Here is a 288,358-nt window from a genome sequence, read left to right on the forward strand (position 1 = left end):
CACAAAAAAAATGTGGCATCGTTTTTAACAAATAAAGTAATCACTGCTATACTTAAATGCAACGCTTTATCAACTCTTTGTAGCATTGTGTTGATCACTGCACAATGTTCGTGAGATCACGAAACATAAATGAGGTGGCACGAGATCAGCTAGCAGTAGGAAAGAAAATCTGAAGCGCTTTTATGAACCGAGCAAATGTCAGCATGATCTAATCATGCAGACATTTGCTCGGGCGTATTTCCACTTCTACCCTACAGCAACGTATTTCAGCAGACTCGGCTTCCCACATAACCTCGAGATCAGTGACATCACCATTCCCGAGCAAATCACTTGAAACACAAACCAAGGAAGCGAGCAAAGCAAAGTGGGCAACGAAATGATCATGTGCTGCCTGTATGTGCGCGACCGCACCAGTGGAGCTGTTCACGTGCTGCCCATGTGCAGCGTTACCGCACAGGAGCAGTTCATCCCATAATACGGCTAGGGTGGCTACCGGCGTGGCGAGGTGCGGGGTGATCACGTCATGACGTAGCCGCTTGCGCTCAACCGATTTTCACTCCCTCTCCACTCTGCCTTTGTTTTCTGACACAACTCAACCCCACCCCACAAGGAACTACTGCACCTCCTGTACAATGCTTTCACATTAAACAAGGTGCCCATAGAAAGACCTACTATATGAAGTTTACAATATAAATAAGCATAATAAAGAAACTTGTCACCATAGTTTGCAAAATAGCACTTTTTACTGGAGCAAGTAAATGACGCGAGTAGCCACAACTACAAAAGCAAAACACGGTCGCCCTATTCAGAACAGCATTACATTCAGATGGTCTGTGCATCATAAGACTGCTTAGCATGAATAGAGAGGTGTTTATTTGCAAAGCCAGACTACCATAAAGAACAAAAGCAATGATGCATACATGACATGTTTCTGGTAAGGAACAATGTCTTGCATCACAAAAACAACATTCCATTCACATTCGCAGGACACCTCTACTGTACACACAAATCTAATAATATAAAGCATCTGCCACAGAGTGAGATGTCCCTAGAAAACAATAAATTGTTTTGCTATCTAGGATTCTGCTTCAACACCTAAGCTTTCAAGCAAGAACAGCACAAATGGAAATGTATCAAGGATGGCATAATGGCACTTCAAAGGATCAAACACTAACTGATATCACTGTTATGCACAAGGAAAGCACCTAGCTTTAAGCAATGTTTGTGTTGGGGAAAAAAATGCACTGCCACATTTCATGCTGTTAACGAAATGCTTATTCCTTGATGAGTGATGAAAAAAGAACAAAAGTAATGAACTAAATTGCCAAATTACTTGAAGCCAATAAATGCATGAGTGGCAATGTTCTGACTGCTGTGTGGTCAATAAGCACACGAAGAACAATGCAAAAAAAGAGTTTCAATACTAACAACCTTGCAAAACAGCCACTAAGCCAGTGTTAAAAATTGGTTGTCTAATGTAAGTCAATAAATAGAAAAAAAACAAGTACATGTTATAAGAAACAACATTTACAATAAGAACATATGCACATCAAACAAAACAAATTTCACTTCTGGTTCACCATAAAAAATTGCCACTTAAGATGCCATGAAAAAATTCACTATGCCGGAAACCACAAAGGTACAAACTTGATTTTTTTCATGGTAAGAAAAGCCAACCAGGTGTGAAAAACCAGTAGGTCAATTGTATACTACCCTGTCAAATGGTTTTAGGCAAGGATATTAACTGGTATAAAAGATACATCCTCAATGCAGCCCTCCTCTCAAAGAAACTTGCTCAACCTCTAAAATTGTAAGCAACATGCATACATTACTGTCTCTCTCCACCTGGGCCTTACTGCCTCAAAGAATCCCATGAATTCACTGCACCAACTAACCCTAACAAACAAGCCCTGCAATATAACAGCCTGTTTCACCACAATGTACAGAAGTGACAAAAATGAAAAATGCTCCACTGTAGATAATAAGAGCCTCTATTCATTGTAAATATTTAATGAGCATGATCAGTTTTTTTTATTTGAATACAAAATTTACATCCTTCAAATCTTGAACCCATACTCAGGTCTTGACAAAATTCATTTCTCAATAAAAAAATTCACCTACCAGCAGAAAAGTAAGGTGCATGAGGCCATCAGTGGTCTTTTAGTGAACTGCCTGTTTTAACACCGAGCATCTATAATTTAATATTATACAGTATCTGTGTACATTGTGCCTCTTAACAAAGAAAACATAAGGTGGAATCTGCACAATTATTTCATTTTAGAAATGCAATAATGAACCTAAGAAAGAAAATAGGCAAATATGGCCTATTATGGCTAGTGTTATTGCCCTCATTTCATGTCACATATGTGTATTGTTTTTTTTTATATCCTCTTTCTTTTGATTCTCTTTCTTTTAACACAGCGGTTCATTCCTTTACTGGCTCGCAAAACAACTAAAGGTATACAGAACGAGACCGTAATGCAACCATATTAAAATTAGCACGTGGCACTCAACTCACAGTGCTCCCCCTAATAAACTGGCTGGTTATGGCATTCTGCACGCAAGGGCAGGTTATGTAGGGGCAGTGAAATGAACCAGCTGCCTTTCCATTTGTGCATTATTTTACTATTACAATACAAAGCGAAAAACTAATAAATGAGGCAAGTTGGCAGCTGTCTCTGAAAGGTGCCCACCAGCCTCAAAGGGAATAGAGAGGACACAGAAAGAAAAAGAGTAAACAAAAGATATTGAGAGGAAAGGGAGGAACATGCCAGCTAGGGCCACCAGAGAATCATTGAATGGGTACGAATGGAGACAACACAACAGCAAAGAAGACTGCAAGGACAACAACATGAAACTACTGCGCTTGTCCAGTCTTCTTTGCTCTCACATTGTCTTGTATGAAGTGACTAGCCCAGCAATGTGCATTGTTTATGCTTATAATGCATTTCATCACAGTTCGTGATGTGCTTGAAATGTTCTTGAATGATCTGGTGTCAATTTTATTATGCGCTAAAAATAAGCCCACGTTGGACCAAGCACATGGGTAACAATTAGACTAAATAATGCTACATTTCTTGCTTCGCTGCTTACTAAGTACGGAACAATGATTGCCTTATTGCTTAAAACGATGTTCAATATTCAGAACACTGATCAAGCAGCTTACATATAAGTGAAATTTGGAGGCAAGAATATTGCCACAGATAAAAAAATTAGAGAAAGGTAAATAAGAAAGATACACAACTAATTTGCTTAATTAAGCAACTGTGGCATCCATACTAAGATTGCATTCAAGAAATTAAAGTTTAAATTACCACTAGGGTGTACAATTTTGCAATGTTTGGGATGTTTTCGTTCAAATATACGTTTGTAAAAAGGAATGAAAAGCAACACTGAAGATTCCTCCTTTTAAGTATTTATGTAGTAAATGTCAATGTTAAAATATTATGAAGTTCACTGAAAGTGGCTACCTGTGGCTTCGGGCATCTCTTTCCCACTATTCTTTTGAAGTTGGGCAATACTTTTGGCAGCAAAAACCATCAGTTATCACATCGAATATCCACAACACATGTAATTTTCATCAAAATTTTAGATGTCATGTGGACATGGTTGTTTCACTTTAACCTATAGCAACCTGAAGTGTCTTTGTGCATTATTTTATAATTGTTCAATAATGAAATACAGCACAGTCCTCATGACAAAACTTTTTCTGCCAGCATGCCACTATAACTTGCTCCACTTGTTTCATTAGTCCTATGGCAACATACAAAGGTTCATGAAGTATGCCCATTCACTTCATTATACTCATGAAGAACACAACAAAAGAGCTTGCCTGCAGCTTGATGGCCAGAAACAAGTATGCTATGACGTCCTCTCACTCCCATTTTTCTGCATACAGATGAAAGTTTGGGTGCATGACTTACTGCACTATAGGTGCAAAAAGCAGTAAATGACCAGTTATATATATGTCATCGTATGCTCAATTAAGCACACATCTTACACCACCGGTTGAAGCTTAGACTGTTGCCACATGCATAGATGGTGTCACTAAGTTTTTGGTTTGGTCCAATTGCCACTATTCGGCTCCCATATTCTTCTAAATTCAATCAAGGCTCTTCCCCACCTGAGTAGAAATGCAAACGTGGTCTGGACGCTGGAGATAAATCCTAAATAATTGAAAAATTTATTCTAGGCTATGGTAGAGAACTCCTTCAAGACGCTGTCCTGGCCCAAACCAGACAGTGTAAGTTTCTGCCTGAAGTCCGAGACCACATTTCGAATCTGTGAGAGAAAAAAAAAAAAAAGGGTGTAATGACTCAGGTTAACTATTTCATAATTTGTTCATAATTTTATTTTTGTTCACAGTGAAATACAGTAACGCTTATCACAGAACCACACAGCTATGGTTGGTTATATGGGTCTATAGGGACACTAATAAGGAACACATTCATACCTTGATATAACAAAGTTCTACTTGCAGTACGAAACTTAATTAGATCACTAATTTCATTAGGTCGAGGCTTATATGCTGGAGCAATAAAGATTACCTGACATGTTCCTAGAAGAGTACTGGTAGACAGCATCTTGTCAATAAGCACCCAGGAAGAGAATCCCACAAGAAGGTCAATAATTATGGCACCAAAAGCACTGGCATGTGCAGAGGATATTGTATGGAGAGCAAAGCTTCTACACAGACAATGCCTACTGCTAGCAGTTGCTATCGCATTGTGCCATGCGTACACATGTATCACTTCATCACAGCCCACCAACACTAGGAACTTATTTTGTTTGTTTACAATGGTGTAGTCAGTCGTGACGCTAAGAACAATGTAACATTGTCCATCCAGCCAACCTATGAAGTTTGCAATTAGTAAAAGTCTTACAGACACGACACGCAAGAGAGCAAAATAGCACACAGTTCTTTAAAAGTTTGCCCTAAGCACACACTTTATGTAGGATGTATACACACATCATTAACAATGATTTAGTACCTTTACACACAGCACACAAGCGGCTGCAAACTTTAAACAGCACAAACTGACAAGTAACACACTGCTTTTTAGATAACAGTGACATTTTCACCAACTTAGCTGCTGTCGATTTTATCTGCTCCAGGAACTTACTCCAAGTGGGTACCCTTCTGGTGTCCTATCACAATCAGACTCTTCACGGTATGGTCAGAGAACAAGTGAAACTTTATGACAAACAGAATACATCTTTTGTAAAGCATGATGAAACATTAATATAATCGTAGAAAGAGCCTGAATCAGTAGACTTTATGGAATTTTCAGGAGAGTTGGCAGATTATGCATTATATTCATTTACAATATTGACATGGCGCAATGATACTACAATAATACACATTTCCTTCATTGTCACTAAGGTGCTCTTATGCTCATTTCCAGTAGGCATTTTTCTGTCCCAACTGGCTATTGGCACAGTTGAGAGCATGTGTACTTGATATATTACAATGAAAAAAATTTCATTTGATTTCAATATGCTGTGAGGTCATGAGCATGAATGGAGCACATCCAGTGCTGTTTTCATACTCGCACGACTGACAGCATGGCAGTTCCCTCTTTCACTCAACAGTCGGTGTTTCTCACCGCTTGCCAGCAACATGCATACTCTAAGGGATAAACACTAATGATAAACTCATTGTTGAGCAATATTTTTTTCCTGTTCCTTGTCACAAATGCTGCAGGCACATGCACGCAATGGTGTGGACTTCATTAACCCTTTTACTGCTGGGTTTTTTCCCTGACTACTTCTCAACGCTGGCAAATTTTTAAATTTTTTTTGCACGTTAATTCAGTGGACATTTTCATGCTACGCAGAAGCCAGTTCCTTGTCATCGCTTTCGTATGAGTCACAAAACAGTTAATAAATTTCGTTCATGCTGCTGGCGAAATTTTGCCTGTATAACATGCTTAGCCATTGGACGTCTAAGCTTTGCAGATAAAGCCAGCCCCTCAGGCACGCGGGGCGCAGGTTTGCGAACAGCGAGGGTGCACCTTTATGCACACCAAGAGTAGAAAGGGGCCACTGTCTGTGCTTCCAAAATGCGTAACTCTCAGTATAAATAAAGACTTTTGTATTTTGATGACTGGTTTGGTAGAGCTCTCATGATAGGAATACTACAGCACATGCCAGATCGCACGAGAAAAATAACCCCGCGCCTTCTACAATGCGGCGCGTCATCTGCTTTTTAGCTTCATTGAAAGGGAAAAAATAGAGCAGCTTTGAATTGCTTTTGCGCTGGTTTACATGTTACTGGCATATTTACAACTAGTTTTCCAAGCTTAAAATGAATCAGTTGCTATTTAACAAGTACTTACAAAAATGCATTTATCGAAACCATTACAAACCTGGGGTGAGAAGACGATCGAGGCAGGAAAGGTACAAAAAAATGCTTCATTCATTGTTTTAAATAAATACCCTTGGTTTATGTAGCATAAGATTTGTATGAACTTTTTTTTTCCCAAACTTATTTTCAAGAATGTGATAGGTGTTCCTTTTCCGTTCCTTCTCACATTTTTTTTTTCACAGCAACACAGTACATGAACACGCCTGCCGCTAACAGTAGCAACCAGACTTTGGTAAACTTTCCTCGGATGTTTGTTTGCAGCAGTGCGTCGCCGCGGGATCCTGTTTTCAGACGACGCAAAGTGCAGCATCAGCGATGCTCGCTGCAATCTTTTGTCACTGGATCACGGCTCAGAATAAACACATGCGGCCCGAATAGTGCATCGTAAGCTCGGAATAATATTTCCGGAATGGTAGACCGCCATTATCAGTTTGGGAATTCACTCTGACAAGGGGCAGACGCACACGACTGACACGACTTGGCCCAGTTCCAAGCGTGGGCGGCTATCTTCTCATCGGCGGAGTTACCAGCCGTCCGGCTCGTGACATCAGTCTAGAGTGCGCACCCATTGGTGGAGGCTCGTGTGCATCTGCCTTGGAGGAGTAAACGCCCCTGCATGCGACCTCCAATCATGGCGGCACCTATATCTCGGAGGCCACGACACCAGCCTATACGGCGGGCCCTCAGAGCTGGCACTTTACATGGTTGCGACACTGTTCATTTTAGAATGCTGCCACACCTGGTTTCTTGTACTTGTGGAATAAAGATACAGGTATTGGTCGTGCCAGCAAGCATGGCTTTATGCATATATAAGCACTGTTGTATAAGAAGCACCAATGAAAATTTTGAAAAAAAAAAATAATATCTCTTATACACCGGACAATACAGTAGTACCGTATTTACTCTAATCTATCGCGTGCTTTTTTCCAATAAAATGGGTCCAAAAATTGCGTGCGTGTTAGAATCGAGTACGACCCTAAATCTGCATTACCATATCGCCATCGGCATTTCAAAATGACCACCTCGTACGCGCTTCAAGCCTAGCTGCCGTAGCTTTCTCCATGTGCCGTAGCATGATAGTATGTGTGCTTAGGCAATGCTTCCTTTGGCTTAGGTTAGTGTACCATCTGTCTGCCCATTTTCTGCATTTGCTCAATCAGCATGGAAGTGCCGACTGCAAAAACATGCCGAGTTCACCACGATGCCACAATTAAAAGGAAAGCGATCATGTGTGCGGAGACAGACGGAAATCGGGCTGCGTCACAGGCGTTCCAAGTTCCCGAAACTTGCGTGCAGGACTGGCGCAAACAAGAGAGGTGTTCTAGACCGACAGCTGCTACGTATGGCGCGGCCGCGTGGCACCTATCTTGAAAGTGCTCTGCGACGGAGACAAGAGTCTAGGCATCTAGGTGCACCACGCTGTGTTCTCGTTGCTTAGTTCACGTTGACGCGAGAGGCCGCACAAAGGTCAATTCCCTCACTCCTGCTGCCACACTTCCTCACTCCAATGTTTAAAGCGTTTCCGTGGTCAGTGAGTGAGACGTGTTCATGTTTGCTTGTGCGTGCATGAAACCTTGCTTGATAATTTAGTAAGCGAATGTTTAGAAGTTTGTGCAGCCAACAAAACTAGTATCCTTACTTTTCGTATAACTGTACTAATTTGCTATCGTAATCGATGCTTCGCCTTTCGGGCGAAACTGCGACTTCTTTTATTTATCAAAACTTTAGTACATTGGGACTAAATTTTTTGTTTTTTTCCAAGTGAGAGAAAGTTGTATTTCTGTATGAAAGAATGAGGGCGCGGTACTGTAAAGGACTTTTCTTTCTTTAGGTCAGGGCAAACGGGTGCACATTACAATCGAGGGCATTTATTTTCCTTCTTTTTGGTCACGAAAAACGGGTGCACGTTACAATCGAGGGTGCGTTAGGATGGAGTAAATATGGTATGTCTTCCTTAGTTATATAGATGTGCAACTGCCGTCTCATGTTACAGTACAAGCACCGAGATGCCTATTAAGTATACTGGCAGCCCTTCAGAGCTATTTTCGACTTAGCTGTCGCGATTAGAGCCCTTGAGGGCAATAAAAGGTATGTCTTTTTTTTTTTCGGATGTTTTCACGGTCCCTAGGGAGTGCAAAAGTCAGACACTGGCTGATTAGTAATTACACAATTCAAGCAAATCAGTGCAGGCGAGGCCTGCTTAAATCTGCGCCATCCCCAAATAACCTTACAATTAACAATGAACAGCTGGTTAAAAAGAGCTCAGTAACAAGTTAAGCAATCCTATTTGCCCTGCGTCTTAACCTGTTTAATCTAGCGTAACCGAAATCGAGCCATATTATTAATGCATATGATGATATTATGAAGACTTCACATCCTTGCACAATCTGCATGATGACAGAAACAAGTGCACCCACACAAACATACAGAGGCAAAAAAACTCAACTCACCATCAGGGTGAAAAATGGAGACTCTTTTGGTTTTTCCGAGTACTTTTCGTACTGGTCAAGATTGTCATGAAGCTTTAGTGTCAACGTGTCATAGTTGCTTCTCACAACGTCCAAAACCTGCAAGGTAGTAAAACATGCGTTATCTAGCATCATCTGATCACAGAGAAAAATGTGAATTTATAAAGTACTCTTCACTGGCTCTTTATGAATAACGCTCAGATTTTTTTTTTGCTCATTTTTGCTTGTAACCCTAACAAGGGCTTGGCTTCATACAAGTCTCACTGCATTAAAGGGACACCGTAACAAAGTTAAGATTGACTGGTAAGTTACACACCAGGAATACCAAATAGGTATGATGTACTAGAATACCACACCATACCTATTTCTTCCACTGCTTGCGGTACAATACCACCAGCAGAGGAAGTGCAAGCTAAACAAGGAGTATAGAATCAAAATACAGGTGGAAACACCATGTTGAAACTCCCACACCAGCTCCAGTGTGATCATGAATTTGGGTAGCACCCTTCTTCAGGTTAGTTGAGCATACCTTAGTAAAGAAGGATTATATTGCTTTTGAAAGCAAACAAATATGCAGCCTAGCAGCTGTTCATAGCTTTTCCTGCATGAAAACAGGCAGAATGCTCAAAAATGCAGCAAAATTCGTGAGGTCACGCCAATGTCATTGGTGCCATGGCACAAAATTCAATCCGGGAAAGTTTGGTCTTCACTTTCCCAGCTAATATTCAACCTATCTGTCCCGAACAATAGAGCTTTTCACAATACATTGCCAGTCTTGACTGATTTAATGCTTCTCTTTAATGTGACCTTTAAAAGGACTGTTAATAAATGAAGCACTCAAGGTACTATCCTACTGAAGACATAACCAAAGCTTGAAAAATTACCACAGTGCACGTAGCTGCGTGCATTAATTCTCGAAAATATTTGATATACTGATAGAAACATTGATCACCTTGAGATAACCATAGGCAGAATGGTTTGTTTTTATCTAATGTAGTGTAGGCATTCTTGCAGGCGACAAAACATGCCTCAACAGCAATATGAGGAAGGGAAGTATTAGGCCTAAATGAATGAAAGCAAATTGGTCTCGAGACAGCAAAAGGTCAGCAGTAATGCTGTATCGTCTCAGTAAGATGCAACAAGGTGAACGGCTTTTTTTTTTCACCATTGTTATTCATTTATTTATTTTGGTGTACATGATCAAGACCAAGTAGCAAGGGCAAATATGGTTCAAAGTATAAGCACTGCACGCTGCCACCATGTTGCCTCATTAACTACACACGCCACATAAAAACAGCAATGCTACATCCAAATTAGTATAGTGTGCTTATGCTATCTGTCAGACTCCCTTTCTGCAAGCATGCGAGAGTGAGCCAAGAAGGACAGTGGCTTGATGCACGCCCAATGTTGGAGGTCACGTGATATATGCTTAAGTGGGGGCGCACATCTCCTCATTTAGTTCGGCCAAGTGTCACCCACACCCTATCATGGCAGAAATGTCCATCCAGCAGGTGCAAATGGTAGGTGTCCCGAGGTGGCTGGTGGCTGCATGTGCACATTCTTTGCACATGCTTCCCTGCTGGAGGTCACGTAATGTCAAGTTTCGGAGCCGCGTTTAACAGAGAGGCAGTACAAGCACTAATTCCCCTTTGTGCTCTATCTCACAGTGAGTGTTTGCAGTCATAGAGTAAGATCTGGTCTTGCTTGCTTGTGCATGAGTGACACCATGCTTGATAATTAATTAATAAGCGAATGCTTGCTGCAGTTTGTACGGCCGATAAAACCATGAACCTTACTTTGTGTAGCTGTGTAATACTTTGCTATCGCTATCAACGCTTTGCCTTCCGGGTGAAACTGCAACTTATATAGCACATACATGGGCTCTGTATATGCTATACTAAAGCTGCCTACCTAATACACACCCAACTCCAACCATATCAAAAAGCACCATCTCCACACTTGCTGATTTAGAATTTTACAACACAGGTAGCAGTCGCCCAATGGCTATTCGAGTAGCTAAATAGGTGGTGGTCAGTTGTGATCACTGCCTCAGCTCAATCTTTCTTGCAGTAATAACTCTTATTTGGCTACACTGGAACAAAGCACCACTCTGGAACTGAAATCTCATTTCTCAGGATCACTCAACTGCTGTGATTGCAGTGGCTGTCATATTTTAGAACCGTCATAAGAAGGGCACCCCTAACGCACACTCTTTGTTCATTCTTTTAATGGCCTTTGGAGATTCAGTGCTACTAGGTGCTGCAAGAGCACACAGCCCTAGTGGCATCATGGTGAATAGATACAAAAGGAATAATGCATCGCCAGGGTCGAGACCTGTTGGACAGGGCTTCAGGACTGCTATTTCACCACAAGCTGATGCTATCATAACTACCTACTGCTACATGACATACCAAATTTGCTCAGTATTGTGGCAGCATGATAATGCCAATTCCAGCAATTTTGACATCCGAAGACTGTTCCAATTGATGAACTTTATTAAAGGGACCATAAAACGCTTTTGACGATTTTCTATAAATGTACTGAGTCGTTAGAGTAGGTCCTTCTGATCATTAATTGACACATCTAAGTGCCCCGCGTAAAGCGTGTAATTTATTGTAAGGTTTTAAAACTGCACATCGCTGCCGATCGCAGCACACTGCTCGGCGGAATTTTAAGCCGCCCCTACCCATATGACCGAAATAGCCCACATGACGTCAGTGGGGCGAGCTATCCAATTGGCTGACAAGGGCGCGTGATCAATAATTTTTCCAACTTTATGGGAAACAAATGATCTTCGTAATAGCTGGAATGTTAGTTAATTTGTTTTTATGAAAAGAAAGTAACATAAAGAGAATGCACAAGAACAATTTTTCAGTACACTTTTAAGCACTTCCGGCACACAGCAAGTGTCGTCTGCTTGTGTTACAACGTACTCTATTTTGACGAGAGCTCCACCGTCAGAGTCGGTCTCAGTCTTGTCGCGAGCACTATGATTCGATTTTGTTGCCTTGTGGACTGCAAATGTAGCGACTGGCAATATGTCAAGCTGCGACATTGTGTCCCTCTGCAAGGCAGCGTACGAGCGAACTGGCTGCTGCACATCGGACTGCCGCCATCCGATCGGCGCAAGGATTTGCGAGTTTGTGACCGTTACTTTACACCGGAAGATTACTAACGCATTAGCGTTTTGCGAGTCCGGTATTTTTAGGGCAAACGCAAGCGCAAGGGGACAGAGTCTGGCCGCTTGACTGTGCCGTAACAGGATGAGCCATGAGATGAGCAGAAGGGCAAATGTGAATGGTCTGCATGGTGAAGCCACCTGGTGGCACAGAGCTCAACCATACACAGTAGCAGCAATGAAGTGTATTCTTCTTTGCTGCTGGTGTGTATTTTTCACAGGAGTGTAATCATCAACACGTTGTTTTTATAAATGTTTAAAATGTTTTACACTTGGTTAGAGCAATATTAGTGCTTTGTTTGGATGGTTAAGCGCTGTGCCAAAAAGTGTATGGACCGTGCAGACCGATCAGGCCGCTCACGTATGTCTACCCTAAAGTTCCTTCATCAGCTTGAGTTTATGCCTCCAGTCATTTGCCAAAATGACCAGCTTGCCTGTGGTTACCGGAATACAAGACACGCTCGGCGCTACGACAGAATGCTCGCAACGCACGCTGCTTCGATAGCTCTCGCTTGGGGTTGATGGCCAAGCGGCAAGCGGAGAGGTCTCGCGCGGGTGGGGGCGGGCTCCAAAACAAACGGAAGTGGACGATGTGACGTCGCATCGTGACGCAGAACCAGCGAAGGCAGAGCTTAGCCCCGCTCGCTCGGCGAACGAGTTGAGGAGGAAAAGCATGGCTAGGGAGGAGGGTAACTTCTAATCGCTTGTAGCTCCATTAATAAGTAACGCTTCACTTAAATTTTGGTGCGAATGTTCTACTTAAACTGTACCCTACGCGTCTACAAAATTTGTCCGAACCGTTTCAGGGGCCCTTTAATAAATAAATTAAGATATCAGTGTTTACAGACCTTCATGCTTGCAGAGTACCATCACTAAACACAACAGAAATACAGGGTATTTGGTACAGATTCTATAACTTATAAAATCAACTTGGAAAATTATCATCAGCAGAGTTTTAACACAGTGGAAGCATAGTGCAGGAATATGCCAGACCATATGGATGTGGACAGCACTGCTAGTGTCAACGTCTTGTGATGCTATGTTTAAAGAAAATGCTCGGAACTTTTAGTTCCATGATTGACTACATTCCATTTATCTGCTACTGTACATGTGTTGGCAGTTGCTCTATCATCATAATAGTATTCTTTAATGTTTTTCTGCTCCCCGTTGACATGAGTTGTGAAACACAAGCATACTTCTAGAATATACCTGTAATGCTTCGAGGAATAATGTACAAAGTCACATTACACTGCTGCTAATCCTTGAGCTCCTTGGTTGTAGTGGTGTGCTTACAAAGCATAGAATGCAGCAACAGTATGCAATTTTTTACCACACCTGTTTTTCCGTCAGTGCTGACATGTGGTTGGCTGCAGACCAAGAATCAATTTTTGGTGTGAAGTGGTTCACAATTGCCCTGCACAAATACACGCAAGAGAATGGCGATGCATGGTGATGCATTGTCAACACAGTGAAAACGTAAAAAGGAACACGTTCCCGAGTTCATTCAGAATCCAAAGTCAGGAATCCAAGTTCACTGTCAAACAGTTCTTTTTTATAATGTTGCTCGAAAGAGGAAGAAAAGAAAGGAAAAAAAGAAAAGATACAAGCTACTAGATAAGAATACCTCAGAACCAAGATATAGCAAAGCTGTAGTGCTTTCACACAGGAACATCACTAAACCACAAATTTTGTGAAATCAAGGCTTCCACATTTATCACTGTAAATACTACTAGTACTCCCCACTCTCAATACTCTCTTTTTAGCAAATATACTGGAATCCTGAATATGCATTCCATATTTTTGCCATGACCCAAAGTCCACATTAGTGCACCATGTAAAACATCATCACCAATAATGCAAAGTGTGCTACGAGTCTTCATTAAAAAAAAAGATTATATACAATGCACGTAAATTTTGGTATAGCATTGCAACCTTTGAGACTTCTTCTGTAGCAGTGGAATCCAGGAGGCCATGGTGAAAGGAATAACTGTTCAACAGGACAAATTATTCATGATTCAAATGCTAGGTCTCCTAAAGCTGAATTATTTGACTAGCAACTGTTCAATTAAAATTTAAAGCTGGACCTTTAACATCATTACTATAGACACAAATGCCTCCTTTTTTTTCTTCCTGGAAACTGCATTTTGCTAGCTTAGATTACTGTTTTTTTCTGGGTGGCAGCATACAGGGACCATAACAAAAAAAAAAAACTTAGGTTGTCAGTCCAAACTTCATTCGTCTACTATTAGAGTTAAACTTCGAAATAATGAAACCAGTGAAATCAGTAATTTGCTTTGTTATATTGAAATATGTTGAAATTCTACCTTTTATGTATTTATTTATTTATTTATTTATAAATACCTTACAGAGCCCTCATGGGACACTGTGCAGTACAGTAAATACATACATAAAGATCAAAATACATTAACACTTTAACAAACTAAAACATCGATTAGTGCAGAAAGATTCAAACGAACCCAAAAACTTAATAAGATACACTATAAAAGCAAGGAACTAACAATAGCATTCAAAATTAAAGAACAAGAATGAAAATTCAACAATGAAATAAAACTAATTTTAACTCAACGGGAACAGTACTACGGATTTGCAAAAGATAAAAAATAATTACAGGGTTTTATGTGCCAAAACCACGATCTGATTATGAGGCACTGTCTATGGGGGGCTATTCAAATTCTGACCACCTGGGTTTCTTTAACGTGCACCTAAATCTATGCACATAGGTGCTTTCGCACTTCGCTCTCACCGAAATGCGGTCGCCATGGTTTTGACAAAAGGTCGTTTTCACATTAAAAATAAAGAAAAAAAGATAGATTTATCGGCAACAGCACTATAGGCAAGGACAATGGTGAAAGTGGCAAATGCAAAAATCAGATTTTGGAGCACAAATATTTTTTAAGATTATCGCAAAACTTTTCGTGATCTCGCTCTGATACAAGGTTATCCGGAAGGTCATTCCACAAACAGATAGCTGGTGGAAGAGCCAATAAGTTAAAAGCATCAGTATCACCGTACACGTGCGCCAAGCTCAATTAAGTTGTTACGCAGTCTTCGTGAAGTTTGATGAGTGAGATTAAGGTGTACAGAGGATGTCATACTGGTGTGATGAATTTGTGGAATATTGATAAAACAGCAATGTCACAACAAGTAATTAATGGCTGAAGTGAAATGCCTTGTTTAATTTCTATGGTGGATGAGTATCTAAAGTTATGCACAATGAACCAACTGGGTTTGTTCTGAATGGCTTCTAACATGTTGATAAGATATTGTTGATATTGACACATGTACTTATCTTTATCGGGCGACCACGTTTCGCCGCCTAACAAATGTTATCGCCCAGCGCAGGACGCGCCTGCATGTAAAAGAAGTTCCGTCCACTGTCCTTCACCGCGACTTGTGTAATCTGATTGCATGTATGCGCGACGCGAATAGTGTAGAACTTAGTGGAAGACACGCGGGTCCCAGTGGTTTATCTGGAACATTCAATGACAGAACTATAAAAGCCGACGCGCTTGACCCGCTGATCAGATTTTCGACGATCGCCGACCGTGTTCGCCGCTATCGTTGTGCTATAAGTGTAGCCTGTCTTGTGGGCACAGGTTCGCCCAATAAAAGTTAAGTACACGTGTCAATATGGTGACCAAATTAAGGAGGTGCATTCGGTTGAGGATGAATTAAAGCGAGATAAGCCAGTTTAAATACACTGGAGGGAGAATCGTGTAGGTTACGGCATAGATAACCTAATGACCTTGATGCGTTAGCACAGACCGAATCAATATGTGAAGACTGAGAAAGATTTGGGGTTAGGTTTGTGCCTAGGTACTTTTACTGCGTAGTATGTTCCACAATGTTGTTACCAATTTTATAGAGGCCACTAGAGTTGTGAAGTTTATGGCTAAAGGTGACTAGTTTGCACTTGGAAACGTTTTAAAGTCATTAGCCAGGTCTTAGGCCACTCACCAATAAATTGTTCAAGGTCCTCTTGAAGGGCAAGATTGTCACTATTGTTGTAGATTGGATGGTAAATAATACTATCATCAGCAAATATGCGCATACAAGATGATATGTTGCCAGGCAAGTCATTAATGTAGATGAGAAAAAGTAAGGGACCTAGAACACTGCCTTGTGATACCCCAGAGGTAAAATAACAAATTGGTGAAGAATGATTGTTTAGTACAGTAAATTGCTGTTGTTTTGTTAAAGATTACGAAGGCCATTTAGCGTAAGTGAATCTAGTTTTAGTAATGATAGTTTTAATATCAAGCAGCAGTGAGCTATCCAATCGAAGGCCTTAGCAAAGTGAAGGAATGTGCAATCTCACTGTACATCACTGTTCATGTTAAAATGCAGGTCGGTAATAAACTCGAAGAATCGAGTCTCGCAAGAAAAACCCTTTCAGAACCTATGCTGTCAGAAAAAAAAAAACTGTTAGACTCTAGATGAGCGTAACTATGAGAAGCTACAATATGCTCAAGCATTTTGCAACAAATGCATGTCAAGAAAATGGGGCGATAGTTTCCAGGTGAGTTCTTATTTCCATTCTTATGGACTGGCACCACCCTTGCTATCTTCCAGTCAGAACGTAACTTTCCAGTAATTAATGATTGCCAAAAGATCTGGAATAAAATTATGTTTGAGAGTGATGTAGTATCCTTTAAAATTTTCGACTTGATATTGTCAATACTAGAAGAACAAGACATTTTAAGGTTTTCTATAATTTTGGAAATACTTTGGACTGTAACATCAATGTGTTACATGTAAGAGTAACCTTGCTCGAGAATTTCGGGAAGATGGTCATCTTCACTAGTGAAGACAGACGAAAAGAATGAGTTGAAAGCATATGGAGAATCAGTGTCGGGGACAGAAGTGTTATTTTCATGAAGCAAGGAAATGCACTTACTGTCGCTATCAGGACTTATTACTTTCCAAGCTTCTTTGGATTAGTCTTAAAGGGACACTAAAGTGAAAACTGATTTCTTCTGCATCAGTAAATTACCGTTCCACAACACCAAAAACACCACTCTTACAACGATAAGATGCTTGGTAAGCCAGGAAAAGCGCAAGAACGAAATACGGGTGGCGACGCGTACTTAAGTTCCCGCACCTGGGGGCTGTGACGTCTTGGATTTCGATGGCATATTCTAGGGCCTACTAATTATATATAGCGGTACATATTGACTACATTGTGTTCTATAGGAAGCAACTATTAAACATGGCAAGTTTCGGGAACCTTTATTCAGCCAACGCGGCCCAAATGCGAAAACATACTTTGGAATTCCTGACGTCCCGCTGACGTACCGGCACTGGGGTTTCGGCACAAAATTCAAATACTGATACTTAGACCTTCATTTTCTCATCTAATAATCAAACTATATTTTTTTAAATGAGTGCCTGCAGGATTCTTAAACAATTCTTCATTAGTCTAAACTGATTTATTGTTTCGCTTTAGTGTCCCTTTAAGGAGTGATGGGAAGGGAAGTCTTGAGAAAAATACTTTTCCTTGGCAGCAGCAATTTCGTAACAGCATGTCTTACGGCATTCCTCATACTTATCCCGAGCAGACAACGAACGAGAATTTTTCGCTGTCTTATAAAGCCACATCTATCTTTTTCTGAGTCAGTGCAGAGCCTTGTTAACCCACCGATTAGTTTTATCATTAGTTACAGTTATCAAAGAGACGTGCTTTTCTAGCAATCTTGACATCTTATTTTTGAAAAGAACCCAGTTTTTTTTCTACTGAGCAACTGTAAAAAGAAGGTAATAACAAGCTATCAAAAATGGAAGTAAATTCCGTGTTAATGGTGTTGTAGTTGGCCTTATTATAATCTCATTTTCTTTGAGTGAGTTCCTGCAAACGGTGGCTGTATAGCAACCGTTACTTGTAATTTGTGGTCACTAAACCCATTCAAATAATCTACGTGGCCAATTGTTTCAGGTACAGTTGTTATAAGGTCTTAAGGTCATAAGGTATCTTAAGGTCATAAGGTGAGTAATAACTTGGGAAAAATTAAAGTCTAATGTTAAGTTGCAAATAAGTGCAGTCACCGATGGATGATTCTTACACGAAAGGGGCCGCAAGATCTTTCGAATTATCGGGCACTGATAAAAATCAAATTTGAATGAGAAAAAAAAAATCATTTTGTTGAGTTTGAGAGTCAGCGACGAAAGATATGGTTCTATGCCGTGTCAACGATATCTTCACATCAGTGATATGAAGCGAAGCCAGCCACACTTTTGCATCCGCTCTGTGCCAGCGGCTGATAGTGTCACCCACAGTGGGACAATGCTATTATCAAAAGTGCCAGCAGTGGTGAGAAAATGCTTCATCTGCCTCTCGCTTCAACACATCTCTGAAACTCTAGATTACATGACCTCCAACACTAAACGTGCAGGAAGACAGCACACAATGCCATGCCACTTCAGCTCGCCCAGTCATAAGTGACAGATTACCGCTAAAACAGAATGCATGGGCTGCGTACATGCTCAGCCACGCTCACAGCCATGTGCAGCCACGCATAGGATACGCGTGCCAACTTGTGAATAGTGAAATACTTTGTAACATCGAGAATTTTGTTATATTAAAGTGAGTTATATCGAGGTTTAACTGTATATCCTATCTCGGTACTACTATATCTTTCTGACAAAAGAATTCAATTTTCAGGAAATACAAGAACCTAAGTTGAAATAATTTCAAGACATACCTATCAGCTCTCAATAATAGTGGCTGAAACTAGGACACAAGAGAACATTCACAACTTAAGCTTCGAAATGAAAATTTACTTGAATTCCGATCTGCAACATTACATTCTTAGCTACTAATCCCTTACCAGCTAACATACGCAATGAAAGATGCCACATTATAACCCCAACACAAGCTTCATGCAGATAGGCAAAGCTGGAGCAGCTTTGTCCAAACTGATGCCCACCTGTGTCTTGGTTAGGTTATGCATCTTTATCAAATTCAAAGAGAGCTTGATTACGCGAGAAGGGCAGCACTAGACAATGAAGGACACCAAAGGTTTCAAAAGCCAGCCCATTGCATGGCCAGAAGTTCATAAAAAAGTTTGTCACAAAAGTACAACTTTCAAAGCAATCTGCAGACTGAGTGTTCAGAAAGAAAAGAAAGTTGTTCATTGTAAGACAGAGGTTTCTGTCAATGTGCATTCCATTAGCACTTACACATTACTCTAAAGGAGCATGGGTATAGGCACTGGGCAGCCAATGTGTGATGCCATCATCACATTGACGAGCAGCACTGCTAACGGCAGCAGTAAGAGCACTGGCATGTGACGCAGACGATGGGGTGGAGGGCACACATGGCACTTCCAGTGATTCCATTCTGCGGTTCTTGAAGCATGACGAAATAGAAAACGAATTTTCGTGCATTTGCCCTGGAGAAATGTCACCATTTGTACAGGGCAGGTCACATTCATGACATCAAGTGGTATATAATGCAGAAAATTAGTGCAAATTGCAATGCAAACGCACCCTGCAAACAAAATTCACTGCATCAAACTCAGACCTGCAAGTGCAACAGTTATGCTGCAGACATTTTGTTGTGCATATTAACATTGCTATGTATTTAATCATGCAGATTGGCGAAGCAGCAGAAATATCACGGACAATGTCTCCGTGTCTTTTTTTTTTCTTCACTGTTCACCAACTGCACATGTGTTCGGCATGTTCCTGTTCTCTGTCCATTTTTTTTTCCCCCAATACTTCGATGATTCTAATGACTTCCAAACTAACCAACCTTCAATCTTGGTCTATTTCACAGTTTGGCCTGACATGAACCAGCGGCGGTGGCCGCCGGTGCACGTGTAAGGCCGGTGGTGACGGCGAGTATGAACATGCCACTGCGTTGGCATTCCCTGTCAATGCAGAGCCTATTCAATGCATATTCAATGCCTACATCTATGCCTATTGGGAATGCATTAATGATGAAGAGAACAATGGGGAAAAAAAAGGGGGGGGGGTGATACATAAAAAAAAAAAGTGGTTGTCATGGGAACTTACAGGTAACACACTAAAAACATTTAAGGCACTGTATAACTGAGTAGGGAACATCACACTCACCTGACATTTACCAAATGATTCGAAAGTTTGGCTGCAGAGTCCTTCCACTGGCTGTCTCCAGTTGTGTAACGTAGTGCTGAAAATGTTTGCAGATACGTGTTCAAGCAGAAACAATGACAGAACTCATCTAGCACCGCAGAACAGAACTGTGTCAAAGGGTTAAGGGCTCTCAAACAACATTTTGCATGTCTTTATAGATACTCTGAACAAAAGATGTACACATCAGGATTTCATGGCAGATTAAAAGGTCATAAGTCTGTATTTAGATGTTTGTAAAGCAGTAAGAAAAAAGTAAGAATTTTAAATGCACTATCGCAATAAATATTGCTGTAGTTTGCAGCAGCCTATGGAATGTTTTTTTCTTGCTTTTGTTTTATGATGAACCTGCATAAAATGAATTCATGATTCAAAATGGAAAAAAGTGTTATGCAGAAGTTGAAATAGTTAAACCTCGATATAATGAACTTCAATATAATAAATTTCTCAGTATAAATAAGTAAGTAACTTTGACAACTTCTTGTACATGGAACATAATGTATTTTGAACCTCAATATAATGAAGTGTGTTTATACACGATTTAATATAACAATTCTCTGCCACCACAAAGGAATACTGAGACAATAAGTGGAAACTTCCATGGACACAGATGGTCAAATGAATGAAGTGCATTACTAAATGCACTTTTTGTTGGGCTAGTTGGTAGCTGTTCATTATAAAATATGAAGACACCAAATAAACAGACACACATGCATCTGCTTGCAAGCACACCTCACAAGTCGCACGGCGCAGGGCAACCACCGATGTCAGTAGCGTCATGTTCGGTATAAAGTCCCAGTGTGATAAAATCACACTTGGACTTTATTGGACATTGTCAATATTTATACAGCTTAATTAATAATCAAGCACAGTACAAGAATAAGGTGCTGCAAATGTGAAGTTTTCAATGCACTATATGTATCCTCCAAGTAATGATCCTTAAAATTAGAGGTGCATGAATAGAAATTTCTGAAACCAAATCAAATTCGAATAGAGTAGTGGTAGAATCAAATTGAACCAAATATTAAACACCTTTGAACAGTTTTCAAATAATGAACAGCCACATTTTCAATATAAGACTATGTTCACATTCTAGTATATTTACTTCTTTCTGTCATTACATTGCGCATTACAAAGCATCGTTTATTAAAAGTTCAAATGGAGCATCATTAACACATAGGTGGTTTATTCACAGACTCAGGACTGACTGGCAAATGTAAATGATCGTGGTTTAGCAAGAAAAGTCTGGCTGCCTGAGTGGCAAAGCATGCTCCACTGCATAACTTCTCATGTCTAATGTCACTATGGGCATTCAGATGCAATTTATCAAACACTGGCTTCAATTCTATGTTTTATTGTGCTCAGTTGACATTTTGAAATATTCCAGAACTACATGAAAACTGTGTTTACAAATAGTAGCTACTCAGTCTGAAAACAGAATCAAACAAGACAATAAGACCATAACAGTCGAATTGTCATGTGAAAGTTTTGAATGTTCGCACACCCCTACCTGAAATAATTACGTACCCATTGAGTACATGCTGTCAAAGACCTGGTGCATACGGATGACCTCATAGTAGAGTTCATCATAGCTCCCAGGTGAAGGCAGGAAGGTGTCTCCATATGTAATGAAAAGGTTGAAGATGTTCACCACTTGACTAGCCAACTGGAAGATGTCATGTTTCTTGACAAAGTCTGACTCTCGGCTCAGCAGGAACTTGAGTAGGCTGATCAGTGCTGCAAATATAAACAATCACATATGCACCACCAGGGAAGATAGTACTACACACTTCAAAACCCATTGTCACAAAACCTACAGAAACATAAAAAAATCCAGGTCACTGACATAAGGAAAAGAAATAAATACACTCTGAGGTTTTATATGCTAAAACCCCATTATGATTATGAGGCATGCCATAGAGGGGGACTCCGGATTAATTTTGATCACCTGGGATTCTTAACTTGCACGCAATGCATGGTACATGGGCATTTTTGCATTTTTGCAGTTGTTAGTGTTGCCTAGCTTAAAGAGAGCAATCCTGAGACACATATTCCCATGCATTTCACATGTCATTAATAAAGGACCCTGCTGAAGAGATCACCGATGTCAGCAGGTTTTTTTTCAAGCTCAAAAAAGCAGGCAAAGCAATTTGAAGGAAGTGGAACATACAGCAAAATAGTATTCATTCTCTAGGCAACTGTCGTGGTTGCTTAGTGGCTATGGCGTTGGGCTGCTAAGCATGAAGTCGCGAGATCGAATCCCAGCCATGGCGGCCACATTTCCCAAACGCCAATGTACTTAGATTTAAGTGAACGTTAAAGAACCCCAGGTGGTCCAAATTATTCTGGAACCCCCAATATGATGTGCCTCATAATCAAATTGTGGTTTTGGCACGGTATGATTATTAGGCATAACCCATAATTTAATTATTATTTTTTTATTTATTCATTTTCTCAGCGGAGGCTGTCCACGCCGCTAGAAATAATGGTAAGTTCGCTACCTCCTTCTCTTTATAAAATATAATAAACTTTGTACTGTGTACATATTTAAATATGCTGTTTTGTGCATGGTGTCACAGTGAATTTTTTTTTTTTATGTTGAAGTGAGGTAGCTGCCGCTGGTGCTTCTAATGTGCTTGTCCTAATGGCGGCCTATCGTTCCCAACGCTGTTCATAGACGCGCATCCGGTCTTTTCTTTCTTCTTCTTTCTTTCTTTTTAACTTTTAGCAACCCATCACAAGATTAGCTATGGATTTACACAGTGGGCGCAAAGGCGTCATGGCTGGTTGCATGTATTTGCGCGGACGTCGGATGAGGAGGAGGGGGAGATTCACACTAACTTACTGGGATCCTGCAGATTCCGAAATATATAACAGGTGGCAAAACTTTCTATGCAATAACCAAAGAATTGCCACAAAACAGAGGCCCACTATTACACTGAAAACCTCATTGGTATTCACTACAAAGGAATGTTACTAACTTATTAGTTTCAGAAGGAAAAACAGCACTTGATTCTATTCAACAGCAATTGACAAAAAAATCTTTTCTAGACCTTCGTATATGGGGGCAACTCGGAAAGTATTTGCCCCTATTTTTCTTTTTAGCCAAATTACGGCTGTAAATGCGAAGTCAACATATCCATTCTCAGCAGTGGACCGTTCTTGAACTGGCCCAGCCATGTCTGCTGGTAGCTCTGCGGCACGGCACTGCTGCCAGTTGTTAATGGCAGTTGTGCTTCACACATCTATGGTGTACGAGCAGCAAAGTGTGGCAATCAGATCTGCCGACAAGCTGTGGTCATTTCACCGGGAGTGTCTGGACCACCCACTGTACAGTCGAGACCTCGCCCCTAGAGGTTTCCATGTTTTCAGTCTGCTGAAGAAGTGCCTGGCAAGACAGCGATTCACGTGCAATGATGAAGACAAGACAGCAGTCCGAAGGTGGCTCCCCACAGTGAGCCGGACGAATTCTACCACAGGGGCACATCAAATTTAGTGCTGCGATTGGACAAATGTCTGAACTGGTGTGGGGAATGTGCGGGAAAATAGTGTAAGGTACGTAGAACAGTATATGTATATTTGTACTGTATGTACCTTATTTTGGCTAATAAGAAATAGGTGCAAAGACTTTCTGATTCGCCCTCATACATACTAGAACTGAGCTGTAATCAGTGCTAGCATACTAATTTTGTGTTCCCTTTAATAAGAGTAGACCTTACTGTATATTTTGATTTTGATGTACCTATGTTATAGATAGCTTGTTACATTTGTTATGCGATGCTAGCAGACTGCCAAGCATGTGCAGCAAAATATGCTTTTTTGCCCAAAATTTGTAAGCTTTGAATTTTGTGAAAGCTTTTTTTGATATTCGATATTCAATTCTACATTTGGTTTTTCTTTTTCTTGATTCGATTCAATAATCAATTCAAAATGTATTATTCGGTATTCGCACAGCCATAGTATTTACTGAAAAATCCATCAATTATATTTGTGTGTGTACGTTGATGACTAAAGGGGTGGCGAGACTTGCCAAACAGTGCTATGACACTACTTTCCTCTTGCCCCCCTCAGTTTTTGTACAAAGTGGAAATGAATTGAAATTGAATTTAAGCTAGTAAACTTACTTTTCATATGTCCAAAATATTTCATTATGCCCAAATATATAGTAGTACTGAAACAATAGAGCCTGCATGGGGAAAAGGGTACGCTAGTCTGGCATCTTCTTGCTGCTTAAGACAACTAGTAACTCAGCCAGAAATTTCTGCAACCTCTGTTCTGAGAGATGTACTCTCTGCTAGAGGTGGCATCACTGGAGTACAGAACTTGATTTGCTATTTCATTCAAGCAATGTTAACTCTTTGAGGGTCGATTTTTTTCACCATATATGACCGCTAAGGGTCGATTTTTTTTTTTTTTGCAGATTTCAATTCTTCTGAGGGACTGATTTCAAAAAAAATTTAGCGTAATTGTTTAGGGTGACCGTAAAGTGAGAAAAAAATGTTTTGCGTTGGTATATATGTACTCTTCGTTCATGAATAATAAAGAAGGAAATAAACTTATAAGAATTAAAAATTTGATGCATTATTATACACATGTTCAAGGCTTTGAAAATGCGCACACGAGAATATTTCGCAAGTTTCAAATGTTCCTGCTCTTACACTAATATGCACATCCATAGCGTAATCGAACTGCGTAGGTGCGCACACTCAAGAAAACTGTGTGGTTGTGTGCCCGTCAAAAAAGCAAAGCCTGTGACAAACTTCCGCTAATTGTCATCTTATAGCTAACCAGAGGCAATTAGGTTCTCGCGAGTGTCAAAAAAAAAAAGCAACCAAAACGCATGCACAGCGGCATCCTTCCTATGTGCACCTTTGTGAGCACTAAACGAGCGAGAAACAAGTGGTAGCCCTTTGAGCGATTAGTAACGAATAGCCATCAGTTTTGCAAGCAAAAGAAGTCGAAACCGCCTGCGGAACAAAACCCAACCCGCCGCCCGCCTGCGCACGCGCGCCAATGCGTGAGTGGTAGTATATAGATGCACGGGAGCAAACTAGCTCTAAAACAAACCATGCAACGAAAACCGAGGGGGAGGTGTGCGAAAAATTTCTCTGTATTCCCACATAGTGGCAGCAATGATAGAAAAGGTTAGGAAATTGGCGCGCTTTTTAAACGTACAGACGGCGCCGTAAATATATGGCATCGACCACTTTTGGACTTGTTCGCAGCATTGTATATTTACGTCATTGACCCTCAAAAGGTTCATGCTTGCACCATGTTTGCATCTACAAATCTGGCAGTTTGGGTCAGCAAAGACTTCGAGGATTTCAATGGTGAAATAAAATATCTTTTCGCCGCTTTATGCGACTCATATTCAGTGTAAGCAATCTATGTTCGCAGGGAAAATGAGTGGTATAGCACCCTGAAACAATTAAAATCCAACTCTGGTGAAACCATGTCGAGAATTTCAAAAAAAATCAATATTTTTGTTTACAGTAACATGCTATTCAACCAACACAAACTTTCAATCTACAAATATGTAAGAAATTGTGTACTTTTCTAACTTTGTACAAACAATCTACAATTACAGTATAACCCCGTTGATACATTCCCATAACGTATGTTATTTTGGTGCCAACGTTCACTATCGAGAGCACGAAAAATGACCCAATAGAGTTACGCCCATTTTTTACCAGTACATACGTTCCCGGAAAACACGATTTTTCAGCACCAACGTTCAGTACATCGCTAAACTGCGATCGTACGATACATTTTCGGGCCGCTAGATCCCATGTAAACAAGAAAATGCGCGAGGCATGCGCGATGAGAAACAGTATATAGCTGCCCGCCGCGGCAGCTTCACCGCAATACTCGCCCGCCCATCCCACCTAAAAATGCCGGCGCGCACTCAGTTTCTGGTTTCGGTACCAGCAAATCCCTAGGGTCTCGCACGCGGCATTCACGGCTACCACCACCAATCCTATTGCGATAAGTGTCTTCGCCTATCTGTTTCAGAGCGTGGTGCCGTCGGAAGGGTGGTGTACGCTTTTAATAGGCGATAAGTGAAACGTGTCGCTATTCCCTGCTGCAGACTGCGATCGTATAGGTTTTCGGGCCACTAGATATCGTGTGAACAAGAAAAAACGCGAGGCGCGCGTGGTCCAGAACAGTATATAGCCTCCCGTCTCGCGTGAAAACGACGGCGCGCACTCAGTTTCACATTTCGGTACCAGAAAATCTCCGCACGGGTCGTCACATGCCGCATTCACAGCTATCGCCACCAAACCTATAACCTATTACGATAAGCATCTTCACCTATCTGTTTTACAGCGCGTGGTGCGTAGTGCCATTGGTAGCACACTGCATGCTTTTATTTAGGCGATAATCCAAACGCGCCGCTGTTCCCTGCAGCAGGCAGCGCGAAGGCATTACATTTCGCTTCGGCGGCATCCGGCGCCACCAGCCAGCTGGATTTCGTTTAGGTTTCCCGTCGCTCTCTTAAAACACCACACAATAGGAAAACAACAAAACGCGTCTTGGGCCGCTGGAGCACCACCAACTTGACGCGCGTCAGTGTCTCGTGCCACAACGATCCAATTTGTGTGCGCCGCTTTGTATTACGTAGATGTCAACAATAGTTGAGTCTGCCAAATTTTTTTAGTTACTTCGGATCGTACGTTTTCTCGGTATGTTTTTTCTCACAGTTTTTCCCGAAACTTATGAACGAGATTCCATTGTATTCCCATTAGCACCATTTCAATATTTTGCATGTTACTTATACACTATTTAAATTGGACAATAAATAAATAAGAGTGAAGAAGCCCGTACTAGATCTACTAGAATTACAGGCATACCGAACACCACTATGAAACAACAGTACCATTATCAAAATACCTCCTTCCAAAGGAAGTGACAGCGCTTGTAAAGCTAACCTATTTAATGCAAGGCTGACAGCTGTTGTTAGTAAAACTTGAGCGAAAAGCACGCCATAGTGCCCTCACAGAGCCCAAGGCAACTTACATGTCCACAACTCCTTCCAGCTGTACTGAAGCCGCACTCGACACTTCTTCTGGTAGCAAAGTAGCCGGTGAATTATACCTAAGCACCGCCTGCATAAAAACAATAATTTTTAACAGATAGCAAATGTAATTATACAAATTATAAGATGGTAAGTTAGTCTGCAATTATTTGAGTCCGTTGTTATTCATACCCTGCTTCTCAACAAGATATGATGATACGGTAACTTCATTCATGTTGCCTTGAATTCACATGTGCAGATACTTGTGATACCAAACAAACATCCTAAAACCCTCTGACTCTTGGCAAAAAGCTCTCACAGATAAAACTGTGCATAGAATATGTGCCCCTCTAACATGGTGAAGAAATAGTGCAAACACGAAACAACAGCTACGACACAGCACTGACATTTATTGCGGTGACCGCAATTTATACTTAAGTCAAAACACAATAAAAAGTAGCTAAAGAGTAGGAAAACAAACCAATACCACCCATGAGAAAATGTCATCTGCTCTTAATCCTTCAGATAGGAAAACTCTTTCTTCGAAACAAATGACTGACGGCACGTTTATAAATGATGACCCCTTCCTGGTAAGTTTCTCCACTATATTAAGTCACCAACTAGATTTCACTAACTTATCAAATGACCAACTTCGCAATACTGTTTTGACCACTTCCGCAAGCCTCATGCTTCAGGTTTCACAATGACACATAGTTTTTGAGGGAACACATTACCATCCAAACGCACGTGCTTGTGTTTCTCTCTTATTTGAGTGTGCGTGTAATAAAAGCACACTGACTTACGTTTTTTAATGTCTGCATTTCCACTGCCTAATTCACTGCAGTATGTTGTTCCTAAACTGACACTGATTCGTTTTGGCCACTTAAAAAATCTGGGTTATTCAGAAAATAGCAATTCACTGCTGCCATGATATCATGGAAACAGATTAAACCTGGCAGGGATTCATCAATGCCACAAGAAAGTACTACATGCAATAAAGTGAATGTGTTGGCTAGTTTTTAAGCATGTTGAAGTAGGAAGAATTGCAAAAGAAAAGACTAGGACACAGAAGAGGCACAAGGCAACTACACATAGTACTGTTGTTCTTTTTTGCTTTAATTAATTACTACACGCAATATCTAGAGTGATACTGTAGGCTCGCTATTGCACCTTTTTACAGTAGGACTTCTTAACACAGACAGGCAAAAGAACACAGGACAAGTACTGCATTCAGCACTTGACCCATGTCTTTTCACCTGTCCATGTTTAGAAGTTGTGTAAAAAGACGGAGCGGTACCAACTCGCTCAATTAACAATCCGATTAGGTTCCCTGCTGCATGCAGGAAAGTAGCTTTTTGGACCAGGAGCTCACGAAAGCATTTTCTACAAGCTGGGAGTGCTTACGTGCTATGTTTAAAATGTGCTGCAGTGCCCTTTAACAGTAATATTGAACACACATACAGAACACAAGTTTTCTCTTTTCCAAAATCTTTACTACCTCCATTGTACAACACTGGAGGAATACACAATGGCAGCAGTTACCCGACTAGTTATAACAATCACACACAATGCTGCAGGTGTACCCCATAAGAGGAGTTTAAAAAAACCTACTGGTAGAGGTCAATCAGCAGGTTCTTTTTCATATGGCTGAAGATAAACTCCACCATGAGGTCCAAGAGTGCACAGGCTAGGGGACGAGAATGAACGTCTCGCAGAGGTGTCACCTTACGATGACGCATGGGCTGTCAACCAAGAGAGGATGCAGTTTAGATAGAAATTATCTGTTTGTGCTGGTGTCTCTAATACACAAGCCACATTTCACACTACATTGATGTTTTCAGGTTTCTTTAAATGCTGTCAACTGTGCAACTATTGCATGGTGCATCAGTGCCTACATGTGTTTGTGTATGTTAGCAAAGGCACAAATTAGAAGAGACCACCTCACAGACTTTACAATGTTCCAAGACATTGTTTTAAACGCCATGACAGCTGCCCTAGTGTTTTTGCTCATAGCTGCAAAGCACAGTCACAGTTCAAAGCGCAGCAGTGCTGAACAAAATGCCTCCTACTGTGATTGGGAACATCAATAGTATAGCACAGAAAATACTGTTATGCATGCAGCATACATTTGCATGAAGGTGATATCTGCCGACAAAAGTTTCCAGGGCACCTGCAATATGTGGCATCCCCCCCCCCCCTCCTAACTAGGAAATGCTCAATGAATATATCGATATAAAAGCAAGACACAGTAGGGATGAAAGTAGCTTATTTTGTGCACACATGCCTTTGCAGAAATTCAGCATGGAAGGATGCAAGGGGATGATATTTGTGGTTCCCTGCCAGCAAAACTGCCTTCCACAATCAGTCTTAATAATCATCAAATCTGTCACGACGTCTGTCAATAACATATTCCACATATTTCGATATCTGTCAACAAGTTTTCACCATAGCGAACACTTTTCTTGCTGAAATGCTGGCTACATGGACAAGAAGAACAGTCACTATGAAGTATGGTAGTTGCAAGCCACACATTGGTAAATATGCTTGTAGCAAGCCTATGCCTGTGAGGGGAGATTTGGCTCCGAGTCTCACCAGGCCTGAATGCAGAACGAATATTTGTACTAACACGGTTGTGTCAGGACTCCCTAAATTTTTTTAAAATGTTGGACAGTCCCAAAAATTCTTATATACTTAGCAACCCTAACTCTATAAGCAAGCATATGAAGGCTGCACTTAAAGGAAATTCTGGAGATTCAAGACAATCTTTTACTGCTCGCTGTCACACTAGCCCCAAGAGCTTGATCCGTAGAGGGCCGAGCAACTCTGAAACAAGTCTGCAATTTCATGGGATAAAAGGTGCTAAAGGCAGCTCCACCACATATATATGCTAAGGTATAGACCACTTTATGGATGGCACAAGACCACTAGTAGTTCAATGAATGTGCTGGCATATGGAATATGATGTAAAGTTAAGGTTACAACACTTCTATACTTTTGCAAGTGGTTTCCAATAAAGTATTTGCACTGTTTAATACATGCAATAATTCAAAATGCCCACGCCAAACATAAACAAGCTTGGCAGTAGTTAGTATAGGTTCTAGCCCATGTGGAACAGATCAACCATGTGTAAATTCCAGATGCGAATCCACAACGAATACAAAATTCCCTACATTTGTTGTTTGTCGCAACACTATTGATACATTTTGTTAACACGTTTTAAAACAACACCCGAAGGCATACAGATAATTGCTTGTACCATTCATTCATAATGACAGCATTAAGGAATGAGGCAGTGATCTGTGCAACATTTATTTGCAAATAAGCACGAGCAAAATACGTATGTCCCATGGTTTTTTTTTTTTTTTAATCCATGCTTAGCGAACAGTACGGCTGCAAACTGTTTCACCAGAGGTACAATTTAAAAAATACATCTAGGCATACCATTCTATGCAGCTGAACCTTGAAGACCATGTTGACATCATGCATCATGGAATTGGCATACTGATCCTAAAATAAAAGCACATCAAAGAATGAAAGAAATGGACAGAACATGCTTGATAACAAAAGTTGCAGTTTTGTCTGAAAAGTGAAGTATTGATTGCGATAGCAAATTATTAGACAGCTATACAACGTAAGGATAATAGTTTTATCGGCCATACAAACTCGTAAATATTCACTTACTAACTAAATTAACAAGCATGGTGTCATGCATGCATAAGCAAACATGCAGATATCTCACTCGATGATCGCGGACATTCACTGTCAAAATGCTGGCGTGAGAAAGCGCAGCGGCAGCAGCATGTGAATTGACCATCAGGCTGCCTCTCGCTTCAATGGGCGCAATCACAATGCACCCTTTGCTATCACCACTCGGAGCACTTCAATCCCATCACAGATCGCTTTCAAGATGGGGCCCGCACGGCTGCACCATACGCAGACGCCGCCAGAGTAGACTCGCTCCCCACTTGGTACTTTGAGCGCAATGTCAGACACCACACTTCCTCGTCGCCTTCGTCCCTCGCACGCACAAGATCAAGCCACCATTGTCAGCTCACCCTCACATATTTTCACTCACACATACAGTATGCAGTGTGTGGCCACAATGTTATCGCACTTGGACTATATACGGAACCTCATGGCATCGCTGACGGTTCAAATGTGCCTGGAATGTCCTTATAATTGCTATCGCAATAAAAGCAGAAGATATGCTACGACTCTCAGAAGAAGAATGACTCATTATAATGAGAAATGCAGATTACAGTAAAAGGGACCCTGCAACAACTTTTTAGGAATATTATCTTCTCTTAAAGCTGCCATTTTTTTAAAGTATTAGCAAATACAACGACGAAAATTGTGCACAAGAATGCAAGTTGTCCAAAATGCAACCTAATAATATGCTTTCAACTCAAATATCATGGGCTTCCACTCTCGCATTTCCTCTCCTGGTGGAACCTGTGGTCTCCTCGCTACACTCACAGCGCGCATGCTCTGATATTGCGCGCGCCGGATGACCACCGCGGGTTTGTGCACTCTGAGCCGCCATGTATACAGGGCGCCACATCCACACCTGCTCCAGCCCGCTCCGTGTGCCAACACGCCGCTGCGTGCATGCGCGCCTCGCTGGCCCCGTTTAGGGGAAAGTGAGACCGCACGCAGAGCAAGGGAGACCCTAGGCTAAGCACTCGGGAAGGAAGAAATACCATTTATTAAGCTGGCATTCAATACAAACACCAGTTTTATCAACACGTCAGAATCTAAATCTAATGGTGACACAATACATGGCCAAATGGTCGCCGGTGGCCGCTAACGGCACACCGCGACAGAGGGAACAAAGAACAAAGAACCAAGCAGTAAGAGGCTGCCTATCCTTCGGTCAACGTCTGCCATCGCGTGCCCCACAGCAGAGAAAATGGAAATAGAAAGAAATGATAGACGAACAGACAGGGGCACGATCGGAAGTTGCTGCCTCAGGTCATCAATACAATGGAAGAGTGCGCGTGCGCGCCGAGCCGAAGTAACTATTGGCCAGCCGCGGACAAAGTGGGCCGCCGCCGGCAGAGAGGAACGCACCTTCAGATGCCCCAATGTGGTCTCTCCGGGCCCCGTCCTGCGCGCGCGTACCAAGAGCACACGCAGGAAGGGCCCGAACCCCGCCAAAATGTCGGCCAATGGGTGAAGCCCGTTGACCTTCCCGTGGACAGCAGAGCGACAGTGTTTTGTGACCCACTGTCACCCCGTCCAGGCAAGGAGGAGAGGGACACAGAGCCCCCGGAAATGCAATACAATGGCTCCACACAACCACCGCGAGAGCCCGAAACGCCACAAACTTTGCCATGCAGAAAATAATAGCATCATATTGCATATGTGTAGAGGAAGATAGTATGCCGACAGCAGACTTGCAAGCATGAGCATGCGCCACTAAGAGGTGCATGAACTGAATTGAGACACCATGTATCTTTTTTGGCAATCTCTTTGTAACATTGAAAGCAGGTAAATAGTTGAAAACGGAATTAAAGAAATTTGCAGAAGTGAAACTAGAGTGCAAGTTGATGTCAGCAAAGAGTACATCATGACTCGTACATGACAAATTACGTGTAATGAATTACTCATAATTTATTATATGTTTTGGTAGTTTTGTAATTAAACAACTACATTTTTTTACTCTAATACTGTAATTCAATTAACTTTTGAGTAACAATTACATGTAATTAGTTACTTTTTGGCAAGACAAGCCATAACAGGTGACACAATTTTGGAAACCTGAATTTGGTGGGCCCGATAGCGGCTTGATAGCGAAGGCCGTTAGGACATTAATGCCAAGATATCACCGAGGATGATTTCTGCAGCTTTTAATTAGCAGAACCAGGAGGTTCTTTTTCAAGTCCCAGCAACAATGAAGTGCTGTGCATCAAAGAGGAACCAAATACTCAGTATTGACAATCTCGTGTACAAGACATCCGCACATTACAGCACAGCCCTGCCTCCGAGACTGCCCACTGAGCCAATTTTCAGTGTCACTGCTGATGTATTCATGACAAAAACTAGATAAGATGACCAATGACATTTTTAAAAAGCAATTGTTTGTAAATCTATGTAATGTAGAAGGGCTGCAGAGGAAGTACTAATTATGCCAGGCCAGCTCGTCCTGTTTATGGCATCTGTACTTTATAAAAGTTTGGAGGAAAGTAATGTAAAATTAATCAATTACTTTTGAGTAATTCCTCAGTTGCTTTTGTGGGACAGTAATTGGTAACTGTAATCAATTATATATATTAAAGAAGTAATTGTAATTGTAATCGGTTACTTTTTTGTAGCATGCACAAGACTGCATACAGCATGCATACAGCAGCAAATTCTGGTTCTTCACTGGAACTATCTGAATGTCCAAAGAGTAAGTGTCAGCTGGAACTGCTATGAGTTCAGCAAAGCTATCCCTGCTCACTCACCAGACAGGCCCACATGAGAGCAGACATAAAATACACCTGTTTGCCCACTGGTTATCATGCTACAGATGATGTCGCACCAACTTATTTCTTATGAAACAGTTTGTCACTAAGTATAACCTATTTCTGTTCACAAAATGGAACAACCATACAGCCTTTTATTATGCAAGGCAGCACTACCAAGTACAAAAATCCCACCAACATGTAAGTACTAGTTTGGATTGATACTGTAAAGCTGGGTTCCTTGCCTTCTTCACGAGAAAATTGCTCATTTCACCTCTCAAAGTTGAGAGTGCAGTTTGCATGCAAGTATGACCAGTACACAAGTCTATGCAGTATTTTTAGCAATGAAGCAAAGTAGTGACCGGAACATTGCTGATACATGCCCAGTTTATATGCCCATTGGGTTTATGCATGGTTTTCTCTCTCTCTATCTTTTTTTTTTTTTTTTACAACTAACCCCTTCCGTACCATACTGCTCTGCAGAATTCTCACCAAAAATGGCCAATTTATTTTTAATGACCTCAGATGCCAACATGTTTTACTTCCTCAGAAAGCATACATTTGCTTCTGCTTGATTTGTCTCTATCTATTAAAACCATGACTAAGCAATGAGACAAAACTAGGCACTTCCATGGCATTTCTAGAAAATGCAACATACTGTTGACGAGCTGAACTCTTCCTTGGATGTTTTTGCCAAAAACAAGTGGACGACCCCAGCTCATCCAAGGCATGGACGGGGTTTATACGTTCCTGGGTAACATGATTTCCGAAAAAATATGCCCGACATTTTACCAGAGTTTAGTAAAATTTTGCACCCCGATAGACAAAAAACACGTTAACATACGAGCATACCAAGTCTCGACAGTTGCAGCACAGCATGGCAATGCAGGCACAGCAAAGTTTCAGGCTACTGCAAAAGCCTTTCTCAAAGATGAACTTCACATGACCAGCAAATAAACAATGCATAGTGATTAATCTGGGCAGTTTTTTCGACAACTCAAGTGCAGCACATACCACACAAATGTCACAACAGAGATAAGTAATATGAGAGGATGCAAGATTCAGAATACACCATCTTTTGCTTATTCTTAGGCCAAGCCTTACCAGCAGTCAAGGAATAACTATTTTCAGACTGTACTATTCATGCATAACTTACAATAACAGTAGCATAAGCAAAATAACTAGCAAAAAAGCAAGCACTCACTTCAGTGATGCAGGTAAGAATGATGAACCCAAGCTTAGTTGTGTTTGCATTGGCTTCAACTGAAAGGAAAAAAATTAAACAACATATACTTGAAGAGTGTGCCAGGTAACAAATAACCAGAAAATCATATGCATTCTATAATAGCAGCAGCCATCACATAATGGTCAAATGAGATGCAAAATTTCATAAGCTGCATACTCATGTTGCATCTGCATTTTCCCATTCATAATTGCAGAACCAAAATCTGTTTAAACACAGTCCTTGCCCCTAAAAGATGCCATTTTCTATACTTACCATGCACAAACATCAAGTCATTACATGGTACTTTAATCCCACGCTATATAACAGTAAAAAAGAGGCAAGTGCTTGGGCCCGTGTATGGATGGCTTCCAAGAGCTTTCAACAGAGGTTTGTATCTATGGTAAGTGAATCTTCCAGAAACTGCATTCCTTTATTACACGAAAGCCAAGCTGAACAAAGTTGTAAACAATTACAGTCTCATAACAAAAACATTCAAAATATTGGCAGTGCTACTGCATAAGTGCAAAAAACACCTCATTTGAAAGTTTCTTGCACAGGACATTCTGGTGCTGTAAACACCAGAACATTACAAGCATATCAAATTTAGGACAGCACAAAACTGTCCTGTGTAGACCCTTCCATATTTAATCAGTTGGTGCTATAATTCATACTCGCTAATCATATCACTCTGCCAGATAATGCTGCAGAAAATAATAATAACACGAAAGAATGCTGTATTGTGAGACATGGGATAATGTTCGCCTCGTAAATATTCTTCTGCTGCTGGGCAAATGTTGTGTAGACAAAGCATTTCATTCAAGGAAAAGAGGAGTTTCTTGGAAAACTGAAAACGTCATCTTCCTACTCGCAACTTCAGAATTCCTTACGTTGCTCGCAACAATGTCCAACTAAAAAAAGATGGCTGCAACATCCAGGTTCGCGGCAGCTCTTTTACTTGGTGCAGTTGGTGCTCTTTTCTCTGTTGGTGCTCCAATTAGAGTCGCAAACAGCTTGCTGAGGAAGCAATAGGGCCTCATTAACTCATTATAACAATACAGCCTCATGCTTTGAGTAGTCAATTAAATCACTTTGCCCCTGAAATCTGCTAGCTTCCTGGTTAACTCAGATGGCAGAGTCACCGCCCCAAAAGGAAGTTGGTCCCATGTTCAATTCCTTTAATCAACTTCACTAATGTGCCAACATAGTAAACTAATCGGAGCTCCGTCGTAGCAATAAAGCAAATGAGCAATGTAAGAAGTACCACAACCACAAAACAAAGCAAGGCTCTGATTACAAGGTGAAGAACAAACTATGACGGCATTGCTGCTGAGCAGCCAGCAGCTACTAAGCATATACCATGCCCATGCAGAAAAGGTCATTAAATAGGCACAGCAGCTGGGTATTGTCCTCATGACAAATGTCACAGCTAAAGTGATACTTTTATGAACCAGTTACCAGTACATTTGCAATGGTCCTGCAAACTGAACCCACCTTTTGTTTTTTGCATTACAATGGAACAGAACTCCAGGAATGTGACAAGCAGGTTGGATGGCGGCTGATCCATAGTATTCACATCAACAGGGACTAGGTCTGCACGTATACAGAACAAAAAGAATTCGGCAGAGACACCTAAGACTGCTTACATGTGGGAATGCGAAAGCGCTGTACCGTTTGTAGACTTCGGAATGTCATGAACACGCTCACTGCATGCACTAGACACACCTTTAGTCAGCCAGAACCATGGAGCTACTGTAGCATCAGGGAAGCATGCTCGTCTCACACCCCGGAGGCTCGGGTTCAATTCCCACCCAGACCAAAATGTGCTGAATTTTCTTTGCAAATTAATTTACTTTGCTTACAGGAACCTCCCTGAAAAATTTGACATCCATCCCAGCATTTTTTTATAATTTTTACGCTTTGCGCCACCAGCCATTTTTGGTACCATCTCTTGGTCATGCCGATGCGGACAGATTTTTGTATAATGGGGCATATAATGCATTCGCTTTAAAAAAGCAATCAATTACATGTAACACTTCTTGCAAGAGAGACTGCAAACAAGTAAATGGACTATCCATTCTATCTGTCTAAAATTGCTTATGTATACAATAATTTGGGTGCATGTTAAAGAACTCCAGATTGTGAACAATCAATCCTGAGCCCTTCACCATGGCATTCCTCAGAGCCCACAGTACATCTTTGGGATTTTAAGCCCCATAATTTAATATCTTGTGCTACTTAAAAAAGCAAAGGGGGCGTTCAGTAAATTACATCACTGAAATTCATCACTAATTCAAATGCCTAACATTATAATGGAGCGGCAAGGAATCAATAAAGCTGGCAAGAGAGAGCTGAAAGAGGTCTTCATTCTACAGTAGGCATGATAGGGTTGTTGCTATGATTATAACAATATTCAAGCTTGTACTAGCTTTCCCAATATGCTAACATATTCCATTCAAGCATCCCAAATGCTTCTTTCCATGGGTTCCTTCCACAGCTGGTTGTAGGCTATAATGACAATGCATAAACCAAAATGGCAATAGTCAAACGCATTTATATTGCACCAGTAAATAGGTGCCCCCGAATTTGATATCGCATGTAATTCAATATAAATGTTTTATGAAATTTGACCAGGAAAAAATACATTCGATTTAGCAAGGTCGTTTCTCTTATTTTTTTTTTACGGAACTCGCGAAGTAAGGATAGGCACACTGATTACCTATTAGCGGAATGTCCCGACATCATAAATCCCACATCCATAGACCAACACAGGCAGGCTCACAAATGCAGCAATGGCTGATGTACTCATAAGTATTTAATTATATTCTTCCAGCTGTTGGCACAGCATGGCTTGGTGCACGGCCATGATGTGAGAAATTCGTGTACATGACGTGCAATGCACGCTGCCAGTGAAATTAAAGGTTTGTTTATTTGTATTTCCTCAATGATAAGCACGCTAGCTGCCTATGCACACAGGAAAGCCAACTTATAGACACATTCGGCACTGCGCAGGTTTGATCTGTCAGGTGTATGCACAATTTACATTATATACATATTAACAATGTACAGAAATTTTTCTATATAATGGATAAACTGGTGTAACTGGGTTTGACTGTACAGCTGTCATAACAAATACTGAACAGGTGATGATAAACTGCAACATGCGCTCTCCACAGGGGAAGGGGTTACTAGAATGCATTAGCAACTGGCTCACCATGTGGCGAGTGTTCCGTAGGAGATGCAGCACCACTGGTTGGGGCGGATGCAGTTGCACAAGATTCTGTCTGAGACTGAGTCAACAAGACAAGAGTTCAATAATAATTGGAAAGCAAAACATAGAAAGAAGCCCAAGCCATCCCCACCTCTCAGCCCCATAGATGTATGCACAGTGGAGCACAGAGGAGCCATTGCCCCCTTAGCCTGCTTAGGGCAGGCGTCACTAATCGAGTGACCCCTCCATAGTTGCTAGTTCCCTGTTTCATGAGCCCCTTTAATGGCTGATTTTGCCTTTTGTTAAACAGGGTATTCTACTGTCTACCAGCTATGCTTCGATCATTCAGCATTAGTCGAAAGAATGCAACGCTTTTGCTTTTAAACAGGCGAGGACAGAATGCAACAGTGCTAGAACTATTAGTCAATTATCCACCTGTATTAGCATCCTGAGTTGAGAATGCCTACGGCCCTGATAAGCATAATCTTTAAGTGTCTTTATGCTAAGGAGAGTTCTGAAAAGAAACCTACACTATTATGACGATACAACAATCAGCACCTTGTGGATCTTCCTAGTACAAAACGAGAAAGCAGTTAATATTGTTTCTTTGCACCAGTTTAGATAATAGTGCCTGGTCCATGGCTGCAGGCCACTTCAAATAACCTGTGGACAAAATACATATTGCACAACAGCCTAGCACATTGCAATGTAGAAGTATGATAAGCAATTGTTCCATGGTAGCTTTTGATTGCTTGTTGAACCACAAAATGTCCCAGGGTGGATAGTGTGCCATAAGGAATGTGGATATGTAGGGGGGGGGCACTGCAAGATATCTTGGTCCCCTTAATGAAAAGCACTGCATTCTCTTAGGTATGTCCCGCCCTAAATAAAAAAAAAAGATGATGTGTTTTCACGTCTATCAAAGTAAAAAATAGAAAGTACAGTGCCTCACATTTGTCAGGATCGTTATGAAGTTCCTGTTTAAGTGAACAGCCTCATACAGGGCAAGAAGAACAGCATCATCGCTCCTGAATGAAATAAAGAAGTACACCAAAATTAACAACACCCTTTACATCACCAACAAACAAATGTCAACTGGTATAAAAATCAGAAACAGCAAGGTTGTAACAGCTCAAATAGTTTGGTATATCCAAATAAGTTGAAGAAGTTAAACTGACTTAAGCAGTTTCTCAACTAGAGAAAGAGCTACTTAGCAAAAGCATGTCAACCACAGCATGACCAACTATGCCTAGGTTTTATTGGGTTTTTATATGCTAACAGTGCTCTATGTCACCCTTTCTTTGTTCTTTTTTTCTTCCTTTAAAATCTTGTTAGCTGCAAACCTGAAGCATAATGCACCAACCAGCCTCTCCATTTATTCTCATCAATGAAGAGAGATCCCTCATGGCATGGTCTCCAAGATTAGCACCAGCCAATCAAATGACCTCCTCACATTGTCTCCCGCGAGATGGACTTTTAAGATGGGGAGTGCGCAGGCATGAACACTCTCTGCTGTGTGCTGCTGCGTCATAATGTGGCATGTGTAACAGTCATGCCTGGCACAAACAGACCAGTTTAGCAACTGACAATAATTCAGAAACATTTGCTCTGGCAGCCCTTTGCAGTTTTACATAAAAATGTCGAATAGCGGAAAAGAAAGAAAATGAGATGCAGTAACAACATTAGACACGAAATGAGCATGAAACAAAACAAGAAGTAGATGCAAGATGCATCAAACAAGCAACAGAAAAACTTGTTAACCATTCACAAAGGCTTGTAGCAGTTTGTGCCGAGTTCCCACATTGTTCAGTTCAGTTCGTTATATTTTACAGCGAAGCTGTATGTGGCTAGGGTTCCATGTATTTTTTGTGTGCATCAACAAAAACTATCATTATCAATGGCTCATACCCCACTAAACAAGGAAAAATGCCATGGCTCATAGCCCCATAAGGCAGAGGCTACAAGCACTCATCATAGTGAAGCAAACAGAGCTTACATTCTTTCTAATCACGCATACAACATAGAGAACAGCAAAAAACTGTCATCATCAATGGCTCACAGCCCCTTAAGGTTCATGGCTACAAAATGTATGCACATTTGTCCTCTTGACTCGCAAGAGGACAATGCCAATGACTGTGGGGATGGATGTCTGTGCCATATAAATGAAAGACAGAATTGTGATATCCATTGTGCATATATCTCCAGGCACACCCAAAAGTGATATCAAGAAGTTCATGACCAAGCACTTTGCATGGGTGATCCATGATAACACTACCCCGGTGATCATCATTGGAGACTTTAATGTGGAAATTTCAAAACCAGACAAGAAATGGTTCACTCAGTTTGTTCTAGAAAAGTTTAGTTTGAAGTGCCACACAAATCAATATGATAAGCAAAATGAGAACAAGGAAAAAGCGAGAGCCAACGTTATGATAAGTGGAATTGTCTTTTTCAAGACTTTGAAAAAGACAAGTCCACGGGTAGACGTGTTGGCTACTGCTTTTACCTTGTTCTCGTTTTGCTCATCATCTTGAATTTCCGTCTCCCACCTTCCCTGTGTTTTTCCTGGACACTAATCCAAGTCACTCAACTGCTCAACAATAGTCATGTAAAGATTTAGCTTTGATCAAGATTCTGTGTAAGTTTGTAACCATACCAATCAGTATATATCCCAGTAATCACAAAGCTGTCATGACTGCCATTACCAAATAATGAAAATAAAGACATTTACCCTTGTCTAACTCTGTGATATGCTACAGCTTCGCTGGTCATCCACCTTCACAGAGTGGAATAGCTCCTCAATTTTTATTACTTTAAAGACCTCCGAGAAGGGGCATTACATAAGGGGTAGTTAAATAATAATTTACATAAACATAACACTGAACCACGTTAAGTAATGCACAAATACAAGTGTTGCTTATACAATACATCATCATCATCATCATCATCATCATCATCATCATTCTGTTTTATGTCCCCTGCAGGATGAAGGCCTTAACTGCGATCTCCAATTACCCCTGTCCTGTGCCAACCGATTCCAACAAGCGCATGCAAATTTCCTAATTTCATCGCTCCACCTAGTCTTCTGTCGTCCTTGATTGCGTTTTCCTTCTCTTGGTAGCCATTCTGTAACCCTAATGGTCCAACGGTTATCTAACCTGCACATTACATCACCTGCCCAGCTCCATTTCTTTCTCTTGATGTCAATTAGAATATCGTTTATGCCCATTTGCTCTCTGATCCAAACCGCACTCTTTCCGTCTCTTAACATTATGCCTAGCAATCTTTGTTCTATCGCTCTTTGCACGGTCCTTAACTTGTTCTCAAGTTTCTTTGTCAGCCTCCAAGTCTCTGCCCCATATGTCAACACTGGTAAGATGCCCTGATTGTACACCTTCCTTTTCAATGATAATGGTAAGCTTCCAGTCAGGAGCTGGCAATGTCTGCCGTATGCGATCCAACCCATTTTTATTCTTCTGTGAATTTCCTTCTCATGATCAGGGTTCCCTGTGATTAATTGACCTAGGTAAACATACTCCTTCACAGACTCTAGAGGACGACTGGTGATCCTGAACTCTTGTTCCTTTGCCCGGCAATTTATCATTATTTTTGTCTTCTGCATATTAATCTTCAATCCCACTCTTACACTCTCTCTGTTAAGGTCTTCAATCATTTGTTGTAACTCGTCTGCATTGTTGCTGAATAGAACAACATCATCAGCAAACCGAAGGCTGTCGAGATATTCGCCGTCTGTCCTTACTCCTAAGTCTTCCCAGTTTAACAGCCTGAATACTTCTTCCAAGCAGGCAGTGAATAGCATTGGAGAGATTGTGCCTCCCCGTCTGACCCCTTTCTTTATAGGTATCTTCCTGCTTTTCTTGTGTAGAATTAAGGTAGCTGTGGAATCTCTGTAGATACTTTCCAAGATATTTACGTAAGCATCCTGTACTCCTTTATTACGTAACACCTCTGTGAATGCTGGTGTCTTGACTGAATCAAATGTTTTTTTGTAATCTATGAAAGCAATATAGAGAGGCTGACCGTACTCTGCAGATTTCTCGATAACCTGATTGATGACACAGATGTGATCCATTGTAGAGTATTCCTTCCTGAAGGAAGATTGTTCCCTTGGTTGACTGAAGTCCAGTGTTGCCCTTATTCTATTGGAGATTATTTTGGTAAATATTTTATATAATACTGGGAGTAAGCTAACGGGCCTATACTTTTTCAATTTTTTAACATCTCCCTTTTTGTGGATTAGTATGATGTTTGCATTCTTCCAGTTTTTTGGGACCCTTGCAGTCGATAGACACTTCGTATAAAGAGCCACCAATTTCCCAAGCCTTATGTCTCCTCCATCTTTCATTAAATCCACTGTTATTCCATCTTCTCCTGCCACTCTTCCTTGTTTCATGTCTTGCAAGGCCCTTCTGACCTCATCGCTAGTTATAGGAGGAATTTCTGTATCCTGTTCATTACTGTGTCTAATTTAGGTATCCTGACTCCTCTGGGTACTGTACAGGTCAGTATAGAATTCTTCCGCTGCTTTTACTATATCTTTGAGATTGCTGATGATATTACCCTGCTTATCTTTTAGTCAATACAGTAGGTCATTATTATACACTGTTACGTTTGATAGGAAAAAACATAATATCAATGAACCATCTTAAGAGGGTCATGAACCACTCCTCAGGCTTGGTGAAAAAAACACAATCTGCAGATAGCATACGGCATTGTGAACATCTCAGCCAAGTTTTGCAACCCTGCGCAGTACATGGAGCTCACAGGCAGAGCACGACTCTCTTTCAAACAAAGCAATGTCATAGCCGTCAGGTCTCGCCAATTTCGATTAGTTTTGAACACTCAACTAGCCTCAAACCATGCGAAACTTAAAGGGACCCAAAACGATTTTCACGATTCTGTACAAACGTACTGAGTCATTAGGGTAGGTCTTTCTGATCATTAACTGACACATCTAAGTGCACCACATAAAGTATGTAATTTATTACACGGTTTTAAATACGTACATCGCTACCGACCACAGCACGCCACTCATCTGAGTTTTCAATTGCCCCTGAGCAGCTGACGTGAAATGACCATATGACGCCAGTAGGGCGAACTATCTGACTGGCTGCCCAGGGCTCATCATCAATCATTTTTCCAACTATATGACGAACAAATGTCGTTCGTAATAGTTGGAATGTTAGTCAATTTGTTTCCATAAAAAAGAATGTAACAGAAAGAGAATGCACAAGGACAATTTATCACTACGCTCCAGACTTCCAGCACACGGCAAGTGTCGTCTGTGTGTGTTACAACATGTTCCACGTTGACGAGAGCTCCGTGGTCAGTGTTTGTCTCGATCTTCCTTTTCAATAGCACCATGTTTTGCCCTTGTTACGTTGTGGGCTGCAAACGTTGAGACTGGCAATGTGTCAACCTGCGATGTGTCCCTCTGCAAGGCAGCAGACGAGCGGAGTGGCTGCAGCACATCGGACTATCGGTATCCGATTGATCCCAGAATTTGCTTGCTTACAGCCATCACATTAAGCCGGAGAACTACTACCACAACAGTGTTTCGTATGTCTGGCATGTCAGCGCAAGCGGACTGGGCCTGGGCTTTCAAGGGATGAGCGGAGGCACAAACATGAACAGTCTGCATGGTGCAGCAAGCTGGTGGCACAGAGCTCAATCAAACAAAGAACTAATTTAGCAGTAACGAAGTGTACACTACTTTGCTGCTGGTGTAAATTTTTGTTAGGAACGTAATGGTGAACACATTGTTTTTCTAAATGTTTAATATAGTAGAAATAGTAGTGTGGAGGGGCTTTAGTTTATGCCTCCACCCATCCGTCTAAACACCCAGCTCGCCTGTGGTTACTGGAGTACTGGACACACTCAGCTGGTTCCAGGCCTATATCGACAGGAACGTATGCTCTGCGGCGCGCCTAGAGCCAACTTCCATCACATAATGTTCTTATGCCCTGAGCTACAGCCACCCTCCGAGTGGAAACTCACCGACGTCGAGGGATGGGAGACCGCAGTGTCTAGCTCCAACCCAGCCAATCAAATACGGCTCGTGGACTGGGCTCTGAGGGTCGCCAAGGGCCACAAACTCCCGGACACCCTACACACACCTGAGCCCCCTCCCAAGTAATGTTGTAAAATGGCTCAAGTAATAAATGTTTGCCACCACCACCACCTCAGCACTGCGACAGAATGCTCACAATGCACGCTGCTTCAATAGCTCTCGCTTGGGATCGACTGCCAGGCGGCTGGCAGAGAGGATGGGGAGGCTTTGCACGCTGGCTCAAGACAACTGGAAGTAGATAACACAACGTCCTATCACGACGCAGAGCTAGTGAAGGCGGAGCTTAGCCCCGATCACTAGGCAAACGAGCTGAGGAGAAAATGCATGGCTATGGAGGAGAGTAACTTGTAATCGTCCATAGCACTCTTAAAGGGCCCCTCACCAGGCCCCACAGCAAATTTTGGTTATATGCTGGTAAGTTGTTACATGTCATCTAGGGAGCATTCTTCCGCAAAAATTTGCGGAAGAATTTGACACACTCTCCACTCACCCCATCTAGCCTCCGCAAGTGAAATTCCTTCCCTGCGTTCTCCCATAGCGAACCTCGAGGATCGCATGATGCATACGTCACGGGCCCCGGCTTCATTTTTTTTTTCCTCGCTTTTTCGCAGCGTGGCGCAATTCCGCTGACGGCGTCATGCGCAGCTGTTGCGATTGTTTTGTTTCACACAGCACACAATTTTCCGCATTGTGCATGAGGACACCTGACAGCAATATAAGTGCTACATGACTACTGAGGCAGACACAAACAGATCACAGAGCATGATTCCGCTCTGGAACACGGTAGAAAATGACCTAGTTTCAGTGTCTGCGCATGTGACTGCACAACGTGGGAACAAGCAGATGAAGATGTTGCCTTGAATAATTCTCGAAGTCGTGCGTCATCACGAGCGATGCACAGTGCAAACATGTATAAGTAGGCGCACTAGCACATGCACGTCATCCTTGGGCTTGGAGCGCGGTGGCCGCGAGAAGGGAAAACGGCGTTCGGTTTGAAACTTCAGATCTTTCCGCGGCACGTATCGATGTAATACTTTGGAGACACGATCGTTATCACGTAATGTATGCTCTGCACTTGTCAGCTCAACATGGCCAGACCTGGTGAGGGGCCCTCTAACATGAGATGCTTCACCAGATTGTGGTGTGAATGATTTACTGTAGCTGTACCCTACGCGTCTACAAAATTTGCCCAAACTGGTTCAAGGACCCTTGAAGGTCAGACCACACATAAGCTTGCCAGTGCATGTATATCTTAGCTAGACGCCTTGGCAGACATCGTTTCATAGTCAGCTATTGATAGCACTTCAAAATGCCCAATTTTAATGTGGTTACTATCTGTCGGTCAAGTTGGGCAGGACGAAGTCAGTCCGCACCACGTAGCATGGCCGTACTGGAGCACATGAGCTCGAGCATGCACTCCAGGCCTGTCGTGCGCATAGCAAATGTTGTGCTATACTGGCTATGTGCACAACAGTTACCACAGTTGCATGTAGCTGCATCTGCTGTGCAGCATAGATACCACGGCCCCCATGGGGTGTTGCGACTAGCCCACTCGCTTAGGGTCCCTCGATAACCATCTTACCCACTGGAGAGGAGGTGTGCATTGAGGCACCCTAGCTCACTGAGCTCACTACAGCTTGCTGAAAACGACCGCATGCTCTGAGTGGTCTTTGTGGCTGACATAGCTTCAGGTGCATGACAAGCTGGCCCGAGCACCAACAAAACACTGGAGCAGGTTGTCTTCTTCCTATGTTGCACACTTTAAAGGCGTGTAGCCCTCATAGTCAAAGCTCGTTATATTGGGAATCCTTTCAATGCGAATCCACAATGCAGCATCCAGCGCTTACGCGATGTGGGCACTGTCGACATACTTTCACTAGCAAACATAAAGACAATGTTTCGTTCCCCCTTGGAAAATGTGTGATTGCCATAGTGATAAGTACGAAAGAAAATGTAGCACTTGCCACTCGGTGCAAGAAAACACAGCCATGCGTAGCTATCTGGTACTCTGTAGCACAGGAAAGGGATGAGATACCGTGAACTCAACCGTAAGTTGAGGGATAGCCTCCGAGTTTGGCGCGTCGTAGGTACCAAAACCGGATGTAGTGGCATCTACGTTAACCAAAATAAATTTGACCTGCCTACCACAGTGACATTCAGTAGACGGAGCGTTGTGGGCACTACCCGCTTCATCGTAGCCTTTACAGTGCAAGGCAATGAACATGGAGAGGGAGCACTGCAACGGGGATCAAAGGCGATCTTTGATTGCCAATAACTCCGCTTCTGCTGAACGCAGTGAATCACTTTTCCCTGCAAAGCATTTCTAGAATAGTCTATTATGACTTCAAACGCTCTTCTCGACTTCTATAAAAAAGTAATTCAGGGCACCTTTAAGCAATACAAAAATACAAGAAAGTGTTACTTATACAATGCAGTAAGCTATTGTTATCCACTCTAAAGTTCGAGGTATTCAGTCAGACGTTGCAAAAATAAAGATGAGCAGGTGATGGCAACGATTTCTTTGGGAAGGCCGTTCAAGTCTGTGGCAATTCGAAAAAAGAATGGTGAGAAAGTAGTGGTTTGCACACATGGGCACAAGACTTGCTACGGGTGCAATGTAAGGTGGTTGATTAAAAGCACTGAAAACTTGTGCTAGAGCGACAGGCTAGCATTGTGGCAATGATAGCCAAGGGGTGATAGACCGGATTCCGATTTTAGTGATGTAACGCTTGTCATATGAATACCAAGAATGATGAACCTAGCTGCGCAATTCTGAACCAATTCCAGTGCATCGATGAAGTATGCTTGATGTGGATGCCAGACAGCTTATGCGTATTTCAATTTTGGTCAAACAAGTGGTTGATATGTGATTAATTTTACGTGCTGTGAAGCGTGGCAAAAATTACGCTTTAGAAAACCTAAGGTTTCGTTAGAAGCTGACATAACGTTTGTGACATGAGTACGCCAGTACAGGTCATTGCACACAGTGACAGCTAAGTATTTACATCATTGCACTAATTCCAGGGGTGTGCTATCCTTTTCGTAAGGAAACACAAGAGGGTTAAGGCTTCGCGAAAATGACATCATTTTGCATTTTTTGGCATTAAGAGCCATTAACCAAGTGATACACCATTTTAATATGTTAGAGAAATCACCCTGTAGAGTTATTTGATCAGATATATGCTGTAAATTGCGATAAATAACGCTATCATTTGCAAACATGCAAAAGTTATTAGACACATGCAATGGTAGATTATTAATATATATTAGGACTATACAGCCCTTTACAGCTTCTATTTTACACGGAAGCTGTATGTGGCAGTGTGGTCAGTCTAAAATGTCATTCATAGAACAGCCACCAATGCAGCTTGCATTGGAGCCCCAGAGCAGCCATATGACCACAGCATCAATGAGAACATGTAGCCGGATATCAGCATTAGTAGAGCCAGCGCAGCATGTAGGAACATGTGTCCGATATAGCAGAAAGTAGAGTACAAGTACTAAGCTCGGATATAGTGAAGCATTTGCAAAGTCTCGGGTGGATTTTAGGCAGTGGCAAACAAGACACTTAGGACTTCCAATGAGTGTGAGAACTCCCTCAAGCAGCTTCACTGTCTGTAGTTCAGATTTGCATACAACTCTGAAGTCGTCGTCTTTTATGATTCATTCACTCACATAGAAGTAATAGGTTATGTGTTGCCTCACTGTCAAATGCTCGTCAAATGCTGTCTGATTTTCATAACATCTTGAATGACCCGTCTTCTTCCCTCACACTAACAGTGCAAAGACAAAGATTATTTTCTCTCTTTTATTTGTTCGCATGTTTGGCGGCTCATTTTTCTTCCTCTCCTCGCCAACAAGGGCCCGCACAGCCTGGGTCCACATCTGCAGATGATTTCAGCTTTGGGCAGTATGCTTCCTTGCAGTGAACCAGAATGAAAGGAAGCACAACTTGAACCTCAGCAACTGGAACAACAGCTGAGGCAACAATCAGTTAAACTGAAGGTTTTCAGGTCATCGCATACTGCAGCAAATGGGCATGGGCAGGACATGTAATGAGGAGGGAAGATAACCGATGGTCATTAAAGGTTACAGACTGGATTCCAAGGGAAGGGAAGCATAGCGGGGGGCGGCAGAAAGTTAGGTGGGCAGATGAGATTAAGAAGTTTGCAGGGACGACATGGCCACAATTAGTACATGACCGGGGTTGTTGGAGAAGTATGGGAGAGACCTTTGCCCTGCAGTGGGCATAACCAGGATGATGATGATTATTATTATTATTATTATGATGATACTGCAGCAAGCATGTCTGCGATTCAGGCAAACATGCATCACCCATTTGTTAACATATTAATGTGTTATTTGTGCATGGATTATATACCTAGAAGGTACAGTCTCAAATTTAAGAAGAAATAGGGCAGCTCACACACAAGCTTATATGGTGTGTGTTTGCTCTTGTGCACGTACATGTTTTTAAGCATGTAGGCACGAATGTGTGACAGCATAGAAAGACAATTAACGAACCTTCCGGAGTCTTTCATGGGTGCTCCCTCATCAGTAAGGAACATGGTGCCAACCTGAAAAAAGAATGTGAATGGCTATAAGAACGCTACATGTCTGAGGAAACAAAAGGCAATATAACCTCAGATTTCTTTGCACCATAGAAATCTGCAAGACATTAATGAAATAAAAGTGATGTTCCATGCAGCTGTTCTTGCTGGCATGAATGAAGTGCCAGATGTGTGCTGCGATTTTTTTTCCAACAAGGTTTGTTACAGTGCGTATAAAATGTGCCTAAATAAATGCATGCAGACCTGCTTCATACAGAAACTGCAGCAAGGCATAATGGAACACTCTGCAGAACAAAGAAACTGAGGATTGCTGACACACTGCTGACATACCGATGTGTGAGAATGATACCTCAATTTCTTTGTGCTGTAGTGAACAGATGCTGTTAGGTATTGCTGTTAGTGGAGCTAATGATGGTTGCAGCTTTATGTCCGAGTATCCTCATTGTTCAAGCAAATGTGTCCATTGTTTTTTGCATTATTTCTTGAAATAAAGTCAATTTAAAGATAGCAATCATCCTGTGCCCCTTGTCTTTTTTAGAATTATCAAGTTTAAGTGTAAATGTCTGAAGGGACCCAGACACTTGCATCAGGCCTGTGTACATGACCCCACACTAGCTGCCAAATGGCTTCATGTACACTTTGGCTATGTGTCTGTTGGCCTAGGAACATTTTTAACAGATAGCACACTTCACCACTGCACAAAATGTGTTCAACATCGCTGACTTGAATCACAGCATTTCACTCATTGCCAGCTCTACAACAAAACCACACCAGCTATGACTATTTTACTTGAAAGCTTTTAACTTACAAAGTTGGTTACTGTAGACAAGAGACCAGCTTGAGGCTCAGCTTGTTCTTGGAGAAATTGTCTGAAATGCACACATATCAACTAATGGCACAGTTTCAGAAAAACGTTTCAGAAGCAGCTAACACAACATAAGTAATCATGCACAGTAGTACAACCTCATGCAAACTACAAAGATAACTCCCTTTAAACAAATTGCACAGTGCTATAACCTCATATAAGACATTAAGCTAACACTTTCTTAAACAAATGCCACTTATGTAGCACAAGCAGAATTTGCATTAAATTTTGCTGTACCATTGCCTGCAAAAGTTTATGGGACATGGGATTCATGAAAAAGCTGAATTCCTGCTACGACTGTGCACATGATCCAAATTTGAAGCTTCAATCTGTAATAGGTTTCGCGACCCACACAGTGGTTTATCAAATTAAAAACCCTATGTTGCAACAGAGCAGAAACTTGGCATTTGTCGTGGAAACTGTGTTCTGTAAACATCTGCGGACGACTGTACATCCTTGCAAATTTTTAGCAATTTCATCCATGCATCAACCTGTTATTCAGTCAGCACCGAGTGACGGAGCACAAGGGCATAAAATGCTTGTGCTGAAAGTGCTAAACAGAGTAGTTGTCTACCATGCTACTCCTCTGACAACGCACAATCCTTGCTGCTTATCAGCTCATAGTTTTACCGGAACACCCAGATAACCGGAAAAAGAAAAGCATGCACACTACCACTTAACTATGACACTAGTGCAGCAAATTGCAACCTCTGGTACACTTTCACACAGTTGGCAGGCATGGTTGCACATAACTGCTTGCCTTCAAAGTGACAAGCACGAAGGATAGCAGCACCTTCAAGAGAACAGCCTTCACAGAAAACGGTCTGTGTTATGTGCTCTGCACATGTGCACCAGCTTCACCAACACTATGACCGTGCTCAATTAAAGGGCGCAGAGCAGCAAGCCGCCAATGTTCACACAAAACATTTGAAGAAAACACAAAGATGTACAAGAAAAATTTTTTCCAGCTTCCATGCTGGGACACCAGAAAACAATTGACTGTAACGTTTCTCACCGATTGAATTCAGCAAGGGCAGTGGATACAACCATTCCATACCCCTGAAACAAGTAATGGTCAATTTAAGAAAACCACTAAGAGTTTTGGACCACAGAGGAAGTGAGGTTTCCACACCTTCATCTCGCATTTCAGCAATGTTTAAACGCTGATCTTATGTTGTGAAATGCATAGGCAGGCACTCAGAGAAATTTTCAGATCACGAGAGAAATGAAAAAACTGAGTTTACTAGGTAATTGTTTAGAACATCAGCATGCATAGAGAGGCGCATGCATTAGGTTGCGCACATAAGTGCAGAGTGCACACCACAATTCTCGGTTGTGTGCTTTGGCTATGAGTAAATTCAGCTCTTAAAATTTTTGGGAACACTTGCACAATGGTTAAAATCTACTGGCAACATCACAAAGTTTTATGGCAAGGCATTCCTACAGTAGGCAACTTGATATCAAGCAGTCACATGCAGTTTGCAGCAGCAGCATCCTCTTCGACTGGGGCTTTAACAGTCTCATTATATCTACCAAGACGGCAGAGATCGAGTCCCACTAAATTGCAATACCCTGGTCATCTTTAATGCAAGAAGGAATAAGCATCAAAGTACACAAACTAGATTCATATTAGAAAGCCAGTTAACAGAATGTCGACCAAAATGATGTTGTCGAAGGGGTTAGATATTTCGGCTTCCACACGGAAGCCTTGTTCTGAGTCAACAAGGCTTTGGTGTGGAAGCTAAAACGTCTAATTCCTTCGACATAATCATTTTGGTCCGCGTTCTATTAACTGTATATCTAATATGAATCTACTTCCCGACCGGACAAGATGTCGTCCAATTATTGATTTATACAGACTATAGTTTATGAAACTTACAAGCATTGTAGGATCTACATAAAACAATGGCTAAATAACAAAAGCATATCTATCTCAATAAAGTGCCTTGTGTAACCTGGAAATGTTTTGCCCCTAAACACCTGCAATACTTACATTCAATGCCAGTTCATTGTCCACAATAGAAAGCTTCACAATGTAAGGGTTGGCTGCCTACAGAGATAAAAAAAAGGGTGTCATTTCAAATGGATGAACCAGGTTGGTGCTTATACCTTTCATAATGAACTGTTTTGAAAATTTATGTATTACCACCCAAATTTAATTCATGTGATCTGGTTTTTACTACATCCGAATATGTTTGTCCCACTATAACCTTATTCTGTTTGCTGGACAACGTGCATCATAGGCAAGGCAGGGTAAACACCATCAAGGATATTACGGTACTCTACCCTTGGCACTGCTACTCAACAGTATGGCCCGCTTATAGGATACACCAAAATGATATTTTTTTAAAGGTGACAGCAAAGTGCTCACCTCATACTTTCTATAGCTCACAAGAATTGTCAAGACCAAGACCGCGTCATAGCCACAATGTGCTCGAGAATGCTTGTCTGCAAGCAGCTGTAATGAGAAAGCACCACTGTTAAACAGAAGTCACGAGGTAAAACTATGCTTAAGAAAGATTGATGCCAACTGTACCTGTAGAATGGCTTCAAAAACACAGTTCATCATGACATACTCCAGCAGCGTGTTATTGCTAACATTTTCAGTAGCCTGGAAGATTTTGAAAACCAAGAAACACACAATCATTCCAGTGGTGTCACAGCTAAAAACCACTTGTGTGCACTGGCTTCTAACAATCTACTAAAATGTAAAGTAGAAGGCAAGCATACACCCATAATTAGGAACTGCTCCAGCCACAGAAACAGCAGCCCACAAATATAACACAGGACGTCTTTTACTTACACCTATTAAAGCCGAAAATTATTCAGTTACCTATCAGAAATCAGTTATCAAAGAACTACAACATGACTGATGGAAAGGAGCACACTTTGTTCAACCTTGAGTTAACCCTTTCAGGTGCCAACTAATTCTGATGATTTAAAATTTTATTTCACCACATTTCTTACATCTTCAGCTTCATTAAAAACGTACAGCTCCAGAATGGAATAAGAATTTTAAATTCTTCAGTGAGTTTTGTCAAGTTTACAGAACATGAATTCCATGCGAAAACTCAATATAGGAACATCACATATGAGAACATCCATTATTTCATGTCTAGCAGGCTTAAAAAGCACCTATCCAGGCACTAGAAAATTACACCTGGTGCAACACACTGTGAAAAACAATGAAAGAAGTGAACCCGCTGCATACAACATAGTCGCACCAAACAAAAATACCCAACCATCTACCTGCACCTCATTTTACTAAAACACACATTTTATTCATGCTTGCAGCATGATTCCAATCAGAAGTTTTTAAGATGTATGTGACACATTTTAAATGTAACTACTTTTACCAATGCTGTTGGTGCACACAATTAAATGCACAGCATCTTAAAGGGTTGAACAAATTTTACCAAAGCAGTCACTCTGAATATGAAAAACTAGGCTTCAAATAATCTCACATTGGTGGTAGTATAAAGCACAGATGACGTGCTTTTTAAAGGGCTAACAGTGCACTTAATAAAATGCAGGTAATGTCACTTAACTCATAAAGAGCTATGCTCAGTTTCAAAGCACAATTATCTTTACATATCTCCACATATAACAAAGTGTTTGGAAAGTGTTTTAAAACTATCACTTTGGCTCATGTCAGCTGTACATCAGACAATTAAAACAGAGCACTTTTCCAGTACCCTAACTTGGGACCATAGCGTGGGTGAAATGCATAGAAGCTTGTGCATATTGATGGCCAAATAAACAAAAATATATATGTGTTACCTGAATGCATAAAACTTTTGCTGGAGAATTGTTCTTAATTTTAACCCAGTTTACATAAGCTCACTTGGTTTGGTCATCATCATCATCAGCCTGGTTACGCCCACTGCAGGGCAAAGGCCTCTCCCATACTTCTCCAACAACCCCGGTCATGTACTAATTGTGGCCATGCCATGCCTGCAAACTTCTTAATCTCATCCACCCACCTAACTTTCTGCCGCCCCCTGCTACGCTCCCTTCCCTTGGGATCCAGTCCGTAACCCTTAATGACCATCGGTTATCTTCCCTCCTCATTACATGTCCTGCCCATGCCCATTTCTTTTTCTTGATTTCTACTAAGATGTCATTAACTCGCGTTTGTTCCCTCACCCAATCTGCTCTTTTCTTATCCCTTAACGTTACACCTATCATTCTTCTTTCCATAGCTCGTTGTGTCGTCCTCAATTTGAGTAGAACCCTTTTCGTAAGGCTCCAGGTTTCTGCCCCGTAGGTGAGTACTGGTAAGACACAGCTATTATATACTTTTCTCTTGAGGGATAATGGCAACCTGCTGTTCATGATCTGAGAATGCCTGCCAAATGCTCCCCAGCCCATTCTTATTCTTCTGATTATTTCCTTCTCATGATCCGGATCCGCCGTCACTACCTGCCCTAAGTAGATGTATTCCTATACAACTTCCAGTGCCTCGCTGCCTATTGTAAATTGCTGTTCTCTACCGAGACTGTTAAGCATTACTTTAGTTTTTTGCAGATTAATTTTTAGACCCACTCTTCTGCTTTGCCTCTCCAGGTCAGTGAGCATGCATTGCAATTGGTCCCCTGAGTTACTAAGCAAGGCAATATCATCAGCGAATCGCAAGTTACTAAGGTATTCTCCATTAACTTTTATCCCCAATTCTTCCCAATCCAGGTCTCTGAATACCTCCTGTAAGCACGCTGTGAATAGCATTGGAGATATCGTATCTCCCTGCCTGACGCCTTTCTTTATTGGGATTTTGTTGCTTGTTTTATGGAGGACTATGGTGGCTGTGGAGCCGCTATAGATATCTTTTGTTGTGTTCATATAGGAGGTTGTGGCCAAGTACTGCACCAGGGTGGCCAATCCTGCTCTGGTGAGGGAGTGCGTTACCGGTTCTGGTCACCGGGATCAGGCCACACTCCAGGCCTGTTTGTGCAATTTCATCAACACGCGGATTTTTTTTTTTTTTAATCCGGTGGAAAATTGCCGGCACCGGGATTCGAACCACGGACCTCTTGCACGCGAGGCGGGTGTTCTACCTCTACGCCACCGCTGCAACCTTGGTTTGGTGAATGACAAAGAAAAACAAACTGATTACTACTGCTACAGAAGAAAGCAATTGAGGTTATAGCAAATACTCCTTTTCATTCTGATATTCAGGAGATCTTGGATAGCTATTGCATAATTAAAATCAATCACTTCCATAACTACCACCTTACACATTTATACCTCACAGCTAGGGTTCCATGTTTTCGGTAAATACTGTAAATACTGTCTGTATTAACCCTTACTTCACAAAACCAAGGCACTTGCCGGTTAAATTTTCTAGTGCATAGAAGACCTAGAAATGGGAAGGAAATGTGCGACCATTCAAAACAAAAATTATAAACTCCAAATTTTGAATATTTCAAAAGAAAAAAATAATAAACACTAGTCAACACCAAATTCTTTTGAAAAAATTAACACTGAAGAACTTCATCAAGTTCTAATGCTGAATTTCATCAAAAATAAACACTGAAAATGCGGAATCCTACTCGTATAATAAAGATTACTCAATTTACTTTGGCCTGTCAATGCTAAAAAATTATTCATCTACATGTTGTCCAAAAACCTGTCTTTCTTCTACCCATATTTATTTGCAATCCATAACTGAAGCTTTCTCACTCGTTCATAGATCCTCAAAGAACTATGCTACTGACTGCCATGGAAAACAATGCACAATATAATTCTCTCATCCAATCCTGTCACTGCTTGTGTATGATGACAATTGTTCCCAAAAGTTTTTTTATGCATCACAATTATTTTATGCTCATAATTTATGCAGCATAACCTTCTCGGCACTATTTCATTGTGCAGAGAAAATGCTCTCTGCATGTATCTTTCTTCTTAAATATGACCAGGAACCTTATATCTGCAGGTGTATTGATTTCACAAGAGCCTTCTGTGAATATACAGGGATTCACCTCATCCAAGCACACTATAAATGTATTTTTAAGTAGGTGCACCTTGCTTTTGTTTTAAAAAAGTATTTGATCAGATCTGATTGACATCCATATACAGTCCCTGCTAACAGTTAAATGCCATACATGCTTAAATGTTATACAATTTTATTTTCTATAACTGCCAGCCTCAACAAGCACATTGTGTTATAGCATAATTACAGTCCTAACATCATGGCAGTCATTGTTTACCCCAATCATGCACATTAACGAAGATTTCCTCCTAAAGCACTTATTAAAATAGTTTAAAAAAAAGGAAAAAGTGTGTCAGCAACCACTAAACTGATTTCGATGAGACTTGTTAGATATAAAAGAGAATGTCAGGTGTCACAATTAGAAAATGTCTAACAAGACATCAAGTTTACAAATTTGTAATGCCATATTAGAAATGGATATTACATTACTGTGAACTGAGTCAATTAGGTCCTTTAAAGCAGAAAAAACAGTTATGTTGCACAGTGCTCTGAAGTATGCTACTAACCTTAAAAAATTAATTTTTGCATTTTACATGCCAAAACCACGGTTTGATAATGAAGCCCACCGTAGTGATGGACTATGGATTCATTTTGACCACCTGGGGTTCTTTAACGTGCACCCAACGCACGGTACACAGGTGCTTTTACACTGCTACTAATTTGTGAAGATGACTTTTGCAGAACTTATCCCAACAACACATAAGCGTAAACATGTCGTATTTGTGTGCTCTTGACACTCTAATAGATGCTGTTCCCAGAATTTGAATAACCATTTTCAGTGCAGGGTATGAAATGTAAACTTCGTGCAGTATTCTTTATTTTCAGTCATTTTTGGCAATTTTTGCTACAAGAAAACAATTGACGCCTTCAATCAAAATTTCTTTCATATCAATTCAGTGACTGCCCAAGAACATCTCTGCCTTTTACATGCAATGCACGGGGCACGGGGAAATTGGTGTTGGCCTTGAGCTAGAGCTACTCTCTTAAAATGCAATAGGCTCAGCCACTCAGCGGATAAGACTTGCAGGAAAGCTAACTTCTCAACGGCAAGAGCCATGACTACAGTCTGTAGAAGGTCAAGAAAGCAGCAGCAAATGATTGTCAAAGCAAATGTGAATATGTGCCCCAGCTAATCACCCCTCATCCAGGTCTCCCTCTCCTAACTTATTCTTTGTACCCATGTCCCTCCTTCACTTTCCTCAGATGTTTCCTTGTCGCAGAACTCCTCATCCTGTTGTGAGAGCTTATTGTGTCTGGTGTGAGTGATGTCAATGCCTGCTTTAACTAGATGCCTGGTAAATGGCTCACTCTCCCACTGTAGTCACCCAGCCATGTAGTTATGTCTTCACTGCGTCGTGGCACTAGGCTCTGACACTGTCTCATGCAGTGCTTCAATGGGTCGAGATGGCCCACAGCAGAGCGCGGTATATAGCACATGGCTTCTAGCTCAACGTTTAGGGCATTAAAGTTAAATTATCTGCGCTGGTTTTATGTGCAGTATAACTGGAATCATAAACAATGTGCAGCAGCAGCATGACACTGAGCTGAAAGCAGTGGTTCTGCATTAGGTCTCTGCGGCACCACCATTGAAATAAACGAGATGCGAGATGTTTTAGTAGGTCAAAATAAGGGGCAAATTATGATAGATGTATAGGTAACGTTTAAAGTGTGAGGTTTGATTAGGGTCGTTGCAATAAATAACATATTTATGACCTCTGTAGCATTATAAGAGTTGTTTAATTATTATAAATGCCGAAAAATTTTGCTCGATCACTATGCAACAAATGCGAATCATGGTGCTCGCAAAAAGACTGAGACCAGCACTGATTGCGGAGCTCTCGTCAACACGGAGCACGTTCTAACACAAGCAGACGACACTTGCTGTGTGCCGGAAGTACTTAAGTGTAGTGAGAAATTGTTCTTATGCATTCTCTTTCTGTTACTTTATTTTTATAGAAACGAATTAACTAACATTCTAACAATTACGAAAAACATTTGTTCACCATATAGTTGAAAAAATTGTTGGTGACACGCCCTGAGCAGCTAATCGGATAGATCACCCTACTAGTGTCATTGGGCAACTTACATCAAATGGTTAGGGGCGGCTGAAAATTCAACCGAGCGGTGTGATGTGATCGGCAGCGATGTACATTTTTATAACCTTATAATAAATTACGCACTTTACACAGAGCACTTAGACACATCAATTAATGATCAGAAGGACCTACTCTAATGACTCAGTACATTTGTACAAAATCGTCAAAATCGTTTCAGAGTCCCTTTAAGTGCTATGTATGGCTTAACTTCACCATTTCTGGCTTAATTAGGAGCTTTACATGTAAATACAGGACCTCCTTTTCTTTTTACTGTTTTTTAGTATGATATATATCTTCATGCGCGTGCTACATGCAACATTCGGATTACGTGTCACTAGCATCTTCAGTGGACTAAACAAAGTAGCTTGATTATATTCGGCTAAAATTAGAATAAGGCTACAGGTAACGTGTGAGCACAGTTCAAAAGTGCATTAATAACTGCCTTTGGAATAAATTAATTATACAAGCACTTCAAAGCATTATAAACGTGACTTACGAGCGGTGCAGAATTTAGACCATTGCCCAGGGAGAACTGTAAATGCCACCCGGATAACGTTTAGCGAAAATGGGGAGAACTTTATGGCAAATCAGCATTCAAAGTTAAAGGAGTACGGTTAAATCACAGCCTTTGCAAAAGAACATAATTTAGAAAGTGCCTGAAAGCAGCGTAATAGGGGCAAGGATTCAAACGGACAACATACAGTAGAACCTCGTTCACACGCTTTGGAAAAAACCACGAGAAAAGACGTACTAACCAGGAAAACGTACGATCCAAAGTAACGAAAAAATTTCGACAGACTCGACTACTGTTGGCATCTGCATAATGCAAAGCGTCCCATGGAGCATTGCAGCACGCGACGCCGACGCGCGTCGAGCTGGTGATGCTCCATCAGCCTGAGACGCATTTTGTTTTCCTATTGCGTGGTGTTTAAGAGGGCGACGGCAGGAAACCGAAACGAAATCCAGTTGGTGGGCGACGCCTGATGCCATCGAAACGAAACGTGATGCGCACATCCCGCCGCCTGCAGCAGGGAACGGCGGCACCTTTCAATTATCGCCTACTAAGAGCATGCAGTACGCTACCAATGGCACTACGCACAACGCGCTGTAAAACGGATAGGTGAAGATGCTTATCGCAATAGGTTTGGTGGCGATAGCTGTGAATGCAGCGTGCGACGACCCGGCCGAAGATTTACTGGTACCGGAATAAGAAACTGTGCGTGCCGTCGTTTTCACGTGAGACAGGCGGCTATATACTGTTCTCGATCATGCATGCCTTGCACCTTTTCTTGTTTACATGGGATCTAGCGGCCGGAAAACGTGCACGAACGTAGTCTGCAGCAGAAAACGGCGGCGCGTTTCGGTTATCGCCAATTAAAGGAGTGTGCTACGCTTCCGACGGCACCACACGCTGTGAAACAGATAGGCAAATATGCTTATCGCAATAGGATTGGCAGTGATAGCTGTGAATGCTGACTGCGTGCGACGACCCCAAAGAAAATGCGATGGTACCGAAATAAGAAACTGAGTGCGCGCCAGCGTTTTCATGTGAGACGGGCATGCGAGTATTACGGTGAAGCTGCTGCGGCAGGCAGCTATGTACTGTTCTCGATCGCGCATTTTCTTGCTTACATAGGATCTAGCTGCCGGGAAACTTATCATATGATCACATTTTGGCGATGTACTGAACGTTGGTGCCAAAAAATTGTGTTCTCCAGGAAGGTATGAGCAGGTAAAAAATGAGCGTAACTCTATTGGGCCATTTTTCGTGTTTTCTATTGTGAACGTAGGCACCGGGAAAACGCACGTAATGGGAACATATCAGCGAGGTTCTACTGTATATACACAGGCAGCATTTTGAAGCGTTTGACTTAACTACAGGCAGCTTAAGTTCTTAGTGCAACTGCTCAAAAGAAACACACAAGTCTGCTATCCTTTCCCATATGTCTTGCAGCAAATCCTCTAGAAAATTTTTTTTAGAAAGTCTGCTGTCCTTGCGTATACTGTGGCATGCAGCAATACTGCATAACTGCAAGGTTTAGCAGAAGTCTAGACAAGGAAGCTAAACTTGAAATGTTAGGCTACAAGTCGACTTCTTGCAAAAGAGAATGTTACCAAATGCACAACTGAGCACACTGCGGTCCCTCACTACCTCAGCATGGTCAGAGTCGAGCCTGAGTGTAGTGTCAGACAACAGCGCCTCTAGCAGCTGCTTCTGTTGCACGGTAAAGGGCAGTAGGAGAGGGATTGGCAGCACTGCCACCGCCCATGTGACATGCATCTAGTTAGAGCAGGTGTTGGTGATACACATGTCGGTGAAAGGATCCATCATGCCATTCAGCCTTTCCTGGTACATCTCGGTGGTGGCACACGCCCACAAACAAAAGACTGGGTACTTTGTACACATGGTCAATTAGACTGCATTCTTTATCCCCCTTTAAAATGACCCATTTGTGCTGTTGAGATGTCTTCTTAGTCTGCACATTTGGTGTTTTTGGCTGTTCATGCACAGCACATGACGGTGGCATGCTCATAGTTTACAACAACCAGGGCACTTCCTCTTTGTGTCCGGGGATGAAGAGCTGGTATGTCACATTACTTGGGAGGAGCAACCCCTGCATTCTTTACTTGTCTATGATTAGAGGTGAAATCAATGGGCCTTTTATAATTTATTTACAATCCTGCTTTTGCCTGCAGGCATTACAGTAAGAGGGGTGGCAAACGACACAAATAGCCTTGAATGTGCCTAAAAACCTTCACAGACAGGCTCTGTCATGCTACAATCAACAAAAATCAACAACAAAAACATCAATCAAACAACAAAAAGTACAAGAAAAGGCAAAAAAATTATGCCAGGAGCTGCAAAAAGTGCTTCAGCATAACAAAATAAGCTAGAATCGCAAGGACTTAGCACAACATGTGCTGGAAGACTATTCCATTACCTGAATGTGTATGGAAAAAAATGAATTTTGATGAAGTACAACAGGCCATTTCTTTTATCTTTGAAGGGTGATCATGATGCAGTGATATGTATGTAGGAGCATGAAGAAGGTAGCTATCTTTTCAAACTGCACTTCGTCTTAGGAGTATATCCCTTAAGAAAGTTAGACGAAGAAATGCACGTTGTGTTGATAAGTCACACTAACTAAGCTGTTTCTTTATTTCTGTGATGCTACTCAAGGGTCGGTACTGCATTGCTGCAAATTTTACCACATGGTTTTGAATGATTTCTAAGCGCTTTTATGGTACTTTAATATGCGAGCACTTGCAAGCACATTCAAGAAAGGGACAAATGTTAGTTATGTAAATAAGTTCCCTAACAACCTGAGGAGAATGTTTAAGTTTCGCTTATAAGAATCAAGACTCAACCGGATTTAATGGCTACAGTATCTATGTGGGTTTGCCAGGTAAGGCTCGATCAAAATGTTACGACTAAGTATGTTGTATGGTTAACTTACATAATTCTTTCGTTACGGAAACAATACCCAGAGCTCATAACGTTCCATTTGCGACTGAAACATATGTATTTGCGCAATGAATTGTTTACTATCATGAGCCATTTGTCATACCATGAACAGATTTGGTTTAAATCAGGCTGTAAAGTAGTTACATCAGAGTAATCCCTAATTTCACAGTATACAACACAATCATCTGCATGTGAGGTAACATTACAGCCAACGTCATTAACGTAAACCAGAAATAAAAGTGGACCCAGCACAGATCCCTGAGGAAAGGCAGAAGTAACTGAAACAGAGTCAGAATTTGGCACAGAAGGGGTCCAAGTGCAGTAAAAAAGCTCATCTCGGGACTTTAAATCCAATGGTTCAATCCACTGCAGTGATATGCATGCATACAACCTCACTGTGCACACACCTGGCACCATTTTACAGCTTTTTATGATCCCATTAGGACATTTTTAGCAGAACAGTGCAATTGGCAATCCACTGCTGTAATGTGTGCACACAAAGGACCCCGCATAAGTGCGCATGGTCCCACGGTCAGACGCACTGCAGTACCAGATTGTCCATCATGTCATGCAAAGAATTTCAAGTCCACAGATAAGGCACCATTAGGCATCATTAATTCTTATTATAATCAAGTATGTGTGTTCCCTTCTTATTTTAAGCCAGCTACCAGAAGTCTCCTTCATATTACTTTCAGAGCCATGTCATTTTTACACAAATAAGATACCAATACAAAGGTACAATTGTCTTACACAGTCTAGAAGAATCACACAAGTAGAAAAAGTCCTATCAACTCAAGCAAAAAGAATCTGTAAGCACACACTTACTGTTACAAGCACGAGCAGAAACCGGAGGACCAACGATTTAAGGCTGTGAGTGTAATCACCTTCCAGAAAGCCACGGATCAATTCAATCAGTTCCTATATGACAAAAAAGAAAGTGAAATCAAGAAAAATAATTACAGCACTGAACATACCTGTAGTTTGCCCACATTTCCTTTACACAGAAATTCAATTTAAGCCAGAAGGTCGATGACAATAAAACTACATCATTCATTGACACTTTTACATTATGTTTGGCTGGGTATGAAGGTTATCAAGCATCATCTGCATCAATAGAGGCAGAGAAAATAGCTTAAACCAGTGTTTTCCAAAGTGCGGGACCTTTGCGGGACATTTTGGTATGCGTCCCTCCAAGACATTTAATTTAAGGTACGGGAACACAAAAACAAGGAAGCTTTATTGAGCGTAATATTAAAAACTAATTTTCCTCAAAGAGAAAATGCAGCAGCCGTGGAACCTTCCACTTCCAGATCCAGTGACCGAGCATGATGCAACACATTCGCGATGACAAGCTCCACAAGCACCAGCCCAGATAGATATCTAGACATTGTAATTTGCGCAGGGTTCATTCGCAGCTTGTTACTCTGATCTCTTCAAGGGTTTGCGGTCATAAGTGCATTGTGTGATCACAGCCCGAAAAATTTTTCTTATTTTCTCAGGCATCATATTATAGAGATGAGCAGAAGTACCATATTACTGCATCATTGGTAAGCATCTCTTAGTCCACAACATGAGTGAAATCGCACTTGAGGAACTATTCCTAAAAGCATCCTCTGCCCACAAGTGGTGTCCGCTGCTGCTCTTGTCGGCGCTGAGAACAATGCTGCTCTAGGCCCCCATGATTTATAGTTCAGAGCGAAGAAATAAGTGCACTTGTTGATCTTCTCTGAAGCAGAAATACTGCCCCTATTTTGTGTAGACTCCGCTTATTCACCATCAGAGATCAGCTTCTGCTAACCATGCTGCTCACCTTTTTGTCGTAGAAGCTTCAACATATGTTAGAGATATGCTGAACTCAAACACGTGTTAACAGAGACCTGTATCACCTCATTGCATAAACTGATGGCTACAGATTACAGTTTTTCAATCTGCGTGCTTTATTTGTTGCGTGCCGTCTGCCACAAGTACCAGACGACATGCATTGCTGAGAACCGTTGTACTGAACACAGCACCACTTTTGCATCATGATGCGGAGAAGTGGCAAACTATGCTCCAGACGGGTCAATCGGCAGACCTACTCCTCTAGCCACCATAATCCTGTTGTTGCTATGCCGACACATCCCGTTAGGCCGACAGGCACCGGAATCGCAGAACTATCTCCCAAATTAGACTTACTATGCGCTCATAACTAATGTTTCAGGTGAGTTTAGAGAAGGTGGAAGCTCATTTCAATAGTTCCTGATAATCAACACGAGTGAGAATGTAGCCATCACAAGAATTCACGCTGAAGTGAGAGCCATAGGTGCTGCCATGTTGAACAACCGTCGCTATTCCTTAATGTGCGTAAACATTATATATCTGCGCTCACGCCGCACTTCGAAGTATATAATCTGTCCTGCACCATTTGAGCATGCGTGAGGTGCGTGGGCACGAGCTTTCGTGTGCCAGCACATATACATATACATGTAGTTAGGCCTTAAAGCAATCAAAGCTAGACTAAAGTTTTCTGTTAGTACTCCTTTAGCCAAGCAATGCTGTCCACATGGATAATTAAAGGATGGGTATGCAAAGGTTTCTGTGGAAATTTAGGTTCCAGGCATAGCAAAAGTGCCAGTGCCAACCTGTTTGCAACAACTAAAAGCCATTAGAGCCTGCTATGCCTGTTAATCACGCCATCTGTGTCCAAAGGAAGAGCACTAACTGAGCAATACTGCATCACGATACAAATTTACTTGCTACATAAGTACACATGTGCCAATGCAGCTCCATCACTGTGTTCCCCAACCTGCAAACCTCACTCTTCTAGGCATTGATTCCGACCCTTCAGTGTTCTTACACAGAGAAACTAAGCACCACAATATAACTGTAAAGTAGCTAAGTTACTGGACATCACATTTGTCTGCAAACTCTGGCCACTATTCCCCTTTATTGTCCTGCTCCAGTCTTCCCATACCTGCCTCCCCAATTGTGCTGCTTTGAGGTTCTCAAAACCTGCCCACTCTAGGAGAGCTCCATTAAATTAGGCATTTAAGCACTTATTTAGGCTTTCAATCTGCCTATGTACCTTTTTTTAGCATATTTTCTGAGCATGTGTTCATTACGGTACTGCTATGTTTAGAATGCACAGAGTCATATTACAAAAAAAAAGTACTTTAATGCGCTGGTCATAAGAATTTTGTACATTCAGATGTATTTGTGAAATTCTTCTTGAAGCTGATAAACTTGATGCAGTTTTCTAGATGCAGTGTGATCTCGATTTTAAGTGGAATACATGCATTCAGACCACAGTACACCAGGGACATCTGCACTTGAAACAGTCAGTTGCACAATTGCTAAACAATAACAAATAGTCATCTACAACCCTAAAAGCCTTAAAAGGCTCAGAACCTTTGGGCCTAGAAAGAAACTTAACCAATAAATGGCAGAAACAAAGAAGGTTTGCGAAAACAATGTGCGGTCTCTGTTTCTGTCTCGTTGATAAATAAGTGGCTTTCTGAGCAGAAACATGGGTAAACTTTAAAGATCATATAACTTTTGTTTAGTGATACTGGACTAGAGGTATGTGAAACATAGTAATTTCACCTAAAATTTCACAACTTACTGTATATGATAAAGGAGACCAAAAATAAAGCTGTTTTAAAAGCCTACCTGCATTGTTGCTTCAGCCATATCAAATCCAATGAGGAGATTGATGATGTCAAAGCCATAATCGCCATGAGATTTCTTATAGACACCTTGAATAAGGGCACACAGTGTCTGGCAAAAATAACAATTAAAATTAATGTGTTGCACCAAATTTCACAACTACAAAAAAGTACAGCATCCAAGTAACTGTGGAAATTAGCTAACACACACCCCACAACTCGTTAGTGCACATAAACATGTTAAGCAAATGAAATAGTAAAATTTATTTCATTATCTACGTATAATGTCACATAGAAGTTCTGGGTGCTCCTATTCACCCACTGTAGAGTGCCATTACAGCAAAAAACAATGCGATCTGTACTTTAGCTGCGCATTTCAGTGTAGCTAATATAGGAGTATTAGGCACAGGCTCAACATAGCAAGCATTCTTCAACTTCCCAAATGCATTAGTTTTGTTCAACTCTGCCATCTCTTTTTTTATCCCCCTTTTCTCACGAACAGCTGCAATACAGCAGGTGGATGAACATAGTGCTGTCCCGTTTTTTTTCTGTATTCCATTTTTACGCCTTTTTTTTCGTGATGACTCCTCACCAACTAGTTCACCTTTATATCACACTAAGGATCCACATGACGGTGTATGTGCTATAAGAATTTTTAAAAACATTACTGCTTCATGTTCAAGTCATAAGCATCAAATATAAATGCTTGAAGAAAACGAGTAACAGCACTGTACAACCGGACGTGACTGAAACAAACGAAGCGCTTCGTCTGTCTCAGTCACATCGCGTTGTCCAGCGCTGTTACTCGTTTTCTTCAGGCATGCACCAACCAGCCCAAACAGGCACATTATTGCATTACAAATGCTCGACATATTTCATTCTCCCATATCCAGAAACATAGTAGCCTGACAGTTGGTCTTGTAAATCATTCAATCCAATCCAGCCTGCGACCACACAAGCACACTCAGTCACATTAGGTTTTAATTTTTTACACACATACTACTGAGATAATCCTGGTACAATGGTGCATAACATTCCTTGCATACCAAAGGTAAAACATTATTCTTTAGCTCATTCAGCCACTCGCAACAATCATGAAATTGGAAAGAATGTTATCAAGACCATTATGACTATGACCATTATGGTTATGACTAGACTGTTATGGTTATGAAGAGTTTGGCAGTGGTGCAACACGGTCACCCGCATTGACTTTCCTGCTTTTTGCAGGTAAGCAAAGTTTTCTGGACGTGTTTTTCATGCCTATTTCCTTTCACACTGCTGCCAAACACAGCTGTTGTACTGGTGGTTGCTTTTTTTGTGTGTGTGCGTTACCAGTTGACAGGTGTGTTACCAGCGTCATTTCTAAGAAATGCCGCCCCCGAAGGGAAAACGCGAGGATACAGAGGACTTCAACAGTTCACAACAAGAGTTGATAAATTTCAAAAGGGAGGTTCTTGCTGAATTCAAGCGCTTAGAAAAGTGTTCAGTACTGTAGCGATACCTGTGATACAGTGGCCGAATGTCACAGGGATGTCAAAGAACTTATGAAAGAAATTAAGTTGCTTAAGACTAGCAACCAAGCTCTGCAGGAGCAAAACCGCAGGTTAACCCACCGAATCAAAGTCCTCAAACACTATTCTTGAACAAACAACATTGAAATTAAGGGCGTCCCTGCAGACTATGAGCCACTTGAAGCCGTCACCAAGTTGGCTGAATTTGTCAGTGAGTCTGTGATTGAAAGTAACATTGACATTTGTCATAAAGTACCAACCCCAAAGGGAAATAAAAACATTGTCATGCAGTTTGTGAGGCGAGAAAAGCGTAATGCAGTCCTTACAAAGCAAAATAAAAAGCGGATCATGACTGCTGTGCTGGGGCACGGGAAAGCAAGTACTGTGTACATAAACGAGCATCTCACCCAAAAAAACAAGCAGATACTTGGCGCTGCGAGAGCAAAAAAGAGGCAGGTGGGGTGGAAGCATGTATGGACCAAGGTCCGGAAAGTCTTCACACGTCGAGAAGATAGCTCCCCTGTGCTTCAGCTCAATAGCCCCTATGACGTATAGCTCATGATAAACAATGCTGAAGAGCCGTGGTAAGCCTTCCAGAGCAATCTCTCTCAATCCCAAGCTTATGTCTTATTTTATTGTAGTGCCAAGATGGCTGTTGCACCAACAAACCTAAAAACACTGCGAAACAAAAGCTTCCTAGCCTTCCTTCATCTTAATGCGCGATCATTGAAAAATAAGCACGATGATATAGATTTGCTCATTGATTCTACTGGTGTTCACTATGACGCCATAATGGTCTCGGAAACTTGGTACTCATGACAAAACGTTCCGTTTATATTACTGGTTATCAAACCTTCGTGCTAAACCAACTGCAATGCTGGGGCGGTGGCATGTTGCTGAAGGTTAGTCGCGCTCACAAAGTGCAAATTCGGGAGGAATTTTCTGTCTCAAATGATAATTTTGAAACATTAACTGTGCAAAACGGCTCCAGGATTACATCCGTGGTATACCGGCCTCCTAGCGCTCGGTGTCAAGTTTTTCTTGATTTTTTTGAGGAAATGTTAGAATTTGTGTCCCAAAACAAATATGTACTGTTTCTCAGCAGTAACATGAACATAGGTTTGCCATCTGTTTCCAGCATTAGTAGTGATTTTCAGTCAATTCTCACATTTAGTGGATTTAAAAATGTTATAAATTAATCAACTCACATAACTGTTAGAACAGCGAGCCTACTCGATCTCATTACAAATGCAGACTGTGAAACTGTGTCAAGTGGAGCACTTATGTGCGATATTAGTGACCATCTTCCTGTCTTTGCTTTTATTTCTGATGGAAATGGAGTAAAGCGTGAACATAGCAGTCCTGTGTGCACGAAGGAAATTACAGATCATTCCATTCATGCCTTTCAAATGGAAGTTCAGATTCATGATTGAAGTCATCTTCTATCGTGTAGCGACACAGATAGCATGTACGAAGCATTCATTGTGGATTTTAAAGCTATATACAGAACATTTTTCAGATATCGTTATCAGAAAATGTAAGAACTTTCGAAAACCTTGCATAAACATTTCCCTTCACAAGCAGATAAACTTGAAAAAGTGCATGTACTAGGAATTTGTGAAAGCTAAAGATATCGACAAACTGAAGGCTTTCAAGGTGTTTAGAAATAAACTCAATGCTAAACTAAAGGCCACGAAAAAAAGACTATTATCAAGCCTATTTTAACGATGTTGTGAGCAACTCTACTCTGTTCTGGAAGCGACTAAACAGCCTTATAGAACAGACCAATGTTTCTAATGTTGACAGCATGTTTGTGAACAACCACGTTGTTTGCGTGGCAGATCTTTCAAATATTTTAAATGATCGATAGCTGTTGGAGTGCCTAAAGTTGTAGCAGAACAAGAATACCCTCGATTCATAAAATAGCAAAATTTTCTGGTAGTATGGTGTTTTTTCCCACAAGTGAGAATGAAGTTAAAAATATGTTTTATAGCCTAAAAATTCCAAGTCACATGATGCAAATGATGTGGAAGTTAGGCCACTTAAATTTGTTATAGACATAATTGCACCCATTTTAGTTGAAATTTAAAACTTATGCTTAAAGAAGAGCTGCTTTCCGAAGGAAATGCAGATTGCAAAAGTGGCAGCAATCCACAAAGGTAGAAATAAAAACGACCCAAATAATTTTAGGCCAATTTCCATTTTACCTGTCTTTTCGAAGGGATTAGAAAAAATCGTACACAAGCAATTGTATGGTTTCTTAGACAAACACTCACTTATCTCGACATCAGAGTATAGTTTTCTCAAAGGCAAATCAACGTAATTGGCTTTACTAAACCAAAAAGAATTTATAACTACGGCACTTGATGCAAAAGAACTGGTCTTAATAATATTTGGGGTTTTACGTGCCAAAACCACTTTCTGATTATGAGGCACGCCGTAGTGGAGGACTCCGGAAATTTTGACCACCTGGGGTTCTTTAACGTGCACCTAAATCTAAGTACACGGGTGTTTTCGCATTTCGCCCCCATCGAAATGCGGCCGCCGTGGCCGGGATTCGATCCCGCGACCTCGTGTTCAGCAGCCCAACACCATAGCCACTGAGCAACCACGGCGGGTAGAACTGGTCTTAGGTATATATTTAGATCTCACAAAAGCATTTGATACTGTTCATCATATCACACATTTAGCTAAGCTTGAACAACACGGAGTACGTGGTCACGCAAACAAGTTTTTGTCATTGTATCTGCACCAACGGTCTCAGTACGTTAGCCATAATAATTCAAACTCAAAAATAAAACCTATCCCACAGGGTGTGCCACAAGGGAACATTCTCAGACCGCTTCTTTTCATTATTTACATGAATGATCTTTTTTCGACCACTGAAAATATCAAAAGGATAGGATATGCAGACGATACCAACATATTTTTCAGGGGCACAAATCCGGACATTCTCGTAAATTGTGCAAACATTGTGCTCCAGGATATTGCAAACTGGTGTGATAGAAACTATTTAAGAATCAATGCTTAAAAAACACAAGCTATCATGTTTCACCCAAAGCATAAGGCCCTAATATTTGAAAATAAGTTGTATATAAAAAATGAAGAAATTAAAATTTTAAATGAGGTTAAAATACTAGGAGTTACATTTTCAGAAAATCTACTTTGGAACAAACATGTCAAATGTCATTGCGGAAAGCTAAACAGAATAACGGGGCTGTTACATAGACATCGACATGTCTTGCCTACCAGTGCAAAATGAACAGTGTAAACTCACTTTTTCTTTCTACACTAAATTATTGTCACCTAATCTGGGCAACAACATCAAAACAAAACATCACTAAACTAAAATTATGTCAAAATGAGCAATTCGTGCTGTAGCTAATCTTTCCTCCAAAGACAACACGTCTAAATATTTTTACAAATACAAATTAATACCAGTTGAATTCATTTATTCATCTCGTCTAGCATGCATGTACAGAACTACGTTGAGAAGAGGAAGAGTTGATTATGTAAATTTGTTTAACCTGAATCGTTGCGAAATTCCCTATAACATAACACATGCAGACATTTGGTTAACACGTTTTTGTCGTACTAATTATGGACAGCAGTCCACATCCTACCGCATTGCTGACCTTCTAAACAACCTAACTACGAGTGGTACAAACCCGGATACCATGTCTCCTCATTCCTTTCTCACTTATTTCCTTTCGCAAAATCTTGTGTGATTCTTGTACTTGTATTTGAATATTGCATACATATCAGTATGCATGAGCATGTGTAATATATATATATATATATATATATATATATATATATATATATGCAAATATACGTATGTCGTCTATTCATATAAAGTTTGATGTGTCCGATGTATTCATTTTTGTTTTTATTTTCATTTTAGCTGCATTGCCACAGCTTATTTCCTGAAATTATTTGGTAAGTACCTCTCTGATACCCGCTTTCATTTCTTTGTGCTAGATAAAAAAAACAAAGAAAACCAATTTACTGCCTATGCATCCATGTTACTGTATTGGACGTTTCTTTTTGCTTTACACTTTCTGTAAAGTGCCTAGACTTATGTTAAGCTGTCATGTACCTATGTTACTGCTGCACACTGTTGAATTGTACTATAGGGGGCCAGACTTAATCAAGCTGCAGTAATGCTGCTTTCCCACCCCCCCTTTTTCTCTTTGTTGACAGATGAAATAAAGTTTGATTTGATTTGATTTTTGGCGCAGAGAAAAACAAGGTCAGGTTAAGTGGCAAGACACTAGCAAGAAAGTTCTTGGAGCCAAGAGGCTGGAGTGAGAAACGGTACAACGCAAGAGACTATGGCTAAGTGACGACACCTACCTGCATTAAAGCATCATTACATTAGTAAACCCTGTAGAAGTCACATGAGACAGTACAAACGGTAGAAGTCACAACAGAAAATTGTCTGCATCAATATGCAGTAAAGCACTTCAAAGTTAACTGCCACTGTTCAATATCACTGTTCGCAGTCACACTCAGCTTTTGTAAATGAAATTGAAACCCAAAACATGAGGCACCAAAAAAAAAAAGGAAAATAGCATTTCCTTTTCTCATTTTCATTACCCCATTACATGTTCGACCCACAACAATCACTGCCCTTTCTATGTCACCGGTGCCGTCACATTCTGCTTCCTCCAACCAGCTTTAAACTACAGCAGTTTAAGCACATACATTGCCTAGCCTGCTCTAGTAGTTAAAAAACTAATTTTGTGTTCTCAGTAATACCAGCACAATACATTCATAACTGCAAATGAACTTTTTCTACTTAGAGCCTTACCTGCAAAGCATTTACTACTCGTATACGATGGTCACTTCGCAAGGCTTGTACGCAGTGGTAAAAGAGGTTGTTTATTGTATCCTGCAAACAAAACATAGAACACGATTAAAGCAGCGCCAAGTTAACGACCAAAGCTGACCCTTAAAGTAGTTATTTTTCTCTTTCTACTTATTATTTAGTTTACCTTGAGTCTGACGAGATCTTCCCCTGACAGGTTGTCAAACTGTTGTTGTATAAAGTTCACATTGACCTAGAGACAAACAATTGGTTACTAAACTGTAGCGACAACAGGCGACTTTCTTTTACCTTTAACAAGAACAGTTCGTCCCAAAAGTTTTGATTATTTGCTGAAGGATCGACGCCCTGGATAGAAGAATACAATTGGTTTACACGAGAGGGACACAAATACAGCATCCAATTGCAGCACTTGCCTTGAAAAATCCTTCGTAGATCTGAACAAACTTTTCTTTCAGCGGCTGTCTAGATGCTTGTTTGGCGATCATGATGTCCTAAACCGAAAACCAGGCCCTCATGGAGGAACTGCAGAGGAAACAAGTGAACGATGTGGTGTCGCGCTTGTGGTGTCGTCTTCTCGTCTCGTCTACGTTTTGCGCTGTTAACACCAGTGAACGATAACGCCCATTTTTACTAGTTTGCTTTGACAGGCGTTACAACGCAGTGAACTTTAACGGTTACAAAATTATAGTTTACGCAGTGCCAACAGTTATCGCTGTCAAATAAGCCAAAGAACTAAAAACGTTTTACAACGGCTGCTCAAAGAACGCAAGCGCCTCAAAAAAAAATGAGCACTGAAGTATATGATCTCAATGCGCGCCACTTTTGTAAGGTTAGTACGGCAGGATAAATTTTGTATTTAAACGTTTATTGTCTATCGGACCCAGGGGATTCACAGTTAAAACCGACGAAATATAGAAACAGGAACAGATGTTGAGATTTCGTTAAGAACACTGCTTTTCGCATGGCCCCCCGTGTAGATGCATACGCACGATTGGCTTTCGCGACAATGTGTACACTTGTCAGTACTCTTCAGCTTTTGGATCACATTTTCGTTAACAGTCGAGGACGTTTCAATCACAATATGGAGCAACGGCAAAGAGTGTAGCGCTTCTCCTTTTCTTTCGAAACCGTACTACGACCGATAGCTACCGATTCACCAGATTCACCGCAAAAGAAGCACGAGCGAGAGCTTCCGGACCGGCCATAGACAGCCGTTGTTGCCAGCTGAGGCTTGCAACATGGCCAAGTAGTTCGTGTTTCGCAAATAACTGGTTTCGTTTGCGCGTTCTGTCTGCTTCCTGCATACAGCGAAGCCGTGAAAGCTTAGTGCATAACTCTACACGGCAGCTGAATTTAATCGAGCTATTTTACTGATTAAATCAGTAGACTCAACACAGCTATCGGTGAATATAGCAGGATGGAAAGTGAGAGTGCTAGAAATTGATACTTACTAGTGGTAGATATGTGTTTAGTTCATCTGAAGTGAGATGCCTTGCAAACTCACCTGCTACAATTCGTAAATTGCAATATGTGCATTAAAGAAAGTAATTAATAAAATAATTAGCGAATTTTAATTAGTTGAATATGTATTTTGATTTCTCGTGTACGTAATATCCACCTCCCCGAAAAATTCACCGATGATTACAATACTCCCTGATGCGAAATTTGAGAGCAGCTCTATACGTGTTAACGTTTCGCGAGATATATATATATATATATATATATATATATATATATATATATATATATATATATATATATATATATATATATATATATATATATATATATATATGTGTGTGTGTGTGTGTGTGTGTGTGTGTGTGTGTGTGTGTGTGTGTGTGTGTGTGTGTGCAGCCGTAAATATTTACCGGGAAACGCTTGCGGCTAACGCTATGCGCGAAGGCAAGCTTTCTGGGTCTTTCTTTTTTCCCGCATGGCCGGTGCCACCGCTGCCGCGGAACCCGCCGTGATTGCTCAGTACTGAGCGCGCGGTCGCGGGATCGAATCCCAGCCACGGCGGCCGCATTTCGATGGGGGCGAAAACACCCGTATTTACGTGCACGTTAATGAACCTCAGGTGCTCGAAATTTCCGGAGTCCTCCACTACGGCGTGCCTCATAATCAGAAAGTGGTTCTGGCATATAAAACCCCATATTTTTCTTTTTCACCGCTGCCGTGGATGGATGGATGGATGGATGTTATGAGCGTCCCCTTTGGAATGCTTGGAATGCTATTTCGTTATGTTGATGATTACCTGATTTTCTGCAATAGGGAAGAATTCGATTCCGCTGCTACTTCAGTAAGTGAGCAATTTCAACTTTATGGAGGAGGATTAAAGTTTACCAAGAAATTTCCTCAGCGACGCGTAATTCAGTTTCCAGACATTTCCTTGGTCTTCGAACAAAATCACGTTTGTTGGCAGTACTCCCTAAGATCTTCGAAGGCGTTGTTAAATTTTAAATCCAAGCATTCCAAAGTAGTAAAAAACGGAATTGCCATGATGTGCCTTAAGTCTTCTCTCACCAGATCCTGCATGCACAAAATGAGCGCCAGTTTTAATGCACAGGTCCGGCGCCTGCTAGAATCAGGTTATGCTAGCGTAGCAGTGGCCACTGTGGCTGAACGCCTAAAGAAGTCGAGTTTGAGGGGGACGGACGTGATCACAGAGAGCAGTATAATAGCAAAAAAAGAGTAGTGACTATTCCGTACATTCATTCAGTATCGCACAGGCTTTAAAAAGTTGCAACTAGATATGATGTTAATGTTGCTTTCACTGCTACCAATAAACTAGGTACAGGATCTGTTCTGGTAGTCGGACTCATTTTTTTTTCTAATTTATTCGTGGGAATGGTACAAATGATTAGAATTTTTCAGAGTAGCACCCTTCCGCATCTATACACTGCTGCCAACGAGTTTTTTCAACGAACGCAATGATTCGCAATCTAAGTGACGACACGCTAAAGAGCTTGACCAAATTCTTTAACGACATGTTCTGGACAGAGGACGGCGTCCTTCCAAAAGAATGGAAGGAAGCAAAAGTTATTCTTATTCCAAAACCAGGTAAGCCTCGTGCCATCAACAACCTTCGACCCATCTCCCTAACGTGGTGCGCGGGGAAACTCTTTGAAAAGGTTGTGCAGGTCCGGCTCTCGAACCACATAGAGCTAAACAACATGTTCCCCTCCAACACGTTCGGTTTCCGACCTCACGTGTCAGCGCAGGACGTTTTTCTACTACTAAACCACAAGGTCCTGCACCCCAACAGAGGGTCGCACGATAAATTTGTACTGGCATTGGACATCAAAAAGGCCTTCGACAGCATCTCCCACCACACAATTCTGGAGGGACTGGAAGCGGTGAACTGCGGAACGCGAATTTATAACTACGTGCCCTCGTTCCTCAGCGACCGCACGGCCACAATCGGATTAGGCTCCACTAGGTCCGACACCTTCAACTGTCCCGACAGAGATACCCCTCAGGGAGCTATACTCTCTCCACTGCTATTTAATGTAGGGATGAGAAAGCTAGCCCTGGAGCTAGATAAACACCCGAATCTCGGCTGTGCGATATATGCCGATGACATCACGTTCGGGGCTCACCAGGGGTCCTACGGGAACAAGCAAGAAACTCTCCAAAAGGCCATAGACGCAGTCGTGGAATACGCGAGGGGGGCGGACATGGCATGCGCACCCGAAAAATCGCAATTCATTCGGGTGCGCGCGAAATATGCAAGAAAGAAGGACTGGGTGCCGCTCACTCTGACTCTCGACAGGGTGCCAATTCGTGATGTGGAGACACTCAGAATATTGGGGATGTGGATACAGCAGAACGCTGGAACATCTCACACTCTTCAAAAACTAAAGGGGGTCACAGGAAACGTGGCCAGAATGATACGGAGGGTGGCAAGAAGCAGAGACGGCCTAATTGAGGGAGAGACCATCAGCCTGATTCACACATTCGTAATTAGCCGAATCACATACGCCCTTCCGTATCAGGCCTTGACAAACCAAGGGATTATACAGGCAAACACAATAATAAGGAAAGTCTTCAACGCCGCCCTTGGTCTTCCCGAATGCGCTGCTAGCACAGAGAGATTCGAGGGACTGGGCCCGCACAATACTTTTGACGAGTACGCAATCGCGACTTTATATGCCCAGAAAGAACGACTTTGTTCTTCAACTCAGGGCAGGGAAGTATTGGCGAGGTTAGGCTTTCCCCTGAGACCCCAGTATTGCGGAGAGGAAACGGCACAGATAGACCTCAACGTTCGATCGCACATCGCGGTGGCCCCAATTCTCAAAAACATGCACCCCAAGTACCATCCCGGACGACGAAGAACAAGGGTACCCTTCACAAACGTTTTGGCATGGGACCGGGGGTGTATTATACGGATGCCAGTCGAGCCAGCTCAGACACTTTCACCGTAGTCTCTACATGCAACAACATAACAACGGCATCCTTCAAAACCGCCTCGGCATGTGTGGCAGAGGCTGCAGCCATCGCCTTGGCCATTCAGGACGCCGAGCGCCAAACCAATTCGGCTGTCATATTATCCGGCTCACAAGCGGCTTGCCGCCTGTTTTTACATGGAATGGCACCCAAATCAATAATTTTAGGCACTCAACTAGAGGGGCACCGCACTATCGTATGGGGTCCGGCACACGAGCGACTGGCAGGAAACGCGAGGGCAGACCGTATTGCTCGAGGATTAAACGTCCGAGCAACGGCATGGCCTAGCGACGACCTTCCACCGAATTCTCGTGACATCGTCCTACAGCAAAGGCAGGAGCGGAGAGGTTTTGGACATCCTCACTCCGATTTAAACAGCCAACAGGAGAGGAATTGGCGTCGTATTCAGACGAATACAGACCCCAACCTGCACCACCTACACATAATACACCCCACGAGGTTCACTAACGAGTGCCCGTGGTGCACAGACACACCTCCGCACATAGACAGTCCCATATTACAGCAACATCCACTAATGAGGAATAGGCAGTGGGAGGCATGGCTTGCAGGCGAGGGTCGGGAGAGCCAGTTGGCTCTTCTGGACCAAGCCCAGCGAGCCGCTCGTGCCAGTGGGACCGTGGAATAGGGGCTCCAACCATTGTGCCTTATTTTGTTTACATTGAATAAAGTTTTACTCTCTCTCTCTCCAGGAACGCTTGGACCGGAATGCTGTTTAGATCCCTCGTCACGGCCTGTTGAACCGCCTCTACCGATTCGTGATGCTTCCCCTTGAGCGTCGATTTTATTCTCGGGAATAGCAAAAATTCTGGCAGGGCCAAGTCGGGGCTGTAGGGGGGCTGAGGTAGCGTTGCCACCATGTGCTGGGCAAGATACTCCACGAAGCGGAACGCTGTGTGGCTCGACGCGTTGTCATGGTACAGCCGCCAATTTTTGGCGATGGCTGGGTGGACACGAACAATGCGTTTTCGCAGCCTTTTGAGGACTTCTACTTAAAAAACTGCATTAACTGTTTGTCCGGGTGGCATGAACTCTTTGTGGATGACTCCATGTCGATCAAGAAAGCAAACGAGCATGGACTTTTGCTTGGATTTGCTCATTCATGCTTTCTTGGCGCGTGGGGAAGAAGGGGTGTGCCATTCTGAGCTCTGGCGCTTGCTCTCCGGGTCGTAATCAAACACCCACGTCTGGTCACCGGTCACTACCTTGTCCAAAAAGTCGGGGTTCTCATTCACATGATGAAGAAGATCCTGGCAGATCGCTTTCCAGTTGGCCTTTTGCTCCTCTGACAGCCACTCGCGGTACGAGCTTCGCGCACACTTTCCTCATGGCTAAGTTTTCTGTCACGATCTCAAAAAGTTGGGTTTGAGGAGTACTCAAGTCATCAGCAATCATTCTGATAGTCATCCTACGATCACTATTCAGTAAATCTTTCACTCGGGACACATTTTCGTTGGTCTTGCTGGTCGAAGGGCGTCCAGAGCGGTCATCGTCTTCCACTCTTTCCCTACCTTCTCAGAACAGCTTGTGCCACTCAAAAGCACCTGATATACCCTTGGAAGCATCACCGTAGGCCTCCCTAATCATGTCGTGAGTTTCTTTGCCCATTTTACCAAGCCTTACACAAAATTTGATCGCGTATCACTGATCCTGTAAGCGCTCCATGATTCTCCGTGACGAGGCGTTTCGAGAGGGGTTCACAGTACAAGCGACCTGCTCTCTTCAACGGCCAAGAGCCGGCTGCCGATTATTCCCAGCGTACCCAATATCCCCCTTCACCGATCCTGCGTGCGCAGACCGCCTCTCGTCCACCCGTTCGCCCAGGAAAAAACCAGTCCTACTACTTTCAGAACAGACCCTGTAAGATATGTGCTGCCATGCAGAGGAAAAAGGAGCAGGTAAAAGACAAAAAAGAAAGAACAGATATTTTTCCTGTGAAGCGCAATAAGAACAACAGTTTTACTGACTGTCGGATTGGTGTGGTTTATAAAGTTCCCTTTAGCTGTGGCCATTTCTACGTAGGGCAAACGGGGCGGTGTACCAATCAGAGGCTAATGGAACATATAAGGTCGTTAATCGGTGGATCGCCTTCTAATCTTTCCCTACATTGCCAAGATTGTTAATGCACGCCAGAGTTAGATGAATGCGCGATATTGTACAGGCACAAGAATGAAGATACGCGTCTTATGATAGAGGCATAGCATATCTATAATAATGGAAGTGCGTGCGTGAGTCAGCCTTCGATTACTTTACATAAGGAAGAGATTAACTGCCTTAACAGCTATCTCTCACGTAGACCGGCACATGTACCCGACTGACACGTGGTGATACCATTCCAGAGCTTGCGCAGATGAGTTTTGTGTCTTCTTTCTTCTTTTCGCCTCAGTGCTCCCTTCAGTTGATATTCGGCGTTCGTGTTGTCCACTTCTCTTCTTTTGTGTCCTGTCTGTACGCCTCACCTTTTTGCATAATAAATACAGATGTCTATTTTCCACCTTAGCTATTTCTATGCACTGGTAAGCACGAACAGGCTAAGCGCCTACCACTTCTGAACCCGTTCTGAAGTTCTCCTAGTATTCTATTGCTTTGTACCCATGACTACATCTTTCATTTCACCGCCTGCATCGCCAGCCTATATATAAATGATGTTATCGTAATTGGTTGGAAGGATTTTATGTTCGTCTTATCACCTTTCCCCTTATAAATCAAATTCATTTTACTCTGTTTCCAGCTGTGCGGAATTTGCTTATTTGTTATGACTGCTTCCAATGCTTTTATCAGCGTTGCCTTGCTCCTTGGGCGAAGTTCATTAAGTAACTTGATTGGAATTTCATCTATCCCTGCGGACATGCATTTTGGAAAATTTGCTTCCGCCTTTTTCCAGTTAAGATTGGTCAGTTCTAAACTGTTTTCTATTGTGCTATCCTACCCGCCGTGGTTGCTCAGTGGCTGTGGTGTTGGGCTGCTGAGCACGAGGTCGCGGGATCGAATCCCGGCCACCGCGGCCGCATTTCGATGGGGGCGAAATGCGAAAACACCCGTGTACTTAGATTTAGGTGCACGTTAAAGAACCCCAGGTGGTCAAAATTTCCGGAGTCCTCCACTACGGCGTGCCTCATAATCAGAAAGTGTTTTTGGCACGTAGAACCCCAAATATTATTATTATTATTGTGCTATCCTGTGTTGCTCCCTTATTAGGGGCGATTACCCTGTCGTCTTTCCTCATTGACTCAGCTATAACTGAACCAATGTAGTTCACAGCGTCATCTCCCTCTAAACAATTTCCCTTGGCATCGTAAATCTGTTCCTGATTTCTGTGATTCGCTTTACCCAGCCAGCTTTCGCGTACGCGCATAGGGTTTCACCCCAATGCGCGAACGTGAGCGCCATCTGGTGTTGCTTCAAGGTGGCTTCCTCCGCTTTCCTCCTCAGCACGGAGGAAGGAAACTAAGGAGAGGCCCTGACGTCACTCTTTGTGAAGCAAAAGTGAAGCCGGAAGTTGGCGTTGCTCATGGCGATGCTCCGCCTTTTGTGCCACCCTCCTCTCTTGTTTACCTCTTTCGCGAAACCACGCCGCGCTGCGCGTGGTTTCGCGCGCGGAGCGCGCTCGCTCGCGCAACATCCGGCAGAGCACGGTGCAGGTAACACAGCGCAACAAGACACGGTGACTAACGCAAACCCGCCCACACAGCGCCTTTGCCACGGCACGAAACCTGCCAGAGCAACACGTGTGAGCGCTCAAAAAATCAGAACAACGCCGCCATTGTGGCCCAAAAGGCGTGGCCATGCAGCAAAAAAAATAAAAAAGCAGCAAAAAAATGAGAACCTATACGTCATTTCCGCCACACTTTTCTCCTAGCGCGCGGAGGGGGTAGGGCCTCTCCTTAGTTTCCTTCCTCCGTGCTCCTCAGGCTTCTCGCTGTCGCCGTCCTTTCATCCCCCACTGCGATCCACTCTTTCATCCTTCGCTGTACTCGTTCGCTCGGTTACGCCGAGGTACGATGCTGAGGCACGCCGACACTCAACGCAGGAACCGGCGCCCAAGAGCGGCGCTCCAATAATCCAGCTCAAGGACTAGAATTACGTTATTTGCAACAGGCGAATTTTTTCAACCCCGGAAAACTTTAAAATAACCATCCCGTATCGAACTGTCATCGGGCGAGGACGAAGGAGCGCGCGGCGAGCCTTTCTTCCGCCCTGGCTTATGCGAGCCGTCGCATGCTGCGGAACGATTTGGAGATGTTTTAGCTCGTTCTCCGTGAAATTTATGCGATGTCAGTTGATATAAGGTCGGCGAACAACCACTGTGTAGGGTTTAGGTTCAGCAGTAGCCTCACTATTACGAAATTTATCTTCGCTGCGCAAACATGCGACGCGCATCATCATGTGTTGTGAATTATGTTGAGTATATCAATTTTCACTCGACGAAGAGAACCGTCGTCTGTGAACTGCCAGCATGAACTGGAAAATCTGCTCACTGTCTGATCGCTTCACAGGGGAACTAAAACATAGAAGTGCTATTCAAAACTATTTTATTCGTGGGTAGAAACCTCGTTAGCAAACAGGGTAGTCGTGCAATGTATATGTACATATAGCAATTTGAACGCTTTTCAAATTAAATAGCACAATTTATTCCGCAGCAGAACGGTACCCGCGTCACAAGTTTCAGAACTAGTCATTGCTGCTAAACCACAGCTTAGAATTACAGCGAGAACGCTACAATAACGTCACATTTGTGAAACGGATTTGAAGAAATACAGAAGTCTGCACATCGTGCTGGGTGCTCTATCCCCCTCAACAGCAGCAGAAAATCCAGCCATGCCGATTTAAATCACTTCAGTACGTCTCACAGAACAGTTTCCCACGTAGAAACGCCACATCATGCTAAAGAGACCACGCGAGCGCGAAAAAAAAAAAACACCAGAAATTGCCGCTGAGCGAGAAGCCAGCATGCCGACTGCCCATAGATGGCGCAACTGCCTGTGCAATATGGCGGTGCCCATAGGGAAAAAAAAAAAAACGAGGATCGACCTATTCAGGAGGGCCGGGCTATACGTACACACTGCGAAGCCGAAATCTCAATATAAGACCACAAGCACTGGCTGATGCCACGCTTCAATCGCAAAATAGTGCGGAGGACCATTAAGTTTGTCGCATCTTTCTCACGGACTCAAATGAGTGCCATCTTACGATGACATTACTTTCGTCAGGAAGTATCGGACATAGGCACAAATATCCTGTGCCAAAAATAGCGAGGCTGGCGGACTTCCAGTAATAGCTAAATTCTTGATCGTGCTATATTTCCCCGCTTCGACAATTTCTACCCTGACAAGTCCGTTTGACGCCCTGCTGCTTGTCATTAGGAAAAAATAAAATTGCCGCTCCGACGATCCTCCTCCGCGCAGAGTACGCACACAGCAGCAAACAATATCTTACTTCGCGGCGCACATGCCGGCACACAGTGAGACAAAAAGTGGCGGTACCGTCATTGGTCTATGAATTACATTTTTCTCTCCTACGTCCATAGGTGAAACAACAAGCACTTTGAACACAAGCCCTTTCATACGACTCGTCGAAACTATAGACTACATTGAACATTAACTTCATAATTCGTAGTTTCTTTAACATTGAATTTACACCACCAAGGGATACAACCCAACCATCAATGCAATCTTCCTTTTGCTCTGAGTCGCGTGCCCTAGGAAGTCGTGAAGAGCAGCTTAACTCAAGAGCTCACTTCTCGGAGCAGACAACACGTCTGAGGCTGTTCGTGTATGCCCAATTTATTTCGTTCATGGCTTGTCTCTAACTACAATTTTTTTTCGGCGGGAAGTTTCAGCTTGGATTTTTTTCTTTTTGTTATCGTTTCTCTAGTTGTGGGAGCGGCAATAAGCCGTTAGATCGTGCTCCGCGACTTGGAAAGATGCGCCAGGATACCGATGTCGTCAATTTTCCAGGTTTCATTGGCACAAAACCGCTGCAGCTGGGCCTCTATGCTCCTGCAGCCTTCCTCGAGGCGCGACGGCAGCGCGGCGATGCACTCGTCCAGCTTAGTCCTGTCGCTGCACCCAGCGCGCATGCGCTCCGCTGCCTCGAGGGCCTCCTGCGCAAGCGAGAGAAAACGCTCGCGAACACCGTCACATCTGGGGCCGATGCGTTGGGGAGACAGAGAGAGAAAAGAACGGAAACAGCGCGACACCCCAGACTTCAAGACGATGCGCGATGAACACCTTCTTTTTTTTTTTTTGTAGACCTTTCAGTTTCGACTTGTGGCACAGCAGTATCGAAAAGCTGGGCCTTTAACACAGCCTTTTGCGACTGTTCTTGGCTCCAGTTTAGCTCGCTAGTGCAATGCCGGATGCGTGTGTATTTCTCTGGGCCGCAATGCTGATCGATCGCTTTAGAATATACCGCATCAACGGAGCGACGGTCCGTAGAGCTATCTGTATACGGTCGCATAGGATGCGACGTAAAAATTTAAACGAGCAAACGGAACGCTTCACGTCGGAGAAAGTTTACGAAAGTATACATTTGAAGTTTGACCTACCTATGCCGACGACGTTAAATTGGGGTCTACACGTAGCAACTCCAGCGAACACCGAATGAATATTACAACTATGCATACGTGGTGGTATAACACGTTAATGTATCGGTCTGCAATGTTCTCCTAGGAAAATGCCACACACGCTTGTATGAAATGAAAGACGGAAGGACGCATGAAATCTCAGCCAGTTAAACCTGTACAATGACCCCATAGCCATAATACCATTTATCAAGATCCTAGGCTTTACTGTGTAAGAAGACGGGTAAGCTGATCATTGGCTTAAAAAACGCTAAACCTAAATAAGTCAAATCCCTCATGTGAATAGTCGAATAAGTAATTGCGATGAATAAACGAGTAGGAATTACAGAACCGCAGAGGCAGTCACAATGCTCCCTGCATGACACTATAAGGCCAAACAAAGCAAGAGGGAAACAATCCGCATCCAAGTCTGAAAAGCAACGAGGTCATTCACTCTACACAAAAATTGTACATGAACGATAGAATCAGCGTACACGCATCGGCTAACAGCAACGACTCCAAACACCCGAACAAGGAAGAAAAATCTTCGAGTCTCAGCTGGCGCCAATATCGGGAAAAAAAGTTTGGCAGCATGTTACACTCCTTTAATACGTGAAGGCGATAGCCTGCTGCACTCTTGGTAATGAATTAAGTTATACGATCGAAGGGGTCAAACTTCTTGCAAGACATGAGGAGCCGCAGTGGTTCGTACACGTGTGGCGCTTTAGGTCGATTTCCTCAACGACACAAGCGAGCACTTCATGCACTACCTAAAGGTGCAGCATGCTTGTCGCCAGTAAGTGTTACAAATGTGTAACACAAGCCGAACACAATTACAATGTATCCTCTTAGCAAGGGAAAGCAGCGCTCGCGGTCGAATGCCTTGCTCCCGCCGCATCGCATGTAGCAACTCGTTTATCGCTTGGCCAGCACATTCGGTAGTAGCGTAATTCCGAGGCCTACATCGCAATCCACTAGGCCCCGGCCGAGCGTCCTCCATCACCGTCTCTCTCACTCCGCAGTCGACTGTCGCCACAACCACCGCCGCCGCCGGGTGGCGTCAGCGACGCAACACCTGTTTTAAATGTTTTAAAGCGGAGCTTTTTTCGCCACTTCCCCACTGCTGCTGCTGCTGTTTGGCACGCCGCGTCGGGGGGTGGTTCGGGAGCGTGGCAATGAAGAAAAGAGACGCGAGAACCTCGTTTGGACACTTGTGTTAACAGCGCAAAAGGTAGAAGGGACAGGATACGAGAAGACGACACTACAAGCGCTGTTTGGATCGCACAGCGTCCGTACCCAAGCAGTCCGTACAGATAGTTAATCAGCGAAGCTGACACGTGCGACCCCAGTGTTTCTCACTGAGTTAATCCCCACGGTTCATTAAACGACGGCTCGGTAGGTTGCAGGACCCTCGGTACGCAATTTCTGCTTGCACTCGGCTGCATGAGCCTGTTCTTGTACCCGGGCTGCAGCATCGGCACGGCGTCAACAAGCTCGTTCCCGGTTCTGCTCGCGACGTTGCTGATCGAAAGCTGCCTTCTCCTAAGGAGTACGTATGACGCGTGGCCTACCCATTTCGGAACCGGAGAGAAACTGCAGCGCACGCGCTCGGCTGCGACGGAGAGCAACGACATCACTACTGGCGCAGCAAAGCGCGCGCCTCTCGCTCTCTTACTTTCTTTTTTTTTTGCGCATGCGCGTGGGGTTGCGCCGGAGGAGTTTTCGGCATACAGGCGACAGACGGACGGACGAATCGGCTAGCTAGCTTCGCTGTATAAAGAAATTGACGTCGAGATTACACACTTATTCAGCCGACTTCGTAAAACCCTCAGCATAACCAAGTATGCGTTAAGTCTTTCAACTTTCGCGAACTGTGAAAGATTTGCATAAAAGTGACGTGGTCCGGGTCAGAAATCGATTGCCTCACCATGTTAGACTTGACAAACTGTCTCAAGACTGACTTTATCGACTCTTTCGCCTTCCTCCCATGTTTTGTTACTCCAATTTAATTAATTTTTATCCCATGTCGTCTGTACACGGTAATACACTGAAAACGTGTGAAAACGCAATACCATTCACGAACAAACCTCTGACTGCTAGACAGCAGGGCGTATGTGCATGTACAATCATGAATAAAATGAAGCCAGTAATAAATTTCAAATTACAATTGAAAGATTATAAGGGTGTGCCTTAGAGAACAATTACATTATTGTTGGCGATTCAAGCTTCTTTTTAACAGGGAGAGGCGGGCTAGTTGATGGTCGATATTGGAATACATCATGTAACCGCGCCTGTCCTGTGTGCTTCCTTCTTTGTCCTTTGTTGTTTGCGCGGTTATATACATGATGCATTCCAATATCGATTCAAGCTTCGTCATGCGACATATGACGAAGAAAGACAATTGCCTTTTTATTCGACAATCCATGAGCGAAGTTCTTAAGTTTTTTGCGTTCATGTTTCAATTTTCTCACCATCTATTTGCTTGTTCGTATGTCTATTCGTTCGTCACCTGTCTATGCGCTGCGCCTCAGTTCTTTCTGCAACGTCCTATTCCAACGCTCGAAACTCAGGTCGTGTAGCATATTTGTAGGCAAACATTTCTCGTTTGCTACTCGTCATGCTCGCAAATGTTTGATTAATTTTGCTAGAGCATTACCCAAGCATGGCCTCCTCTATTTTTTTTTGTGCCTGCCGAACGCACCCTCCGCGGCAGTCGGCGCACTTCGGTTTGTTACGCTACTGAATGCCGAGTGGTGGCGCTAGTCACGTTGGGGTCGTGTGCGTTCGTCTTCCGCGGCTGCACCACGTTGTCGGCCAGTCGCATGCGAGTATTTTGATCATTGTACAGTGGCAATTCAATCTCTTTGGCTCGCACGTGCAAAAAACTAAAGCTTCCTGGTTTGCGTTGTTATGACAGCACTGCGACGCTCAACGCATGCTGATCCACCTGTCCCGTTCCACCGGTGAGCCAAGAATTTTGTGATAGCAATAGTGTTATTTGTAGCCTGCATAAAGTCCTATATCTGTCTGTGGCGTACTGTGTGTACAATTCGAATATTTGTGGGCACATTTTCTCAGACTGACAGATCTTAGTTTTGTTATTGCGCTGAGCACGCTCGACGAATTTGTGTGGTTGCATTGAAAATTTTAAGCATGCGACTGTAATATCGAACGCATTGTTAAACCGCTGACCATTGCCTTGCAGGATTTAATGGCATACTGCTGTGTGCCGCTTTGCCGCTCAGATGGGAAAAGCAAGATTCCAGGCATCTCTTTCCACGAGATTCCGGCAGACATGGCGCTACGGGAACAGTGGTTGAGAGCCATACGGAGGGACAACTGGGTGCCGAACACTACTTCGAATTATTCAAGAGTATGTAGCCGGCACTTCAAGGAAACCGACTTTGCGGAGGGCAAGCGGCGCCGTCTCAAGAAAGGTGTAGTGCCCTCCTTGTTTTCGGAATACCCTTCATACATGAAGCCAAGACAGTTTCAAGAAAGGGATACAGAAAGCATCAAGAAGAGGGCGTTTCCGAAAACCAAAGAAAAGGAACCTGAACCGGCTACAAAACGGCAGAAGTTGCAGGATGGCACAGATGCAGAAATGTCGGAGCACAACTGTCAAGAGGCCAGCCCGTCGGCTTATCCAGAAAGAGATGAACAGGCAAGACCTGAAAACGAAAAGGAATTACAGGAGGCTTCAAATAGCACAGATGCAAAGTTTTCACATCAAGCAACGCAAGTAAACGTTGGAGTATCTAGCCTACTTGCAACTGAAAGAACAAGATGGAAACGCAGAGAAAGGGATCTGAAAAAGCAGGTTGAAAAGCTTCGACATACAGTTGACCAGTACAAAACAGAGCTTGAAAAAATGAAAAATGATTGCAATTTTGGTGATCTGCAGTACATTCGCCAGCAGGCTGAAGAGAAGCATATTTCAGCTGTGTTTTTATTGGATCAAATTGTTAACTTTCGCCGAAAAAAGCCAACTTGGACTGAAGACGTAGTGCGCCACTGCATCGTACTACGTCACCTGTCAACAAAAGCTTATGAGCACACAAGGAGGGAAATGCTATTCAAGCTACCTAGCAGAAGCACCCTTCTGAATTACCTTGGGAGCAGCTCGGGCGAGACAGGTTTCAACCACCTAGTGCAAGCAAGACTGAAGGCTGAATTAGAAAAGCTGGATGCACCCCAATCTAGAACCTGCTCACTAATAGTAGATGAGATGCGGATAAAGCCGAAGCTTCAGTATAATAAGCAGCGAGATTGCTTTGTCGGTCAAGTCGACATGGGCATAGCAAGTGCACCTGACAGTGAGCTTGTTTTGGCAAACTCCTTGCTATGCTTTATCATAAATGGGCTCAGCACTACTTATAAGATTCCCGTTTCATACTTTTTTACGAAAGGGCTAAGTGGCTGTCAGCTGTCAAAGTTGCTTCTCTATGTAATGAAAGAAGTAGAAGAAATAGGGTTCCGTATAGTACGCTTGGTGACAGATAACCATAAAGTCAACGTAAGTGCAATGAAAGAGCTGTGCGGTGGGTTTTTGACCTACAGAATTCCCCACCCATGCAATCCCGACCGAGAACTTTTCCTAAGCTTTGACTACTGTCACATAATGAAAAATGTGCGGTCCCAGTTTCTGTCACGAGACCTCGGCAAAGCTGGCGAGGTGTCTTCATCCCACCTAAAGAAACTGTATGAAATGCAGAAAGCATGGATTGTCAAGCCAGTGAGGAATTTGAGCAGGAAACATGTCTATCCAAACAATATTGAGAAAATGAATGTTAAGAGGGCAGTGGAAGTATTCTCTTCAGATGTTACTTCAGCACTCGAAGTTCTCGTGAAGCAAGCTGGCCATAGCTGCCATCCTGCTTTTGCTGGTGCAGGACCGACAATAACCTTTATGAGAAATATATATCGATGGTTCATTTTGCATGACACAAGTAACACCATGCAACATGTCCAGCAATGCTTTCCGGATGTGCGGCACTACGACAGCCCAGATGATGATCGCCTTGAGTGGCTAGAAGTTACGTTTCCCTTGTACATGGAGGAATTGAAGAGAAATACATCATCTCCTCGTGGATTCCTTACGACTGAAACATATGAAGCGCTGCTGCTCACGACATACTCCACTGTTCATTGTGTCCGCTTCCTTCTCACGAGAGAAAATTTCGGTTTTGTGTTAACAAGGAAGTTTAGCAGTGACCCCATCGAGTCATTGTTTGGGACACTCAGGCGGTCGGTCGGTTGCAATGACCAGTTGGATGTCCGTTCTGCAATCTCGGGGCTAGAAAAAGTTTTGAAGACGGGCATCGCAGCTGTGTCGCAGGACAGTAACGTTCTTTGCGCTGAAGAGCCTGGACCATCTAAGGGGGTTTTACTTGAAACTCCACAGGTGTCGAAGAGCTCAGCTGAGCTTCCAAAGCAAGCTGTAAATGTACTGGAAGATCTCAGGCGGCCAAATGTGGCAAAGTTTGCAACACTGCAAGTGTCAGCAACGGTTTATGTTGGCGGATATATTGCCCGTGTAGTTAAAGAGCATATTGAATGTGACAGCTGCAGTGCAATCGTCACAAAGCCTTTGACTAAACAGCCACTTCAGATGTTTACTTTTCACCAGGACAGAGGTGGATTGTTATACCCTTCAGACAACCTGCTCCACGTCCTAGAGACCCTGCGGATATTTGTCCAGACAGCACTTCAAAAATGCCCAACGCTTCACAAACCTCTGCAAACGCTCTTAGATGCAGCTGTACCAGCTGTTTCTAAGTCTGGCTTTCTTCATTGCCCCAACACCCAGCACCACCATGATGTAGCTAAGTTGGTGTGCTCAAGATTTATAAAGCCGCTACTAGTGAACTATGCCTTTGCTGCCACTGACAAGAGTGACATCTACAAAACTTTCTTCCAGAAGCCAGTGTCGAGAAAATATGTCAAGTTGTGAACTGCTGATGCTTCACTCTGTTTCCTTTCCATGCTGGGAATAATTTTATTTCTTGTTTTGCTTAGAAATAAAAAGTTTGGTTTTTCTGTCTGACGTGCTTGCAGTGCTTAGGCACCAAAAATGATGCTCACGATCCTGACAAGATGAGCACACGTTCCTGACAAGAAGCAGCCAGCTTGAAACATGAATTATTCGCGAACGCTGATAAATTGCTCAGGAAATGCACAGAAAAAATTGGAGGACGCTTAAGTTTCGCCTTCAAGAGTGGGACGCGACAGCGTTCCCGTCGACCCGCCAAGGGGTATAAGACAATGCGCTACGGCACAGCAATCACTTACGATGCGCCCCGCATCGGACTTAGCGCCCACCTATCACGCGGTGAACGTCGAGCAACGCAGCGTTCGGCGCGACAACGAAACGTGCGCCTGAGCGAACGAAACGAACCAAAGAACTCGGTGTCTCGGAGGGGAAACGATCTACGCCAGCCAAACGTCGTGATCGGCACGGGCAGAGAGATAGATAGTAATCTAAACCGGAAGCACGGCGAAGCGTCGTCAGGGGAGAGGGAGTCCCGCGACGCGCCTGGCAGCGGTCCCAATGCGCGCGCGGCGCGCCTCCTGTCGGGGCAGCGCCGTACATTGAGAGGAGGGGGTCTTCTGTGTTTGCCGCAAGATGGATCTGCGTGTGCGGAAAGCGCAAAAGAAATGCAGCGGAAACGCACGTCGCAACTCGTGTAATTGTGACTTCTGTACGTTACATGTTCATAATTACCGATATACACCGCAGTATAACTTTCCACGGCTGGTTTCGAAGGCAACACCGCATTCACTAGAGGCGCGTTTGCACCGCTTGGAAGCATCGAACTCGTGGCTGAGTGGTAGCGTCTCTGTCTCACACTGCGGAGACCCGGGTTCGATTCCCACCGGGCCAATCTTGGAAGTTGCTTTTTATTTATGAAGCGCCTGCCGTGATTTATCGCTCACGGTCAACGCCGCCGACGCCGACACCCGACGCCGACGACACCGGCTTTTCTGCGACACGAGCTCCTTAACGCTATCGCGTTAAAATGCGCAACCTGCCTCACGAGCGGCGCGCGACCACCGCTCCGCCGCTGAAACTGCATGCTCAGCAACCCAACGTGAGTGGCGCCCCCACCGCGATGAGTGGCGGCCCCGCGCAACTGTATTGACGGCGCGCCCCCTTTGTTCGCTCCTTGATCCGGCAGGCACAGAGAAAATAAAGGAGGCCATGACCCAAGTCGCCTGCTTACCACGTACGTCCGATTTCATAAGTTGTTTGTCAATGACACGTGTTATACGTATAATCGCAGTAGCGGTAGCGTGCGGCAATTAAGTCGCAATGCTGTTTTAAACGACAACACTGATAATGCCAATAGCGATCCCAACGATAATATTGGACCTGCCTATAACACACGTGCGCACTCAAACCATGGCAATTCGTAAAGACACTATCCCAAGCGTACACCGAAATAACAGTCGACGTGGGGAAGTAGTGCTTGTCCTCTTCATGTTTATCGGTTCCAGTTTTATTTACTAATACTAGGAGCAGCATGAAGCATCTTGATGAACTTGGCATTGCTATATCCTCGTGTGATGCTGATTTAATCATACTAACGGAAACATGGCTTAACCCGCGAGTGCGCAGTACGGAACATTTATCGTTGAACAATGCCTACGATGTACACCGCCATGCCAGGGAGGATCGGCAGGGCGGTGATGTTTTGATAGCAGTAGTGCAAGGCAGACCATCGTTTCGTGTAGAGACCGAACCAAATCTAGAAATAGTGTGGGCGTGTCTTACACACACAAAAATAGAGTGAACTCTCGTTAAGACGAACTGCTTAAGCCGAATTCTTGCATATAAGGAACAACATGGGGACGTTTGTTTGGTTTTCCATAGATCCAATCCAAAAAAATTACCGACGATTACGTTACTTCCTAATGCGAAATTTGAGCGCAGCAAATAAGCTGTTTCACCTTTTCGATAGATTGAGGCAAAGAAATCGAGCAACACATGTATGCGCTATCACAGAATTTTTTTTTTATTTTTCACACGTATTCCTTTAACAAAGACTCCACTAACAGTTCTTGACAGTCATGAAGGAAGCTTTGTGGTCGGAGAAATAGACTGATATATGTTCGACTTGGCCTCGGCCTCGGCCGCGCGAACGGTAGAGAGTTCTCTGCGACGGCGATGAGCTTCTGCTTCAGCCTCGCTTACTGCTGGTTGCTCTCGACGGCGGCGATGAGCCTCCGCTTCGGCGGTGCGAACGGCAGGGTCTTCTCGGCGGCGGCGATGAGCTTCTGCTTCAGCCTCGCTTACTGCTGGTTGCTCTCGACGGCGGCGATGAGCCTCCGCTTCGGCGGCGCGAACTGCAGGGTCTTCTCGGCGGCGGCGATGAGCTTCTGCTTCAGCCTCGCTTACTGCTGGTTGCTCTCGACGGCGGCGATGAGCCTCCGCTTCGGCGGCGCGAACGGCAGGGTCTTCTCGGCGGCGGCGCTTAGCCTCTGCTTCGGCGACGCGTACTCCTGGATCATCTCGACGGCGGCGACGGTAAGCTTCTGCTTCGGCGGCACGCACCTCTGGATTCTGACGGCGACGGCGCTGGGCCTCTGCTCTGGCAGCTCGTTTAGCAGCAGCAGCAGCAGCAGCAGACGGAGGACTTCCATCGGTCGTCTCGCTCATGGCTCAGAAAGAACTGGCAGATAATTTCGCAGTGGCGAACGGCAGCGGCAATTTCGGCTCGGGCGGTGCACATATACAGATCCGCCGCCACCGATCTGGCTCTCTGATTGCCACCGCACAGGGCGAACGGCAGCGGCAATTTCGGCTCGGGCGGTGCACATATACAGATCCGCCGCCACCGATCTGGCTCTCTGATTGCCACCGCACAGGGGTTGCATTGGAGGAGGAACGAAGAAAGGAATTAAGTTCGAGCCGGCGCTTTGACAACCGGAGACTCGCAGGAAGAGGGGGGAGGGGGGCGGCGTGTACACCCAGCGGCAAACGATGGGGGCAGAAGCGCGCGCAGCAAGCGGACAACACGATAAAGGGAGGAGGGAAGAGATAGCAGCGACTGACTGATGCCGCTGACGCCGATAGTGAGTCAACCCCAGCTGCGGAGTTGGTTTCAGGGACAACGCCGCCGATGCCGACACAAACAATATGATACCCTCGCTTCCGCAGCGCTAAGAACCAGGTCTAGCCGTGGGAAGGTGGTCACGTATTCGTCGACGTGCCGGGGCCTACGTGAAATAACCGGCGCGTCGGCAACTGAAGAGCACCCTATCCGCCACACAAGAACAGGGGGGGGGGACCCTTTCCTCCTCTTTCTGCATGGCGGGGACGGTGTTCTATGCAGTCACGTTATCTTGACTCTCTAGCGGCGTCAGCGGCATCCAGCGGTATCAGTCGGTCGCTGCTAGCGCTGGGGGGATGAAAGGGGGGCGGAGCTGGTTACGAGGCCGACGACAACGCCGACGACGACGCGAAACCCAGGAACGGACGCCAAAGAGCTGCGCTCTAAAAAATCGGCGCAAGGCGAACCGCCTCAGACGTACCATTCGGTTAAGACGAACATTCGGAGTGACCGCCACCGCTACCGATCCTGCAGGTTAGGGTGCCTCGATGCGCCGCGCCCGGGGGCGCGACCATCGAGGCACCCTACTGGAGTCCTGCGGCGCACATCGCCCGTGGACAGAGGCGAAAGCAAGGGGCGGAAACAAAAAAAGTTAGTGACGTTTCACTTCGTGAATGCGAGTGACACGCAAACGTATGGGTGCTATAGTGCGCACGAAGCTATCGGCTCTGGGTGCGTCCAGACTTTCCGCAATGTAGATCATATTCAAGAGGGCTCGCGCGGCCGCGCCGTACGCAGCAACCGCCGGAGTAGAACGCTCCCTAGTAAACATTCGCTTACTAACTAAACTAACAAGCATGGCGTCAGCGTGCACAGGCAAACATGGACACATCACACACGATGACCGCGGACGCTCGCCGTCAAAACGCTGGCGTGAGGCGCAACAGTAGCGAGCGAAGTGACCTTCGTGCCGTTTATCGCTTCAGCGCAAACTGAGCAGCGAGAACACAGCGCACGCAAAGCTACGAGCCATCGGCCCACCTGGACTGTGCCCCCAAAGCAGGTCGCTTTCAAGATAAAGCCCGCGCGTCCGAAGTACAATGCCCCCCCAGCCTCACCTCCCCCGGCGCCATGCGCGTCAAAGAAGACGGCGCGCTTCCTGCCCCCTTTCCTCCCTTGCGCACGCGAGATTGAGCCGCCATCGTCGGCTCACACGCTTTCACGGGCACACACAGCGTACGGCGCGAGAGGACGATGTTATCACGAGACGAAGCCGGTGCGTCCGTATCGCAAACAAAACCTGTAGCAACTGCTAGAGGAGGTCAACCCAGCGCGCCTCCGCCTACCTTCCTCCTCTGCGACGCGTCGCCTCGTTTCACCTTTTTCTATTAAGTTTTCGATTAAGTTCAGCTAAATAAATGCTTTGTGTCATTTTCCCCCTTTGTAAGTCTTACTTCATTTACCGTTTTGAAGTAATATATTTGGATGCACCTGGTGATGCTGCCAATTATTCTTTTGATAAGACGAACTTTTTATAAGACGAACAAATTGTCATGGTCCCTTCGAGTTCGTCTTAAAGGAAGTCTATAATACTCGAATCGTATTAGGAGCCTGCCTATCGCCCCCCCCCCCCCTACACAATTCTGTGCCAAGTTTCGTTGATGACTTACATGAGTCGTAAATGTTATTGTCAGCCGGTATCCTTCCTCCCCAATCATTCTTTTAGGGGACTATAACTATCCGAACATCACGTGGTAGGGTGGACTTCCACTACTTAACCCATTCTCGTCGTTCTTAGACATGTGTGCATGCTTTAATTTCACGCAGGTGGAAACTAAGCCTACCAGAATCGCTGCAGGAACATCTAGTACATTAGACCTTATTTTGCCTACACACCCACATCTCATCTTATAACACTCACGTACTTGCCTGGTTTTAGCGACCATTCTCTGCTTCATTTTGACATTAACGTGTCCTTTTCCCGTCACACTAAACAAAATAAATTTATCCGCGATTACAAAAAAGCAAATTTTCATATTATTAATCAGGAACTGTGCACATATTTTGACGTATACTTCATTGATTTTGATACACGGAATGTCGAAGAAAACTGGGTTCTAGTATTTCGTAATAAAGTCGGGCAGCTTATCACTGCTTACGTTCCTCTGAGACGCATTCAGTGCAATAAAGCGTCACCTTGGTTTAGCAAAGAGCTAAAGCGCCTTTCCAATAAAAAAAAGCGTTTGTTTCATTCTACAAAGTTACGAAGAATAGAAAATCACAAGGAAGTATATCGAAACGTTGCAACCGAGTACTGCGTAGCACTCTGTCATGCCAATGATTATTACGCTACTAACCCTCTCCCAGCCCTTTTATTAGGAAGTACTAAAGCATTTCGGAGACGCGTAAATGTGACGGAAACCAGTATTATTTCTATTGATAATTCTGAAAATGAACCTATACCACCCGAAGAATGCGCCTCAGTGTTTAACAATGTTTCTTTTTTCAGATAATTTTTCTTCACGTCGAATTGATTGTGTTAAAAAGGTATCACATCATGATTATTCATAATATTCATTAAATCATCATGATTTAATGGAATATTATTTAATAGACTCGCTAAGGCTTTCTTCGTCTTGTGGAACTGATAGTATCAACTCTAAATTTCTAAAACGGACTAACCATTACTCATTTTTGTTTTTTGCTGAACTCTTCCAGCAGTCGCTTGATCATGGTATCCTTCCTTTTGAGTGGAAAATTGGAAAGGTGTTTCCTGTTTCCAAAAGACATTCTCCATTAAATTATCGACACATTTCGCTAACACGTATCTCTTGCAAGCTGTTGGAGCACATATTGTACAGTCATATATTTAATTCTTTAAAATTGAATTCTTTCTTTACGTCATCATAACACGGCTCCAGGCGTTCGTTTTCTTCTGATTTCTTTTCACTCGCCGCTTGCACTCTACGCTATCGACAACAATTCCAGATCGAGTGCGCCTTTCTAGACTTCTCGGAGGCTTTTGATACGGTGTCTCATGTGTTGCTGATGCAGAAAGTTTCCTCTTTGAACCTTGACAATTGCGTACAGTACTTACTTGGCTTGACCACATGAACGATTCGCCCTTAACTAACGTAACTTCAGGAGTTCCGCAGGGCTCTGTTTTAGGTCCGTTACTTTCTCTAATAAGCATTAACAACTTGCCTGATTGTATGTTATCTTCAGTTCACCTATACGCCGATGGCTGTGTACTGTATCGCGAGTATCGTGAGAATGCTACAGACTGATCTAAATAACATCGCCGCTTGGTGTAAAAACTGCCAAATGGCACTAAACACCAAGAAATGCAAGCTGATGACTGCTACTAGACACGACGTGCGTGTACCTGCATACATGCTTATCCACGTCCAGCTGGAACATGTTTCATCCTACCGTTATTAAGTGTAACTATATCACCTGACTTAGCCTGGAAGTGTCACACTGACTTCACAATCAATAACGCAAATCCTATGTTAGACTACTTGCCGCGAAACTTTTGCAAATCCCCGTCATCACTGAAACTTCTACTGCATAAAACACTACTTCGATCTAAGTTGGAAAACTCTGCTGTTATTTGGGTCCCTTACAATGCTACTCTGGTTATTTCTCTTGAAATGGCTCAGAACAATTCCACTTCTTTCCTTCAATCAAACTACGATATTACATTTAGCATAACTTTTATGAAAAGCAACTTGTACCTATACCATCTTTATCATTGCGCAGAAAGGCTTTTCGCTTATGCTCTTTTCATAAAGTATTTCATCATTGAGCTCATTCTATAGCACCTACTTATCTGTCATCTCGAGTTGAGCACCGTCATAAAGTAAGTGGCACTTTTTGTCACACAAACAGATTTATTTATTTATTTATTCCACATACAATGGACGACTGGAACCACCTTCCTAATGATATCGTGTCAATCGAAGACAATGCACTTTTCCGCCGAACCTTTGCTTTTCTTCAGCTGTGACCTAGTGACGCCATGCGTGTATTTTTCCTTTCGTTCAGTTCAGATGTTGCTACGTTTATATAATTTGAATTTCGTAGTATTCTCGTCATTTGATTTCTTAATGGTTACGTCCACTGCACATGTCGCTTGCATTATATAAATTTGTTGTAATCGTTATTGTTTTACGCATGTACCCCCCTCCCCTCTGTAATGCCTTGGCGCTTGAGGGTATGCGAAATAAATAAATAAATAAATAAATAAATAAATAAATAAACCAAAAGCCCTCAGCTAACACGCTGTCCTTAGGTTATAGGGTAGGGTTTTCAAACACACGGAACCGCATGCGTCCCGCGACCGCGATGCTCTTGAGCATTTTCACCCGCCATTCTCCTTAACGTTTAACCAAGCGCAAACCAACACTTTAGCTATACCATGAAACGCCATTAAGCTGCTCTCAGGGATCCATGTACTACGTATATGGCCAGGTATGCAGGATTGAGTTTGAGAGCCCTGTAACTTGAAGGTAGTGACAGCTTGCTACACATGAAAGTTCTTTAGAAACAGACGTACATTTATATTGCATCGCAAAACAAGTGCAGCTCAGAAAGACGAGGACAGAGATATATAGACACACACCTATCCTTGTCCCGGTCTTTTGCGCTGTGCTTGTTTTGCGATGAATTACGAACATATCAAGCCTCTACCCTTATCAGCTTTATATTCCATCTCCGCTGACTGCCAGGATCACTGCCGCGCCAAGAGTAAATAGTGAAATGACCAATCGAATGCGCGCAGGTTCAAAACTCGCTGACAGTGGCTCACCTGACGTATGTCATCGGCGGCTATCTGGAGTAGGCCGAGCCATTCCGTCACGTGGGATCGAAAAATCGCCACGTAGTTCTCGGGAACGGCTCGCTCTTTACGCAAGTCCCGAAGCATGGTCAGGAGGTCGACCTTCAGTGTCTCGAATCCGTTTTGAACGACTCGTAGCTTAGTGGGCTTGACTCCCACCGGAGCCAGGTGCTCGGTCAGAGAACGCAGGAGCTTCTCGCAGGCACGGCTCATTTGCCAGGCGCACGTGTTGGTGTTGGCCTCGAAGAGGGCAAAGTGGCGCAGCACGCAACAAGCCTGCTCATAGCGCTCCAAGCAGCTGGCGGCCCCTTGGTAGAGGCGACTCAGCGACGCCTGCTCCGTGGTTGCCTTTTCCTGGCGCGTCAGCAGATCCCCCAGCGCGAACACGCTCTGCTCCACGCTGTGCGCTAGCGCCAGCCAGTTCTTGTACTGAACGAAAGGGGCAGGGAATAAGCGAAGGCATGGCTCGACATGGTACGCAGCACACCTGCGTGTGCAGTCATATACACTACATACGCCTTATCGACAACTTCCGAGGGGGTTCAAAAAAGGCGCGCTTTTCACCAACGCTTCGGGCCGCGTCACTGCATTTCTTGGGCCGCGCTCACCAGTCGCGTTGCTACAGGTCAGTTACTATCTCGCCTATTGTTATCGTGACGATGATGTATTTCTTCTTGTGGTGTCGTGGCCCTCAAGTCGTAATTCATTTAATTGTGTTCGCGCGGTCGATGTGTACTTGTGGCGTCTTTTATTGCTATAGCGGGAGACGTAGAGGTCGAACCTCAGGAGGAAAAATTAAATTTCTGTCCGCGCTGGGATTCAAAAGATTGAAGCTAGCAACTGTAACCTTTTGGAGGTTCTGAACAAGGTACTTCATCTTCATATTGAAGTACAAAAACAGCAGGCACTGACTGAAAGAGTAGCAGACCTAGAAGCTAAGGTTGAGACGTTGTTCTCGAGACAATCTGCGTCTACGATGACGCCTTTTAGAAACTGTGTGAATCATTGACGCAACGAATCCTCGAAACCTATGCGAAAGTCTCGCCTCTGGCAACGCACTTTCCTTCCTTGCCTAAAGATGCAAACTTCACAGAAATGCTGAGTCGAGTTAACATCCTTCAGTCAAGACGCAGTGAATACGCCGGCGGGTTCCGCTCACCTGTATAACATATCTGTAATGCAGTACAAGATCGATTATTTGGAAAATTGATCGTGAAGATCTAACACCTTGTTTTATGGCATTGCAGACAATGACGAATTTGAAAACTGAGAACCTTCCGAGCGTGTCATTACTGAGTTTTGCAGAAATCAACTCGACTTTGCTGTCACCACCATTGCCAGAGCTCATCGAGTTGGCCGTTTCGTTGCTGGAAAAAGCCGGTCAATCAAAGCAATGCTTTACAATGAAAAAGAAGTCGAGTCTATTTTGTACCGCGGCTTCAAATTGCAAATTATGAACTTTATCATCGGACGTGACTATTCAAAGGCTGAACGTGATCAGCGACGTAGGCTATGGCAGTAGTTCTCCAGGACGATAAAGAAGGACGGGGACCTAGTGCGTCTTGTCTTTATTAAGCTGTTCGTGAACGATCAGGGTTTCGTGTGAGGTGTGAATGCCAATAATCCTGTACCTATTCCAAATCGTTCCTCAAAATGAAATTCTCCCTGCTTTCTTCAACCTCGCGCATTGCATCTTGCCTGTCAACGCACCTGCGCTGTCCCTACAAAAGTTCGGATAATTTTGCACCGTCCTTCTTGTACACCAATATTCGAAGCATTCTGCCTAAATCTTTTGCCCTGTCATCACTTGTAGATTCATGCGCTACATCTATCGTGTCTCTGACTGAAACGTGCTGAACGAAACGGTATCTGATAGCTCGATCTTAACTAGTTGGCCTGAGTTCACTTTTTTTCGCTACGATAGAATACTGCGAAGAGGAGGTGGTGTCCTCATCGCAATAAAGAGGACTTTCTTTCTTCACCAATTCATATTGATTCTTTTCTTGAGTGCGTGTGGGTATGACTTAAGTGCGGCGCTACTCAAATAATTGTACGCCCTCCTATATGCAGGCAGGTTCTGTGACTGAATTTAACAGCTTACTAAGTCATGTGACCATGAAATTAGGAATATTACTAATTTTCGGAGACCTGAACTTTCCAGAAATATGCTGGCCCATGTAATCTAGCTGTTTCATCAGGCCACACGAAATCGCATTCATTTCTGCAAACATGCCTTGACTTTTCCCTTAACTTAGCAGCCAGCCCACTCAAAGCTCATCAACATCATCAAATGTACTCGATTTAATATTAACAAATGATGCTGATATTATTTCAACCATAACCCAGCTTCCTGTTCTTTCTGATCACGATATTATAACCGGTAACCTTAACAGTCTACTAAACAAGCGCCAAAGTATTTCTGAATAAATACGATGCTATAGCAGGGCAAATTTTACAGCAATTAATTCTGAACTCTTTCATTTTTCTGAACATTTCCTCGCTAGCCATTTAACACGCACTGTTGAATAAAAGTGGAATTTACTTGAAAACGTTTTGACTAACCTACTAGGTAAGTTCATACCAGTACTATCCATAAAGAGCCGCAATAATGTACCGTGGTTTAATCTTAAACTAAAAAAAAATATTGTACAAACAAGCAAAAAAGCACTGACTTTCTGATTAATGAAAGAGTTACAAAGTATGTGATAAAAGGTATCCGTTATTGCTCAGAACCATGCACCCAACGCCATTTCTTTTAACCACGACCTGTTATCTATGCTTACTAAGAACCCTCTCAAATTCTGGCACGTCATTAACCCGAATGATATTGTTAATATTAGCATCACAGGTGTTAACAATGTTCTTTTCCTGAAGAAGATTGCGCTCAAATTTTTAACAATACTTTTGTATCATTTGTTTCTAACGAAGACATCGCCACATGCCCTAGCTTAAATTTTTTTACCGCTATGCATATGCCCGAGATAACCATCACCGAAGCTGGTATTATATCCCTGCTAAACAAATTAGAAATTTCATCTGCTTCAGATCACACTGGCATCAACAATCAAATACTGAAAAGTACATACCCTAGTGTATGTCCGCTGTTCTGTGCACTTCTTTCACAATCATTAGCAACTGGTTCTATCCCAAATGACTGCAAAGATAGCTAAAGTCCGGTGATCAGTATTCTCCTGCCAACTATCATCTCATTTCACTAACCAGTGCTGCCTGTAAAATTCTAGAACACATTACACATTCTCAGGTCATTAACTACCTCGACGAGCATAACCTCACATTCAAACACAAGCACGGTTTTTGAAGAGGATATTCTTGTGACACGCAACTTGCCGGCTTCATCCACGATATTCGTTCTTCCATAGACGCGGGTTTGCAAGTAGATGCAATTTTTCTAGACTACTCAAAGGCTTTTGACCGCGTTCCTCACCACCGGCTACTGACCAAATTGGAAAAGGTTAACATTCACCCTAACGTTCTAGCTTGGATAAAATATTTCTTATCAGCTCGCATGCCCCAGGGTAGTGTGATTGAACCATCACTATTTTTAATCTATATTAACGATCTTCCATCTTCACTGTCATTCAGAATGAGACTGTTCGCCGATGATTGCGTCATATATCGTAACGTATTCATCATCACCGACCAGCTGACATTACAGTCCGACCTTAACATGACAAGTTCATGGTGGTCATACTGGCTAATGCCACTTAACCGCAGTTAAAACAAAGGCTGCGTCATTTGCAAACCGTGTTTCCCGTGTACCTTCGTCTTACGAATTAAACGATAGCCCTATTGAACTGACATCAACGTACAAGTACCTTGGCCTTCATGTACAATCTGACTTAACATGGGATTACCATATTAACACAACCCTTGCTTACGCTAATCGTTCTCTCGGCCATCTTAAGTGCATCTTAAACAGTTTTTAGAGTACACTCTAAAAACAGTTTGCACCCTTTGGGGTGTATATTTGTCCCACAACGATAATCGTCATCCGCCTTGCTTGCGTTTCCTTTCTTGAAAACTCGGCGCTGGCTACTTTCCTGTCGAGAATGCTGCGTCACACTGATAAGGCGCATGCCGTTCGTGACCGGGAAGTACCGGGCTCGCAGCGTTAAAGAAAGGAAACGCGGGCAAGACAGATGACGATTATCGTTGTGGGACAAATATACACCCCAAAGGGTGCAACTGTTTTTAGAGTGCATACATGCAACCATCCCTGATTAATATTCCTCTGGTTAATAATTTTAATGATTAATATTCCTCTGGTTAATTTTAATAAACGCGATACGTTTCAGTAATAAATGTAATAAAACATAAGGCATAACACAAAAAGAAAAAATGAACACGAACGAAAGCCGCAAATTTTACACATTTCCGTCACAGCGAAGAAATTCTTGGAATTTTATGATGTCAGTTTCTGTGGCGATGGCTGATGGTAAATTATTCCATTCGATGATAGTACGGGGAATGAATTAACTGGCGTAAAACACTTCAAACGTTTAATTTTGAAAGAATGATCACGGCGTTGAAAGACGCCATGAGGTGACTGAAACAAATCACTTCGAAGGGAGGGGTGGTGATAAAGTTTATGGAATAGTGTTAAACGAGCAAGTTTGAGGCGATATGACAAATCTTCCAGTTCGGTACGTTTTTTTAATGCTGTAACACTTGTGAAGGGTGAGTAGTCTGAAAATACGAAGCGAACAGCGCGGTTCTGCAAGGATTCGATGTTATTGATAACGTAGGCTTGTTCAAGGTCCCAGATGGCCGCAGCATATTAGATTTTATGGCGTATTAGAGTTATCTAAGCCAGTTTTTTTTAACGTGCATAGGGGCGTGTCTGAGGTTACGTTTGAGAAGACCAAGTGAGCGGTTAGCAGATGCTAAGGTGAGGTCGATATGGTAATGCCATGATAGGTCAAACTGAAGGTGCACACCAAGGTACTTGTATGTTGTTGTTAGTTCTACAGTATTGTCGTTAAGAATATAAGTGGTTGGAATGCGATCTGTGCGACGAGTGAAATATATCTGTTTTGTTTTAGAAACGTTGAATGACATTAACCAGGATGAGCACCATAAGCTTACTGCAGTGAGATCAGATTGTAGGGATTGGCGGTCACTGTCACTAGTAATGTTACGGTAAATTACGCAGTCATCAGCGAAAAGTCGAATTCTAGATGTTACACATGCAGGTAAGTCATTAATATAGATTAAAAAAAGCGAAGGTGCGAGCACACTTCCTTGTGGTACACCAGACGTCACATAAGCAGAGGAGGAGTAAGAATTATTAACCGAGGTGAACTCTGTTCTAAATGACAGAAAGTCCTTTATCCAAGCGAGCACGATAGGGTGGATGTTAAGCTGTGCTAGTTTCAGTAGAAGTCTGTGATGAGGAACCCGATCAAAAGCCTTTGAAAAATCAAGAAGCACTGCGTCGGCCTGAAAGCCTGCGTCAAGTGATAATTGTAAGTCGTTAACGAAGTCAGCTAGTTGAGTGTCACATGAAAATCCCTTGCGGAAACCGTGCTGATAATTGAAAATAATGTTATGATCTTCGAGGTAGTTAATGACTTGTCTGTGAATGATATGCTCAAGAAGTTTGCAAGCGGTGCTTGTTAGTGAGATGGGTCGATAGTTCAATGGAGAGGAACGCTCACCTTTGGCTATCCGCCAGTCATTAGGAATTAGTCCGTGTGATAATGATTGCGAGAACAAACAGGACAGCACGGCGCAAATGCTTTGAGATGTACTCTTAAGTATCTTATTGTTAAAGCTGAGGTGATCTGAACTACTGGTAATTTTAAGATTGTTTAATAAAGCTAAGATACCTGTTTCGTTAATCACAATTTCAGGCATGCAAATGTCATGGATTGTATTTAAGACAGGGGATAAGCTAATGTATTCTATGGTGAATACAAATGAAAAGGTGTCATTAAAAACCTGAGCACATTCAGACTCATTAATTATGACGCCGTTACTCTCGGTAAGCAAAATGTCAGGATGAAAGCTAGGATTTATGATGCGCCAGAACTTACGAGGATTGTTGGTTAGCAGAGATGATAGGTCGTGATTGAAAAATTGGTGTCGAGTGGATTTTAGGAGTGACTGGTAGTCCTTGTCGCATTCCTTATACTTGTCCCACGCGCTTAGAAGACCATTCTTTAGTGCCTGCCGGTAAAATCGCTTTTTCTTATTATTCATACGTCGCAACTTCTGATTAAACCATGGTGCACTGCTGCTACATCGGATGGTCATAAGTGTAACGAAGTCATCCACAAGTTTAGTGAGAGTACTCTTGAATAAATCCCAATTCTGCTCAACAGTGCGCAATAAATATTGATTCATGAACTGGGTGGTGAAATAATCTAATTCGGAATTTATTTTTTCATAGTTAGCTCTGTTGTAGCACCTGATTTGTTTAACAGTAGTTTTCTTTTCGTTAAAGGAACCGGTAATGCGTCCTATTATTACGTCATGATCCGAAATGCCGTCTAGATGAATAATGTCTGAACAAATATCGGGATTATTCGTTAATATTAAATCTATAATGTTGGCGGTACACGATGTGCGACGTGTGGGATTGGTAATATGTTGTGCTAGTGAAAAATCAAGACATGACTGGAGAAACATGTTAGATTCGGTTTCACTCACTGTGACAGATTGTGAATACCAGTTTATATTAGGGAAGTTGAAGTCTCCAAATATGAGTAAAGTACAGTTAGGGAAACGCGTACATATTTCACACAGAATTCGACGAAATTCAGACGAAAAACCATCATTCATACTAGGAGGACGGTAAACAGCACCAATAATTACATCAGTTGAACAATACTTAAAAGAAACCAATACACATTCAAGAAAAAGAACTAATCATCACAGGCACTTAGCAAATCATCCCTTATCCCCAAGAGTACACCACCTCCTTTATGGTACGGTCTGTCGCATCGAAAGATGTTAAAACGTGTCTGGCTGACAAAAATTGAATTATCAGGAATAAGATCAGTCAGACATGTTTCGGTTAGCGCTACAAGTGATGCGGAGCATGAATCGATTAGTGAAGAGATAGCTACATCCTTCGATACGACACTTCCGATGTTAGTGTAAAGGAAAAAAATGGTTTTGGAAGCATTACATGACGATCTTTGAGGAAAATGGAAAGCTGGGGTCTGATCATGCGGGAGTGGCAGACGAACATCATTCTTGCGTGGGATGCCGAGAGACACATACTACGCGAGCAGCCTCAGTGTCCCACACATAAGTATCGTTGTTAATGTGAAGCTTGTTGAATACGAGACGAATGCGGTCACCTTCTTTTTTTACAGATTTCCCGTACTGCCACAGATGACGGCGCTTTTGTCGGAGAGCCTCAGAATAATCACGAGCGATGCTGAAACCAGTGTCCTTCAGCCTCGATCCGTTGCTTAGCACAGATTCGATTTCTTTATCATTGTAAAATTTAGCAATGATTGGTCTCGCCTTACTTGAAGAAATGGACGTCCCTCTTGCTCTGTACTTTAAATTAAATTATGGGGTTTTACGTGCCAAAACCACTTTCTGATTATGAGGCACGCCGTAGTGGAGGACTCCGGAAATTTCGACCACCTGGGGTTCTTTAACGTGCACCTGAATCTAAGCACAACGGGTGTTTTCGCATTTCGCCCCCATCGAAATGCGGCCGCCGTGGCCGGGATTCGATCCCGCGAGCTCTGTACTTTAACCGTTACCGAACTTTCTACCTTCGTTTGACTATGTTCTCGACTAGTTCTCCTTTATACAACCAATAACTCGAATTATTACGCTTGTTTTTCATGTAACGCTTAAATATATATGCAATTTACATCCTTATTTTGTAACTATTCTGTGTTACTCTTATTGGACTTTTTATGTATTCTTTTTTAGTGTATTATTTATATTGTATTACTTTTTTTTTTACAAATTTTGTGTACGCCTGCACTTATTTGTACCTGAACCCCCTATGTAATACGCTCAACCAGAGTGTCTTTAGGAGTAACTTGAATAAACAAAAATAAATAAATCAGCAAGTCAGGCGACACGAATATGCTTCCATTCTCCGAAACACTTACTACAGTTATCTTATTTACCGCGCGCAAACGTGTTTATTTCCATAATAATGCGCACACTTATCGTGCCTTATAAGGTGGCGATAGTGGAATGCATACTGACCCAATAAGTGGGGTTGGTCAACGGGAAGGGATCCGATGCCGGCGAGCTGCCGCCTTCGTCTGTCCGCGGCGCCTTCATCAGGTCGGTCTCGCGGCTCAAGTCGGCGACGATTCCCGCTTGCACAGCCTTCACCGTAGCTGGATCCAGCTCGACTCGAATAAAGTCGCTCTCGAGCAGGTCAGTTGCCACCATGACGCTGCACAGAATACGCGCCCACGACCCATAAAAAGTCTCGAGCGCAGTGATGTAGATGTCCGTCACGGCGAGTCGCGTGTCCTGCGCCCACGTCCGCGCGAACGTGGCCAGCAGCTTGCCGACGGTGTCGTTCCAGGCCTTCAGCACCGTCGTCTTCGCCTGCAGCACGGCGGCGCTCGACACGCAGCGATCAGACATGAGAACCTCGTCCTGCAACTGCGACATCATCTCCGATTCCAGGCTTTGCCGCATTTCGCCCGTGCAGACGGTGAACAGCTTGTGCATGAGGAGTGCCTCGGAGGGAACCTGTTCCTCATCCACGAGCGACGAGAGGACCTTGAAAGACTTCTGGAACTCGGTACACGCACTCGTTATGTTAGCCTGCGACTCCTCAGCCTGCCGGATCCACGTTTCTATGAGTGAAGAATCTTGGCGGTTTTCTTTCAAAACGGTGAGAATATCCCGCAGAAGACCCAGGATGTCACTGACCCCCTTGTTCCAGGTAAGGCCGACTTCGTTACAGAAGTGACAGAAACAGGCAATGCAGCTGTTGAATGTGAGCTTCTTGTTTCCAGCTGATCTCTGGAAGGTCTGGCCGAGGAGATTTGGAGCGTGCCGGACGTGGCCGATGATCGCGTACAATATCTCGTTCCAGCAAGTGGTCAGCCGGAGGTGCATTGACTTGGAGTACAGCTGCAGGAAATCTTTGTTTTCGTGGGCAAGCAGAAAAGCACGAATGTCCTGTACTACGTGCAGCCACATCTGAATGACCTCCAAGTTCAGGGAGTGCACGGTGGAACAGTATATGTCGCTGAGAATTCTGCGCAGCTCGTCCACGTTGTAGTTTTGAGAGATGGTCTTTACGAATGTCGATTCAAGGCCAGAATTGTCGACTGTTCGGTAATCCGACCTGCATGAGCAGCGTAGTATAATGCAATTACGCCAAAAGTACCGCGCGGCTGGTCGCGCGTGGTACTTTTTCGTATTTCGCGGGCTTTCTTTCAGGTTTAGAAAAGAACGTTTGTGAGCAACAGAAAGCTGGATCTGGAATTTTTCAGGATGATCTACAATTTTCTCATTGACATTTGTGCTGTGAATATTATATTCAACCGTTGATAGATTAATAATTAATTATGTAGTTAGGCGAAATACAAAAATATAGTCTGACTTGCTCCACATGACGGCAAACAATATTACCTTGATTCTGTCCAGCTAGGTGGCACTTGCAAATACATTTAAACTTTGGCACAAGGTGCGTGGAACACTCAGTGTAAGTGTTCTGCGCTGCAATGTGCGTAATGCAGTACGCTCTCCCAGCTTCCCCCCCCCCCCCCTCCGTTGTACGTAGTGCTGCAGCTGTATACTGAATAGCAGTGTTTTCTTATCTGGATTACGTGGCAGACGAAAGAGTCCGATGGAACTTAGTCTAGCCAGGGTGTCTAAAACACGCAGCCCAAAGAGCTTTGTCCATGGTCCCTGTGCCCCTCGGTAGTGTTACTTTGCCACGCTCCCCGTCTCTCTAGGTTGAAGCGACGCACGTGAGACGCGTGTGCTATATGCCGAGTGTCCCAGGTAACTTGAGCCAAACCTTAAAAGCCTGCAAATGGCACGTAGCTGGACAGAACCAAGACAATGTTATTTGCCGTCGCTTGGAGATACATTAATACTTGCATCCCACCTAATTACATAATTAGTCTTCATTAATTAATCAACTCAAATTTTATAATTAGATGAAAAGTTGTGGATGAAAAAATTGCAGAGCGACATGAAAAACTCCGGATACAGCTTTCTGTCGCCTAATACGTGCTACATAGAAATGTTTTTCGAAGCATCAGATAAGCCCGTATGTATGTATGGATGGATGCTATGAGCGTCCCCCTTGGAACGGTGTGGTGGGTTGCGCCACCAAGCTCTTGTTATTATATTGCCTAATGCCCTACCTATGTTAAAAAAGAAAAAAAAAAGGAAAGAAAAACAAAACACGAAGAATTCCCATAACCAAACTTTCCGAACCCCTATTGCGAACTTTGCCTTTGTACGCCTCCGCTTTTTGTTGTTTCCCTAATTTTTTTCCACCAATCTTCCTGTCGCCTCTTACTATACTCTACTGCGGACATGTTTACTTTTCCCCTGCTCTCGCTGAACCCACGGGCTTCAAGGAGGCCAGAGGTGCGAAATCGACCGCTGGGCAGATATCTTCACATTCTAATAAAACGTGCTCCATCTTTTCCTTAGCTTTACTGTAGCAAGCACATTCTTCTTCTTCTTTCTTATATATCGCTTTATAAATGCGTGTTCTAAGACATCCTGATCTCGCTTCGAAAAGTAATGAGCTTCCCTTTGAGTTATCATAAGTTTTTCCTTTCCTGATTTCGTTTTTTTCCTCCTAAGTAGTTACTCATGAAAGGTTTCTTTTACCTTGCCGCCGCCTATGAGATTATCTCAGCCTCTCCGCGAATACACGCAAAGTGCCGCGAGCGGCCAATCGCGCGTCAATTTTTGATGTATTCGCGGGCTTCTGTAATGCTTGGAAAAACACTTCTATGTAGCACGTATTGAGCAACAGAAAGCTCTATCGGGAGTTTTTCCTTCGCTCTACAATTTTCTCATTGACACTTTTCATCTAATTATAATATGTGAGGAGCTGATTAATTAAGTAAGTCTAATTATGTAATTAGGTAGAATGCAAAAGATAATCTTAGTATCTCCAAGCGGCAGCAAACAAGATTACCTCGGTTCTGCCCAGCTACGTGGCATCTGAATATTTTTAAGGTTTGGGTGAAGTTATGTGGAACAGCCTACATAATGAATGCGTCCAATGCTCCAGTCAAGTTTAAAAACGCTGGTCTGGTTAGTCTGTAATCCCGCTAAAGTGAAGACAAGACAACTGAGAAGAACGAAGCAGTAAACTATATAAATGACGTTTCAGTATCCGCGCATGCTACTATATATATGGTCTGGCTGGTCTGGTTAGTCTGTAATCCCGCTAAAGTAAAGACAAGATAACTGACAAGAACGAAGCAGTAAACTATATAAATGACGTTTCAGTATCTGCGCATGCTACTATATAGTTCAGGTGAGGTTGGTGCACGTCGTCAGTTAACTAATGCGATGCGACCAACACTTGAAGAGCGACTGCAACATCGCTCCTTGTTCTCTTTTTTCTAACACATCGCGTGTTTTCAGCGCGGCATGTTATGTGACACTATGCGTCCCGTCAATAAAATGTGTGCGTTTGTCCAGGTTTTAAGCAAGCCGTCACAAGAACGTAACAATAATCAGCATCACCGACGCTCCCAGCGAAAATTACTAGAGCATCGTGTTCGTGCTGCGCATGCTCGCGTGTTCAAAGCGAACGCTCCTTGGAAAGCGTCGCAGGGAAATTGTGTTCGCCGCGAGCACTTGGCGCGATCTTGTAAACATGAAGCAGGCATGCGTTCCGCTTTGATGGACCTCCGGTGGCGGGCGTGCGCACACGCGCGCGTGAAATGTGGGGCGCCGTCCAAAACCATGCGGCGCACGTTGGTAAACACGCACGGCGAAGGTCTTTGCCCTCGATCGGCCACGTGAGAGAGAGAGAGAGAGAAGAGGGGGCGTACGTGGTGTCGGCGACGGACGGTGCCGCCGCCACGTCCTGGAGCCCAGGCGCCCTGGAGAGAGAGCTGCCGGCGTCCGACAGCGCCATCCTGGCTCCGCCGTGGGGCCTGCTCAAACTGCACACCCAAAGAGCGTCGCTTCAGTGCGCGCTGTCTTCTTTCCGAGGGAGCGCGATGCACCGGCTCTCGACGCAGAGCCTAGGACAACACCCTCCGAGGGTATTTCAAAGGCACACGAAGGGCACAGAGCTCAGAAACAACTGCGGTGACGCGCATGATGGCATCGAGAAGGCCGTACTATACTACGAGTCATTCTTACATAGCGTATCGCTAGCACAATGACGTCCATGACGCCCGTATGCACTAGTCTATACTCCGCGACCACTCAAGTAATTATTGTTTCGGTAACGCCTTTGTCCTCAGTGAATCACAAAACAGGTTTTGTTTTAAAAAGGAAATGCAAATTCCCCTTAATTATCTGGATCTTTTAATAGCGCATTAAGTGTATCGAAAGAATTCCGCTGGAAACGGTTCTTGCTCGTAAGATCTTTTTTTTAATTCATGGTTAGTGCATGGAACAAACACCTTCTTTATTCCCTCCACCCCCCCCCCTCCTTTTCTTTTGTTGTTGTTTAGACAGCCAGCGTCTATGCATAGTGGCAGTTGGTGCCGGGTATTTATCAGCATCATAGTCCACTCCTCAGAGAGTCACAACCTGGGAAGCGGCGCATAATATACGAAAGCATATTTAGCGCCAGCAAACAAGGACGTAAGGAAGACGACAACACAATGCGCTAACTGTGTTGTCGTCTTCCTTACGTCCTTGTTTGCTGGCGCTAAATATGCTTTCAATTTACCAACACGCCCAACAAATGGCAATGCATAATATACGCCCCATGCATGTTGTCAACATATTCTAAATATGGAAACATCGCACAATAAGCGCTTTGCACAGCGAGCCATAAGAGCAACGCAATTTCCCTGGTACGCCGAAAACTAGTTGATGGCAAGACTATACATAGGCTCAAATGTTTTGGTCACGATATCGTGTCTTTATACATTTTTGATCCAACGTTGCATTCATTATGAGGCAAACGACTATTGAAAGCTGCGACATATGATATATTGCTTTACAAATACACTCAAGGTTTTCTATTCTGTCCCGTTATAAAATGTCTCAAAACGAAATTAAACAAGTTTTCTTAAGTAACCCTCAGCATAAGAAGATGTACTATAACTGATATGGTTTAAGGATCGAATAGAAACTCAGAGCTGATTGCGTCGCTATCGATTCATATCCTGAAACTCGCCAAGATTGGTGCGCGCCCGGACATGCAATAAAGCCTCCATAAACAGCAAGCTTGTTTCGCAGCTCTTATGAGCATTGAATATATATTGCATTAACTGCATACTAGTATTAGCGCTGGACACAACAAGCTGCAAGCAAAATAAACCAGGCGTGTTACCGATCTTACTTAAGTCACTTGTATCTTGTCGAAGCGAATCATTGATAGCGCTGAGAAGCGACGTTTTGTTCATGACTTGGTCATGACTGTGCGCTCGTAGAGCGGGGACATTCTGCGTCAATACGAGATGGGGCTGCGAATGCCGCACATCCGCAGTCCTGGGCATTCTGACGGACCCCAAGGCCTTCACGTCATGGCGCCTCGCGCTGTGGCAGTGCTGTCTACCGATGCCCTCACGGCGCGATTGCGAGAGAAGAGCGAGAGCGAACGCTCGGTCTGTGTACTCACGGCTCGGTCCAAGCCAGGCGGGCATGCGCGCTCTAGAAGCCACGAGGCGCGGCCGCACGCCCTCCAACGCCAGCCCTTCGCAACGGGCCCCGCGCTGCTTCTCGACACATGGGAACACGGAGAAGGACGACGTCATAAATTTCGCCAAGCCGAGGGATATTTAGTTGTCCTTGAAATCAAAATGCTATACACAATAACAGAGGTTGGTCAAAGACTACGTACCTGCTCGCTTTCGTCTTCTTTCTCTTCTGTCCGTCCTAAAATGAGAAATATATCCACCACGCGGGCTGAGGCACGAAATACGTTCGGGGGCACCACAGTCCTGAAGAGGGACAGACACAGGACTGTATACTGTCTTTCCCTCGTTTGCACGGTTCGCACGTCGTGTCCTGCTGTTACTTTATTGGCAACTTTTTTTAGCATTATACTCGGCTGTATTGCGGTCAAGTTGTTCGCTCAGACGACCGTTGCTTTGTCCTGGTCGCGAAGATATCCCTGGCAAATGTCTGGAAGTTTCTGAATGGCAGACGTCTTCATATAAACGCAAGAACGAGGGCGTCAGGAAGTGTCCGTAACATTATCACAGCGTTAGAGGACGAACTCAGTCTAGTTCGTCGCATTGATTTCTAGATCGCTCCCGTAGCGCATGATCGTAATAAACTTGTAGTCAACAAGATAGAAAGACCGATGGGTTGATCGATCGCCCTTGTGTTGCTGTGGGTTGTTCATGACCAAATGGGTACAACATCGCGCTGCTGCGCCGAAGGAACAGGGTTCGAACCAACTGTCGGACCAACTTGGGTCACTGGGCATGGGCCACTGGGTGTGGACCGCTCGTCAATGAACCTCTTCGACGCCAACTTGGGCCCACTGGGTAGGTGCCGCTGTTCAACTACAAAAGAAATTCTTTAAAATTTTTGTGGTTCTGGGAGGAATGAATACTGCGACATATATGTTCAGGCAATTTTGTCTGAATATATTTTCGCAAATATATGACCGTGAAGTCCGCGCACGGCGCGGACTTCGCAGCGGCGCCGCAAGATGGCGCCGCGTGTTCAGTGAGAAGCGTGAGAAAGGAACCCGGCTGCATACACACCTTATACCTAACGCGTCTCGGCGGCGGCAATGCGGTGTCTCTCTATTATATTTGTGGGATGGATTCTGCTGGAATTGTTCTTCTTTTTTTTTGAGGAGAAGAAGAGTCAGTTGAACTAACCCACTCAGGTATGAAATGATTACATAGTTAGCAAGTTGTCCTTTGGCCACTTCTGCATTTATATTTCGGCTGTTGAGTCTAAGAGCACACTATGAGGGAACAAACTATAAATCAAATGATCCGAGATGCAGTTGCAACCGCGCATGCGCGAGGACATCCAAGTACTTGAGATGCAGTGATTGGTGCAGTGATTCTTATTCATGAGTCACGATGGTCGGGCCCTCTAGTACAATGCTTCCGTTGTCCGATGCAGGCTAACTTTCGCGATGTTAGTACACTTGCAATTCCAGCTTTTTTTTACTTGTTTTCGCCAGAAGATGAATGGAAACTGAAGTGGTGTCGTATCCCGGACAAGTTATGCTGCGCTACTTTGTATCAACTTGCTTGATTAATATCTGGCTCTTTCTCTGTGGAGTCCATTCAAGGCCTTGGCGCATAGCCAAGCTCCTCGTGGTGAGGACGGTTTATCTCCGTCTAGAGAAAATACGTGCACTGACGTTTTCGTTTTTCTGGTAATAGGAAGTGAATTAATGTTTATGAGGAAGGCAAGGGGAAGTCGTATGACAAAGTACGAACACCTTCACGAGATTGTACTGTCATGTCCCATCGCTAATTGTTTATACGCACAGAATCTGGCATGGCGCTTTTTATACTAAGCCTGTTGCGCAATGAAGCTTAATCACTTCATCATTTCAACTGGCTCACAGTCGTTTCTCCTCCCTGACGAAGAGGAGGAGGACGGATTCGGCACTTTCTCTATAAAAGCCTGTCTTTCCCTTGAATGTTACTTTCTTTTGGAGAACCGATGCTGGGGTCCCACCAGAGAATTCTATGCCTTGCCATGCAAAACTTCCCGTTGTTACTCCCGCCAACTAAATGGTCAACATTATTTTTCTTTTGTTCGTTTCTTTCTCTACCTTCTTCCGATAGTTTTGTTTATTCCTTGTAGTGCAAACATAGAATCTGCATCTCACTGGTCGGTCGCACTCCTAAGTTTCTTTTTTTCTACTTACTTTTCGTGGTCTTTATTTAGATTTGAAGGCCCATTCCAATGGTCCATTTTGCATGCACCGCCCGATTCTTGGCCTTGGTGGGTATGCGCCACAATCTTTGAGGTGACCATCGTCATCATCAAGAGGCGTCTCCAAGTGTACAGTTCTTTCCCTATTATTGCTTAATAATTTAACATGTTCCAAGTCTTCACAGCATGATGTGCATACAGAAGTACACGCCGACGACACTGAATTTTCTGCTTTATCAGGTGATATAAGTATGAGTGAGTGAGTGAAACAATTTTATTAGGTCCAGAGAAGACGCAGGGGAGACCCCGCGCCACCCGGCTAGTCCCACGTAGGGACCGCCAAGCCGAGCTTGACGGCCCGATCGCGGGCACCCTGGACGGCCAGGCTTTGGTCGTTGAGTTCGGGGCTGCCCAAGAGCGCAGTCCACCTACCCTCGCTGAAGGAGGAGCCGATGGCTACACACTCCCACAACAAATGATCCAATGTTGCCCTTAGTCCACAGGCAGGGCAGTACGCACTGGGATACTTTTCAGGGTATATTGCATGAAGAACTGCAAGGTTAGGATACGAACGGCTTGCAAAGGTCGAATTATCCTCGCCTGCGCCCTGCATAAGGCGGGGTGCGGGAGGGGGAATGCCCGTCTTGACAGATAGTAGTGTGTGGTAACCTCATGGAACGTGAGCAAGGATTCCCCGCGGAGCAGTGGGACTGCGGAGGCGGTGCGGTCATTGAGTCCTCGCGCGGCCTCGTGCGCGCCCTCGTTAGGGTTAGAAGGAGAGCCCTCAGTCGACCCCAAGTGAGCGGTGTTACGAACGGCCGGCGGGGGCTGGCGATCTTCGGGGAGCCACGACGGAAAGGCGCCACCATGTCTGATGCGACGACTCGCTTTGAAAGGACGAAATCTGCCTCGCCCGCTGCGATGAGTCACTTTGTGAGGACTACAATGTGCGAGTCAACAGCCCTTCGACATCGGCAGGTCTGCGGCGATAACCTGCTTTGTGAAGACAAGAATGAGACGCGTCAACCGGGGGACAGAGCCGAGATGTCTGGACGTAGTCGGCGGAGCAAGTACTGTTAGTGTGTACGCCGACACCGTCACGGTCTGATTGGAGCGTGGGAATTCCTGGAAGAAGATATTTGGCGGTGCCGTCTCACGCAGCTTAGAATGGACAGACGCGGTGGCCATTGTCTGCGGCGTCGACTCTGGGATAAAGAGGCGCCTGCTCGGATCAAGCACCGTCTCTGCGAGAACCCACTCCCCTCGGCGGGGTCAGTACAACCTGTGCGGAAGCGAGTGCGTGGGCCCTCCCCTTCAAAGGCGGGTCGGCTACGATGACCTTGGACGCTCTGAATTGGCGGTGAACTGCCGTTTTCCCTCACCTAGGGATCTAGGGAGGACAGAGTGTATTTAAGGAACCATCAGCGGCTCCTCAATGTGCATTCCTCTTTCAGTCATAACTGTAACGTTCTCATGTAACTACTGTAAATAAATCCCATATTCCTCGTTCTCGATGAGAACAAGTATCTCCCTTCAACAACGTCCTAAGCGTGCATGAGTTGGACGACCGCATGGGCCGGCATACCTTCTATTTCATGCCCCACCCCAATCAGAAGAACGGGAAACCAAGTGAGAGAATGCAGGGAGATGCTTTTGGCACTTTGGAGAATGCTGAGGGCTTGAGGGGAGACCATCCCGGTTTGGTAGGCCTTAATGACTGCCTTGGAATCGCTATATATTGCCTCTCTGCGACCATCGATATAAGTATACCGCATTTTTTTCCTGGTTAATCCCCTGCCTTTCGTTCCTTTCCTCTGTCTTTCTCTCTTGTTATGACTGCAGTAGACAACATTTGTCACGCGCAAGAGTGGAATGCGAGAACCACGCTGGGAAGATAGTCGGAAGACAGTTCCCACGCGCTACTGGACGCTGCTAAGTTACCCCTAACGAGCTCCCCTCGTCAGGGAAGAAGCGCCACAAAGGAAAGAAAGAGTTGCCGCTCAGGTGGAGGCAGATACGACGCGAAGGGCTCATGGACGCTCCCGGAAGCAAGCCGCCACGAACTGGAAGCAGCGGAGTAAACCATCTCGCATTCACACAGCGAAACCCTCCCTCCGCCTTTGCGCCCGCTGGAAATTGGTGTTTTCGCCGGTCCGATATTCCGTCAGGGACAGTGTTGTTCGTGCTTCTTGAATGGCTGTCGTCCTGGTGGGTTGTGACCTGTGTGTGATTGGCTACCGCCAGGAGGGATGCCTTGAACAGCGGTGTTATAATGACGGTGTGGAGAGAAAAAAGGGTGCTCTGGGCCATGGAAACGAGGATAATCCAAATGCTCGTAGCTAAACCCTTGACCTTTTTCTGTTTTACCTAATCAGCGATGTAAATAAGTTTTGTACAAGTTCCAGTAAATCTGTTGGTTTTCGCTTTCGCAACTTCCGAGCTTCTGATTTCTGCAATTGGAAGCCTCCGGCACGCAACCAAATGGAGCCGGGTTCGACTTAACTCAGCGCCGCAACACCCTCTAGAATCAAACATTAAAAATAGAATGGTAAACCTTATACGAATGAGACCAGCGGTATATTGCTCGTAGCCGTCTTGACTTAGGCATAATATTTTTTGAATGGGATTAGTTACCTGATTAGATAAGTTTAATTATGCAAAATAATGAATATTTGTTTTAGGGTATAAGTTAATTGCATTTCAAAAATTGCAGGACGTTCCCAGAAACACCCAATGAAGATGTTTCTGTCAGGGTGAACAACTGAAACTTTTTCCGTTCCGGTTTTCTTTCCGGTTGAACGTAAGCGGTTCACTTTCGGTTCAACTCTAGTGCGAAAAAAATAACGGCTCAAATCGGCTCGAACCAGTTCAAGTTCATATGCATAACCGAATAATAATTGCAGCAAAGCAGCATAAATTTATTTTGTACAAAAGCTCGACGGTGCTAGTAAGCTGCACCGAAAGGTTACGCGTGTTGTTCTTCGGGCTGCATAACACAGGGGAGTCCTACATAACTTGAGCCAAGAATTTAAAAATGAAAGGCGCGTCGGAAGCGAATTGAACGGAACGCATTCCATTCGCAATAGCCTTTAGTAACTCAGACAATATTTTTTTGTTTTCCCCATAACTCACTAATTAAGTTTAATTACCCAACTTTTTTATTATTGTATGAGAACTCCAAGTATGATACGCAGGTTTGTAGAGCACCTTTAGAAACCACCGATCGAGTTGTTTCCTTTACGATACGTTTCACGTAGTCCTTTTCACCAGGTTGCAAAGAAAGCCAGCGAAATATGAAAAAAAAAAAAGCCACGTGACAGAGCGTTTGCGCCGTGGTATCGTGCTGCTCTCAAGCGCGCGTTCGGTGAACAAGGTCGGCTCTCGTCGGATGACGGCGAAAATGCATGCTGCTGGCCGAGCGCTGCCGATGAGATAAAGAACGCCCTGCCGCTTCCTCGTCGGCAGTCACGATGCAGCCCACCTTGTTCACACCGAATGCGCACTTGAGAGCATATATATATATATGTACGACGTACGTTCAATAAGCACAGTATATTTGACTGACGTTTCGGCTGGTGGTGCAGCCTTTGTCAAAATGGCTGGTGGCTGGTACTACGGCTGGTCCACCAGCTGAACCGTGTCAGTCAAATATACTGTGCTTATTGAACGTACGTCGTACTCTTTTCCTTCATTTGATATATATATATATATATATATATATATATATATATATATATATATATATATATATATATATATATATATATATATATATATATATATATATATTGCTATAACATCCCTGTTGTTAATTTGCGCTAACTAAAAGGCTTTGTAAATACGTGCCCTGGGCCCGTATTCTCAAAATGTCCTTACGCTAGAATTATTTGTAAAACAAAATTTCAGCTAATCCTGATGCCGGGCATATTGTTAGCGAAGGCGGCCAGCCGATGTGAAAGAGCATTTATGAACGAAACGCTTCGTGAATTCGGCCCCCAGATCCCAGCAGGAACACGGACGAGCAGTCGAAGTTTGCTTGAAGAGAATACGGACAGCCACAGCTCCGACACCTATGAGGCTGGCACACTTTTCCGAAAGGAAGGCTTCTTGTCACAGTGAACCAGACACATCTGCAGATCTCTGCTTGAGCTGCAACATCGGAAAGTGAGCCAACGTGTTCCACCTCGTATAGGAGTGCACAGCCCAGCACTGAGGCAAGATATAAGCAGTCTACCAGCAGCCCTCCGTCCCGCAAGTTTTGAGCAATGGAGGAGGTCAAGGGGAGGGCTACAACACAGAAAGGGGATCCTGGACTGTCATGGAATCTTTCCGCGAGACGTCATTGTCTGCGCAATTTGAACTTGCCAATTAATGCTAGTTTCCCTTCTCCTCCGATTTCTCCACAGAGCGTCACCGCCAAGAGGGCATGTCATACCCGATTATAATGAATAAAACATTGGCAACAACCCAGGATAGTAGGCAAAGAAAGCGTTGATTCAAAAATTACCTTGTAGAAGCATATGCCAGAAGCAATGTCATTTCTATTGCACAGACTGCAACTTGTGCGAACTCCAGCTAGGAAGCGCTTCTTTACTTTTCCGGCCAACACAAAATTTTTTTTCACGGTCAGCCAATTTCAAGCGCTTACGAGTGTATTACTTCCTTGTCTGCCCCCCCCCCCCCCCCCCCCCCACAACGCGATACGCCGACAACCGCACTAATAGTGCTGCTACGTACTTCTAAAATCCCGGGAAGATGGTGTGTATTTACAAACGAAGTAGCATAGTTTGAGCCACAAGTGCAGGTAATGCGTGGATGAAAAGCTCTGGAAAAGGTGGCTCACTCGCCTGAACCGAAAACCCTTATTTTTCTTTTCGGTTTCACTCCGGAATGAAAAAAAATTGTAACGTTACGGTTCAGTCCCAGTTCGAGCGAAAATAACGTGTTTTTTTTTTTTCCGGCTTTCACTTTTTGGTTCAGTTGCGGTTTGATACCCTGGTCTTTGTTACGTTCTCTTTAACGTGGTTATTTATTCTGGGCCTGTAAAGAAATCCCGCGAAGTAACCAAAACATGACGAAACTGCAGTCTTGCTCGTCTGGAAAGTAGCGCTCTCAATTGCGTTTAAAAGAACACGGTTGAGAGCAAGTCCGCATGCAATCGCAAATAATAATAATAATAATAATAATAATAATAATAATAATAATAATAATAATAATAATAATAATAATAATAATAATAATAATAATAATAATAATTTGTTTACCGTGCCCAGGAACAACCATGCGGTCTAAGTGCTGGCGCACGCATTCATTAGAAAGAAAAAAAAGAAAATTGCGGAGTAATATAAGTAAAAAGAAAACAAATAATAAAAGGAACAATATTGAAAAGAATAGAGTACATACAACAAGGCGCAACGTAAATACAAAAGAAAAAGGAGGAGCAGGGCAGTTGAACCACACGTGAAACTATGACGCAACAACGCAAAGTTCGGAAAAGAACAATGGCAGCGAGTTATGAAATGTATAAATATTATGAAAATAAGCGTTATAAAGACTGTATTCTGTGTACATGTGAATGTTGGCGCTGCCAGGCAAGAACATGGAAAGGTCTATGTTCGCTAGTGATCTTGCGCTGCAGAATACGAAGCATGATACAACTGAGGAGTTCGGGTCAGGTGAGGATACCGTGAACGAGTTTGAAGAGAAACAGAAGGTCAGCGCGATTACGCCGGCAGTGAAGTAGGGGCGATGACAATCATCCAACAGTGCTAGAACAAGGTCCAGTGCCTGTGTAAGCAAAGCTGTGATGGTACAAGCTTAGAAACTTTTTCTGGACCCGATCTTCGAGGGCTAATCAGAAAATATTTGCCCCTATGTTTTATTAGCGAAAGTAAGGTACATACAGGCAATTACAGATATACGTACTATTTTACGTACCTCACATTATTTTTCCGTATAGTCTCCACATCGGTTCAGACACTTGTCCCATCGCAGCAGTAAAATTGAGATGCTGTTGTCGTCAGTTACCGACGCACGCGGCCTGCCCGGACGCTCATTGTCATGCAAGTCTTCACGGCCTCTTGCGAACTCACGCCACCGCCACCTCACACCTCTCAAAGCGAGACACCTTTCCCCATACGTGGGCTGCATTTCCATATGGATTTTGATGGGTGTTTGCCCCTTGCTCCATAGAAAGTGAATCACACTTCGTTGCTCGTACGCCGTCGACGTGTGCATGGAGCACAACCGCCATCTTCAAACAACTGACATCAGCGCCGTGTCGCGGAGCTACCACCACATAAGGCCGGGTCAGTCCAAGAAAGGTCCACCGGTGGGAATGGATATGTTGACTTCGCCTTTACCGCTGTAATTTGGCTAAAAAAATAGGGGCATAGACTTTCTGATTCGCCCTCGTATAATGTCACTGTTGTATCTAGAAATTCCACTCCAGACGACCGACGCGTATTCGAGTTGAGGAAGCCAGATTGTACAACTTGTACAACTTGTGGAACGGTGTAGGAGAATTAAGTTCTACCCACAGTCTGCAAACAGAGCCAAGAGAGCGCATACACCGCGTTGCAACGCGTTTAGTGTGTGTTGGAAAGTGTAAGGTTATATCAAAAAGTACACCGAGATCATTGATCTCACAGACCTTACACAATGGTACAGAATAAGAAAAAGAAAAGCTGGCTGTTTTCCATTTGAAAGTGATTCATTACTTCGGTCTTAGCAGCATTCAAGGTGAGTTTCTTTGAATCTGAAAGCATTATATAGTTCACGAGGCGGAAAGTCCGGCGCTGTCGGTGTTGGCGTGACCACATGAGGTCCAAAAAGGCTGCGAACCCTCGACGTTTGGTGGGAGTAGAACCCACGACATTTTGTGTTAAGGCGAAGTTAACTAAGGCACAGTTAATTAAGATAGAGTTTTTAAGGCACTCGCACCCACGACCTTTGGCGGGAGTCGTACCCACGACCTTTGTTGTTCATTAAGGCGAAGTTAAATAAGGCACAGTTAATTAGGATATAATTAAGACCCGTGTTTACTTAAGAGAGTTAGTTCATTGCGGCACTCGAGCGCACGACCTTTGGTGTTAATTAAGGCGAAGTTAATTAGGGTACAAGTAATTAGTATAGTTAATTAAGGCACTCGAACCCACGACATTTGCTGGGAGTCGAAAGAAGAACTACGTGTCCGAAGAGCTAGTTACTCAACGACTGAAATAGCATAGGCATCGCGCGGTGGTCGCAATGCTTTCGCATTCATCCACGTAGGGACAACTAAGTGCCCCTTGAATTTTTATCCTTGCACCTTTTAGAAGAAGAAAACAGGTGAGACTGCAGGATGCGACCGTCATCAACAGTGTGACTTTCCTTAAAAATCTTGGTGTCATCTGAATATAGAAGGAATGAAGAATTCCAAATAGCAGAAAGAACACCATTAATAAAGTTAAAAAAAAAGGAGCGGTCCCAATACTGATCCTTGAAGGACGCCGCTAGTTACCATGTAAAATGAAGACGTTTGGCCAATGACGTAAGCATAACATGATCTATCAAGAAGATAACTGCGCAAGACATTAACAATTGACAAGTCAACATCGAAGTGCGTAAGCTTGATCAGCCGGAAGCAGTGAGTGGCTGACTACATCGAAAGCTTTGCTGAGGTCACAATAAATGGTGTCAACTTGCCCCCTTTGAAGTACCGGCACGGAGATGTGTGTCATGAATCTTGCGAGATTTGTGATAATGGAACCACCGGTGAGGAATTCATGCCGATTCGGAATCAATTAGTTTTTTCACAGTAAAGAGTGACCTCAAGTTTGACGGCTCATATCTCGAAACCAGTGCCATCCTCAGAATTTGTTCCCAGCCAATAGGCCTTGCAAACTAACTGGTTACAATTCGTACATTGCAATACGTGCCGTAAGGTAACTAGTAAAAAGCTTAATTAGTGAGGTTTTGTTAACTAGTCGATTACGAGTTTTGATTTCTCGTGGAAGTAATGTCCGCTTCTCAGTAAATCACTAGCACGCGTTATGGACGCCGTATATAGTGGATGCTTCCGATTCAATTTTAAATTGTTGGGTTTTACGTGCCAAAACCACTTTCTGATTATGAGGCACGCTGTAGTGGGGGACTCCAGAAATTTGGACCTCATGTGATTCTTTAACGTGCACCTAAATCTAAGTACACGGGTGCTCTCGCATTTCGCCCCCATCGAAATGCGGCCGCCGCTGCCGGGATCAATCCCACGAACTCGTGCTCAGCAGCCCAACACCATATAGCCACTAAACTTGTGATTCGATGTTGACTAACTTGCGAGTACCGCGAATGAAACCTGTGTAAGTTTTGCGAGCGCGCGCTGCCGCGCCTTCAAAAGAGCCTTCGTAAGAGCTGCAGCATTTTAATTAGCTTTAATGCTAAGTATTCCTTGGCTCATGCCAGGCACTTTGCGGCGTGGGTAGGTTCCTGTCTAGCTTCGTTTTATAAAAAAATTTGGAGGACGCTTAAGCTTCGCCTTTAAGAGCCGCGGCTTGGGTCCCTGCGACCGGTGCGTTCTTTACGCCGCCATGTGCCGGCCACATGCGCACCCGCTCTCTCACGAGCGGCGGGGGCGGCGGCCGCTGTCCCGACCCCGGAAGGGCAGGGAAGCGTCAACAAACAGTGCGCTCGCCAATGACCGGACCCAGACGGCGCCAGCAGGGACGCAGGAAAAGAGAAAAACAATCGCAAGGAGAGAGAAGAAAAGCCCTGCAGTGAGAAACGACGCCTTTCACGGGAAACAGCTACATTCGCACGACGACAGCTCGACATTGACCTCATGAAGGTAGAACACGATGTCGCCACAGGTACGATCTATCCTTCCATAGGCTAAGCTGGAAACTTATAACAGCCAGGACATTGATTCAGGCCGATCTGTCAGCTTTTCTATCATAATAAATACCTCTCTCTCTCAATAATATATATATTACAGCCAGCTTTCTTAGCGCTAGGCGAGTTGTGTTCATGTACCGCCTGGCGCGTGGCTCTCTGCTCGTTTAGTACAGATGCTTCACATCCATCCCGATTCGTGGGGCGAGCCCTTTTTGTGGCGGTCATGAGGATACGGCTCATATTTTTTCCCAATGTTTGCTTTCCACAGCTCTCCTACAACGGAGAGCTAGTCTATTTGGTCTTCTAGTGTTCCTTTCCAAACAGTCCGTTTCTTGTACCCGTTGCCTATAGAAGCAGGTGATCAACCAGTTCGTGCTTCTCTTCTCCAGTGCTCATACCAAGTTCAGTTAGCAAGCTGCGATGCAGTTTTCAGGAGACGGGCACCGGGCTTTCATCAAGTTCTTGCAAAAACACGGCCCTTAATAAGATCCGCGCAAAAACAGCCCTTAATAGGATCACGCGCAAAGACGTATATCCGATGCCAAGAATCGACGATGCCGTTGACTTCCTCCAGCGTGCAGAATATTTCTCTAGTCTAGACCTCCGATCCGGATACTGGCAAATCCCCATGCACGAAGCGGACAAGGACAAGACAGCCTTTGCAACACCAGACGGACTTTACGAGTTCAACGGCATTTCCTTCGGTTTATGTAATGCTCCTGCAACATTTGAAGGCATGATTGACACAGTTTTACGTGGTCTTACGTGGAAGACCTGTCTGTGCTATTTAGATGACATCGTTATTTTTTCTACAACTTTTCGTCAATACCTTGAGCGTTCCACGCCTCAAACGATTCGTTCGGCGTTTCCCTCCTGGCTAAGTCGCGGCCTGGCTGACCGCTTGCGCGCGCGGGGAAATTAGTGTGAGCATTGTTCATACGCTTCATATTCTCGCCTGTGCATACTCATCATGGCGGCTTTGGGGCCTGGTGGTGGGGCTCTCACTCAAGAGAATAAAAAAAGAGACTGGCTGCCTAAACCTCGTCGCACATCATATATATATATATATATATATATATATATATATATATATATATATATATATATATATATATATATATATGTGTGTGTGTGTGTGTGTGTGTGTGTGTGTTTGCCATCACTTGCAGCTACTCAGATTATTTTTTTCCATTCCGCCTAATTCTATAATCAGTCTTAATGTATTAATAAACTTTTCAAACCTTATAATTAGATTAAAAGTGACCATGCGAAAATAGTAGAGCAATATGAAAAACTCCCGATACAACCCCCGTGCACCAGAAAGCTGTATCGGGACTTATATATATATATATATATTTATATATATATATATATATATATATATATATATATATATATATATATATATATATATATATATATATATATATATATATATATGAACGAGAAGAAAGGGGATTAACCGAGGGGCCCGATTTTTATTAGTCATATCATAAGAAACCAACAAACACTGACACCAAGGACAACATAGGGGAAATCACTTGTGCTTAATAAATGAAATAAAGAAACGATAAAGTAATGGAAATTATGATATTATGATATGTCTATATATATATATATATATATATATATATATATATATATATATATATATATATATATATATATATATATATATATATATATATATATATATATATATATATCCCTCCGAAGAAGATTTAAATGAGTTTATGTGTCAAGTTCTTTTTTTTTTTTTTAATTCGGTGAGGTTGTTCACCTATGCGTGCAAACTTTGCCCGCTCTCACCGCTTGTCTCACGTTCGCGTCCAAGTGTGAACGATGCCTTCTAGTGCTTTCGAAACTCATAGCTCTTTTTGCGGCCGTACGGCCGCTCCGCAAGTGCTGTCCAAACAGAAGGGCACTCATGGCGGCGTGTACACGTGGATAAATATGGCCGCGGACAGGCCGCGGCGCTGCAGATAGGCAACGACTGTATGAAGCTTTTGAGGGAGATTTACCTAGAAAATATTGTTTGCGTCGAATGTGAAGTGTTCAGGAGTGAGGAGAAAGTTGATATCTCCAAAGGACTAAGACAAGAGTGCCCTTTGTCCCCGTTGTCATTTATTATTTAGATGTTAAGGACGGAAAGGGCGCTAAAGGAATCAATATCGGATTTAAACTCTCGTACAAACAGGCGGGCACACTAGTAGAGCAGCGGCTTCCAGGTTTGTTTTATGCGGAAGACATTGTGTTGCTAGCTAGCAAGCAAAGTGATATGCAACGTCTGGCTAATATCTGTGGACAGGAAGGTGATAATTTAGGATTTAAATTTAGTCATAAAGTTCAATCTCAAATTTCAATCATTTCTATTTCAATATGAGGAAAGCAATGGTCTACTCGAGGGGATTGAAGAAGTCGTCCCGAGTGAAGCGTTTCGGACGATCCACCCTAGTGTCAGCCACCTTCTCCCCGATGAGCAAGTTTCTTATCCACGTCGCTCTCTCTTGTGCGTCGTCTGCTACTTCGTGATGCATTTGTCTTTCCACCGCTTTGACACGCATAACGGTATACAGCAAAATTCTTTCGGCATACAGGTCTTTTTTTCATTTTCGGGCTTGTGCACGGCGGCATCACAACGATTCGAGAATTGCAGGCACGCTGTAATCGAGAACCTGCGGCCGAACCTAGATCGGCTGGTTCTCGGCGCGGCCGATAGGGGGCGAGCATTTAGTTGGAGCCGCGGTAGTGGTTCAGAAAGTTTGATGCTGGTAATTATTTGCGTGTGTGTGTGTGTTTTTTTTTTCAAGAAGATAGTACATTAGGCAAAATAAGAACAAGAGCTGGGTGGCGCAACCCATCACTCCGTTTGAAAGGTGACGCTCATAGCATCCATCCATCCTTCCATCCCTCGCGAAATTGAGACTATAGTTCTCACGGACGTCCCTCACCTCCTCTATGTAGTTTTGTGCCTTTGCTTTAACTATCCGCTAAACTTTCCCGTCTTTAATTTCGCCTAACCCTTCACCCAGTGCTGGGTATCAAACCAGAATCTCTCCCTGCAGGTTAACCTACCTGCATTTCCCATACCGTTTCTCTCTCTCAGAAGACACGACAAAAAAAAAAAAAAGAAACCACGGACATACCTACCTTTGCGAGCAAGCAACGGTTCCCAAGGCTTTCAGCGTTCGAGTCCGCTAGAATGCAACGTATTGCATTCCTGCAGTACCTGCATCACGCTGGGTTGGATGCTGTTGTTGTGGTCTCATCAGCTCATAACCGCCAGGGGGATTGGCCACAAGCGTATATTTGAAGCCATATTGTTCATTGTTTAGTACATATGCCTTGCTCCAAATCCACCGAATAAAAAGACCATGAATGGCGGAAAACAGTGATACCATGCTCTATGACCAACTTCCCATGCTATACTTAGAAAAGTTGCCTGTGCATATGACAAAAACAAGAAGTGCGTTCAGACTTCATACGTCATTCATACTGTTGCGAGATCGCTGCGATCTGGTGGAAGCGGAGAGACGGTCACATTTTGCTGTCCGCGGAAGCACCAAGAAAGGACGCTGCAATTCGAATTATATACAGCAAACCTAAAGTTTGGCTCACACTGATTGGCGCTCTGAATTTTGTATTCCATTTCGCGCACTTTCACTTCGATAACTACGAAACGTAAACTCTCGAAAAAATTGTGGCAGAAGTCGCTCATAGCAACGTGCGCTAAGCAACTCTTATCCACGGGGTCGTTAGCTTAACCTGCCACGGACGAAATTCTCGCCATTGGTGGCGCCGTTCGCTGCGTTTGTAACAGGTGCAAAGATCCCATCCTAAAACTATTATCCTGCTTATTCACACGATCAGTAGCACAAGCGTCGCTCTCATCTCTCTGCGGCACGCGGGTCATCAAAATGCTCGAAGCGCGCCTGTCCTTGGCCAAATTTGTATAGCCATATTCCTAGCATGCACATTAACATTGTTTGACGTATAGCGCAAAAAACGGCTATTTATTTCAGTCCGCGCTTGTACGCGCAGCAATGAAACGCACGTCCATCATCTGGTTATGCACAGATGTGCAATCTCACCAACTGCTCCTGTCATGCGATGCTTAGTTGCACTACTTGGAACTATCTGGAAGTTTCGACTCTTCAGCACTAATAATAAACAGCAAATTTCTAGAGGGATGTCCAAAGGATGAACTTTAGCGCCTAGCTTCTCGTGTTCTATAGCAAAATACCGTCGCAAAGCGTTGGCTGCAAGCTCACGCCTGCCTTTGCCTTCCATAGTTCAAACTACCGGGTGTACTCGCGAAAAACTTTAACGAACTTTTAATAATCACCTTTTGCAGATAGCCCAATCTAATCATTGAGCTAAATTGCTCAAATATTATTTGCACGAAAGACCGAAACACATAATTTCATAACAAGAATTCGCTAATTATCGTTTTAGACAGTTACCTTACGGAACGTAGATAGAGAGAGAGAGAGAGAGAGAGAGAGAGGAAAGGGGAAAGGCAGGGAGGTTAACCAGAGAACAAAAAATCCGGTTGGCTACCCTACGCTGGGGAGAGAGGGGAGGGGGAGGTAAAGTGGAAACAAAGTAGAGATAAGGAAAGGAAGGAGCATAGACACACAATCACAATCGGTCACTGTCACCGAACACTGTCATCGCACAGCACACTGACACTTGTAGCAACATTAACATCTGTTCAGGCTACAGTCGCCTGTCCAGTTCTGTCGCCCTCAAGAACCGCAACAGTGCCCTCGTCGCCCTCTGCTGCGATGGCGTATGATGGCGGTATCTGAAAATGAGTTCCTCTGTGAGAGGTCTGTGGTCAAAACGCGCTATCGCGGTTGCAAGTGATTGTCTCTGTAAATTATATCGAGGACAGTCACAAAGAAGGTGTTGAAAAGTCTCTTCGTTACCACAGTCCTCACACGAGGCGTCGTCGGCCCATCCAATTCGGTAAGCGAAAGACTTGGTGAAAGCCACCCCTAGCCATAGGCGACAAAGCAGGGTAGCTTCGCGACGACAGAGCCCAGCTGGAATACAAAGATAATGTACAAATTGCAGCCGGGAAGTTCGCAAGGGAATTCACTTTGAATGAATTCTCAGAATGACACCAGTTTCTAGACGTTAAGTCCCGAACTTTGCGAAGAAATACATTGGCGGTGCGGTTTTGCACTTCAATGCATAAGACGCAGTTTTGTTAAAAAAGTTAGGTGGAGGGACAATGAATTTTTACCGCAAGTTAGTTGGCGCATATCTCGAAAATGGTGTCATCAACAGAATTATTTTCAAGTGGATATGCCTTGCGGTCTCACCGGCTACAGCTTGCATACTGTAATGTGTGTCGTAATGTAATTAATTAAAAAATTAGTCGATCTCGTCTTTCGATTTATCGTGAAAGTAAAGTCCACCTCTTCGAAAGGACCAGCGATTTTGCTTAGTCTTCGTCGAAACACCTGGTATATGATCACACTCAATTAGGCTGTGTGCTCTTTCGGTTAGTTTCACTAGCCTCCTCTTAGGTGCACACACTTTTCTGTGTGGCTAGTTTTACACCCTGTGCTTATCGAGTACTTTCCAAATGACTGACGCGTGATCTCCGGGCTGGTGCCCTGTGTCGCTTTTGCCTATACAGACTGTTCCATGTAACTTGAGCAAAAGTTTAAAAATATGCAAACGCAACTTAGATGAACCAAACCCAAGTTGATGTTGTTTGCCGTCGCTTAGAGACGTATTTTTGCATTCCGCCTAATTAAATAATGTCTTCAATCACCTTCTCAATTATTATAGTTAGATTAAATGGGTCAATGAGAAAATTGTAGAGCAACATGAAAAACTCCCGATTGATTGATTGTTAGAAAACTTTAATATTCCACCGAACTAGGGTGCCCGCCTCTTACCCTACACGCAGGTAGGGAGGGGGGGGGGGGAGAGGACGAAACGGTCCCCGCGCGTTGAGGACGGTGAGTCTTCACGGCCTCAACGTCCAGGCGGATTACTCGACGTCTTCAGCCTCGCTCTGGAGGGCCTCCTAGGCTTCTCTACTGTCAATGTTTTCTTTGGCCCCTGGGGAGCCAGCACATTCCCATATTACATGATCTAGAGTACCTTCTTTCTTACAAATTTTGCAGAGGGCGTCGTTATAGTCTCTCGTCTGAGTTAGGTAGATCCAATATGGTGATGTATAATTGTTGCACTGGAGGCGCCGCCAAATGGGAGCGTCCTCCAGAGAGAGAGACCGATGCGGAGGCGGAAAGATTTTTCTTTCGGCTTTGTAATGATCTACAGTTTCCCTGTACGTGGTGATGGTATCTATGGTACCTGGAACTGGTTGCTCTAGAATTGCCCGGTGGTAGAGTGCTCGGGCGAGCTCGAGAGCGGCTTCGTTACCTGGGACTTCTTCATGGGCTGGAACCCAAATAAAGGTTATGTCCCTCCTAAGAGGGTTTTTTGAGTAGAATTTGGAGGGCCTCTTCCGAGATTCTCCCTTTGTTAAAATTTCGGATAGCTAATTTGTTATCGCATACTCCCGCTTTTGTACCCGCACATGGGAGCGCTACTGCAACCTCCTCGGCTGTACAGGCGTCCCTCGTGCACGTGGAGCACGCTATCTTAACGCACCCGTCGCCATCAACCACCGTGGATACCGTAGCCCCATCTGTGCCGCGAGCGGCGTCCACGTACGCTGCTTTATGCGCCATCATCATCATCATCATTATTATCATCATCATGAGCCTGGTTACGCCCACTGCAGGGCAAAGGCCTCTCCCATACTTCTCCAACAACCCCGGTCATGTACTAATTGTGGCCATGTCGTCCCTGCAAACTTCTTAATCTCATCCGCCCACCTAACTTTCTGCCGCCCCCTGCTACGCTTCCCTTCCCTTGGAATCCAATCCGTAACCCTTAATGACCATCGGTTATCTTCCCTCCTCATTACATGTCCTGCCCATACTTTATGCGCCGGCGAGTTTTTAAGTTTATTTACTTTAGCCCTGTGAGCTCTCCTCTCTTCGTTGTAGATATATATATAGCATGCACACTTTTAGGTAGGGGAGCAATCCGGAAGCGTTTACGCACGTCCAACGGAATGTCCTTCTTGCCAATCGGGGCACCCCTGTCGCATTAGATTCCTACCCATTCCACAATTTTTCTCCCTGTTTTGGACTGGCCTAATCTTTCCAACTGAGACACTCGTACTACCTCAGTGAGCTAAACTAGCGTATTGCGAACCCCTATTTCGAGAAGGAGGTCTGTCGAGGTCTAGTCTGGGAGCACTAGGGCTCTCTTAACGCTCTTCCTAATGATCGCATCTATTTTCTCTTTTTCTTCTTTTCTTCTTCTTAAACACAAGATACGGTGTGGCATACGTTATTCGGCTGGTAATAAAGGCTTGCATGAGTCTGAGGAGGCTGTTCTCTTTGAGACCCCTGCCTTTGAGTGCAACTATCCTAAGGATCCCCGTGACCTGCGCCGCGTATCCTTCTAACTTCTTGATTGTCGTGAGGCTATATCCATTTATGTAGATATACATGCCCAGAATTCTGATTTTCTCCACCTTGGGAACGTCATTACCGTTTACGAAAACATTGATGGGTCTGCTGACGCCAGCGTGTCTCCTTTGATGCTTTGGCTCAATGATTAATAGCTCCAACTTAAATCTGAGGCGAGCACGTCAAGCCTTTGCTAGCCGCATACTCTTCCACCATATTCGCCGCTATCTGTAGTTTAAATTCGATGGCTGCGTCACTCCCACTGTTAACCCAGATGTTGATATCATCCGCCTACATGCTAAATTTTATCGATTTAATCTTATTGAGTTCCGCCGGGAGACCCCTCATCGCTATGTTGAATAGGAAGGGTGATAGCACCGACCCTTGCGAGGTCCCCTTGCTCCAAAGTGTGACGGGAGGGTACTTTACATCCAGAAATTTTATATTCGCCTCCCTCTGTGACAGAAAATCTTTGACGTATGCATATGCCCCATGTCCCACACCTATCTCTTCGAAGCCTGCCAAGATAGCCTTGTGGCTAACGTTGTCAAATGCCTTGGTGAGGTCGAGGCCTAGGATCGCCTTGGTGTCAGTTGAGTCGTATCTGTCTAAGATGTCATGTTTAAGTCTGAGCATGACATCTTGTGTACTAAGCCTGGCCCGAATCCAACCATTTCATGCGGCCAGAGATCGTTCTGCTCCGTGTACCTGGTAAACCTTGTTTGAACAACATGCTCCACCAATTTCCTTACACACGAGGTGAGGGAGATTGGTCGCATGCTGTTCAAGCCGGGTACTTTGCCTGGCTTTGGAATGAAAACTCCGGATACAGGCTTTCTGTTGCTGAATACGTGATACATAAATGTGTTTTTCCGCGCGGGAAAGAAGCCCGCGAATACACGCAATATTGCCGCACGACTCGCCGCTCGAGGCACCATGCGAGTATTCGCGGGCTTCTTCCACGCTCGCAAATACACTTTTATGTAGCACGTATGGAGCAACAGAAAGCTGTATCGGGAGTACTTCATGTTGCTCTACAATTTTCTCATTGACACTTAAATGTAATTGTAATAACTGAGAAGTTGATTAATCAAGTCTAATTGTTTAATTAGGCGGAATGAAAAACATTATTTCCAAGCGACGGCAAACAACAATACCTTGGCTCGGTCCAGTTAGGTGGCGTTTGCGTATATTTAAGGTTTGGCTCAAGTTACATGAAACCCATTGTATATACAGGACGTGTTTCAGCGAACACTTTCAGTTTAAAGGTTGCCTATGGCAGATAGCTCGATTCTAGTTTATAATCCGGTCTACTCGAAGCGGCAGACACTACTTGCACAAGAAATCGAAATGCAAAATCGACTAATAAACAATAATTCACTAATTAACTATTGAGGCAATTACCTTATGACCTATATTGCAATTTACAAATTCTAGCAGTGGACTTCGCAAGGCGAATCCACTTGCAGCGAATTCTCAGGACGACACCAGTTTCCAGATATAAATTCCCGAACTTTGCGGAGAAATGCATTGGCGTTTCAGTTAATCTCTTAACAAAACGTTGTTTCATGCAATGAAGCACACAAGTAACTGGAACGCCAATGCATTTCTACGCAAAGTTCGGGAATTCTCGAAACTCGTGTAATCTTGAAAATTCGTTCCAAGAGGATCCGCCTTGAGAACTCCACGACTTTAATTGGTAAATTGCAATGTGGGCCATAATGTAATTAGTTACACTTATTTGTGAATTTTTGTTAATTAGTCGATTTTGTATCTCAATTTTTGTGCAAGTATTGTCCGCCGCTTCGAGTAGACCAGCTCATGAACTAGAATTATGATATCTGCCACAGGCAACTTTTATAGATTTTTTAAAGTGTTCGCTCAAACAACCTGTATATTATTGCTCCCAGTGGAAGTAGTACATGTAGGACCTTAACAGAGACAGTGTAAGAGTGGGTTTGAAGATTAATATGCAGAACAGAAGACAAAGGTATGTAATCATGAATAGCCGGGCAAGGGAACAAGAGTTCATCAGGATCGCCAATCAGCCTATAGAGTCTGTGAAGGAGTACGTTTACCTAGGTCAATTAATCATAGGGAACCCTGACCATGAGAAGGAAATTCACAGATTAATAAAAATGGGTTGGAGAGCATACGGCAGACATTGACAGCTCCTGACTGGAAGCTTACTATTATCATTGAAAAGGAAGGTGGTGGTGGTACCAACTTTATTGAGATTCTGCTCAGTTATGATCTGGCAGGCTCGAGTCCTAGAATGGACCCTCACGAGGAGCGACCCTTTCGGCCCAGGTATAATCAGTGCATATTACCGGTGCTGACATATGGGGCAGAAATTTGGAGACTGACAAAGAAACTTGATTACAAGTTAAGGACCGCGTAAAGAGCGATGGAACGAAGAATGCTAGGTAACGTTAGATACAGAAAGAGATCGGTTTGGATCAGAGAGCTAACGGGTATAGCCGATATTCTAATTGACATTAAGAGAAAAAAAATGGAGCAGGGCCGGTCATGAAATGCGTAGGTTAGATAACCGGTGGACTATTAGGGTTACAGAATGGGTGCCAAGAGAAGGGAAACGCAGTCGAGGACGGCAGAAGACTAGGTGGGGCGATGAAATTAGGAAATTCGCGGGCGCTAGTTGGAATCGGTTGACGCAGGACAGGGGTAATTGGAGATCGCAGGGACAGGCTTTTGTCCTGCAGTGGACATAAAAATGGCTGATGATGATGAATACATTTTTGTTGCAGACGAACGCGGTGCACTGTGGAGGCTGCGCAAACAGCGCGATCATACAAATTTGTCGGAGCACTCGCTCTGTAGTGAATGGGTACAAGCATCTATCCTAGCGCAACACGCTTAAGACACAGGTTAAAAACTTGTAAAGGACAAACGCTAGCGTTTGTCATTTACGACTTTAACTCGCGACTAAGCTTAATTGTCGCGCAAGGAAAGATGCAAAAGCGTCTGGAGCCACCTCAGCGTTGTCTGTTAGGTATCATGTAGAGTATCCGCACATAATATGACAATGTTGCCAAAGTTTGGGACATGGCGTCTAAGAAGTTTGTGCGCTGCAAACTGCGAAATACGGGAAAGGAGTTTGCATGGCCTTATAGCGCGCCATGGCACTTATGAACCGCACGACCGGCGTCTTGGTAAACAGTTACAAGCTTACGTTTACGTCATATGCAACCTTAGCGCTGCTCGCGAGTGCACGAGCGTTTGTCAACCAGCGTACGACGACTTCCTCGGACCTTACTTGGTCCCCGTATACTGGTGACAGCATCCAGGTTCCAGCCTCGGAGCGGAGCGTGTCCGCCATTCGCACGAATTAAGAGCTCGAATTCGTGGATGTTGCCACAGCGTACTTCCCTCGAAAATACGAGCGCCCTTACGTCCACAGAGTACACCAACGTCTAAAGGTAACTTGAGTGCATCGGACCAGGACACCGAAAGGCCGATCAATGCAGAGGCCAGGGCGCGAGAAAAAGGGACACACGAAGCGCACAACGTCCTGGTTTGCTCCCGAGATTCAGGTGCGTAAGACCTGGTGCGGTGCGCGGCGTGTAATTTGGGAGGAACTAAGCAACGAGAACGAGCGTGGTGCCTGACACGAGACGTCAGCGACGCTGTGCTGGCGTTGCTCGTGGGAGAGATGGCGAAGCAGCAAGAGGCAGGAGGCACTGTACGTGAAATAACGTTTTATTTTAGGAAAAATGAAACAGAATAACATCGTATAGACACATGAAGTATGTACAGGAAAGTTGATTCTGAAAGACGCACTACTCTTTAGAGAAGGGGGACCCCCGAAGCGCGGCCAAGGCGGGCGTCATGCGCCCGTGCACAACGTGATTGTGGGGTCGGGAGAGCTCACCCAAAACACAGAGATGCTCATCACAAAGCAGGTTAAAAAAAAAAAAAAAAAAAACAGACGCTCGCGTTCTTTCATTGTACTTGCCTCACAGTTGCTTCTATAGACATTCATTATAAATATATATATATATGTACGTATATATATATACATATATATTATGTATATATATATTATATTACCATTTTATGTACATATTTATTACAGTCAGATTCTAAACACACAGCATACGGGCGCGCGGAAGGGGAAACGCAAGAGGTGGACAGGGAAGGAGTTTGTGTGTACATAACTTTGTTTTGTTGCAGGAACATCGCAAAACTGTGCTCGAGATCCTTGGAAAATGACTACTACTCGTTTTGAATGTCAGAGAAGCCATGGCAGCAGACAATCGATAAAAACCATACAAAGCTATCGCCAAGCCTAAGAATAGCGGGGAAAGAACATGGACCTTGCCCAAGACAAGCGGATAAAAGAATAAAAACGCAGCAATAGGCTCAGCGCCACGTCGGAAAAGCAGCAAAACGCGAAGGAAATTGGGTGCTAAGGAAAAAGGCTCAAAAGAAGGTCTTTCGCCAGCAAAGCGGGCTTCGCTCCTAGTCACATTCCTTGAGGGAAACCTTCGCATCAAGTCAGCAGTAATCCACCTGCAAAGGCTTCGCACAACGGGCCTGCTTGGACAGCACAAGACCACGCTAAACCACGCGCAAGCACAACACGCGCAAGCACAACACACGCTACACGGCGGGCAAGCTACTCACTCCTCGGCTCACAACGGGGTGCACGTTGTGGCCAGTTACCAAACAGAAGAAAAAATAAACAGACAGACAGTGTAAACGTGTCCAAGACGATTCTGGAGCCTGCTGCATCGCAGTTGGCACACAGCACTCGGCGGGCTTCGCTCGCGCCACAGGCAGGAATCACGGAGACCTGAATGGCGACACGAAAACGAACCACCGTTTCCAATCTGCGTTTCTGTTCGCCACACCACAGACAGCCATACTAAAGCGCTTCCTCGGGAGTATCTCAACGGCATGGAAAGAAATGTGGAAAAGGCGTCGGCGAACGGAGCGACGCGCGCACCTCACGCATGCTCGCTCCGACCCGTGCGCCAACCGAGGCGACACAACAGAGCGGAGAAGACCGCCTGCCAATCACACGGCCGCTGTGGCTGCAGAGCACAGCTGCGCGTGTAGCTGCGAGGAGGGTGTCTGGCGAAGAGGAAATTCACCACTATGCGAGAGGGCAGGCGGACTTTGTACTGAAGGCCGGGAGGCCGAGATTCTTTTTTTTTTTTTCGTTCTTCCCAACCGGCTGTCCAAGAACCTGCCGACGCATGGTCGACCGGAATAAGAGGCTTGTCTTTGCTCTTTCACACGAAAAAAAAGTTTTTTTTTTATAACTTTCCTTTCTCTTTTCCTCTTTTTTTGACCTTTTTTTCTCCTTTGGACGGGAAACTTGTCGGTTGACAACCGGGACAACACAACTACAAAACGAAAACAAAACCACAGGGTCGCACGAAATGACGGATGCGCAACACTTGACAATGCCTGCTGGGCGTCGGGACGTTCGGGCGTCTCGGAGGCGGCGTATGGGATTTGGTGCGAATAATGCCCATAGGTTACGTTCGCACGCGCTTCTGCATCAAGGCAAGCTGTCGAGGACATCGGGATTCTAAACGGCGGAGGGGGCAAGAGCTTTCCGAACCGCCAAACTGAATGTCTCGAGCGCCGCGCAAAAAGCGTTCACTGGGACGCGCCCTTCGATACTACGCCAACAAATTAAACAGTCAACCGTAAAAAAAAAAAAAAAAATTGACTACTTCACTGAAGAGAAAAATATCCTTCCGATGGGCAACACTTGTCAAAACGTCTGCCTCGACTCACTGGTGACAACGGGTGGGGAAAGCGCCCGTGCGACGGATAAAAAGAAGCAAGAACGAACACCCGGAGAGACAAAAAAACTAACGAGAACGTGCGCTACACTTTGTTCGCAGAAGACTCGTGTGCGGCTGGGTGGCAGCGGCCAAATAAATTGGAAAAGCGTTGCCTCGGAGGACGCTCCAGTCAAAGCGACTCGCACCGGCCTGCGGCGACCGAAAGCCGCCGGAAGAGAAAGATCACGGGGAAAAATGCGAGGAGTCATCTCGAAGCGCGGCAACAAAAAGAAAGAAAGCAGCACTGCGAAATCCGATTGGGCAAAAGCGCACAACGGGAAGGTGCATACACGCCGCGGCGGCGACGCTCGCCAGGCGTCCCAGGTACATGGGTGGCAGACGCGCAGTTTCGGCGCTGCAATACTGATTCTCTCGGATGGCCGCTCGGGGCGGCGAGCGGGAGTCGACCCCGCGAGAATGCAGTTGTTCCCTAACGATCCCGCATTGCGACGGATGCAAGACCTGCCTCCAGAAATGCATGTGAATGATCGAACCGCCATTCTCTTGACGTTTCCGCGGGAAAGCGAGACCACGACGCTCTTTCACCGGCAAGGTACACAAGTCTCCTCGAGCGGCGACGCCGGATGACACCCGGGAAAGCGCAACGAGCCCGCCGGCTTGCTAACACGACGGCTGCCAAACGAAAAGATGTCCAAGTTGTTTTTTTTTTATAATACGAAAAAAAAAATCACGGGGATAGACATCGTTAATGGAACTTCAAGCCAACTGCTGCTCCTCGACCGCGAAGCTGCGCATCACTTGTAAGAGCACCACCACAAGGACGAAAATATAGGGAATGGACGACACAGGACGCACCTGGCTTCACCCAGACGCCCGATGACATTCATTTACTACATCTTCGGCGACACCTTTGAAGCCCACAGCACAATGTAAGCGTGATGATGGCGTCAGCTGCGACGGCCGTAAGAGCGGCTCGAATGGAGACTTCAGAGGTTCATCGTAAGAGCAGCAGTGGATGCGGCTTTCACAGCGAACGGCGTCAGCCGTACGTTGCCCACGCTACGAGCAAACAACCGATGTTCGTTGCGACAGCGCGATACGCCCTGAAGGGGGATCGCAGGAAACATTTTGCGCTCAACCGGCACTTTCTCGGGGTGTCAGCCAAAGTCACCCTCTAGTGTTTGCGCGTAGAACAGAAAAATATACAATGAATATGGTGATGGAGGAAAAAAAAAATGCGAGATGTGCTAACCCCAGGCCGAGAATAAAAACAAGGAAAAATGTACAATAAAATCGTCGCTAGATGCCTCTGACGGAAGGTGCAGGAAAAATAAAAACCACTGCAAGCCCCACGTGCAGAAGCCAGATCGACCTCGTCCACACAACCATATAAACAACTCTCACCCTGTTTCTCTTTGGACACATATATACTCAGTCACACGCACGAGGGTGTATATAATATCAGGCAAAAGACATATGACCTGCGTACCCTCCAAAATAACATCGCAAAAGATAATAAATAAAAATATAGAGAGTGTGCAACACTGGGGTGCTCACATTTTGAAGTCCGTATATGAACATTTTTTTTTGTTTCTTTCGACTAAACAAGAAAGCATGACTCCCTCGCCAGACTCGCACAGATACACAGTTGACGTACATACACACAAACGCTCGGACAAAGGCGCACGAGTGAGTCTACACAAACACACACACATACATACGCATGCCCCTTCACGACGAAATATTGCAAATAAATAGTTTGTATCTACTACAGAAAAGGAGAGAAAGAAAACTGCTGCCGCCCCTCAAAATCAGCACAGCTCAAAACCATGGATATTTTTTTTTTCCTTTCCTATCTTCCATCCAAAAATGTGGGTCAACACGGAGGCTTAATTCGGATGTGCCAGAGATACTCAGCTGACATATTGCATTTCCAGAAAGGACGCAACAGAGTGGGAGGGGTGTGCGCAATGCGTGGAGGGAACAGCAAGAGAACAAAGGAAAACAAGCGCGCGAAGAAACAGGACAGAAACAGAAAAGAGAAAGCCGTAACCGAGACCCCCACCGACACGCATTCTCTCTCTCCTCTCGCACAGGCATCGTGGAAATAAGCGCGAAACTGTGGCTAGCTGTCTACCGAGGCCCCCGGCTTCAACAGTAGAAACGGTATATTGCTTGCTTCGCAGCGGTGGCTCTTCGGACAGACCGCTGCACCGGCGTTATTACTGGACACACATCTCTCTGTTCACTGTAACGCTATACCGGGGTGGTTTCGAACGAGGGCTTTGTCATGGGAGGGGGACGGGGTTGTGAGCGCGCTGCGCCAGCCGCTGGTCCTGGAGTCCACACGGTGCGCATCATGCGGCTGGCGTTCTGGTGGTGGTGGGAGTGAGGAGGAGAGGTTCCGGGGGGGGGGGGGGGGGGGGGGGGCGAGCCCTCCATGTCACATGGTGCTCGGGTGTGAAAGAGAGGCGAAGAGCGAGAACGTGGTCACACAGGGGTGGAGGTCGGTTTGTGCCAAGGGGAACGGGCCGGAGTCGTCGGTGTGGATGAAGGGGAGGGCAGCGATGGCCTAGACGGTGTGCTCCTCCGCTAGACAGAGCCTCTTGGTCGAAATGGCCATGCCGCCGTCGCTGGTCATGCTCTGGATACTGCTGTGGTCGTCCGTGTCACTTTGGTTGCTGTTGTAACCCATGATGTCCACTTCATCTGCAGCGGGGCAAACAAACAAAGCGCGCCATTAGTCAACGGCTATGCGTCAAGTGCGAGACACCATCGACAAGCACAGTTCGCTTTTCCGACACAGAATACACCGCTCACGTACAAAGTGCCTATCAAACAACACGTGGTAAAGAAGGCGCCCTAGCGGTAGCGGCCAAGTGTAGGGCCAAGGACACGGCAGCTTCAACATAGGTGCCAGAGCACGGTGGCAAAACGCAGCAGGCCTGTCAGTGGGGGGAAAGGGATGCGAAAAGCACGCTCTCCTAGGGACAACATGCGGTAAAGCATCTAACAAATTCTTTACGGGGCTCTTCACTCTGGCGCAGATAAAGCACACTCCTTCCTCGAGCCGTCTCGTACAATAGTCGACAAAACATGGCTCGCTGGAGGCGTCAATCAAACAGGCCTAATGTCCAATTCAGCACAGCAAAAACGGCTTACAGCACAGATCACGCACTTGCGCATTCTGGGTGAAAAAAACGAGCTCTGCACTTTCACTAACATCAATGTGCTGATCCAGAAGCATATGCTGAGGAGTTGAAGCAGACGGTAACGCCACATGCGCAAGCTGTCGTCTTGTTCGAAAACACCGTTTATTCTTTGCCCAAGTAAGCATCGAACGGTCCTCCAAGTTAGCACCTTGTCGAAGCTGTCCAACTTTTACATTATATACCGGGCAAAACGCAGTTTTTTACATACCCCAACAGCAAGACCTACACACCTGGTGAATCTTGGCTGCCTACTTGATAATTCAAAAATTCAAACGTAAGCTGTCATCGGTGCCTCGGTGCTAGATATTTCTTCCCTGAGGAGGACTGAGTGAGATACTGCCAAACGCAAATGCAGCGGCTCGCCGTCAGGTTTTATCTTTCACTGAAAGACAGCTCTAAACGAACAACACAAGTATTACGAATGAAACGCCTTTCTGTACCAAAGAAACCGGCAGGAGTACAACGGACAGAAAAAAGTGCGGCATTTGGTTCATACGTCTGCGATGTTAATGAAGCGACCATGCAACAACACAGAAGCCTGAAGATAAGATGGCGCGAGTGACCGCTCGTAAGCAGCATCGCCAGCCTCATCCAAGCCTGCGGATATAGCATCGCACGACTTTCTTTGGGGCTGCGCACAAATGTACGAGCGTACGGCCTCAAGGAAAGCGAAAGGTCAGATCATCATCGTTTACATGAAATTACTGCTCTGAACGCGCGCGCTCTGCATTCACAACGAAAAATTTCAATCCGGCAGATATATGGAAAGGAACGAGTGGTCCAAATTCACACTGTCTATCGCCGTGCGTTTTTCAAACAATTCTGTCCTGGAGCTTTCCAAGTCAAAGTCTGTTGATCTCGACATTCATGAATATTTGAACGAGAAGAAAGGAAACCGAGGGGCCCGATTTTTATTAGTCCTATTATATGAAGTCAACAAAGACACCAAGGACAGCATAGGGGAAATTACTTGTACTCATTAATTGAATTAAGGAAATAGTCAATGGAAATGAAAGTGGATGAAAAATCTCGCCGCAGGTGGGATACGATCCCACGGCTTCGCATTACGCGTGCGATGCTCTTACCGATTGAGCTACCACGGCGCCGTTTTCCCAACCACTTTCTGGGGTATTTATGTTTATATACTAGAACTAACCCTGGGAGTGTTAGCCAGCGCCACCACTCCCAAGGTTAGTTACGCATCGCACGCGTAATGCGAAGACATGGGTTCGTATATCCTACCAGCGGCTAGTTGGTTTTTTAGCCACTTTCATTTCCATTAATTTACCATTTCTTTAATTCAATTATTCAGTACAAGTAATTTCCCCTATGCTGTCCTCAGTGTCTGTTTGTTGGCTTCTTATGACATGAATATTTGTAGTTCATCATCACCATCATCATTTATTATTCCCTTAAGGGCCCCAAGTGGGGTATTACATAAAGGGGGGGGGGAGGCAAAACAATAATACAAACATCGAAGGAATGGTCATGTACAAAGCAAAAAAAGGCAACAACTGAAAAGACACTAAAAAGAACAGGTTTTTTCATAATTAGTTGCAAATATGGGTGGTTAGTAAATCTCGAAATTTCGAAGGGTTTCGCTCTACCACAATGGATTCCGGGAGCGAGTTCCATTGTTCTATTGGAACGGGAAGGAAGGACTTGTTGAAAGCGTTTGTAGAACCGTGAAGGCGTTGGATACATAAAGAATTGAATAGACGATGTGATGAGCGCACGGGTGGAAATAAAAGTGAGGAACGAAGGTCAGGAAAGTTATAATACAATTTATGGAATAGGCAGAGTTGCGAAATTATACGCCTTGATGCTAAAAGGGGTAGACCAATAAATAAGTTCGTAACGCTGATAGTGTTGTCATAATTCGGTAAGATAAAGCGGGAGGCGCGATTTTGAGTAGCTTCTAAAGTGTCAATCAAGTACTTTTGATGCGGATTCCAAATTGTAGACGCATATTCTAATTTGGTACGGATGAAAATTTCATATGCTAGTTTACGAATCGACTGAGGAGACAAGGATAGGGATCTATTAATATAGTTAAGGGATCTTGAGGCATCGGCTGTTATTTGTAGAATGTGGTTCGACCAATTTAGTGTGTTAGTGATGATAACGCCAAGGTAGCGGTAACTGTCCACCTCAGGTAAACTCACAGAGCCCAAAGAGTATAGAAATTTGGATATAGAGCGTTTACGTGATACATGCATTACCTTGCATTTGGAGACATTTAGTTCCATCATCCAGCGTGAGCACCACTTGTCAATAGAATTTAGGCCATTTTGCAGAATGGATTGGTCAGTGTTAGTAGTGACACGACGGTAAATAACACAGTCATCGGCGAATAGACGTATTGTGGATGATACGTCTGTTGGGAGGTCGTTAATGTGAAATTTCTTTGAGTTGCGTGCTCATCCTGCCATGAAGGCGGCGCGCAAAAAAAAAATGAGTTCGCTTACGCGCTTAATGGTGCACTTAAAGGACTTCATAAACGAGGCAATCTGATTTTTGTACCTCAATCTCATCGTCTCTGAAAAAGTCTCACGCCCACTAACGCGAGGCTGGACCCAACAAAGCCAGTGTGGCACGTGGAACGCGTGGGTTTGGATTTTCTCCCACAATGTTTTCACTGAGGTGCTCTCTCCGAACCACAAAATCTTGGGGTCCAGGGCTCAGCGGCCGCAGAGTGACGGCACCGGCGAGAGCGGATTCGCCGAACAGCAAGGTGGCGCAAAACCGGAGTGGGCCCGGATGGAGGGCGAACGACCTCCGCGCAGGGCCTCTTCCATCAATCCCCTTCGCAACACGGCCGCTGCACTTGGCGTCTGGTAAGCAAGCTGGTCCGAGAGCAGCGCCCACTGTGTGTGCCTTTCCCTTTGCGCGTTCTGTGCTGTCACAATTTACAGCTCAGAATCGCTCACCGTCGAGTTGCTCGATTAGATCGCGCGCAAGCTTATCGACGCCAGGAAAGGAGATACCGCTCCGCTATTTCGCAGGCCAAAGTCAACCTTCTAGACGTTAGTGTCACTTCTGCTCCATCCGTTCTGGATCACGACGCCTGTGTGAAGATGCAGGACTTCTGAAACGCTTAGAACACCTCAAAGAGGAGCAAGTTGGGAAGGATTCATGGTACTGAAAGCCTGCAGACCGCCGTGAAAACACGGACACAATTAGAAACACAATCACAACTTGGGCGTCGACATTTCTTTTGCCATTTGAGTCTATGCTTGCCTGCCTGCCAGCCTTTTAATACCACTGTTCTCATAAGCCCGGATCCTGGACGCAGCAAGCGAACTAGACGAGGCCGGCTAGGCGAGGAGCGCGATGCGTCTCTACATGTTACGTCGTTCTACCTGCGATGTCCCACTTCTGCGTGGCGCGCCGCGAGAGCTAAATATATGGGCTCTCTTGGCAGTCGCGTGCAGCCTCATGGGGAGAAAAAGCGTCCCTGAATTCCCCTGGAGCTTCACACACAAAGCTATGCCTTAGGTGATCGCGTTGCCACGAAGTTAGCGTCTCCTCGGAACCGCCACTAAGCACTTTTGCGCACGCCCTCAACATCAGGAAACGTTTCCGCTCCAGCGCCCACGGTGAACTGTGGTGCCGCGAGACCTGACAGTCCGTTCGTTTGGCGTCCTTTCAAACTTGTCTGACAGATCCGCGTTTGAGTACACCACCGAATCCTGAGATGCAAAAATTCAATAAATATCAGCTTTGTCCTAACATAATGGGCACTGCAACGCGTTTGGCGGCGTAATGGAAGTGGTCATCGCTCACGAAGAAGCTCTGTAGGTGCATTCGAGAACGCAATGAGGACCAACGGATATCAAACAAGCTTTCCTCCTGTACGAGTGCATCACGCGCAGCCTCCCTCTTAGAAACAAGTACCGAGAAAATGCGTCTGGTCCTATGCTAGGATAGCTAGCGCATGCTGTTGATTCTAATAGTCTATCCCAGCAGACCGGCACGCTCGTTCCTTTCTATTTACAACCACCACTTTCGTTGTGGAACCGCGACGGTACCAGAGACCGAGCTGCGACCGGACCCTGAAGGCGAAAGTGGACTTGCGCCACGCTGGTTCACCTCCCCACGCTGGAAATGACGTAGCACTACCACTTACTTCCCTTTCGTGTAGAACTTCCGGAGCCTCGGGGTGTACACGTGAATTCTCAATGCACCCTTTCTGCGTAGTTGAGTCCTCAAATCCTCACTCACAACGCCCTTTAGAGCTAGCGACGATGACACGTTAACTAACCATGCATACAGCAATATCATAGTTCACCTACTGCGCAGCTGCATACCAGTGCGTGATATCAACGTAGAGTGACGCCGACGCTAGGACGTTAGCATGCTTTAGCAAACGGTTACCGCCCCTGCAAGGGTGGCAGGCGCGTCAACGGCACACGAACACAGCCTATTTTCTGCTCTCTCCTTCGTTCACAAACGTCGCCTGCCGCAATCGTCACGCCACTAACAAGCGGGAAGTGGGAGAAGTCGCATACACACCGATGACTGTGAGCGTCACTTCAGGGCGGTGTGCCCTCTGTCACAGCAAGGGCACAGTGATCTGCCTACCTAAGCTCCAGCGCCTTCAATGAGCGCACAACCGTGACATGCTCGGCACTAACGGGAATGACGTCATAACGAGACAATCGTTAAGATACGCTACACTGCTCACTCTTCTGCAGACCCCTTTCCAGCTCATCTTATTCGGCTTCGAGAGTGCTACAGGACGCCACTATATAATAGCCGCGCATCGCATAAGCCCAAAATGTTAACGGTCTAGAAGTTCGAGCCACAATCTCAGCACAGTGATGAATTGAACTTCTAGCTATCGTTCATGTCAGTAGTAGGTATATGCCTATCATAAGGAGCTGCTGCACAAATGACAAAAGTAAATGATTCCAGGATAAATTATTTAACACTGTGTTCCGCAGGAAATGCGTGCCCAATCTTGCGAAACCGTCGCCACAGCTTGACATCTTAACTATGTGCCTTCGAAGTATAACAGACTGTGCCAATTACAATTTTAGTGCCGATAATATGAAGATGACAATAAAGGTTGGGAAAATGGGAAAACATACACGCGATTTCGAATGTGCTTAAGGAAGTGTTAGTCTGCTGCGGCACTAAGCCCAACGGCAAAGCAAGTATAGACGCAAGCCTCAACAAGGTGTCCAAATAACCACTTACTCACACACCAAGCATATCAGGCCGCCGATTCGGATGCCTCCGCAACCCTCTTACTGTTAACTATACAAGCAGCCCTGATGATAAACCTGCAGTGCCGCTATAAATAAACTATATATAAACTATATAAACTATATAAACTATATAAACTATATAAACTATAAACCCGTTGCCGCTATTTTGTGTTGTAAGCACAGCCTCATCTTGCGCCATCGCAGGGAGCGAACGCTGTCGACAAACGAACAAGAGAACGTTATGGGATGCGCTGCCGGAGCCTCGGACTGTCTCGCGGAAGGTGGCGATGCAACAATTTTCGCAACAATTTTTGGGCACTCCTCCGAGATCCGAAAGTCGCACAGCGCCCTTCGTGGCAACGAGCTCGACGACCTTGGTGGCGGCATGGACAGAATTTTTGTATTCCGACTGCGATATCCCCGCAAGCCGGTCCCGCAGAGGTGGACCGAGTAGGCGTGGTGCCGCGGGGCCCACGGCAGCGTGCGTGCGAGGCGGCTCCCCGACGTGACTCAGCCGCCCCCGCCGCCGCGCGGCACAGCCGAGCCCCGTGGAGTTTTTCCTCGAGCCGACAGAGGTGCATTGCCCCCGCGCGCAACTCGAGTAGGGGGAGGCTTTGTCACCGCCGCCGCGCTGACGCGTCCGACCGGCATCGCAGCGCGACCGGCACTTGGAAAAGTGCCCTGCTCCCAGCCACCGGCGATTCATGAGCATTGGGTCAACAACGTCGCGACGAAAAGAAATACAAAACGCACGCGACAACCGCGCAAGCGACATATCACGCTTGCCAACGCAAATGGCTGGCTTTGGGGCCAGAAGTAGAGCACCAAAATGCACGCGCCAACGATTCTACGCAATTTCCTCATTGAAAAGCATTCTAGAAACAAAGATGCTTAGAAGCAGGCCACTTTCGGGTGACGGCGAAGCCGGAATCATGGGTTAGGACGATGAGATTTTTTTTCTTATTTTTTTTTCTGCCAGTGCGCACACTTCAGAAGCACCAGGTGACCACGTGAAGCATATGGTATATCATGCCAGCGCGATCACACAGCGCAGGGTGCCTACGGCAATCCATGAAAACTTGTCGCGCGTACCCCAGTGCCACCGCAACCGTCACACAAGACAAAGCCCGTATCCAAAACCCTCAAGCCTTTACTTAGAATCCGCACCAGGTGCCAAAGTAAGCAGTTTACGCAATGCGCTCTTCGTTCCCATCGCCGGTGCTGGAAGTAATTTTTGCGCCGTGCCATTGAGCGGTAACGTGCGCCGCGGTCCTCCGAGCCGTCCTCCCAAATATCGTTCGTCGAACGGACGCAATGACGGGCACGTATATAACCGAGCGTGCACGGCGCCAAGGTCAGTCGGCCAAGCGCGACGCTCTCCCGCTCGGGGATGGCACAACGCCCGGAAACTTTTAATAGCGCCGCTGCGCAAACGGGACAGATCAGAGGCGGGTTGCGGTGGCCTAGGCGAGAGCCCGCAGCGCGGCTCCGCGCACCATACACGGAGGGCCCGGGGCCACGCACTCGGGAGACGCACTTGGGACACGCAGGTGCGGCGAGACTCAGCGTAGGTTCAGAGTGCAAATTGTTTTATAGGTACTCGTGAATCATTCATTACCACTGCGCTCGCACAGTGGCGACCGACCTGTACGTCTCTCCATCGTCCCTTGAAGCGAGGGATGCATTGCCGATCAGGCGGTCTATAAGGATGGGCCAATCAGGGCAGGTTGATCACCTGTCAGCAAAAAATCACGGACAGCACTGAAGACGGCGACATGATACCCCTACCGTTCGTGCTCTTTTTGCACCGCTAAATTTGGCAACCTTTGCCGTGTCGATGAACCTCAATGGTCAGTGAAGCTGCACAAGGCTCATCCCTTGAGAGATTAGCCCTCGTCCTCGCAGTGGACGCATCCACAGCCATCACACGCACCTGCTGTATACACGGTGCTGACACTGGGAAAATGCGTATAGCCGCAGCGTAACGTGGAGAGGGTTGAGCGACACCCAGCCACGCAACCCGCTGCGGTGCATAGCTTAAGGGCAAGATATAGTCCGGCGTAACGCGCGCGCGCGGCCACGCGCGTCGCGGTTAAGCGACGTCGGTGAAAAACGCGCACTCTACAGTTCGGCGTCACGGCGTAGCCGGCGTGCCCAGGCGCGCTTGGCGAACTCAACGCCGCCGGCGCGGAGATAGAGCGTGTTCTATTTCACGCGGCTGACGCTAGACCAGAATGCACTGCGCGCTGTAGCGGCAGCGAGCAGAAGGCAGAATGGCGGCCTGCGGTGCGCGTACTGACAGTGCGGCTGTGGTTTTTTGAACATCTGTGTGGGATGACAGCGCGAGTGAGGACGCCTGCTTGAAGCGATTTGCAACCTTCCATGTGTATACGATGTGAAACGCATGGACCACCGCGACACAGAGCGCAAGAACAACGCGTGGGAAGCTATACGAAAGCAGTGTGGTCTCGCCACAGGTAAGCTGCATTTCGCAGCTCCTGTACTAGGTGGTGGTAGTCGCTGAGTTGAGGGCGCTTGTCGAATAGCTTTCGCATGTACATACATGGTCCGCTTCCGTTTTTGACGTAGCCGAAGTACTACACTGTAAACGGAAATAACTCCGAGGTGGGAGTATACTGCTTGTCCTCTAGCGACCCCCCGGTTCGGAGTTTTTTTTGCTCCGTATGATCGGAGTAGAATTTTTACTCCGTACGAGCGGAATGTTTGCGTGGAATTATGGGAGCTTTTTTCCGTCTTTTCTTTATTTTTTGCTTTGCTATTGACGGAGTTTTTTCGAGGTGCAACGGGAGTATAAAAAGAGCCATCGCGTGAGTGCGCGAACATGTCCACATGCAGAGGCTGCTGGTCAAATTTCGAAATATGCACACGAGACCGCGTCGAATTCGACGGAACAAGTCAATGAAAGCACATATATCATGACATACATAAACATTTCAGAAACGCCCAATGCAGAAATTTGAAAGACATCACACGTACACGCGATACTCAAGAAGCAACGGTGCCAGTATATATAGCCACAATATTGTGTGCCTCGAAACCGCCTAGGGAGCAGCTGTGCTGTTTTCAGAATTACGACTCACATGCTCGTTCATACGAGATCTGTCTCTCTGAAATTAACAGAATACCTTAAGCAACACAAAACTGTTAATTCAAAATAGTGAGAGAAAAAAAGTTAATGGCATAATTTTTCAAAATTATCATGCCATTCTGTGAGTGCTGAAGCGACTTCGCACACTGCGGGCGTTCGCGGCCAAAAAGTAGTGCGTTAGTTACAGTAAGCAAGAAAAATGTAAGTGCATGTGTTACATAGCAAAATTAAATTTTCGCGATATAGTGGTAGCGTAGCAAGAAATTATTACGTTTGAGCATGACCTGCAGCAGCCGACATAACACCGAGAAATGCGCAGTCATACATTTTATACACCGCACTACTTGCTCTGCGTCCGAGCAATCTGCCTCGGTTGCGAAAAGGAGCTACATCGCTGATCTGTCGAGTGAATCCCTAAACTCGGAGCCAGCAGGCATGCATCTAAATCAGTGTCTCGGATATAGCGTAATGTTAATGCAATATCGGAAGCAACGACGTGACCAAAACATATATGCGCGATAACAATTCGATTCACATCGCTCAATAAGAAGCTTTATTTTCAGTACGCATACTTATGTCCTACCGTTTTTCTTCGGGCGAGGATATCCGTTCACAGATACATAAAAACAGTTGCTTGCACTCCGGTCTTTCTCACTGGCAACACAGCACCGCAACGAACTTGGGTTACACCATTCATGCGCGACTAGCACGGATGCAGTCGCTCGAACAGTGGCTACTGAACAGTTGCCATTGCTACGCGGTCCTTTCAAACACTACACTGGACGTTGTCAGCATGTACTCAAAAGGACATAGAAGTCGCATTTCACGTACTGAAGAACACAAGACAGGGTGACACAGCACGAAAACACAGCCAGAACGTGAGCCGACATCACGAGCCGGTGAGCAGCTTCGAGGTATACCTAAGCCTTTTTCCGCACTTGAAAACGTGGTTCTTGCAATCATCGTTGTCAGCAAAGCGATCACAGTATAATGTACTCGATGCTGAGATACAGTGAGCTTCAGGCATGCCTATAACACTTTCTGGAAGGAAATACGGGAAACAAATTGACGAAACGCTGTCACGGAACGACACTTCACAGACGTAAACAAACCGTCAGCCATGAGCACTGCCCGCTCCGCCGAACGCGCCCGGTCGCTCGCGAGGCGCACAGCCTCATGGGAAGCGCCACGTGACTAACCTGTATCGGCGGAGGGGAGTTTTTTAAAACTCCCTGTCGGAGTTTCAAGGGAGAACAAGATCTTTAAGCGGAGTAAAATCGCGTCATGTCGCCTTAATACTCCCGCAGCTAGCCAGCGGAGTGAAACGAGGGGATGGCGCTGTTTTGCTCCCATACATCGGAGTAAATACTTGAGGAGGGGAGGTTTTAAGGCACATCACCTCTTAAAAACTCCCAGGTGGGTTTATTTTCGTTTACAGTGTAGCAATATGAGTGCGATGTTCTGGCTGTCAGGCACGGCGGCCGCATTTCGATGGGGGCCAAATGCGAAAAACACCCGTGTGCCTACATTTAGGTACACGTTAAAGAAGCCCAGGTCAGAAAGAAAGTGGTTTTCGCACGTAAAACCTTATGTTTTTTTTTTCTGGCTGTCAGGACAAGTTAACACCATCCCGCAAAAGTTTTCATTTTAGCGCACAAACAGCGCGCGGAACGAGAAGCGCGCGCGCTACCCGAACGACGCGCATGCGCCATGTAAACAGCTGTTCGCCGCGGCGAAGTTGCGCTCCCGGACGCACAGATGGCGCCAGCCTCGAGCTGCGCGCGCACGCCGAACTCTAGAGGAAGCAAATTTCTTGCACCCCTGGCGTCGCTAGCGCAGCGTATCCGACTTCGCCTGCCGCGGCCTGGCGCGCCGAGAACGCCGGACTATATCTTGGCCTTTAGTGGATATATGGCGTTCTGCTGCTGAGCACGACAACGCTCAGTGGGGCGAGTACCTGAAGAGAGAAAACAACGAGCGCTGAGAGAAGCGCTCGTCCCGCCGTCCTTGTTAGCGCTGTGTTTTCTTCAAATGTTGAGCATCAAGTCGCGCATCTGATTCCCGACTTCAGCAGCCGCATCTCTATGCCGGTGGAATGTAAAACACGCTCTCTCACTCGAAATTAGGCACAAGCGAAAAAAAAAAAAAACACACAGTGCGGAAATCACTGCGTGGCATCCCTCACAGCCCACTGTGAAGCGTTAAGATGCAAGATCCCAACTATTACTGTATTTTCCGTAAGTCACTGCGCAAACGTGCAGCCAACGAAATTCATTCGTTTCAGTACCATCGTTTCAGATCTGCAAACTGCGGTTGCTGGAGAACTGCGAAAGACGTGCTGAAAACCGGAAACCTGTGGAATGTGCCTCCGCGGTAACCTATCCATTGAATGCATCGCGCACTAACTTCCAGTCGGTACCTAAAAAATGCGATTGCGACTGTAATGATTCACATTAACGTCGTGGTTGAGCATGCATGTCTCGGATCTCGAGTACTGAATACAACGTCGACGATTTTGAAGTGAGGGAAAAGAGTCCGTAATCCCGTTTTCTGATGGCGTCACTGCTGATACAGGCTACGCATCACACGTTAAACTGGACGGAAGGAACATGTAAACCATTTCGTAATCAATGTACGTATACGTGAATAACCGCGATTAGTGTCGACTCTCGATTCCGACACGCCTATCTTGTCATATCAATCAGGGAATGCAATTACTGACAGTGTGGATGAAAGGAAGAATTGACGGGGAGACTGAGCGAGCCCACAGAAGTGACGAGACGGATCGCCAGACCAAGCATGGGAGCCGTACGTGTCTCTGGAGCGATCTCCACGCAAACAACTGCAAGGGAAACTGGCACTATGCTTAACTTTTTGCTCGTGAACTCCGACCAATCGCGCCTTTTGTCTGACGGGGCTTACTGAGTCGTTTTCACCGGCTTGATACGTTGGCATTCTTTCCGTGGATTATATGTTGGAACACACGGAGCAAATAGAGACAAATTATTGCTCGGCAACATTTGCGCCTCGGAAATTTAAGAATTGCAGAAACAACCGAGGACGAGTAAGACCGTGTGATGCCGAAATGGTATTCTTGCGGCTTCGATTTAATCGTTGGACACAGGCGACAAACTTAGACGTGTCGAAACGTTTCAAACATAGTCAGGGTCACACTCAATGCAAGCGTGCGAACACCTGATTGGCGGTGTGTGTCAGATTCGTGGGACCTTGCATATCGTGCGGTGGCTTTCAGGCCGCGATTGAGTTCCGCCCTACTTCCACCTGCATTCGCAACACCGAAAGCGGCAGCTAAACCCTACACACCCGCTGGAAGAGCGGCCGGCATTCGTGTTGAGCGAGCAAACGGCACAAAACAAGATCTGCAGCTACAAGAGGCTTCGTTTAGTACAGTCGATCACAGATACTGTCGCTTTCAAAAACCCTCCCAAAATTGCATTCGTGTGCAGCATCAATGGCCACAATAGCGTGGCTGTAAGCCTTTTAAAGGGATAGTCTGGGGATTATTCACCGACGAAAAATTCGAAAAAGTGGGCTTCCAACCCCTCTAGTCTGGCTGAAGTGGCTAGGGTCGGCGCGTCACTTGATGAATAATAAATGAAAGCGTCGCATATGTGCACGGCGAAACGCGCTTGGCATCATCGTAGCGCCGAGGTTTTTATTTTCTTTTAGTATTTTGGAATTATTTTAGCACAACAGGCTTCGCAGACCGGATGCACTACGAGAGTTGTTGGCGCCAGTCGTGTGCGAGCATTGCAAGTCTCCTTTTCGATCAAGAAAGCTTCTCACTCAAGGTATAACCTGACACACTTGTCGAATCTATCAACTAAGCCATTTCGCGTTCCGTTTGGTATTCAAAAGAAAAGCGTATATGTAAAACGTTTTGGTGGTCGCTTGGTGTTTCGAGAAATACCATTTAGTTCTTTTAGGGGCAGGAAAGCGCGAGCACGTTTATCTTGCAGATGCTTGCAAGGCAAGAGTTGTCCACAGAATAGGCTACGAGCAGCATAACGCAAAACACTTCGCTGCGCAAACTGGCCCATCGTACAAAAACGACCGCGCGTGTAGTGCCGGCCAATCGCAGTGCGTACGACGAAGGAAAGAAGCTGCATGAATGACAGTTCAACGAACAATCGTGGCAGGCTTCACGGGTGCTATGCAGCATAGCGCATCAGCAAACAGACCAATGATACGGCAGAAGGTATACAGGTCACTGCAAGCGCCTAAGAAAACAACTGGTCTGTGCAGTCGGGCTCACACGTAGGTTTCAACCCTTGCGCCTGCACATGCCCGATATGTTTCGCTAGCCTGAGCAGGCAGTGTTTGTGTTAAAGCAAACAAAAGGCTTTCGCCCCTTTTCCCTTATCCAGTAGAGCAGCGAACAAACAAGATACGTAGATTACTGCGCAACCTTTCTACTTGAACCACTGCTACACCAATGCGCTGTAACGGTGGTGCTGGGCTGGCCTTGGTCTAAAGGGTGCAACGCAATAACGTGAAGAACGAATGAACGAATTTTCGCAGAATTAGTCCACCGTTCGATTTATTTATTTATTTGTTTATTTATTTATTGGATTCAATGTCTCAGAGCAACACACAAGACAATGAGAAACGTCATAGTAGACAGCTCCAGATTCATTATACCCACACGGGGTCCTTCATCATGAAATTTAAGCTTGGTACACGAGCGCCTCTGCGTACAAGGCCCGACGTAATGCGTCCGCCACGGCGGGGTATTGCACTCGCGATTTCGTATTCAACAACGGAACGCCACAGCCACTGAGCCACCACGTGGATGCGCATTTGGCATTGCACAATAAGTATGACGGAAGAAGGTAAAAAAAAAGAAGAAGAAAGAAAACTTGCACGTTGTTGCACGTTGCACTCCGTACAGATGGTTAACCAGTGAAGCTAAAACATACGGCACCGGTGTTTAACACCGGGTTAATCCCGACGGTTCATTAAACGAAGCGTCTTGGTAGGCTACCAGATCTTCGGTACGTAGTCTCTGCTTTCGCGCGGCTGCACGAGCCTGTTCTTGTGCCCGGGCTGCAGCATTGGCACGGCGTAGACGAGCCCGTTCCCGGTTGTGCTCGCGGCGTTGCTGGTCGAAAGCTGCCTACTCCTCAGGAGTACGTATGACGCGTGGCCTACCCATTTCGAAGGCGAAGGGAAGCTGCTAGGCACGCCCTCGGCTGCGACGGAGAGCAACGACGTCACTACTGGCACAGCCAATCGCGCGCCTCTCTCTCTCTCTCTCTCTCTCTCTCGTGCATGCGTATGGGGTTGCGCCGGAGTTTTCGACGTACAGGCGACAGACTGACGGACGAATCGGCTAGTCATATACAGCTTCACTGTAATAAATATATGTACCACTACCAACGAGAATAAAGCTATGCCCGGCAGTGAGGTGATTGCAAGACAGCAACAATGACATCTCTAAATAAGGCCTTTACAGACGGTTACGTTCACCAAACAATAACCTTTAGTTAGGATCCTAAAGAATATCCTAAATTAAGAATTTACAGTCACGTTAGTCAAACACAGCTTCATAGCTTTGCTTATTGAAATAAACAAGTTAAAACAAGGTGCGGCAGACCCGAGCACGAACCACGAGGGCACACAGAAGGGGAGCTAAAATTGACCAGAGCTTACATACAAGGCCAAACGAATGTGCAGCAGCACACAGTCAGATGCACGAGCAGCAACAGCATTCCATGGCAAAAAACAAGTGCACACATCGCCTCACAACGATTACAGAAAACGGGTCAAATATATATATATATATGAGGCCGACAGTGTCCTCTGCAGACAGAAGAACCAGGAAAAAAGAAAGATAAGATTAAAAAAAAGCGCTTGTGATAAAACTTGCGGTATAGAGTATGCAGCCGGTCCCACTTCAAGGATGAGTTATCGCGTTCGGCCCTTTTTCTATAATCAGTGTGGCGTGATGTGCGCAGTTGCGGTGACTACCCGTCGGGTGTCGTCGCTGGATACGCTATGTGGTGTGTACATTCACCATTCTTTTCACTGGGCGAATAACTTCCAAGGAATGGCAAGCGCTCGTATGTGCTTCTTGGGACTTTTTCCTCCTATATAAGCTTATTCAGTTTTGTGTTACTGCACCATAGATCTTGATAATCGAACACGAGAAGCTTTTTTCTTTTTCAGTTCTTTTTTTCACAGCCTAGTATACAGCGGGTTAAATGGTTAGCGCTACGTTCTTCAATGGCCAGCGCCCTTATCTGAGGCCCCCAATATTGCACGTACAGTCGTCCATAAAAATGTTTACGGAACACGAATATACCAGGTCAAATGTGAAACGGTAAGATATGCCGCCCCCAATTTAATGGATAGCTGCGTAGTAGGTCCCAAAATGTACTACTGATCGATTTTCCAAACTTTCGGCTATGTGCCAACATTTTTGGGGTATTCAAGGTTTTTCGCGTTTCGTAAATGTTTGTGGCCGACAATACAGAGCACACAGCGGGGTCTTCGCAATTTTGTGCAGATATTACAAAAAAAAACAAAAAAAAAAAACAAAAAAAACCCATGTGGTTGTCAATGGGGAATTACTATACGGCTCGAACACAAGTTATCCTAACAGCTCGGTGGTTTAACGCTCAAACCGCGGCTGAGAAGCAGGCGGTATGTGCCCCCGCAGTCGCCTCTCTACAGAATGATCAAGCACGACCTGTAAACAGTCAGTCCACACCGGACGACGGTACATCATGCCACCGAAATCGTTAACATGCCGAGGGCACACCACTGCCAGGAGGCGGAGAGAACACGAATACGGCTCTCACAGCTGGACAAGTTAGCACTAATTGCGCAAGACGGAGAAGAAAAGCGAACAAAGGAGCGTGAACCCATGACCGAGGTTATTTGAAAATAGAAGACATCTGTGCATTCGCTGTACCATGTTAGAATCACCGCTCAACGATACAAGTCAAAATAGAACGGCATCACGATCCATTCTGCCTGAAGGAACATGTGCAGGAGCCGAAACTGCGAGACGTATTTCGAGAATGCGGTTGTCTTTTCGAAAGGTCGGAGGCTGGGCGGGTGTTTGAAGGGACGAGAAGCGCGCCCAACAACCTTGGTTTACTCTTATCAGACAACACTATGTGCCTAATTGCGTCTGACAAGCAATAGAGGAAACTTCTACAAAAAAAGTAATAAAATAAACAAATAAATAGAAATGAACGCCAAACAAATTGAATGACGCTGCTGCTTTGATGTGACTTGCATCTCTGCGTGGTGATTGACGCGACATCGTTGAGCCCATGAGGCCGTTTATCGAGTGTATGCGGTCATCGTATGCGTCCACGCTTGTTTGTTCTTGATTCCCCGCCTTGTCGCGCAGCTTGAAGCGAAACCGACAGAAAGGTTCGAAGCGCGGGCCGAGCATCGGGGACTCGCTGCGAGGAGCGGTTGACTGACCGGTTTCCGAGGTGGACGAGCGCGACGACGATGAACCGGAGCTGCATTCGCTCACGCTGCGCCTCTTGTGGCTGGGCGGGGAGGAGCACCCGTCCAGGTGGTGCAGCCGCCGCTTGAGAAACCTCTGCTCGCGCATCAGCTGCTCCTTCACCATCTGACTCTTGCGGTCCTTCTCCTCCAGCGTCTGCGCATACACAAGACCGACATCGTTAGCCCAATGGACACTGCGCAGCACGAACATATTACAGGCTGCTTGTTCCAAGTTCAGCGTCTAGGGTCGCTTTGCACACAGACGCGTTCGACGCCGAGAAACTCGTTGAGACAGACATTTTAATAGGACAGCGGAACTACGACGCGATCACCGCCAAAGCGGTTTACATCTCCGATGAGGTGCAGCCGACGTAAGCAAACGCTTCAAGAAAAACTGAGCACGGTTGAAAACAGTAAAGACACGCGACATTTTTAAGGCAAAATTTTATGTATGTGCACACACACACACACACACACACACACACACACACACACACACACACATATATATATATATATATATTATGGGGCATACCATTCCAAAGCAACTCGCTAACTACTAAAAGGGACGCTGCTGCAGCACCTCAGGATTAGTTTTGAGCACCTAGGGTTCTCTAACGCTGCCCGTAATCGAGCCCACGATCTCGTGCCCAGTGGCCATGCGTGAGCAGTACGCATGGCCGCTGAACTACCGCAGGCGGGTAGGACGCAAACCACAAGTACGGAGCCGACCAGGCGGCGCCGACGAACGCGCTCCCTTGTGACGACGGGGCACTCGAGGAGGCGCCAGCCGCACCGAGTTCTTCGAGAGCAGGCTACCCGACGATGCGCCCGCGGCGCGAGAGAGAACGCGCGACTCAAGTGGCTCCTTTTTTCCCAGCTCTCGTCGGTGAAACAGAGGCACGTCCGCTATATAGCGGCTGGGTGAAATGTGGCGCCTGCCACCGGCGACAACACGTTCTCCGGATGGCTGCGAACCCCGACCCTCTCAACATGCCGGAGAGGGTCGAGAGTGCCTTTATTCATGTCTGGCTTGCACCAAAGTGCTCCAGTCGCCTTACAGCTTTTCAAGACGGCACACAGCTAACGCTGCATGGTGGAACCGCTGACATTATTTGCGTGGTGGTGCTAGCGAAAAATCCTACTATAGTGATTGTCCGCATGAACTTATATCAGCCTCCATTAATACACGGCAAAGACGGTGTGTAGATACTCGCCTTTTACACAAGTCGGCTAAGCGACAGGGTTGAGATGCGGTCGTGCTGCACACGACATTTCAAGGCTACACTGACACCACGTCCTCCAGTGGTCCGAGCCTCGCTAATACCCGTACCCTTGCATGTACTACGCAACGCAGTCCGCTGGCTCGGCTTACAAGCAAAGATGCGTGCCGCGATAAGGTACACGAAAAGCCGGCTGCTAGCGTGCTGCTGCAGCGGCTGCCTGAACACGGAGGCGCACGTGGCCCCTCGCTTCCTGCCACGAGATGGCAACATTCGCGTCACAAGCGGCCGCTCCTGACAGAAACGAGCTAAAAGGGGGAAGACCTGGCGAACAGGGTCCGAAAAGGGGCACCGGTGCCTCCTCCTGAACACACCCACGCCGATCACAAACCGGTTCCGTGTCGACTTCCCATCAACTGGAGCGCCCGAGAACGCCAGCACGGACCTTGCTAGCATGGATGCGGCAGGGGGTGGCACGCACACAGCGCGGTCAATCCCTTTCACCTCCACTGCAGTCGCCGGAGGCGCACAGCAGTGCGAGACGGAACCGTCCCTCTCTGCTTCACAACGTAGCAACGTTTCGTATCAACCACGCCAAGACCACGAGGTCCCGTGCGTCGTTACTGTGAATATCTGGTGAATATCTGAGTAACCTTACAGTGGCGAGAACAAAACGAGCCTTACGTAAATACCTCGCTGCCACAGTACCGCAATAATGCACGTCCCTACTCATCCCGTGCGACATGGAACACACGGGACAAGCAGCGAGACCGCTTGCCGAACACAGCCCTTCCGATCGCGCAGGAGCAAGCGTCCAATTCTAAGATTCAGCGTTTGTTCTTTTCCGCGATGCTTATGGTGGCTTAGCGACACCCCGCAGGAGGCACTGCGCTTAGATGCCACAACATACAAAAGGAGATCGCGTTCCCATTGCAGTGCACAGCATTTTGCTCCCCCCAAGAAGCCACCGACCATGGCGTGCTCCCGAGGACCTGCACGCGACGCTGCACTGCACACTTACGCGGGGTCCACGCACGCACCACCGCAAGCAGCTTCGCCAGTCAACATGCGCCGGGCGCGTGTCCCCGTAATCTCGGCAATGGTCCGCCGAGCAAGTTGAATCGCCGAACTGCTGCGAGTCGTCTTCGAATGAAAGAAGCAGTGGGGGAGGGGGCCGCGCGTCCTCGGGATCTGGCAGTCGGCGACGGACCGACGCGGAAGGCCCCTCGGAACGACACAATCTCCGCTTGTCATCGCGACACGCCAAGCATGCTAGATGATACACCAGTGAATTCAGAATGATTTCATTGCACGCAACGCCGGCATCCTCGTCCTCCAGTATTGTCCTTCCTCGCAGGGGGCTCTGCGGGTGTAGTAGCCGCGTGCTTTTGTCCTGCTTTCATAGGATAGGATAGGAAGAATTTTAGAAAGAGGCGCTGCTCTGCAGTCATTTAGGGGCGCCCATATTAGAGCGCCCCGATTCTCTTCAATGCCGACTTACCTAGACGGCAGCGAAACTCAACGACTCAAGGTGCAGTGCACGTCGCTGCCTTTCTCGAGGAAAACAACGCCAGCGCCGGCGAGTGACGCATACCATGAGTGCGTCCCTCCTAATCGTTTTAGCCATAATTCCATAACTAATGTGTTGCGGCCACGCGGGACGCTCCACACGCCTTGGAACAGCCCATCGGAAAACTAAGGCGTCACAGCTGCGGACACTTTTTCGTCCAGCTCCGAACCGCCTCCAAGGCCGTTATCAACACCAGATGCAACTGTGTACGATGCGAGGCACGCGCGTGTTGAAACTCAATTGAAGGATCGCGATTTACGACCTAGTATAAACTCGGAACAAGAATGCTTTTACGACTCGGCGTGCTCGCTCCGCGGACTGCGGGGGAGCCGCGCGTCTTATCGTTTCCGGGCGGCGGGTTCTTTCACCGCGGCGGCGGAAGGCAGCTCTCCAAGGCAACGACTTCCGAATAAACTCCGCTACAAGGCACCCGCTTCCTAGGAAGCACCGTTCCCTTGTACACAGGACCGTTATACGCCGTTTTCGTCGTCTTTCGGATTCTCGCTATCTCCACGCGACACACCAAAGATCATTTCCCGGCTGCGCTGCTACGCAGCGCCGCGGACTGACACACAAGCGGTCACAATTCAAATATAGCAGGCCCCCGAAATGTGAGCCTTTTCCTACGCAGTTACGAAGAGCCACTCCTGCTAACAATCCTCCAGTTACAGAACGTACGACCAACACCCCCTTTAAGTACTGCCGCACGCGTACGTACTATTGCGCTCAGTATGAGCTACAACGCGCGACTGCTTTTTCACGCGCTTTCGTAGGTCATACGGAGCACGATAGTACACCGGAAGGGTGTTGAAACATGCGGCAGCGTCGGTGGCTACATCTTGTGGCGCTGCGCGCACAACCTTTATTGCAATGAACGATTGCATACTTATCTGCTGGCACAAACGTCGGGTGCGACATAATCATTGCCAACGTGCTACAGATATTCATGTTTTCTTTTTTAGCATTGTTGTGCAACGACAGAATGTGTCTGGCGCGTTATGGTTCACTGACTCAGAATGTTGCGAGCGGTACTCCTCATATGCCTTTCACCATCGTGGCTACGCCAAAATGTTCCAGAAGATGGCCGGACAATCTTTGTTAACTGCTTTGTTCTCATGTTGCATGACTTCATAGGTCATTTTCGGTACGAACTACTGAGTGTGTAAATGCGGTATGGTAACTCTCAAAGACGGTTTGTCCAAATGCTTCGAAAAAACTGAACGCCATAGTAAGACTGAAGCCACGGCTCTGAAATTTGAAACATTCGGCGGCAAAAAACGGGAATCACATGCAGGCTTCTTCGAAATTGCGGCTCCTTCAAAGCCGGGCCGCCTCCGGCGATTGCCCTTGTGACGAAACCTTCAAGGGCAATACACAATCTCTGGCACGCGGTGCACTGCTTGCGTAACGGGACGAAGCCATGTTGAACTAGGGTCTTAAACAAAATATGGAGTCTGCACAACGCTTAACAGTCCCTCTGAGTCCTGAAAAAAAAAAAGTTATTTTCAAAATAAACTTGCTCGAAAGCCCCAAGTGCCGGCTCCTGAATAGTAGCTATAGGGCCAACTTAGCAATCGTCAGTAAAACAACACTTCGCGATGCACGTCGTTGAAAATAGAGCAAGCTTATTTCTAGACGACGGCACCGTGCAGACCGAGGCCCGGGTCGATGACATGTTCGATGGCTACTCAATTACCACTATTCGAACGGCCAGCAGCGAAACACAGTAACGTAGTTATGGCTGGCAAAATGTGAATGCAAGCTAGAAGCAAGAAACAGCCTGCACCGGGCGCATGCGATCAACTAGTGTGTCCAATTGCATTCTTCCCCTGCCGCATGTCGTCGTCAGAGAGCCGCGGTACATCTTGAGCCGCCAAACGGCAGGGGCAAGAACGTGCCGACATTGAAAAGCTTAGGCCCATGCCCGTATGTCGCTGAGCGCTATGCTGGTGTGCAACTGAGAGCTGTGGAAGGAGGCCAGCTTCGCCAAGTACGGGGCACTCCGGTGATTCCGCACCCTCCGCAACCCCGAACACATGCTGTCTAGCCTTTGCTCGTCATACAGCAGAAGCTGCTGTAGCCATTGTCATTCAGCCTGGTCAGCCTAGCTCGGCGACAGCTAGTCACGCCCTACCACTACACGCCACGAGGCTTCATAGAATTACATAGAGGGAACTGTGGCGTTTGTGTCTGTACGGGAGCTGCAAGCAGGGCGGTTCGGTCTGCATGGGAATGGTGGGTAGTGCATGGATTTGCCTTACCTTCGTCCTTCTGGCTTTAAATGGCTTCGTTGCTTTGCTAAGTATGTTTTAAAGAAAGTGCTGCGTTATAACTAATTAACTAAACATCATTAAAATATTGCAACGGCAGGATTCGAACACAGGACCTCTAGCACAGAAGCTCGATATTTAAACAATTACTCAACGGAGGCATGAACAAGCGGAATCACTGCAATTAGCAGCGATTATGCGTGAGTGCAGAGCCGTATTACCTTCTGCATAAAGGAAAGTGTAAAATGCATTGTCATTTATCCCAATTTAGGCCTACATAAAACGTAATAAACGAAGCCAGAAGAACGTCTGAAGCCCCAAGCACGAAGATCAGACAAATCTATGTACTACACATCATTGTGGTGGCTAGAACTTTCTTTCTAGCCACCATACCATCATTCCCATGGTGGCTGAACGATCATAGCGCCAGAGTTCCCTCTAGTAATTGTACGAAACTATGCGACGCGCTATTGGGGACACGTACACCCTTGAGCAAAAGTATACGGACCACAGGGCAGCCGAAGAAACTGAATTTCTTAGTAATTAACAAACATAAACTGGAATTAATGAGCACACTGAAAGGTTCGCAGTTCGTACTGCAGTCCTCAATTTCAAGTTGCGTTCACAGGCAGAGGAAAAAAACGACTTTATCGCGCAACCCCTGGTCCGTATACTTTTGCTCACGGGTGTACCTTGACTGGACTTCGTGAAATACGAGGCAAGAAATGGATCTGACAGTCTACACGCTTACGGTGGCTTAGACAAAAGCGGACACATCAGCTAATGTTTTTCTTGTTTAGCTGACGAAATATGCTTTCTCATACTTTAGCTGCCAGTAAACAACAAAAAACCGTTACAAAAATGTGCACCAAAAGGAAACTAGGAGCTCGCTCCCCCCCATCGTGCTTTGGTTTATAAAAAAAAAAACACAGAAATTGCGGCGCCCATGGTGAGGTGCGGCGTGAGCACTTTTATGCTATGCCGTACGACACGATGATAATGAAGATTTCGCGCTTCGCCCCTCGTAACGGGCGGGTGCGCGAACACCCGCGTCGCGGTGGTGATAGCTAGCAAGTGCAGTGCTACTTATGAGCGCAAGCACGGAGATGCCTCAGAGATCTCCGATGTGGAGCAACCATTGAGTTTCATATGGGAGCAACGCGCCGCGTCGGAGATTTTGGAGGCGTTGTCGTAGCTATGCACACAGCTTTACTTTGCGCCTCACTTGTGTGTTCCATGTTTTCTGTTAACTTTGTGCCAGCGTGCCTGCCACGGCACATATTCACCATTAACCTTTCTCTACCACGTCTACACAGGGGCTGTATAATGAGTGGGAAAGCTACGGCGGTGGAGCTCCTACAAATGTACCAGACCAGTTTTATACTTATTTATTATTATTATTATTAGGCACAACCGCACTTTCGTTGCAGTTGTGCCTTACTACAGCACCGACACGACTGAAAATTAATATCTTTTTTTTAATGACGTATCTGCCTATCTTTATCGCAACGAGCAAAATAAAGCAATAAAGAACAAATAAAGAAGTTATTTGCTCCTTTGCTTCTCGCGGTCAAAATGTAAAAATAAAAACTTCATGTTCGAATTCCTTGCTTTTTTACGATGTGTTATTAACATGCCAACACGTCGTAACAGAAGGCTCCATCACCATTATCAGCCTATTTGAGTCCACTGCATGACCAAGGCCTCTACCTCTAATTGCCCCTAGTCTTGAATCCACACACTGCCTGCACATTTCCCAAGCTTATCGCAGCGCATAATCCTCTGCTGTCCTTGACGGCGTTGTTTCCCTTCCCTTGGCACCCTCCCCCCTTCTGCTACTCTATCAGACCATCTGCTCTACGCATCTCGGCGCGAATATGAGCAACGTTGGTCGCTAACCCATACTTCCCATCTCGTTACATCCATCACTTGCCACTCCAACGCCCGCGGCGCGATCCTTCTTTTCTTCAAGTTTCCTTGCTGTTCTTATAGTGTCGGCCACAAAAGTTACCACTGGCACAATACACCCATCACAACTTTTCTCGTGGACATAAGTAAGTTGTCGTTCATGACATGAGAGTGATGGCCATTTGCGATCCAACCCATTTTTATTCGTCTGGCAATTTCATAATGATATACTGGACCCCTGTGACTACTTGGCCATGATAAAAGTATTCCACAGCCCGAAGAGGCTGACTAACAACCGTGAATAGAAGGCGTGCGAGCGCTTAATATCGCGATCTAACCTTATAAGAATGTTTCTACCACTCAAAATTTTCGGTATAGACGACACGACGAAAATGAAAAGCGCTTCGTCTCAGTCATCTGTTCCGAGCTCACCTTACAAAGCGGGGACGGTGGCGAAGCTGTGATGAAGCCATCGTATTTGCGTGGACGTACGTTATTTATGTACATAACAGCGTTTGTCATATGTCGTTCGGCTGCGCGGTGCCACTCCAGCTACAGACTTCCTAGCACTACAGAATTCCGGATGGTGAATATGAGAGTTCATTCACCAGGGAGGTGGAACTTATACGGCATACCACAGGAACTCCATTAAACAGCTTGTGACATGCCTGGCCATCACGCCTTCGGCAAAGAATGCACATTAGGGTCTGGCCGAGACGCAAAGGTAAATATAGTGCACAATGTCTACGCAAAAAATGAACTTTTTGGTTCATTACGTTATAGGCAGCAACTAATTTCGGCACTATATGCAACGGCTGCACCAGCACAGAAAATTGTCCACGAATGTAACTGTCCCAATTTGTACGTTGCTACATGAGTTGCGGTATTAGCTTCTCAGACAAATGCTGGCCATTCTCGAGGCAGACCCAGGTTCAAGCCCGTGCTGCGTTATGCATTTTTTTTCAAAAGAGTGCTTGCCGTCATGCGAAGTAGCCATGTTCCATGTAACGTAGCACGAACAAGGTGAGTACATCCGCTGTAAAACAAGGCTCCGGTCACGATTGTTGCGCCATCCACTTATACACGCTGCAGTCGCCGACTCCAGACGGCCGAAGGTTGCACAATCGCCTCACCGGAGAGCGATACCTTTGTTCTTTTCCTCAGCTCTCTTCGCTACTTGCTAGAGGTCAGTGATACGCCCACACCTGTTCTTGAAAGCAGTGTCAGTGTTCGCATCGAGAGGAGCCGTAAAGGGGAGCAATCGTGGTGGCATCCATGCTTATACTGAGTCGCTTCAGGTTCACCGGCGGAGCACCTGAACGTCTTACCAAACCGTTACCGCGATTTCGACCAAGTGGTTGCAGGTTGGATACGCACATTGAAGTCCCGAAAGTGTGTTTCACTGAGGATGTTCAAAATACAGAAAACTCCATCGGCATATACTTTCAGGCAACAGAGGCTGGAGCCTTGTCTGATTTTTTCGCATCGCCTGCTGGCAAACGTTTACAGCTTTCCTGCCGCGCAAAATGCATTCTTTGGGATGACAGGCAGCACTGAAAGACTTTTTTTTTTTTAAACGCCGTGTAACGGGTTTGGTGCGTAGCACGGAGCTTATTTTTGATAAGGGCTCTAAGTAGCTCGGGTGTGAGCACAAGGCGGCATTGTGTGCATGCAGCACAATGTGTGACACAGAACTGCGACATACCCGGCGCCGTGATTGTGGCTTTGCGCTGCTACCCACGTGGGTGCGTGTTCGATCCGATGGGAGCGGAATGCAAAAGCGCACGTGTATCGTGCATTGGGATCCCTGATGGTCAAAATTAGTCCGGAGTTCCACATTATGGCACGCCTCATAATCAGATCATGATTACCCGCCGTGGTTGTTTAGTGGCTTTGGCATTACGCTGCTAAGCACGAGGTCGCGGAATCAAATGCCGGCCGCGGCGGTCACATTTCGATCGGGGCGAAATGCAAGAACGCGCGTGCCGTGCATTTGGTGCATGTTACGAACCCCAGGTGGTCCAGATTTATCCGGAGACCCCACTATACGACGTACCTTAAGGTACGTCGTATAGTGGGGTCCATGACCTGATTATAATTATAATCAGGTCATGGTTGTGGCACGTAAAACCCCCCAAATTACAGTTATTAGATAGTGATTTTCGCACGTGACACCCCAGAATCTTCTTTTCTTTAAGAACTGCGTCATGACGCAATACTCTCTGCGCGTGTGTCACGACAGAGGAGTGGCACGCGCGTGAAGCAGCAGCGGTCATCCACCGCGAAGCGGACGCAATGATTGATAACGCCCTATCTACGAGCGTTGTCCGCAGCCCGCGCCTTCAGCTGGCGCGTAGTGCTTATCCTTCTATTTTTACCTTCGCAGGAAACCATCCCAATGTGCGGTAACGCAGGACTGCAAGCTCTGGCGCTCAAACACTTGTGCTAAGCGTGCGCATGGTGAACACGTACTTTGTACGGCAGTCGACCGGTCATATACAGAGAAGCAATAAAGTATTGAATTGAATTCTGGGGTTTTCCCGCGCCAAAGCCACAATTTGATTATGAGGCACGCCGTAGCGGGGGACTCCGGATTAATGTTGACCACCTGGGAATCTTTAATGTGCCCCCAATGCACCGGGCACAAGCGTTTCTGCCTTTAGCCCGCATCGACCTCGCGCTTAGCAGGGCAACACCATAGACGCTCAGCCGCCGCGGCGGGTATAAAGTTATGCAGATCCCACACTGTGGGAAGCAATGGTATGCGAATAACTATCCAGCGCAGTTTGGGGTTACGAGTTACCAGACGGGATCAGCGCTTTTGTGTACGTCAAGCAACCGCGCGTGTGTGACGCGACCAATATGCGCGTCACGACAGGAGCAAGACGACGACGAGGGCACGATCGACGACTGCTTTTCTTTTGCCCTCTGGCGAATAAACGTTACTGCCCGTTTCATTACCACTTGGGCCGACCTCGAATGAGGTGCAGCCTATAACACGGCGTCTCAAAGCGCCGCGTGCACAATCGGGTAAACTGGCATGCTGTCACTTTTTCAAGCAAATTGCTGATATGCGATGACGTGACGCACGCGAAGGTCAGCAATAAGACTGACTGTATCACACGCGCGTTCCATTCTCTAGCACACGTGCCCGAATGGAAACTGGCGCCTACGCACGCGGGCTCTCGCTCGTGCAATGTGACCTGCCGCACGCGCCAGGCGTCTGAAAGAGTTAGCTCGGGTTGGCACGAGAGAAGCGCTATCGTGGCGTACCGGTTCGATCTTACCATCGGAGATTAGAATTCCATTTTACTGAGTGGGCCCGAAACAATACACGATAGAGGAACCTACTTCCCATGCAAAGTGCCTAAAATGAGTCAAAGAATGCTTCGCATTAAGACACGTACGAAGTAGTACACCATTCCAGCAAGAAATGGGCAGGGAGCATAGAGCGCTTGTTTCGATAAGCAACTTTTTCGCGAGCCTGTTAACGGCATAAGTGCATAGCGTAAAAATATGGCTGCGCTATAAATGCGTTTCTGTGAGCCGTACCGCAATAAACAACTTCTTGAAGCCTGCCTTATAACAGGCCAAAAGCAAGACTGTTACCCAGTTTCTCTAGCGACTTCTATTTCAGCTGCATACACGGGCGCGCCGGGTGCACACGCGTATGACGCCCCGCCAGTCGTGCAAGATACGCATCTCCCTGCCGGCGTAACACAGCCAAGGATACGCCTCGCGAACAGTTCGAAAACAGCGCGTTTGTAAGCCAGCAACAGCCACCGAGAGGACGTCAGGGCCGCGCTGCGATAAGGCCTTAGCAGGGAAGCGCTCTCTCCGACCGGAATCGAGAGCGCACAGCTGCTACAGCCAGCTCACCTTGATGAAGACTTTGGCCTTGTTCAGCAGGCCTAGCGTAGTGTGGCGGTTCGCCTCAGGTCCCAGCGGCACCATTTCTTTGAGCTTCTCCAGGCAGTTGCGCAAGTGGGCCCGCCTGCACACAACGAATCAAGCCCCGCCGTGAGCAACGGTGTCACACGTACAGGAAAATGCTACACAACTCATGCATGTGAGAGCACTAACCTTTAAACGGCTAACACGAGATCGTAGAGCACGCTACCGGGCTAGTCGATAAGTATTCATTATAAGTACGGCAGCGCAAAGCACAAGGACGAGCACGTCCTGTTTACTTCCTCGTTCTTGTGCTTTGCGCTGCCATATTCATAATATAACATGAGATTGCTGAGAGTGACCTTGGTCCTGCGGTGGACTTAAAATGATAAACAACACATATTGCTACAGCAAGGCGTTCCAGTTTCATTCCTTTCATTTACACTGCAAAAAATAGTGTCAAAATGCAGTCAACGAGATCATATCGAACGAGCTCATTACGTATTTTTTTCCGTGTTACAAACGAAACAGAGAACACAGAAGTATAGCCGTGTAACGCAGCACGATCTAAGCCCATAAGCCGAACGTTTCCTCTGTTCGCGTGAACAGCAGGAATGTAAATGGAGAAACGGCTTGGTTTTGGCCTGTGGCCTTAGCGGTTCGTGGCATCATTTAGAACCTGAACTGTAAATGAATGAAGAAAACACTGTCCTGAAGCTCTACAAACCGTGAAGAACGAGAGCTCATCCGCAAAAGTATCCATAAACTGCGCTCCACAGCGTGCCTCACAGAGAACTCCACGCACCAAAACTGCAACTCCGGTTCCTCACTCGACGGAGCGCGGATTAGCGATTCGAGTCGCTAATCCGCCACTCCGATGAGCGACGATGCGTAAGAGCCTGGGTAGCAGCCGTCCGCTTCCCATTCGGCAGCTGGTCGGGGTCACACTCAGCGCAGGCCCTTCCCCCATACCCGAACCCCACGTACGAGTCGCGTGCTTGCTCTCTCGCGCGCGCGAGCCCCAGCCCAGCGATTGATCACAATGGCCACTTCGGAATTCGCGTAGCGAGCAGCTGGCGCTATACAGAAACAAGCAAGTCTGGGGCCCCGTGAGATGCGTCAACGTAGCGAGGTTACACCAGCAGCAGGCGAGAAGACCGCGAGGAAAGTGGCACGCGTCTAGGGCACACAGGATATGTATGGCTGCCGCTTCCGAACGTCAATCAACCACCGGCTCGGTCACTACCGGCGGTAGCCCAGACCACCGCAGTCAATCGTGGTGGATTCCACAGAGCCCCGCTTTCTTATTCCTGAACGCAATACCAAAATGAGCTCTCGTGAGGCACAACCTAGCGCGCGCGCGCCTTTAAAGGCGCGCTCAAAGCCACTCGCTATTGCGCGAGCTTGCAGCGCGCGGCACGACAGCAATAGTCAGGAATCGATGGCGTCGTGACCTGCACCTCTCGCTGCCGCTCCTCCCGTAGGGAGCAGCGGTGCCGCTCCTTTGTCGCGGGGAGGAAGCCCCACGGAGGCGGGACTTGGTCTGTTTTCCCAGAAACCCATCCGCGCCTTCTCGACGTGCACAAGCGGCTTCCTGCACTCGTCGCGCGCGCTAATGGCTTCGCGCGAGGGGGAGCTTGTAACGGTAAATCTGCGCCGCAGATCACAAGGGCAGCCGGGGTGCCCTCGAGGGAGCACTAAGGGTCGCCCTCCCCGTCCAGGTGGACGGGGCAGCTGGGCCTAACGGAAAGCCCCTCGCTCGGTGTGCCGCCAGATGTCGCCAGTCGGCAACAACGGTCCTCATTCCACGCCATGCCGCTATGGCCGCCCCGATCAGAGACCGCCGTCCAAAAAGCTACTTGTCCAGAAGCTGAAGGCCGTGCGACAGATTGAGAGCCGACTTTCACTAGATTTTCACTAACACTGGATCGAGCGTGCACCACGAAAGTATGCGCGCCGGTGACACGGTCATAACTTCAGAACATTTACCGAGACTTACAAGAACTTAGTGCCAACACACTACATTCAAGTGCAATCTCACGCAGACATGTTCGCAAGGGCACGCGAAATCCCCTGTGATGTGCAGACGACGTGCACCGCACATTCGCTACCGCACAAGTCCGCAGCATCGCTAAAGTTGTGAGCCGCATATCGCAGAGAAAGTCGGAACGCTGTGTGCCGGGAGCTGAACTGCCCTAGATGTCACCGCGACTCCCTGCAGCCGGGGGGACCCTAGCTAGCAATCATGTTTCGTTCCGCGTATGGAAGCCAAGAGAACGTCCTCGGCGTCACAGGCAGCACAATGGCGTCGACGAACACACGCGGCTGCACTAATTCGCACGCAAGGACTTTCTCCCCCTGCTTGGCGAGAAGCGGCGACACGGACCAGCGCGCCGGCACCGCGACGGGCACTTTCCGCCTGCTCCCCGCCGCCAGGACTTCGTAAAGCGCATGCGCTGGTTCCGTGCACAGAGAGCAACGCTCGGGGCCACTAGAAGAACGGAACCCCTTCGCAAGTCCACATCGAAATGGCCGATATCCAGGCCTACACCAGCACGCTCACATTGCGACGCATATATAGAGGCGATTACGTCCTATATACATCGAACGTCGGGAACTACTTGCTATACGCACGTTACATAAAATGGAGAAGCGCCTCTGCAACCTATACAATACAGGCCCTTTCAATGCTCGTGTCTGCGCTACGCTTCCACGACGAAGGTATATATTCCTTGGCCTTGACTAACGCCCCCCCCCCCCCCCCCCCGTTGCAAGCGCATATAACGGCATGGGCAACTGGCAGGTAGAACACCTGAGGTCAAAGAAAGATATCAAGCTATTGGTAAAAATTTCGTGCGATGTCAGGCTGCGAGAATTTGCATTTCTCCTTTTTGTCAACCATAAGCAATTTTTAAAAGTCACCTTGCATAAATTTCACTTATTCCACATCACCTGTATTAACGTTTGCTGCCGTATACGAACGACCAAGGAAAATCGTTATGCACGGGTTATGTTTATCTCAGGGCGGGATATGCCAAAAAAGCATCGTTGGACGTCGGGTTAGGCACGGCTACGATAGCTACGATAGCCACGACGGCATATCGGTCTATTCGAGAAGCTTGGCGAAAAACGGAACAAATGCCAGCACTGCAGCGGCAGTTCTGTGCCGAAATAAGATACATAGAGGCGCGGGGAATGCCGTGAACACAAGTTTGGCGCGATATAACTTCACGTTGAACACAAGAACGGGTTTGCCTTCGTGAATGCACATAAGCGGTGAGCCTGAATATGTCATAAACAATAACTCGTGGTATAATTTATGCCCTTTAAGAACAAATTAGTAATAACAAATGCGTTTACGGTTCAAAGGGCGTTACAGTAAGCTACGATTGACGCTGTATAGTAGACGGCTCCGCATTAGTTCTGACCACCAAGAGTCCTTTAACATAAACCCAAATTTAAGTGCACGAGCGTGCGCGCATTCCGCGGTGAAGGCGGAATGCGACCACCGCGGCCTCGAATCGCACCCGCGACCTAGTGTTGAGCAAGAGAAAGCCATAAACACTGCGCCCGAAAAACGCTAAACTGAGACCGCAAGTTAACCTATTGCATGCAAATTTACACCACTCGCTGCAGCGAAGCACTTTAAAAAAAAAGAAAGAAAACCTATATCGGCGTTAAGAGACCGATGTTTTCTTAGCTTCAGGCTGCCTCGTTCGCCGTCCTGAGAGCAAGACCATTCAAGACATTCGAGGCCCCTGGTTTCGGGGTTGCGCACCGCTTGGCGGAGCATCAAATTAATCCTTCACGCGGTCATCCAGCCTAACGAAGGGACGGCTTAATCTGCGAGCACGCAACAAACCGGCTGAGGCGCGACGACGGACGCGTCAGAAAGAGCCTGCCGCCATCTATCATCATTACGCGCATGCACAGATACCGCCCCCTCTCTCCTCTGCTCTTGGCCACCGCACTGCTTGCAACGCTGGTGTTATGTCTCCGTAAGATGGCCTTAACAAGGTATACCCTTCCCAAAGTGTGTTCGCTACCGAGCCTGCGCACGGTAGCTGGGGGCACTTTCACAGGCGCCGAACGCTTGGTATAAGCGAAGCCGCTAGCCAACATGGAACTGGGACCGAAGCAAAGCCAGAATAACGAAGCCAGCCGATAAAATGTCAGAGGGACGTCGTCACACCACGCGAATTTAGGATAATGCAAGAGGAAAGCAGAGGCGTTTAACGGAAACGCTGCTCAGAGACAGCGCGCAACAAATGCTCACTGGCACCATCACCCTGCATCGTGAGCAAACTCCGCCCTCGAGGGGAAGGAGAGAAGCCATCGGTAAAATGCGCACGTTCACGTGTGGGCCACGCGCGAACCGCAGCCGTCGAAGCGGTCCTTGCGCGAACACCGGCGGCTCCTTGAGCATGCCAGGCACGTAGCACGCCCGGCCGCAACGCAGCACATAAAACAACGCGGGGAAGTGTGTGTATAGGGACGTCATGCACTGCGCCGGGAAATGACGTCCCCGAACGGACGCGGCCGTGCCCCGGCAGAATCGCGGCGGCAGAGGCGGCCTTGGCCTGTCCGGAATGCGATGCGCGCAGCTGACTCACACGCGACACTGCAGCCTGGTCACCGGAACCGCTGCGACAGGCATCCGCCGCTTTAACACGCCCTCCATGTCGACGGGTCTCGTCCGTTTTGTTTTATTTCGCCATTTCATTCAACAGCTTAAAGGCCCGATTGGGTATTACTCAAGAAGCGGCGAGCGGAAGCACTGCCAGGGAATCACGTGCACTCAAAAACCGACCGACAGCAGCGGGGGTCTGCAACGGGTGTCGTGCATGGCCGCCCTGATGCTTCGCCGAAATATACGCGCCCCAGCAGCTGTTCCGTCCGGCTGATCGCGAGCGCCGCGCCTTTGACTTTTCAGGACGACCGGTAAGTTACAATTAAATTTCAAAAGAAATTAAGGCGGTTATCATAGCAATTTGGGGAAACCCAATTTATCTAGCAAAGCGAAGATGAAATAAGCCGCGCATTGGACAAAAGTGCGAGCAACCATTTAGCTACGGCGTCCGTCAATTACCGCAAAAAACTGCGGTGGAACTTGGCGAGGATATTCCCGTTCCTGGATGCAATAGATGTGCATGGGGCCTGTTGGTTTGTTCGACGAGCGTGTTTCTGCACCCCATTTCGCGAGCAAAAGTCGCAATTCACGAAATCTGGGCTGCAACACTTCGTAGCGGGAGGCCAGCCGAGCGCACTCCGTCGCGTTGTAATCTGCCTAAACTGAAGTCGCGACCGCCGCTATACCATACACATTCTCGCCTCCTCCTGTTTGCAATATAGGTCTCTCCAATTTGGCCGCACTTTGTGAACCAGTTCTCGAGAGTGCCGTGCGCGGTGCCGCGTGAGTTCACGCCGCTCGGGCGCCGCGCTTCGCGCGGCCCTTGCAAATCGAGAAGTGCAGCAACGAACGAGCTCTGTCGTCTGCTGCTGCTGGCGCTTAAGGCTTTTGGGTAAAGGAGCACGTAGGGCGGACACTATCGTCATCGCAATAATCAATATCGTGATAGCTCATGCGTCGTGGGAACGGAATGGCGGCCGTAGAAGCATTTTCTTTCGTCAGAAAACGCGATCGAGATCAACTTAGCAAGGCTCAACCACCAACGTTTCCTGACAACCAAGTCAGGCATCGAACTTTTACCTTACACCCTTATGCACGATAGAGTAGCTGCTGTAATCAAAGCGGGATATATATTTACGTTCGCGAACCACTGGATCAACTAGCACTGCGCCATGCCGTCTGCTACCGAGAGCCTGCACGATGGCTGGGCCGTCCAGTCGAGAACGAAAGTGCTCCACTCCCTGAACTATATTTATTGCAGAATGTGCAACCAAATCGAAGAAACCTCTTGTGGCCTTTTTATTCATCTAAGTACATCCTCTTAGAAGTCGCAAATCTTTAGAGAGACGCTACAGACAGAAAGTTATTTGAGCTGTGCTAGTAAATTACCCTTCCACAATTATTAAAAAAAAAAGGACTTACTGCGGGAAGACGCTCGGTAAGCCAGAAAAGGGGAGAAAAAAAAATAAAGACCGAGTGGCGAAGCCGCCTTGAAGTTCCCGCACCAGCTCGCAGTGACGTCAGGGGCTTTGACGCCATCTGCTCGTTTTCAGTTACATCTGTTTCGGTAAAGATAAACTACATTGTATACTAAAATGGCCAAAAAGCTAACTTCGGGGTCGTCAATCACTTTTACGGAACCACAACGATCGAGCTGCGAAAATATAATTTGCAATATATGCTACGGCCCTGGAGTATCGGCGCGACATTAAAAAGAAATGAAACTTGTAGCGTAATTTTTCTGTTCTAATAATCAACCTATCACCACGAAATTGACGAGAGTCCTTCAAGAATACTCTATCAATCTAATCAGATTCAGTGTTTCTCTTTAGCGTACTTTTCAAAGAGGCACCGACAGTCCAAAAAAAAAAAATGCTGTAATCCTCGCAATTTCAACTGAGGAAAACATGCGATTAGGGTAGTTTTGATGCATAGGTTGCATAAACCGCAGCGCGAGCGGGACAGGCAGATGAAAGTCACGATCACCGGGCAAGGAGAGACGACAAGCGCTTCCGTCTTCGCGCTTACCCACCCCTTGGCAAGTTAATAGAGAATTTTAGTTTAGGGGACGCAAGCAGCTTGCGTCCTCTAAACTAAAACTCTCTAATGCTGCCTGCTTACGTTGCGCATAGCAGCGCTGACGTGGAGTGCAAGCGCTCCGTCACGCGATCACCTCTCTGCGTCTACGACTATCGCCTTATCACTCGAGATTGTGGCTCAGAGAGACATCACTGCCAAATAATAATAATAATAAAAAGCAGCTAAAGAAAACGACACAGACACCCTTCGCATATACTTCGTTTACTGAGCAAAAAACTATGCACAGTTCAAACACCAGAAACGCTGCTACTCCTCACCGCGCAGTACTTGGCCTTGAATAAGCCCATTTTTCGCGATTATGAGTATGCTATTTAAGCCGCCACCTTCAAATGTTGCAAATGCTATCTTCAGCTTTTTTTCGAATTTCTCTATACATTACCTCTCCATACCTCGCTCATCCTGTCCCCGAAAACGATTTGAAGTGCGCGTTTTGAGCGCTACACGCACCACACCGCGACGTTACGGACGCTCAACCTAGGTTATCAGGACATCAATGCACAGCTTTAAGAAAAAAGGAAAATGGAACCAGCATACTTTTCATTTATATGGTACGGTAAAAATAGAAATGGTTTAAATCAAATGCGTGGATGAAACTGGCAGCAGCAATGTCAAACGAGAACGGATCTCGCCATACGAGCGTGTGCTTCGCATGAATTGTCGCCACTATCCAGAAATGGACTAAGACAATAGCTGATATATATGTTTACTTCACGGCTTAGTAAACGATGACTGAAGCGGCCTAAATGAACGCGACAACGAAACAGAAGAACTGAGAGAAAATACCCGAAAGTCTAGTATACGCGTATGTAAACATACGAATACTTCACGAGTAGAAAAGGGTTGACACGATCAGATTCGGTAACGACGAGACGAATTTCCCGTGCACGATTCATGTGGGAGAGTGCGCTCCGCTCTCCGAATACTGAACCATCGAGCCGTTTGGCAAGGCTTTTCTTCTTCTCTCTTTCGTGGCAGGCGTATTCAAACACTGGCGACGCTCCGGCCGACAAGCAACCCACCGACAAGGAGCTTTCGAGCTGAGCGAAGGCGGCTGACAGCGCGTCACACTGCAACGCTCGCGGCGTTTGCTTTCGTGGAGCGGCGGAGGAGCTCGTCGGACCAGCGACGCCTGCCGCTGAGGCGCGCGTGCACGACCGCGTCTCGCAAAGCAGAAAAAAGAAATGAAAGGCTGCGATGGTGGCGCGGGTTTCGTCTTTCCTCCAGGGGCCGCGGGAAGGCGCGTCTGCGGCCGCCGGCGAATCGGCGGTGATGCATGACGAAGGACCCGCGAAGAAGCCAACGGGGACATGCGCGATTCCACGCGAGACGGCGGGTGAGTGACCCAGGTCAATGCTGCCGCTTCCCGCTCGGGTGTCGCGGCGCCTGGGTCGCCGCCGCGGGCGATTCGCACATCATGGCAGAAAGTCCTGCAGTCAGTGTCCAACGAACGGCGGACGAAACGATGCAGGCGCGCCAAGGGTGCGACAGCACTATTCTACGGTGTGAGTTTTATCAATATTAAAGTGCTCGCTCGCTAACAAGACCTACAAGGACACGCGCACAGTGACATCGAAGCAGGCAGGCAACCTCAGCGCTCGAGGCTGCACTGCCGGCTAGGCGCGAACAAGCGACCAACCAACCCGAAGTTCCTCGGATGCCGAGGACAGCAGCAGCAGCAGCAGCAAACATGGCACCGTCAGGCGTGCTTCTCAAAGCCACGTGGTGCTAATTCCAGACCGCGAGAGGCGTTTTGTTTCCCTCTTCGCGATGAGAGGGGAACGAGGACAAGGCCTTCGACGTCCGCGAAGTGGCGGCGCCCCGATCGCACGCAATGCTATAGGCGGGCGGGCAGCGGCGGATGCGCACAGCCTGGAGGGGCTCGCGTTGGGGGCCGGGCCGCCTATCGCGCTTTCGATCCCCGCGCGGACAAAGGCTGTCCGGCAGCCGCCGTGATGCGCGAGAAGCGCCCGTCACGAGAACCAGTCGGAAGGGGTCACGACCCTTCATCATACGTCACGTGATGCACGCCGCTCCCAAACGTGGTGCCTCCCGAAACTGCTTCGTGGAAAACCGGGTTCCCCGGGACACGCGCGTAGCCGCGGCTGTGCAGCATCACGAGGGGCAAAGGGACACCGAATCCCGCAATTATTCTCGCAAGATCCTCCGCTACCCCGTGGTTACCCACGCAGCTACTTCGCAGCACCACTTCGTCTATGGCTGCCTGGCTGCGCAGCCTCGAGCACAGGCGACCACTGTCGTTGAGCGCACCAGCCTCCGTCCTTGCCAACGCCTACGCTAGCAGAGTTCATGCAATGAACCGCCACTACGTGTTTCCGTTCCGAGCCTTGTTTGCTTAAAGTTTGCTTACACACCACTGTCGCAACTTTCAATTGCAAAAGCGTTCGGTGAAATTTACATCCATTTTCATGCAACAAATTCAGCAACTCTGTAAATCACAAATGTGTTTCAGCTTGCCAGACCATCTTGGTTGCATCCGTGGGAGTTCGTTTTACAGCGGACGCAACAGCGTGCGGGTAAGGCTGCTCTTTGCAACAACTGCCCTTCGAGTGACACCCATGCGAGAAAGGATCGCACAAGCAACATTTGAAGCGCCTGTCGTCCTCTGCTTTAATCTCAACAGATAGGGCAAGCACACTTGAACAGCAACAATGAAGTTCGAGTGCCCACAATCCTCTGTCGGGGTTGATGACATCTAGCCTAGAGATGTTTTTGTGATCGGTGCCAAAAGGCGCAGGCGGCCTGAGTAGTCGGAGCGATGACTATCGCTGAACCCCATATGCCGGTCGCCCTCCGCGTACTGACTACAGTGAGGTCACAAGCCACCAGCGGCGGATCGCATTTGGCCCAGTTCGGACTATAATCCTCTCCCAGGCAGCCGAGTTCAAAGTAGCAAGATAGAAAACAGACTTACAAAAAGCCACTTGGCTTGGTAGCGCCGGTGTGTCATTTACGATTCCGCACTCCATAAAGGTGCCGCGGCACGGATTGACTCTATACCGAGTCCGAGCACCACTGTAATGTGTATACCGCGCCCCAATGCGAGCGCTTTCGGAAGGACTATATACCGTGTGCTCCAGCTAACGTTAGCCAAGCTGTTCAACGAAAAAAAAAATATTAAAAAGACACGGTGCAAGGTACAATTACAGGCCCTACGGTTTCGGCCACCAGAGTTCCCGACAACCGAACACCATAGGTCTTAAAATCGTATCTTCTACCATGTTTTTTTTTTTAAATCTTTTTCTTTTTTCGTTGAACAGCTTGGCGTGGCTGACGTTAGCTGAAATACCCTATACAATCCATCGAAACTCCATTATTAGAACCCAACGCCAATAGCTTATCGACCATACAGCAAAGTGACTTCCCTAGCTGGCTGTTCGCCAGGTTAAGCTGAAGGGGAACACGTTATCTAATAAGTTATTGGGCAGGTTGCTTGACCGTACTGATGTCGGATTGATGGCGCAGCCCTCAGAGATGCGTCCAGATTTCGCGGGCGCGTGACTGTATACCGTGACGTAATCTAGAACAGTGGTGCCGATGTGTACGCTACGTTCAACCATGATGCGTTGTAGACGTTCGCGCTGAACGCATTTTTTTCGTCGAATAGTCGACAACAAAGCCTTTATGCCAGAATAAGATAAGCAAAGTGCCGATTCTGATAAGAGTTTTCCGTGATTTTACTATGAACGGTGAACAGGACGTCCCAACATGTCGCCAGAAGTGCCGTCTTCGTCATCCCCCGTATGAACGATAATATCAGACACGAAACTATTTGACTAAAAAAACAAGGCCAGTTTGGAGTCGCAGTGGAACCCATGCGTACATATACGCGAGAGTGGCAGGACAAGAACGCGTCAAAGTGACCTGCACGCATACAGCAGAGCGTTTTGAGGATAAAGAATCATCGTGAACAGTGTCTGTGGTGACGGAATTTTATTGTAAGTGATATAAACGCATGATGAGAGAAACTAATATATGACAACGAAGACATTTATATATATACTGCACAGGATTCGATTTCCTAACAAAAATATTTTCGTTTTTTTTTGCTTGTTCTTTTCCCCCTCGAGAATTCACAAACTTTCTCCACTATTCGGCGAACTCTATTACTTCTCTACAGAACGGCAGTGCGGCCATCGCGAGCAGTTGCGGCCGACGGACTCTCGATAGAGCTGATGTAGGAAGGAGCCTAAGAACTGCGGCTGCGAAAGACTAAGTTAAGTTGCATGTACACATTTGGGCATGTTACCCGACAGCCAAAGATCTTGATAAGACAAGTGTTTAACGAAAACTTGCCAGGTCGGGATTAATCATAGTCAAAGGTAAAATGAACGCCGACACCCCCAACAAATAATAATGAGATGTTTCGGCACCCGTACGGGTGTCTTGTTCACAATATAATGGAAGAAAATCAGGGTACGATTATGTACGCGTGAATATATGGCGCAGGCCGCGGGTAACGGTAGGAAGGCTGCCGTCATTGCGGTTCAGTGTGGAAAGAGTAGTTTGAATTAGCAATAACTCGAGGTTGTCAAGAATGGCGAGTTGCGCAACAAGATTGCCACCTTGCCACCCGATTACGACAAGGGGTGCAAGACGCGCACCTCTCCCTCTCCGTCGCTGCAGCTGGGAGGCGTTCAAAGAAGCGGCCTTTGCGTTGGAATCCGCCGCCTTCCTCCAGCCCCTTCGACATTGTGACGGGACTAGTTCGGTGCGTGAACAATGATTCCGGAGTTCCCCAACGCGGAGCTGATTTGAAACGCTGGACAAGCTGCCGTGGGGACGACGTATTTTGAGCGTCTCACGCTTCGGCCTAGCACGGAACAACGAGCGACCCTCGATCAGCGCCGATAGTTTCCCGGAACGGCACCCCGCGCGGTTGCCTCTGTGAACAGAGCGCGGTTGCCTTTGTGTACGTAAACTGATCTTCAGAGCAGCTGCGAGTTGGTGATGTGTAAACGAACAGTCGCCGCGTCGTAGGACCGGCGGATCGAGTGTATAAAAACTGTGGTTGTGCGAATGCTGAGGACACACTTCTCTTGAGCAGTCATGTTAGACTGAGTCACTTCTCTCATGCAGTCCTGTTGGACTAATACTCTTTTTCTCAAGCAGTCATGTTAGACTGATTTAATTTCTGTAAATAAACCCTTTTTCCTCGTTCTCGATGAGAAGCAGTTCTTCACTTCATCAACGATCTCAGCGTAAATAAGTTGGACGACGGCATGGGCCAGCTACCTCCGAATTCATGCCGTACTCCAATCTTGGCAAAGGACCACGGACGATGGGATTGAGCCCCCAATCCTGACAACTGGTGGCAGCGGTGGGATGGACTTTGCGACATGGTGCTGTATCTGCGGTGAGTGCTTGGTTTTTGCTTTGACTCTCTAGGCTTCATTGTGTGGTTGTTCTGTTTAGAACAGTAGGGAAGCTAGATTGTTGTGTGTTAGCTAGGTTGTGTTTTCCTAGCTAGATTTAGAGAGCAGAATCAAGGCAGTAAAGCAGCAGTCATGGAGTTAAGGACACTGCTGAGAGACGAGTTGTTGATTGTGGGTGAGGAACTGGGCCTAGATGTACGCAAGGAAATGCCCAAATCGGAATTATTGGAGCTAATTTCCAATCAGGCCAGTGAGGAAGATATTGAAATGGGATTGGAACTTCTCAAAAAGAGAGAGAAACGGGAAAAAGAAAGAGAAGAACGGGACAGAGAAAAACAAGAGAGAGAGGAACGCGATAAAGATCGCGAGTTAAGAAAAATGCAACTTGAACTTGAAAACAGACGTTTGGAGTTGTCTCAAGGAAGTGAAGGCGCTCTGGGTCGATCAAGTGAGGCAGAATCGTACCGCATGGACAGGCTATTAAAGCCATTTGAGGTCGGGACCGACATAGGCTTGTTCCTAAGCAATTTTGAAAGGACTTGCGAAAAGATGAACTTCGGTCCGAGTACATGGCCACAGCGGTTGCTGTCTATGTTGCCGTGTGAGGCGGCGGAAGTAATCGCCAGATTGAGTGTGCAGGATGCATATGATTATGCGAAAGTTAAGGCTAGTCTCCTGAAGAAATACCGCCTTTCAGCCGAAGCTTTTCGGCAAAGGTTTAGGAGCACAGGCAAGAAAGATAGCGAGGGCTATCCAGAGTTTGCGTATAGCTTAAAGGCCAACCTAGTCGAGTGGCTTAAAAGCGCGGAAGCGTACGACAGCAGAGACATGATCATTGAATGCATGTGTCTAGAGCAGTTTTACAAAACCATCCCCCAAGCTGTGAAACTGTGGGTGCAAGACAGAGGTAATGTAAACACTGTGGAAAGGGCGGCTGAATTAGCCGAAGAGTACGCAACCCGTAGAAAATTGAACGCCGAGGAGGGAAACTGGGACGGTCGAAATGGACCGCGGAAACCATTTCCGTTCAAAAAGGGTGCGCAAACTAGACGATCCGAGCCTGTAGACATGGCGGAAAAGCCCGCAGAAAAGAGCGAGGAGAAACTTAACGGAGAAACCGCACAAAAAGAACAGAAAAGAAAATTCAAATCTTTTAGACCAATTCGCTGTTACAAATGCCACAAACTGGGACATATAGCTGTAAACTGCGAGAAGTCTAGCGTAGTTTTTTCCTACGTGGAGGAAAAAGATGAGAATATCGAACTTTTAAGTCCATATCTCCACGACCTGCAAGTTAATGGAAAACCATGCCGAGTGCTAAGAGACAGTGCCGCCACGCTGGACATTGTCCATCCGTCTTACGTGATGGTAGATGACTTCACCGGAGAAGTAGCGTGGATAAAACAGGTTGTAGAAGAACACAGCGTGTGTCTGCCCATGGCCAAAGTCAAAATCAGTGGACCATTCGGGGAGCTAGAGACTGAGGCTGCAGTTTCCAAATTTTTGTCACTGCAGTATCCCTACATCTTTTCGAATCGTTCGAATCAGTTACTGCGTGACAGAGGGCTCAAACTGGGAGAGGGCATAGTACAGGCATTGACCCGAGGCCAAGCTCGTAAGATCGCGGCGCTTTCGGCTGAAAATGCTCAAGCTCCTCCAGCGGAAGCAGAAAAGGGAATAACTTCAATACCCGAATCCGAGCTAGGCCCGAGGGACAAAAGAACAGCTGAGGAGAGCCTGCCAGCTGACCAGCTCAATGAGAGCGTAGCACTAGAGTGTCAGAGTTCTAGCCTGCAGGAAGAGCAAGCAGACGCGCTCACAAGCGAGACAGGGTCGTTATTATCACCGGCCTCAAAGAACTTCGATCAACTCTTACGCGTGGATAGAGAGTCACTGGCAGCTGAGCGAAAGAATGATGAGAGCTTAGCTAAATTACGTGACACAGCTAAAGAAGGCATTGCTAGGCGCAACGTAACGATACATGAGAAAGGAGGATTGTTGTATCGGCATTACAGAGATCGAAAGGGTAAGATTTTAGATCAGTTAGTCATACCTACTAAGTATAGGGAGGACCTTTTGAGTCTTTGTCATGGAAATGGGTGGTCCGGCCACCTAGGCATAAACAAATCAAAGGAAAGATTGCTTATGGAATACTACTGGCCTGGCTGTTTCAAAGATATAGAAAACTTTGTAAGATCATGCGACGCCTGCCAGCGTTCTGGTAAACCAGGAGAGACTTGGAAAGCTCCACTGAAGGTAGTGCCCTTAATAACAGAGCCTTTCAGACGGCTTGTAATAGACACGGTAGGGCCTCTTCCAAAAACAAAATCAGGCTACAGGTACTTGTTTACCATGCTGTGTCCGGCTACCAAGTTTCCAGAAGCAATCCCTTTGAAAGAGCTCAGCTCCACTGAAGTAGTAGACGCGCTTTTGACAGTGTTTGCACGAGTTGGGTTTCCAGCCGAAATTCAGGCAGATCAAGGGTCAGTATTCACGAGCGCACTGACTTCCACATTCTTGCAAAAGTGCGGGGTAAAGTTAATACACAGTTCTGTCTATCACCCTCAGTCAAACAGTGTAGAGAGGTGGCATTCGGTGCTTAAGCGAGTTTTGCGTGCGCTCTGTTACGAGCACAAGGAGGACTGGGAGAACTGTCTGCCGGCAACTTTGTTTGCTTTGCGAACGGTTCCACATGAAGCGACAGGGTTCTCACCAGCAGAACTAGTGTATGGGAGGACACTCCGTTCTCCACTGAGAATGTTAAGAGAGATGTGGGAGGAAAGAGGGGAGAGTCCAACCGTGGTTGAATACGTGCTAAATTTACTGGAACGGCTAAGCGCAACCCAAGAACTAGTCGGAAAGAACATGGCACTAGCTCAAAAGAAAGCCAAATTCTATTACGACAGGAATGCGAGGCTTCGTACGTTTAACGCCGGAGACCAGGTAATGATCCTCAAACCTTCAAGAAAGAACAAGCTTGAAGTTCACTGGGACGGGCCCGTTAAAGTGTTGCACAAACTTTCAGATACCAACTATGCTTTGAGAATGCCCGGTCGCAGGAAGGAAGTGAGGATATATCACTGTAATTTGATGAAGCCGTATGTAGAGCGGAGCGGAGTCGTTAACTATACCGTCAAAGAGCCGGATGGCATTGGTACCAAGTTTAAGGAGTATAGGGCCACCTCCAACTCTGAAATCGGCCTAGAAGAAGTAGTAGAACACTCGGTAAGCTCGCATGCTCTAAGACCCGAGCAGCTAGATGAGCTAAAAGGGGTGTTAGGGGAATATATCGACAGATTTAGCGATCGGCCGGGTAGAACCGAACTGATAACGCATGAAATTGAGCTGACCTCTGCCGAACCAGTAAGATCAAAACCTTACAGGGTGTCTCCAAGACAGAGAGAGATTATGGAGGCAGAGATACAGCGCATGCTAGAGTTGGGAGTTATTGAGCCCGCTGAGAGTGACTACACCTCACCGCTAATACTCGTAGAAACCCCTAACAAGGACCCTCGTCCGTGTGTTGACTACAGGAAGTTAAATGCGATCACTAGGGATCAGCTGTACCCGATACCCAACATTGAGGAACGGATTGAAAGAGTTAGCGCTGCTAAATACATTTCAACTATAGATCTCGTGCGGGGGTACTGGCAAGTTCCCCTTTCAGAAAGTGCCAGCCGCTATGCCGCATTCATCTCGCCTGTAGGCACTTTTCGCCCTCTCGCACTCAGCTTCGGGCTGAAGAACGCGCCGTTTAGCTTCTCTAAGTTAATGGATATTGTCCTAAAGGACTTGCAGGAGTTCGCCTTACCTTATCTTGATGATGTGGCCATTTTTTCCGACAGCTGGGAACAACACGTATCGCACCTCAAACAGGTGTTCTCACGGTTGAGGGAAGCCGGCTTAACGATGAAAGCGGAAAAGTGTAGGTTTGGTTGTTCGCAGGTTACTTATCTGGGCCATGTTGTTGGTCAGGGCATGAGACGGCCGGCTGAGCTGAAAATAGCGACGATTGGAGATTTTTCTCAGCCGCGCACGAAAACGGACGTTCGTTCATTTTTGGGACTTGTGGGGTACTATCAACGGTACATTCCGAATTACTCGCAATTGGCAAGTCCATTAACAGACGCCCTCCGAAAGGGAGCACCGAGTAACGTACACTGGGATAAGGACAAAGAGAACGCTTTCCAAAGTTTGAAAACGCTATTGGTTTCTCGCCCTGTGCTTCGCGCGCCAGACTACACAAAGGAATTCATAGTTCAATGCGACGCAAGCGACAGAGGTATGGGCGTGGTACTTAGTCAAGTCGGCGACGATAACGAGGAGCATCCTATCCTCTACGCCAGCCGTAAACTAAATGTAAGAGAGGAAGCCTACAGCGCTTCAGAGAAGGAATGCGCTTGTTTGGTTTGGGCCGCCCAGAAGTTGTCGTGTTACTTGTACGGAGCGAAGTTCATCTTCGAGACCGACCACTGTCCTCTGACGTGGCTCAATCAAATGTCACACAAAAACGGCCGCTTGCTCCGATGGAGCCTCACTCTCCAAGAGTACAACTTCTCCGTTAGATATAAGAAGGGAAAGTTGCATAGCAATGCGGATGGTTTGAGCAGGCTAATTTGAATTCTGCGTTTGAGGGTCCCGCCTAAATTTTGGGGTTACTAGTGTTAGCTTTTCTTTAGGCGAAGAAAATCCCCTCTCATTTAGCAGAATTCCCTCCATGATTGCTGAATTGGTCAGCAGGAATTTGCTTCAGAAATTGGCATAGTGAAATGTAGCATTTTTTTTTGTTTCTGCACTTATGTTGTTGTTTTTTTTTTTTTTGAAGCCTAGCGTGTCTAAAGTGAGAGCCAATGCACGTCATCTCGGCGCAGAGCCGTGTTGTGGGGTTCATTTTGCAGTTGCCTGTCCTTGTTGGATGTTTTGGGGCGGTGACATCAATGCACAAGTGGTCGCTGCGAGCCAAGACATCAATCCCCCCCTGACCAGCAGCCGTTCTCTTCCTGCCTAGCGGTTGTCAGCGCTAGACAGTCGAGACTTTCCGGCCCATGGAGGCGCTGTCAAGAATGGCGAGTTGCGCAACAAGATTGCCACCTTGCCACCCGATTACGACAAGGGGTGCAAGACGCGCACCTCTCCCTCTCCGTCGCTGCAGCTGGGAGGCGTTCAAAGAAGCGGCCTTTGCGTTGGAATCCGCCGCCTTCCTCCAGCCCCTTCGACATTGTGACGGGACTAGTTCGGTGCGTGAACAATGATTCCGGAGTTCCCCAACGCGGAGCTGATTTGAAACGCTGGACAAGCTGCCGTGGGGACGACGTATTTTGAGCGTCTCACGCTTCGGCCTAGCACGGAACAACGAGCGACCCTCGATCAGCGCCGATAGTTTCCCGGAACGGCACCCCGCGCGGTTGCCTCTGTGAACAGAGCGCGGTTGCCTTTGTGTACGTAAACTGATCTTCAGAGCAGCTGCGAGTTGGTGATGTGTAAACGAACAGTCGCCGCGTCGTAGGACCGGCGGATCGAGTGTATAAAAACTGTGGTTGTGCGAATGCTGAGGACACACTTCTCTTGAGCAGTCATGTTAGACTGAGTCACTTCTCTCATGCAGTCCTGTTGGACTAATACTCTTTTTCTCAAGCAGTCATGTTAGACTGATTTAATTTCTGTAAATAAACCCTTTTTCCTCGTTCTCGATGAGAAGCAGTTCTTCACTTCATCAACGATCTCAGCGTAAATAAGTTGGACGACGGCATGGGCCAGCTACCTCCGAATTCATGCCGTACTCCAATCTTGGCAAAGGACCACGGACGATGGGATTGAGCCCCCAATCCTGACAAGGTGAAGACGCGAGGTTATGTTTCACCCGTCGTGGTGGCGTAGTGGCTATGACGGTGCGCTGCTAAGCCCGAAGGCGCAAGACAGAATCTCGGCCGCGGCGGCCGCATTTCGATGGCGGCTAAGTACAAAAACGCCCGTGCACCGTGCATTGGGCGTACGTTACAGAACCTCAGGTGGTCAAAATTTATCCGGGAGCCCCCCACTACGGCGCAGTTCATAAGCATATCATGGTTTTGGCACATAAAACCCCGGAATTTATATAGGCTAGATTTCTTTCAGTGGCTATCACGCGTGCACTACACCAGTGAACGGCCTTTCGACACAATGTACGGCGATAGCGCTCGAAGACAAATTTTGCCTTTTTTACATCGTGACAGCGTTCCTTGAGGCGCGTTGCAAGCTTTCCCGTTTTGCCAACCGATATACACTTGATTGCAGTCTACGCAGGGGCTATTGTATACAACGGCCGGATGCTTTACATTTGGAAGCTTTCCTCTGACATTCGCAAGCACGTGACGAAGCTTTCTCGCCGGCACATGTGTCACGTCATACACATCAAAAGGACCAAGGACGCGGGCTATGGTCCCGCTTGTACCGGGAGCATACGGTATCGCAGCACGTTTCCGGAGGACAGATTTGGCGGACCGTATAGCGGACGCTGCACTAAAGCTACACACGAACTTAAACAAATTAAATTGCAGGGTTTTATGTGCCATAACCACGATTTGATTCTGAGACACGCCATAGTGGAGGGGGGCTTCGGGCTAATTTTGACCACCTGGTTTTTTTTATAACTTGCATGCACCCAATGTACGGTACAGAAGCGCCCTTGCATATGCGGCCGCCGGGGTCGGAAATCAAACCCGCGACCTCGTGCTTCGCAGCGCAATCCATAGACGCCAAGTCACTACGGCGGGTAGCTACAAACGGAATGGGATAGTCGTTATTCGAAAGTTCGAGGTTAACAGCTTCCGAGTCATATTTTCAGGTCGCTATAGGACAGCTGCAGGTTCGCTGGGAAAGCTGCACGAGTTGCGGCGACGGATCGCTTGTGGGAGGCAGGATGAACTGATTTTAAGTGCAAACAGGGCCCTGTGTACGTAGGTTTCCTGAAGAGATTGAAACGCATCCCTGTCCCCTCACGTTGTAACATCGTGCTTGCATGCCCATGGCAAGTGCATGCGACGACTAACGCGACATGACCATGCAGACGCCTGTCGCATCTCGTCACGAGTCCACAGCCACAACAGGAGCTTTAGGAGCTTTAGAAACAGTGGACGCATGCAAGCGCCTCGGCGTATACGCAAGCAGAGGTGTGTGCAGGACCCGACCACTGCTCCAGTTGTTTTGTACGCAGTGCCGACAGCGGTCAGGTAAATTTCAGTCCGTTATTTATTAAACTGTTGTTAAATGTTGTCTCAATTGTGTGTCAAGACTGTTTTCAAGTACAAAGGTTACCTGATATTGCCGGCACTCAATGGGTCATCGCGAAAGTGTTTTTGGACGACTTCCATATTATAATTGATAGTTTTTACCGCCCACCACATTGTGACGTATTCTTCGATGCTCTGAATGAATTTTTGTGTACAACTGACATACATTGCAAGAATATTTTGCTTGCTGGTGATTTCAACGTCCAGTCAGTGGGCTGGTCAACTGATTTCCCTGATGCCCTTTGCGCGGCAGCAGAGCCTTTAACAGGCATCGTTCTTTTCCATGCTTTGACTCAACTGGTAAAACAACCGACTCAGGCACAAAACACGTTAGATCTCTTTCTTGTAAACAACGAAGTCCTCAATCGTAATCCGAGTGTCGACATATTCCAGAAAATTTCGAATCATAGAATGATTTGCCTTACACTAGAGCTAAATTTCAGATTAAAACCCTCTAAAAACCAGTACTCAATTCCTGACTTCTCGCGCGCTAGCGATGTCGACGTATACTTGATGCCTTGGACAATAAATTTTCTAAATTTGCTTCTCTTTCAGAATCTCACGTTGTGTCCGTTGATAATTTGTGGTGTTTCTTTACAAAAACTTGTCCACAACCGTATCGACACTTTTGTGCCCAAAAAGCGGAAAGTTGTATGTGAAAGGAATCCGTGGATGATAAGAGACCTCGTACGACTTAGGCGAAAACTAAAGCAAGTAAGACAGCAACATAAAGCACGACCCTCAAAAGGCTAACGTCGAAAAGCTAACCAACCTGCGTCTACAGCTTAAAACTGGTGTTTCGAAAACTAAAGACTATTATCAAAATGTTGCTTTAAAAAACTTTCTTCTGTCATCCCCGCATAAGTTCTGGCGGTACTTATGGCCGAAAAAGACCCACGTGTCCGATATTTCTGTGGATGGTTTCATACTGACAGATAAACTGAAAATTGCAAATGCACTTAACAAGTATTTTTGCTATGTGTTCACAAACGATAATGAAAAGACACCGCACATAGCTGCTTTAATTGATATTCCACCCAAAGGTGACCTCGACGTAAACGAAGCAGGTGTACTGTCCTTGCTTCTTGATCTCGATATAAAGAAGTCGCCAGGCGTCGACGAAATACCTAATGATTTTTTGGTGAGATACGCCGAATGGTGCGCCGAATATTTTTGCGTTATTTATAATAAATCACTTTCGTGAGCAGAAATCCCACATGATTGGAAACATGCAAAAATAATTCCCAGCCTTAAATCAGACGACCGTTCATTGCTCTCCTCTTACCGTCTTATCTCCCTACTTTGTACTTCATCGAAACTGATAGAACACAATATTTAAGCACATCTCAGTCTTCGTTGAAAGTAATGGCCTCTGCGACGCGCGACAACACGGCTTCAGTCATGGTAAATCCAACGTAACACAACTATTAGAAAGAGTGCATGATATCGCGGCAGCACTAGACGCTCAAGGCCAAATTGACATGGTATTCAGATTTTTAGAAAGCCTTCGACCGTGTGTCCCACCAAAAGTTATAATCGAAGTTAAAACCTATTCTCAAAAACGACCAATTACTTTACTGAATTGACGCGTACCTTACGGGCAGGTGACAGACAGTCGTTGTTGATGACGCGAAATCAGACTTATTCGATGTGCAATCTGGAATCCTACAGGGATCAGTCTAGGGCCCTCTGTTCCTTCTAGTTTTTATCAATGATATAGTGAATAATATACCCGTTAAAATTCGGCTGTTTGCAGATGACTGTGTACTTTATTATGAAATTCACAGCGACGCAGATCAGACGATCCTAAATTCATCTTTATCAGCAATAGCGGCATGGTGCTTAGAGTGGCAGATGAGCATTAACCTAAGAAAAACAGTATCAATGATCATTACACGCAAAAAGAAGCCGTTACCCTTTGTATACAGCATTAATGACCATAACTTATCCTCTGTTACAGAATACAAATACCTTGGTTTAGTAATTACGTCGGACCTTAGGTGGAATAGCCATGCAGCTCACATTAAAAAAGAAAGCCATGAAGCTCGGATACCTGAGGAGGACCTTGGCTAAATCTACAATATAAAATTACTAGCATACAAGACTTTCATCAGACCATTGTTAGAGTACGTTACTCCTGTCGGGGACCCTTACACCCAAGGAAGCATAAATGTTATTGAAATGATACAGCGGAAATCAGTCAGGTTTATTTGTAATTCCTACCGCCGTCATACATCAGTCAGCGCTCTTTTACAGGAGGCGAACGTGGAAACCCTAGAGGTAAGGCGATATCGAGAGAGGCTCAAAATATTATATTTAATTCATCGGGAGCATGTAAAACTAGATAAAAAATTATATATTACATATTGTAGCCGGCGCCCAAAGCGTTCATCACATTCATTAAGGTTCGACGAGTATTCGCACCATACCACTTTACTTAAGCAGTCGTTTTTCCCCGAACCATCCATGACTGGAACGCCCTGTCTGAAAACGTTCTTCAAAGGTCAACCTTTGTGCACGCTCTCGTTAATCTATGACCCGAAACGTTTCCTACGATCTCTGTCCTATTCCATATACTACGTGATATAGATCATATCCTGTTAAGGGCACCCTTATTTTTGTGTGTATAAGCTACTGTGTAAACATGTGCTGTATTTCACATGTTATGTTGTTAAACCCTTTATGTATATCCCACTCCCGCCTAGGGCCTGTACCACAGGCTGGCAGTACGAAATAAATAAAAGAAATCTACAAGGTTACTTGTAACAAGGAAGCGCTGGGCCGTTCGAGAAACCGCAGCAGTTCGTGGGTAAGCAAGGTGGCGCTCGTGACATGATGGCCATCACCACCCTCTCGGGAAGAGAGTAATGGACTTTGAACTTATTAGTCTGCGCACTTAGCACAGAAGATTGATCGTCGTAGTAGCGCTATCAAGACCGATTTATTCCAACGACGACGGCCAATTTACACAGGCATTTTAAAAATAGTGGAACCGGTTCTCTAGCAGAAACCTTTCGGGCATCGCATCAGTGAACCGGCCACTTGTCAGGCGGTGGAAAGCGACCACCAATTAGGCGCGAAACCCGCCACAAGCCACCGGCCGGTCACGCAAAGCGAATGATATCCACGCGGGAAGTGGCACGCTGAGTTGACCGCGATCACGAAAAACACGCCGACGAGGCTCACCGCTATTTCAATATGCTTCCGTTCATTCGTCACGTTTATCAACAGAAGCGCGCGAAAAGGTACACAAGGAGTCGGCTTCGGCAGCATAAAGTGCTCGACTCAGTTCGCAGGCGAATCAAAGGATGCCTCAAGGTAACACTTCGTTAAAGAATAGTAGCTTCTTACAGCAGCGCTAATGGGAAGGCGACATATTCGTCGCATCAGGCAACGCTGCAAAAGATGTCCGTACAACCAAGAGACGTATCGCTCATCACGCATGCCCTCGCTCGCAGGCGGCCGGGCACTGCAATTCTAGTCGGCGCGCCAAATTCCATGGACCGAATAGACTTTAGGCGGCACGAAAAAGGCGCTCCCCTTGCACTGTCTACAAGGCACGGTGCGTGCTATAGCGGAATTCCGTTGCTCACAAGAACGCTCGAGAAAGCGTGCGCTCTTCCAATGGAAAATGCGTTAAAAGAGCACGTATACGCCAGAATTTTAAACTCGAAATGTTTGTGTTGTTCGATTCTCCGTACTATGTATGCGTACCTTTGAACATATATTAACATGCTTTTAAAGTCAGCGAAGCGGCTGGTCTCAGTCGGCGGCACCTTGCGACAATCGTCATAAATATACGCGTTCAGTGGCCGTTCGGGCTTTCTGTGACGTTGTGTCGGCTCCTCGAATATTGTGCAAGTCACATCGGGATTATTGCGCGGAGCACGAATGCTGTGTTGTTGGATTGGTCGCCGTAGGTACAAACAACCAACGCGTGCAGATAGCGCGAGAGATCTGCAACGGAGCCGGGCCGGTTATTGGCCGCCCATGGAGGCATACAAATCGGCTACAGTTTGTTTCCGACACGAAATATTAACTAGTAGAATGGAGTTGCGTTGAAAATGCTCCTGTTATCCACAGCAGTGCCCAATACTAAAGCACTGACGTTATCGAGAGCCGCAATGGCGACGGCATTTCGCCCCGCAGACGGACATCACACGTTAACTCAGCGAGGCGGCTCGCCCGGCTTAAACGTTTGCTCGCACACGCACGTCATCGAAAAAACAAGTTTAATTTATTCAAGCACGACATAACTGTACAAACGTTAGTCATGTTGGCAAAAATATGCGGTCTACTGACGAGCTGCGCCGTCAGCTTCGGCGGCCAGCGGGTCGGCCTATACCGGCTCGATCGGCGGCTGTCATCGGAGCCGTACGTCAGCGGGCCGTTGTGAAACGTTTTTTGCTCGCGGTGACGGGCTTTTCTTGTTCGTGGAACACGAAGGAGCGTCGTGCAAAGGCATTTTTTTTTCTTTTTTTGTGCTTCTTGACGACATGAATTTTTGCGAGTGTACCGTATACATTTGCGGTAGCAGAGGAACCAACAGGCGCGCTGTTACTCCTCCCGTTAGCCCCTTTAAAATTAAGCGTTTGCACACCACACGAAGTTAGTTCTTCGTGGACGAATGATTTACCCGGTGGTCTAACGCAGCGCATTTAGTCCAACTTTCCTCGATTTTGGCTGAGAGCGTACATGCAGGGACGCCGGGTCTGGCCACAGCCTGCGGTGCCGCTCGCACGCCCGTCCCATGTGTACCGAATCGGATTGGCACGCGTCGAACGAAGGATGTGCAGCAGTAGTCTGAACACCGACACGACAGCGCAGCAGAGATAGATGGCATTGCAGCAGCCATATAATGTTTCCCTACGCGGCACACTAACAACAGTTGGTCAACTTTGCTTGCAACAAGGAGCGACACACAAAGAAAGCTTCGTTTCTATATGAAGTTCTCCAGCACTGCTTCTTTTTGATCATATATGTGAGACGCCACTCGGCACGTATAGCACTGCCGCAATAAAGCTGGTACTGGCGGCCAGCCTTGCGGCCAGAGCACTAGTCAGATGAGAACTTTCGGAACATTATGAGACACGCGGTCGAGCCGGTCAAATCCAAGTTGGCGCATTCAGCAAACACGTCGACTACGAGCTTCAAATATAGCATTTATAGGAAGCGCGGTTACGCGGGCGCAGCCTATGCAGCCCACTCGGGACCGGCGGTATCGGCGACGCCGCCGACAGTAGCCAATGCCGGCGTAATCAAAAGCGGTTCTGCTTCTCGCCGAAAAGAACGCAGATATCGCACACATGCAAAGAACAGTGCAATCGGCGCTATCTCCACCAGGAAGCATGTGCAGCGTGGCAGGCATCCAAGACGGCTGTCGAGGGGATCCGCTGCGCGCGCCGCCGACTCGAGAGGTAATATCGTAATATTGCCACCGTTACGGCCAGTCTGTTTCCCTGCCCGGCCGGCAGACAGCACGACGCTATACCGGCTATACGCCCCCAGGCAACCTTCCTCTCCACTGCCGGAGAGCTGCTGCCGATAAAGGCTGCGGCGTTAGCACGCGGCAGCAGTCCATGTAACCTGGGTACGCGTCCTATAGCGGTTCACACGCCGATCACGTGGCCTCTACGTGACGTTGACGCGCGGTTTGTAGCACGCAGGGGGAGAGCGCACGAGGCGCAGCGAGCGAGCCTGGCGCGACGCCAGATGACACACGAAGAACACAAACGCGCGCGACGAAACAAACGAGCCAAAAGGGTGTGCTCTCCCCCCCTCCCCCCACTTCCTCCTCCCGCCCTGGTCCCCAAGCAAACGACTACAAAGCAGACTACAAAACGACTTCCGAAGGCGCGCAGTCACGCCGATACCGAATCACGCGATGTTGACGCGGTCCGCCGCTTTCGTAACCGACGCGAACGGCCACGCCCGTCGGCTGTTCCGGCTTGTTTGCAAACGGGCCGCGCGCTCTCGGGAACGCGCGGCCGCTGCTGTTTCGACCGTAGCGTTCGCATACGGCACGTTCGCCTCCGCTGCACCAGTGATGGTCTGCCCTTACTTTAGGCACACCACTCAGGCACCAAGATCCTGAGCTAAACGAGCTGACTTTTAGGATTAACACTGGTACGTCTACATAAGGGCAGCAAATATAGGGATCGCTTGCTAGGATCCGGCAGCAGATACCCACAAGTCTCCGCAAGTAAGCTTTCCAGATCTCGGCGACCGCGCAAGGAACAGCAGTACTCCAGGGTAAAACTTCCTCACGACCTCAACAAGGCGCTGCTTTACCAAGGCGTGGGTTTCAGCGACTTAGCCTCGGCGGCGCACCAGCGCTCGCCGAGACCTGAAACGGTCAAATATACAACTCTTGGGCCACACTTTTGTTCGCAGCTACGGTTCTCTTCGTGCAGTGCCAACAATACACGCAGTTCCTCGATTAACCGTACAGACAAGCCGTTTGTAGGGTAACACCGGGTATAGCCATGCATTTCTCAGGACAGATTTCTCAGGCACTACCACGCGCACATCATTCAGAACTGGCCGCCAGAAGCAAAACATCTTTTGCACCTATTACAGCGGTTTCGTGCTTCTTTTGAATGACTACGCACCCTACATCATGTAGTCAGACATAAGCGCAAGTAACTGCCGATGTCTGCTAAGAACTGTGCTGACGGCTAGCTAACATGTCTGCAAACTGCCACTCTTCGCATAGGGTTCAGTGAACCCCAGCGGTGAGCCAAACGAAATTCAGGGTCTCTCCCTGCAGCGGTGTCGTTTCGCGGGTCGCCTGCCGATTTGGGACATGAAAGGTCACATATTTAACCCTCCCGAGTTTGCGGCTCCCGAATCCGTCCTCGGCCGCGGTGCCCAAGTCTCGTAATGCTAAAGCGCGGGTGCGCTGAGGTATTTTTAGGACGCGGCATGTGGCCGCCCGTTTCGTCGATGAGATTCCTTCGAGCGCAGCGCGGTACGAGCCCCCCGAACATCGCCCATCTGAGGAACACCAAACAGCTTCGCGCGCCCGAAGCCTTGGAACAGCGCTGGCCACGACGCCGACAGGACGCTCATAAGCACGCCGAAGCTATGCAGCTAAAAGTTTGAAGATTCTAGATCCCAGGGGCGATGTTAGCAACTAAGCCTCTGAAGAAGCTTCTTCGCATAGCTTGCGAAGCAACTGGCATACGCTTTTTGCATAAGTGAACTTGTTCCGCGCATGTTGAAAAACTCAAATATGTGCATATATGCTACGCAAGAGTCTGCGTAGCCACGCTGTCGGCTCGCCTTAGCTGCGTGCTTCCACGATGCATGGGCTTTCAATAAGTCGGGTGTTCTCGGCACCGACTCATGGTGCCAGCTTTCTATGTTCGTTGGGACGGCTGTACTCTTAAGCTGCATTCGGGGCTCTTGGCACTGTTCAGCTTTTTTTTTTTTTTTGCGACGCTGGGCCTAGCTCGGCAGGCTTTCGTGTGGCTTATTCCGCTCGCTGACTGGGAAAAGTGGGATGACCGATTCCGGAGGCAGTACACAATTTGCGTCCACAAACGCGTTACGAGATCGGCACCCATTCTCACCACTAACAATATGACTAACGAAATATCAGTTGTTCCGATAGTCGGCCGGTAGACGCAGTCGCGCCACCATGATATCGACTATTCGTGGTAACAGCCGTGCCATGAATTTCAGAACGCAAATTTGGAGCAGCATAAACATTTCTCGTGTCACCATACATGCGCACTTCGCTTAATCTTTGTAAACTCCGCACCACATAAGTGGTGTTTCATTTCCACCACTTCAACTTTTCATGGATGTTGAAAAGCAATGCTGTCCTTGTCGGCTTAACAGCCAGCGACAGCAACCTAAAATCGCGATATACTCGGCGCAGCGGGGACCTGTTTCGCAACTTCAAGGACCTAGCTCCACACTGACCTCTCACAATTCAGCTGCCTTGACGATGACTATAAAGTAGCAGCCACGAAATACACCTTTACGTCGTATTCTCGACGTGGCGTGACGCGGCGGCTCGTGCATTTCAGGCTGCCTGGAGCTCTTTTTTTTTTTCAAGAGACTACATTGCTTTATCAAAAAGCTATCGGTGATAAGGAGTGCACCAAATCTGGTACACATACGTACACTTTTCGTTTACACATTGTACTATTACAGGTGTCACGTTTTCAAAAACGCCGCGCGTTCTGACAATGGTCCAAGACAAGAAGACCTCTTGAACGTACACATTCCGTCGCACTGCCAGCGTTAATTAATTATGGGGTTTTACGTGCCAAAACCATTTTCTGATTATGAGGCACGCCGTAGTGGAGGACTCCGGAAATTTCGACCACCTGGGGTTCTTTAACGTGCACCTAAATCTAAGTACACGGGTGTTTTCGCATTTCGCCCCCATCGAAATGCGGCCGCCGTGGCCGGGATTCGATCCCGCGACCTCGTGCTCAGCAGCGTAAACACCATAGCCACTGAGCAACCACGGCGGGTCGCACTGCCAGCGTCATCCCATTTCTTCGCCCAGTGCGCTCGCGGTCAGCGTTGAGACGCGGACCTGCGAAGCCCTGATGAGATTCTCGGCCGCTCGCGAGCGAGACGCACGCACGGATGACGGGATTAGGCGTGCTGCCACCGACGACAGTTGCGGCGCGCTCGCGCAAGTCTTCTATAGCCTCCGCAAAGCAGTCGGCGTCTGCTAAGCCGTCCTTCCCAATCCTCGCCGTTCAATGACAAGGCCATAATAACTGGAGCTGGGATTAAGCGGGCTGGCAGAAGCGGCCCCGAGACGCCAGCCGCTGACATAATCCAGCGGCCGGACTAGGGGGCGCGCTGCCATTAGCGAGCTGGTGCCCAAGGAAGAGCCTTGCTGCTGACGCTCTTCTCATTTGATCGCACGAGCGGACGTATACAGTGAGCGACGAATGGCAGAACACTTTTCGCGGACGCCCCGTGATTATCGTTACCAGGGCTAAGAGCCGCTTTCAAGGTGAACATTCTACGATGGCGTATCAAAACGCATATTTAATGTTGTTCCCTGCACAGCGACTCTCTATCCTTACATATATATATAGTTAAAGGAAGCCGCTCTGCTCATTAGTGTAGAGCAGCGCACTACAGCGGGAATGTGAGAGGCGTTTTCTTGCTTCCGCGGCGAACGCAAGCAAGCACGTCGGTCCACATCGGACATATTTGGGCTCTCGTTGATCAAAGACTATAGGGCACCGGGTGCTGACGTCTGCGCGTCGCCCAGGGGCGTTGGCGCGCGTTCGAACGGCGGACCGCGTCTCGGGCCGAAGGCGGCTGTTTGCCCACGCTGCTGCAGGGCCAGAACCGGTTGCCAGCGACGTGAAAAATGAGGCTTTTGTCGAGCCATCGGTTACGCTCGTTTGCGTCCGCAATCAAGCGGCCCGCGTCTTGGCGGCACCTGCGCGAGCGGTGGACCCACTCGGGACTCCCGCCGGAGCTCCGGCCGAAACAATGCGGCCGGCCCGGAAAAAGCGAGCGGCCACAAAGGGCCACCTTTATCGTCGTCCGGACGGAAGCCCCGCGACAAAAGGAGGATAACCAAAGGCTCGGGTCAACCAACCCGCTGGGGCCGCTTTCACGTGATCCGGCTACTGCCATTAGGAAAGGCCAAATGAGCGTCCGCCAAATCCTTCGGGGCAGCACAATGGCGACGCCGCGCATGACATGCGAGCCGCCATCCGCTCCAGCATTCCGCGCGTGCACGCGCCAACAGCGGCACGGATGGTCGAGCCGCCGACGGCTGGACACGCAACCGTCGATCAAAACGACACTCTTCGAGCAAAAGTGCCAGCCCTACCATGGTTATAAGACTGCACACGAACATACGGTGGACACGTGTGACCCACTCAAGCTTTGCGAAACACCGCGCTGTTTGTTCTCCAGAGAGTTCCCTTCCTGAGAAATGACATGTTGGCAAGTCAACACGATGCTTGGTACCCATAACAGCAGGTGTACACCCTGCATGCTACTCTGTATAGATGACTTGTCGGCAGGTGGTAGGTGGGCGCGGCCCACCCGAGGTTTGTGGAGTGGTGAAGCGGCCCCGCTGCCTCGGCTGTTCTTGGTGCACACACGATTGTCGTCGCATATGGCCGCGATCACTGCTGGTGACAGCAGCTGCGGGACCCAGTACAGGCCCACACGGACACCTGGCACAGTGGGCGTTACGACGCTTGGGCCAACTATAATTAGCCATTGAATAGGCTGCTGGCAAACAAGATCACGTCGTAGTGTTGGTCACGACAGACGGCAGCTAAAGCGCCAGTCAATCGGGAACTGCCCCTAAAGATCTTTTCGAATTCGGTAGTCGGTTTGGGGCAGCTTTTACGAAGCGGCATGCTTTCGAAGAGATCGCTGGCGTTGGCCAGCCGCGGAGGATCGCGAGCGCCGCGAGCAGCCACGGAAGGCCAGGGCCAACCGGTTCATTTCCGGAGGCCGCCGCTCGCCGGTGGAAGACAACCCGCGCAGAGCCGGCGTGGGCCGCGCAGCCTTGGCGCAGCTCCCGAAGCCCCGATTCCAGGTCACGCGGCGGCGAGGCAGAAAAGCGAAACCACCGCGTCTTACATAAGCGGCCGGCGTGTTTGCTTTGGCGCGGACGCCAACGGCATCGTGCCGCCGACCCCGGGCGTGCGCTCTTCTTGACGGCCCCGTTTCGACGGACGCGCCGCCGCAAGTGCTTCTCGCGCGGGGAAATGGGTCGCGTCCCTGCGTCGAAGAACGGACGGCCGTCGTGTTTCTCATTTTCCCTAAAATACTCGGAAGAGCCGCCTTCTGCCGTCGGGCTTCAAACTGCACGCGTGGCCGCAAAGAGAAACAACAACGCATGCGCGCACAAAGTTGACGACTCAAGTGAGAGCGGAAGTAAGAGCATTAGGAGCGTCAAGTTCTAACAGCGGTTAAAACATGCGACCGCATCAGTATACGTTCTAATACATATTGTGCAGTCATGCGATGAGAGGCGGTGAACGCCTGTAAACATCTTATTGCGCCTTTGTACGTCTACCCTCCCTCCCCATGCCCTAACCCCCCTTTTCTTTTTGTTCTTACTGTGTTAGGTGCTATACTGCGCTGTAATTATGCAGCGCAGTACATGCAATGCACAAGAAATGCATATGAAATTCCCCTAAGTTACAACCAGGTATACAGGGTGTTTCAGCTAACTTTAGGCAGAGTTTAAAAAGATATGCCGATGCATTAGACGACGCGACCAAATGTTTGTTGCTCACTTTTGTATGTAGTGTCTCACGCTATTTCTTGTATTTTGCTTAATTAGATAATTGGAAAAGGTTAATTAACCAACTTCTGAAGCAACGGAGCTAAGAAAAAGAATTCCAATTAGAAAGTTGCAGAGTGGTTTGCAAAATGTCCGATTAAACAGTTTCCAACTTTCTATTAGGCATTCGTGGCTTTCCGCTTATTGCAGATGCCCGCAAAAAAAACAAACAAATACAACAAACACCACGTGACATGTTCGCTTGCGCGCCTTCATTTCAGCGCTCCCAAACGCTCCGCGCGCAAACGAACATAGCATTTAGCCGGGTGTGCTGTCGCTGTGCCTGCTTATCGCTGTCATGAACCGCCGCGAGGGAAGAACACCGGTGCCGTAAATAGCACAGCCAACGGCTGCGTCACTATCCTGCCGCCTTTTAAGCGGCAGCACACCCTGCTGGGTACACTATGTTCGTTTGTGCGAGAAATGTTTGGGAGCGCTGCAATCACGACGCGCAAGCGGGCATGTCACGCGCACATTTTTTTTTTCGGGCATCTGCAGTAAGCGGGAAAACACTAATGCCTAATAGAAAGTTAGAAACCGTTTAATCGGACGTTTTGCAAACCACTCTGCAACTTTCTAATTGGATTTTTTTCTTATTTTCGTTGCTTCAGAAGTTGGTTAATCAATCTTGTCTAATCATCTAATTAAGCAAAATACAAGAAATAGCGTGAGACACTACATACAAAAGTGAGTAACAAAAGTTTGGTCGCGTCGTCTTGGAGTGCATCGGCATATTTTAAAACTCTGGCTAAAGTTAGCTGAAACACCCTGTTTATTGGGCAAACAGGACGGTGTTACAATCAAAGGGCGCGAGAGCACAATTAGGCAGCAATTAACAATGCGGGGGGTCATCTGACTGAACATGGTAAAAGTCAGAAATGTCGTCCGGACCTTCGTGACACCAAGTTTCCGGCACGTTCCCTAAATAGAGTCGAAAGGGAGATATTAGAAGGGCTTGACATGGCTACGGCCGAGGGCACCTGCATTAGCTGCCCGTCAGTGGCACTTGCCGACTAAGATTGCATTTCTGAGGCGATAGAGGGTTGTTGACGTCACGGTGGTACTATTCGTTTTTCATGTATATAAGGCCTGGTTTTTTCAAATAAAATTTAGTTGGAAGTCAGCGCCTGTCCGTCGTACATGTTCCTCCTTTTCGTCCTCCTCTCTTTAGCGCTTTTTTCCTTCAGGTATGTTACACCAACTCGCCCACATTAAGCTCCTGCTGTTTGATATGCATTACGTGAACTTGTTACAATGTTTACAAAGGCTTTGCAAAACTGCCACTCCCAAATAGTGGTGTACTTGAGAACCATGCATAATAGATCAAATATGTCCGTTTTGGATGTGCTATTAGATGCAATTTACAGAATTGCGATATTGTTTTTCATTGCTGAGTTAGAGTTTATACCTCGATAGTTTCGTTTATTGAAAATATGCGATTTTTGACAATTTTTATTAAGGAATCAACGGCCTAAAGAAACAAAATCCGCTTCGAAGAGACACTAGATTCTAACTTTTTCTTGTAAATGCAACAAGCCTCATAAATTTTTGTGCAGTGGTTGCCGAGAAAAAATATTTCTCCTTTGCCACGTGTTAGATGGGAGCCTCCGAGCTAAAGCTTCCTCTTAATTATAATCAACTGTGGGGGAAGAAGTGAACGGGCTTACGCGAGGAATGATGGAAGGATCAAAGCATAGCAAGAGACTCTAGAGCGGAGACAGAGGAACGGAGGGAAGTCCATGGCGTGCGAAACAAAGCGGCAACACAAACGGTACTTTCGATGTACGACCCGATGACGATGCAAACTTTTACTTGAAATTGAGGAAATGCCCGAAGATGGGTGGGGCTCCATGTGCTGGCCGCTGCTGCCTTGGCGCGCTCAACCAGGCGACATTGATCGTCTGGGTGCGAGCTGAGAAGCGCAGCTTCCCAGGTTTCCGATGAAGGGTAAGGAGGGAAGCCTGATTTGCTGGCCCACGTGACGTGGTATTGGGAAGGGGTATTGCAAGCTATGTGGTCAGCTAGCTGGATACATGGTGACATAGAAATTGTGTAGCAGGTCGAGGTGTCTATAGGTGTGGGTTTGTAGATCATGGCATCTTCCAGAATTAGGCTGCTGTGTGAACAGGGAATCTGAACCTCTTTACATAGTATCGCTCGGCATCAGCGCGTCCACTTCGCGCTGCGTCATTGCAACGCTGTTACCGTGCCGGTATTGCGTATGCATCGTGTTCCAGTTGTTCAGTTCTTTACGTCATGGCGTTGCCTCTGCTCCAGCGATCGCACCGCTTAACAGACGCGCTGACGCTGCACGTGACCACACCGAAAAGAGGCCGAAGATACAGTTACAAGCCACTACAAGGTGACGGCGCAGCGCTTGTCGCGTCTTCCACTTGTATGTCCTACTTGTCCCAAATACTATGCAAGCAATTTTTTTCCCGCTAGGAGATAGACATCAGAAGCACCATAGTGAATACTAATTAGTGCAAGGGCAATCAACGCCATATCCAACGGGACGCCACATTTCGCGAGAAAGTCGCGCGCGACAAAATCACCACACGCCCGTGCTGGCTCGCAGGCCGACAGACGCTGCGGTGCCCAAAGCGAACGCCGGGGTTTAGGGGCCGAGGGAGGATGACGAGCGGGAGGCAAACTCTGAAAGCCGAGCGAGCATCGCGAACAAAACAGCCACGTCGTCCCCTGGCCAAGCGGATCGATTTTCCCCCTCCGCTGACGTCACGCTGCCGAACAGCTCTCAACCCTCGCGCGGGGTGACGCGGAGCGGTTCTCACATCGGCGAATCCTGACACACAAAAAGAGGGGAGCAACGTGCGCATGGCACCGCTACGCGCCGGCCGGTTTTTCACAATGAAGCAGGGAGCTTTACGCGGGGAGCGCGTGCGCGGACCGTTATGGCCCATGATTGACGCGCACGGGGCACGCGACATTCATTTCCAGCTAAGGGAAACGGCCAACGCACTTGCAAGATACAAAGCACATACGTTCTGCATGGACAACACGAAGCGAGCTCGTTCGGTATTAGGAACGCACCAAGTCCGCAGACAATGTGCTAAAACCATGGTTGAATTCCGAAGTTCAGACGCGTCTGCCTCGCTGGCCGCTCAGGTGGAGTTTTAGTCTGCTGAGACGAGTTGTAGATATAAAAATGACGCTCCAGTGAACGGCAACAAAAGCACACACGGACCATGCACAGCGCTACCACTGGGTGCTCGTCCAGAGTTTTTTCCTTTCTTTTTCTCTCATAGCAACTGCAAAATAAAGGCGCTTGAACATGCGTATACGATAAAAGTGTCATAAGGAAAATTTAAGGCACGTCTGCAGGAACCTCAGAAATGCGACCCGGCACACACACACACTTTTTGTACGCCGAGGGGCAACAATGTGTTTTTCCGACCTCAGAGCAGCGGATCCTTCTCCAGCCCCACCCCCTCCATTTATGTTTATTAACTTATTTTTTTTATTCTCCTTGCGTTTATAGACACACTATGTCGCCCGAGAAATCAGGGAAGAAAAAAAAAAGTTTAGCAGGGGAGGAGGGGGAACACAGAGACCAAGCTTTCACAGCCCTCAGCGCCGACAAAGACCAACGGAAGGTGTCGAGCACCGGAAACCAACCGCGCTATAAAGGCAACGGAAGACAGCGCGCGGGTCGCAGAGAGCCAGCGTTTTCGTTTTATTCTGTTCACTTAAACGATAGTTGCCTGCGCATTCGAAAGTACACGACATAAAAGTAAATAGAAGTACTTCCGCTGCTCGTAGGAAAGCATCTGAAGTCCGAAGAAAACTTCAGGCCCCAAGAAGAGCAGCAGGCTCATTAGATCCCCATACAGAATAACCTCACGTCGCTAACATCTGTCCAAATTGATGCTCGTGGCTTACACTGCATACCACACTGCCGATGCGAGAAAAGATACAGAAAAGATACAGAAAAGATACAGAAAAGATAAAGAAAAGATAAAGAAAAGATAAAGAAAAGATAAAGAAAAGCCGTCACTGAACGTTATCAGTGAAACATTGATCGAAAACCAGATCTAATGATTATGTTTCCTGGTCAAAAGTGATGGCAATGCCACCCCGCAGGAACACGGCTAAAGACTGCCAAGTGAGAAACAAAGCATCGCAACAAGTACTGGTTCGCAGCGGCCTAGTTCACCAGATCAAGGACCGACTTGTGAAGATTTTACAGTACCTACGTATACTGCTGATGACTGCATAAACGAGAAGTTCTGCGCCTGCTAAGTGTGTTTTCTTAAAACAAAGAATGGTATAGGACATTTTAAATGCAAATGCAACAAGGGAGCTTTAATAAACGGTCGCCAAAAAGTGAACCAGAAAGCGCCATTCTTTCCAGCACTTACGCGTCCCCCCCCCCCCACGATACTGAAGTTTGAAGAGCACGAACTCCGAAAAAAAAAAAAAAACGACATTTAGTCGCGCCGATGGATGTACCCGTTGAATCGCCCATGATGATGACCTCACGAATCTAAGGGTGCATCAGATACCTTTCCCGCACAAACCGTAAGTCTTCCCACCAAGTTACAGGCGGCAAAGCCACTCTAGCACTAATTTATTCGCGTATTCCTTGCTCTGAAAACTTACGCAAATGGATGCTGAAAAGCTTTGGGCACGACCGCGAATGATATAAGAAATCCCATCGCACTCACTCACCATGAAATTGAACACACTCACCACTTTCTTCAGAAGGTTTTTAACACGCACAAAAATTATGCTGGTATACGAGGTGTTGCGCTGCTCCGTTACCGCGAATGCATTAAACATTTATTTTCAGCGTTTTTCCAGCTTGTAAACGAAACAAAGTATTGGCACAGAGGATAATTCTTAGTGGCAAGAGCAGAAACAGTTAAGAACGAGTCCGCACGGTGAACATTCTAGGTACCCATATAAGTTGTCACAACCATCGTCTTCCTGCCAACGGAGCAAGGAGGACTGCCCAGCGAAACGAAAACCACCCTTTCCGAGTTTTCCTGGCCGCTTTGCTAGTTTTTCTTTTCAGCGAAATGAAAATGAGAAACTGTTGTGCGCCTCATAGCCGGCTTTTGATACTCGGCTTTCTTCCGTAGCGGAGAAACAGACTGCAGCCGCTGGATTTAATGACGTTCATGACAGTGATCAGCCATCTCCGTAATAGTCTACCCGGGCTGCTTGCAATGGTAGATGTCAGTACACGCGTCCTCCAGAACGACGTGCAAGCTACAGCTCGCGTGCATGTGAGCCAAGAAAGCCACGGTGCGCACTTCGCAGAGACGTCACGGACGCCGATGATATATACACGTCAGCACAGGCGCTTCGTTGTGTCCGCTTCTTCTCCTCTGTGTCCTGGCTTGGTGCTGTTTCTTCAGAATAAGTCACGTACCAACTAATCCAAGTGAACACAATCCAGGCAACTATCACGCTGCTTCGGGTGTCAACGTCCTCCTCAAGTGCATTCCGCGACTTTGAGGTCCTGGTAGGCAGTTCTCCACGGCCGCCCGCCACCCCACTGCTTGCAGCCAGCCACGCTAAAACAAGCGCACGCGCGCGCAGCTGACGAGACCTGTCCACCTAGGAGCTGCACTACATGGGTGCACAGCTCCGACGCGCAGCGACAATTTCGCGAGCAGTGTGCCCCAATAAACGAGTACTTTCGGCCACACACAGGCCAGCCACTTTGATCAGGCGAAACGTCGACGACTACGACATCGCTAAAACGCCATAGCGCCGGCTAAAAGAAAAAGAGCAGATCCCGCGCGTGTGCGTGAATCGGTGATAAGCGAAGCTTTCTTTAATGCTTGTATGTAGCTTAACGTTCCTCACTCAGTGCACGCTCTGGTCCTCTTGCCGACTGCTTGCCTATTGTCAATTTGGGCACACGCTAAGCTGCACATACCCAGTGTCCCCAAGTTTATTCTAGGAGGATCTAAAGTTTCTGGAGTGCAAGCCCGCGCAGCTTCTTACCAGCAGAGGTGACGCCAGCGCTTGCCCGCACTTCCTCTCTGAAAGAAAGCAGGGCAGCTGCAGTACGCTCACCGCACAAGGGATTTCGCTCTATTAAAGTACATGGTAGGCTAACGGGAAGATAAACGCTCGTTGCTTCTGGATAATGTATTCAATATGGATCAGTACTCCTATCATGATCTTCCACAAAATTGTCAAGACGTTCAAGCTAAAACCAGTGACACGAGGATCCACGTCGGGTAGGATCTGTACGGCAACATTAACCATCTTAAACTCATGCGAAGAAACTAGTGCGAAGAAAGCACTTGCTTTTCTCCACTAAAAGCTAATGTTTCTTTCGTGCCCATCCTAAGATGGCGGCTATCCGGCTTCACATTCGAGACACCATCTCCATTCCACAAGTTATATTTATACCCTCCTCGGGGTCCATGCCCAGTGAGTGGCACACAATTGCACACACCCAGTGGCCCAAATATATACTCGGCAAGAGAGCAACCAACAGCACGCGGACCTTCCCATGTTTCTACATAAAAAAAAAACGGAAAGTGGAAGAAGAGGTGAATAAATGTTCGCTTTAAATAAAGCGAGTGCTGCTCGTAACCAAACCACAGGCAGTTGTTGGAATAACCGCGCAGTTAACGCTTTCAAAGTGCTATGCTTGAGATGCTGCAAAGCGCGACGAACGATATACACCGCAGGAAAGAAGAAAGGAGGGACAAGCCCGACATTTCGGAGTGATATAGCTGCTGTAGGTGTTCTGGACTCTGCGCGACATATACGGCCTATATTCAATGAAGCTCCAACGTGAAGAGTGCCTAAATCTTCTCAACGTAAGTGCCACAAAGTATTTCCCGTCCGCAGGGTTGGTGTTACTATGCCGCTCTGTACAATTGTGCACACTTCCTACGTTTGAAGGTAGACTTTATAGACGAATATCGAAGTTTCTAGACCAAGTTAATTCACATAGATCCGCATCGAGGTGCGTTCACGTGTATTACACAATAAATGTCACACCTCCCGCAAATTCGTTTACCTTTCCAATGCACAACTACCTGAATACTTGTGTCGCACATTTAATTACCTCCGTTTTAGAAACGCAAAGGGCCACTACTAGCAAAGTATTAAGGACAGTCCGTCGGAAACGTGTTAGCTGGACCACGCGCTTGAAACATACTATTAGACCTGCTCACTTTTGAGTGACCCCAGAATTGTTTTCTTTCCTTTATTTTCCCTGGCAACCAGAGACGCGCATGCGCTCCTCTAATATACCACCAACCAGATAATTTTACTGAGAGCGATAAAGCCAGGGGGCTAAGTACACACGCGCACAGTGTTACAGACAGACGCGGTATATCAGCCATGTGGGCTGTTTGGAAGACGCCAGCTGATTTACATGCACTCGTCCCGCTTCGTGCGATCATGCAGCCTCCTCTGTGGAAGCAGGAGCCCTGACGGAGGCACAAGCTTTATCGTGACTTCGCCGCGGCCGCGCTATCAGCTCCGTCGAGGTAGTTCGCGAACTATCGAGGTGGCGGCCGCCTCGCCGGCGTCCTTTAGGAAGCCCGCAGTCGGCGGCCGGTCACGCTACCCCCCCCCCCCCCTTCTCTCTGTTTATAAACAGTGGCTAGCAAACCTGTTTCGCTGTCGGCAGAACCACGCGGCGGCGTCGACAACGTTAACCGCCTCTTTTCCGGCGAGGACAGCGCTAGGCAGGGAACCCTTGCTTTTGCTACGCTGTACTGCAAAGCTTGTGACGTTGCCCTTCCTTCGGGGCCGAGACGCTGTACTGACTGTCCCGAGTGCTGCTTATCACGCTTTCGGGTGCGAAAGAAAGTTCTTTCTTTCAATGGCGGTGTTACGAGTGGTAGCACCAACAGCCTGCCATAGGCTCCGCCGCCTGCGCTTGCCGAACAAAACGCGTCAGTGACACTTCATGTGTCCCGCTAAAATGCAACGAGTCTGCTCGTTCACTCCGCTCGGTGCAATGGATCATCACATAACGCCTCCTGGAAGACCTACTGGTACCTTCCTAACAACTGCACCCTTACTCCAAGCGGATGCTGTTGCCAGATTTGTATTTTGTCGTAAACAGTAACGATCTTCTCTTGCGCCTACGAGTGCATGCTTCGATCGCAGCGAAACACAGCTTGCACAGAATATCTGACAACTGGTCTTACCTCACGCCACAGTTCGTCAACGGTGCAGAAGTAGTTGGAAGGTACAAATGTTTCGTTACCGGTCAACCCCCCTTATATCCCAAGCTTAAAGGCGCATAGTTTTCAGAGCGACTTAGAAATCTGTAGTTAAACACAAAATGCATCCACAAGTGATTCTGCTGTACAACGAGGTGCAACAGCTTGGCCACGTCAACGTACAAGGAGACGCGGTGAACGTCGAACAATATGGTTTGGATAAAAGTAAGTTTATTTTTTCCGTAGAGCATTACGACGTGCTTCCCAGGCGCTCACAAATACAGCTTGCCAACGTGCTTTCAGTGCTTCAGCAGCTGTGATCGCGGCCCAGAAATCGCAATTACGTTTGTCTGCGGCACTGTACGGAACGCGCTTTTTTCTGCACCAGAATGTAGGTCGCCGGTGACGTTAGACGATAGCAATAACGCGACGCCGCCAAGCACAGTGTAAACCTCCAGAAGAACATTTCAGGCGCGTCTTGCAAAATGTCGGAAAAGCTAAAACTGCGCCCGGCCTCGAGGGCGCACATGCCCTGGAACGAGACGACACGCGTTGGCAGGGAGCCGCGCCACCGGAAAGCTTGACGAGCCCGCTTTCCACGCTCCGACCTATCGGGCTGGCCCAGTTTGCGGCGACTCCCGCACTCTTGGCGCGTGCGAGTGTGCACGAGCCTGCACCGCCGCAGGGGTGTCGCACGGCGCTCCGGGCTGGACAATCGGGGGTCGACACCGAGTGAAACACCGATCGCGAGCAGCGCGATTTCGCTATCCCCGCGCGGTAGCCGTCACATGGCGACGCGCTGCTGAGCTCCAGGTCGCCGGTTCGATGCCGGCCGAGGCGCTCGCGTACCGTGCACTGGATGTACACGTTGAAGGACCCCAGGCGTTCGAATTTATTACGGAGGCCCCCACCATACGACGTGCCTCATAATCAGAACGTAAAACGGCAAAAAAATATTTTAATTTGAGCGCGATTTTGCTGTTACGTCCATACTTTGGCGACAATATGTCCTCCGCCAATATTACGACGGGATTAATAGCAAGCTGCTGAAGTATTTCGTTACGACGCGATGTTCACACTTAATCTGACATGACTTTTCAGCGCATTTTCAATCGGTGAAGACTAACATGATTAAAAGGCTGCCTTTTTACACCGGCAAGCACAATGCGCCAGTTACCATCCCCGCCAGCGGCATGATCTTGCTCTCAAGAAAACATTCGATCGAGCGCTAAATTGATACTTTTGAAGCTGATACGTTTCCCAATGTATCTTTTTATTTTGTGGCTGTTTAATAATCTTTTCCCGCTAATAATGCACGGCCAACAATTTTCGCCAGCAAATGTGCGCCTTGCCGTCATTCTCGGGCTCTAGTCATGTGGCCCCGTGACAGCAGTCGCATACGTATGTACTTACGTATGCGCTGGCTGCACGGTCATTTTCGCAGATAATGCGGCAGCGTTGCTCCGTTCGCGGAAAGCCCGATGTAAAGGGGGAAAAAAAGCAGAAAGAAACGCTACCCGCCTTGTTTGAAAGGTTATCCCGACAGGCCACTGATTTTCGAAGCACAGCCGCAATGCTGGTCAATCGAGCAGCGAGCGGCTGAACCGAAACAGTCATCTTTCCCAAAATGCCCAGCTAGGGGACCTCCGCGACACACCGCTGTAATGCAAGTCTTCTCGAAAACATCGGCGCCCAGGTATGAGAAAACTTGCACGACATTTTGTGATTAGCTATAACCGCGACAATCGTCTTGTTCAAACAACCACCTTAGGTAATATAAAAGATCTTTTGTGAATGTGGGCCCTAAGAGGGAGCGAGAGACGACTGTAATGGATACTGAATACCAGCTTGAATAGGTGTACGGTAGCGCGATTAAAAGACAGGGCAAAAGAAGAGACACAGCGTTGTGTGGTCCTTTGTCCTCTCTTTTAATCGCGCTACCGTACACCTATTCACGATGCTTTACCAACAAGCCCATATTGCAACCCTCGTGAATACCAGCACTGACCTATTCACTACTAGTCAACGTATATGTCATACCAGTGCCCCCTATTGCAAAAGGCTGCCGGTTACGCACCACGACTTAGTCCACGGGGCTAGATGTTTGGTTCCGTTCCACTGAAACGGCGGATAGCAGCAGGTTATGCGTTCTTAGCAGCGCCACAACCCAACGGTGGCAGCATGCAAGACCACCGCGTTAGTCGACCATGAATTCAGTGCGCCTGCATCACCCAGCGACGGTTAACGACAGTTCTGCGCCGGTAAGGGCCGAACAATGTGGTCATGCAAGCCTCCGGCGAAGGACCAGGAAGACCAAATCGGTAAAGTATTTGCAAGACGTCGCGAATGCGGGCACAAGCGCGCCGCCGAGAAACAGTGCGCGCCGTGCGACAGGCGCTACATCGCGCCGCAGCAGAGTGCAGCGGCCTCGAACGAGATAAGCCTTTCGGCGACCGACGAACCCGATGCCATGTAATCGCACGCCTACATCGACAGCAGCTACAACGCGGAAACATCTGCACCGCGCATGTGGCGAGCAGCCGCGGGCTGCCTCGCTCGGCGGCGCCGCCGACACGCAGTCCAGGAGTCGACGGCTAATGGCCGCGCTTGCGGTGCCGATGGTTAACGTTAACTGAAGCTTACGTTGTCGCTACACAGCGGGCATACAGGCGCTTTCCGAGGAAAGGTGATACGCGCGTTTTGCAGACGTCTTGCAGCGCGCAAGCTTTGGCTCGGTGCTGGGACGAGGCCGAGACGCTCTGAAGTATTGGGAACGCTTTCAAGTGGGCGTTGCTTCTTTTGCGAACAGTGAGAAAAAAAAAAGAAAACGAAGAAATAAAGAAACATCAAAATTAATTTTTGGCGTTTTACGTGCCAGAGCAACGATATGTTTATGAGGCACGCCGTAGTGGGGGAGCTCCGTGTCAATTTGGACCGCCTGGGGCACAATACATGAGCGTTTTTGCATTTCGCCCCCATCGAAATGCAGCTTCATGCAGAGCAGCTCGGAACGCCATAGCCTGGGCTACCACGGCGGGTCGCGAGAGTAATAAATAAATGGTTACGCGCACCAAGAACTGCGTGATGACGAGCAAATTTTCATTCACTTCCTTCAAAAGCACGCATAAACTGCATTAAAAGCACATGGTGATCGACCACGTAGCAACGAGCATAACAAAGTTAAAACCGACATGTTTAGCTTTCTGCTCAACCGAATGCGCTATCATACGAGCAACGGGCTGTAATGTGTACGACACTTGCCACACGCACTGTAAGTAAATTCTATCTGCGCGTAATTTGGCGGGTACAAACTGATCCACAGCTCTACGGAGTATTGCACGCGAAATGTGTAGTGTACATAATTCCACGCGGCGCTTCCGCTTTACGCAGTCTCGGTTTCTAAGAACGCTGTGGCAATGAAGGGGAAAAAAATACAGGGGTGGATCTTCTGTACTGTGTAGCTGTGCCAAGAAGACTGGCAGCGTTTGACGGTGCGTTTGGTTCCTAGGAACAAATATTGAATCAGAGTAGCTTCCACGTGCAACGGTTTCTCATTTGTGCAAAATATAAAATAAGAAAAATACGTCAAATTTAAAGCTTAGTGTTTCATTTTGTGCTACTTTGATGTTACAAATACGATGGTTATGTTTTCTCTTCTTCAGCTTAAACGAATTCGAATGAGAATGTGGAGCTTTTTTTTCTTTTCAAGAGGACAATTATTTGCATGCGCTTTGTCTCCGTAGCTTTCCCTTCATTGCCACAGAAAATGCGTCCGCTAATTATGACACGCTCTGAAAAATGTCACATATAGCGACATGCCCAATCGGGCTCTTTTCCAAAATATTTTTGAACACACTCTTTACAACTCACATTACAGGGCATGTAATAGAGAATCCCTACCAATAGGCGGCGCAGTATAACGTGCTGCAACTTCGACAAATGCCATGGTCGAAGTTGCCACCAAAACAAATTCCTCGCCTTTGAGAACAAAGTGACGTCACTTCTGTTTTCAACGAATATGACGTCACAGTACTTTTTTCTTCCGCCGGAAGTGTTCCCTCGTCACAAAGATGGCGCTAAGCCCGACGTACCGGCATGTTTTAAACGTATGGGCTTCTCTGGCAGCTTCGCTTGTTCCGCTCCACTCACACAAGCGATCGCGCGCGACGCACTTCAACTTTTCCTTTTTTTTTTAACATTGATTCGCTCTCGCCCTTGCCATCACGCCGAACAGGTGCAGTGACGGCCCCGAAGCGTGATTAGCAGAGATGGGTTTGTGCGCGCGCCGTGGTCCCGATCGGCACGGCTGTGCCGCCCTGTCGTCCTTGGCAGCGCCGATGCCATCGGCAGTTGGCCTATCTGCGCGGCCGCCACGCGTAATCGCAACCGCACGAATATAGCTGCCGCGTTCGCGCACGCACCGGCACAGCAGCACCGCGATATCCGTGCGCTGCGCCGGAGCTGCAGTCCACCTTGCGCTCCGCGTTTGCCTTCGCTAGCCACCGCACTTTCGCGCCAATTCTGCGCGGCGTCCTCTGTGAGAGCAAACGTTTGCCGACAGCGCATGTGCTCCGAAGGTGTCGTTAACGCGGGCAGCAGGCGCAAGAGCGGCGGTCGCCGCTTAGCTGCAAACATGTAGTGTTCGCTGGGCGACGAGATCGCCTCCGCCTGTGTGGACATAGCCTCCTGAGAGCGCGAAGAAGAGCCGGACAGAACGCGAGCGAGAGCCAACGGGGCCGGGCGAGAGTCGAGTGCCGCGCACACCCACTCAACCGGGCCACACACACTGCGCAGTCCCATGCTGAAGAGAAACCGGGCCTTCAGCTTGGCGCGAAAGGCAACAGCGCAGACATTTTCCGCTCGTGCTTGCGTTGACCGTCGCTTTTCGTCGCAGATTTGGTTAAGGGTAAACGCACGCCCAAACAGCCAAGAACGGCGTGTAACACTGGGCGAGATTACCTAACTTCTATTACTGTACACGTGCGTCAGAAACAAACACGGCGGGGTCTCTCTACGTTCCCATTGAAAGCGCCGATAATCAAACCTAGCGCCGAAGTTGCTTGACGTTACTTTCCATGAAACGCTAAATTAGTCACTCCCCATCAACAGACTTCGTACAGATACTTCACGGTACATTGGTATAATCGGGCGTTTGTTGCCACTTTGGGTAGCAATGCAGCTCTATTTATTACGCGTTAGTGTACTCGCAAATCCATTACTGTTGGCTAATTTGGGGTACGACCAATAAAACGAATAAATAAAGTACCCATGAACTGCAAAAGAGAATGCTACGCCTAATCAAAGGCGTTCCACGCCGAACGCATTCCCACCCCTTGTTTCACAAGAACAACACTAACGTTTGAAAATATTTTCTAGAATAAGATAGGGACCATTATTTACAACCAAATGAGATCAAACGTGGATGCATTCCGTGAAGCTTACTTTCGGAGACAGCATACCATTAGTTTTAGACATACTACCTATTACAGTGAGAGACTCCGGACAAAACACGGCAGGCAAGGAACTTACACACACGATCCCTCAGCTACTGAATACACATCATGTTATTACCAGCATGGTAGGAGAATTCCCTTCAGTAACGATTTTTAAAAAGACGCATGAATATCTACTCACGCTTCGGATGAGAATTTTCGTTATTTTTTTTTTATCTGTTCTCTTTCCAGAAGGGTGTTACATAGGTGCGATGCGCGAAGGCACGCACAAGTGTTGCAATGTTATATTTAACTTCATTGTCTGTTTTCTGATTTGCTGTTCTTTTAAAGTGTTCATGGGCCTATTGCTGCGATCGAGATTTTGCAATTTTATTTCTACGAGCAGTTTTTCAACGCTGCCTAATTTTTATTTCACAAGAAAAATTACGTGCGCTTCTTTCATTGCCATATTGCTGAAGAATGTACTAGCCATCGGTGCTGATCTTTGCGCAATTTGGTGGTTAGGGCGGGTTTAGGCACACTGTCAGGCATTCAGTTGCCTTTTTGTCACTCATTCCCACGCAACAGCCACCGTGTCAAAAATCATTAGAGAGTTTTAGTCTAGGGGACGCAAGCGGCTTGCGTACGCAAGAACTAGGGGAGACGGTGCTGCGCATGCGCAGACGGTTCTGCGCATGCGCAGTACTGTGGCCGCTAGTTCTTGCGTACGCAAGCCACTTGCGTCCCCTAAGCTAAAACTCTCTATTGGTGCATCCGAATGCGGGAGTGAACAGCAAGAAAGAAGGCCCCTTCGGCGCCGCCCAGCTGCAGGCCGGGCCACGCGGGCGGCGACCTCTCCGTCGACGCGGGTCGGGTGCGCACCTGCAGGCGAGCGGTGAGCCCAGGCTCTGCCTGCACACGGCGGCGCCGCACGGCTGCATTCGATGCATCGCAGAGCTTCAACCGCGTGTCACCCAAGTGCGAAAAGCTTTACTCGCTGGCTTTCGGTTCTCGTGTAGCAGCACTCCACGCCTTTGGGCACGGCCGCGATGAGGCATACTGCGGCTCGCCGTTCTTTTTTTTCGTGCTAGCTTTCTGTGCTGTACTTCCCGGTGTGTCGCGCTGCTTCTACAGGTTGGCACCGATTGGAACGCGCGAAGAACCAAAATGGCTTGAAATGATTTCGCCTTTGTGCGGTCCCCTCGATGTAGGAATGGCGGTGTACGAGTAGATTAAGATATTTTCTGCTTTGTGTACTCATCTTCCTCTTGTACATTCTTTCCCCCTCTGTTCTATTATTTCGGCCTCGTGACATCCACTGTGATACAAGACAGCTACGAATTGAATTGAATTATGGGGTTTTACGTGCCGAAACCACTTTCTGATTATGAGGCACGCCGTAGTGGAGGACTCCGGAAATGTCGACCGCCTGGGGTCCCTTAACGTGCACCTACCTCAATCTAAGTACACGGGTGTTTTCGCATTTCGCCCCCATCGAAATGCGGCCGCCGTGGCCGGGATTCGATCCCGCGACCTCGTGCTCAGCAGCCTAACACCATAGCCACTGAGCAACCACGGCGGGTATGACAGCTACGATGCTGGCGGCATTTGCCTTCTGTGGTTCCTTTACTTTTAACGGAGACACGAATAATATTCAGGGAGATATTGGATTCGTGCGGCGTGTAAGCGAGCAATATTTTGCCCGGGTGCTGGTGAGTTTTTTAATGCGTAAGCATTAGGAGTGTGAAAAAAAAAAGTACGTGTGCGAAGTGCGGGAAGCTGGTCACGTGGTAGAATATATATATATATATATTAGACACGGCAGCACTGCTAGCACGAAGTAGTCTCACCCGCGTTTGTTTTCGTCGCAGGTGAGCAATCACTACGACAAATGTATTCGTGCAAATAATCTTTGCGTAGTTGTGCTGCCGTGCCCAAGGCTGCTATGCGAAATGCTGTCTGAATTAACTTTTAACCTCGCGAAGTTGCTGTTACATTGTGGAGACGTGGCATATCTAACCTTAGACCTGGCATAACCCTTCTCTATAAACATACAACAAAATTCTGATGGTGTAAAGGAAACTGAAATTGACCGGCTCACTGCCATCGAATAAAAACTGACAAAAAAGAAAGAGCAGCCTTCCACGAGAAGGTTTCCTCATGCGAGAGCACTGTAGACAAATTACAGCAATCCCTTTCAGCTGTGGAAGAAAGACTAGACGACCTTGACAACCGCTCGCGACGATCTAATCTTATACTGTATGTAATCCCAGAGGATGGTAAGGTAAACGGCAGGGACCTTTTTAATAAGATTACTAATACCATAATAAAAAAAGTGCTTGAATTAGAAGAAGTAGGATTCGAACGACTCCATAGAGTGGGCACATCTGCTGCCAATAAAACACGGCCTATATTACTAAAAGCTCCTGGATTTCCGAGACAAGGTTCAAATACTGAAAAATTGTTACAAATTAAAGGGATCAAAGTTCGCCCTGAGGGATGATTTTTCTCCCCGTGTTCAGAAAGAAACTATGGCAAGCAGCTAAGGCAAAAAAAAAAAAGAAGAGGCCGGTGAAAAAGTTAACGCAAAGTAAAGCGCCTCAGAAAATCTTCTAAACGAACACCGAACTTTATAACTAGAAAAAACCTTGCGGAAGCTATCAGTTCAATGAGGTGTAAAATAACCGCAACCAAAAATCACTACTTTTCTTTCACGTCACCTAATTTTCTAGATGATGCACCACAAGAATAATGGAACTGCTTAAATACTAAAAATCGGAAAGACAGTACAATGTCCTTCAAGGAAAGTAGAACCAGAGCTAACTTATTTAATATTTACTTCAACTCAATTTTCACTACAGACAACGACATCCCACCGCATGTTGAGATTCGTAGTGCCAACTGCATACAACCTCTTAACATAAACGAAGCAGGTATTTTGAGCTTTTTCCTGAAAATAAACTTCAAAAAGCAACCGCCGAACAAAAGTAGGTCGACTTTATCTCACTTTACTTTTCTAAAGCATCTGACCGGATATCACTTCAAAAACGAATAAAAAAAAAGATCATCAGCGCTTCCAGTGAAGAAGGACGAACAGCGAAGCTGTGGTTAGTTTTACCTCAATTGACGCACCTATGTACATTATTATTATTATTATTATTATTATTATTATTATTATTATTATAAGGTGGGCTAGTCGATTATGCCGTAACCCCAATACACAACGCCCACTGGTGCTAACAGTGCGTATAGGACGCAGGTGGCCGTTAAAGCAAGCCTCCACACGAGCGACGATATGCGTTGACCGGGGCGCAAAGTAGCGCATGAAACAAAACGCGTTTGTTTGTAATTTGCGATTGAGCATATTTCCTAGTTAATTAGCTGAAACAAATTTGGAAGGCCTAGAGTACATTATCATGGCGGACAAACATGGGGCTGTCCGTTTCCCTCCCGTAGAAACCCGTGTATTGACAGTAGACGGGAATTCCACAATATTTACAATTTCACTGTGCACTACGTAATTAAGAAAAGTAAATGAAACTCGGCGTAATGTTAGAGTCGTTTTAGTGGCCAATTGTCATATAATTTGTTTCGGGATAGTTTCGATAAAACAAGAGACTTCCTCCGTAGACGGCCATGTATACATTGACAGCAGACGGAAATTCTGTAACGTACGTTCATAACTTCACTGTGAACTAAATAATTATGACAAGTAAATGAAACTCGGCGTAATGATAGAGCCGTCTTACCGGCCGATTTCATATGATTTTCTCCAAGATACCTACATTAGATCGAGAGCTACAGAGCATTCGCGAGAAACTGAAGATGAAAATTTCTTTTTCGTGTCGACGCGACGCGTAGACGGACGGACATCGACCATCGCCGGAGGATAGCTATATACAGCTTCGCTGGAAGAAAAATTACAGGTGGCAATAGGTGAAGGACCAATTACAGACTGGATTAGCGCACACCTAAGCAACCGGGCACAATTTGTAAAAATAAATCAGCAGAAACCCAAAGTAACAGAAGTTACATCAAGGGTACCGCAGGGCAGCGTGTTAGCTCCCATATTATCCCGTTTTTATTAATGACCTACTCTCAAGTAAAACTCTAGGAAGCATACGCGGCGTGTGGCACATGCGCAGTAGAGAGAAAAACAGGCCAAGTGGGGGCGGCAGGCAAGCGCTCTGCGGGCCGCACGCGGCTTGCGTGTTTGACACCAGCTTCGCAGAGAGCGACTGAGGCGAGAGCACTGAGCAAGCAGCCAAGAAAACAAAGACGAATAACGCATCTACTTTTAAAGGTACACAAGCCCTTCAGCACGCAAGAATGGAAGCATAACGCGCTCGTTTTCGTGATGCCCAATGGCGACTGTCCAGCCGATTCACCAGCCAAATTTCGGATATTCGTAAGAGGACAACTAGCTGCCGATCCATCGCGTGTCCCTGCTGCGTCGCGCACGCGTCTCGGACGAGTGTTCCTACAGCGTTCGCCGGGCCCGGTCGCTCGCCTCGGGGACGCCGACGACGCACGCTGCTCTCTAATATAAACTGTCGTGTAATCAGGCAGCGGCGTGCCCCGGCCATTTCCAGTGTTTTCCTCGCGAGGCCTGGGAAGGGGCCGGAACAATGGGGCTGCCGCCGGTGGGGGCGAGGGAGCCTCCGGAAGAACAGGTCCGGCCGCGAGGGAGCCACGTCTCCGGGGTCGGTCGTTGGCCACACGGCCGGGAAAGGGGCGCCAGCGAGGCCGCCAGCCCTCCGCAAACTCTACGGCATTGCAGGGATTTCCCCGCGAACGGCAAGGAACGATTGCCCTGTCTCTCAACTCATCCGTAAATGAGCTTGTGCCCCCTTGTTTCTTGAATGCTGAATGGCGGTGCGCATGAAACAACCCAATCTCGACACGCCGCGACGCCCGTGCGCTCGCTGACCCCGACTTCGAAACAGCCCGCGACGACATACCCCTCGGTGTGCTCGCTCACAGCCGCCGCGGTGGCTACGCCGTCATGGTGTCCAGTACGAGGTCGCCGGTTCGACGGCTGGCCGCATTCCGATGGGGTGGAATTCGTGAAAGTTTTGGTGCGCATTAAAGAACCCCAAGTTGTCGGGATTAATGTGTCCATCACAGCCCGAGTGTTGCTTTGGGCGTGGTTCGGTTTGAGCGGCTTACTCAGTGGGCATTCGGCTATCATCGTTTCGTTCGCTTTATACGCTAGATATTTTCACAATGTGTTTCTATCATGTTTCCAGCACTTGGCTAGGACGCCGCCGCTATCGCCAGAATCGGCCACTCGGGGCGACGGATAAGAAATGAAGGCTAGATAATGAAACAGACCGATACAGCACCATTCTTTAACGCACTCGTGGAGATTAAAGTAGAACAGTATTTAAAGAAATCGGACAAGTGCTGACGCTTTTCTACACTGCGGAGGCCGTAGACACGGCTGACGGCCGTACGCACACTCCCGCCAGCTAACCTAGGTGAAAGGTCGACACGAAGGAGATAACGTGGCCTCGTTCGACGGGTACTTATCGCGAGCGCAGCGCACAGATGCAAAGAAAAACTCGGTGAACGCCGCCGTTGCGCGCTGCGGCTACATCGGCGCCACATTAGCGATGGTCAGCCACTTTGGAGAGTCAGTCCCCTTCGGGACGACACGGGTTCTCTCTTCCAAGCAGCCGCCTTCATCGCCGAATAGCGCACTGTGCCTGCAAAGGACGCTTCTCCCCAAGGGATGATCGTTATCCGCCGGAAACCCCAAAGGCCGAGCTGAAGAAGAAACATGCAAGCGCGAAGAAGATAAAGCGTCAAAACACAGGCTCTCTCTCTCGCTCTCCTTCCCTGGCGCAACTCTAGGGGCAGGAAAACAACGCGCCCGGCAGCGCATATATCGCTCTGCCAGGGGATAAGACCGCGCTCGTCGCGTACCTCGTTCAGCCGCACATGGCCCAACCGAGGCAGCCGATATAGAGGTGGATGCACACCCGCGGGAAACCAGCTTGCGGTGCCCTGATGCCCGGAGTGATTCTGCGCCCTTGAGCCACGTCACGCTCGGTTCTACGGATTGAATCGGCGATTCAGTCTGCATAGTGTAAACCCACCTTAAAAGACACCCGCATGCGGCTACGAGTGAAGCGTATCACGAAACACTTTTTTTTTCGCAGACGTCCGCGCCACTCTGGATTACGAAGCAGCGGCTCGAGAGACTGCTGGCCGATATAAATATTAAATCAGGCATTAACACGATGTCCAGCATTCATGGATCCGGGAGGAGGGTGCATGGTTTAGATGTCATCTGTTCTGCGCTGACAACATTGAGCGTACAGTGTACTAATTTGGATCCGCCCCTGATGTGAAGCGTTGTAAGGCAATGAAAAAAAAAAAAAAATGTCCGAGACAAACGGCTATGAGCAATGCAAGTTCCAGAAAACGTAGCAAAATGTTTGTTCCGTCCCTTAGCGCAAGCGCCTGTGGGAGTTACCAAGAACACAGCACGCGCCAACCAAACCTGCCAGGAAATTACGTCTACGACACATAACACGCTACTTTGGTGCAACTGCATGTCCGTACAGCTGCATACCTGAAAAGTAATAGCGTCCTGATGCCTGGAACACCGTCGATCCGCCACGATAAGACAAACTCGCACATATATTTACAAACACGGTAGAACCATTACCTAGTCGACTTCTTGCTGTTTTTTATGGAAGACTCCCGAAGCTTTCCGTACACCATGCGCGTATTTCTAGCGACAGGTTACATATGCCCGTGACCGAAGTCGCTACACGCATCAACGGGCGGAGAACATGCCATAGTCGTGCACCCAGATGACGCGGTGAAGAACGGCTTCGGCCAGCGTCGTCCTTGGGCAGCCTGCACCAGCTATTCCTGGCGGCTGCACCACACTACAACCAGCAGGGCCAACCCCCCCCCCCCCCCCCCCCGAAACGACACCACGCAGGCCCGCGAGCGCGGGTTGGGTGGCGCCAGCGGGAAGCGGCGAACGCGAAGCAAGGAGAGCGCTTCCGCGACGTGGGCTCGGCGCAATTAGGATCGGCCTTGGCGGGTGCCGGCTTCGCGAGGCCTTGCATGCGCACTGCCAAGGACGAGGAGCCCCGCCGGCAGCGGCGCGTGCGAAACCCACGCCGCGGAACGACAAGCGCTGCTCGTGGTGGTCGCAGAAAGCACGGGCCGCCCGCCCGCCCGCTGAGCGCAGCAGCCGATCATCGCGCCGAGAGGCCGCACTCGGCTTCGTAACCCCGCGGCGCACACGTTTCGACGGCGACCGAGGAGTCAATCAAGCGTACACGCCGCGATGCGACTGAACAAGAGCGCCAAGCTGCACTGTACTCCCTAATCGAACGCTCCTGACGAGAACTGCTGGTGGCACCGCGTTGGGTTCTCGTCACCTTCCAACAGCACTGCCCGCCCGGTCACCCCTGCTAAGCGGTCCTTTGTGAAGACTATGAGGGGTGCTAACACCCATGGCTGACGAAGCTGCGCCACACTGCGATTGCACGATGAATCAAGACTGTTGCTGCAGATGTGTCGCAACTACGTGCGCATCAGACAAACTTCGACCTCTTCATCAATACCTTAGATTCCTAAACTGACATCATATATTACCTATAACGGAGGAAAAGGGGCAAAAGTCGATAACCAAGCGGCTCTACACAGTAGAAAGAAACATCCTTCGGCAATTTTAATAAAAAGAGCATCGAACATGCTGAAATGTCTGCATTTCACGTTTCTATGGGACGTAGCAGGAAGAGACATACAGCCAGAAAATTTAATTATGTATGCAACTTTCAAATCAGCATTCTAGTCCTCACCTGTAGGCGATATTTTCCCTCGGCTGTCTCCTTTCTGTATTGCTCCATTTATATAGCTAAGCACGTACTCGAGCTTGTAGGCCTCAATCTATGAAAGCAAATACACGTTTGAGAGAAGCAAAAGCCCGCCAGGCTCTGATGGCGGCCGTCTGGGAAAGCTCACTGCGCAAAGCAGGCAAGTCACGTTAGGCTGTCTTTCTCGGTCGGCTTCCAATGGAACCCGCTGCGGGTCACCGAGCAGTAGGGAAAGTCTTTGAGGATGCAACGCGTATCGCGGAGGCGGTTGCACCGCTGGGGTCTATGAACAGCCTTGAAGCGCGGACACCTGAATAGTCGCTCGACCACGCTTTCTAAATTGCTGTAAAGAAGCGGCCACGGTCAAACGCATCCCAGGAGGAAAACACGGCGCCGCTCAAACAGCGTGTCGCTCGCCACACAGGGGCCGGGAACAACAGACATGGATTCATCATCCCGCAGACATGATGCGCAGTGTACCTCAAATTCTCGCCCTACATTTAAGTGACCACCGTGACAATAGCTATCGGTCCTTCATTACTATTTTACGTTTTTTCCCAGGTTTACTGTTACTGGTACTAAGCTAAACCTACGGTACTGCGCTCCAGCGGTGGCGAGACTACAAATCTTGCAGCATGGCCAAGCGGCCTTCGATATACGTTAAGCACGAAGCCATGTCATCGGACCCAGATCTCTTGCAATGACGCTACACATAGACCACCCAAGGTAAGTATACATGGTAGGGAAGCTTCCATAGAAGCCCATACGTTCAAAACACGGCATTTCATCGGTGATTCATGGGGCTTAGCGCCATCTGTGTGGCGAGGGAATACTTCTGGTGGAAAAAAATAATAGTAATGTGACGCCATACCCATTAAAAACAGAAGTGACGACATTTTATTCTCAAACGCGCGAAATTTGTTTTGGTGACCTGCCATAAGGTCTGTATTTTCATATGCTCAGCCATTATACTTGCTACTTAATGGTCATTATAACTTTACGCGCTGAAAGCCATGCAGCAAAATGATAGCCGTGTGGGTGTCGAAATCGCGCTCCCACACAGACCACACTTTCTTTGGAGGCTGACGAAAGCTTTGGGTGCAGAGTGCTGGTCCCATCGTCGGACGCCAAGCCCATCGGCCAGTGCGGCCTCGCGAAGAAACACACACACACACACACACACACACACACACACACACACACACACACACACACACACACACACACACACACACACACACACACACACACACACACACACACACACACACACACACACACACACACACACACACACACACACACACACACACACACACACACACACACACACACACACACACACACACACACACACACACACACACACACACACACACACACACACACACACACACACACACACACACACACACACACACACACACACACTTATCTAGCGGTCGTAACTCACTACTTCTGACTGAGCAGGTTAAGAAACGATGAAGCTACCCGCGCCACCAAATTCAGACGCACGTCAACGAGCAAAACAACAAAACGTGTGAAGGGGACGTATTCTAAGAGGTGAACTTTACGAGCGCGCCTGTTTGCGCACTTCAAGAACTGCATTGCACTGCAAGTGATAGCGGCGTCTCTTTTAGTGGGCGCTGAAAAAAAGATATTTATTGATAAAAATACTTATTAAAATACTTATTTATTGATAAATAATAAAATACAGTTGTCTTTTCTTTCCTCGCCACGCGTATATAAAATTTATTAGTAATTTTATTTTCGTTGAATGAATCAAACTGTCTCGTTTTAATAAAAATTAAACGCTTCTTTCTTTCTTTGCCAGCGTTTGTTCCCTCCTCACATAGTGGCACTTCAGACGCTGCTCGCATAACCGGGAGAGGTTTTTTGCACTTGATCTCACCCCCACTGCTATATGCGCATGCGCCGCCGTTGCTATAGCGACAGAGGCGCGAGGTCTGCGGTGGAAGGGAGGATAGCGGCGAGACCGTCTGTTTCGCGCGCCGTCGGGCTAACCTAACCGAGCCTGGCACCCCGTCGACGCGTACTAAAGAAAATAAGCGCAAAAAATACGTTTCCGATACCGGGAATCGAACCCGGGCCTCCTGGGTTAGAGCCAGGTATCCTAACCCCTAGACGATGCCGGAGACGAGCGCTGCCGTTTCGTAGACCCCCCAAATAGAATAACAGCGTCGTCGAATACAACGCGGCGCACGCGCAGAGAGCAGTGGGGTGAGATCAAGTGCAAAAAATCCTCTCCCCACATAAGCACCCTTGCTGATGTCGGTGACTATTTGTTCTGAGCCACTTCCGAAGCTTCGGGACCTATTTGGATCGACCGTGGACCAGATGCGTACCAACGTTTCACAGTCGTAAATGCCACGATAAAATGCCTAATGGTCGCTGTGCACCGCTTGTACGGCACTTGCCCAGCCCGCCTAAAGCAACCTGCACCGGCAAGAGGGCGCTACGACGTTCTTAGCTATCACCCCGGGGTCACCGACAGCGGCCGCTATGGCTACGAAGAGACATCAAACACGGACGTCGGTGTGACGCACCGAGCTTTCTCGAGGAGAACGTTGGCGCCGCGAATTCCGATTGCCAGTCATGCAGCGTATAATCACGCGGAGCATGCGCACTTGAACATCTTCAGATCTGGAAGACTCGCCTTGTGATACGCGATCAGAAGTGTCACGCCGAATTCTTATCGCATCCTTTCCGATTTCGCTTCCAATGCTCGTTAGGGCTCTGTGTTCTGGCGATGCTGTCAACAGTGAAACGTTTCAGCGCAAGGTACCTAACCATGCGTCACACGTAACGTGCGCAAAAAATGAAAAAGAAAGACATATGCAGTTGTCACGTAGCTGAACAGAACCAAGTTAACGTTGCTTGGAACAGGTCAGACCATTTCTTGTATTTCGCGTAACTACATAATTAGTTATTCAGTAATCAACTCTATTAAATATAATATACATAGCTAGTGTAAATGAGAAATTGTAGGCCATCCTGAGAAACCCTGAGCTGATAAATTAATAATAACTAATTACGTAATTAGGTGAAGTGCTAAAAACAGTCTTGCTCCAAGCGACGGCAAACAACATTGCCTTGCAAGCTCTGTCCAGCTACGTGGTGCTCGCATATTTTTCACAATTTTGGCACAAGTTACAAACAACACATGGCAAAGGGCCTACAAAGTTATGCCAATTGCCGCTGCGGTTCGGTATAGGAACACGATCGTCAGACTCTTTGAAGGAACATACTGTGTACAGTCGACATTCCGTCAAGTCAAGCAGTGCGCCTTCTTTTAGGGGAGAAAAGTATCTAAATAAAATTTAGGTGCAATGGGTGCGCCGTTCAGCGTGGTCAGCGTGTGGGAATATTCGAACTTTCGAGTAACAAACCTAATAGTGTCCTATTCGATTCGGTCTTCGAATGGAATGTTCACTATTTGTAAACGCGAGTATTTTTCGAATACTTTTCGAGTATTGCAAAACATCAAATGCGCCCAAATAAACATAATATTGGAGCAAAAGTACACCCCCGCGGGAATATAATAGGCATAATACATGAGAACTTGCGGAGTTAAGTCAGTTAAGGTCAATTAAGTAGCCATACTTTACAGGTTGTACAGCGATCATTCGCACTCTGTGAATTAAGAGCCCCGTGCATACGCACTACATGTTTGCTCCATTTGTGCTTTGAATAAATAACGTTTCATAACGTGCTATCTCTATAATGACAGGAAGTTACCAACTTTAGTAATAGTGGGATGTGAACATCATATTTTATTAATTGTCATAACGGCTGTTCATTATTCGGAAACTATTTGAAAAGTATTCGACATTCGATTCGCTTATGGCCCTATTCGATTCGCATTCCTTTCCTATTCGATTCAGTCTCAATCACTAGTCGCACACAGCTATTAGCGTGAGAACGGACAGGGGCGCGCGTTACCGTAGATTAACGCAAAAAAAAAAACATATCGGCTGTTAGGACCGATTACATTAGTGGAATACTAAATCGTAACAGCCCTACAGGTGCGCTGAGATGCTTTCGGAAGGGCCAACTTCCATAAATTTGAACACTGCGCTTCTTGTTCCGCTGAAAATTCACGCCGTCATGATACAGCCAAGAATGTGAACTGTTAAACAGTGATTAATAAACTCCTCCTTGCGGAAGAAATATTAACCTATACATATTGCCACACGCTCATCGTGATGCTTTTGTATACGCTAAACTGGCGCGTGCTCTGACGTGCGTATTTACCCGGGGAAATTAGAGAAATTAAACAAAATATTTAATTTTGCCGTTCGTAACGTTTAGGGGTAAAACAAAGCAACAAGCCAACATTTTGTTGCCTATGCACTCTTAGAAAAGTTTCCACCCTTTGAGGCTTATCTTGTCCCGAAACGATAATCGTCACCTATCTTCCCCGTAACCCGCCGTGGTTGCTCAGTGGCTATGGTGTTGGGCTGCTGAGCACGAGGTCGCGGGATCGAATCCCGGCCACGGCGGCCGCATTTCGATGGGGGCGAAATGCGAAAACACCCGTGTGCTTAGATTTAGGTGCACGTTAAAGAACCCCAGGTGGTCAAAATTTCCGGAGTCCTCCACTACGGCGTGCCTCATAATCAGAAAGTGGTTTTGGCACGTAAAACCCCAAATATTATTATCTTCCCCGTATTTCCTTTCTTTAACGCAGCAACACCGGTACTTGCAGGTCACGAACGGCATGCGCGTTATGAGCGTGGCGTAGCATTGCCGACAGGAAAGTAGCGAGCGCCGAGTTTGCAAGAAAGAAAGCGCAAGCAAGGCAGGTGACGATTATCGTTGCGAGACAGGATACGCCACAAAGGGCGCAAACTTTAAGAGTGTGTTGTAAAACAAGACGTCGATACTCGCTTTGTGCACGACACTCACCCCCCCCCCCCTTTTTTTTTTCCTTCTGCATTTTACTTCCTCTCGCTTTCAAATAAAGGCATTGCGAGCCTGAAGGTATGGGCGTAAAGCCTGTCCTATTGCCCAACCATTTCGGAGTTAAAGCATACCATACCATACCGAAAGACACCAATGTCGTTTGCGCAACAAGGCACCGCTAAAACGAGTACGCCCAGACGAAGGTGTCGCCATCTCTAGGCAGGGCGGCACGCGGCAGCTCGTGTTAACAGCTTTGCTTACCATTTGGAAACAGATGGCGACACCAATTCACTAGTCTGGTCAAAAACGACATGAGGTCACCCTTCTTACAAGCAAAGCCGTAGTGAGCAGTAAATGCACTGACTTTTAATACCACGCTCGCTGGAGCGATTACCTGTATTTCATCCGAAATGCTGAAAATTAGACGCAATCTTGGACGTATGAGAGAAAATTAACGTTTCATGCATGAAATATTCTAGGGTACGATGCCTGCTACAGTGCCCAGTTAAGAAATTGTGCACAAAATTGTGCGCATTCCGCACGGCATGAGCCAATTAAGGCCCTGAGCTCCTTCAAGAAAGCACTGGAGAGAAACAATACATGAACCTATATCGATAAATAGGGGTGATCGGATAGTGAAATTTCCGAATCGAATACGAATATTTCAGAAATGCCACTCCCCAATATCGATTTCTCTTTTTCGAAGCAACATCAAATACGATGTTTGTGCGGAGTCCGTGTGCAGAAAAAAAAAAGGAAGAAACCAGGCTTAAGACACTGACGCATGCATGTAACACCATTACCGCTTATACGCACGAATAAACGAGGAGCTTGCAGATAATAAACTACTTCCAATCATCTGGCGCCATGGCAATGACAATAATAAAACAAAGGAACAGTATCTTGCTAGATGTACATACAGTGTTGTGTTCGTAGAAATATAGAAGTAATTCTACAGCATCGCGCCTTGTTTCAAGGTATGCAAACATGGTCAGAGTGGCCAAACATTGAACTGGAATGAATTCGTATATCGCCTTCATAAAAGCGAGCCATTCTTGTTGAATGGCTGGAACTTACTGAGCAGAAATTATCTGCCCCGTTCGCTCGCGCATGAAGTCCTCCCTGCGCAACAACCGCACGACATATCCTGCAGCGTGGAATCATTCGGTGCAGTGCTCTCTCGTTCCATCGTTCTGTCCCCCTCGGGAGTGTATTTTTGTACCCGATATATTCGAGAGAAACGAATATTCTACAACTTCGAAGGGCGAATTCTCGAACCGAATAGCAGGGACCGATCGATTCGCATTCGAAATTTCGAATATTTGGCCACACCCCTGCAACATTTTCACATAATACGTGATTCATAACTTATTTTTGTTCATTCTGCAGTAAAAGCATAACGATTACAGTATAGAAAATTAAGCCTAAAGTTCCCTTTTCTTATTTATGTTTTTTTTTTATTCTTCGCGCCGAAACTCTAGCGCCGGTACGTCAGTGCGATGTCATGGGAATTTCAATGTATTCCCTCCTATTTGAGCAGTTGCGGTGCAGCCACGGTTCTCGAAGCTTGCTATGTGCAATCTGCGGCTCCCTTGTTATCGATATTTACCGAGAGAAAATCAACCAGCATGCCCGAGCAGACGTCGTCAAAATCGTCAAACTTCAAGGCGCGGTATCATCCCTCGTTTGTGCGTCCTCTCTGGTTTATCAAGACAGAAGAGCGGCTAAGAGTGACTTTTTCGGTATTGTAGAAGGGTAATATACTAAAACTCAACTTCTTTTTCTTTAGTGTCCCTAACAGTATCGGCCGCCAAAAGTATCATTTATGACCCTAGCAACGTGTTCTTACCTATTGATTGTTCCCACGTTAGGCATATTAAACATTTGAATGAATTTCGGCACAAGGGCTTTCAATCAAGCGCATACCGGGAGCCCAAAAGTTTGAATGCTGACGAAATGCGGCATAAGGTACGTCTAAGTCGATTTTATTTTGAAGTTTATTCTTTATTTACCACGTAAGTACACCGATGTACACAAAGCGGTGGGGGTGGCAGGAGAAAAGCTGCATAACGGCAGCTTGACTAGTCCCACCTCCCCGTGAACAACAGGCAGCAACATGGCAACAAAATTGTCGCACAATTCGAACAAAATGTCGTCGCCTGCATGGGGACAGATGGGGGGATCAAACAGGGAAACGCACTCGATGTGCGTTCTCCTCATGCATCCCAAACAACTTCGTCGAGGCCTCCCACGCCACCGAACAATGCCGTGCAGGAAGCGCCGGCGCGGCACTGAAACCGAGGACGACGGCGGTGGCTCGTTCATCTCGGGCATACTGTGGGATACACGGCCAGCACCAGCCACGACCAGCTTCTCGTCACGTCGGCGAGAAGACGCCCGCGCCACGCGAGGCCGCCAAGCCGCGCGGCTCGCGTCCCCGCGGCCGCAGGCAACGCTCGCCGTGCTGACGTCAGGGGGAACAGGTTCGCTCACAGCGGGCGTGTGCGCGCGACGGCGCGCCAAACTGCGCTGCGTCGGGACGAACAATGGCCCGCCAACCTGGCCGATACTTCTCGACCGAAACGCTTCTTCTCAATGCACGGCCTCTGATGCTCGCATTTTCTTTGGACTAGTGTGTCACATTTAACCTGTTCGAAGCAGAGTGCCACGAAAGGGAAGCAAAACGAGCCTCACTGCTGCGCTTACAAGCTCCGGAATGACACAAATTTCAGCTGGGCCTTCCGGAGGAACGGTTAATTAATGTCCACCACTGAACGACAAAGGGTCTGATACACGAATCAAACTTATGAGAAGAGTGACGTCTTAAATACGTGCTTGTTGTACATGTTTATGACAGGCGGATAGCAACGAAAGGAAAACGCTAGCACAACCATCACGAAGTAGCTTAGCATTCAAACATAGAAACCATGCAATGTGAAGACTCAAACGTTTCGCATATGTTGTAAAAAATGTAAGCCTAAATGAAGTCAATTCAGAACATTTTGTAAAAAGGGGACAAATGCGAATTTGTCCAAAAGTAGAAGGACAGAACTGACTCTCCGACTACACATGCGACCTCCTCTCCAGCGGTTGTGGTCGTTACATGCCAAGCGGTGCCTTGAAACCTTGTGAAACCAATGCCGAACGCGACTACAGTTGTCGTCGAGAGAACTTGTCGTACTTCTTGCAATACGCCGAGACTGCGCCGCAATAGCGCGAGGCATCCGGTCACCACGTCGGCACTGCTCTCTAAAGGCGCGGCCGCGTTTCCTGTCGTGGCGGAGGCTGCATCTATATGCAAATACGCTCGACTGTCGCCGAGTTTCGGCGACAGTCGAGGCAGGCACATACGGTTGCCCTCATTACTTCCAAGTTCGACGACGACTGGCTAGAGCGAAATTGTGTGTAGGAACTCATTTCGGGCTATATATATAATCAACCGTGAGGCGTACTAACGAATACGGCCTGCAGCGAGATCGTCATAAAGAAAGAGGCAAACAAAACATTTCCCTATTTGCTCATCCCCGCTCAGACCGATTCGTAGCCAGCACGGAACGGCTGCCCTGATATATAGACGCAGAGTCGAAGTATGTATGGCTTATCGGTAAGCGTTATTGTGCAGTTCTGACTCGACTGCAAGATATTATCCACAACCTGAATATACAAGGCGTGCACGACTGCGCGGAGGGAGCGCAGGGATGTTGGAGTGCCCCGAGCAACGACGAACACGAAGCGCAGCGCGTTGCGAGGTGTCAACGTACCCGTAAAACGCCCGCTGTGAACGACAGCAGCGCAGGCGGCGTCCGGGAGTCAACGCTCCTCGCCAAATAACAGTCAGTTCGGGTCAAGTGCAGAGTAGCGAAGCGCAGCTTTTATTTATTTATTTATTTCCTCGTCACACGCGCCAAAAAGGGCAACAGCAGCAATTGGAGCAGCGCGCTAAACGACAAGGGGGGTCAACTAGAGACACGCTCTTCCCGGCTGTGCCGAGCGACCGCCGACGGGGAAAGAATGGCCATTTCTCACTGCGCGTCACGGGCCTGTCAAGGGAATGCGCGCGACACGCAATCGTGCACGCTCACCGCTCGTCTTTCGCGTACATCGCACTCGGCAGGGAGCGCGAAACCTGGCACCAGCACTTTAAGTAGCCCTCCGAAAGCTCAGCGCTACGCCCAACTATATATACTGCTGTGAGTCGCAACAGTGTATCGTCTGCGACCACATCTGCTAAAACCAGTCGCGAAGTGCTAAGAACGTAATAACGTAACTGCGTAAGAATGTTTTTTCTGGAGTCCAGGATCGAGCTGGTTCTCAGCATCGTGCTCGCCATATGTCACTCCTCTCGTCGACGCTAATTTAGCGCTTTGTTTCTTGCCATCGTGAAACAAACAGTGCCAGAAAGACATTTATTAAGCTTAGGGAGACCATGCAGTCACAAGGACAAAATATTCGCTAGATCGAGTGCATGGACGGAAACGCGCGATCTTTCCCGGGAAAGAACCGCTACTCTGTACGCTCTGTTGTAACATGTCTGGCTATGGAACGAAAATATGCGCGCAACATCGCTTCCTTAGGTCAAACACGCTATGTGCACACGTTCCCTGTCCGTGCTCTGCGCGGTGAGCAGTTGGAAGCTGCTGTTGATGTGAAGAGCACTGTCGAATATGCCGAATCAGCTGGCCTCATGAAGAGTGCGCTAGACGAAGTAGGCGGGTGGGGAGTTGAGACATCAGGTCTCCGAGAAACGCTCTCGATGACCGAGGGTCTGACACCGAGCCCCTATTGTGCCCTCGCGCCGGGGAAGGCTGCCGCAGACTTTCTCCGCCACGACCCGGAAGCCGACATCGAAGCGGGCCACGAGGAAGAACGGCCGCCGCCTTGCGCAAGAGGTCGGTCCGGGACGAGTTCTCGAATCTGGGACGCTGCGCTGTCAGTCGTCGCCGAGCATCTGTCACGAAGTCAGCTTCCACGCGCCCGTGCGACCCGGCAAGGCTCCAGCAGTTTCTCTGTACGCTCGCGATCAGAGGTTGCACTTCATTGCCGCGGATAACCCGCGCTCCAACGGACGCACCCTGGCAAAACAACGGGCCTCGTTTCTGCAGTGTGCGCGCGTATTATTCTTCACACCAGATATATTCCAGTTAGCACACACTTTTAATTTCACGTTCCATTCCCTTCAAAACGCGGCACACGCGGTCGCGGATCGAACTCGGAGCAGCAAGACGAGCAATCACGACATATGGAATAGCCACCTCGACAAATGGCAATGACCTACCGACACTTGTTTCGGTATCGCGCACGGATGCGAGTATTGTGGGATCGGGAAGCATGTAACGTGCACCAGCTTTTAGCCCGACCGCTACACCATTCCCAAACACATAAATAGTGCACATATGCTCACCCGTCTAGAGAGCGCGGGTGCGGTGCACCCAGCAGTGCGTTTGCGCCGTCCACCGTGGGCCGCTGGCTTTTCATCAAGGATACCGCCCTACGCCAGGCGAGCCTCAGCTCAAGGCAAGATGCAAAGGCTCTCTTGGTGTAACCTATCTATCGCTCACAGCGGCGGGTACGGTGGCGACACAAAAGGCAGCACCACTGGTGATGGTAAGCAAGTAAAGCACTGCCTTGCTGAGAAGGAAAGTGCATCGACCCAGCCACCTCGACTGGAAGGTATACAAACACGCTCTAAACACGACAACGTGCATGGCGGTTGTATAGTAACGGACCAATGTCAAGTGAAACGACCATGACCTCCTTAAGAAAGGGACGAACAAACGATTCAGCTTACACAGACTATGCAACCCCCTCTTCAGATACCGAGATGCACCTGTAGGCTGTGCCAAGTCATGGAATGTGTTTGTAATCTTATCCGTAAACTTTCGAGCGAGCTTATTGTCACATAGCGAAGTTTTTTTCTCTCTCACTTTTTCGTTAACATTACCCAGCCCACACCACGCACCGGCTTATTCTCCTCCTCCTCCCCCATTGAAAGTGGGAAAGAGTGAACTACGCGTATATAAAACGCAGTTGACGGAAAGCAGTTGCTTCTCCGACTGAAAACAAGCGCCCTTGTCGAAACTATGGCTTCAGCAACGTTCCGTGTTCAAGTACTACTTACCAAACTTCAAACCTCCATCTTCCTGGAAACTTCTGTCTCGAGAAGTTGATAGGCGATTCTATAGTAATTTATTCAGTTTCGTAAAATGTGACGCACCGTATATATTCACTTACGTATTATGTAATGCACTGTCGCTTATATATTAAAATTAGTCTAAATCCAGTGTTCTTACGTCACACATTCTAACATCAAATATCCTTAACACTTTGTAACGTTCTACAACAGCAATACTAACGCCGTATCAAGACTACACCAAACGAAAAAGGAACCGCGTCATCAGTCCCCTCTGCCATCCGATAGAAGCGTATGTGCGTGCGTGATCGAATGAACATCCCCTCCCCTTCCATAACCGGCCCAGTCTGAACGCATCAAATCAACACCTGGTACCTAGCAAAAACCAGTCACGCAGACATTCATTTAGACAATACAGTCGAATGCGTGACCTCCCTCTTGCGCCAATTTCTAGCCCAATGAACTGTCGGCACTATAGAGCTTTGAGGGGCGCGGGATTTGTGAAGCGACATAATTTCCTTGAAGCCTGGGAAATAAGCGTGGGCCAACTGGATCTGTTTTCAGAAAAACGTTCTTGCGCTATACAACTGTTCGGCCGATACCAGCCAATCGGGACGTCGGTCATGTTGTCAGCGAAGGCGCCCGGTCAATAACAAACACTTCCGGCCGAAAAGGCAATTCGGCCCGCAAATTAAACTCTGCGCTAATATGGGCCAATATAGTACTCGCCAATGGTTAGGGCCGAGATATTGTAGCGATCTGTAGTTGGGCTTGTCGGTCAGCGAACTTGTTCCAAAAAAAGTCACCGCCCAAGCACTCCGGAGTGTACAGATGGTTAACCAGAGAAGCTGAAACGTACGGCCCCGGTGTTTATCAGTGGGTTAATCTTGACGGTTCATTAAACGACGGCTTGGTAGGTTGCCGGATCCTCGGTATGCAGTTGCTGCTTGCGCTCGGTTGTATAAGCCTGTTCTTTTGCCCGTGCTGCAGCATCGGCACGGCGTAGACGAGCTCGTTCCCGGTTCTGCATGCGGCGTATACCTGATCGAAAGTTGCCTACTGCTAAGGAGTACGTATGACGCGTGGGCTACCGATTTCGGAGCCGGAGAGAAACTACTGCGCGCGCGCGCTCGGCTACGACGGAGAGCAGCGACGTCACTACTGGGGCAGCTAATCCAACACCAACTAGATAGCACAAGGCCTTTTCACTCCGATCCATGACGTCATGTTACCTGTCCCGATTGCCATAGAATCTAATGGGGATGTTCCCGAGTAAGCAGCAGTGATTTTGACGTCACCGCTTTCATCACGCCAGCCTTGTCAATGGAAAGTTCGGGCCAGGTAGCGTGACGTCGTGGATCGGAGTAAACATAAACAGACCTTGTGCTATCTAGGTGGTGTTGGCTAATCGCGCGCCTCTCTTTTTCACTCTCTTTTCGGTGCATGCGCATGGGGTTGCGCCGGAGGAGTTTTCGGCGTACAGGCGACCGACAGACGGACGAATCGGCTAGCGATATACAGCTTCACTGTAAAACGGCGCCAAAGACAGTATTTGAGACCGAAATACACGACAGCATTTGTGTTACGTATTTATGTCCTAAAGTCCTGGCAAAAGAAGTGTTCCAGGCCGAAACGTGTTTCGCTGTGTTGTAATGGCAGAACAGCGCGCAGTTAAGATTCAGCCTTTTCGGTGAACATTGACATCAATATTACAACTGTCGACATCTACATCTCCATGCAGCACGCGTCCCAAAGGCAAACCGCTAATACACTACACAAAGTATTTGACCTATACAGCGTCACTTGGAACGTATAGTGAGAAACATTCAGCGAATCTCGACTCGTGTTCACAAAACTTCTTACGTAAGCGATTCCTTATTGGCCGGCGTTAGGGAGACCGCAACTCATGATAGCCATCGGTGGTATTAAAGGACAGCACTGGAAAAGGTAAATTGTGGCTTTACTCGCTGCACCAACCACTGCTGAGAACGGTCCAGTGGTGGAAGCCCGCACAGTGCGCGAAGTTCGTACCAACTGCATGTGTCGTCTCACGGCCAAACACGTGACATTAGTCACGCAATCACACACACACACGACGCGGTAATGAACAGAGGCCGGCAACAAGGCCCGACTGGTGAGATGTTATATTTAATTACCTTAACCGCCTATCCGCTAACAGTTGTAACGAAACACCGTAAAGAGAGAAAAAAATAAATAAATAAACGGAAATAAGAGCGTGCTTTGAAAATGACGCGGCGGACGAAAGCGGCGGTAACTGCCAGGTGGCAACTTTACGCTCGTAATTTTGGATGCGTTGATTGGTTTAACGGCTGAAGAGGATCGCCCACCATGGACATCCGCTGCAATTCATCACGTCGCAGTTGGCAGCCGTAAACAGTCAACCGGAAGACGGCGTTTTGTAGCGCCTTTCTGCCATGTTTAACGATGCAACATGAGCTTTGATACCACACGGCTAGGAATGCATATCACACGCTTGAAAACTTTCGCAGGTGCAGTTTTCGCGCAGATGCGACTAGGCTTAAAGTTCTCCTTTCGACAACGGTCGAAGTCTTGTAAACGTGAGCACATGCGCAAGGTCTTTTCCGGTATTGTTTGCGAGATTCACGTAATAAAGGAACAGGCAAACCACGCGCTAAATTTACGATGAGTTAGAGGTAATTTTATGACGTTGCCGCTACGTGACGAAGGCCTATCGGGCGTTCACACGTCTAGCCCAAACCATATCTTTCTTATGCTTGATGGCACGTTCAGCGACAAATGCATCAACGCAAGATTTATGAGCGGACCATGAACAAGCGTGAGGCCGAATGCGCAACAGTATCGAGAAGCGGTCGCACTAAAGCGAAAAAGGCCAGCAACGACGAGCGCACTCTGCCTATCGACGCTCTCCGTATACCAACAGATTTCGGTACCGCAACAGACAGTTGAAATAAGATACTTGTTCGGAGCACCGACACAATTGGAGCACACATTGCAGCCCTTTCAGAGCAGCACAAAGGTAGCGTATTGGGCTAGTTGTCGAGAGTGTTCCTGTATGCGGGAGCATGTACAGGGACACTATAGCTGTAAAGCCGCATTTCGCCAAGCGTGCGTTCTAGCTTCACACAACCAAGCATCACGAGACACAAGAGTAGCGGCGCCCGCCGAGCCGAAGCGATGCACTTGAACAGAGCCAGCTCTAGAGACAGCGCGTGGCGCGAGCGAAGTCGGATGCTCGTCACAAGAGGCGCGTCGATGTGGAAACCGGAATGGAACACCGACGCTCGGCTCAGTCGCGCTGCAGATCGACACAGGCTCATTTTTCACTGTACTCCACCTTGACAATTTCTTACGCTAGCATTGTTCGTAACAGCAAATTCTAGCCAAGCTTGATGGACACATTCGCGAAGGTCGCCGACGAACGGCAAAGAGCACTTAGGAACGAAAAACTATTCTTTCTAATTGTGTTCACTATGCATTAGTGAAGCAGTTCCTCGGTACTACTGGCCGCGCAATATATGACCGACCTGTTTAGTTGAGGACATCTGCCGAAGAACGTATTTCTATCAGGGTACGGACTGTTAATAGAAAAGGCTAAACTTAAGTGATTATGGGGAATTTAATGCTCTTGTATAGTGATCAGTGGCGCGATTTTGTAGCGATGCCTTTTCCGATCTTTTCCGATCTCCTTTTTACGCTTCGTCAGTTGTCAGAGCCATGGGATCGAGTGGAAGGCATCGTTACAAGAGCCAGGAGTTGCAGCTCGTTTAATCCTAGACGGAAAAAGTGTTGCCTAGAAAAAAACTAATCATTCCGAGTTTGGGCGATTCTTATCGCGTTTTCCCTCCTCACAGCTGCCCCAAGTACCGGCCGCCTATAAGAGGAACGCTGTAGTGCCCGTTGAACTTCTGGAGCCAAATTCACAAAGCTTTTCCTTAATAACTGCAGTTTAGCATTGTCTGGCCACCTTCGCTAAGCAATGTCCAACGTCACAACTGAAAAGCTCGTTTCCTTTTTTGTGTGTGTGTGTGAACACGGCCTCTGCTACATGCGAGCTTCAAGAAGGTAGAAACTATGGGCACCGTCAGCACTGGCGTAGCCTTTGAACAGTGGAAGTTTTAAGCTACTTTTTTTTTTCGGAAAAGAGCGAAGCAAGTTTTCGTCCACATTTAGTGCTACGAAGTTAAACGTGTCAGCCCAACCTTAAGCATTTCACAATTTACGTCCCAAAGCAGCGCATGGCTGAGAGTGACGTCGAAGTGGAGCGCTCCGGATTAATATTGTCCCTACCCGGGCTTCCCTGTGCGCCGAAGTGTCGGCAGAGGGGCGTCTTCGCATTCCGCTCCGATCGGAGTGCGTAGCGACCGTGAGCAGATACCGCGACTTCGTGCCCGACAACACAATGCCACAGCGACAAAGCTAGCGCGAGTGGTATAATACATTTCCGAACGTGTTGCACGACTAGAAGCGTACGGTGAGGGGCTAGTTGGTATGACATTATGAGAACAAAGACAAACTGCGCAAAAAAGAACAAGACAGAGAAAGAACCACACGCGCCTGTGTCGTGTGGTTCTTTCTCTGTCTTGTTCTTTTTTGCGCAGTTTGTCTTTGTTCTCATAGTGTTGCACGAGCTGTGTGGATCATAGCGTATTGACCCCTGATCTGCCCTTCGCTTTCGTCCTTAGTTTAGTACTTCTACTTTAGTAGTATTGGAGTGCTCGAGTATTCGACGCGCGTCTTTTGATAATGTCATTCACCCCGCGTCTTGCTCAGCTGGGCTGAGGTACACGGGCAATGATCCGTGCTCGAGCACACGGATCACTGGCTTTCTCGCATACGACGCCAGCTACGTGTCAGCACTAGCGCAGTACACACGAAGCTGAACAATGAACCGGCAACGCAAAAACGATAAATGGAGAAACACGGCGTGGGGAGTCGAGTGAAGCAACGAAAACACGAAGTGGCCGTCCTTAACGTTCAGCTCGTGACATCTCGAGACGATGCTGAAAAACAGAGGCAGCGGCTTCCAAGGAAAAACTGCACGGGTGACCGAGTTGGGAGACATCCAGTGATTGCGCTACAGAGGAGACGAGACCTGCCTTCATCACAAGTCACGCACTCAACCTGCACTGTTTAGAGGTGCCGGCTGACGTCACGGTACTGCCAAAGACCTGAGGAGTGTTCCCTTGCACTGATTCTTGGCAGAAGTGAACCAGCCGCCTCCGGCAAACGCAGTCTGGTGACGAAGGCTACAATAAATGAGTTTCGTATACAAGAGCATTAGCGAGTAGGACCGGTCACCGACCACTCAAAATTTGCACCGCAAATAGTGTTGATATGCAGAGAACACGGATTCATTGCGCGGGCGTGAACTGACAAGTTCTGTACGTGGGTAATAGAATGGATACGGCCGAACGGAGCTGCGTTTGCAACCCAAACAGCGTAAGGCGGCAATAAGACTAAGTTTTACTCCTGCTTGGGCCACTCCTTGGCCTGCCGTAATTTCTAGCTAAATAAATAAATTATACACGTGCATTCCCACTCCAACGTTCTTAATTAAGATTGAAGAAGCATGAAAGAACGAGTCCTCGGCGAAAGCAATCATCCATGTGAAAATGGAAAATAATACTCAATATGGCAAGGCCTCGAGCGTGCAAGCACACGTTTAAGTACAAGTCCTTCGCAGACAATTTTCGAGGTTAACACATTACAATATATGGCGAACGTCGGCCCTCGATGACCCCCACATTGGGCACTGCTTACGGCATGCATTAGAAAAACACCAGTGCTGAGAATCTACAGCCATCTGGCACAGGGTGGCTTTCTTTGCACTGCTAATGCGAACATTCGCTTAGCTGATTTACCCGAGTCTCAATGCAATGTCGGCGGAGATTGTGACAGCGGAGCAAACACCAACGCAGCGACGACATGCCGCACGCATCGCCGTGCCGGCTGCGACGTGCAAACAGGAGGACGCCCGGCCTGCTACAACAGGCCATCGTTGCTGCAGCGGAAGCAGCGCGCGCCGCCGGCTTCTCGCCAGCGCGTCGGCATGCACGCACAGGCGGGGACGCCCTTGAAACGGCGGCTGGCGGGGCTGAGCCCACATAAAGCCTGTATGCCGCAATAATTGATAGCATCGATCTAGAGCGTGTTACTGCGTGCACGCCGAGTGCATTTGTGCGTCGCGAGAAACGTCGGCGGCCGGCGCAGGGAGAGCGGCGGCGATCGATGGAGCTTGCCCGTCGCTTAGCACGCGGCGTTTCGCGCGCCGCCGGCCCAAAAACCGCGCACAGCTGGCTTGACGCGCACCTCGAGAGCCTCACGGTTTGGCGACAGTGGCCAGGTCAGACGCGCGTGGCCGTCGCCCGACCGCGGGCCGCTCGCTCCTGGCACTAGGCCGGGACACCTGCACGCACGACTGACGTATGACTGCCCACGAACGCCGCGGGCAAGGGTTTAAAAATAGAGCAACATTCCCGGCTCGCGCCGTACACGACATAACCGTCATTCGCGCTTCCCCACCCCCAAGCGCCACGGTGCGCCGACGCAAAAGGCTCGCCCTGAAGGTCGACTACGGTGGCGAGCGGTCACTGCCTACCCGAATCGGTTAGTATGCTGGGCGCTTTCGAGCGCGCACGGAGGCACGAAATTTGGCGCCAAACCAAGCGCACGACGACGCCGGCGAGGCCCTCCCTCCTCCACGACTTGGCCATTCAACGGGAAGGAGCACACGCGGCTCTGGAACGACAGCGGAATCCGTAATACGCGCGCGCCAGTAAAAACAAGCCTCGAAGTCGATAAAAACAACATGCGGCCGTCAGTGCACTCTAATCGATGTCAAACCGGCAGCGCTTTCCACGACTGACACGCAGTAGTTGCCCCTAAACCACAAGCTTGTAGGAGTCAGAAAGACGCGAAAGACGTGAGAAGCTGCCAATTGAAGGTCACTGAACCTCGTGTCGGCAAATATAGTACATTGTACAAAACACTTTTCAGGCAAAGACAAAGACAATCACAATCACATATTTTGAAGCTAACTTGTAGCACTGTGAATTCTTGAGTGAGGGGCATAAGGGTTGCTAAAGGAGGACATACACGGAGCACAAAGTTGGTCTCACCTGTTTTTCTCCAGCTCGTTATGAGTGGTTCTGCGAAAGAGGAATGTAAAAGAGAGTTACAAGTACGGCTCGCTGAACTAAACGCTAACTTCAGAGTCCATTCATGCACGCTTTACTTTTGAGAGTGTGCAAAGCCGATTGCGTGCTGCCTAACAAATAGCGTAATGTTTCCCTCACGACCACCGCCAACCCCGTTCGTTCTAAAAGCGCAAACTACCCTCAGTTCACTGCGTTCCAAGCTCATGCTGCAATGGCTGATCAGCTGGCACGACGGCATGTGATCCAGCGGTAAGCAACCAGCGCCGTCGGCGCTCAAAGCACACATCTGCGCATCGCGGCTGGAACAGGGCTCGACGCCCGCCCCGCTCGCCGCAACGACGCGCGCTCATTTTGGAGGTCCGGCCTCAACGTCAGCGATTTGGGCCGAGCCGCTAACCCTAGCGAAATCGGGGTCTAATGACATTTAGGCTTACGATAGCGTTAGAGGAGCGTGCGAATAGCAGGGATCAACGCTCAATTTTTCGGCGCCGAAGCACAGGCGACAACTACTCGCAGCCGGCTGGCGGCCGCTGCAAATAAGCGCAGGCCGTGTTGCTACGGGCGCGAGCGTCATTTTAGGTGCCGATAGCATCGGAAGCGCAGTCGCGCCGGGCTCGCTGCTATTGATTCGCTACCTTGTGGACGCGGATGCCACCGCGCTCTCGTCAAGCAAATGCAACGAAGGGGGCTAGGAGCAATGGCCACGCGTGCCGTCACGCGATCTCTAAAGATGGGCGAGCAGGTAAACATCGCCGAGCGCTGCTGACCTGTTCCCTTGAGTCTTCTTCGCCTTCGCCTTCTTCTTCGGGAGATCGACAGGAATCGGCATAGTGGACGCATAGCCATGCTCGGCTTCTGCAAGAAAAAACGAAAGAAGAAAAATTCTGACCATCAGGAGGCCAAACTCATAGGCACACACGCCCCGTGTCAAAATCAGCTGATCAAAAAACGGTTGGCGTCCATGTTGGAAGCGAACGTGTGCCCTCCGGAGATCGGCAGCAGAGCAGAAAGTAGATCGGTTAGGTTCCACAAGATGCACTTACCCCGCTCTCGCCGTTCGATGTATTCAGCAGCTTGCAGCAACGTGTGGATGCTCATAGTTAATCCAAACCAAAGCGATCACACTCGCGAAGAAATATGGGCGAAAAAAGAAGGCAGCCTCCGTGGCCGACGCAGCGATCGTGACGGCTTGGAACGCGCGAGAACGAAGCCCTCTCGCGAGCGCACCCGCAAACAAACTGACGTCGCGAGACGTCACGCGCTCACCCATTCGCTCCGACCGGGGCCGAACCTTGCCGAGCTTTCCCGAACGCGCTCTTGTCGCTCGCACACGCGCCGAGCCATTTCCGAAGCGCGGCGGCCAATGGGCGACTGTGTTTATAAGGCAGCGCCACGCTCGCATGGCCACGTGGTTTCCACGCCCTCAGCTGAAGTACAGCTGTCTCGCAAAGGAGCTGCTCCTGCGCTTGTCCATGGCTGCCGCGTGCCGGCGCTTGCTGCAAATCGCTGGCGTCGCTCATCCCCCTCGGCTTCCCAACCGTGTGATCGACTCGATCGATGCCATGCGTTGCTTCGCCCTTAACTGTGGCGGGTCTACGGGTCTACCAGACGCCGCTGGTCGTTGGTACATTGCAACGCGTGTGTTAAACACATGCATGATTAAACTTTTTATACCGCCGCTTTTTTAACGTTGCTCTCCGCTCCTGCGAGTTCCTTTCTCATTCGCCCAGACGCCACTGATATAGCCTTCGAAAATTTGGTTCATGTTAGTTATTTTTCTGTCTTTAATGATGCAAAATTAAGCCTTGACAATAATGCAGGCGCTGAGACCGTAACGCAAGTGTACGGGACAGCGGAACGATAGCGATGCGGAGCAGTGTCTTTTCGGACGAAGGCAAATACTGTGCGCCTGATTTCGTTACTCCTCGTGGCGCTTCAGAAGTGTAAATTGTACATGCGCACGAGTAGAAGGTCTCGCGTTCATAGCGAGTGCTAATTATCGTCTCTGTGTTGCCTGCCTGTGGCATGGAGGCTGCGCCTTCTGCTACCCAGGTGTTCAAGTCGCCAGGTTGAACGCACCGCCGCTGCCAACGTCACGACGACATTCCGTCAAGGGACACGGCAGTCTCCTCTCGAATCGCGGGCACCCCAGTGCGGCCGGCTCATCGGCGGCGGTGTGGCCGCGCCTTCGGTCGAGCCGACGCGCGCTGCCTCAGCGGCCTCAGCTTTGTCGTCTTGGTTGCATGTTGTTATCGCGCTACAGCTGCGGCCGCGCCCGACGTCATCAGCGGCGGCGACCTTGGAAGAGCGGCAGCGGCGCTCTCTCGACGCCAAGCAGTCTGAATCGGTGGCGGCGGTTCCGCAAATAGGCGCGCGCCTTTGTCGTCATGCCCGCGCCACGTACCGCGCGCTCGGGCCCTGGATACAGGGACGACGCTGCTGTACGGGCGAAGCTCGTCGATCGCGTAGTCGGCCCGCTCCTCGTTACGCCGGTCGCGCGCTGCTCTGTTTCTCGGTCGAGGTTCGCGCTCCATGCGGCCTGGCCGCCGACCTTGGAAAGGTTGCTTTTCAAATGCCCCTCCGGGTGCGCGCCCGAAATAGCCGGCGTGAATGCTTTGGTGAGGACCACAGGACCCGCCGCCGTCGCTCGCCACCAGGGTTTGAGCTCCTACGCAGACGTGACGAGCCGCGCGCGCGGGCTCTTCGAAGCGGTTAAGGAATGCCACCACGCCTGACCATCTTTTCCAGGTGTCAAGTGTACTAACTGTAACCTTGGTGCCTTCCTGTACCAACAAATAACTCTCAAAGCAACAGCCTGATACTTCAGTCTTTTCTAGCCCTGTAACTAAGTTCGTATTAAACAATAATTTCATTTTGCCTAAGGTATGAATTAATTATGGTAAGCAGAGCGTCAATTTTTCATCCGTTGCCGCTATGGAACACATTACCATCTAATATCAAGTCAAGTAAGCCATTTGAATTTAGGAAGAAGCTGAACGACTACATCCTTTCCAACCATTTGGTCGCTCGCTGCTTCTTCCTGTTTAATTTTCTTTTCAGTAATTTGTATATTTCATTAATTGTACTGTATACAAATATAAAGCTCAGTTAGGCGTGCGTTATATTGACATCTGTGTCTTTAAAATACTACTTTTAAGCGCCACGATCGACGTTAGCGAAGACTCCCAGTGCTAATCTCGTACACCTATGAAAGTGCACTGGAGAATATTGTTATGATCAACCTGACAAGTGTGAGAAACATTCAGGCGTACGTTCCCATGACAAGACCATTTGCCTTGTCCAAGAAAAGGCTGTTACGATAAGCCTGGACATCGACCTGTCAAGTGTGAGAAGCGTTCAAGCGATGGTCCCCATGTCGACATAAATGCCCTCTTGTCCGAAACAGCATCACCCCTATTATTCCCCGAGCTGTCACAAAGGGAAGAACGAAGGGAAGAAAATCCGAAGGGCCGGAGCTCGTCGATGGCAGAACCTGACTGAAGCAATAATACTTTCACAGGCTCCCCCAGAAGACGTCGACGACCACAAGGGGTAATCAAGGCCGTCTTGGCCCCCGTATGATCCTGTCAAGTGTGAGAAGCGTTCAAGCGGGCGTCCCCATGTCGACATAATTGCCCTCTTCTCCGAAACAGCATCGTCCCTTTTATTCCCCGAGCTAACAGAAACGGAAGGACGAAGGGAAGAAAATCCGAAGGGCAGGAGCTCGTCGATGGCAGAACCTGACAAAGGCACTAATAATTCCACAGGCTCCCCAAAAAGACGTCGACGACCACAAGACCGCAAGGGGTAATCAAGGCCGTCTTGGCCCCCGTATGATCGACCTGTCAAGTGTGAGAAGCGTTCAAGCGGGCGTCCCCATGTCGACATAATTGCCCTCTTCTCCGAAACAGCATCGTCCCTTTTATTCCCCGAGCTAACAGAAACGGAAGGACGAAGGGAAGAAAATCCGAAGGGCAGGAGCTCGTCGATGGCAGAACCTGACAAAGGCACTAATACTTCCACAGGCTCCCCAAAAAGACGTCGACGACCACAAGACCGCAAGGGGTAATCAAGGCCATCTTGGCCCCCGTATGATCGACCTGTCAAGTGTGAGAAGCGTTCAAGCGGGCGTCCCCATGTCGACATAATTGCCCTCTTCTCCGAAACAGCGTCGTCCCTTTTATTCCCCGAGCTAACAGAAACGGAAGGACGAAGGGAAGAAAATCCGAAGGGCAGGAGCTCGACGATGGCAGAACCTGACAAAGGCACTAATACTTCCACAGGCTCCCCAAAAAGACGTCGACGACTACAAGACCGCAAGGGGTAATCAAGGCCGTCTTGGCCCCCGTATGATCGACCTGTCAAGTGTGAGAAGCGTTCAAGCGGGCGTCCCCATGTCGACCTAATTGCCCTCTTCTCCGACACAGCATCACCCCTTTTATTCCCCGAGCTAACACAAAGGGAAGGACGAAGGGAAGAAAATACGAAGGGCCGAAGCTCGTCGATGGCAGAACCTGACGGAAGCACTAATACTGTCACAGGCTCCCCGAGAAGACGCCGACGACCACAAGGGGTAATCAAGGCAGTCTTGGCCCCCGTATGATCGACCTGTCAAGTGTTGGAAGGAGGAAGAGAAAGAAGTGCCCAGAGCTCACTGGTGCTCTGGGCCTCTCGCTGTTATGCATTTTTTACGTTCTTGCCATTTTCGTGAGAGTCACTTCATCAAGGATGAGCAAGAAGATGTTCCCACGACCACCTGAACAAGGTCAGTCGTCTACTTCATCGCTCATTTTTGGACGACGTGCCTTTGGAAGCTCGGACCAGCTCGATTCCTGGGAGAGCTCAACGCCAGAAGCCATGGACTCTGACAGCGAATACACCGTAGTCATGGGCCGCCGTATGAAGAAGATGCGCCGTATGTCTACTGAGGGGACTTCATCGCATCAGAATGAGCAGGAATTCTTCATGGCTTCTTACGTGCCGCTCGCAACGTCGCACAGCATGAACTCTCTCAGCAGGCAGTTTCTAACCAAATATTTTGAAAGTGTGGCCCATGGGCAAATTAACGAGATCAGGATCAACGCTCGAAAGAATATCCTGTCAACAGATGTGAAAAATTACGCAATACTTGAGAAAATAAAGACCATCCACAATTAAGCGCAATCCCCGTCCGCTCCTTTATTACTTACGGGAAGGAGACAACTGCAGTGATTTCCGACGTGGAGCTTGAAATCAAGCATGCGGACCTCAAGAGTCTTTTGAGGTCATCGGTGCGCATTCTTGAGATTCACCGCTTGGGGCACTCCCGATGTATCAAGTTAATATTTGCTTCTTCGACATTACCAGTGTCTGTCAAAGTGGGCTACGTTATACACCGAGTACGACCATTCGTTCCGAGGCCTATTCAGTGCCGGAAATGTCACAAGATAGGACACGTGACCACTGTTTGCAGAAGCAAAGCCACCTGCTCCCGTTGCGGCGGAGAGCATGATACCACCGACTGTGAGGCGTCCTCATTTAAATGTCCCAACTGTACTGGCTCTCACGAAGCGACTTCGAAGGAATGCCCGAAGATGAAACAAGAGTTTCGTATTCTTCAAAAAATGGCAAGAGACCAAACTTCACGTAAAGAGGCTGCTCAGTCTGTTCGCCAAAACGCTCGCGACAGAAGCTTCACAAAACCATTTCAGGAGAACTATCTAGCGTGGCACAGGTACCACGACCACTTCTGCCTGTGCGTGCATCCAAGGCGGTAACGGCGTCTACTGATAATTCAAGGTCGACGAGAGCACGCGGCGAACATTCACGTCCACCGGCTGACACAGACACGCAATGGCCTTTGCTGCCCTCTAGGACCACGACCATGCCAGTGGGCACTAGTGGTCCTCTGCGCCATGAAGCCAAGAATTATAGGGCCAATGAAACCGGTGACACTACGGGCAAGCAAGGAGATGAACCGAATGAGAAGGAGAGTGTACAAAAAATGCTGAAGCACCTAGTAGAGTCAATGCGCGTGATTCTCGGTGGTCTCGAGACTCCAGCCGCTAAAACCGCCCTACAAGTGCTCGCCGTGCTAGAGCCGCTTATCGCAGCTCTTTATATGTTATAAAGATTTTGTTTGGCGCTTGTGCTGTTCACGCAGGGGAGTCCCACACACCAGCTTCATCCTAGCGCCTCTATTTTTAAGTTCACTAGAATTGGTAACTACAGACTTGGTAGGAAACATGATAGTGGCTTCATGGATGACATTTGTGAATGTTTATCATCAGAGTGTTGAACTTGCTTTCACCTTTGCGCATCCCTCTTGCTATGTCATCATCATCCTTCATCACACCTTTATGTCCCCGTTCCCCCTCCCCCTGTGCAGAGTGGCAGGCTAGAGCGCCTTAGCTCAGGCCGTCCTCTCTGCCTTCTTTCAATTAAATTATCTCTCTCTCTCTCTCTCTCTTTCTCTCTGTCAAGTGTGAGAAGCGTTCAAGCGGGCGTCCCCATGTAGACATAATTGTCCTCTTCTCAGAAACAGCATCACCCCTTTTATTGCCCGAGCTGACACAAAAGGAAGGACGAAGGGAAGAAAATCTAAAGGTCAGGAGCTCGACGGCAGAACCTGACGAAAGCACTAATACTTCCACAGGCTCCCCAAGAAGACGTCGACGACCAGAAGAGGTAATCAAGGGCGTCTTGGCCTCCGTATAATCGGCCTATCAAGTGTGAGAAGCGTTCAAGGGGGCGTCCCCATGTCGACATAATTGCCCTCTTCTCCGAAACAGCATCACCCCTTTTATTGCCCGAGCTGACAGGAAGGACAAAGGGAAGAAAACCTGAAGGTCAGAAGCTCGACGGCAGAACCTGACGAAAGCACTTATACTTCCACAGGCTCCCCAAGAAGACGTCGACGACCAGAAGAGGCAATCAAGGGCGTCTTGGCCTCCGTATAATCGGTCTATCAAGTGTGAGAAGCGTTCAAGGGGGCGTCCCCATGTCGACATAATTGCCCTCTTCTCCGAAACAGCATCACCCCTTTTATTGCCCGAGCTGACAGGAAGGACAAAGGGAAGAAAACCTGAAGGTCAGAAGCTCGACGGCAGAACCTGACGAAAGCACTTATACTTCCACAGGCTCCCCAAGAAGACGTCGACGACTACAAGACCGCAATGGGTAATCAAGGCCGTCTTGGCCCCCGTATGATCGACCTGTCAAATGTGAGGAGCGTTCAAGCGGGCGTCCCCATGTCGACATAATTGCCATCTTCTCCGAAACAGCATCACCCTTTTTATTGCCCGAGCTGACACATGTGACGAAGGACGAAGGGGAGAAAATCCGAAGGGCAGGAGCTCGACGGCAGAACCTTACTAAAGCACTAATACTTTCACAGGCTCCCCAAGAAGACGTCGATGACCACAAGACCGCAAGGGTTTCTTAAGGCCGTCCTGGCTCCCGTGTTAATCAGAACCGCACTAGACTCGGATAAGAGTCACAACCACGTACCAACGAAATTAATACAATCTTTTCTACTTTTTTTCATCATCATGATGCCCGGCTTCTTCGTCGTTTCCTGATTGTTGTGGTGAAGACCCACCTCACCCGGTCGAGATCGTATCAATATATGGTCACTGCAGTAGCTCGATTATTAACGAGAAGCGTGCGTATTCCGCAAGATGTGGATTCGGCTCCAACCTACTTGAGGCAAGTTGTCTTTTCGTTCACTTCCATTTTCATTTAACTTATCATTTAGATATTTCAATTAATATAGCAACTAATTTCCCTTATCATTTCTTTCTCTAGCTTTATTGTGTTTATTCATATGGATTCACGCACTTGCGCTCTATTGTATTTTGTTTAGTCTAACTCCTTGTACTTAGTGAAATTCACTTCTTTTTTCGTTTCGAGTATTTATTTATACAGTTATACTTATTGCCACATGGCGTGGCAGAGCAAGGGACTGAAGAAGAGAAAAACGAAGTTCATCTTGGCACCGCCGCAGTGCGGTTACGTAATCATTGTTACCGATTCATTGTTACTGTTACTTGTCCGTGTGTACTTCACTCACAGCACCTAATGAATCTCGGGTTCCGCGAGTGTTTTAATCCTTAGTACCTCAACACTTCCCTAATATCCGTTTAGTCAGAGTACCTGGGCATACAGGCCGACTTCTATATGAAACGGCTGATTGATTGGCGAAAGCATCGCTAGCTCTCCCAGACATTCAAATGGTGACGCGAGAATTCTCTGTGCAAATAACAATTCCTCGGATTTTAAACACTTATTGTACACCTGGAAAAGCACTCTTTGCCAATCTAAAAAAAAAATTGAAGTAACTACTCGTAGGCTTCGCTGTCGCATACCTTCTTTAAACGTTTATTTGTACACGGCTGGTCAGGAACCATCACCAATTTGTCATGTGTTGTTGCGTTCTCCAGGGTAGCGTACTCCACCGCTGCCGATCAGTTGTTGCGACGCCTGGTGTCAGAGTTGTAGGACGATCTCGCCGCTGGCATCCAGTTGTTAGGTTCGTAGTCGGGCATGAACTATGCGGTAGCGGGCCCATGCCGTCGTCCAACTCACTCACGCTTGGGACGTGGTTGTAGGGAGGAACTTGCTGTCATCGAGAACTAGGAGTACAGTGAAACCTCGTTATAACGAACAGTTAAAAAGTCGGAAATTAGTTCGCTATATCCATAATTCGTAATATAAAATTTCGTAAAAAATACATGCAAGAGGAGCAAAATTCAATCAGAGAAGGCACAGCAACTCGAACGACGTTTTACTTGGGTCACGTTAATTTATTTACGCACAAAGAACTGCGTTATCGCGGCCTGCTTCTTGGTGTTCATCGCATTCCGTATCACGCCCTGTTCCACAGTTTGCAAACACTCAACAAGGGCAAACCCACTGCCCTCAATAGCATTGCAGTGGCGGCGCAGTAAATCCAACGCAGCAAGTGCTTCTTGTGAAGTCGGAATGTTCTTATCGTCTACAGGGTCAGCCTGAGCTTCGCATGCGGGATGTTCAGAGACTTCCGGAGCGATTTCGGCGTCCGCCAGTACAGCCGTGGTCGCTGAGATGTCGTCGCCATCTACGAAGTCTTCTACAGTCATTGTTGCGGGCATGTCACCAACACCAACATGGCCGTTGGTGGGCATGTCACCAACGGCCACGCCACTGCTAACACTAAAACGCAAAAGCAACATTCGATCACGCCGCTGCCGCCACTGCTGAAGCGGTGGTGTCAGCGGTTGTGAGATGCGGACGATTTCTTTGGCTGTCAACTCTCGATGACGACGCGGCATCTGCGGCGCTGTCAGTGCCTGCGAGGTTGTCCTGAACGTTTGCTGCGCCGTACAACACACTTGTAGTGCAACGAAGCCTGCCGCCTGCTATTAAAGTGAGGTAGGGCTTGGCGTCGCGAAGTTCGTTATATCCGTTTTATGCCAAACCGCGTTCGCTATAGGAAGTTAAAAATACATGTGTTTGACAAAAATATTTCGGAAGAGTTCGATATATTCAATAATTCGTTATATGCGTGTTCGTTATATCGAGGTTTGACTGTACAAGATTTATTTACATTAAAACAAGAGATACATTCGACAGTCTAGCGTGACTCCCAAATGGAGCACGCAAGACGAAGCATACAACACACAGCTCCAAGCACACTGCTTCTCGAGCCCGAGCACACTCTAGCAGCCGACAAACTGCTGCTTAAAAAGCCTCTGTCCTCCAAAGATCCATGGTGGAGGGAAAACTGCTGTCCAACCTTCGTCCAATCCGACCGTCGACAGTCGTTGGGGCATAGTTGACCCGCGTTTGAGGGGTAGGGCTCGCACACACACGTACGCACTTTGGATTCCCAGAACGTGAGTTGAGTGGGTCCTCGTAGCCAGGTGGTCACGCCTGACCCCAGCCGGCACCTCTTAATTCCAGAGCTGACTTTCTCCGGTAGTCGTCACGAGTGTCAGCAGACTGTGACGAATCCCGGGGCCCGAGGAAAAACGTACCGCAAAGCACCCTTTTGTTAGAGAAGCTCTTCTTGCTGCAAAAAGACCATGAAGGCCACGACAAATAAACCTCCAATACACGGTCCGCCAAACGTGGCCAGCCCTGCTGCCGTCGCCGACTCTGCGAAAGGGGCGCATGGTGGATTAAAGGGACAACAAAGGTTACCAGAAAGTCAAGTTAAAGTGGTAGAGCAATGTTCTAGAACGTCTAAGGGTCAATATAATCGCGAACAGAGCTTTAGTAACCGAGAAATTGAGGTAAATGCATGACATGATTTGAGACCCCCCAGCGACATTCCGGTACTAGCCCGATGACGAAAGCACTCCTCATAATTTGTGTTACTAATACTCAACTACTCGTATTAAAAATATCATTTCGTTCGATTATAAGACGGAAGAAAATGCTACTTGTCTACGTCTATTCGATTCTAAGAAAAAATAACATTATGACGTTACCCTTCCGTAGTATGGGTGGTCGAAAGGTTTTGTTTTCGCTCGACTCTGCGCCGCGCACGTTTTGGAGTTTCAGTAGTTTCGTTATCGCGTCGTGCTGTGCAGGTTCTGCTGGCTCGCAGAACTTTCATTTGGAGCAAGCAGCGAGAATGCCACGTCCATGTGATGTCGTGGGAAGCCCTCGTTGCTTTCCCGCTCCGCAGAGCCGGTGCCGAGGCCGCCGTCGTAGTACGCAACGACGCCGGCAGCGCGAGCCCTCAGCAGCAGGTTGCGCTCGTCAGTGCTCAAATCGCTGAAGTTGAGCCCAGCATCGCGAGCCAATCTGTCATTGTCAGGGTCCATTGCGACGAGCGTCGAAGTTTGCATCATAGAATGAAGTACCAGCTTATGGTCGCGCGTTTCTCCTTCCGCTATACCATACTCCCGCTTTCGCTCTGCTGTCGGCTCTGTCGCTCTGTCTTGGCTGTTTCTGGCCGCGCGTTTGCGTTTTGCGCAGAAAAGCCGTAGCGCCATCTGCGGACGTCGTTCTACTCACCAACGGCGCAACGTCACTATGAGACCATGATGTCAGCACTCCTCGATCGGAGGGCAGGCGATTTGAACTGCGCTAGAGGTACGCGGACGCTTCAGAACGCATTTTCTCTTAAAATAAGTCTCTCCTTGGCACGAAACAAGCGTTTCGAGGTTTCTGGGTTGGTATTTCAACAGTACACGTTGACTTACTAGTAACCTTTAGTGTCCCTTTAACGCTGCCGTAGTCTCCAATTCTCCGAAGGAAGTTCATGGTTGGTTAGCGCTGTCGTCTTCGCCGGTTCCCTGAAGGACGCCACCCCTGCGGGTCGATCGAAGCACCTGCAGCAAGCTGAGATAGCTTTGCAGAGCATTACCCCTGCAGGCCGATCGTAATACTGGCCAGGGGAAAATCTCAATAACGTTGTCCTTTGTTGCAATGTATTGCGCAGCAACAGCTGTCCCCGGTCGTGTATTGTGAGTAATTGCATCGAAGTTATAGTCGCAAGAGAGAGCACATACAGAGAGTAGGAGTTCTGCAAAATATACGAGGGCGACGGAAATGAAAGTGAGCTAATGAGAATATATGACAAGCGGGGTACTTTATTTAAAACCAGTCTCCATGAGCATTTAGACATTTGTCCCACTAACGAGTCACGTGATTCCCGTCTTATAAAACTACTTGGGTTGCTGCTTCAGAAAGTCTGCAACTGACTCTTTAATACCTTTTGTGCGCAAACAAACAGGGACGAAGAATAGGGGCAACACAAGGACGAACGCTCGTCCTTGTGTTGCCCCTATTCTTCGTCCCTGTTTGTTTGCGCACAAAAAGTATCAATATGAATATGTTCCAACTAGGCCGACTCGCAGTTATGACTCTTTAATATCATCGTCCGACATGAATCTGGTTCCCTTGAGCTGTTTCCTTTTTTTCAAATGCTCCAAAGTGTGAAAGTCGCAAGGCGACAGGTCTGGGCTATATGGCGGATGTTGCTACGTTTCCCACTTCAACTTTGCCAGTTTTGTATAAACCACAGCAGCGATATGGGAACGGGCATTTTCGTGGAGCAAGAAGACCCCATTCGTCAATTTTCCACATTTTCTTTTTGTTCTTGATTGCGACCCACAGCTTATCCGGCGTTTCACAATATCGGAACCTATTGGTAGTCTTTCCAGGTTTAGCAAATTCTATCAGTAATGGCCCCTGATGATCAAAAAAAAAAAAGTCAACAACACCTTTCCGGCGTAAATGACGGCCTTCGCTTTCTTTGGTGGTGCTCAATTCGAATGTTTCCACTGTAGGCTTTGCCGTCGTGTTTCAGGCTCGTAGTAGTGACACCGTGACTCATTCCCGGTCACAATTGCAGACAAGAAGTCGTCACCCTCATTGTGATAAAGGATCAGATGAGTCAAGGCAGCGCCGAACTTCTCCGTTTTCTGGTGGTGGCTCAAAATATTGGGCATCCATTGCGCACACAAGAGCCGATAACCGAGATATTCATGAATTCTGGTGTGAACCGAACCCTGTCTGATGTTTACACGCTCTACCAGTTCATCGATGCCTTTCCTCCATTCTTGTCTAATCAGCTGATCAACCTTTGCAATTGCGTTGGGCGTGATTGCACGGTGGCTTTGACGCAGCCTTGGATCATTTTTGCAACTTTCACGTCCTTCATTGAACGCTTCCGCCAACGCTTCACAGTGGCCAATGAAATGCAATGTTCAACGTACACGGCAGCCACACGGCGACTAATTTCTTTTTGGGAAACACCTTCATCTGTCAAAAACCTCACGACACCACGCTGTTCAACTTTTGGAGCGTCCATTATGTCACGCAAGCATGTTCACCCCAGTGTATGAGCGCATTAAAGAACATTTATCCTCACACCTGTGTGACACTTTTGTAAATGAGAGATGCCTGTGTGCTACGCACATGCCTTGCATATAATGAACCAAACCATTCGCGAGGTTGGCTGGTTCACTTTCATTTGATTCGCCCTCGTACAATAGAAAGGCGAAGATGCAATGCAACATACAAATGCGAAGATACTCTTGAAAAAAGGCAAAAAAGGGACGCTGGAAACAAAGTTCACTGCACGTATACACAAAACCTCCCAACGAGATATTTAAATATACGTATAAGCCGCCAATAAATATACGTATCTAAGAAAAAGTCAGTGTAAATAATGCGTCAAACAAGGCAAATGAACATGTTGCGTAATCACAGATAACAGAATCCTAAGCCCCCCTCCCCCCTTCCTCCACACAGCCTGATGTATAGCGCGCTACGGAAGGCGGCGCGCTTCCTCCCCACTTTTCTTCCTTGCGCACACAAGACTGAGCCATCATCGACGACTCACCGATGCCACTCCCCACTCCCAAGATTTCACTCGCACATACAGCATATGGCATTATCGCCCTTGGACTTTATACGGAACGTGAGGGCGACGGCGTCGGCAGGAATGCGCCTGGAGTGTCCATATAATTGCTATCGCAATAATATAATAAGAGTATCCAGCAACGGAAGCATCCCATGGCACATTACTTTCCGCAAGAGAAGTAATAAAATCGTACTTTCACCATGCGACAATTTGCTGCACCGCAACAATGTCTTTTTTCCTTTTGTGGGGCGGGGGCACGGAAATGAAAAAAAAAACGCAAGGAAAGCATGTTGGTCACAATGGAATGCCTACTTTGGGTACCTAATGTAGCTACCGAAGGAATATCGAAGAAAACGTGAGATGCTTGGTCCACAGACGCATACTGCTCGGTATCCTACACCGGCGAGACAAAATTTTCCGGAGAGGTTGCGCTCAAGCGAACGCGTTGCAATCCGTCGAGTACCCGCAGAGATAGCGGCAAGCGACAATGCATAGTTTCTTTTTCTCGTCTGCTAGCCAAAAAATACACTTGGCCAGGGAAAAACGAACGCGCATAGAAGTGCGCCGCGCGGTGGTCAGGGCAACACGAGAAGGCAGCCCGCGGGTCGCGAGAACAAAAAAATTGAAGAGGCTCAATGGGTCCTCACGAATAAAAGTCAAAGTACAAAAATAAATAAGAATTAGTTACCTTTGCTGGCTTTACTGCCTTGACATGGATGCTTTGGCGCAGGTGAAAAAAAAAAAATTTAATACTCTTTTCTGTGACATGACGGCACAAATGAACTACCACAACGCTTCGTGTCATCGGACCTCGCTGCGTGCTTTATCAACTTGTCTGATAGAGCGTTGATTTGGCTTGTCTGGTTGTATGCGCCGATGTACAACTTTAGAAAAGTCAATGCACCTTTGGCGTCAGACGTTTATAACAACATTAAACCCACTAAGTTCCCGAATTGAAAATCTACAGCACGACTTTGGAAATGTCAATGCACCTTTGGCATCAAAAGTTTATGAGAACTCTAGATACCCATAAAGTTTTGGAATTGACAACCATGCGCTCCATAAATTCCGCGCCCTATGCGAGATGTCGCGATGAGCCCGCTCGCCATCAAAACGCCCTTGAAACTGTGCTCAGATTCTTGCATTACGATAAGGCTCCTGACGATAAGGCTCCTTGCATTAAGATATTCGACTCCTGACGCATGGGCGTTGCCCCGAAATCCATCCTGATTTCGCAATATTCGCGCATAAATGTCTTTTCGAGCATGAATAGGACATTCTAGACAAAATCCAGCATGATTTTCGCTGGCGGGGGTTGTTTGGTGGGCGGCGCATGACAGCAGGAAAAAAATTCGGGGGGTGGGGGGGGGGGGTTGAAGCCCCATAAGCCCCTCCTCCTGGCTACGCCCCTGGTCAGAGGTGTCGATGCTGATCTATCTCCATCAGAAACATTAGAGAGATTGTCTGGGGCTGGAGTAATAGCTGTTTATCGATGCAATCGAGTGGTAGACAATAAGAGGGTCCCAACAGAATCAGTGACTGCAACATCCGCAGGAACTTCCTTTCCATCAGAGCTAAAAGTGTGGCCCCTTGTTTTCAGAGTTGAACTTCGGGCATCGCGTCCGCTACAATGTCGTAATTGCTGGCGACACGGCCATAGTAGTGCAGGGTGCAAGTCAAATCAGCGTTGTTGCACATATGAGGAAGAACACGCTCAAAGTGATCGTAGTGCCAAAGATAAGTGAAGTTGCCTCTGTGGTGGAAGTCACTCAGCCAATTATTCTAAATGATCTATTAGGGCTCAAGAATTGCAGGTGGTTTAAATATTTGACAGACCACGTTGCTCTCGGAATGAGGCGATACACATTGTGAAAGAAAGGGCGCTTGGCTATGCGGGTGTTGCAGGTACACAAACTCTTACCTCGAACTACTCTTACCTGTTACCTAGAGCTAACTGCAACTATAGAGGCCGCTGTGGAAAATGCAGTTACAAAAGGTATGGGATGGCTGGCAGTGAGCCTTAGGGAATGTATATCGCAGGCCATCCTAGTCACTTATCTCATTTGATGCAAGCTACCTGTCTAAGTGCTGCTACGACCAAAATAGTTGATCCTAAGCAGGAAACAAGTGATAGAAGCTCAGGTACCCATCTTTCTAATGACGGTATGGAACCTTCGACTTCCTCTTCCGTTGGGTCTGCTCCTGGTGAGCTGGTTAACACAGATTTGGAAATGACAGATGTGGAACAAAACTCTCGAGCGTATAAAAGAAAAAAAGACGTCATTAATCAATAAAGATTCCTCCTGCGGTCCTCACTCGAAAGCTAAGAAAAATCAGCCCAGTGCTGTAACAAAATAAAGCATTCTACAGAAGGCAGTTTCGGCTGGGGCACTTTCTCTACCATAGCGTCTCTGATGGTGCTTGAGTGGAACTGTCGCTCTTTATATTCTGCTTCAGTAGATTTATCTTGTCTAACTACTAAACTTAACAGCCGTGGTTGCTTAGTGGCTATGATGTTGGGCTTGCTAAGCACGAGATCGCGGGATCGAATCCCGGCCACGGCGGCCGCATTTCGATGGGGGCGAAATGCGAAAACACCCGTTAAACACACGTTACAGGTTAAACACACGTTAAAGAACCCCAGGTGGTCCAAATTTCCGAAGTCTCCCTCTACGGTGTGCCTCATAATCAGATCGTGGTTTTGGCACGTAAAACCCAATAATTTAACTGCTCAACTTAGCCCTTACGTGCCAAAACCATTTTCTGATTATGAGGCACGCCGTAGTGGAGGACTGCGGAAATTTAGACCACCTGGGCTTCTTTAACGTGCACCTAAATCAAAGTACACCGGTGTTTTCGCATTTCGCCCCCATCGAAATGCGGCCGCCGTGCGAACAGGTATTTTGTAGGCCAGCAGATTTGTATCTGCTCATGCAAGACGAAGGCGTTTTCTCAGAAAGATGAGTCACTTTGATGTTAAGCCCATACATTGATTTCCACTTGAGGTTATGTTGTGAACATGGGTTTCCAATCGGAGAGCGCGTGTTAAAGTGACACCTAAATATTTACCCTGAGATACACAAGTGAGAGGTGCGTCATTAATAATGTAGGTAAAATAAGAAATATGTTTCTTTCTATTTACTGTTAGCATTGCTAATGTTTGGGCATTTAGAGTCATCTGCCACTCCTGACACTAAGGAAAGGTAGAATTTTGTATATGGTAATGATCACTGCAATCAATTTCGTGGTACGAAAAACAATCATCAGCGAATAGACGGAATTTATCATGTATAATCGGGAAGACAAATCGTTTATGTATATTAAAAATAAAACTGGGTCCAAAACACTGCCTTCTCGCACTCCAGATGCAGTAGGTGCTAAACCGGAAGCTTCGGCCTGAATATACACGAATTGTGAGCGGCAGAGGGTAACACACTCATTCATGAATGCACTCACTCACATTCACTCGCACTCATTTAAAAGGCGTGAGTGCGAGTGGAGGTGAGTGTGAGCGTGAGTGGGCGCTTGTGAGTGTGAGTGGAGTTGAGCGTGAACGTGAGTGAGTGCGGGGCGTGGAAAAATTATGGTGAGAGTGAGAGAGTATTCTCTCACACTGCCGACCTATGCTGTCACTTCGCCATTATTATTTAACATTCTGATGAGTTCCAGTCCTCGGCAGCAAGATGTACAGACACATGTATGCACAGACGATATTGCTTTCTTTGCATCAGACAGTGATATTCACTCCATATATTATCGACTACAGAACTACCTGTACGCGATAGAAACCTGGTTAAACAAGATTCGGCTTTCACTTAATCTGAGAAAGTACTCGATATTGGTTTTTCTTCTTAATAATCCCGTTAACATATCGCTATCCTACCGTCTCGAAACTATACCTCAAGTGGAGTCGGTGGAGTGCTTAGGTGTATAGTCTATGACGGTTCCCTCAGTTGGCTAGGCCATATTGACCATATAGTTAAAAAAGGAGTGAGATCAGTTGGCATGCTACGTAAGCTATGCAACAGTCGGTCGGGGATGCGGAGAGACCTACTACTAATGATATATAAATATATGTGCGACCCATTCTAGAATTTGGATGTATACTATTTTCTGGTGCGCCACCTTCTAAATTGCGCCCCCTTGTTCTGGTTGAGCGGGAAGCCCTGCGGTTGTGCTGCTGATTACAGAAATTTGTTGCTAATAATGTATTACATCAAGAAGTAAGGTTGCATTCAATATTGTGCCGATTTCGTTCGCTGAGGGTGCAAACGTTCTTAAATATTATTACGATATCATCGAGCGATGCTCAAGGGACGAGCCGCCGCGAGAACGACGACGAAGTGGGTCTGTGCCCTTGGCGTACTTGGCGTAAGGGATTAGAAATTAGATTTTCTTCTGTTTTGCCAAGTTGTTCTCGCTTACGAAGGGCATCAGATGATTTTACAGAAATCTCCAAGTTAGAATTGGCTGAAATCATGGAGCGACTTCCAGATTCAGCTCCCGGTGTGGATGGGGTAACATCTACTATGATCAGAATTTTATTTAAGGAAGCTCCTGATGACCTTTTAGCCATTGTAAATTACTCAATTCGCTTCTCATGGATTCCGTCGGCGTGGAACATTGCTAAAATCATCCCTATTCTTAAAAATCATGGGGAAGGATATACAATAGATAACATTAGGCCAATTGCGCTAACTTCAAATTTGGTTAAATTAATTGAAAGAATTCTATATGCCCGCATGATTAAATTTATACAGAACAAGGACTTGCTTAGCCCCTGCCAAATTGGATTCCGACCATCATGTTCAATTTGGCATGCTCACGTGGACCTAGAAAGTAGAATAAAATTAGCACGGCGACGGAGGCAAATAGGTGCTCTTGTGACATTAGACATTTCCAAAGTCTACGACAGTGTAGAACACTTAATTTTATTAGATATATTGCGAAATCTAGAGATTCGAAATTATTTTTCAAACTGGATTGGTGAATTTTTAAATGGAAGAACATTTTACTGCAGTCTGAGAGGCGATTCCTCGAGTATATATAATCAATCACGAGGTGTTCCTCAAGGAGCTGTCACTTCACCATTACTATTTAATATTCTGATGTGTTCCATTCCTCTTCATCAAGATGTACAAACATACGTATACGCGGATGACATTGCTCTCTTCGCATCAGACGCTAATATTCACTCTCTATATTATCGACTACAAAACTACATCAACGCCATAGAAACCTGGTTAAACAGAATTCGCCTTTCACTTAACGTTAGAAAATGCTCGATATTGGTTAACAATCCCGTTAATATATCGATATCCTATCGCCTCGAGACTATACCTCAAGTGGAGTCGGTGAAATACTTAGGTGTAGTATATGACGGTTCCCTCAGCTGGCTCGGCCATATTGACCATATAGTTAAAAAAGGAGTGCGAGCAGTTGGTATGCTACGTAAGCTGTGCAACAGTCGGTCCGTAATGCAGAGAGATCCACTTTTAATGATATACAAAATGTATGTGCGGCCCATTTTAGAGTTTGGATGTGTTTTATTTTATGGTGCTCCAGCTTCTAAATTACGTCCCCTTGTTCTACTTGAGCAGGAAGCCCTAAGACTGTGTTGCGGATTACCGAAATATGTTGCCAATAACATATTACCCCAAGAAGTCAGGTTGCCCTCAATATTGTGTAGATTTCGGTTACTGACGGTGCAAACAGTCTTAAAATTGTATGAATCTCCTATTACAAGATTGAAATACATATTCATTTCCCAGCCTGCACTTTTCTTCGGAGTACACTGGCATCGTTTTCATACACCACAGGTGGTCTTCGTACAAACATTGATAAATCCCTTAAATGCACGTCTCTGAGAGGTACCGCCTATTTGTGATGTGCGAGAGAAGCTACAAATTATATATGATGACATCTACCCAAATAATGCAAAATATCTCTCTTATAATATATTAAACGGCTAATTACAGGACCGTTTATTGAATTTATCTATAAGTATGTCATTGCGACAGACGCCTCACGGTGTGAAGAAAAATCTGGAATTGGCATTTTCTCTCCCGCTCTTGACTGGTCATTTGCAATCAGGATTCCGGACTTCTATTCCGTATTTTTGGCTGAATTTCTAGCTGTAGTCCTAGCCTTACGCAAACTAAATTTGTCAATATCGGCGGTAGTAATAATAATAGATTCCTTATCCTTATGTTCCTCGCTCACAGCAAATGTTGTCACTAACCTTTTACGTACATTTCATTTTCTAGTGCCTGCCCACATAAATTTAATTAGATTGCTTTGGGTGCCTGGACATAAAGGATTAGTCATGAACGAAATGGCTGACAGTCTCGCGAGAGCGGCCCTCAGTGGCCCTGTATTGCCATTACTTCCTACAATAGCTTACCTGACGACTACTAGATTCAGGAGATATACAATTACTCAAGACTTTTTGAACCCAGCTGTAGCTAATTTTTCAGAATATCGACACCTCCTATTCCTTTGGCCCAAATATTCCTTTCACAATTGAAAAACTGAAGTCATCTTTACCCGATTACGTTGTCGAATACCAAAATTAAACTTCTATCGTCACAGGGCTGGTCTGGTGCCCTTCCCTCTGTGCCCAGTCTGTGGAGAAGCTGAAACAATAGATCATTTTTTTCATATTCTGCCACCGTTTCACTTCTTTAAGAAAAATCTAGAAACAAGATTTACAGAGCTTGGTTTGAGCTTTTCAATTATAAATATCCTTTCTCTAGGAGCTTCGTCGCTTGGAAAGTGCCACAGGGATATTTGCTCAACCATGGAGGATTTCATAATTGCTACAAAGAGAGTGTCTTGAATTCTTAAACATTTTATTTTTGTTCATTTCCTCCAGTTAGCTTTACCAATTTTAGTTTTTAATAAAGATAGCCTAATTTCATCCAAATCTTGGCCAATACCCCACAGTGGGTGTGCGCCATCGCATAAGGAATACCATACCATACCATACCATACCCTTGGAGCGAGCGAGTCTCGACCTGGTGGTCTGGCTCCAGTGTAAATAGCCTGTGAATAGCCTCTTTCAACTGTGTCTTTCCACACGCAACATTCTGGTGGAGGTTAGCGATCCCCGTCCTCACCACGGAACTCCGGAGTGGTCGGTACATCGAGCTTTTCACCATGCCTCCCGGTGACGAGACCACCCCTGAAACGGCTTCGGCTTGTCCGACTGCTCCAATCATCACGGTTGCCCAACATCGCGACCCTGGTGTGTTCTCTGGCCTGGAGGGAGAGGACGTTGACGAATGGATCAAGCTCTATGAACACGTCAGTGCTAATAACAGGTGGGGCCCAACGATCATGCTCGCCAATGTCATCTTTTATCTCGGCGGCACCCCACGCCTGTGGCACCAAACGCATGACGACGAGACAACCAGTTGGGACAGTTTCAAAGAAGAGCTCAGGGAACTGTTCGGCGACCCCAATGGGCGCAAGGCTGCCGCGAGAAAGGCTCTTGCGTCTCGTGTTCAGACATCTACAGAGCCGTACGTTTCATACATCCTCGACGTCTTGGCTCTATGCCGCAAAGCTGACGATACTATGAAGCAGATAGAGTGTCGCATGTCCTAAAAGCATCGCCGGCGATGCTTTCAATTTGCTTGTTTTCGGCAACGTCTCGACTATCGACGCCACCATAAAAGAATGCCGTCGCCTTGAACAAGAGCCGCCGTATCACACATCACATCACGCGGCTACCCAATACTGCTGCTACGTCGACATATGAGGGTCGATCACGTCAGACCACCCCCTGTGACGACGTAACCCGTATTGTTCGCCGCGAGCTCGAGGCCGCCTATTCGCCAGCTTTCTCCGCGACGCCTCCCGATCCACCAGCAGCCACGATTGCGATGATTCAGGCCGTCGTCAGACAGGAATTTGAGAACATGGGTCTAAACTCCGTGTGTTCATCGTCTCCACCCACGGTTCCCCAATTCTCTAGCAGCCCTCCTCGTCCCCGGCAATCCTTTTCTGCCACATCTCGCCGCGACCCGTCCGAATGGCGTACCCCTGATGACAGGTCGATCTGCTTCCACTGCTGTCGCATCGGCCACGTCGCTCGTCACTGCCGCAACCGATGGCCACCACCTCCTCGGACATACACCGCCGCTTATTCCAGCCCCTTTGGACCTTCTGTTCGCTATGCCACCCGCCATGAACCCACTGCCGCTGATACTCCTGTCCCGAACCTTCGCTACAGCCACTCGCGCTCACCTCGACGCCATCAGCCTCGTTCGCCCCAACCCCGTCGCTATTCTCCGCCGCCTATCGCCTCCTGGATACAGCCGGAAAACTAGGTACTACGGCTTCTGGAGGTAAAGCCGCGTTGCCCACCCTGCCCTCAAATCCTCTGTTCACGTTACCTACGAACCAAAACCTTCTTGACGTTGACGTTGATGGCTATCCTGTCACGGCACTCATCGATACAGGAGCACATCTTTCTATTTTGAGTGCTGCCTTCCGACGACGACTGAACAAGCTCCTCACCCCAGCGTCGGCAACCGTCGTCCGCGTTGCGGATGGCGGTACTGTGCCTATGATCGGCATGTGGACGGCTCGTGTTAGCATCGCCGGCCGCCACACTCCTGTCCTCTTCACCGAGATTGCTCATTGCCCCACGACCTCATTCTCGGCCTCGATTTTCTCTCCGTGCATTCTGCTCTTATTGACTTCTCTGCCAGTATACCCTTCGCCTTGAGTTGCCGATTCTCGCAGAACCTTCTGACGCACCCCAGTGCCGCCTACGCCCCACCGGCTTTATTCGCCTGCCGCCAAAGTCAATAGCCTATATTGAACTCTTTTCTTCCCCACCAGTCCCTGAGGCGAGTACCTCACCACTACAGTATGATGTTACCGTGCCTCACAGTATACTATTACTGCGAACCGCACTTTCATGCCTATCTTTAACTTTGGATTGGCAAAGCAGATTCTACCGCAAGGTATTTGCCTTGCCAACGTTGACTGTCTCGGCGACCATCACGTGGCAACTTTATCGACCGATGCTTCTTGCGAGCTTAGCAGGCCCATCGTGCCAGCCTCGGCCGCCGATCCCAAGATACAGAAAATGGTTGCGACGGACCTGTCTTCTGCGCAGGCTGAAGACCTTTGCTAAGTATTATCGTCCTACAGAGATATTTTCGACTTCGACGATCGCCCTTTAGGTCACACGCTCGCGGTCAAGCATCGGATTCTTACTGGCGATGCTAGTCCTATTCACCGACGACCTTATCGAGTTTCTGCCTCGGAACGCTGAGTAATTCAATGTGAAGTGAACAAAATGCTAGATAAAAACATCATTAAGCCTTCTTCTAGTCCCTGGGCGTCACCAGAAGTGTTGGTTAAGAAGGATGGCACGTGACGCTTCTGTGTAGACTACCGTCATCTGAACAACATTACTAAGGAGGACGTCTACCCGTTCCCACCTATAGACGACGCCTTTGACTGCCTCCACGGTTCCAGCTATTTCTCTTCAATTGATCTTCGTTCTGGATACTGGCAGATTGTTGTTGACGATATGGACAGAGAAAAAACCGCGTTCATCATGCCTGATGGCCTATACCAATTCAAAGTAATGCCGTTTGGATTATGCAACGCCCCTGCCACCTTTGAGCGTATGATGGACTCCTTGCTCCGAGGTTTCAAATGGTCCACACGTCTCTGCTACCTCGACGACGTCATCGTCTTCTCGCCCACGTTCAGCACTCACCTTGAGCGTCTAACAGCTATACTTGATATATTTCGGAAGGCGAAGCTGCAACTTAACTCGTCCAAATGTCGTTTGGGCCGCCGCCATATTACTGTTCTGGGCCACCTCGTTGACGCTTCCGGAGTACAGCCTGATCCCGAGAAAACGCGCGCTGTCCGAGACTTTCCTGTTCCGAAGACTACCGCAGACGTTTGAAGTTTTGTAGGGCTATGCTCGTACTTTCGTCGTTTTGTTCAAGATTTTGCGGCAGTTGCTAGACCCCTCACTAATCTTTTGAAGAAAGGCGTACAATTCTCGTGGGGTACTGCAGAAGCCACCGCCTTCTCTCGTCTCGTCACTCTTCTCTCCTCACCACTCATTCTCGCCCTCTTCGACCCTGATGCCCCTACAGAATTGCGTACAGATGCCAGCGGTCATGGCGTAGGTGCCGTCTTAGCCCAGCGTCAGCGTGGCCAGGATCGCGTTATTGCTTATGCGAGCCGCCTCCTCGCACCATTGGAGCGCAACTATCCCATTACGGAACGAGAATGCCTTGCTTTTGTCTGGGCGGTTGCGAAGTTCCGTCCTTACCTTTACGGTCGCCCTTTTTCTGTAGTCACTGACCATCATGCTCTCTGCTGGCTCTCATCGCCAAAAGATCCTACAGGCCGGCTTGGTCGATGGGCTTTGAGGCTACAAGAATTTTCATATTCCGTGGTGTACAAGTCTGGCCGCCTGCACCAAGACGCTGACAGCTTGTCGCGTTATCCTGTTGACGACTCTTGACTCCTCCAATATTGCCAGTGCTGCTTGCGTATCCTCTATATCACAGCTGCTTCATTTCGCCGACGAGCAACGTCATGACACCTATACATCAGAGCACTCATCGACCGTTTTGAACACTCTCCGGCCGATACTGCTCTACGCCTCTTCGTCCTCCGCGACGGTACTTTGTACCGTCGTAACCTTCACCCAGACGGCTCTGAGTTCCTACTTGTAATACCTAAACACCTTCGCTCAACCGTTCTAGAAGAGCTTCACGACACACCAACGGCAGGACACCTCGGCGTATCTCGAACCTATGACCGTGTACGTCGCCGTTTTTTCTGGCCGGGCCTTGCCCATTCCGTACGACGTTACGTCGCCGCTTGTGAACTTTGCCAACGACGCAAGACGCCTTCCCAGCTCCCCGCTGGTTACCTGCAGCCGCTCGACATCCCTGCCGAGCCCTTCCATCGTGTCGGCTTAGACCTTCACGGCCCATTTCCGGAATCTACACCAGAAAACAAGTGGGTTGCAGTCGCAGCGGACTACGCGAGCCGCTACGCCGTAGCCCGCGCTCTTCCGACCAGTTGCGCAACTGATGTTGCGGACTTCCTCCTGCATGATATCATTTTGATTCATGGTGCTTCGCGTCAATTGCTAACAGACCGTGGTCGTACGTTCTTAGCCAAAGTCATTGACGACATCAAGCATGCCTGCTCAATACAGCATAAATTTACCACCTCCTACCACCCTCAAACGAACGGCCTCACTGAGCGTTTGAACCGCACCCTTACAGACATGCTATCCAAATACGTTTCAGACGACCACCGTGACTGGGACCAGGCACCTTACATTACCTTCGCGTACAACTATTCCCGTCTCGAAACTGCTGGCTTTTCGCCATTTTATCTCTTGTATGGCCGTGAACCGACACTACCACTGGACACTGTGCTTCCGTCCACCACAGCTTCAACTAGCGCTTATGCCCGTGATGCTATCGCCCATGCTGACCATGCTCGCCAACTTGCGCTCGCTCGTCTACAAGTCTCTCAAGACAAACAGAAGCAACGCTACGACCTCCGTCACCGTGATGTCCATTTTGTGCCCGGAACCCTCGTGTTGCCTTGGTCACCATCGCGTAAAGATGGCCTTTGTGAAAAACTGCTTTTCTGCTACACAGGCCCATATCGCGTGCTCCGCCAAGAGACCGATGTCACCTATGAAATCGTCCTCGGCACGCCCACTACCTCCTCCGCTGTGACGACCAGTGACATTGTCCACGTCGCCCGACTCAAACACTACAACTCTCCACGCGCCTTCGATATTTAACAGCACCTTGACGGCGCTTTTGCCGCCGGGGGATAGTACTACGATATCATCGAGCGATGCTCAAGGGACGAGCCGCCGCGACAACGACGACGAAGTGGGTCTGTGCCCTTGGCGCGAGAGAGTGTCGGCCTGGTGGTCTGGCTCCAGTGTAAATAGCCTGTATATAGCATCTTTCATCTGTGTCGTTCCAAACGTAACAATATGTACGAAACCGCTATTAGAAGATTGGAACACATATTCATTTCCCAGCCTGCATTATTCTTCGGCGCACACTTGTCCCGGTTTCGTACACCATGCACAAATGGTATTTGTACAGACATTGATTAATCCCGTGTCGGGGGTGGGTAGATCACCTTTTCCGTTGGACATTAAAGTTTATTCTATCTTAAACGTACGTATCCGGGAGGTGCCACCTGTTTGTGATGTGTGAGGGAGTCTACAAATCATCTGTGATCACATGACGTAGTAGTTCTGCGGAAACCGGCAAGGTGGAGAGAAGTAATGAATAAAGGGAAAATCTGACATCCGCCCGTTCGTAGCAATTGCTACAGAGGAAACCCATACGGGTTCCTCGAAAGAAAAGCCTCATAGTTGAAGAAAAATTCGTCCTGGTCCGGGACTCGAACCCGGGACCACCGCCTTTCCGGGGTAGCCGCTCTACCATCTGAGCTAACCAGGCGGCTAGCAGATGGCAGGGCGAAGTCGAATTTGTCTACAACACGAAGCAAAGGCAAAGGTTTGACCCTTGCCTTTGCTTGACCCTTGCCTTTGCTTCGTGTTGTCGAAAAATTCGACTTCGCCCTGCCATCTGCTAGCCGCCTGGTTAGCTCAGATGGTAGAGCGGCTGCCCCGGAAAGGCGGTGGTCCCGGGTTCGAGTCCCGGACCAGGACGAATTTCTCTTCAATTATGAGGCTTTTCTTTCGAGGAACCCGTATGGGTTTCCCTTGTAACAATTGCTACGAACGGTTGGATGTCGGATTTTCCCTTTATTCATCTATGATCACATCTACTCACACAACGCAATACCTCTGATAATATATTACATGGACTGTTACAAGACCAGAAAACACCCGTGTACTTAGATTAGGCGCACTTTAAAGAACCCCAGGTGGTCCAAATTTCCGGAGTCCCCTGTAAGAGTTGGGGTCGGGCATGAAATAAGTGGTAGCTTGCCCATGCCGTCGTCCGACTCATCCACGCAAAGGACGTTGTTGACGGAAGGGGCTTGTTCTCATCGAGAACGAGGAATACGGGTTTTATGTACAATATTTACATGAAGACAGGGGATACATTTCATCAGTCTAGCAAGACTGAAAAGTAAAGCACACACAGCAGCCGTAAACGGCTGCTTAAAAACCCTCTGTCCTCCCTATATCCCTAGGTGAGGGAAAACTGCCGTTCAACCTTCGTCCAATGGGAGCGTCCAAAGTCATCGTAGTCGTAGCTGACACGCCTTTGAGGGGGAGGGTTCACACACTCACTTCCGCACTTTGTTTCACGGAACGCACTGAGGTGAGCGGGTCCTCGTAGACATTGGTTGCCACGCTTGACCCCAGCGGGCGCCTCTCGATTCCAGAGCTGACTTCTCAGGTAGCCGCCGCGACTGTCAGCAGACTGTGACGAATTCTGGGGCCCATGAGAAAGCACCGCAAAACACCCTTTTCCAGGAGTTCTCTTGCTCCAAGTAGACCGTGAAGGCGACAGCGAATCAACTAACAATACTCGGTCCGTCGAACCTGGCTAGCTTCGCTGGCGCCGCTGACTGTCCGCAGGAGGCGCATTGTTGGCTCTCCCAAACGACTCGTCGCAGCGGGTTGGGAAAGGTTTGCAGGTCAGTACCCATGCAGGCCGATCGTAACACTCCCACTACGGCGTGCCCCATAATTCGAAAGTGGTTTTGGCACGTAAAACTCCATAATTTAATTTTTTATTACAAGACCATTTATTGAATTTAGCGACAGATAAGGTCATTGCAACAGATGCCTCACAGTGCGGAGAAAAATCTCGAATTAGCAATGTCGCTCCTGCTCTAGACTGGTCATTCTCAGTCAGGATTCCGGACTACTTATCCGTATGTCTGGCTGAATTTCTAGCTGTAGTGTTAGTCTTACGCACACTAATCATTATCGATATAGTGGCATCTGCTACACAATTAAGTTAGTCAGGCTTTTTTTGTTAACGAGCGGTGCTTCCATTGCCAAGAAGTAATTAGGTCACTTCGCTTCTAAAGCTGTATATAAATACGTATACGTAAGACATGTTCTGCAAAAATTAGCACAGATGACAGGTGTAATTGGTCGGCTTCGATACTTACTTCCAAAAGGAATCAAGCTTCTACTCTATCATTCGCTCTTTAGCTCTCGTTTAAATTATTGCCAACTAGTATGGGGTACAACGACGGTCGCAAATCTTAATCAAATATACTTGGTTCAGAAAAAATGTATTAGGCATATTTTCAATGCACCTTTTGCAGCATCTACTAATGTTTTATTCTGCACTTCAGGAATAGTTAAAATACACCAGATATACAATTATACGTTAAGCAGAAAATTCAAATTAGAAACTTGTAAGAACATAACAAATTTGCGTGTTCTGGCCAATTTAAGAATTAGGCATTTAAATTATCCCACGCGTCATGGAGAAAATTGGGAAGTAGACACAGTACGATTAAACTCCGGAAAAGAGCGCCTGTCTTACACTCTTCCGTCCCTCCTCAATCACTATGACCTTAACAATTTTGACTTATTTGATTGCTTATATCAGGATATCCGCAAGTTATACCCAGTGATGTATAGCTCTAATATTTCTACTACTTAACACTGGTTATACCACAAGCTTTGTCTCGTTTATCAAATCCATAACCGTATCGAATTGTTTCATCTGGTTGAATGTAACTATTTGTAACAAATTGATTTCTATATTGTTTTTTCCTGTACATTCAGTGTATTTATTCTAGACATTTGTAATTTGATAGCATTTCAGATATTCATTTTTCTAAGAAACTGTTTTGTATTTATTTTTTGACGACTGAAAAAACTGCCTTCTGTATTACCTTAGCATTTGCTTTACTTAGTGTGTGCCCTATACTACTACGCTGTCTGTTAAGTTTCTATTTTTTATTTATTTTGCGGTAGTGCTGTTAGCACTCCGAAATTTTTCCATGGGGCTGTGGCCTAGTCAAGCTGTTCTGAAAAACAGCATTTTGTCACAGTCCTTCTTTCTGCATCGTTAACAGAATGAAATAAAGATTGATCGATTGATTGTATGCGAAAAAAAGAAAAATGGGAACCGCTTTGCCGCACAGTTTTGTCATTCTTATAACACTATCAAATAACGGCACATCAGGGTGATAAAGGAACATTAGTTTGCACGTAATGCAAATGCAACGCACAGAAAATACCAAACGACAAAGGGGAACAACGCATCGTCCAAACACATTATGAGAAACTGTTCCAAGTGGATCCGCCTTGCGAATCCCCGGCTAGAATTTGTAAATTGCAATATGTGCCATAAGTAACTACTTAAAAACTTATTGAATTTTTGTTAATTCTTCTATTATGCATTTTATTTATTTTTTCTGCGATGTCTGCCTCTTCGAGTAGACCAGCTCCTGGACTAGAATTCTGCTATCTGCCACAGGCAATTTTAAAAAAAATTTGAGACTGTTCCCTGAAGCACCCTGTATATAAACATCATTTTCTAGCCTCGCGCACCAACAACGTTTCAAGACTGAATATTCATTCTACACTTCCGCCACTTTGCTGCAGATGTAGTCGTACCGACATCTTCTCTTTTCACAATATCATTCATGGAATTATTAAATATTCAGATCCACTAGCTTCGGTTTCAATGCGGGTTCCACAGAAGACTACTAGGGAACATAGGCCCTTCCAAGTTCCTGCTTCTTTCAGCAGACACTCGTCTATCCAAAATCTTTGCAACCGTCATTTTCTCCACCTCGATATCTTTTGAAACGTGCCATCTTCTTCCAGTACCGAGCTTCGCACTTTCTCTTGAGCTTCATTTCTGTCAAACCACGCTACGCTGATGTCCTCTTTTCTATAAAGTTTACTCTCTGTCTGTCTCCTTCCTTTCTCATAGTTTCTCTTTTTCCGTACGTGTTCTACGTCTCTCAATCGTGTGTTATCACTGTATCATTGCTAAATCTATAGCCGTTCATTCCAGTTCTTTTCTGGTCTTTGTTTTTCCAATGTAATTTTTATCGCATGAATTTTAGTCATATAGCCGTATCACATATTTACCTTTTTGCTTTCGTTTTTCTGTGCACCAGCACCCAGACCTCAGTGTTGTTCCTGGTTACATTTATTTATTTATTTATTTATTTATTTATTTATTTATTTATTTATTTATTTATTTATTTATTTATTGTGTAATTCAAGAAAAATGTAGCGACGGCTACTCTACATCACAGTGTTGAAAAACGTCAACTTATGTGCGCGCTTTCGAACCAGCTTGCGTTTGCGGAATTGTGCGTCTATTGTGTCCTCTTACTCTTTTCTGTGACTTCTTTAACTCTTGTGTGGAACTTCGCAAATGTTTGTGATATTTGAATATCTCAATGTTTTCGTGCTTTAAGTTTTGCTTGCTGAAACTCCTTTTGAATGCGCTTGTGCCTCTCTAGAATTGTGGATCGATTTGGTAAGTCTGTATCTGTTCTGGCCTTCCAGCAGACGACACGAAGCTAATAGTATCTCCTCGAACTCCGCATATTTGGGCAATGACTGAAACGTGCATAAGACGTCTTGAGTAGCCTTTGCGACCTGATTTTTCAAGCTGGAAGAGAGGCCACCTAGACATGACTGCTACCCTTAACCTCCAAGTTGGTGTGGTCGCTGCTATGTCTCTTTTGTTGCGACGCCTGTTACTCGAACCTCGACCGGCGTTACTACTGGGTAGCGTGGCGTTGTCGGCAGGCTGCAGGCGTCTGGTAGACCATGGCGACCAGGCAGGGGCGAGACGATTTCTAGTGCGAAACTTGCACTGTTTATTCCATGGTTGGTGAAGGATAAAAAAAAATAGAATGAATGAATAAAGAATACATTGCGGGGCCGCTTAAATAGGCCCGCTAAAATCATAGGCGGGATTTTGCTCTCGTCAACGTCACGTGACATGTACTGAGTCCCGTCGGTGCTTCGCGGCTGCTCCCTCTCTCCTAGGCGACGTTGCACGTGCTTGCCTCCGCTGGCGGCAACCCGTGGGTCCTGTTTGGTTCGCGGAAAAGAGTCGCCCCTTGAGTCGCACAGTTCGCGGAAAGGGTCTCCCATTGAATCGCACACACAGAGGGGCCCGAAATCACTGCGGGGCGCCCGCCAGACCGGCAACCTCTCGAGACAACCATAGCAAATTAGGGATCCATCCTCCGCTTTGATTAGGCAGGATCTTTAGTTCATCATTTTTGCACGGGGTGTTACACGCCAGTCGTAACACTTTATGCCTTAGAACCCTGAGGACACTGCCGAGCAGAAACCGCGAAACAAAGTAAACCCTTGCAGAAACTTTGTACTACCGTCGTTTAGACAGCAAATTTCATGGTCGCAGACGAGGCATGGCTTCATCCTCTGAAGTTTATCTTAGCGCTCCGTCAAACTCTCCATGATGATCCAAGAACCACATGTCATAGCATGATATATCTTTCAGTCTGTCTAAGTCAAAGTGTCTGCATAGGTAAGGATAGGTTAGAGGATAGGTCGACTGTCCGGATGGAAGCGCGGCGCCCGTGAGGAGAGGGTAAACGCGTTTGGTTTGAAATTTTAGCTCTTTACGCGGCGCGCGGGCACGTCAGCTCACAATGGTCAGACCTGGTCTCTGCTGAACTCGCTGCGCAGACTACCATCAAAGGTCGTGGGTTCGAGCGACTAAATAAACTGTGCCCTAATTAACTGCTATATTTAACTTTGCCTTAATTAACACCACAAGTCGTGCTGACGCTTTTTCGCCGTGACTTCACGCTTTCTTATAAAGAAATCGATATCCTAATTCGCACTAATTAACACCAAAGCCCGACGGTCTTAATTAAATTCACCTTAATTAACACTACCAGAAGTGCATTTGAGTCCCACCAAAGGTCGAGGGTTCGACTCCCTATGAATTCTGGTGCCATAACGCCGGACGGCCTGACGCCGGACATCAGAGCTCTCGTCCCATCAGCTGTCTAAGGCTTTCGCCATAAGTTATTGCGCCATAGAACTGTTCGTAAAAGCATTCACATGCCAGCCAATCGTGATGTCTGATATATAATTAACCAAGGTGGCCAGTCAATGGCACACAGTGCTTTCAAAGAAGTTGACAATGAACAAAACGAGAAGATGAACGCAGGAGCCAACGTTTCGACAAGTCCGTTTCGACAAGTCCTACGTAGGACAAACGGGGCGGTGTATCAATCAGATGCTAATGGAACATAAAAGGTAGTGAACCGGTTGATCGCCTTCTAATATTCCCTTACAATGCCAAAACTGCCAAGATTGTAACGGCACGCCTAAGTTAGATGAATGCGCGACATTGTACAGGCATAGGAATGAAGGTACGCGTCTTATGGTCGAGGCATGGCATATAAGTAATAGCGGAAGTACGTGCGTGAGTCAGCCTTCGATTACCTTACATAAAAAAGAGATCAAATGCCTTAACAGTTACCTATCACCTAGACCGGCACGTGTACCCGATTGACACATGGTGCTACCTTTCCAGAGCATACGCAGATGAGTTTTGTGTCTTCTTTCTTTTCTCGCCTCAGTGCATCCATCAGTTGATAGTCGGCGTTCCTGTTGTCCACTTCTCTTCTCTTGTGTCCGTATCTACACGCCTTACACCTTCGTTGCAATATGAATCCTTAGCAACTAGCTCAACTTTCTGTCGTCCTAAGTGGACTTGTCTTTTTCAAGTCCATTTGTCGAAACGTTGGCTCCTGCGTTCATGTTGTTCTCGTTTTGTTCATCGTCTTGAATTTACATATCCCGCATTCCCCGTGTTTCCCCAAAGAAAGTTGAGAGTCACTTTAGCATACGCTAAAGAGGATGAATGCGAAAGCCTGCACACTCGCGACATATTCATTAAATTAATTGACATTCTCATTAGAATGCGTTGTTACTTCCTATTTTACCCGCCGTGGTTGCTCTGTGGCTATGGTGTTGGGCTGCTGAGCACGAGGTCGCGGGATCGAATCCCGGCCACGGCGGCCGCATTTCGATGGGGGCGAAATGTGAAAACATTCGTGTACTTACATTTAGGTGCACGTTAAAGATCCCCAGGTGGTCCAAATTTCCGGAGTCCCCCACTACGGCGTGCCTCATAATCAGAAAGTGGTTTTGGCACGTAAAACCCCATAATTTAATTTTTTTTACTTCCTATTTTCTGCCACTAAAGGTCGTGAGTACGAGTGCCTTAATTAACGGTACCTTATTAACTTCGTCTTAACACCAAAGGTCGTGAGTTCGACCATCCATGGTGGCACCATCAATTTTGGTGCCACTGAATTTCAGACCGACCAAAGGCCGAGGGTTCGACTGCCCCCAAAGATCGTGGGTTCGAGTGGCCTTAATTAACATCAAAGGTGGTGGATTCGGCTCCCACCAATGGTCGTGGGTTCCAGTACGTCCCACCAATGGCCGTGGGTGGCACCATCAATTATGGTACCATTGAATTTTGGTGGCATAGCCCATGGCCTGACACTGCAATTTCAATTCGTGCAACAAAAGTATTGTGGAAGTTTCCGCAGGACACCAGGCTCGACGAGCGGCTCTAGCAAGACAACTGTCTCATGTACATAAGCACTCACCACTTCTCTTATCATCATCATCCATCCCAGTACTTTCACTCCCCTTCCCTCTTCCCCAGTGCAGAGTAGCAGACTAGAGCGCACTAGCTCAGGTCGACCTCTCTCTTTCCTATCAATTAATTATATTCATTCATTGGTGGCACAACGCCGGACGGTAAATTTTTCTATAACGCCGGATAACAGATTTTTCGACCCATGAGGCACTTAAGGTTTTCGCCTTAATAACATAAAGCTTTTTGAATTCAGGGTCGGGATAACGCAGCGATTCTATTCTCTTGCTGTTTCTTTCACCAATGGTCAGAACGGCCCTCCGCCAACGTTATCACTGGGATCGTCTGGTAATGTATGTTGGATTATATAAAAATGCAAATCGTGCTGAAGGAATCCTTATATTATAACTGCCGAGCGCGGGAGACCTTAAAGCGCGCGCGAGTCCTACGGTACACGAGTGCGTTTAGGCTATCATTTGGGTCCGATCACGAGCATGGTGTCCAACCACAAGGCAGTGCACTACATAGTGTCCCCTTGAGAACCAGTAGATTGATACCAAGGGCGCTATAACGTAAATCCTATTCCCAACTCTTTTATTCCAATTCTACAATCTGCCCTCCATGATTGGTCAAACATTTTCATGTCATCCCCCACTTTTCCTGTCTGTCACGTGACGTCACAAAACCCGCGAAAACGCCCCTCTGATATATGTGCAAACTGTACATGCATGATTCAACCGAACGAAAGAAAAATATTTCTGATTCGACGCCTTTTTCGCCATTAGCCCTCTGCTATTGGTCAAACGTTTTCGGGCTGTGCCCACTTTGCCTGTCTGTGACATGACGCCACAAAACCGCGAAAACTCACCGCGTCAAAGTGAAGTGCACGCGTTAAAGATGCATTAATATGCCAAACAAAACTGAACATTTTTTTTTTCTGAATAGCCGGAGACTTCCCCGTTCCGAAAGGAATAAAAGATGGCTGCCCGCCGATCGCACTGGCACTGGCGACTCGGAGCTGCCGGAGAGTAGGGATTTATTTGCGCATAATAAAATTTAAAGAAAAAAACTTTCTCGAGCACTTTCGATACGTATACGACATGGCTCTGCCAACTCTTCTTTGCTAAGAATGCGTTTTAGCATAATTTTTAACGTTCCGTTGCAAGCCGCCGTGATTTTCGACCAACCATGGCAAGCATGTAAGGGGAAGCGGACCAATCGCAGACGCCGGCACTACCCTCCTCGTCCGGTTATTTACTTTCATTGTGCTGGCTCGAGCCACATCGAAACCCTCTCCACTTGAGCGTGCTCCTCGCCTCTTGTCAGCCAAATAGATAATAGGCGGCATCGGTGTTGGGCTCGAACTAAAGCTTCCCCTTAAGAAAAGTCACGCAGATACTCCTCTGGGAGTTGTCAAAGTATGCCTAAGCATTGTGCCACTTGTTCATCTCCACGTAGTCTGGTGTCATTATCAATATTATGAAAGTTGATCAGGCGAGTACAAACGACAGAGCTGTGGCAACACGAACTGGTGCGGACGGTGGCGCAAGGAGCATTGATGACCCAAGCAAGTATACTGCAGGTGGCGACGCCACGTGCGCTGGTGACGTTCTGATCATTATAAGCCGTTATCGCTCTTTAGCACGCTATACATCCGCGTCGAACCGTTATGATCCATGACCAAACGTACTCAGGCGGCGACGTCGTGTGGCACCGCCGCGCGGGCCGCACCTTGAAAGCGATCTGCGACCCCGACAAAGAGTGCCGACTGCTGATAGCTTCGCGGGCTGTGTTCTCGCTGCTTACTTAGCGTTGAAGAGAGACGCGCGGGCCCCTATATTGCAAGCGACCTGCAAAAGTGGCAGAGTGAGGCGTGTGCTGAGAGCTCCGTGAGCGCAGTGTTCTCGCCGCTTCGTTGGCGTTGAAGCGTGAGTCCGCGCGAGTGAATTCGCTCGCTTTTGCGGGCTCTATCTTGAAAGCGTTCGCCTTAAAGGACGGACGGAGGGGCGGATGGTTTTCTCGTTGGATAAGCATAAAAATGCTTATGCATTTAAAGCTACTCAGTGTAGACAATGCTATTCGCTTTGAAAGCAAAAAAAAAAACAAGTGATCTCCTATAAACGAGGAATGCGTTTGATTGGCCTTTAAGAAAAACGCTGCGGGTTACTGCCCGATACTTGCGCCGGTGGTTAAGTAAATTTGACGTTAGTAGAATGGAATAGACGCAGATCGTAATAGCTTTAAGTTACATGGCTCAAGTGCCGTGTTTTGTAGCGATTTTTCTCATTTTCCATTCTTCTTGCTCTCCGTTTGCCCTTCGTCATTGGATCGCACGAATCCGCCACTGCTATCGCCGGTCTTGGTCACATTGCGGAAAAAAATGACATGAAATAAACACAACCGGAGCAAACGAATGCTCATAAAATACGGCTCCAAGTGTTTAGATGTTTCAGTCCACTCTGGAGTGCTCTTCGACACCCTCCAGCGTATCAGCACAAAAGCTCTCGAGCACGCTCCCCGCCTTCGAAACGGGTGGCTTCGACTCGAACTCACGACCCTGAGTCAGCAGGCGAAACGACCGCTCAGCCCCCCCCTCCCCCCCCCCCTTCATAGGCATGGGCGGACGGGTGTGCACTCAGCTGATGTCGTAACTGTCTGGAAATGTATTCGATGCTAACAGGAGCCGCTTGGCGATGACGCAATCGCTATACCTGTCGCGAATCGTTCGCCAAGCGCTGCTCGCGCCGAATATGACTGAAAGGCCCCTAATAGATCGAGCATTCTTCGCCGCAGTCGCGCTCCTGTGCCCTCAATTAATCTTCATGACGCAGTGCGCCAAATGTAAATTAATGATGCCTTCGACGACGTCGCTCACCACCGCCGTCGGCGAACTGCAACAGCATGCGCTATTCGCGAGCTGTGCGCATGCAGGAGCGAAGCATAGCTGCGCTAAACCCTCCTCGACAATGGCCCGAGCGCTTTCCACTGCCGCCTACAGCGTCTGGACCGCAGGCGTAGCAACGCACATGGTCATCTCTATACAGCACATGACCTGGCCAGTTCACGCCGTCGGTAAGCAAGGAACGTAAGAAGAGAGAGAGAGACAAGCAGGAACAAAAAATCAGCTCCACAAACTATGTGCGAATTTGCATGCAGCTTTTAAGGGGATCAAAGATTCCTAAATATGACTCGTAAGAATTTGCAGAAGTGACGCAAATTGAAGTCACATTACGCCTTAAAGTATCGACGCACAGACAACATCGGTGTCGTCTTTAGAGGAAGCTCTAGCAAGGGCCGAGGCTCCCATCCAAATACCGTGAGAATGGAGAAATCTTTTTGCTCAGCATCACTGCACCAAATTTGATGAGGTTTGTTGCATTTATAAGAAAGAGGTAATATCTAGTGACTGTAGGAGGCGTATTCGTTATTTAGGGCGTCAATTTCCTTACGAAAATTGTTGACAATGACAAAATTGAAAAGAAAGACTCGAGCATCAAGTTTACAACTCTGTAACCGAGCAATAAAAACACGATATGACCATTCTGTAAACTGCAGCTAACAATAAATCTAAGGAGGATAATATAGATATAATATACCCGACTATGAGATTTTACTATAAGTTTTTGCAAAACCCTCGTAAACGTTGCAACAAATCCACGCCAGCTCTACATTGTCCCCTTGAGATGCTCTAACAGATGCACTTTACAAAACTGCGATGTGTATTTTGGATACATCGTTACGGATCTGTAAACCTTGGACATGACAAAAGCATTTGACATTTTACTCCGTCGAGGACCAGCGCTCTGTTTTTGACACTCTTGCCCTGACACGTGATGATTACCTACGCCCGCTCATTGTGCACTTGCTCTCAACGCGATAGCGTTAAGGAGCCGGTGTCGCAGAAAATCCGGTGTCGGCGTCCCGCGTCGGCGTTGGACGTCGTTGCGACAAAACGAATTTCAACCCAAATTGCGTACCACGCATAGCCAACCACTCATCTACCACCAATGTTGCGAATACCTTGTCTTTCATTCTTTACGAAGTTTTTCCTCGGAATATTGAGAACTGCAGCCCACAAATAAATGTAATGAGGAAAAAAAAAAACACCGACAGCGCATGTCCTTTATGTTAGCTCTTCTCAGACTGAAATATTGAAAGTGCGAAACAATAACGGAAGACCGACCCACGCAAAAGGCCACGTGTCTACCAGAAAGCTTGCCTTCGTACATAGCGTTCGCAGCCAGCGTTTCCCGGTAAACGTCACGGTTACATAAGCTGCAGTTGCCAGAAAGCATGAAAAGCAGTAAATAGTCTTTGAACGCTTTCGCGTTCCACTCTTAAAGGTGAAGCTTAAGCGTCGTCCAAATTTTTGGCGTCGTATCCATACAAAATGAGTGGAAAATCATTTACCGGGTTCGCGAACTTCGTTTCAACAGATGAATAATGTCCTGAAGCCACATCTTGGACGCTTTTGCAACGCCTACATTGATGACATCGTCTACTCGAGGTAAAAAAAAAGAGCACTTTGAGCACTTGGCCACACCTTTGCAAGGACTCATAGTGATGCAGATCTGAAGGTAAAAGAAATAAAAAGTGCATATTTCTTCAAGCCTCGGGCAGTTTTTCTTCGAAGGGTGTTTGATGGTGCCACCAAGAGCACCAAACAAGAGTCGGCGCAACGAATCTTGAAGCTTGCGAAGCATTAACTCAGAGACCTTCTTGGACTTGCTGGACACTTCTGAATATTTATCAAATATTTTGCTAAAATAGCAAAATGCTTCACGGAACTGACGAAAAATGATATCCATTTTCTATGGACTGAGGAATGTGAGCCAGCCTACCAGGCACTCGCACATAGAATATCATCCAACCCAGTGCTTACGTTACTGGACTTCAGCCTGCCCTTTTCGATGAATACTGACGCATCTAACTATACGGCGCTTGGGCAGTCTTATACCAAAGAGACGCACGAGATATATTGGCTGGCGCGGACAATCTGTCTCGTGCGGCACGTTGCCAACAGAACGATGCGTGGTGCGACTGCCTCGCTAACCGGGCGATCGCGAGAGGCGGGGCGTGGGCTGTTAAGAATGGCGAGCCGCTAAGCAAGATTGCCACCTTGCCACCCGATTACGACAAGGGGTGCAAGACGCGCATTCCGCTCCCTCTCCGTCACTGCAGCTAGGAGGCGTTCGAAGAAGCGGCCTTTGTGCTGAAAACCCGCTTCCTTCCTCCAGCCCCATCGACATTGTGACGGGACGAGTTCGGTGTGTGGACAATGATTCCAGAGTTCCCCAACGCGGAGCTGATTTGACACGCCTGGACAAGCTGCCGCGGGAACGACGTATTTTTGCGCTTCTCACGTTTCGGCAGACGCAAAACAACGAGCGACCCTCGATCGGCGTCGATACTTTCCGGAACGGCACCCCCTTCAACGCCGTCGCTTGGGCTTCGGAATGTGTGTGCCTCTGTGTCTGTAAACTGATCAGCAGAGCAGTGGCGAGGTGGTGATGAGTAAACGAACAGTCGCCGCGTCGTAGGACCGGCGGATCGAGTGTATAAAAACTGTGGTTGTGCGGATGCTGAGGACACTTCTCTTGAGCAGTCATGTTAGACTGAGTCACTTCTCTCATGCAGTCATGTTGGACTGTTACTCTTTTTCTCAAGCAGTCATGTTAGACTGAGTTAATTTCTGTAAATAAACCCTTTTTCCTCGTTCTCGATGAGAAGCAGTTCTTCACTTCATCAACGATCTCAGCGTAAATAAGTTGGACGACGGCATGGGCCAGCTACCTTCGAATTCATGCCGTACTCCAATCTTGGCAAAGGACCACGGACGATGGGATTGAGCCCCCAATCCTGACAACTGGCTGACAGCGGTGAGATGGACTTTGCGACATGGTGCTGTATCTGCGGTGAGTGCTTGGTTTTTGCTTTGACTCTCTAGGCTTCATTTTGTGGTTGTTCTGTTTAGAACAGTAGGGAAGCTAGATTGTTGTGTGTTAGCTAGGTTGTGTTTTCCTAGCTAGATTTAGAGAGCAGAATCAAGGCAGTAAAGCAGCAGTCATGGAGTTAAGGACACTGCTGAGAGACGAGTTGTTGATTGTTGGTGAGGAACTGGGCCTAGATGTACGCAAGGAAATGCTCAAATCGGAATTATTGGAGCTAATTTCCAATCAGGCCAGTGAGCAAGATATTGAAATGGGGTTTGAACTTCTGAAAAAGAGAGAAGAACGAGAGAGAAAAGAACAAGAGAGAGAGGAACGCGATAAAGATCGCGAGTTAAGAAAAATGCAACTGGAACTTGAAAGCAAACGTTTGGAGATGTCTCAAGGAAGTGAAGGCGCTCTGGGACGATCAAGTGAGGCAGAATCGTACCGCATGGACAGGCTATTAAAGCCATTTGAGGTCGGGACCGACATAGGCTTGTTCCTAAGCAATTTTGAAAGGACTTGCGAAAAGATGAACTTCGGCCCAAGTACATGGCCACAGCGGTTGCTGTCTATGTTGCCGTGTGAGGCGGCGGAAGTAATCGCCAGACTAAGTGTGCAGGATGCATATGATTATGCAAAAGTTAAGGCTAGTCTCCTGAAGAAATACCGCCTTTCAGCCGAAGCTTTCCGGCAAAGGTTTAGGAGCACAGGCAAGAAAGATAGCGAGGGCTATCCGGAGTTTGCATATAGCTTAAAGGCCAACCTAGTCGAGTGGCTTAAAAGCGCGGAAGCGTACGACAGCAGAGACATGATCATTGAATGCATGTGTCTAGAGCAGTTTTACAAAACCATCCCCCAAGCTGTGAAACTGTGGGTGCAAGACAGAGGTAATGTAAACACTGTGGAAAGGGCGGCTGAATTAGCCGAAGAGTACGCAACCCGTAGAAAGTTGAACGCCGAGGAGGGAAACTGGGACGGTCGAAATGGACCGCGGAAACCATTTCCGTTCAAAAAGGGTGCGCAAACTAGACGATCAGAGCCTGTAGACATGGCGGAAAAGCCCGCAGAAAAGAGCGAGGAGAAACTTAACGGAGAAACCGCACAAAAGGAACAGAAAAGAAAATTCGAATCCGTTAGACCAATTCGCTGTTACAAATGCCACAAACTGGGACATATAGCTGTAAACTGCGAGAAGTCTAGCGTAGTTTTTTCCTACGTGGAGGAAAAAGATGAGAATATGGAACTTTTAAGTCCATATCTCCACGACCTGCAAGTTAATGGAAAACCATGCCGAGTGCTAAGAGACAGTGCCGCCACGCTGGACATTGTCCATCCGTCTTACGTGATGGTAGATGACTTCACCGGAGAAGTAGCGTGGATAAAACAGGTTGTAGAAGAACACAGCGTGTGTCTGCCCATGGCCAAAGTCAAAATCAGTGGACCATTCGGGGAGCTAGAGACTGAGGCTGCAGTTTCCAAATTTTTGTCACTGCAGTATCCCTACATCTTTTCGAATCGTTCGAATCAGTTACTGCGTGACAGAGGGCTCAAACTGGGAGAGGGCATAGTACAGGCATTGACCCGAGGCCAAGCTCGTAAGATCGCGGCGCTTTCGGCTGAAAATGCTCAAGCTCCTCCAGCGGAAGCAGAAAAGGGGATCGCTTCAATACCCGAATCCGAGCTAGGCCCGAGGGACAAAAGAACAGTTGAGGAGAGCCTGCCAGCTGACCAGCTCAATGAGAGCGTAGCACTAGAGTGTCAGAGTTCTAGCCTGCAGGAAGAGCAAGCAGATGCGCTCACAAGCGAGACAGGGTCGTTATTATCACCGGCCTCAAAGAACTTTGATCAACTCTTACGCGTGGATAGAGAGTCACTGGCAGCTGAGCAAAAGAATGATGAGAGCTTAGCTAAATTACGTGACACAGCTAAAGAAGGCATTGCTAGGCGCAACGTAACGATACATGAGAGAGGAGGATTGTTGTATCGGCATTACAGAGATCGAAAGGGTAGGATTTTAGATCAGTTAGTCATACCTACTAAGTATAGGGAGGACCTTTTGAGTCTTTGTCATGGAAATGGGTGGTCCGGCCACCTAGGCATAAACAAATCAAAGGAAAGATTGCTTATGGAATACTACTGGCCTGGCTGTTTCAAAGATGTAGAAAACTTTGTAAGATCATGCGACGCCTGCCAGCGTTCTGGTAAACCAGGAGAGACATGGAAAGCTCCACTGAAGGTAGTCCCCTTAATAACAGAGCCTTTCAGACGACTTGTAATAGACACGGTAGGGCCTCTTCCAAAAACAAAATCAGGCTACCGGTACTTGTTTACCATGCTGTGTCCGGCTACCAAGTTTCCAGAAGCAATCCCTTTGAAAGAGCTCAGCTCCACCGAAGTAGTAGACGCGCTTTTGACAGTGTTTGCACGAGTTGGGTTTCCAGCCGAAATTCAGGCAGATCAAGGGTCAGTATTCACGAGCGCACTGACTTCCACATTCTTGCAAAAGTGCGGGGTAAAGTTAATACACAGTTCTGTCTATCACCCTCAGTCAAACAGTGTAGAGAGGTGGTATTCGGTGCTTAAGCGAGTTTTGCGTGCGCTCTGTTACGAGCACAAGGAGGACTGGGAGAACTGTCTGCCGGCAACGTTGTTTGCTTTGCGAACGGTTCCACATGAGGCGACAGGGTTCTCATTAGCAGAACTAGTGTATGGGAGGACACTCCGGTCTCCACTGAGAATGTTAAGAGAAATGTGGGAGGAAAGAGGGGAGAGTCCAACCGTGGTTTAATACGTGCTAAATTTACTGGTACGTCTAAGCGCAGCCCGAGAACTAGTCGGAAAGAACATGGCAATAGCTCAAAAGAACGCCAAAGTCTATTACGACAAGGATGCTAGGCTTCGTACGTTTAAAGTCGACTTAACGATGAAAGCGGAAAAGTGTAGGTTTGGTTGTTCACAGGTTACTTATCTGGGCCATGTTGTCGGTCAGGACATGAGACGGCCGGCTGAGCTGAAAATAGCTACGATTGGAGAATTTTCTCAGCCGCGCCCGAAAACGGACCTTCGTTCATTTTTGGGACTTGTGGGGTACTATCAACGGTACATTCCGAATTACTCGCAATCGGCAAGTCCATTAACAGACGCCCTCCGAAAGGGAGCACCGAGTAACGTACACTGGGATAAGGACAAAGAGAACGCTTTCCAAAGTTTGAAAACGCTATTGGTTTCTCGCCCTGTGCTTCGCGCGCCAGACTACACAAAGGAATTCATAGTTCAATGCGACGCAAGCGACAGAGGTATGGGCGTGGTACTTAGTCAAGTCGGCGACGATAACGAGGAGCATCCTATCCTCTACGCCAGCCGTAAACTAAATGTAAGAGAGGAAGCCTACAGCGCTTCAGAGAAGGAATGCGCTTGTTTGGTTTGGGCCGCCCAGAAGTTGTCGTGTTACTTGTACGGAGCGAAGTTCATCTTCGAGACCGACCACTGTCCTCTGACGTGGCTCAATCAAATGTCACACAAAAACGGCCGCTTGCTCCGATGGAGCCTCACTCTCCAAGAGTACAACTTCTCCGTTAGATATAAGAAGGGAAAGTTGCATAGCAATGCGGATGGTTTGAGCAGGCTAATTTGAATTCTGCGTTTGAGGGTCCCGCCTAAATTTTGGGGTTACTAGTGTTAGCTTTTCTTTAGGCGAAGAAAATCCCCTCTCATTCAGCAGAATTCCCTCCATTAATTGCTGAATTTGTCAGCAGGAATTTGCTTCAGAAATTGGCATAGTGAAATGTAGCATTTTTTTTGTTTCTGCACTTATGTTGTTGTTGTTTTTTTTGAAGCCTAGCGAGTCTAAAGTGATGGCCAATGCACGCCATCTCGGCGCAGAGCCGTCTTGTGGGGTTCATTTTGCAGTTGCCTGTCCTTGTTGGATGTTTTGGGGCGGTGACATCAATGCACAAGTGGTCGCTGCGAGCCAAGACATCAATCCCCCCCTGACCAGCAGCCGTTCTCTTCCTGCCTAGCGGTTGTCAGCGCTAGACAGTCGAGATTTTTCGGGCCATGGAGGCGCTGTTAAGAATGGCGAGCCGCTAAGCAAGATTGCCACCTTGCCACCCGATTACGACAAGGGGTGCAAGACGCGCATTCCGCTCCCTCTCCGTCACTGCAGCTAGGAGGCGTTCGAAGAAGCGGCCTTTGTGCTGAAAACCCGCTTCCTTCCTCCAGCCCCATCGACATTGTGACGGGACGAGTTCGGTGTGTGGACAATAATTCCAGAGTTCCCCAACGCGGAGCTGATTTGACACGTCTGGACAAGCTGCCGCGGGAACGACGTATTTTTGCGCTTCTCACGTTTCGGCAGACGCAAAACAACGAGCGACCCTCGATCGGCGTTGATACTTTCCGGAACGGCACCCCCTTCAACGCCGTCGCTTGGGCTTCGGAATGTGTGTGCCTTTGTGTCTGTAAACTGATCAGCAGAGCAGCGGCGAGGTGGTGATGAGTAAACGAACAGTCGCCGCGTCGTAGGACCGGCGGATCGAGTGTATAAAAACTGTGGTTGTGCGGATGCTGAGGACACTTCTCTTGAGCAGTCATGTTAGACTGAGTCACTTCTCTCATGCAGTCATGTTGGACTGTTACTCTTTTTCTCAAGCAGTCATGTTAGACTGAGTTAATTTCTGTAAATAAACCCTTTTTCCTCGTTCTCGATGAGAAGCAGTTCTTCACTTCATCAACGATCTCAGCGTAAATAAGTTGGACGACGGCATGGGCCAGCTACCTTCGAATTCATGCCGTACTCCAATCTTGGCAAAGGACCACGGACGATGGGATTGAGCCCCCAATCCTGACAGGGCGCGATTCACAGCAGCCGCCGCAGACAGACCTCCGCTCATGCAGCGCTTTCTTTCCATACAGACGACGCGCTCTACTCTGGCGCCATCTCGTAGACATCCTCGCCGCAAAGCCAGTCTTGCGCGGCACTACGCTTTGCTTCTCACGCCTTCGCCATACCCTCCTCCTCCCCTTTCCGCCTCATGGTTCCGCTGCACCATCCTCCACCACTTTCCTCCTCATGCTCTCTTCGTTATCGCAGGTTTTCCTATCCCGCTGTGCGCCTTATTTAAAAACAGTTGCTGCCCAAGATTTACAAGTTTCCTCCAAAACGACTGTGGTGTGTCTTAGGAGGTAGGACTTGTCAAAGAAGTATGACCCCGTGTACCAACTAACCCAACAGCAAACTCTCCTGAAGTAGCGCTATTATTTCTCTTCAATGCGTTAAGTTTCCTTCGTATGCCTCAGGAAGCTTTGGCTGTTACTTCGTTAATACGGATATTGAGGTAAATCAACCCGCCTCCATTCAACGAAAGTGAGGGAGTTAATTCACTAAAGGATGTTCTTACACGCTATATTATTTCTTCAATTATTCTCTCCGCTTTGTTACTTGTTCACTTTTCATTACTGCCCGCTTTGTTACTTGTTCACTTTTCATTACTGCTGTTCATGATTTTAATGATGGATGACATCACTAACTAAACCCTTACCTTTCGTTTCCGAACAAACGTGGCAAAATAAATTACAAATGGAATATAACTCAACGTAGGTTTTGTACAACCTAAATTTCCTCACTCAAAATGAAGTGATTTAGCTTAGAATAACGCAGATTACTTGGTCACTTTATTTGATAAGTGAGCTGTGCCCTTGTGCTGCTGAACACGAGGTCGTGGATTCGATTCCCGCGGGCGCCGCACTCCGATGGGGGCGGAATGCCCTATACACAGGCCAGCCCCATATGATAACCTTGCGCGGTACAGAATTCGTGACGGCCATTTTTTGTCGCTGTTGTTCTCTCGTCCATTCGTCCTTGGTGTGCTGCTGTTCCCAAGAGTGCAGTACTAATGATCCCTTGATGCGGTAGCGCTTGAAAAGTATTGGGAATTTTGCCTATAACTGACTCAAGTTCCTTCTTTCTAAACTGAGTATTGCTCTTTGTGCATGCGTCACATATAGATATTTTTTTTATGGGCGCTGTCATATTGCGTAGGCAGTGGCACCATCTATGAGCCGTCGGCATGCTGGCTTGGGCGAACACGTATGCGAGGTATAGGCTCAGCGGCAGTGGCTGGTGGTTGTTTTCGAGCTTGCGTGGTCTGTTAGTATGGCGTACGTGGCATCTTTTACGTCGAAAAAAGTTCTGTGAGACGTACTGAAGTGACCGAACTTGGCATGGCCATAGTTTCTGCTGCTGGTGAGGAGGGCAGAGCACGCAGTGCAATATGCACGCGCGTGTTTGAGCCTGCAAGCAGTATCGGAAATAAGTTGTGTATTTCTAAAACATTTTTTTTCATGTATGTGTCCTTACTGCAACATTCTCCCTGCAATTCTATTCTGTGGTTTAGCAGCAATGAGTAGTTAAGAAGCAGACGCGACTATTGTAACAGCGTGGGTACCGTTGCTGCGGAATAAGTTCTGCTGTTTATTGATCGTTCATATTGTTATCTGTCGATACATTGCTCGACTGCCTCTGGGTGGACGCAGTTTCCGTTCACGAACAAAATAGTTTTGGTTAGTAGAGAGTTTTAGTTGAGCGTGTTTGCGCTCCGCTAAGCAGCTAAGCGGAGCGGAAGCGCGAATGCGCATGCGCCGTCCGCTTAGCCGTAAGCGGGTTAGCGGAGCGAGGAACACGGTCCGCTTAGAAGCTGCCTGAGCGGAGCGTGCCGCGCAGCGCTTTGGCTAGCCTTGGATAGGGTGGCTAGAATTCTAGCCACCCTAGCTACGCTAAACGTATAACTAAAACGTGGAAATCGCCCGCCACTCCGCTGTGGCTTAGCGGGGCAGCTCGGAGCGGAGCGTACCGTAAAGACGCTCAACTAAAACACCCTAGTAATAACAGCATACTGGTGCAGTGTCAAGCACATTTGTCAAGTAGTCGAGCGGCCGACAGCTGACTGCACGAGCGTCCGAAACAGCCGCAGCTGCTTGGTTATAGACGAGGCAAGCTAAAGTTTGCCCGCGCGGCACCAGCGCCGAATGCTCCCCCAGCGGACCGATGGAAGTTTCGAGGGTCGTCGCTGCGCTAGCGCGCGCCCGTGTTCTGTACGGCGGGAGCGCTCGTGCGCGTGGTTTTTGCGATGCCGAGTGCGACCTCATCAGCCAGGAAAGGTAGCACGCAATACTGATGTGTTGTTGATTGCCACAGCAGCCTCGAAAACACGAAAGGTCCTACGCCGCCCGTGAAGTTCTACAGATTTCCTGGGAAGTGGTACGAGAAGGACAGACGACAAGCATGGATAACTGCAGTGCGCCGAGTCAAGTAAGTCTCATACTTTCGCATTCGCGTGTAACATCTTGAAAGCGGAATAGTCACATGCCTGTTTTTAGTGCACGGCCGTTTGTTTAGTCGTGTCGAGTTGTTGAATTGTGGTGGCATCTGCCGTTTGTTAGCGGTAAATGCATGCGTGTTGCGCCGCTAAGCTCTATGACGCGTTTTCGATTCCCAGCCACGGCGGCCGCATTTCGATAGGGGCAAAATGCAAGAACACCCTTGTTACCGTGTTCTTTGATTTTTGTGCGCGTTAAAGAACCCCCAGAGGTTAAAATTATTCTTGAGACTCCCCATTACAGCGGGCCTCATAATGATTTCGTGGTTTTGGCATGGTTTTGGCACTTAGAACCCCCGAATTTATTTGATTGCACTGTGCCTTCCCTCGCCATCGGCATGGACGAGCTCAAGAGAATTATTTCCCTTTTCCAAACGCTGCAACTTAAATTACTAGTTGTGCAGGTAACGAAAGGGGCCGCGCGCTACTTTTGTGTGGTAGCAGACCGTATTTAATGCAAGCCGCGGTCGTCGCGTGCGTCGGGAAGCGACAAATCGGAAAGCAGCCGCTTGAGACGTGCGCGTTGTTTGTTGTTTGCTCATGCTTTCTAAGTATCTAAGTGTGCAAGTGTCATAACTTGTAGTGGTACCACTCTTGTAGAATAATATATGCACACAATCACAGGAACGTTACCTTTGCAAACATATTATTGGGAGTAATTTAATCCGCACAACAAACAGGCACACATACTGTTTCATTTATATGCGATGCAGATGGAAGCGGCGCCAAACAGACCAATGGCAATCACAACAGTCTTCTCAGCAGTCAGCACCACCGGGACATATGCTTTCGTACTGCAGCGACAGCTCTTGAGCAGCAGCAAGACACGCGTTAAACCGACTCCAGAACATGCCTTCGTGAGTGACGGAACCGTCAAGAAGCAGCCCAATGGATCTGCAGTCATCGAGTGGTATGACAACAGAAGTTCCTGCTGCCAGTGTGACTTATGTTGTAATTGAAATAAAGGTGGCTAAATTTCTGAACATGGTGCGTACCTCTAACTCGACGTCGTCTACGATCTTGTCGGACACCTGTGACACGCATTTGGCTTTCACTCTTACATCACCGTCCACAATTTGTTCAACGCCGTACACGTTCGGAAGCAGACGCTCCCCTATCGTGAGGTTGCCGCCACGAAAAAAAGCTGTGTGTGTGTGTGTGTGTGTGTGTGTGTGTGTGTGTGTGTGTGTGTGTGTGTGTGTGTGTGTGTGTGTGTGTGTGTGTGTGTGTGTGTGTGTGTGTGTGTGTGTGTGTGTGTGTGTGTGTGCGTGCGTGCGTGCGTGCGTGCGTGCGTGCGTGCGTGCGTGCGTGCGTGCGTGCGTGCGTGCGTGCGTGCGTGCGTGCGTGCGTGCGTGCGTGCGTGCGTGCGTGCGTGCGTGCGTGCGTGCGTGCGTGTGTGTGTGTGTGTGTGTGTGTGTGTGTGTGTGTGTGTGTGTGTGTGTGTGTGTGTGTGTGTGTGTGTGTGTGTGTGTGTGTGTGTGTGTGTGTGTGTGTGTGTGTGTGTGTGTGTGTGTGTGTGTGTGTGTGACCACTACACGCCGCACTCATCCGAATTACAAAATTGCGTCCTCACAAAAATAGCCATCGTATTCTTTTTATGCGATCCCCTTTGAATGTTACTGCTTCACAAGGCAAAGAGTCTAATGCTGATGCACACAGATTATATGTACGTATGCTGGTTTACCAAACGTAATGATCGCTGTGTTGAGCCACGCCATCAGATTAATTCAGGCATAGCTTAGCTGACTTTAAATGTGTGAAAACGATGCCGGTGGCTGACGTAAACGATTGACGCAAAGATGTTCCTGGGTTGCATTTGGTTGGCCGTACACGAGGACTCTTACGTTTCAATTGTCACACCAAGCGAAATGAGAACCTTTTACATTTCACTCGGGAAATTCACAGACGCCGCTACTGTTCGCCGAGTGGAAACCGATATAGTCAAAATAATTCGCGACATGTACACACACTGCGGCTGATGATACACGTCAAATGTTGCGCAGCCAAGAGAAATTTCCGCATACTCTAGTTTACTGCTGAACCCAAAGGCTACACAGCGGTTCCCCGACGACATTGGGTGAACTGGTATCACGTAAATTTCCCAGCGAGCGAGCTAAAACGTATCCAAACCGTTGCGCAGCACGCGACAGCAACGTATTCAAGCAGTGCCGCACGGGCTCGCACACGTTAGAGTGCAAAGGCACGCGAAGCGCCCTTTCCTCCTCTCCCGAAGATAAGGTCAATAAAACATTCAGTGACAGCACAATTTTAGCAAGAATAATTATACTATATATTACGCTGCATAGTGTTCTTTGACGGCCGTCTCTTGGGTGCAATGCAATATGGGCCGATACCGAAAGCACTGTGCACTTTTTGTTACAGTTCCTCACCGCAAAAAAAGCCGAATAATTGCAATAACTAGCCAGTAAAAGCGAACGGGAGAAAAATAGTCGCAGTTCCACTCGAAGGGCGAAGCATCGATTGCGATAGCAAATTATTAGACAGTTATACGCCGTAAGGATAGTAGTTTTATCGACCGTATGAACTTGTAAACATTCTCTTACTACCTAAACAAGAATGGTGTCAGGCACGCATAGGCCAATATGAACACGTCTCATTTATGACCGCGGACACTCGCTATGAAAACGCTGGAATGAGGAAGAGCGGCCAAGGCATCGAGCGAATTGATCTTCGTGCTGCCTCTCGCTTCAACGCGAACTAAGCGGCGAGAACACAGCACACACGAAGCTATCAGCCCTCTGCGCGCCTAAACTATGTAGCCATCGCAGATCGCTTTCAAGATAGGACCCGCGATGCAGCGCCGTACGCACCCGCCACCGGAGTAGACCCCCCCTCCCCCATGTGTCTTGGCGTGATGGAAGACGGCGCGCTTCCTCCCCGCTTTCCTCCCATGCACGCGCGAGATCGAAACAGCCACCATACTCAGCTCACCCTCACACGCTTTCACTCGCGCCTATACAGCATTAGGCGCACGGCCTTCCACGGTCCTGTGGCGTCGCACTTCGACTTTATACGTAACTTCACGCCGACGTCAACGCCGATGGCGGAAATGCGCCTGGAATGTCCATATAACTTCTACCGCAATGAAGAAGAAAGTAGAGCGCATAGCTTCGTTTCCACGCTGGTAAGTGTCACACTGACGCAATTAGTACTTGGATGGTGGGGTTCACGGCTGACGAATGTTAAGCACTGTGCAATCCAGCGATGCCACATCGCAACTTCAAGCCCACACATAAGCACACACACACACATTAATTCCACTTTTCGTCCCGGGCCGATAGCGTACAGACGTCACAACTGCAAGTAAGCATGGTACATAGCGCGTTTCTGGTTGTTAGTAGAAGTTAGCGGAAACTTGTCATGAGTCAGTAACGTGAGGGCATGTACGGATGATGAACCCAACCTGACCCTGAACGTCGGTGATTTTCCCCTGCAGACCTTTTATTGTTTCTCCGAAATGTGTTATCCACCCCACCGTCCTCCACGACATGATGCTGCAAGTAGCGAAGAGCACACGCTCATTCGTTGCTACTACAAAACATTTGTGAAGTGCGCAGAAACCGTTGCAGGCTGGTCCTTCTTCACCGCATTGCAATGAAAAAAGTGAAGTAGGTCGCAACAAAAGAGGCACCCAGTTAGAAATTATTTAAATTATTAAATTTGTAATTAGATTACAAGATTAAACCACGCCATAACAAAACAAAGGTATGAGGTTTATTTCCGACAACCAGACAACAATAAAAAAATTTGCAGTGTTTTGGGACTGGGGAAAAGACAAACCACAACAACGACAACAAAAAAAGCCTTCAGGTTTTTTTTTTTCTTCTTCTGGCTGCTCAAGTAAAATGTAAATTGACGTGATATATGGCACGGTGTAATCACGGCACCAACGCAAACCCTGCTGTAAGTACAGCACTATGGAGCGAATGACTAATCACGAGCAATAATACACGAAGCAACGTGCATAAGAACAGCTGAGACACACTAGTAACTGTAGACAGCCATGAATGCTGTAACGCAGTTCCGTTGTAGCATCATCAATTCCTCTGGGCTTTCAAAGGTACCGATCGAGTTTCACGTGAGACGAGTGGGGCAATAGAAAGTCCGACGGTGGCATAAGGAACATGCTGTGACGCAACGCGCTTTTACCCTTGCACTGGCCTCTGACGACGAGCTACCGCTGCCTATACGCAGCTCGTCTGCAACGCACGCCGTGTCCTTCAAGCTTTCAGCCTTTTGTTCGCGCACAAGGCATACCTTGTGGCTTAGGAATAAGAGAGCGGGAAGCCTCAGCAGATCTCCGACAGTGCTGCGCGCGTTACGTATATCGCTGCGGAAAGAATTTTGCCCGCGAAGAACAATTAAGGGCGAATGTTCAGGAGAAGAGATTGGTGAAAAAGACCATCGGTTTTTACTTCACAAAGCTCGGTAAGCGTCGAGCCGAGACAATAGGGGTGTTAAGGAACTTTCACAGTGAAATTTCTTACTACCGAATCAATAGGTAATTCGTTCTGACACGAAAATTTTAGTTAGTTAGAGTTTAATGGCCCAAAAGCGGCTTAGGCCATGCTGCGCCAGTCACATGACAGTACAAAATTTGATGTTAAGGCAGCAATAGCTACGTTACTTTAAAGTCGATGTAAATACCCAGTTTCATCTAAAAACTCGAACAAGTCAGTGAATGGCACTTGCGGCTCATCTCCCAATATTAAGGCAGGGTGTAAAGGTATATGCAAGTGATACAAATTGTTGAAATGTTTCCGCCTCTGTGTTTCAGTATGTGGGCATGACATAATAATGTGGTTTACTGTAAGCGATTCATGGCATTTCTCGCAAGTTGATAGGTTTTCTTGTCGAAATGGAAAATTGTGTGTTAGATGCGTGTGTCCAGTTCGAAGTCGACATAAGATCACCTCGTAGAACCGTTCTTGGTGACTGCATGATTTGCACTTGCCATGTATATATATATATATATATATATATATATATATATATATATATATATATATATATATATATATATATATATATATATATATATATATATATATATATATATACCTAGAATTCCGATTGATTATCTTGTAAAGTGTTCAAGTGGGAGGCTTGGGAATCGTGTCAGAAGTGTTTGGAATAGCACAATTACGTACGTCGAACAGCGAGTGTTATATTTTATTGAACGCTATTGCTGCAGACTTCTTAAAATGTGGCGAACGCTTTCACTAGCGGTAAGCGCCGCAGGTGTTGTTCCTTGGGCGTCTCGTGATCGGGCTATTTTGTTCTGCTATACATTCTCGCTCTTCCGAGAATTTATGCTCACCGCTCGGCACGCAACCCATACATGCACCACAACTAAGCGGTGCGGAATGACGAATTGACAGAGTAAAGAAGGAAATGGAAACAATCAATACTCCTAAAACGTCGCCTAACAACTTCGTTTCATGGCGACAGCCGACTGCTGTCGCGAATGTCCTTCGCGCGCCTATATGTCTCCTCAGTCGCGCGTCTTCATTTCCTATATGGATTTATTTTTTTCTTCTCATTCATTCTATTCCGTTCCTGCTTTCATTTTTAATTCACCGTCCAATTGTCTTCGGTGCGTCGAATGCATTATACAGCACGGCTCTTGATTTTGCTCACGCGCCGAAAGAAATTGCTGATGACCCCTCGCTTCCCGCCGCCTACGGCGAATGGATCTCGCGGCGACCTGGCGCGTCGTCCTCGGAAACCATTTGGAAAATGCGTCGTTGCATCACCGCCAATCCTTTCTTTGGCGCCGCCGTCCCATATTTCACTCGGCGTCGCCCCCGCACGTAGGCCTCCCACGGGTCCCACACAAGGCACCGTCTCTACTGCAGCAATATACGACGGGACGGGCAGGTATAAATAAGTGAGCAGATTACAAAAAAGCCGAGCCGCCCGGGTGAACGCGCGTGTCACTGGCGGCACGCAAACGTCGAAACGCGGAGCGCTGTCACCATACTGGAGCAGCAGCAGTAAGCGGGACCTTCTTATTTTTTTAGAACGCAGGGATATATTTTTCGAGGATATGACGTCTAGGAGATGGCGCCGGCTACTCTTCTTTTTCACATAGAAATGCAAATAAGTCATGGGTAAGGAAAAAATTGCGCCAGAACCCATCTGACGATGACTGTCGACGGTAATGCGTGTGCATTGAATCAATATAGCGACACAAGGTATTGCCACCATTGAAACGAGTTATGAGGCGTGTACATCAGCGGGATTCTACTTTCGCGCTTCGGACGGACGGACGGACGGACGGACGGACGGATGGATGCATGGATGGATGGATGGATGGATGGATGGATGGATGGATGGATGGATGGATGCTATGAGAGTCCCCTTTGGAACGAGGCGGTCGGTTGCGCCACCAAGTTTTTATTATATTGTATAATGTCGTACTTATGCTTAAAAAAAGAAAAAGTGAAAAAAGAAACACGAAAAATTCCCATCACCAAACTTTCTGAACCCCTACAGGAAGCTTAGTTTTGTATGCCTCCAGTGTTTGTCGCTTGCCTACTTTTCTTCCACCAACCTTCCAGTCGCCTCTAACCAATCTCTATTGTGGACATCTTTACTTTCCCCCTGCTCTTGCTGAACCCAAGAGTTTCAAGAATACCAGAGGTGAATAAATTGACCACTGGGCACCACTGGGAGCATTCTAATAAAACATGCTCCATAGTTTCGGTTTCGTTTGGTTTGGTGGCTATGGATATGGCTCAACCCACTACGGGGGATCGGCCATGAACCGGGTGGCAGTGGGTTAGAAGGGAAGAAATGATTCAGAAATGATTCCATCGTTTCCCTAGCTTTACCGCAGCAAGCACATGCTTCTTATAACTTGTCCTTTCTCGCTCTATAAGTGCGTGTTATAAGGCATCCTGATCTTGCTTCGAAAAGTAATGATCGAGCTTCCCCTTGAGTTATCATAAATTGTTTCTTTCTTGATTTCGGTTTTTCATCTTAAGTAGTTACTCATAGCAAGTTTCCTTTCCATTTCCGCCATCTATGAGATTATCTCAGCCCCTCCGACATTCCGCTTGACATTCTTTGTTGCCATGTTGCGACCATACTTTGCGACCATATCGGTCGCATAATTTCTGCTATGCTTCCTAGTTCTTTTCTGAAGAATGGCTTTCCTGTTCAAAGATCTGAACACTCTCCCAGCCCATTTACTTTCTTCCACATTCCTCAGTCGTTCTTCATAATCAATTTTACTCTGAGCTTCCCTCACTTCAAAACTTGAGCAGCCCATATCGACCTGCACAGCTTCATTAGTGGTCTTTTCGTGAGCGCCCAATGCGAGGCGTCCCACTGACCTTTGGTTGCCATCGGGTTCTGATTGTACCGCTGACTTCAAGCAAACAACCGCATTTCCAAATGCAAGTCTTGGAACCATTACACCTTTCCACATACGCCGGGGCACCTCGTGCCTACTGTATCCCCATAGCGTTCTGTGTTTTATGGCCGCGTTTCTCTTCCCCTCTGCTGTTATTTTTTCCCTGTGTTTCCATGCATCTATTGCCTTCATTTATTCATATGCCAAGGTATTTATTATCTTTTACCCGACGTATTTCCTGGCCCTGTATTGACACTGTCTATTCGCTGTTTTCATTGAATACCAAAACACCTGATTTTTAGCGCTAAATTTCATATCC

General features: G+C 46.9%; 3 protein-coding genes and 1 non-coding gene across 10 annotated transcripts; all 4 read right to left on the reverse strand.

Annotated features, from left to right (window-relative positions):
- Positions 1-4,167: 4,167 nt before the first annotated feature.
- Positions 4,168-72,372, reverse strand: LOC135915403 (armadillo-like helical domain-containing protein 3). 4 transcript variants are annotated; one of them, XM_065448471.1, is made up of 26 exons: positions 72,268-72,372; positions 71,515-71,623; positions 71,390-71,446; positions 71,268-71,333; positions 71,084-71,164; positions 64,764-64,871; positions 61,941-62,033; positions 58,146-58,181; positions 52,101-52,175; positions 51,936-52,022; positions 51,558-51,614; positions 50,580-50,623; positions 49,508-49,568; positions 48,653-48,705; positions 38,990-39,065; positions 38,041-38,116; positions 36,321-36,419; positions 34,809-34,867; positions 30,600-30,665; positions 28,770-28,900; positions 27,161-27,249; positions 21,671-21,880; positions 20,108-20,183; positions 13,349-13,427; positions 8,818-8,934; positions 4,168-4,281 (listed from the first exon to the last, which is right to left on the reverse strand). In XM_065448471.1, exons 2-26 carry the CDS (start codon positions 71,584-71,586, stop codon positions 4,189-4,191), a joined length of 2,061 nt encoding a protein of 686 aa, XP_065304543.1. In that variant the 5' UTR covers positions 71,587-71,623; positions 72,268-72,372; the 3' UTR covers positions 4,168-4,188. The 4 variants fall into 4 exon arrangements, with proteins under 4 accessions (XP_065304543.1, XP_065304535.1, XP_065304530.1 ...); XM_065448463.1 differs by having other exon boundaries at positions 72,251-72,372; XM_065448458.1 differs by having other exon boundaries at positions 72,091-72,320.
- An 8,958-nt stretch (positions 72,373-81,330) lies between these two features.
- Positions 81,331-110,059, reverse strand: LOC135915425 (uncharacterized). Of its 3 annotated transcripts, XM_065448502.1 has the most exons (6): positions 109,999-110,059; positions 109,777-109,873; positions 108,026-108,139; positions 104,232-105,336; positions 95,997-96,455; positions 81,331-81,674 (listed from the first exon to the last, which is right to left on the reverse strand). In XM_065448502.1, exons 3-6 carry the CDS (start codon positions 108,109-108,111, stop codon positions 81,468-81,470), a joined length of 1,857 nt encoding a protein of 618 aa, XP_065304574.1. In that variant the 5' UTR covers positions 108,112-108,139; positions 109,777-109,873; positions 109,999-110,059; the 3' UTR covers positions 81,331-81,467. The 3 variants fall into 3 exon arrangements, with proteins under 3 accessions (XP_065304574.1, XP_065304567.1, XP_065304581.1); XM_065448495.1 differs by lacking the exon at positions 109,999-110,059 and having other exon boundaries at positions 109,777-109,933; XM_065448509.1 differs by lacking the exons at positions 109,777-109,873; positions 109,999-110,059 and adding an exon at positions 109,498-109,770.
- A 22,037-nt stretch (positions 110,060-132,096) lies between these two features.
- On the reverse strand, positions 132,097-235,718 carry LOC135915440 (max-interacting protein 1-like). Of its 2 annotated transcripts, XM_065448525.2 has the most exons (6): positions 235,456-235,718; positions 235,180-235,267; positions 234,374-234,403; positions 164,051-164,165; positions 153,171-153,354; positions 132,097-136,884 (listed from the first exon to the last, which is right to left on the reverse strand). In XM_065448525.2, exons 1-6 carry the CDS (start codon positions 235,508-235,510, stop codon positions 136,748-136,750), a joined length of 609 nt encoding a protein of 202 aa, XP_065304597.1. In that variant the 5' UTR covers positions 235,511-235,718; the 3' UTR covers positions 132,097-136,747. The 2 variants fall into 2 exon arrangements, with proteins under 2 accessions (XP_065304597.1, XP_065304591.1); XM_065448519.2 differs by lacking the exons at positions 234,374-234,403; positions 235,180-235,267; positions 235,456-235,718 and adding an exon at positions 213,314-213,489.
- Positions 138,418-138,490, reverse strand: TRNAT-CGU (transfer RNA threonine (anticodon CGU)). The gene has a single exon. It is a non-coding gene; the product is annotated as a tRNA-Thr (tRNA).
- Positions 235,719-288,358: the final 52,640 nt, after the last annotated feature.

This window comes from Dermacentor albipictus, chromosome 1, assembly GCF_038994185.2.
Source record: "Dermacentor albipictus isolate Rhodes 1998 colony chromosome 1, USDA_Dalb.pri_finalv2, whole genome shotgun sequence".
NCBI lineage: Eukaryota > Metazoa > Arthropoda > Arachnida > Ixodida > Ixodidae > Dermacentor > Dermacentor albipictus.

Coding starts and splice junctions, on each gene's coding strand:
- LOC135915403 (XM_065448471.1), bottom strand. CDS start 71,586: ATGATCGCCAAACAAGCATCTAGACAGCCGCTGAAAGAAAAGTTTGTT. Junction 52,176..58,145: donor GTCTAAATTCTGCACCGCTC/GTAAGTCACGTT, acceptor AAAATCTTCCAG/GCTACTGAAAATGTTAGCAA. Junction 21,881..27,160: donor CTGGAAGGAGTTGTGGACAT/GTAAGTTGCCTT, acceptor TTATATTTGCAG/CACTGATCAGCCTACTCAAG.
- LOC135915425 (XM_065448502.1), bottom strand. CDS start 108,111: ATGGCGCTGTCGGACGCCGGCAGCTCTCTCTCCAGGGCGCCTGGGCTC. Junction 105,337..108,025: donor CCGTCCGTCGCCGACACCAC/GTACGCCCCCTC, acceptor CTGCTCATGCAG/GTCGGATTACCGAACAGTCG. Junction 96,456..104,231: donor TGACCAACCCCACTTATTGG/GTCAGTATGCAT, acceptor CCTTTCGTTCAG/TACAAGAACTGGCTGGCGCT.
- LOC135915440 (XM_065448525.2), bottom strand. CDS start 235,510: ATGAGCATCCACACGTTGCTGCAAGCTGCTGAATACATCGAACGGCGA. Junction 235,268..235,455: donor CATCGAACGGCGAGAGCGGG/GTAAGTGCATCT, acceptor TTTTTCTTGCAG/AAGCCGAGCATGGCTATGCG. Junction 234,404..235,179: donor AAGAAGACTCAAGGGAACAG/GTCAGCAGCGCT, acceptor CCTCTTTCGCAG/AACCACTCATAACGAGCTGG.